This window comes from Bubalus bubalis, chromosome 2 (genome assembly GCF_019923935.1).
Source record: "Bubalus bubalis isolate 160015118507 breed Murrah chromosome 2, NDDB_SH_1, whole genome shotgun sequence".
NCBI lineage: Eukaryota > Metazoa > Chordata > Mammalia > Artiodactyla > Bovidae > Bubalus > Bubalus bubalis.
Window position 1 is genome coordinate 73,711,766 of NC_059158.1, and position 243,793 is coordinate 73,955,558.

The following is a 243,793-nucleotide window of genomic DNA, read 5'->3' on the forward strand; positions in this document are numbered from 1 at the left end:
ACACTTGACAAAGGGATGACTCACTTCCTTGGGAGGATGAAATGGGCCAGCATGAGCGTGCTCTCCTCACACTACTCAGAACCATGTGCAAGTTAAAACATATGAATTATTCTGGAACATTCCGTTTGTTATTTTTGGATCACTGCTGACTTCAAACTGCAGAAAATAAAACCACAAGTAAGAGGGGACTACTGGACAGTCAGAATCCCGTTTGTAAACCTGAAAAGCTTAGGAGCACACTCTCAATTGCTGTGACCCCACTCAGAAGTTCTCTCCCCCAGAGGCACATGGCTACTTGGGACATCTCTTTGCCATCAGGCAAACCCCAGTGGCTTTCCTAGGTAAATCATCATGTTTTCACTGATTACCACAAAATGCACAAGTCCTGGGCTAGGACAATATAGAAACAATATCAAAGCCAGGAGTTTAATCTCATTAAAGCCATTAACTTTAATTTGACCCATAGTGTAGGCTACATCCTTATTTCTTCACTCTTGTATATGTGACCCAAAAAAAGTATGAATTAATATTCAGCTCAGCTCAGTTCACTCCTCCCCTAATACTAGAAAATAAATCAAAGGAAATGCCAAATTAGCATCAGGTAGATATAGTCATCCCCTGGAGGGGAAAATGGCAACTCACTGCAGTATTCTTGCCAGGATAATCCCATGGGCAGAGGAGCCTGGAGAGCTACAGTCTATAGGGTTGCAAAGAGTCAGACATGATTGAGAGCAGCTGAGCTGAGACAGACCCATTTTTCTGTATAGTTCCATCATATTAGAGTGGAAAGAAATAATCAGAGCTCATTGAAAAGTCAACCAGCAAAGACCAAAACCTTTGTCTTCTCCTGGTACTAACTAGCAACTATTTTTGGCAAGGATCCTGGCTCTTACAAGGAAAAAAATTGATTTGTTAGAAAGTTATTCTAATTTAAAGTATGAAGTCTAGAAATAATTCTTCAATCTTAAACCAATAGTCATGTTATATGTAATTGTAGTATTAATACTTTTGAACATTTTTAATGATAGCCAGTGGGGAACCACTTAAGATTTTTAGTAAATGTGAAACCAATATTGATGCCTTAAGAATTTGAATATTGCAATAGCATAAAGTGGAGAAAGGAATGGAGGCAAGGATACCAATTATGAATGTAAGTGCAGAGATTCTGGTCAAGAGGATGTAGTAATTCATACAAACCCCCCTCAGCCACACTTCACAACCTCTACCGCTATGACCTTGAAACATTTAGCAATAACAGATAAAATAAGAAAATATTTTAAAGAGTTTGTTATACTTGAAGTCAAGATAAATATCTTACTGGATGAGAAGCAGCAGGGGAATCAAACTCATGAAGGAGAATAAAGACTGAACATTGCCCACATGATGGGCAATGGAGGGGGCTTAGATGGGACTGCCCATCTCAGGAATGGAGACTTGGGTTCTGGAACTGTGTGTGCAATATCTACTCAGAGAAGGAACTCCAAGTTGCTCATATAAAACAAGGCCTGGTTCTGGACCAGTCTCCAGGAGACAGCTACAAAATCACTAAACAAGAAAGGATGCTAAGTGCCCATTAACAGGTGAATGGATAAAGAAGATGCGGCACATACATACAGTGGAATACTACTCGGTCAATAAAAAGAATGAAATTCTGCAATTTGCAACAATATGGATGAACTTGGAGGGTGCTGTGCTACCTGAAATGTCAGAGACAGACATACATTTTATGATTTCTAAAAAATACAGGTAGAATCAAAAAAATACAACAAACTAGTGAATTAAAAAAAAGAAGCAGACTCACAAATATAGAGAGTAAGTTAGTGGTTACCAGTGGAGAGTGGGAAGGCAGGGAGGGGAAAGATAGGGGTTGGGGACTAAAAGATATAAACTATTATGTATAAAATAAGCTACAAAAAAAAAATAAAATAAGCTACAAGGATATATTGTATAATACTGGGAATATAGCCAATATTTTACAATAACTATAAATGAAGTATAATCTTTAAAAATTGTGAATCACAATACTGTACCCCTGTAATTTATATAATATTGTATATCAACTTTACCTCAATTTAAAAAATTAAAAATTAAAAACAGTTTAAAAGATACCTCAAAGATACCTCAATGTTATTACAGCTGCATGCAATGAGTAGTTATTGATTGGAGGTTTTTTTTTAACAGACCAACTGTGAGACATTTTTATGGGTATAATTGGGGGAAATTTAAATGTGTTATGGGTATTAGGTAATATTAGGAAATTTTTGTTGATTTTCTTAAGTGTGTTGATGGCTTTGTATCCATGTAAAGTAGATGTCATTTTAAAAAAGATTCACATATAAATGTCAAATTTGTCATTTACTTTAAAACAGTTTCACCAAAAAATAGTTTCACCAAAAAAGTAAGTGTAAAAAATTGTTAACAGTGTTTAAATCTAGGTAATGGCCATGTGGATTTTTATTTTACCATTCTCTTTACTGTTCTGCTTGAAATTTTTCATAATAAAAATTAAAGATAAATAAGAAAGAGTGAGTTAGGAAAAGTATAAACACAAACAAAATCCAAAATTTTTCACTCAAAATGAGTTTGCAAATGAAAATTTCAAAGCGTGTAAGGAGAATCCACCCCATGAAAAGGTCAACAAACTCAAAATAATTCACTTTTATTTTGGAAAATGTAAATTATAAAGCAATTTAAAAGAAAATTTGTTAAGATCTTAAGAAAGATTTTATTTTAAAACAGCATTATAAAATAAAAACAAGTAGCTATGACTCAGTACAAGGATATTTTTAAAAGATTTAGAAATCCAGAAAATGAATATAATTGTTGCAATTTTATTTAAAAAAAAAAAAGCCTCAACATATGGGTAAATTTTAACTAGTCATCATCAAAAAAACAAAAAGTTGGTGCATTTGAAGATAAAACCATGGTTATAATTGAAGTTAGAGGTAACAAATGCCTGAAGTATGATGATGGCAACAGAAATGTGAAAATCACAAAAAAAATTTAAGAACCGAAATTATTAGGCTATGTTGCCATTGGGTAGTATTCATTGAGATTTAATTCTGGCTAACCACTGAAATAGCCTCAGCTCTGATGATGACCATTTGAAACTTCTCTATTTGTGGAATTTTGCTAATGCCCCTGGAATGCAGAAGAGGGATGAAAGGTGAATATTGGACCCCCAGTTCTGTTCACCACTCACCTACAAAAATAAAATAAGCTTACAAAGAAAATTTTGTATCAGTTATGTCAATAAGAAAACTTAATTTAAGCATCAAGTAAATTAGAACTCTCCTGATTATCTGATAATTTTCTGCTTACGTCTGATTCAATAAATCTAAAAGCTATTTATCATATTTATACATTTATTATCATTACATATATTACTATATTATTCCCTCATAAAAAGTTTAAAGTATCCTAGTTGTGTCAATAAAATGATTAAAGAATGATGAGTGTTCAGATTGAAAGAATTCTTTTAAAAACCAGCAGAATTACAGTTTAGTTGAAAGGTGAAGATTTTAAGGATCTGATAGACAAAGTAAAGTATTTATAGTAAAACTAAAATTATAAATAAATTTGAGTAACTCTGGAAAAATAACACAACACATGGTCTTAAAAAGATACATGTTTCCAGCTCTACCACTAAAAGTACCCAAGAGGAAAGCAGCACTTTGCCTGCCACCAACTCTAAAGCTCGTTCACACACAAAGCATTCAGACTTCGGTTTCTGATATTGTTCTTTCTGCAAAGAGCCAGAGCTCCTATTTTCTGAGGCAGGAGAAAATCAGGGCAGGCTTAGAACATCCTGTTGTTGCCTATTAGTAACTAGGGTTGTTCTCAAGAACACCAGGCACTATGCTGAAAGGCCAGAGGAATCAGCCTTAAAAGGCTCCCTGACTGGTACCAGCCCTGCAGGCCATCCACTGCATGGCCTGTCTGAATTGAGGGCAGAGGGAGAGATCAGGAGGCCAAGACTCAGACAGCTCTCAGATTCTCATGGAGACTTTTCTAGTGGAGCTATCTGTCCAGCCCTTGGAAGAACTCATCAAGGAACCTCATGGCATGTGCACAAGAGAGCCAGCATTGAGATGGCTTAGCAGTCACAGAGAAGGGAGCAAAGCACAGAGGAAAGGAAGGGGTCAGACGTGAGATGTGCATGGACAGGAAGTGCCCTTACAACCTGCAGAGACTTAGCACTGAAATTACAGGCAGATGGTCTGTTCTTTTGTTCCTCCTTGCCTCTACACCAGAGTGGTAAAAATGAGGACAAGAAAGAGGTGTATGACAGAGCAAACTGTGCAACACACACACACATGTACACACACTCCTAAGCTGCTGGGCAAGGCTGGTCTGTACTGAAGGAAGACAAATGCTTTAGGAGATTAAATAGGAGACTAACATTTTTAAATAAAAGGGACTAAATTATAGTAACCAAAATGAGACTTTCCATAATTAAAAGTGACTGAGAGGGCTGAGAACCAGAGGGGACTGTTAACAAGGCAGCTCCCAGTGTAGGAGGTGGAAAGATAGAACTCAGGATCATCGTGATCAGAGCACAAAGCACTGATAGAAGTTTCTCTCTCAGTGAGTTGAAATTCTCCAGTCCACTGCTTAAACAAGACGTGTAGTTTAAACTCTAAGAAAGTATAAATAATGGAGAGATTCCCCTCTAGGCATACAAAAAAATCTTTTGGGAAACATATAAAATATAACCCTTTAATAAATAGTCCTTTATGTTTAGCAGACTTTTGCTAATTTATTTATTGTTTTATTGAAGGATAATTGCTTTACAGAATTTTGTTGTTTTCTGTCAAACCTCAACATGAATGAGCCATAGGTATACATATATCCCCTCCCTTTTGAACCTACTTCCCTCCCCATCCCACCCCTCTAGGTTGATAAAACACCCCTGTTTAAGTCTCCTGAGCCATACAGCAAATTCCCATTGGCTATCTATTTTACATATGGTAATGTAACTTGACATGTTATTCTTTCCATACATCTCACCCTCTCCTCCACTTTCCCCATGTCCATAAGTCTATTTTCTATATCTGTTTCTCCCTTGTTGCTCTCTACATAAATTCTTCAGTACCATTTTTCTAGATTTCATATATATACATTCAGTTCAGTTCAGTTTAGTCACTCAGTCGTGTCCGATTCTTTCAACCCCATGAACTGCAGCATGCCATGAATTTACCCAAACTCATGTCCATTGAGTCGGTGATGCCATCCAACCATCTCATCCTCTGTCGTCCACTTCCCCTCCCGCCCTCAATCTTTCCCAGCATCAGGGTCTTTTCAAATGTGTCAGCTCTTCGCATGAGGTGGCCAAAGTACTGGAGTTTCAGCTTCAGCATCAGTTCTTTCAGTGAACACCCAGGACTGATCTCCTTTAGGATGGACTGGTTGGATCTCCTTGCAGTCCAAGGGACTCTCAAGAGTCTTCTCCAACACCACAGTTCAAAAGCATCAATTCTTCTGCACTCAGCTTTCTTTATAGTCCAACTCTCACATCCATACATGACTACTGGAAAAACCATAGCCTTAACTAGATAGACCTTAGTTGACAAAGTAATGTCTCTGCTTTTTAATATGCTGTCTAGGTTTGTCATAACTTTCCTTCCAAGGAGTAAGCGTCTTTTAATTTCATGGCTGCAATCACCGTCTGCAGTGATTTTGGAGCCCAGAAAAATAAAGTCTGACACTGTTTCCACTGTTTCCCCTTCTATTTCCCATGAAGTGATGGGACCAGATGCCATGATCTTCGTTTTCTGAGTGCTGAGTTTTGAGCCAACTTTTTCACTCTCCTCTTTCACTTTCATCAAGAGGCTTTTTAGTTCCTCTTCACTTTCTGCCATAAAGGTGGTGTCATCTGCATATCTGAGGTTATTGATATTTCTCCCAGCAATCTTGATTCCAGCTTGTGCTTCCTCCAGCCCAGCGTTTCTCATGATGTATTCTGCATAGAAGTTAAATAAGCAGGGTGACAATATACAGCCTTGACGTACTCCTTTTCCTATTTGGAACCAGTCTGTTGTTCCATCTCTAGTTCTAACTGTTGCTTCCTGACCTGCATACAGGTTTCTCAAGAGGCAGGTCAGGTGGTCTGGTATTCCCATCTCTTTCAGAGTTTTCCACAGTTTATTGTGATCCACACAGTCAAAGACTTTGGCATAGGCAATAAAGCAGAAATAGATGTTTTTCTGGAATTCTCTTGCTTTTTGATGATCCAGCAGATGTTGGCAATTTGATCTCTGGTTCCTCTGCCTTTTCTAAAACCAGCTTGAACATCTGGAAGTTCACAGTTCACGTATTGCTGAAGCCTGGCTGGGAGAATTTTGAGCATTACTTTACTAGCATGTGAGATGAGTACAACTGTGAGGTAGTTTGAGCATTCTTTGGCATTGCCTTTCTTTGGAATTGGAATGAAAACTGACCTTTTCCAGTCCTGTGGCCACTGCTGAGTTTTCCAAATTTGCTGACATATTGAGTGCAGCACTTTCACAGCATCGTCTTTTAGGATTTGAAATAGCTCAACTGGAATTCCATCACCTCCACTAGCTTTCTTTGTAATGATGCTTCCTAAGGCCCACTTGACTTCACATTCCAGGATGTCTGGCTCTAAGTGAGTGATTACACCATCGTGATTATCAAGGTTGTGAAGATCTTTTTTGTATAGTTCTTCTGTGTATTCTGTTCTTCTGTTAGGTCCATACCATTTCTGTCCTTTATCGAGCCCATCTTTGCATGAAATGTTCCCTTGGTATCTCTAATTTTCTTGGAGAGATCTTTAGTCTTTCACATTCTATTGTTTTCCTCTATTTCTTTGCATTGATCACTGAGGAAGGCTTTCTTATCTCTCCTTGCTATTCTTTGGAACTCTGCATTCAAATAGGTATATCTTTCCTTTTCTCCTTTGCTTTTCACTTCTCTTCTTTTCACAGCTATTTGTAAGGCCTTCTCAGACAGCCATTTTGCTTTCTTGCACTTCTTTTTCTTGGGGATGGTCTTGATCCCTGTCTCCTGTACAATGTCATGAACCTCCATCCACAGTTCATCAGGCACTCTGTCTATCAGATCTTGTCCCTTAAATCTATTTCTCATTTCCACTGTAGAATCATAAGGGATTTGATTTAGGTCATACCTGAATGGTCTAGTAGTTTTCCCTACTTTCTTCAATTTAAGTCTGAATTTGGCAAGAGTTCATGATCTGAGCCACAGTCAGCTCCTGGTCTTGTTTTTGCTGACTGTATAGAGCTTCTCCATCTTTGGCTGCAAAGAATATAATCAATCTGATTTTGGTGTTGACTATCTGGTGATGTCCATGTGTAGAGTCTTGTGTTGTTGGAAGAGGATGTTTGCTATGACTAGTGCATTCTCTTGGCAGAACTCTATTAGCCTTTGCCTTGCTTCATTCTGTACTCCAAGGCCAAATTTGCATGTTACTCCAGATGTTTCTTGACTACCTAGTTTTGCATTCCAGTCCCCTATAATGAAAAGGACATCTTTTTTGGATGTTAGTTCTAAAAGGTCTTATAGGTCTTCATAGAACCAACCATTCAACTTCAGCTTCTTCAGCACTACTGGTCAGGGCATGGACTTGGATTACCGTGATATTGAATGGTTTGCCATGGAAATGAACAGAGATCATTCTGTCGTTTTTGAGATTGCATCCAAGTACTGCATTTTGGACTCTTGTTGACTATGATGGCTACTCCATTTATTCTAAGGGATTCCTGCCCACAGTAGTAGATCTAATGGTCATCTGAGTTAAATTCACCTATTCCAGTCCATCTTAGTTCACTGATTCCTAGAATGTCGACATTCACTCTTGCCGTCTACTGTTTGACCACTTCCAATTTACCTTGATTCATGGACCTAACATTTCAGGTTCCTATGCAGTATTGCTCTTTATAGCATCAGACCTTGTTTCTATCACCAGTCACAGATATGATATTTATTTTTCTCTTTCTGACTTAATTGCACCTTGTATATTAAGTTCCAGGTTCATCTGCCTCATTAGAACTGACTCAAATGTGTTCCTTTTATGGCTGAGTAATATTCCATTGTATACATGCACCACAACTTCCTTATCCATTCATCTGTCAATGGACATCTAGGTTGCTTCCATGTTCTAGCTATTGTAAATAGTGCTGCAATGAACTTTGGAATACACGTGTTTTTTTCAATTTTGGTTTCCTCAGCAATCCCAGAGGGATTGCTGGGTTAAAGCATCCGCCTGCAATGGGGAGACCTGGAATCGATCCCTGGGTTGGGAAGATTCCCTGGAGAAGGAAATGGCAACCCACTCCAGTATTCTTGCCTGGAAAATCCCATGGATGGAGGAGCCTTGTGGATTATAGTCCATGGGGTCACAAAGAGTCGGACACAACTGAGCGACTTCACTTTCACTTTCACTTTCCATACCATTTTCCATAGTGGCTGTATCAATTTACATTCCCACCAACAGTGCAAGAGCATTCTCTTTTCTCCACACCCTCTCCAGCATTTATTGTTTGTAGACTTTTTGATGATGGCCATTCTGACTGGTGTGAGGTGATATCTCATTGTAGTTTTGATTTGCCTTTCTCTAATAATGAGCAATGTTGAGCATCTTTTCATGTGTTTGTTAGCCATCTGTATGTCTTCTTTGGAGAAATGTCTGTTTAGATCTTTTTCCCATTTTTTGATTGAGTTGTTTGGTTTTCTGGTATTGAGTTGTATGAGCTGCTTGTATATTTTGGAAATTAATCCTTTGTCAGTTGTTTCATTTGCTATTATTTTCTCCCATTCTGAGGGTTGTCTTTTCACCTTGCTTATAGTTTGCTTTGCTGTGCAAAAGCTTTTAAGTTTAATCAGGTCCCACTTGTTCACTTCTGTTTTTATTTCTGTTACTGTAGGAGGTGGGTCACAGATAGGATCTTGCTTTGATTTATATCATCAAGTGTTCTGCCTATGTTTTCCTCTAAGAATTTTATAGTTTCTGGTCTTACATGTATGTCTTTAATCCATTTTGTGTTTATCTTTGTGTATGGTGTTAGGAAGTGTTCTAACTTCATTCTTTTACATGTAGCTGTCCAGTTTTCCCAGCACCATTTATTGAAGAGGCTGTCTTTGCATCATTGTATATTCTTACCTCCTTTGTCAAAAATAAGGTACCCATAGGTGCATGGGTTTATTTCTGGGCTTTCTATCTTGTTCCGTCAGTCTATGTTTCTGTTTTTGTGCCAGTACCATACTGTCTTAATGACTGTAGCTTTATAGTATAATCTGAAGTCAGGAAGTTTGATTCCTCCAGCTCCATTCTTCTTTCTCAAGACTGCTTTGGCTATTCGGGGTCTTTTGTGTTTCCATATGAATTGTGAAATTTTTTGTTCTAGCTCTGTGAAAAATGCCATTGGTAATTTGATAGGGATCACATTGAATCTGTAGATTGCATTTGGTAGTATAGTCATTTTCACAATATTGATTCTTCCTACCCAGGAACATGGAATATCTCTCCATCTGTTTATGTCATCTTTGATTTCTTTCATCAGTGTCATAATTTTCTGTGTATAATTCTTTTGTCTCCTTAGGTAAGTTTATTCCTAGATATTTAATTCTTTTTGTTGCAGTGGTCAGTGGGATTAATTCCTTAATTTGTCTTTCTATGTTTAGCAGACATTTTTAAACAGGTTTTTTTTTTTTTTCCCCCCCAAGAAGCTAATTGTGTCTATTTCTCTGTACTATTTGAGATAGGTTGTTCATTGTGGACATTTCAACTCCAATTTATTTTTAAAATATATACAGAGTATCTTCACCTACATTTAATAGGCAGAAATTAAAATGTGTGCATACATATTTAGCTTATAGAATCTACCCCTAAAACTACCAGCCATGTTTCCATATATGTGTCAATACATTTTCTGTCCTCCCACCCCCAACCTCAGAATTGTTAGAGCCAATAAATTATCTTAGGATAATGTCTTTGTTGTTAGACACATCCCGTTTTACCCAGTATTGTGTTGGTCCATTTTTCTTTTACAAGCAACACGTTGAACAGTCCAATAACCCTCCTGCACATGTGCTCCTAAACAGTAGACTAGGAATAACAGCACTCTAGCTTACTTTAACATTAGCTGTAATATTACAGTTTTCATTTGTTGCTTCCTTCCAAACCATTTTGAGACTTAATAAATAATAATTGATATAAATTAATATCATATAATTAATGCAGATTTGCTATCAAAGTTAAATGCATAATCAGAATTTCTCTACTAAAAGCAAATTCATTTTGTAAGCTCTTTTGAAATATATTTTGAAATCCACATTGAAGTCAGGGTAGATTTTTTAACTTTACAAATATTAATACATCCTTTAATTATAGGAAATTACCAAGAATTGATGCTTTCAATCTGTGGTGCTAGAGAAGACTCTTGAGAGCCCCTTGAAGAACAAGATCTAACCAGTCAATCCTAAAGGAAATCAACCCTGAATGTTCATTGACAAGACTATTGCTGAAGCCAAAGCTCCAATATTTTGGCCACCTGATGCAAAGAGCCACCTAATTGGAAAAAACCCTGATGATGGGAAAGATTGAGGGCAGGAGAAGATGAGGGTGACAGAAGATGAGACAGTTAGATAGCATCACTGACTCAATGGACATGAGTTTGAGCAAACTCTGGGAGATAGGGAAGGACAAGGAAGCTTGGCATGCTGCAGTCCATGGGATCACAGAGTCGGACACAACTGAGCACCCGAACAACAACAACCAAGGATTTTATATATTGAATACATAGTTAATAGATATACTTAAGATATTCCAATTTTTTTTAAAGTGTAGTGCCTTGAGGTGAAAGGAGATAAACAATTGAGCTGTGAGTTGGTAGGGAAACAGGAAAGAATGAAGTCTCCTGATTCATGTGCCTCCCTCTACCCTAATAGAATTGCTTGCCAAGGAATGCTGGGCTGAGTCTGGTTTGATTTTAAGTCCCTCACTTACAACATATGAGCAAAGCACACACCTACCCCAAATTTTGTCATCAGTAAAGCAGTTTACTTCATAGCCCTCCTGTAAGGATCAAATGAGTAATTTGAGGCCAGAATTATAAGAAGTGGTTTTATCATCATAATCACTGTATGTAACATATTCCCTCCTAATTTCTTAGCTACTGGACAGTCTCTCAAGACATAGAAACTTAAATCTGGAGAACGATAACCACTATTAAACTATGCATCACGTATTGTGCTAAATGCTTCAGTTCAGTTCAGTGCCCAGTTGTGTCCAACCCTTTGCAACCCCATGGACTGCAGCACGCCAAGCTTCCCTGTCCATCAGTTACTCCCAGAGCTTGCTCAAACTCATGTCCATCGAGTTGGTGATGCCATCCAACCATCTCATCCTCTGTCATCCCCTTCTCCTCCTGCCTTCAATCTTTCCCAGCATCAGGGTCTTTTCCAGTAAGTTCTTTGCATCAGGTGGCCAAAGTATTGGAGCTTCAGCTTCATCATCAGTCCTTTCAATGAATATTCAGGAGGGTTCAGTGAATGATTTCAATGATTTCAAATATTCAGTGAATGATTTCCTTTAGGGTTGACTGGTTTGAGCTCCTTGTACTCCAACGGACTCTCAAGAGTCTTCTCCAACACTACAGTTCAAAATGCTTTACATGTGCCATTTTATTGATTCCTTACAAGAACACTGCTACTATCCCCATTTTACAGTTGAGGAAACCAAGATTCAGAAAGGAAAGTGACTCATCCACAGTCACACAGTGGATAATCACACAACCCAGTGTGGCTGGGCTTGCACTGGTATCTACCTGGCTCCAGAGTTGATGCTCTAAACCACCAAGGTAGACTTTCTCCGCACTGCTGCTGCTGGGGCTGCTGCTAAGTCGCTTCAGTCGTGTCCGACTCTGTGCGACCCCATAGACGGCAGCCCATCAGGCTCCACTGTCCCTGGGATTCTCCAGGCAAGAACACTGGAGCGGGTTGCCAATTCCTTCTCCAATGCATGAAAATGAAAAGTGAAGTGAAATTGCTCAGTCATGTCCGACTCTTAGCGACCCCATGGACTGCAGCCTACCAGGCTCCTCCATCCATGGGATTTTCCAGGCAAGAGTACTGGAGTGGGGTGCCATTGCCTTCTCTGTTCTCTGCACTAACATTTATAAAATTTTACCAGCCCCACTCATTATATACAAACTCATTATTCATTATTAGGAACAAAATACCCAGGGAATTCTAAACCTAGGAAGAATACAATCTCCTCAGGGTGTAGTCAGTTCCATTGCTGTGTGGCCACCCCCAGCAATGAGCACGGTGGGCTGGAAGGAGTTACTACCCTACCAGTTAGACTCTAAGCTTCAGGAGGGCGGGACCTCGCCCTATAGGTCACTGAACAATCCCCCAACAGATGGCAGTGCTTATTTGGTAAATATTTAATGTCATTGCTGAATTCCTTGAAAACATGTGTCATTGAAGTAAACTTCTTGCCTGGCTTTTCTTCACATCACTAATAGAGGAAGTAAAACTCAAAAGATGAAACAGAACAACATTTACCAAGTTGCCTGTTGCCCCAGGTGCCTTAGAATGAAGGCATGCCTGCAGCTCCTTGGTCCCAGCAGCCTGCATTTTACATGTAAAGACACGGAGAAGAGATGAAGGGCCCATGAAAGGGAATCGCAATGAAGAGCCTCCTCCTCTGGCAGGTGAGGATCTGAGCAAGAGAGGGAGGAATCAGAGAAACCATCTCCCTTCCTGGTCCTAAGCAACCAGCATGGTAACAGACCACAGGCCATGGGGTGCATTGGGGGAAAAAGTTCATTGCAGAACCCAGATGCCAAAGTGAGGGAGAAATAGAGTGCTTCCAGCGGCCACATCTGGCTTTTTGGCAAGCTTTCCACACCATGGTACTGATTCTCTCTGCATCTGCTCCTGAATCATTTCACTAGTTACCTGTGAACCAAGTTTTACCTACTTTGACTGTGCTCTGCTTGGAACTTAGATAAATGTGCCTCCATTTTCTCTCTTTTCCAACCACTGCAAACCCTTCCAAAGAAATCAATTTTTAAAAAACTTTCATCTGCAAGAGTAAAAAAAAAAAGAAATTCTCTCTTCTGGACCACAGGCAACTAAGTACCCTGATCACGTACACCTGTAATGATTTTTGAACATGGAGAGAAAACTCTGCCTTATCCTAAAGTAAGAGCTTTCTTCCTGCAAATGAGTACAAGGTTCAAAGGGTTAATCCAGTGACTGTACAGTTAGGTAGGCCCTTAGGAAATTTAATCTATGAGGAGGCTTCCTTAAAACCCTCACCTTTAGCAGATTTTTTTTTTTTTGCACATCAGAAAAGTGAGATACATTTCATAGCTTTTCCTCCACACGTTTTTATGCTACACCTTTCAGCAAAGGCTTTTACAATGATATTAAACATTAACTCTGTATGGGTTAATCCCAAGACACAGCAGCAGCCTTAAGGTTAATAGTCCTTTTAATTAAAGGATAAGTCAGTTATTGAACACAGAAGCTAATCACAAAAGGATTACCATCGAAAATGAACATAGTCTGTGCAATTAGTCTGATAATTAAGACTTAAGTACTGGACAGAGATCAAAGTGCTTGTAATATGCAATAAAGTTCCTCGAGTTGTAAGGATATTCAAAATGTTAGCTTGTGCTTTATTGCACCTTCCATTTATCGTGTACCCGTGATAGCAGCAAACACATTTCCCCGATGGATGTCGGCATGGATAACCGCAACAGCTGTTACTACATAAGCCTGGTGTTTCTCACAATATGATTACTCTGTCAACGACGGCTGTAAAAGGTGGCATCTGCATTCATCAAACAGAGTTATCAATAAATGTAAAACCATACAACAATTAGAGATCTCAAAGGAAGAACAAATCCAGCTAGAAAAAAAAATGTCAACCACATTCTTTAATTACTAAGATTGTTAATCAATAAAATGCCTTCATAACTTTTAATTAAAAGTTTATTTGGACTGGGTGTTTGGGGAATCTGATTCTTTGTTTTCATTACTTGTAACAGTTGCACGACAAAAACCCTGGTGGCACCTGTGAGCAGCCATCCCCTGGGGGAGAGTTTATATCTGTAATTGCATATTGTCACCTACAGAGGGTGTTAAGAATCCTTGTTAAAAATAAAGGAAATAGTTAGGAGACATCTCACAGTAGCCATTATTATGGAGCAAATTACTAGGTAGAGCAATCCAGAAGCTGTCAAGAAAGGTTAGCAAAAAAGAGTGTGAGGAAATCAACCATTCAGCAATTCATCATGGACCAAAACTAGGTCTAAAAACCAAGGCAAAGAAGGTATTGGTTTGATGAAGGCAAAGCATTGCCTTTGTTTGTAGAAATGAATAAAGATTAAGAGGCTACTGATACAGGATAAAAAGATGAAATGATAAAAGGAAAATCAATTGCTTTAATCACACTGATGCTCAGGCAAGATATAATTGGGGCAGCCAGTAAAAATTCTGAAGCGTTGTGCTCAATACATTATCTTTCCTTTATCTTTAATTTGTGTTTATAAGGGTCTATAATTTATGTATCACCAGCCCCCAGAAGTTGACTGGTGAATTCCCGTACCATCATCACGGTCTCTTCACGTCAAATGCAAGCATCACTGTTACATTTTTTTAAAGGGTCTCTTACTGACTTCTAGAAAAAGAAATTTGATCTTGAATATTTTTCTCAACCGAGTTTCCACTAGGATTTCATTTGACTCTCAGTTCCAGCCTACATCAATAAATGAGGTTGATTATTACTTATTTCATTGCTGAAATAATTAGCAACCTCTCCTTTCACACTTTTGAGTAGTACTGGTAGGATATAGAATTTAGTGTTCAGAGGTTCACTCTTGGGGCTTTCCTTTCCTTAACCTTGGCTTGATTTCCTGGATATCCCTTATAAATGAGAGTGATTATGAATTATAACCAACCAACTTATCTGGTGTCCTAGTGATGGCTGCCATCTCTCCAATTCATGACTCAGAGCAGATAGAATGTACCCTCCACGTTTTCCTTCTCTTATGAAAAGTTAAAGTTCGGTCATGGGAACATTGCCTGGAAGATTGGCCATCAAAAGCTGCTACTCACTAACAGGTCCTAGCCCAACTTTGGTTCCATTCATTGAAAAATAATGATTACACTCGTGAGATTAGGATTATATCTGCAGAAGGAGAGAAAAATAAGAATACCTCTTATTTAAATAATGCTTACCAGATACCAGGCTCTGTTCCAGATAATATTCTCTGTTCCAGATAATAATAGCTCATCTAATCCTCACCAAAAACCCTAGAAAGTAAATTACTATTACATCAAGAGGTTAGGTGGCCTTCCCATGTCACATAGCATTTTAAGTAGTGAAGCTGGTACTATGAACCCTGGATGTCTGGCTTCAGAGTTTGTGCCTTTAACCTCTATCCTCTACTACTTCTAAGAAAATAGAACTTAATGGGCACCTACTTTGTGTCAAACTTGTGCTAAATGTTTTGTTTCTGTTTGCATAGCTCTGCAAGATAGGGCTTACAGAGCTCTTTAGGCTCTGTAAGAGCTAGGGCTCAAAAAGGAGAAGTGAAGCTGCCCAGAGTCACTCAGTCGGCAGCAATGCCTAAGTCAAATCTAGTCCCGTCAAACCCCAAAACCCTTGTCACTTCACAGAGTCAGAGTAAGAATGACCATTGAATTTTAATTCTGCTTATATTCAATGATGAATGATAAAGGGATAAAATGAAAGAGGCAAGAGAGGAACAGACTAATACTTTGTTCTCTCCTAGCAGGAGTAAACTGGCTCCAAAACAAAGAGCGAATCAGGCAGGCAAAGTTTGGAATTTTTCCAGAACAGTATGAGTGGTTATTAAATGGAATTCAAGTATGGTACAGCAGGTTTTCTAAGTGGGGAAGAGTGTATTCTAAGAACGAGAACTTTTGTTTCTGAGGGAATCTGAGATCTAGGAGGACAAAAGGCAGGTAAATGACATAAACGTTTACGTTGAGATGTTCCCAGAAGCCTGAAGGATTACCTTTGACTCAGACAAAAGGTTGTATTTTCATCCCCAGGGATATATACTAGGGTTGTGATGTTCATGAGGAAAATTTACCAGATTAGGAAAACAAATTAAAATAAACACCAAGGAAGAAACAGGGATTTTCAAATAAACAGTTAAGCAGTCCAGAATGGAGGTGGGTGGAGGGGACTGATGAAGTGGGAAGAACCGGGGTTTGTTCACCTCTGGGAAACCACCGTCCCCTGCATAATAGGAAGCTCTAATAAAAGTGTCTGCATTGAACAATGGACCTCTTTTCTCTCTACTCAGCCGCCACCGGTCTTAGGAACCACCGACTCCAACCTCTCCTGAAACGACAGGCTCCATAGTTGTTGTCAATGGTGTCGGGGACAGCACTTTCCCATCTTTTGCTTTTAGTATTTAGCTTTTTCCATTTTTCGGTTCTTTCATTCTTAAAAGCTGTTGGGTTTTTTCCCCTCATGTAGTCAGCAGCTCAGGATGAGCAACAATTCCCTAAGTTCATTAAAATGAAAAATTCAAATATACAGTAGAATCCTTGTTTTCTTCCCCAGTGCTCAGTATGGCCCAGCATGTTACGGACAGCAGTCAAAAACATCAATGGAAATGGTGTGCATTGATGGAAAATGCTTTGGAATACTTAGTATTTTGTTCATACATATAAACAAAGCAGGGAGATACACAGCACCAGTAATTTTAACCATGTAATCCATTGCATATAAATAGTAGTCATATCTGAGCACTAAAGACTAATTTTAAATCTTAAATGATATGTAAAACGCATTGCAGACCCCCGAGTGTTATTTAATTTCTACATTTTGAGGTGATGGAAAATGAACATGATTGAAATATGAAAGTCGTATTTTTTAAAACTTTCATTTTGCAAAGGTTAATTGACAAGCAGTTTGAGCAGAGGGAATGAGCTGCAAGTAAGTTTCCAATTACCAGAACTGGGACATAGATTTGGGAGAATGTATGAAATATATAAATCTTGAAATGCTAACAGAACTTCCATTTACTAGGTTGAGGAATGAGCAGAATAGAGTTGAAGACATTATGGATCACTCTATGTAGCTGTAACTATCTATATAAAGATAAAATAAAATAAATATCTTGATTTTAATTTCAAGGAAGAAGTCTTTAACATTTTTCCACAGGAACCATCAATGATTAATAAAAAGATACTTTTTTCTATTAATGAAAACACTTAGGTACCGTTGTATGACTGGGTGAATCTCTATATATTCATATATAGACACAGATATGCAAATGCATTGCCAAATAGATTAGCAAAATGCTAGCAGTATGGCAATCTGGGGGAGAGTCTATCTTGTTGCAATTTTTAAATTTCTCAATCCATCAGTTAAATGTAGATTCAGGGCACAGACTCATATTTCCTTGTCAAATAAATTATGTCTTACATCAAAGACCACACAGATTCCTACTTAACAAAACAGGAGAATGTCTGAATAGACCATAAATGTGAAATATGAAAGAGAGCAAAATGAGACAGCCAATAAAATAAAAGATTTGTTAGTCAGCTGAAAACTATCTACAAAATGGTCCTACTGACAATCAGAACTGGTGATTAAAGAAATATTCTTTTAAACTGATGCTAATTTTTTTCCATGAGAAATGAGCTCTTGTGATAATGCAAAAGGGTAAAATTGCTATGCATAAAAAGTTTTTAATTAGACAACAAAGATTGAGATGGTACATGTATCTATTCTGCTTAACTATCAAAATGCTACCCACATAGAAGAACAAGAAATGTGTTCAATCTTTAAGAATAAACCAGGTACTAAATTATTATATAGTTGTAAATCCATGGGTGAATAATATTTGTTTAATTAACTTGACATTCTTCCCTTTCAAAGTAATTTATAGCAATTAGTTCTTATTTACAGATATGTTTTCTTTTCTAGTTTTTTCCCAAAGATGGCATTGAAAGAGCTGTCCCCATCTAGAAGCTACTACCAAAGATGTTATTTGGTTTAATGATCTTGGTAAATTGTTAGCAGTCTTTAGATTGGAACTGACTTGAAATGTAATTGAGTACAACAAATTATAAGACAGAGAAATTACTTTCAACTTTTCTTTCAAATATCTTCACTATAATATAGAATTTCGTAGATAAGTCTGACCTCCAGTGGGTTTCAGAGGATTTAGCTTAACAGTCAGATGAGATAATACAGGTAAAATGTTTGACATAGTACTTAGCACATGGTAATAAGCATTCTTAGGAACTCTATGTAATTAAATGGACTCAGTACTCCAGAGAAATAAGAGCCCCTTTGTTTTCCAGGGCTCCATCATGTAGTATTAGTTTGCTGGGGCTGCCATAACAAAATACCACAACCTAGGTGGCTTAAAGAAAAGTAATTTACTCTCTCACAGTTCTGGAGGGTCAGATGCCAAAGACTACAGTGTTGGCAGGACTGGTTTCTTCTGAGGCCTCTGTCCTTGGCTTGAAGAAGCTACCTTCTTCCTGTGTCCTCCTGTGGGCTTTCCTCTGTCCTCTAGCATCCCTGGTGTCTCTGTGTGTGTCCAAAGTTTCTCTTCTTATGAGGATACCAGCTGGGTTGTATTAGGCTCATCCTGAAGGCCTTATTTAAATTTAATCACCACCTTAAAGGCCCTCTCTCCAAATAACAGCCACATTCTGAGGCACTGGGGCTTAGGACTTCAGCATTATGAACTTGGAGAGGAAGCAGTTCAGCCCATAACAATGAGATAAGATCATAAGGTAGCCACCTCCCAATCCTAGGGAAGGATGTAGGGAGCCAAAGTGCAGAGAAAGTGGGATTTAGGGCAAGTGTAGAAGAGGAAGTCGGAGAAGGCAATGGCACCCCACTCAAATACTCTTGCCTGGAAAATCCCATGGACAGAGGAGCCTGGTGGGCTGCAGTCCATGGGTCGCTAAGAGCCAGATACAACTGAGTGACTTCACTTTCACTTTTCACTTTCATGCATTGAAGAAGGAAATGGCAACCCACTCCAGTGTTCTTGCCTGGAGAATCCCAGGGATGGGGAGCCTGGTGGGCCGCTGTCTATGGGGTCACACAGAGTCAGACACGACTAAAGTGACTTAGCAGCAGCAGTAGCAGAAGAGGAGGTCTGATGTGGTGGAATTCCAGCACCCTCTCTTACACTTTCTTCCTCTCCTGATCCTCCTCACCCTTCCCTTCTGCACCAGCATCTTTGCTTTTTTTTTTTTTTTACACCAGCATCAGAGTATCTTCACCCCAAGTCAGGTACTGATTTGTTTAAATAAATACTATCTGAAAGTGAATAAAAGGCTTAGCACTCTGAAGAGGTACTCTGTATCCCTACAGAGGACCTAGTGGTACCGAAAGCTCTGGTGAATTGACTGGGGGGAGGTCTGAGTAGGGAAGACTCCTGCCACTGTAAAGCTGCCTGCTCAGGGTCTTTTCATTTCCTACTGGCTCCCTTTTTTTTTTTTTTTTTTTTTTGCAAGGGGATTATTCCAAATAAAGATGCAGGCACTGGAGTTAGTGGTGGGGAAGTAAAAGAGGGAAGAGGAGGGCAGAGAGTGCCCTGTATTTAAAGGGCCCTAAAGAAACCTGAACAACAGATGCCTGTCTCACTGTAAGCAAAGTGTAATTTTACCTTCGTTTGTTTCATCCTGTGTGATAACTGCAATTTATGAAACGGTTTTAATGTACTAATCAGGAAAGGGTCCTCTTTCCTTAACAGGATGTCAGTGTTAAGAAAGACCATCATAGCTTGAAATCATGTCACTAGACTATGGAATTAGCTACAGTATGAACTTCAAGGGAAGGGAGAAAACAAACATCTCTTCCCTCTTTGCCTTCCCTCTAAGTTACAGGAAGGAGGGGGTGTGAATCCAAGAGTGTCTGTAATTTAAGCCCTGGCATAATTCCTGGTGCAATTCTCTACACTGTGTTCAATAAATAGATATTGTCAACTGACAACCCCATTGTAGAGTAACATTTGTTTCTTCAGCCAAATTCACTGTATCTGCATAGTTCCATTGTTCTTTGGGGCTCTTGCCTCCTTAAAATGATGGATTGCCAAGTAATAAAAATGCTTTCACCTTTATCTCCACCTATCTCACCCCTTTACCTCTTCTTTTATTGCCGAGGCTCGTGTCACATGATCCATGCCCCCATCTCTCATTGGCTTCTAGGTCCCCAGCAACTCAGAGTCCTTCTGGTTTTAAAATACTGCGTTATAATCATTGAGATTTGTCGATTAGAGGAGATGTAGACTGCATTTTGTTTAGAAATAATAGCATTCTGACTGGCATACGTCAAGAAAGTCTCCCCTGAGCAAAGGTGCCCCAGCTGGGAAAAATTAAGAGGCAAATTCAGCAATAAAATCAGAAAGCCTGTCACGGGGGTTATCATCTTCTTTGCCTAACTCTGAGATTAATCTCCAAAAACAGAGTCCTAAGATTGAAAAGTATTCTTTAAAAATACCTAGAAAATGAGTGCTTTTGACAAATAACATTTTTATCAAAAAAGGAGGAGATATGTAGTTTCTCATCTCTCTGCATACCATCTATTATCGTGGCGCTTTCTGTGATCCACATGTCCCTCCATCTACATACAAATCAGAACCTCAAAACAGGCAGCACTTGGAGGAAAAGCACTTGAAGAAAGAGGTACTCAAATAATAACGAGTAATGTTTGTCTTCTCTGCATAATTACAAAGTAGTGTGCATGTTCTTCACGATAGAACCAGGGAGATATTATACACAAAATTCACTGAAGAACTTCACAGCTCAGGATCAAGTTTAATTAATGAAATGTGACCTGTACAAATTCCATTTTCAAAGGGTGCCCAGGAAGTTTAGGACTGTTAAATTGGAAATCTGAGTCCATGGTTTTGTGATTTTCCCTCGCATTTTATAACACTTACAACTCATGCATCACTTATGTTTAAGGTTACTTAACATCAACTGTTCTTTTGACTTTGGGGCTAAATTATAACTCAATAGAGTCACTAGCAGACATTTTGAGACATAGTATAGTTAACACCACTATCCTTCTTGAACCATAAAGATCTAAGTAGAGTCCACTTGGACCTGCCCCACTCCTCACCCCTCTCAAAATAGTCATGAGTCCCTACAAGGTGGTATAGCGGAAAAAGCCCTAGGACAAACCTAAGAAAGCACGATCCTAGAGCTTGACTGCTCTTTGGATAGTGTTACCCCCTGAGCGTGGGTGTAGGGACACCCCGCATTGGCTCAGCAGTGCCCTGGTGGGGACTTCAGAGGCCCTTAAGTGAAATCATTGATAAGGATGCATGAATTAAGTCCATCGCCTCCCTGTTTCCTCCTCTTCCTCCCCCTACATATCTGCCTCTTTAAATGTAAATTGAATGGGATTAAACTGCCATTCCTCCATGCTTACAATAAGCATACTCCTTTTTTTAGCTGCGATTTTTACAGTAAATAAATAAATGGTAATTTGGTTACCTTATTTATCAAACTATTGAAGCCTATCCTTGAGAAGTCTTAGAATGTAAAGTGTTGCAAAGTCAATAGGTTATGAATATTTCGGCAGCAATATTTAGTAATACAATATGCAAATTTTTATTTCCTACACCAATGAAAGCCTGCCCTGGTGGCTCAGATGGTAAAGAATCTGCCTGCAATGTGAGACCAATCCCCGGCTCGGGACAATCCCCTGGACAAGGAAATGGCAACCCACTCCAGTATTCTTGCCTGGAGAATCACCATGAACAGAGGAGCCTGATGGGCTACAGTTCATGGGGTCACAAAGAGTTAGACATGACTGAGTGACTAACACTTCCACTTTCACACCAATAGAAAGGGTTTACAATTTTATTTCAGTAAAAAAACAATTTTATTTCAGTAAAAATCAGGACTATAATCTCCCTGTAGAAAGCTGCAGCATGCAAATAAAACAAAATAAACGAGTTACAGAAATTTCTCCAGAAATGTGCTGCTTAATTTACTTTAACAAAATAAGATTTGAACTTTTTCCCTTTCCAAATATTTTACTAAGACATAAGAAATGTGAGCCTTTTATTTCCAACAATTTATCTAAAGATTTTCCAGCATTACTTACAAAGAAAACCCACAAGTATCCCTTCTCTATGAAGTGAGTTTCATCGTTGTAACTCACTGTCTTTATTTTTCGGTGCAACAAAAGGAAATGATGGCATCCTTCATTTCGCAAAGCCCAAATCAATTCTCAGTTTATAATAAGCCAACTCAAAAACAGACTCAAACTTTTATGCCACCATAAAATGAACAGTCAACTGTCTCTAATATCACACTGTCACTGCAATTGTGTTTAAGTGAATTAAGCTACTATTCCTATGACTTCATTTTGAAAGCTTCAGTAAACATATATTTTTCACCTTGCAGTGAATTACATTTGAAGGAACCAGTCATTTTCGAGTCCTGAGTTTAGGGGCTGAGATGGCTGAAGGAGGTGTGGCTCATTTCTCCCATTCTGCCAGCACAAATCTCGGCCCTCTGTCAAAGCACACCTGAGCTTAGTCCCAGCCATCTGGAGGGAAGCTCCTTGAGGAGAGGAATATCTTATTTCTTTCGTTATCCTGATATCTAACTTATCTTTTCAAATGTGATCAATAAATTATAGTGAGTAAATAACTCTTGGCCCAATCCCTTCTTGTCAGTAAAGTGAAGTCGCTCAGTCGTGTCCGACTCTTTGCAACCTCATGGACTGTACTACCAGGCTCCTCAGTCCATGGGATTTTCCAGGTAAGAGTACTGGAGTGGGTTGCCATTTTCTTCTCCAGGGGATTTTCCCGACCCAGGGATCGAACCTGGGTCTCTTGCATTGTAGGCAGACGCTTTTCTATCGAGCTACTAGGGAAGCCCAAGCCCATTCTTGTCAGGGATGATAAAAAAGACACTAATAGAAGAACAATGATGTGTTAGGTCACACAATTGATTTGAATTGAGATGGGACAAAAACTCAGGTCTTTTGATTTTTTATATAATTTTATTTATTTATATTTTTATTATTTTGGGCTGTACTGGGCCTTTGTTGCAGGGTGGGCTTTTCTACAGTTGCAGTGAGCAGGGACTTCTCTCTCATTGTGTTCCGCAGGCTTCTCTTGTTGCAGCTCCCAGGCTCTAGAGCCCAGACAGGCTCAACAGTTGTGGCCCACAGGCTAGTTGTGGCTCCCGTGGCATGTGGGATCTTCCCATATCACGGTTCAAACCCATGTCTCCTGCATTGTCAGGCAGATTCTTTCCCACTGAGCCACTATGGGAGCCTAGATCTTTTGGATTTTCATGCTGTGGAAATCTTAACAAGTTGAACACAGGTACCAAAGTATAGAAAATGGATTGAATGTAATTTGCAGCTTGTGATGACTGACTTTTTATGAAGATGTTACCCTAAATCTTACAAAAGTAATGAAATTATTACCCTTGAATTACCATAATGAATTACATATATTATATACTAATATATAATATATATAATGAATTATTATCCTTGTCCCAGAGATGTCTAGCATTAAAGTCCAGTGATTCAGAACATAGTAGACTGGTCAGATACCAACTATGTGGCCTTACTAAATTCCTTATTCTAACCCTCAGATCCTCCTTTGTAATGGGGACAGAATAGTAGCTATCTCTTAGGAGTTATAAGGACCAGACAGACTAACATGTAGAGCACAAAGCTCAGGGCCTGCTGCGTGGTTATCAACATGGCAATAATTTAAACTGCTTTGTAGGGGTTTGTTAAGCTATCATGCGAATGAATGAGAAAAACAGATTCCACTAAAATATATATTTAAATTATGTAAATATGTGAGTGTATCCCTTTAAACATATCATTTAATATGCACAGGCATTTATATTTTTAAATACATATATACAGTATATATATACACAGAAGAAAAAATTCTGGAAAATGTATAAAATATTAAGGTTATTGTATCTAGGCATTGGAATATTTTTTACCTGTATTTGCATACACTTTCTACAATAAGCATGAATAATAATTGTGTAAAATAAATTTAATATATTTTTAAACAGAAATATTGGTTTTAATCTGGTTTGAAATCTCATTTATAGAGAGTAAATTCTAAAATCACTTTCCAATGAAAGCAGTTGATAATGCCAAAGTTACTGGAATTTTCCCAAAAAAAATATTGCTGGGTTTTTTAATTCTTAATTAATTTTTATAATTATCTTACTAAGCATATGCCATGTACCAGATCCTGTTTCAGTGCTTTATAAATATCAACTCAAAAAAAAAAATCAACTCAATTAAGAAAGAGTAATAACACCTTATCTGAGGAGAGAAATAGACAAGTATGGAGGTTAAAAAAAAAAATACAGGAAATACAATTTTTTAAAAGGTAGTCTAACTTCTGTCTTTAAGACCAACATAATGAAAACTACAGGGAAAAACACAAAATTCCTATAAATTGCTTTACTCATATATACACAATAGCCACCAAAATGATCTAGCTTAAGTTTATTCTATTAAGAAATTAATAATTATATTCTAAACAATTTGGACATGGTTTTATAAGACACAATTTTAAAAAGAAGTCATCAAAACCTGTCTGTGAACCATGTAACAGTCCCCTAAGGTATATTATTTTCTTCTAACCACGTCTACCAATTGCTGTTCTCTAAGAGCAATTCAAGTACAAAAATACAAATGTGATAATAAGATGGAGAACTAGTTCTCATTATCTACCCATCATCCTCTTCTCTGCACACACAAGGTCCCCAAGAAGCCAGCAGGCAGGACTCGTAGCTGCAGAGGTCACAGAAGGGGCACAGCAGTGGGTAAGACTCAGAGCTGGTAGTCAATATGATATACCTCTAGAATCAGTATAATCACCCTGAATAACACAGGAACATCAAGGTAATATATGATGGGCTATCATTTTTCCTTGCTGTTCCTTATGTAACTGTGATGACCATAACTCAACAACAAATTTGTCACAGAATCGTCAAAGGGGCAGGGGGCGGGGTGGGAATCAGCTTGCATACGTCTGCTCTGGGAAAGTAGGATTTTTTTTTTCTAATACAAATCCAGATATATTCATAACCATATTTGTTTCCCATGTTGAAATGGCTACTCTTAAAAGCAGTGCTTCAAAGACACCAAACTTGCCACCTCAGACTCCTAAAGGTAGATCGATAGAAAGGAGGCTGAAGCCTCTTAGAAACAGAAAGAATCATTATCTGTCTTTCTGAGCTGGGTGCCCCCGAAAAGACACTGCCAGAGCCAGTGGCGGAAGACCAACCTGGAGAGAGTAACTGTTTCCCAAAATGCCCTAATGTTTATTGAGCACCAGAAGAGGTGCCTCTGTTCATAGCTATAAACTTTAAGCATTTTGATTAATGAAACGCTGCTGCTGCTGCTGCTGCTGCTGCTGCTAAGTCGCTTCAGTCGTGTCCGACTCTGTGCGACCCCATAGACCGCAGCCCACCAGGCCCCGCCTTCCCTGGGCTTCTCCAGGCAAGAACACTGGAGTGGATTGCCATTTCCTTCTCCAATGCATGAAAGTGAAAAGGGAAAGTGAAGTCGCTCAGTCGTGTCCTACTCTTAGCGCCCCCATGGACTGCAGCAGAGCTAGCCTTAGTTTTTCCAATGTTCCCTTTCTGAATTAACCTAAGCCAACTGTGAGCAGCTCTGTGTGTGTGTGTGTGTGTGTGTGTGTGTGTGTGTGTAGAAGCTAATGGTTGCCCTGGTGGTGATAATTTTCACAATGAGAAAGAAAAGAGCAGAGAATAATTAAACCATCTCTTTCTGGAGGTAAAACAAAGGAGCTTTTCCAATTCCATAGAGAAAAACAGTAATTCTTAGAAAGTTTTACTTAAATTTCTTTTAAAATCAGTAGCACACCAGACAATATACCATAGTTCAAAGACCCCTGAGTCTGCAGAGGGGTAGGGTTCTGAAAATAAAATAATAGCAAAATAGAAAATAGGAGCTGAGTGTTTAGAATTCATCACACCAAACCCCCAACCTTTCACCCCATTACTGAGAAGGAAACAAAGATCCAGAAAACTATCCCAAGTCTCACAGTGAGTTTCAGGCATAGCCAGGATTAGAGACCTACTCGATTTCCACTGTAGCCTGTGCTCTTCCAGGACCCAGCCTGCAGACTCTTAGCCCTGTGTTCCTTCTGCTACAAAGGGCTGTGTCACAGCAGGGAATAGGAAGCAGCTGAAGGTTTTGAGCAAAGGCATGACATGATTGTTTCTATCTGGAGAAGATTGATCTGCCAGTCCCTTGTGTAAACTAGGTTAAAAGATCAGCATTAGCACAACCTTGGAGAAGGCAATGGCACCCCACTCCAGTACTCTTGCCTGGAAAATCCCATGGATGGAGGGGCCTGGTGGGCTGCAGTCCATGGCGTCGCTAGGAGTCGGACACGACTGAGCAACTTCACTTTCACGCATTGGAGAAGGAAATGGCAACCCACTCCAATGTTCTTATCTGGAGAATCCCAGGGACGGGGGAGCCTGGTGGGCTGCCGTCTCTGGGGTCGCACAGAGTCGGACACGACTGAGGCAACTTAGCAGCAGCAGCAGCACAACCTAGCATTAGTGCAAGGAGAAAGCAATGGCACCCCACTCCAGGACTCTTGCCTGGAAAATCCCATGGACGGAGGAGCCTGGTAGGCTGCAGTCCATGAGGTCGCTAAGAGTTGGACAGGACTGAGCAACTTCACTTTCACTTTTCACTTGCATGCATTGGAGAAGGAAATGGCAACCCACTCCAGTGTTCTTGCCTGGAGAATCCCAGGGACGGGGGAGCCTGATGGGCTGCCATCTCTGGGGTTGCACAGAGTCAGACACGACTGAAGCGACTTAGAAGCAGCAGCAGCATTAGTGCAAGGCCATGAGAACTGGAACTAAGGGAGTAGAATGGAAGGGGCAAGAACAAGATATCCTCCAAGCCTGCTTGTCTACTGCTAGAGAGCAGGAGCACCTATATCCCCAGTTCCTAATACATGGTGCATGAAAGGGACACAACAGCTATCGTTAAATGAAGAGATGAATTAAAGAAGTAGAAACATTCAAAAATCATGTCAAGTTTGCAGGCTACATGGCAGAGAGAATGTTGCAGAAATTGAAAGAGAACTTGGTGGTTGAGCAGCAGGGAGAAGATAATTTGAGGATCATCCAGGGTGGACCTGGAGAGGGCTTTCTGGAACCACTGGCACAGAAGTCATTGATAAAGCCCTAGAATTGATGAGAAGGCTATTGAATTACAGAAATGGGAAAAGGGCTGGAGACATTTTGTGGGGTTAATCTGTACACCTATAGTGTACACCCAGATCTGGTTTTTAGATTTATGGTTTTCCACAGATGGCTGACTGATAGAATTATTCAGTTGGCATTTCTCAAAAACAAGAACAAAAACTTCAGACCCAAGATCAGTGTCAGTGTGAGATTTTCAAATAAGAAGACCCAAATGCATGCTTGCAATAGCAGTGAGAAAATTTCAACTTGAATTTTGAAGATTTCCAGAATTTAACAAGCAGAAAAACTTCAAAAAAAAAAATACAGTTTTCATTTTACTGTATATAAATTTTGAGCCTCATGGGGAAGAAATATTTTAGTTTTGAAATACACACCAAGTTGTGGGTGGGGAAGGGATCATAGTCTTTTCAGTAATTGAGCCAGATGGCAAACAAGCCCTGCCATTCCCCCTACCCATCCCCCACACCTCCAGAAGTTGGCAGCACGTATAAGCATCCTTTCTGAGGAACCCTTGGAGGCAGTCACCTACACATATGCTATTGTCCACAGCAACCTCCTCAGTGTAGTTTTTCTGCTCCTTCCATCCACCTGGACCATCAAATATAGGCCAGACCTTTGAAATGGGCCTTTCGTATTCTGTGGTTACTCCTTCTTAAGGTCATAGACTCCTAGAACCATGAAAATAAAAATTAATTGACTGTTAGAGCTGAGCATGACCTTGGAGGTGAACTAGTTAAATCTCCTTGAGGTAACTGGGAACCAAGTCTGACCTTCCCTCCAAAGATACAAGAGCTAGCTTTTCTGCCAAAGCTGGCCCTCAGGATCTGAAAGTGGGCTTGAGTGTGGCTTGGTAGTGTGGATCCTGCTATAGAGTGTGTAAGAGATTCACATCCTTGTGGTTGGCAGGCACAAGTATAGACAGGTTTCAGATAGAAAGTGGGACCTGGAGAAGTGAGAGAAAGTGACTGGACAACCTCTAGAGTGTGGAGAGGAGGGGATGGTGTTTACAGACCCTTGAGGGTGAGGGCTCTCTCTACAATCACCCAGTTCTGCCATGAGTTGAGGGTGTCCACTTCCCCTGGAGAGAGAGTTCTTCAACACTCCTAGGATCCTAGAGTTAACTCCCACCATTGGTGGAAATAAAGGTTTTGGAATAAAAGGGGAAAATACAAAAAGATTACAACTATTAGCTAAACATGATGGAACTATGTGCTTATTATAAAGAATAGTAATATTAATTTGCCAAAAAGAAAACTTGAATCCATCCACTTGGGTTGGACACGTGTAAAAGTATCGAGCTAGCTTTCGCTTATATTTTTCTGTTTGCTCACTAACGTCTCTATTCACCTCCATTTAAAACTTATGTATTCATTTGCTCACTGTTTACTCAGCAAATAGGTATTATTTGCCTAATATGTGTTAGACTCTGGATATACAATAGTTCAAAAAGTTGCATGGAGTTTTCACACAATAATTTTAGTCTACTGCTAATATGAATTCAGTTCATTTTATCATTTTTTTCTTTCTTTTCCTAAAACAATCTTCATAGAAGAGTAATTTCCCTTAAGCTAAAGTATCTCCTTTTTGAGAAGAGAAAATAAAAATGTCTCCATCACTGTATCACTGGCATTTCATGTATATTCATCCTCAAAGTAAGCAGGAATTCATAATCTGTCCTTTGCATCCTCAGTCACTCAGTGTGTCTGACTTTTTGTGACCCTATTGGACTGTAGCCCACTAGGCTCCTCTGTCCATGGATTTTTCCAGATAAGAATACTGGAGTGGGTTGCCATTTCCTGCTCCAAATCTATCCCTTTGGAATCATAAAAAATAATGTGAAAATCACCCTAGCTTATCTTCACTTCTGACAGGAGTTTGTTTGTAATATCTTTATTTTCCATATTCATTTTGCCTTGGATTTTGACATTATTCAGTCTTTACACTTAATGTCTTCCCGGCCACCATCCATTCCACCTTCTTTCAACACTTAACTGACCTGTGGACGGCGATGTTACCTTGACTTATTCTCGACGTGATCTTCAATATATGGTCCACAGGCAGGATTTTCTGCTAAAAGCATTTTCTCCGAACTGCTGAGAAGAAAGCTAACTCTAGTTTCCTGTGGGCCAAGTCCCCTGTGAATTCCAACAGGGAGAAAAAGGTTAATTGTTAACAGGTCTGTGCATGTGTCACTTACAACTCGCCACTGGATCCCTTCAGTCTCACACCCTTTCAGCAGTAGCATTTAGCGCAATGAGACCAGACGGAGTTGTTCGTTTTTTGGGTTTTTTGGTTTTTTTTTTTTTTTGCTTTTTTCAATAAGATACAGGATGAGTTTAAAGAAAGCTATCTTTAAGATTTATCTCTGTGTTCTGGCCTAAGAGTTCAATAATTCCTTTAATCCATGTTGTCATCTCCCTTGGCCTTTTCCTTTACTTTAGTCTTTTAACATCTCACTTTATTTTAATAGCAATTATCAGAATCCATATACTAATTCAACCTAACAAGAACACTAGTAGTCTGAACCTAGTCTAAAAAAGGCACTGAACCTGGCATTCACATTCACGTTCATAATGATACTATATTTCACAGGCAAATGATCTGTTTTCAATAACTACAATTTAGCTGTAATTTATCTTTAAAAGATCTCTGACAATAAATCAAAAGAGTTAATTGGGTTAATTTTCCTTAAGAGAGAATGAGTCTTATAGCATCCCTTAACACTGGTTGAAGCATAGACATAACCTTGCAAATATATCATAGATATTATTTTAATCTAGTGAACAGGATTAGTAGAAGTAAAAGCCAGGCTTTAAATGGAATTCATGTACTCTAAATTTCTCCTAGAATCTTTAAAGCTATATGTCTATTTAGTCATCAGTCTGTCTCTTTATCTCTATATACCTGTGGATATATTTTTAAACACACTTAGTTCTTAGTGAGAATAGTCATTGATCTTCTGTTTCAAGAGGCACTAAAAACAGGCTGCATTTCCAGGATGTTTTGGGTTAGGGCAATAGCATAGCATTTCTTAAAATTTCACAAAAGCTTCTCTTCTATATATTTCTAGAGAAACAGCAAAAGAGATGTGAACATTTCAATACTTGAATCTTCACCATCCTGAAAGTAAATCAACAGAATCGTTTGTCTTCATTTCACAGGCTCATCCAAAAACTAGGACCTCCATATATCATGTGGTTCATCCTATATTGGAAATCATAACCATTTTTAGAATCATATACTTAGTATAATTTTGCAACTTAAAGGCTTCTTTAGAAATCCGTTCATCCATTTTTTCAGAAAATTAGTCTTCCAAAAAATATTCACATACTTCAACATGTTAGTAAGTATTTGGGGAAGCAGTGTCTGGGTGGAAATAGTTGGAAATGTCTCCTCTGGAGGCTCACAATAGACATTAGCATATTACAGGCTCAGCAGACCCATAGTAAAAAAAAAAAAAAAAAAAAAAACAGAAAAAAACAGAAAAAAGAAAAAAACTCTACTGATTGGGGAGGGTAGGAACTTTTATATTTTATTCTCTAAATATACTTTTTCTTATTTCATACAAAAACATATGATGTGCTGAGAAAGAAACAAAGAAATAGATCTCAGAGAAACTGGAGAAGAAGAAGAGAGGTATAAAAAGATTTAATCAGTCCCAGTAAGGAATGGAACGTTAAGGATTAAGAGACATGCCTGAAAAGCATTTTTGTCAAGTTTTGTAATGGGAGGTAATGCATAGCTCTTCCTCAAGAATCACATTACTTGTCAGAGCAAGAGAAGGGAGAAAGGAAAGAGGGAAGGAGGAAAGGGAGAAGGGAGAGAAGGAAGGAGAGAGGGATGGAGAAAGCTTGTGCTTCCAAAACCTGTGTGTGCGCATGCTAACTCACCTCAGTCATGCCCGACTCTTTGCGACCCTATAGACTGTAGCCTGCTAGGCTCCTCTGTCCATGGGAGTCTCCAGGCAAGAATGCTAGAGTGGGTTGCCATGGCCTCCTCCAGGGGATCTTTCTGACCCAGGGATCAAACCCGTGTGTCTTATGTCTGCTGCATAGGCAGGCAGGGAGCTCTATTCAAAAAGCATCTAAGGGACTTTCCTGGCAGTCCAATGGTTAAGATTCAGCACTTCCACTAAAGGGGCATGGGTTCAGTCCCTGGTTGGGGAAGTTCTGCATGTCATGGGGTACAACCAAAAAAAAGAAAAAAGCATGATAACTAGTAGAATGCTGGTGGACGTTTAACAACCAGCTCTTGGAAAGGATGAGGCCCTGATTTGCAGCATTTACCAACTTTATGGTATAAATAGTCCCACCGTGACCAATGTCAAACACAAGGTGCATTGCCTCAAAAGCTTCTGACTCTAGCACACCTCTGCCTGTGAGCCTCAAAACGGTTTTGGAAACACTGAGCTGGCGTATCTTACCTTTCTTCCAATCTCTCTCCTGTACATAAGCATTTTCAAGATGAGCAAACCAGGCCTGGAAAGGTTTTTGATTGTCAAAATTATACAGCTACTCATCTTTAGTGGCAGAATTTGGGGGTTGGGGGCGGGAGGAGAAGGGGACAACAGAGGATGAGATGGCTGGATGGCATCACTGACTCGATGGATGTGAGTTTGAGTGAACTCCGGGAGTTGGTGATGGACAGGGACGCCTGCTGCTGCTGCTGCTAAGTCACTTCAGTCATGTCTGACTCTGTGCGACCCCAAGATGGCAGCCCACCAGGCTCCCCTGTCCTTGGGATTCTCCAGGTAAGAACACTGGAATGGGTTGCCATTTCCTTCTCCAATGCATGAAAGTGAAAAGTGAAAGTGAAGTTGCTCAGTTATGTCCAACTCTGTGCCACCCCAAGACAGCAGCCCACCAGGCTCCCCCGTCCATGGGATTTTCCAGGCAAGAGTACTGGAGTGGGGTGCCATTGCCTTCTCCGACAGGGAGGCCTGGCGTGCTGCAATTCATGGGGTCGCAAAGAGTCGGACATGACTGAGTGACTGAACTGAACTGAACTGAACTGAAACTCTAATTTCTAAATTCGATGATAATTTCACACTATCTAACATAGAAATCTGGAGCTTCCCAGGTGGCCCAGAGGTGAAGAATCTGCCTGCCAATGCAGGAGATTCAAGAGACCCTGGTTTAATCCCTGTGTTGGGAAGATCCCCTGGAGTAGAAAATGTCAACCCATTACAGTACTGTTGCCTAGAGAATCCCATGGACAGAGGAGCCTGATGGGCTACACAGTCCACGGGGTCACAAAGTGTGGTCACAGTTGGATATGGCTGAGTGACTGAGCACAACACAACATAAAATCTAGCTATGTGAAAGGAAGTATAGTATTGTAGAGCCCAGTGATCCAGAAGATCCTTCCCTCAGAAATGTGGATAATATCTTTTATCTGCTCTAGCTCCCTGTGTGCACAAGGCATACTTTGGATTATATGTGTGTGTTACCAGTACTTTCTAAGAATAATAATAAATAGGGGTTTATTCATAAATATTTTTAAATCCTTAGTCAAAAGTGGCTGTGTGACAATTTGAAGTGTTATTCTGAAGTCATTCAAGTCTCATTCATATTGTGAAATCTCTCACATCTCTATCTTGAACTGAGGTCAGAGGAAGGACATTAGTTTAGAAAGAAAGGAAAGGTAACTGTAACTGATTTCAGTGTTTTTGTTGTTTAACTTTCCCTCTTAAACCATAATTCACCTTATGTTTTTTCACTTGCCTCATACTTCCAAAAGACAAAGATTTGTTGAGATACATGCTTTTAAAACATAGAATTGTTTTGATACATATTTACATACATATATATAAACTTGATTTTGTCTGTGGAAGATGATGCTTCCTTGGGTTCAAAGATGAGAACATAAATTTGCTTGTACTGAAAGTCATTATCCTTTGTGGCAGAGATGTGCCTGTGAGCTCTTCTATAAAAGGATTTGTTCTATAAATCCGAGGTTCTTTCCTGACTGGCTTCCACTGATCTTGGTCAAGTCCTTTAATCTCTTATAACTTTGATTTCCCTATTCATGAAAAGAATGTGATAATAGTAACCTATACTTTATGAGGTAGTTGGTTTCAACTGCACAGATTTTAAGAACTTATCATTAAGTTCATGGGCTTCACTCTAACTTTTGGCCGTTTTACAATATTCTGACTCTTTTTGCCCAAAGCTTAGTGAGAAAAAAAAAAAAAAAAACAACTAGAGCTAAAATTTGTTTTATTTAAACTAGCTGCAGATTGAAATCAGCCTATGACTGAACCTCATTTAACATCTCAAGGAAAAGTATATTTAATATTTTTCTATGTTCCCTTCCCCATAATGATGCATTTCTGATTTTTCAGATTCTAATGAAATTTCAAAAACTTTCAAAGGTTTTTAACTTGAAATTTTCATTTATCTCCAAGTTTCTCCATTTGCACAGTGACTGGTCCTTTGATCTTGCATATGTATCATCCAGGAAGATAATTTCCTGAGAGTTATTTAAGCTTTGCTGGAAAATTCTGAACAAAATAGGTAACTGAAGGTACGATGAGCCCTCCTAGGATTAATATTCTGTGATCATAGTCATTGCTCCATCCAAGTGTGCTCAACTAAGTTTATCAAGCAGCCTGTGGGTGCAGATATTTTAGAAAAAAGATTTTTGGTGAAAATACTGTAAATGATGTTACATTAGGAAGAAGAAAAATTGTAATTAGTATTTAAATAGGACTTTACGGTTTACCCAGGATTTCCCTCTATTGTCTCATTAAATCTTCACAACACCTCGATAAGTGTATCATCCTGATTTTATGGATAAAGAAGTTGAGGTTTTAAGAAGTTGCCTTATTCAGATCAGTGGAAGCCTGTGAGGAAAGTTTGGGACTCAAATGCCATGAGGATGAAATGGGGTCAAATACAAAAAGCAGTTAATACATTGGAAGCACTAAATAAATTCTACCTTTAAAAAAACAGATTTATGCTGTTATATGATCCCTTTTGTTGACTAAAGAAACTAATCAGACTTAAAACACTGCTCATCCAGCAGAAGTAACAAATTATATATGAAAATTCCATAGTCACTGCCATTTCTGGCACCAAAAACATATTATCAAACAGTGTTAGAGTATCAGAAAGGATAGAGATTCCATCGATTTGAAAATATGTATAAATATGTATAAAATTCATGATATTTGAATTTAAACATTTAATCCCTAAGACTCCAGTCCAAAAATTCTATGACTCTATGATAATTTTATATTAGATGTTTGGTATAATGAGTTTACCAAAGACTCAGTTATCTCAGTTTTTCTTCCTTTTAATCTCAACATAAACTTCAGTTCAGTTCAGTCACTCAGTCGTGTCCGACTCTTTGTGACCCCATGAATTGCAGCCTGCCAGGCCTCCCTGTCCATCACCAACTCCCAGAATTCACTCAAACTCATGTCCCTCGAGTCGATGATGCCATCCAGCCATCCCATCCTCTGTCGTCCCCTTCTCCTCCTGCCCCCAATCCCTCCCAGCACCAGAGACTTTTCCAATGAGTCAACTCTTCACATGAAGTGGCCAAAGTACTGGAGTTTCAGCTTCAGCATCAGTCCTTCCAATGAACACCCAGGACTGATCTCCTTTAGAATGGACTGGCTGGATCTCCTTGCAGTCCAAGGGACTCTCAAGAGTCTTCTCCAACACCACAGTTCAAAAGCATCAATTCTTCGGTGCTCAGCTTTCTTCACAGTTCAACTCTCACATCCATACATGACCACTGGAAAAACCATAGCCTTGACTAGACGGACCTTTGTTGGCAACGCAATGTCTCTGCTTTTGAATATGCGATCTAGGTTGGTCATAACTTTCCTTCCAAGGAGTAAGCGTCTTTTAATTTCATGGCTGCAATCACCATCTGCAGTGATTTTGGAGCCCAAAAAAATAAAGTCTGATACTGTTTCCCCATCTATTTCCCATGAAGTGATGGGGCCAGATGCCATGATCTTCATTTTCTGAATGTTGAGCTTTAAGCCAACTTTTTCACTCTCCACTCTCACTTTCATCAAGAGGTTTTTCAGTTCCTCTTCGCTTTCTGCCATAAGGGTGGTGTCATCTGCATATCTGTGGTTATTGATATTTCTCCTGGCAATCTTGATTCCAGCTTATGCTTCTTCCAGCCCAGCGTTTCTCATGATGTACTCTGCGTATTAGTTAAATAAGCAGGGTGACAGTATACAGCCTTGACGTACTCCTTTTCCTATTTGGGACCAGTCTGTTATTCCATGTCCAGTTCTAACTGTTGCTTCCTGACCTGCATACAGATTTCTCAAGAGGCAGGTCAGGTGGTCTGGTATTCCCATCTCTTTCAGAATTTTCCACAGTTTATTGTGATCCACACAGTCAAAGACTTTGGCATAGGCAATAAAGCAGAAATAGATGTTTTTCTGGAACTCTCTTGCTTTTTCAATGATCCAGTGGATGTTGGCAATTTGATCTCTGGTTCCTCTGTATTTTCTAAAACCAGCTTGAACATCTGGAAGTTCACAGTTTACATATTGCTGAAGCCTGGCTTGGAGAATTTTGAGCATTACTTTACTAGCATGTGAGATGAGTGCAATTGTGCAGTAGTTTGAGCATTCTTTGGCATTGCCTTTCTTTGGAATTGGAATGAAAACTGACTTTTTCCAGTCCTGTGGCCACTGCTGAGTTTTCCAGATTTGCTGGCATATTGAGTGCAGCACTTTCATAGCATCATCTTTCAGGATTTGGAATAGCTCAACTGGAATTCCATCATCTCCACTAGCTTTGTTTTAGTGATGCTTTCTAAGGCCCACTGGACTTCACATTCCAGGATGTCTGGCTCTAGGTCAGTGATCACACCATTGTGATTATCTGGGTCATGAAGCTCTTTTTTGTACAGTTCTTCTGTGTATTCTTGCCACCTCTTCTTAATATCTTCTGCTTCTGTTAGGTCCATACCATTTCTGTCCTTTATTGAGCCCATCTTTGCATGAAATGTTCCCTTCATGTCTCTAATTTTCTTGAAGAGATCTCTAGTCTTTCCCATTCTGTTGTTTTCCTCTATTTCTTTGCATTGATCACTGAGGAAGGCTTTCTTATTGCTCCTTGCTATTCTTTGGAACTCTGCATTCAGATGCTTATATCTTCCCTTTTCTCCTTTGCTTTTCACTTCTCTTCTTTCACAGCTATTTGTAAGACCTCCCCAGACAGCCATTTTGCTTGAGGTGGAAGGACAGGGAAGCCTGGTGTGCTGCTGTCCATGGAGTTGCAAAGAGTTGGACACACAACTGAATGACGTGGCTGAGAGGAGCTACCCCTCGCCCAAGGTCAGGGGCAGCGACCAAAAGTGCCAGGCTGCGATGGCACAGGAGTGGCATAGAGGAGCTACTGCATGCCTGAGGTCAGGGGAGGCAGCCAAGAGGAGCAAACCCACGTCCAAGGAGCGGTGGCTGCACAGGTGCACGAGGGCCGAGAGGAGCTACTCCACATTCAAGGTCAGGAGGGGTGGCTGTGAGGAGATACCCCTCATCCAAGGTAAGGAGCAGCAGCGGCTTCGCTTTGCTAGAGCAGCTGTGAAGAGATACCCCATGTCCAAGGTAAGAGAAACCCAAGTAAGATGGTAGGTGTTGCAAGAGGGCATCAGAGGGCAGACACACTGAAACCATAATCACAGAAAACTAGTCAATCTAATCACATGGACCACAGCCTTGTTTAACTCAGTGAAACTAAGCCATGCCGTGTGGGGCCACCCAGGACAGGTGGGTCATGGTGGAAAGATCTGACGGAATGTGGTCCACTGGAGAAGGGAATGGCAAACCACTTCAGTATTCTTTCCCTGAGAACCCCATGAACAGTATGAAAAGGCAAAATGATAGGATACTGAAAGAGGAACTCCCTGGGTCAGTAGGTGCCCTACTGGAGATCAATGGAGAAATAACTCCAGAAAGAATGAAGGAATGGAGCCAAAGCAAAAACAATACCCAGTTGTGGATGTGACTAGTGATAGAAGCAAGGTCCAATGCTGTAAAGAGCAATATTGCATAGGAACCTGGAATGTCAGGTCCATGAATCTAGACAAATTGGAAGTGGTCAAACAGGAGATGGCAAGAGTGAACGTCCACATTCTAGGAATCAGCGAACTAAAATGGACTGGAATGGGTGAATTTAACTCAGATTGTCATTATATCTACTACTGTGGGCAGGAATCCCTTAGAAGAAATGGAGTCAACAAAAGAGTCCGAAATGCAGTACTTGGGTGCAATCTCAAAAACGACAGAATGATCTCTGTTCATTTCCAAGGCAAACCATTCAATATCACGGTAATCCAAGTCTATGCCCCAACCAGTAACACTGAAGAAGCTGAAGCTGAACAGTTCTATGAAGACCTACAAGAACTAACTAAGTTAGAACTAATTAACTAAGACCTTTTAGAACTAATACCCAAAAAAGATATCCTTTTCATTATAGGGGACTGGAATGCAAAAGTAGGAAGTCAAGAAACACCTGTAATAACACCTCCAAGGCAAATTTGGCCTTGGAGTATGGAATGAAGCAGGGCAAAGGCTAATAGAGTTTTGCCAAGAGAATGCACTGGTCATAGCAAACACCCTCTTCCAACAACACAAGAGAATACTCTACACATGGACATCACCAGATGGTCAACACAGAAATTAGATTGATTATATTCTTTGCAGCCAAAGATGGAGAAGCTCTATACAGTCAGCAAAAACAAGACTGGGAGCTGACTGTGGCTCAGATCATGAACTCCTTACTGCCAAATTCAGACTGAAATTGAACAAAGTAGGGAAAACCACTAGACCATTCGGGTATGACCTAAATCAAATCCTTATGAGTATACAGTGGAAGTGAGAAATAGATTTAAGGGACTAGATCTGATAGACAGAGTGCCTGATGAACATAAACTTAGCCTAAAATTAAAATTTCTACATGCAACTCAAGGCGCAAACAGAATGTCCACATTAAGGCCCATTGCTTAGGGCTTAACCATTCACTCCTGTCTGCAGAAATCTAAAGGCCACCCCAGGCCACCAACTTAATTATAACCAGGATGTGCTCCAGAGGTGAAAAGCCTCCTAGAACATTTTTCAATCATCGTCTCTTCAACTGAGCTGGACCAGTGACACTAACACCAGCAATTAAAAGCCTCAAGTTTAGAAATACATTCAGTTTCCCAAGTCCCCACATGGCAAAGGTTAAGTGAATTATGTGGAGATAATTCGCCAAAGTCCCAAGGGAGGAGCCTGTTGACTTCAGATTTGCTGGCTGTTTCAGTATCATTTTTTCCTTCCCAACTGATGTGCTTCTTGCAGTGGTGCTGCCAATGTAAGAGCAGAAAAATAAGAAAAGTCACAGATGGGGACAAATAAAGCCCTACAATGTTTTCTAGGGAGAAGCCATGTGATTAGCACATTGTGTTTCTGTTAACACTGAAGGCTTTTTCCTCTAGCTATTTTCAAGAATAATTGTGAGTAAATTTACACTCACCTCTATTAAAAATATTTAAGATCTTTACGGTGTTGCTTTGCTACTTAAATTGGAGCAAGTCGCTGGGCATCTTACTGTGTCAGACGGTAATGGGACCTGCAACTCTCCTTCAGGCTGAATTAGAACCACCCATTACACCTCGAGTTGTGTGGTAACACCTCCACGGTGTTTCCAATTAACTTTGTAAGTTTTTAATCAGTGACAAATGCGTCTTTGTAAATTCAATTTACCTTTTATTGCAGCACTATAAACCGTCTTGCAGCATTCCGGTACTTTGTGAACATTTTACTTGCTACTGACATAAGACAGCTGTTGGACCTACAACAAAGGCTAAGCTTTATGAGTTACCTGAATTAGGATGTAGGTGAAGTAATTAAACCCTAAAGAGAAAGAAGGAGGAAACAGATAGCCCTCCATGATCTGCACACACCAATATGCAGGAAGGAACTCCTAAAGCAACTCTGAAGCTGAAACATTCAACAGTAAAATACCAGAAATTCCCTTCTTTGATTGTGAGCTGAAACTCACAATATGTTAAAAGAGGTAGATAAGTGAAAAGGTCAGGCACATTTTATTAATAAATCCATACTGATATTTGTTTTCCTTTTTAATCGAATTCAAATGCATCCTGTTAAAGGGCCACGAGTGATTAGGTCATAAATCTGAACGACCTTGAAGATGATGAAGGAAATGCTTCTCTGTAAAGCGATCATCATGCTGCCAGTTTCATCATTTACACATTTTTACAGGTGCAAGGAAAATGTTTAATTTCAAATTGCTTGCAAAACTCAGAATAAAATATTACTTTATAGATCTTCAAATAATAAAATAAATGAGTTAATCACACACCCAAAAATTCAGCGTTGTTTCTGTCTTTGCTCCTAAAATAATAAAATGGAAAAAAAATAGGTGAAAGATTAGTGTAAGTATTTAACCTCAACTATACTTACTCCTAAGGATTCTAGCTTAGGTTTTGTTTGAATATTACTAATGACACATTCACTTACTGCCCCTTGATGAAATTATTATGTCATTGTAAGTAATATGGTCATGAAAAGTATCTTTCATTACATATTTAATCAAAAGTCTGCATTTTTATAAAGGCAGGAAATTTATGGATGACATTTACCATTTTTTTCCTTAAATACTAAAGAATTCTTTTGTCTTATTTTTAGATTTATCATTCAACCATGAGACATTTGACATTCAAGACGTACATCTTTGCCTCACTATTACCCCATTGAAAATATTGTAAATGGTGTAATTTGTCAAGGGCTTTTGGACCCTGGCATTATTCTAATTTATTCATTCATTCATTCATTCATCAATTCACTTATTCATCAAGTGCCTAATCTCTACCTAGGATAAACAGTGACTAAAGAGATGGTGCCTCTTCTGAAGATCAAGTATTATAAATGAAAGAAAATTTTCAGACCTATATATGTTTATGTGCTGTTTATTTCAGACATTGATTTAGACTTTTATGTTTTTTACATTGTTGAAATGTTTTAAAAAATCAGCCGTGACCTAAAGCTTTTCACTGAGTCCACACATTATTACCATTTCTAAACTGTAGGCTTGGCTTTCTTTGACCTTTTCTGAAGGGCATACTCTTTGAATACCATGTTGATTCTTCTGTATGTATCATAGACAGTTTTGATAGCATATGGATTCTTTCTAATACATATACAAACTAGGCAGAACACAGTTTTGATTTCATATCCTATTTTTCCCCAGTTTTTATTCATTTTCATTTTGTTGTTGTACCAACCACAGGTATTAAAGAAAAAATTCCAGGTATTAAAGAAGAAAATAATTGACAGGTTACTATATAACTATTTTAGAATGTAGGAATTTGACATGAAAAGCACCCTTTTAAATTGCTATCAACTGATCATTAGTTTCTCATCATTTCTTCTGGGTACTCAGAAAAATATGGCCAGATGTAGGAAAGGAATTTTAGCAGACAGTATCGAGTTTATGTGCTTTATTCTACAATATGATTTTCACCCAGTCACAGGAACACTCCAATGAAGTCCTGTGACTTGAAGAACAAAAGGACTCATGCCCTAGCACAGCACAATCCTTAAATAGGGGACTGCCAAAGGTGTTATTAAGCCTGGTTCCCCACCCTCATTTCTCTGCCCAACCCTAACAAAACCAACCCAATGATGTTCCCAGAAAGGTGGAGAGAGAAGCGACCTTCCAGAACTCAGACTTTCATGGTCATCTCCCAGGGTGTTATCTGAGACCCCAATGAAACACCAGAACATGCCTCAAAGTTGGGGCAAATCAAAGATGAGGATCAAAAGCTTTGGAGAAATTCCCTGGCGTAGTGAACAAACCATGAAAAGCTGCCACTTACTGAGAGCTTGAAATACACAAGCAGGCATGCCAGTTGTCACAACAAGCCCACATGGTAGATAAGGAAACAGAGATGTAGGTATTTACCTGGAGCTAACAAATTTCTGGAGCTAGAATTCATACCTGTGTTAGCTGACTTCCACAGTTACGGACAGTGTTGCAGAGAGCCCATGCTTTTAACCACTATTAATATACCACCTTGCCCAGCAGATGCCAAAATGTCACACTATCTCTGAAACCTAAATTATGATTCTTTAAAATAAAAATTTAAATCTATAATAACTCTTGAGTAACAAAGTTTACATGCTAGGAACTCATTCTTATGTGAAAACTAAATAATTTTATTATATTTCAGTGCCTTTTTTTTTTTTACTTTTTGCTGCCAAGCTATGTTTGATAGACACTATTATCACTGTTGTAAGTATATATTGGAATTAAAGATGCTGTCTAAAATAGCAACAATGGCTCTGTTTTATTGCAAAACATGCCTCTATTTTAGAAAAGTAGATTAATTTTCCCTCCACTGGCTTGTTTCCATTTAAAACATCTTACAACCAAAGCTACTTTACCATAGTTTATGTTTAGCTTTTTTGATAAAAGACTGCTAATAATGTCTCTTGCATAAGAAGGACTTTATAGTATTATATGTGACATGCCAAATTGTTTCCATCAAAACAAATCTAAAAGCAGGTTTGTACATATTCTGTATTATTTAGTGATGTAAAACTCTAGCTTTTGAAGTAATTAATTAGGGATCATTGGGAATTACCATTTTGGATCATGATCAGGGAACATTTTAAAAATCAATGTACATTGGAGGCTTCACTCTTCCCATACCCAAAAGAAAGAAAAATGATTAAGAACAAACTCCTTGGGTATTGTCAGGCATTCTCGGCACACTCACATCTGGTATCTTCCTCAGCAGCTCAATCAATAGGGAAGAGTAATGTAATAATTGCTGCAACATTTTCTGTAATTCCTCACTGTGATAGCAATAGCATTTCAATAATATTCAGAGAGACTATTTATGGTGCTTAAGGTAAAAGGTTTCTGCCATGTGCAGAATAACAAAATTCAGAGCTGTTGTTTAACCCTTAATGTGGAAAAACTCTTACTGAAATTAAAGAAGCAGTTAAGCACTTACATAAGTTTATCAAATACTCTCTGTGCCAGACAATAGTCACAGGAGATTTAACCTCAGGGCATTTGAACAGGCAGAATAGTATTTGATGACCATTAATTAATAGAGGAACAGTTGAATTAAACTTAGCATATCCACACAATAGAGGATTATGCAGCTGTTAAATTTTTGGAATAAAAGATGAGGAAGCTTGCTGTGTATTGATAGGAAAAGTTCTCTAAGACATTTTATTTAGTGGACAAAGCAAAATACAGGGTATTTTGTATATAGTAGTCTGCGTACATGTGTGCTAAGTTGCTTCCATCGTGTCCAACTCTTTGCAACCCTATGGACGGTAGCCTGCCAGACTCCTCTGTCCATGGGATTCTCCAGGCAAAAATACTGGAGTGGAGTGCTCTCCTCCTGGGGATCTCCCTGACCCAGGGATCAAACCCATGTCTCTTTTATCTCCTGCATTTGCAGGTGTGTTCTTGACCACTAGAGCCACCTGGAAAGCCCATTTGGTAGTCTACTTTTTATTAATGCATATACTAGGAAGAAAGTTAAGAACATACCTTTGTATTCTATATGCATAAGGAAACTCTGAAAGCTATGTCTAAAACTAATAACGTTTTTATCTCGGTGTATGTCTGGTGGGGTAGGGATACTGGAATGGATGGAAGACATTAATGAGTGCAAGATATTTATGTAAATACCTTTATCTTTATATAAATACCATTGTATATTTTATATATATAAATTCTTTATATACATATATGAACATGTGAATGTATTACTTATTCAGTAAATTAAATTAAAAGTTGCTTAAGTGATGTATGTATCATCAACTAGGAAACTAGTTAAGTAAATATGGCAGATTCTAGAGTAGAAAATTATGTGGCCATAAAACAGAATAAGGAACGTCTTTATGTACTGATACAGAAAGATCTCTCAGATGTGTTACTATGTTTAAAAGAATATTCATATGCAGAATAATGCTCTTCATGTGCTACCATTTTTTGTGGAAGGAGGAGGAATATAAATTTGTATTTGCTTGAGAATGATTAATTAGCTCTGAAAGGACATACGGGGAATGAACCTGAGTCTGGTTATGTTGAAGGAAACAATTGTGTGGTGTGGCCTGAGGGTAGAAGAGAGATTTTTCATTGAATAGCCTTTTATGCTTTTTTTTAAACCATTGAATGTATCATCATTTTATAAAAATTCAAACACTTAATTTTTAAAAACAATAATTATAATTACTGCTTTTTCCTAAAGAATAGATCAATAAATTGATTTCAAAAAGAGAAAGAACATCAAGCTCTAATTCATCCAACTATCTAATTTATCAAATTACTGATTCAACTATTATCAAATGACTAATATTTCTCCTAACTTTTTTCTATACTAGTTTGACTGTAGTGTATTACCTTTGATTCGAACTTGGCTTAATAAACTTAATTGGATTCATATTTTCCAGACATGTAAATATATGTCATACTTGTCTCTCATCCACCCAATCTCCCACTACAGGAAGGGAAGACTAAAAGGACTGAGACTGCATAAGTTAAATTTTACCTGATTCATTATCACTTTAAAATAATTTATGCATTTTAAGCAGCTGCTTTTCTTCTCCTATGAGTCAGTCATGTAAATTAGCAAGACCTCAAAGAAGCTAGCCCATAATAAATCAATTGTTAAAGTGAAGTCTTTCCTAGGGTTATCTTTCCCTGTGCAGACGTTAACAGATGTAAAGCACCCACATTTCCCCATTGGAAAGTAGTGGAAAGATCATGAGTTTACAATTAAACACATCTAGAGTTTAATTTTGCTCTGCCATTTTTAAGCTATGTGTTCTTGAACAAATCATTTAATGCCCTTAAGCCTCAGTTTCCTTATCTGTAGAATAGGAATGAGAATACCTATTCACTGGGCTGTCACTTAAATCAGGTAGTAGATTAAGGTGCTTAATAGAACTTTGGATGCTGAGATGACCCATTGTTCCAGTTTCCCTGAGATTTTTACCTTCTGTCCTGCAGGTCCCACATGCTGGGAAGCTCCTTAGTCCCAGGCAGACCAAGACAACTTGTTACCCTATTTAGTACAATAGGAATATTCAATACGAATTAAAATCTTGAGTGCACAAACTTGGGAGGGTAGTAGTGTCCACAGTAGATTATTTTTATGCTTCTTTAGAGACTTCAGTGAGGACACAAAAAGTCAGTTCTAAAAATTTTAGTCAATAAAATAAGACTGAGGAAAAAAAGAAAAAGAAAAAAAATTAAAATATCACTGCTTGTGAAGGCACTATGTGGTTCTATAATAATAAAAATACTGTAGTACATTTGATGGGCACTTATGTATGTATGTATCAGAGAAGGCAATGGCACCCCACTCCAGTACTCTTGCCTGGAAAATCCCATGGACGGAGGAGCCTGGTGGGCTGCAGTCCATGGGGTCGCTAAGAGTCGGACACGACTGAGCGACTTCACTTTCACTTTTCACTTTCATGCATTAGAGAAGGAAATGGCAACCCACTCCAATGTTCTTGCCTGGAGAATCCCAGGGACAGCGGGGCCTGGTGGGCCGCCGTCTATGGGGTTGCACAGAGTCAGACACGACTGAAGTGACTTAGCAGCAGTATGTATGTATAGGGTTTCCCTGGTTACTCAAAGGATAAAGAATCTGCCCTCAATGTGGGAGACCCGGGTTCAATCCTTGGGTCGGGAAGATCCCCTGGAGTAGGAAATGGCGACCCACTCCAGTATTCTTGCCTGGAGAATCCCATGGGCAGAGGAACCTGGTGGGCCACAGTCCATGGAGTCACAGAGCCAGACATGACTGAGCGACTAACACTTTCACTTGCTTTCTATATATGTATAGAAATTACATTACACAATATGTATATTGTGTAAGTGCATATGTCACACTGTTCTAAGCATTTTATATCTGTTAAATGTGCATGTTGTTAAATGTACATTTAATGTTCACAACAATCCTTTAAGGACAGTACTATTACCCTCATTTTGCAGATGAAGCCACTAAGGTAAGTAAGCCACTAAGAGATGTTGAAAAATTTGCCCGTAGTCACCCAAAGAAGAGGTGATCAAGCTGGGATTCAAAAACAGCAGCCTGGTTCTGGAACACCGTGCTCTATTTATTGTGCCTCTAATGCTAATGCTAAGTCATTTCAGTTGTGTCCGACTCCGTGCGACCCCATAGAGGGCAGCCCACCAGGCTCCCCCGTCCCTGGGATTCTCCAGGCAGGAACACTGGAGTGGGTTGCCATTTCCTTCTCCAATGCATGAAAGAGAAAAGTGAAAGTGAATTTGCTCAGTCATGTCCGACTCTTAGCGACCCCATGGACTGCAGCCTACCAGGCTCCTCTGTCCATGGATTTTCCAGGCAAAAGTACTGGAGTGGGTTGCCATTGCCTTCTCTGATTGTGCCTCTAAAGGACCCTCTTAATAGCAAGAACTTCACTGTTCATTTCTGTAGCAAATACTATAAACAGAAGTTCAACGGAGAACATTGAGGTAGGGACTCCACAAGGAATTCTCAGTTGAGCAGGAGAGAGATGCAACTGCCACCTCTGAGAACCTTAGGGAACTGAAGAAGGAGGTAGAGCAGCCTCAGATACTCACCATAGAAGCCTGCCTGTGCTTCTGAGTGTTGAAGGGTGTCAAGGGGAACTTAGACTCCTAGTTATTCCCTTTCCCCTGGCTTCCCTCAACGTCTAGGAGACCTTGGGGGTAAGCTGAAGCAGTTCACAGAAAAATCCACCTAAGTCTTTGATTCCAGCAACACTATGAAGATTAAAGGGAGACATGTGTCCACTACAAAATGAAGACCCTCTTCCAGAAAACCTACTTCTTTGTTACTTCCTGCCACTAAGTCTGGACTCTGCTGAATCTCCTGTCCTGGGTGTAGAATGGACTGGGAAGAGCACTGGCATGGAGGGATTCTTAAACAAGTTATCCACAAGCACCACCTCTTAGTCATTCTATGTCTGTAAAATTCCTTGTCTGTAAAATGAGTCTTATAATACTTTTCCTGTCTACATCATTGACACTGTTGTGAGGATCATGAAATCTTGGTATGTATGGACAAATATTTATGGAATGCCTAATATGTACAGGTTATAAATGAGAGAAAACAACACAAAGAAAGCCCTAGATGGTTAGGGAAAGGTGAATTGTGATTTGACTGGGGAGCCAGATGGCCTGAATTTTAGTTTTGGTTCTGCTGAAGACCAGTTATGTGTCTGACCTCAAGGCTATTAGGCATTGAGTTCATTATCTATAAGTGAGAAATTCAGATCAGCTCTTTCTATTCCGTTTTAGGGATAGTCAGAAGTCCCCAACTGATATGGAAAGTCTTTGTACACCACTCAAAGGAGATGAGAAAGCTCAGCACCCCTTGTCTTATCAGCCTTTCCAATGCCATGAGCATGCATTGAGCACCATCTACTGTGTGGAAAACTTTCTGCTTGGAAGGAACAAGGTGAGTCAGACCCAGCCCATGGTCTCCACCCACATAGGACCAAATGAGAATTATATACAGGGTCGCACAGAGTCAGACACGACTGAAGTGACTTAGCTGTAGCAGCAGCAGCAAGAAATCTAAGAAATCTCTGGCAAGAAGTGGGTTACCAGCTGGGGCTGAAGGTTGGTAAAATGTTAATGAGGGGGAGATGACAGAGGCAGCAGCCTGAATGGATAGAGAGCACTAGTTGTCTAGAATCCGACTGCAGACTGCAAAGAGAGGTCACAGGGCTTGGTGAGAGCAGATAATAAATATTACAGAGCTCTTTTACTAGGGTCACGCCATACCACCCAGACTGCTGAATGGGGAAGAAAATGGAGGTCATGGATGACGAGGGAGAGGAGAGAGACAAGAACCTGAAGTGGAAGCCGAGCGGCAAGGCCCAGGAAAGTCTTCTTGAGAAAAGGCAGTGCGGGGGAATGAACAAGTTTGTGAATATAGGACAAATTAGCAGCTGAAAGAGAGCCATATACAAAAGTTCACTTTGTAAAGGGGCAAGGAATTTTTTCTCTCCAGACTTTAGCTACAGGAAGAAAGGAGAACTTTGAGAAGATGAAAATAGTTGAAGGGTGGTAGAATTAGAGGAAAGTGGCCAAAAGTTACAAAATTCCAGTTATAAGATAAGTAAGTGCTAGGGATATAGTGTACAATATACAACATATACAATATAATTAATACAGTTAACATTGCTATATGGTATATAAGAAAGTTGTTAAGAGAAGATCCTAACAGTTCTCATCACAAGGGAAAAAAACCTTTCTTTTTTTTAAATCTGTATGAGACCATGGACTAAACTTATTGTATTATAATAATTATTTCATAATACATATGTCAAATCATTAGGCTATGCACCTTAACCTTATACAGTGCTGTATACAATTACATCTCAATAAAACTAAAAAATAAATATATGTAATTATAATACAACCAAAAAAAGAAAATAATGGTATTTGGGTTATACAGTCTCAATCAACAGAGTAAAACATTAATTAGTCAACAGCACTGCACCAGCCTTTTTATTAATAGTTGAATTGATTTTCACTTCAATTTGGTGACTTATCATCATGTGTCTATAACAAGGACAGTGGTACTCAACTAATGGGATAATTAATGTTTTCATTAACTGAAGGCTTATTGAAGGCTTCCAACAGGAATTCTACCTTTATTCCAATTTCTGTTTTAAATTTTGTAAAAATCTATTATTCTACTCTCCTTTCCTGGCAATTAAAGTGTAAAACATGGGCTTAAAAATTAAGATTGGGTTTAACAGTTTCAATGTTAAAGCTGATAATTCTAGAAAATATGGAAAATAAGAAAAGCGTGAGGAGGAAAAATGTTCTCATAGCCCACAACCCAAACATTACTAATATTTGGCCAGTATTTCCTTCTAGTTTTTTCGAGACATTTTTAACCATTATGGTCTGGTGCAAATAATATATATGAGGATTTTTTTTCCATTTAGTCATAGGAAACAGGAATTTTCTCATATTATTACAAACTCTGTCATTTTAATATCTGAATTCTATGATGAAACTGTCATTAATTATTTAGTCACTCTATTTGGGTTGTTTTAATTTTTCATTATTATATATCAATATGATGAAGCAGTGTGCAAGTTAAAAAGGAGTTTTCTAATTTATTTAGGATAATTTTCTTAACTTTGATTCACACACCATATAATTCATCCATTCAAAAGGGTTTTAAGTTTTAATTCTGTGATTGATGATCATGCTGTTATTAATGGTCAGTAGCTTCTCTGGGAACAATGATGTCCCAAAGTAAAAGCTCAGAATAGTGTTGTCCAATAGAAATATAATGCAAGTCACATAGATCATTTTAAACCTTCTAGTAGCCATATTTTTTAAAAGTAACAAAAAACAAGTGAAATTCATTTTATTAATACAATTTTATTGAACTTATATCTAAAATATCATTTTTTCCAGCCCTTTTTTTTTTTTTTTTTGGTGCTTCAAAAAGCTTTATTGTTTCCATTTGCTCCAAGACTTGGGAGAGGGCTTCCAGGGTGGTTAAAAAGTGCCAAGTGGCTGTAGAGAGAGGCTTCAGGCAGAAGCTCTGAAACCAGAAGTGTTCCTCAAAGGCCCCTGTAAGATAGGCTGGGCCCTTTACTGGGTGCAACTGGACAAATGTCTCCTCCAGAAACAAAATACAAAGAAACTATAAGGGACTAAAAGTAACTGCACGCATTCACAGTTGGAGCAAATTATGAGCAACAGATACAAAAAGGCCAAAACCCAACTGCTGCTTCTGAGATGCCAGGAGCAAAAGCAGGGTACTCTGCATGATCCCTGCAAACAGCATCACTAAAGGGTGAGCAGACCACCAGAGCCACCCGTCCAGCCCAACCCTCCAATCTATTCCTACCCTCATCCATTTGAGGGGCCATCTCACTCTCCCCACCAGGAGTGAGCAAGGGCGCCAGTTACGTGTTTTCACTACTTTGTACTGTAGCATGGATCCCAGTAGAGCCTTGCCTAAATTCTGCCATCTGGCTTCTTATCAATTTCTGTTGATTAAAGAGTCCAAGGACCCAGATTGGTGGCAGCTGGGCTTCAGAAGCCCCTAGTCCTGCTAGAGGGTGAGTGGAGAACTCGCCCTGCCCAACCTGGGGACCAACCAGCGTGCAGAGGGGAGTCACGTGGCTGTCATCTTATTGGTGTGTTTCATCTGCCTCCCCAGGACTGGGCTCTCCAGGAAGGCACAGAGGTGGGGTCTGGGGGGCAGAACCCAGGGCATGCAGATCCAAAAAAGGCTTGGTTCTGGTTCTTCTCCATGAGAATGGCAGCTCCCATATAGCGTCCTGAGTTTTACTCCATTCTTCTTGGGGTGGCTTCTATGCGTCCTGAAGAGGGCACGGCTGCCCCACTGGTTTTGCATTTTCAAGAGATGATGGGCACGTTCAAGCTTCTCCTTGGCTGATTCATAGAAAAAGTCGTCGACGCCCTCCAGAGCCACATCCTCTCCTTGGAAGTAGAAGCCCAGAGAGAGGTAGGTTGACCAGTGGACAGCGGCCTCCACTTCTGTGGAGTAATTCTAACGAGTCTGGGGGCTCACGGTTAATCGGTAATAAGAAGTGAAGCTCAGAAATGGTATTGGCTGGTCCTGCTGGCTGAGGATAGCTGAGCGGCTGATTCCAAAGGTTGCGACTAGGGAAAAAGTCAGAGGGTGATCAGAGGCTGGAGTAAGAGTCCACCCTGCGTCTATTCCTCCAAACACTGGGATAGATCCGCAGGACTGCCAAACACACTGCCTCAGCCTTTAATCAATATAAAAATCATTACTGAGATACTTTATCTCCTTTTATGTCCACATTCAGTTCCAAAATCTAAAATGTATTTTCAGTTCAGTTCAGTTCAGTCGCTCAGTCATGTCCGACTCTTTGCGACCCCATGAATCGCAGCAGCCAGGCCTCCCTGTCTGTCACCAACTCCCGGAGTTCACCCAAGCTCATATGCATCAAGTCGATGATGCCATCCAGCCATCTCATCCTCTGTTATCCCCTTTCTCCTCCTGCCCCCAGTCCCTCCCAGCATCAGGGTCTTTTCAAATGAGTCAGCTCTTCGCATCAGGTGACCAAAGTATTGGAGTTTCAGCTTCAGCATCAGTTCTTTAAACTTCAGCAAATCTCAATTTGAGCTATTCACATCTCAAGGGCTTGATAGCCACATGTGGTTGGTGGCTACTGTATTGGGTGTTGCTTGCAGGTCCAGGAGTTTAGCCGACTATACTGTGACTTCTTGGCCTGTAGCAGGAAGTTGCTCTAAGTATCACCTCAGGTTTATTTCCCTTTTTTATCTTCCTTTCTTAATAAAACAATGAAGCAGGAACAAAATTAGCTAACTGAAAAATCCTCCTAGATAGAGAATGGTTAACTAAGTACTTAATGCTTTCACATACTAGTTCACATTTCTACCCGATGAATAACAATGTATAACATATGAAAAAAAACTTTTCAAATATATTCTCTGTTATTCCAATTGGGCCCTGGAGCTATTTTGGTTTCTGGAATCTCCATGATTGTGCTGAATGCTAAACATCAGTGCTAACATTCTCCCAAATTGGTAAATACTTTTCTTTATTGGGTCTTTAATGATGAAATAAATAGAAAAAAAAAAAAAACAAGAAATGAATTTCACTGTTCTATGCAGGTGAAAACCATGTTTTTCAATGTAGTCTTTTTACAATAAAAAGTATTTGATCTGAGAGCCTCTATAATCCCAGGTTACAATAATCCTTTTCTGTTGTGTGACAACTTCCTGCTATGCATAATTATTTTCCAAAAGCATATCAGGTCAGGGATGAAGCAGAGAATGGGGAAGAGAGTCCATGTTGACCTTAGGCAGATTTTTTACTAGAAGGAATCAGTTGGCTAGTTATTACCACCTGGCACTGCTAATGAGTGAGTCTATTTGGGAAAACAAAGCTGCTAAGCATTCCACAGCAGACTGTGGTCCAGGCCTGGGGAGTCCTTTGGGGTCTGGTGAGCATGCGAAGATACATTTAAAGTGTTTTGGCTGTTAACAGAAATCGAACTCTTAGTTCTTCAATTTTAAAAGACAAAAGAAACATGTTGGGAATCCTCTGGTGGTCCAGTGGTGAGGACTGAGTGCTTTCACTGCCCACAGCCTGGATTCAATCCCTGGTCAGGGAACTAAGATCCTCTAAGCCACTTGGCATGGCAAAAAAAAAGAGTTGCTGAGAAAATATTATCAGTTATTGATTCATTTATGCTTCTGTAACCAAAATATTTTACTGTGTTCACCATATAATTTTAAAAGCTTAAATATATCTGATGCATTAAAAGCCACTTATTTGTAGTACTCTCAGAGGAAGTAGTCTAGTTCTTCCAAGAAAGTATTTCCACTACTAATCAAATTGCCTCTAAGAAATCTAATCAAGAGACAATATAGTGCAGTTATTCAGAGCAGGAAGGCTATTGTCAGAATCCTAGGTTCAAATCTGACCTCTATCACTTATTGACCCTGTAACCTGGAGCACATTATTTTTCTAAGCATAAGATCTCTCTCCTGAAAATAGGAATAGTAAAAACTATTTGAAGGCTCAAGTGAGGTAAAACAGATATGGTACTTAGCAGAATGCCTATCTCTGCTGTCTTTGTTGTAGGGCTTGGGAAGAGAGATGGGGTTATTATTACATACATCTCATGTATTCCAAAGTATCACTGGGCAGAGAATATCAAATAAAAAGCCCAAGGAATAGCAAATAATCAAGCATCAGTTGTTATGTGACCCAACTGCTCTGCTACATGAGAGGAAAGCGTGGCTATCCCACAAGCTGTGAGAATGAGGGTTAAAAAGGACTGGAGTGATGGAAGAAGAAGTGGCAGGAAATATTGAAGTAACTTATTTACCAAAAACATGCTTTACTAATACTCTCCACACGTTGTCGATTCTTCAGCACATACTTGAGCGGTGTGTGTGCTGCATGCTACGTCACTTCAGCCATGTCCAACTCTGTGCAGCCCTGTGGACTGTGGACTCCCAGGCTCCTCTGTCCATGGGATTTTCCAGGCAAGATATGAAAAACACTGTGCTTGGTATTACAAAGTTTAGATATACGCCCTGCCTGCAGTATATAGTCTCAAAGCCCAGCAGTGTGCCACCTTTATTATCGTCTCTACCCCCCTTCCTTGTAGTCCTTGACTTGCTGGGCAGCGTTGGCCTCTTGCTTACAAGCAGAAATGCTGTCTTGTTCACATATGTGCCTCTGCAGTCAGCACAGTGCCTGGCTCATAATGGGTACTCAATAAGTGTTTGCTAAAGTGAATTCCTGAGCGTGAAAAAGGGATTCAATCACTGTTGGATTTCCAACTATAATAGATAAGCTCCCTGAAGGCAAAGCCCTATGCTTGTAAAATTTCTTGATGCAAAGAAACTTCTTGATATTAGGTTATTAGTGATGCCAATATTAAAATATCATTATTAAAATGAGAATTCTATGTAATATTAATATAAATGCAGTTACTACGGTCTCCATTTTCAACAGGTTCCTTTAGTCATAGGTGCATAAAATACACAAGTGCATTGCACCATGTTATCTAATCAAGGGAAATAAAGCAAAGCAAATACACTCTCTGATACATAGGTTTATTCTTTACGTTTGGAAAACCTTTTATTTTTCAACAAGATACTGTAAATAAGCTTTTCATTGAATCATAAATGCTGGGACTTCATCATTTGTTTTCCATTCATATTATTTTGGTCTATAGCCTATCTTTTCAAGTGAAAAAATTTAGATAATAAAATTATCACTGATTATATAAAGAAAACTGATTATATCATGTGTGTTTTCCTGTTCTTGCTCAGAGGTTATATACTTAATGAGAGCAACCCATACCACTGTTTCAGTGTATTTGATAAAGCTGTTTTGAGAGGGCACCCTTTCTGATGTCCTGTGAAGCTGTGCATTGTGATGTCATTACTGAGCTTTGATAGATTGTGGAAGTGTGTAGCTGCTGCCTCAATAGAATGAATGGATGCAGGCTACAGATATTCCCAATCTATTAAAGCTCGTTATAATTGGTAGTCAAATCAAATGCTAATCTACAGCCTAATCCAAGAATGATGACTTTCCATTAATCTGTGATGGGTTTTTATTTCTTTATTATGAGTTAAATGTGTAAACACAGAATTAACAAAGCCATCCTGGCAGGACTTAATTCTCAGGGCTCCCTCTGCTGGTAGTGAAAGACAACAACTTTACAGAGAGTTTAAAGAGTTATTACCATTATTACCACAATTTTGCCATTTATATTAAAGCTAAATTTATTGTTGGACCCCTATGCAATGAAACCAACTGTTTTGGTTTACAGCCAGCCAGTTTTCTCACTAAAGATTAAGTGATATTTTTGTGGTTGAATTAATTAGTCTTTTCATCATAAAAAATTGAACTATTTTGTATCTAAAATAAATATTTGCCAGAGTTATAAAATGTAATTTATAATGTCACTTATACAAATGATTATCAACAGCTTACATAAACAGGATCAGAACACTTAATAGAGACATAGCGAAGATTTAATTGCTGCCCAAACTACTTCATCCTCCGCTATATAATTTCTATACAACATTTTAAATATACACCCCATGTACCAGCTGATAAAACAGTTACATTCTGGGCCATAATATCTCAAAATAATGTGAAAAATATATTTAAAATGGAAAAATATATTCAACTAGCAATTCTCTGAGATTAAAGTGCCCTTTTAACTTTGAAAAGTACTTTCACATTTATTGTCACATTTTATCCTAATATCCCTGAGATAGAGCAGGTTCTATCATCCCCATTTAATAAGCACAGTAACCAAGATCACAGAGGTTAAACAGTTGACCCCAAATTACACACTAGTTAGTGAAAAAGAGCCTTGAGCTCTTCCAATAAAGCCTTGAGGCCTCTCTCTCTTGAGGCCTGTTTAATTAAAAGCCATCAAGACAATTATTTAAATCATCTCATTTTGTATTAACCATGTAATCTTGAATCGCCTGTCCATATTTGTGGTTCATGGACTTCCCCGGTGGCTCAGAGGTAAGGAATCCTCCTGCCAAGAAGACTTGGGTTCAATCCCTGGGTTGGGAAGATCCCCTGGAGAAGGGAATGGTGTCCCACTCCTGTATTCTTGCCTAGAAAATCCCATGGACAGGGGAGTCTGAGGGGCTACAGTCCGTGGGTTGCAGGAGTCAGACACGACTGAGCACACACACATTTGTGCTTCATAGTACGCTATTCAGACCACCATATCTGAGAGCTTCAGACAGTTTTCAACTAAGTGGTCTGGTGATGAATTAGAAGAGATGAGAACCAGGGAGAGGGGATTATTTCAGCATCATCCACTGAGTTGGTGATAGGAGAGTGAGCTGTGTTCTCCTAGCCCTGAGTTCCCAGATCGTTTGGAAAGTAGTGAGAGTTCTGCCATTGTGTGAGACCATAATCCGAGGTCTAATTGGGCTAACCTCAAGATAAAACAAATATTCAAGTTCTCAGAAGTCATCCAGGCCTATAAGCAGAGGATCTTTTGAAACCAAATCACGAACTTAGCTTTTTTTTCCATGCATAAGTGAACAACCTTTTAGCAAAATTTAATGACAGAGTTGAGACCAAAAATTCTGGTCTAACTAACAATCCTTGGTGAAATAGGTTTGATGGTTTCAGTTCAGTGCATATCATGAAAGCACTCTGGCACAATTGATAGGATGTTCATGAGGAGGTAATATACAGATCCACAGATTAAATTACTTTTCACCTCAAGAGATATTTATAGGGGTGATCTATCAAGGCTACAGAGAAGAGCAGTGACATGACAGTAAGAATGCTCAAACTAAGCTTATATGCTGGAACTTAAAGATACCTGCAAGTTTATCCTTATTAACTTTTACAACTGACAACTTTTCATTAAAAACTCTTTTGGTGTAGAAATCAATTCTAAAGATTTATACTTGTTTTTTAAGCTGAATAAAAATGCAAAAAAAAAGCATCAATTTGTTGTAGAAGAGAAACTACATATAACTTAAGATATATGAAATTACTTTTTCTATGCAAAAAAAGTCAATTTATTTTATTATAGAATAGATGCTACTTATATCTTAAAATAAGGAATAAAGACCAGAAATGTGAAATTATTATGTTTTCACAGCCATAAATTCATTCAATTGAAAAAAGTTTTTTTCTGAATAGAAACTTTAGGAAACATTAGAAAGCCTACCATGAGATCAACTCTATTTCAACTACATTTCAATGCTAGATAGTGCACACAGATGAAGCTGTCGTCTTCTATCCCACAAACTTTACTCCAGTAACTCTTAAGTGGGATGAAATCTGGTCCTGACCTTTGGGCTTCACATACACATTGTATTATTTCCTTGACCTTGTAACAACTGAGAAAATACACCTAACATGTCTTCAAATGTATAGTAACACTTATACTATATTTCATGTATCTGATCACTTCATTCTTCCGAATACAATAATCAAGGAACCAAAAGAAAACTGAAAAGAAAGACTCTAAGAAATAAAAATAAGTAAAATCTAAGACATAAAAATAAGTCAGGCCAAACTTCATCCCCTTTCTTCCTAAGAAGGTTCCTTAGTTCCTCTTTTATGGTCTGTTTACTCTTATTTTTATATACATTCCAATAAGCTTGGTTACCCTGGAAGAGGTGGGCAAACTGACCCTAAGAATAGCATTTTATGTATGCCAGATACAAATCAAATTACCACTCAAGTCCAGGGAAAGGGAGAATGGTGGAACACAGACACACACACACACCCATTTCTAGTCTAGTCATAATATCAGAGAGTAAGATTGAAATGCATATTTTATAATCTCTAATGAAAAATAAGCTGAAGAATCTATATTGCCTGCTAATGCAAATAAAGAGTACAGTATTTACTCTACCGCTTGGCTCAGACTGGGCTGTCACAAACAGAGATAGACCCCTGAGAAGATTTACACTAGGGAGGATGGGACAGGCCTCTTCTTCCATGCCTGAGTTCAAACCTAGCTTCCGAGGACCAGATGAGGCCCAGCCAGGGAGGGGAGCGGCCAGAGTTGGCAGCCTTGTACTAGCATTCACATCTCCCGGTAGGGCCACTTCCACAGGGTTTCCAAGACAGGTTCTTCTGCTCAACTTGTACTTCAGCACAGAAAGATTATGTCCCCTTCCCTTCCTGGGCAGCATCTGGCAGGGGTGGGAGTGAAGAAAGATTTTCTCCTTTTGATGTTGAGGCAGTTTAACAAGAGCAAGAAATGGAGACTCAAGGTTACATACTTGGTGACCAGTTGTTCTCCCAAAATGATGAATCATGGTTAAAACAAAGAGTCACATTAGGCATATTTTGCCAATTGACCTTTCAATACTGATTTGAAGCCCCATTTTTCCCTATGTAAATACAACCTCGATTGGAGGAAGTCACAGGTCCTGGGTTTCTTTGCTTCTCTCCCAAAATGTTGAGCCCCACCACAATGGATATATTCTGCAAAGACTATATAATTTATAATTTTGAGTGGGTTTCTTTGAGACCCTTTAAGTGAACATTTTAAAGTCTCTAGTGATTATTTAGAGAATCTCAAAGCCATCATTTGAAACTCGGTTTTTAGCCTTCTTTAATATGAGGATCCCTCACTGAGGGTCCTTTAATTTTTAGTATCTGCTGACAGAAAGCTACACATAGTGATGACAGGCTCCTGCCAGGTTAATGATTAATTTGATTTTAAATTAACTTGCATTTAATTAATCACAGTATATGCATATGTTTAAAAATTAGCATTGCCTGTGTATGGGAGATACAAATCAAAACCTGTCAACCACAAATTGGCACTTGCCATGGGTGCTTGCCTACCTCTTCAAGGATTAAATCATGTGCTGCTGACCTTCAACACTCCCTGAAGGAGGTTGAGGTGGAAAGCAGAAATGAGACACTCTGTGCTCCAGGAAAACTGACAGAAGAGGTCTTTAGATAGATATTCTCAGGAGCTGATTTTATGAGCCCAATTTTTGTGTCTCCTCATATCTAAAAAAGCACTAAAATCCTTCATGGCGAAGATTGTTTCTCCTGACTAGCAGCAGCTTCATAAGACCAGTAGAAACTTTCTACAAAAGGATACGTGCTTGATTGTATGTACTCCCCCTTTGCCAAAGTCACATACACACTGCCTTTTTCCTCTGCCTCTTTGGAGCAGTCTCTCAGAGCTATCTGAGGCTGTCTCCCAGGCTGCAGTCCTCATATTACCCCCAAATAAAATTTAACTCGCAACTCTCATGTTGGGCAATTTTTTGGTCGACAAACTCATTCACACACCTTTTACAATAACTCCGAGTACTCCTAGAAACTAAGATCCATAGATTGTACACTACTTTAGAAAAATTAAACTTATGAAAATAAGAAACTGAAGGAACACCTGACCATTTTGAATGTGGGCATATTTGGGGGCGGGGGCTTTTTTTTTTAATTGGAGGCTAATTACTTTACAATATTGTGGTGGTTTTTGCCATACATCGATGTGAATCAGCCATGGGTGTACATGTGTTCCCCATCCTGACCCTCCCTCCCACCTCCCTCCTCATCCCATCCCTCAGGGTCATCCCAGTGCACCAGCCCTGAGCACCCTGTCTCATGCATCGAACCTGGCCTGGCGATCTATTTCACATATGATAATATACATGTTTCAATGCTATTCTCTCAAATCATCCCACCCTCGCCTTCTCCCACAGAGTCCAAAAGTCTGTTGTTTACATCTGTGTCTCTTTTGCTGTCTCGCATATAGGGTCATCGTTACCATGTTTCTAAATTCCATATATATGTGTTAGTATACTGTATTGGTGTTTTTCTTTCTGACTTACTTCGCTCTGTATAATAGGCTCCAGTTTCATCCACCTCATTAGAACTGATTCAAATGCATTCTTTTTAATAGCAGAGTAATATTCCATTGTGTATATGTACCACAGCTTTCTTATCCATTCATCTGCCTAGGGACATCTAGAATGTGGGCATATTTTAATTTGGCAGGAATCTTAAAACAGATCATATTGAGTACCCTTCCCTTTTTCTAGATTAAGTACCCCTTTCTTTAATATGACTTGGATAAACTGAAAAAATGAATATTTGGCATTGAGACAAAAGAGACTATTTTAATACAGAAAAGAATGGCAATAAAAACCAATCCTTGTGTGAAAAAAGAGTTTCAGTTCAGTTCAGTCACTCAGTCATGTCCGACTCTTTGTAATGCCGTGGACTGCAGCACGCCAGGCTTCCCTGTCCTTCACTATCTCCCAGAGCTTGCTCAAACTCATGTCCATCGAGTCAGTGATACCATCCAACCATCTCATCCTCTGTCGTCCCCTTCTCCTCCTGCCTTCAATCTTTCCCAGCATCAGGGTCTTTTCCAAAGAGTAGGTTCTTCATATCAGGTAGGCTAAGAGTTTAGGGTTTTGGTTTTTGTTTTTCCTTTTTCTCTTTCATTCCAGAAGGGAAAAGGAAAAGGCAGAAACATATAAGATGATTAAGTGGCAGACTCCACCAACTTTGGAATCGTGAGCCTCTCCGCATCTATTTTTCATGTGTAAAATGGAAATAGTAGCTACAATAGAGAATGTGATAAGGGTTGAATGAAGTAAATGTAGAGTGCCTGGTGCATAGTTGGAGGGCTAACAGTGGTGGCCGTTGGTATTATTAGTGAATTTTGCATGTATGCTAGTGAGGTTTAACTTTACAAAGCTAATATTTTTTTAGTACGCAGATAAAGGACAGATTACAGACTGATCTAAAAGCTGTATCTCCAAATTGCAAAGAGAGGGCACTTAGGTAGGTATCATCACTATACTTAAGTCAGCTCTAGGAGATGAGAAAATGAGAGAAGGAATTTTTATCACTGTTTGTTTTGTGCTTGGGCTCTTTGCTGAAGCCACAAGTCCTAAATGGTCTCTGTACTTCTGGTATTATGGGTACCTCTTGCAGAAGAATTAAGCTATTTTCTTGCTAAAAAAAAAAGGCTGTAGATTTAATAGAATATCTGAGACAAATGTGGATTATGACAGAGACATGCTTTCAGACATTCTTATTGAGTGAAATTTATAAGCTTCCCTCTTGAGAGGAAGCCAGGTTTCCATGTTTAAATAGGCATTGTGTATCCTACTGCTAGGTTTAGAGATTGCCTATTGTCAAAAAGGGTCTTAGATGAGCTTAAATGCTGACACTGCCTTTTTTCTTTAACAGAACATTAATTCCATGTCACCACCTCTTCCAGAAGAAAGGTTGAAAAACTTAGAAATAACAACTATGCTGTGGCTTTAGGTTGAGAAATCAAATTTCCACTTCTCATTTTTGTATAGCTCTGAATAGTATGTATTTCATTTACCTTGATGATAAATAGGTATAAAGATCGATTTCTTAGTATTTGGTGATAAGGGGGCAAGGATTCTCAACTTAGAAGTCTCTTTTTTCTTGAAACCTATTAAAATACTCAGGAGCCAGACATTTAGCTTCGGTTGAAATAAGGATTGTAACACCAAGAAAGTGTCTGGCCCTTCAGGGATTTTCTTGAAGTCTGTGGAAAATCATCCTGATAGCACCTGAAGGATCAGGAGGGGATAGTTCAATTACAGTGGGGAAGTGCTGCAGAGAAGGTCTGCACATAATTCTCACAGTGCTCATTACCTAGGGCTTTCTGCCTTAGCAACTGCCACGCACTACATCAAGCGTGTAAATGTTCTATGCAGAATGCTTTTTTGTCGCAGCCTGTGGGCCCCTGGGGCACAGACAGAGCTAAGAGAAAGTTAGCATAAGACATTCAGGAGCCAGTTCCCTAACTCTTCCAAACATTGAGGTGTTAATCATGAAATGTATGCTGAATACAAATATCTAGATGTACTACACAACAATTAGTTGGCCAACTTGTACAATTTTGTGAAGGGTATAAATACTGTTACCATCCTACTCTAGGGTTTGTTTGTTGGGTTGCTTTCCCATATAAGGTTTCAGAAATTAATTCAGTGTTACCTATCGCATTTAGCCTACATGTCCTAATCCATCAAATTTGTTATGTTTCCTGAAGTCATGTAAGGTCTGGGCATCAGAATTCTATCACCCAAAATCCTATCAAATTCTTATTTTCCTATTCAGCCTCTGTTATTCAGAAACCCATTCATCCATTGCATAAGTATTGAGCTCCAACTGTGTGCTAGACACTTAGTATAATAGTTTTATACTCCCTGCCCTTGGGTAGGTTACAATCCATGGGAGAGATCAACAATACACAAATAAATACACAGCTACAAACTGTGATACATGCTATGAAGCAAACAAGAAGGGAATGGTGATGTCAAACACCGAGGGCCTCTCTGGGATGACACTTAAGCCCCAATCCATAAGAAGTGTCCAGAGCTTTCCAGGGAGGAGGAGCAGCAGAAAGTGTTCCAGGATTCCTGGATGTTCCTGGTGCCACAGAAGGCCCATATGGCTAAGGCAGAGCGTGGGAAGGGGCAGCATGGGGGCAATCGAGTTGGAGAGGGACTGGGGCCAGATCTTTTAGGGCTTATTAACTTGAGTTTTCTGAAGTGCGATGAGAAGTCTTGGAAAGGCATTGAGCGAGGGAGTGATGTATCTAAAAGCCGTCTCCCTAATTGTTTTTGTAAGGAGGCATTTGCTATCAGCCATGGGATTGCAATGGTTCTCTTCATGCTGACTTTCTTAGAAGGTAGAACTGCAGAGGGAAGGTAACCTCCAACGCGAGGCAGCACTGTGCTGCTAAGCACGCTTCATATAACGTTTATAAGCTATGTGCGATTATTTTATTTCCCTGAGCATCGGTCTTTCTGGAGACGCTTGCCAACCTCGAAGAGTTATACTGTGGATTCAATGACAAAACCCATAAATGTGAAACATCTACCACCATGCCGCCACAGAAGAGGTACTCAGTATGTTATTGTCATTTCCATAAAGTAGAACCTTCTTATGACTCATAAAGTCATATTGGTGATTTTCTAAAATCATCAATATCTTCATTTCTAAACTAAAGACATAGAAATTACCTTGTTTAAATGGTTTTCTGTCTTTTTACTTTCTTTTTCTTTTACATCTTGGAGTAGAGGCTGATTTTGTAAGAAAATGAATAGTCTACTAAATATATGAAAATCCACGAATTCCTTAAGAACGCAAAGTATGTTCAATGCCATCTTGCTAGTAGTTTTCTTTTAATTTCTGGTTAACATGTGGGACATATTTTATATTTCCATCTCTGTTTATATACAAATGGAGAAAAAAATATTTCAAAGATGAATTCGTATTCCTATTTAAAATTCTGCTTCCTCTTTTAAGCAGTTGTTCACTAAATCTGAATTATATTTTAAGAGTCAGTATTTGTCATTTAATAACAGTGATTTTGAATTTTATGTCATGAAATCATAAATTATTAGGAGTGAGTGACAGTCGCTTAGTCATGTCCAACTCTTTGTGACCCCTGAACTACAGTCCATGGAATTCTCCAGGACAGAATACTAGAGTGGGTAGCCTTTCCCTTTTCCAGGGGATCTTCCCAACCCAGGGATTGAACACAAATCTCCCGGAGTCAAGTTCAGTTAGTATTTTAACTCACTAATTTTTATAGTTAAGATACTGGTGTGTCCTTATCAGCAAACAATTATCCTTTACAATAGAGAAACATAAACAGTATTCTAACTAACATTCTCTATATTCTTTCTTAGTGCTTTAATCCATGTTCAGTTTTTAGCTATATAAATAGAAAGGTATTTGACCTGGTTTCAGAAAAAAAAAGTAAAATTCTGGATTTGGGAATATTGGATCAGGATTAGCTTGCAGGGTATCTGGAAAGCACTCCAAAAGGATTTGTGGCCCAGTCATAAGAAAGAGGGGCTTCCCAGGTGATGCTAGTGGTAAAGAACTCACCTGCCAATGCAGGAGATGTGGGTTTGACTCCTGGGTTGGGAAGATGCCCTGGAGGAGGGCATGGCAACCCACTCCAGTATTCTTGCCTGGTGAATCCTGTGGACAGAGGAGCCTGGTGGGCTACATTCCACAGGGTTGCAAAGAGTCGGACATGGCTGAGGCGATTTAACATGCACGCACACTTAAGACAGAAAGTTGGAGGAGCCTGCAGCCACACAGGGCCCTATCCTGACTATGTCCAACCTGTAGATTTTTCCTCTGTATCTTTTCGGTCTCGATTGACCCACACGCAAAGAGAAAGACCAGTTTGGATTGGGCAGCTGTTTGAATCTAGTGCCAATTACAACATCTTCTCTAAAGGATTATGTTTATTAGGTTGATAGACTATAAATCCAATCAAAAGAGGTTCCCACAAATACAAAAAATTGGATGAAAATATTGTTGGTAAGTAGCAGGTTCTAGTTCTGTTCCCTAGCGCTATTGTCTCTATTTAATGAAAAGTTTTGCTTCTAATGTTAACTTGTGAATCCATTTGCCTCAGGTCTACAGAACTCCCTCAAAAATTGAATACAGGTGAAATATGAAATCAACAAGCACTGCAGAAAGTAACCACAGCTTGGCACAATCTTTCTTGGAAAAAGAATTGAGAAAATGAAGTAGAGATACTAGTGATGCATTTCATCTGGCTGCAGCCCTGAAAGAGAGCAGGGACTAGGTCTTTCCCTTTCTCCCACCCTGCCAGATAGCAGGAGTTTGGTCTTCCAAACTTGGAAACACAAGCCATAAGCACCCTCAAGAGGTGATGGTGAGAGGTGACAAGATTTTGAACCACAAGAAGGAGCTAAAAATATAAGAAGTAGGGATGGGATAAGGGAGGCAAGACAAGGGTTCTAGAAAGAGGGACGTGTGGGGAGGTTCCCACATTAACTCTTAAAAACTTTGACCCTAGCCCCTGGGGTAGCTCCATGATGGCAAGAGGCCCAGTTGTGCCCCCAGGGAGAGGCAAGAGCAGGATGAGGGCAAAAGTGAGACTGATCAGTCAGAGAAAGTGGTGGTGGGGGTCGGGGTGGGGGGAGGGGGGGCAGGTAGGGAAGAGTAAATGCTTCAGGCCAACCACCTAGTAAGGTATGTCCCCAGGTCCACGTGACAGCAATGAATGCAACATAAGCTAAAGTAAGGAATACTGGTGGCTTATCATATTTCCATATTGCTATTAGAGGAGATGTTCAGTGCTCAGTTTCCATGCTTCTCAGAGGTTAGAAGCAACATGGATTGAGTCTTACTGCTAAATGTGACTTCCTAGACTATACTACCCTCAAGAAGATAATAAGGGAAAGCTTATGTTTCTACCAGATTTGTGTAAGTGAACTTTGAAGATTTTTTAAGTTTTTAAAAAACAAACAAACAAACAAATTTAAGATGCAAAGTATATTGCAGTGTTACAGTAGTGAAGATTGGGAATTATCTGATGCTCTTTTTCTGTTTTGACCATATGTCTCAGCCCCTGGTATAGACCTGGCATGTGGAAAGCTCTCAAAAAAGTAGCTGCTGAGAGCAGATAATAATTCTTGAAATTAACACCTCTAGACTTCAGAAGTGTAATAATCTATGATTATAATGGACACTTAACACATTCAGAGAACAGGAAACTTTGAAAGATTAGATTGGCCATGCCCATGCCCATAGGACTATTAATCAAGATCATGAAAGAAAACAGATCACAGAAAATATTTTGTTAAGAGAAAGAGTTTTAATCAACTTTATTTTTTAAAGCAGTTTTATGTTCACAGCAAAATTGAACAGATTCATTGCTAATTTATGCTGGTGGGAATGAAAAATGGTACAGCCACTTTAGAAGATAGTTTGGCAAATTCATACAGAACTAAACAAGCTCTTACTATACAATCCAGCAACCTCACTCCTTAGTATTTACTCAAATGAACTGAAAACTTATGTCCACACAAATACCTGTACACAGATGTTTATAACAGCTTTATTCATAATTGCCAAACATGGAAGCAACCAAGATGTCTTTTTGTAGATGAATGGATAAATAAACTGTGGTACAGTCAGGAAATGGAATATTATTCAGCACTAAAAAGTAGCGAGCTATCCAGCCATGAAAAGACATGAAGATACCATAAATGGATACTGCTAAGTCAAAGAAGCCAATCTGAAAAGGCTGCATTCTGTATGATTCCAACTATATGACATTCTGGAAAAGGAAAAACTATGGAGACAGTAAAAAAGATCAGTGGTTGCCAGGTTAGGTAGGGAGGGATGAATAGGCAGAACTCAGGATTTTTAGGGCAGTGAAACTACTCTGTATGGGACTAGAATGGTGGATATATGCCATTGTACGTTTGTCCAGACTGATAGAATGTAGAACACCAAGAGTGAACCCTAAGGCAAACTATAGACTTTGGATCACAGGAATGTGTCAACATAGGTTTATCAGTTGTAGCAAATGTGCCTCTGGTGGGGGATATTGATAACAGGGGAGGCTTTGTAGGGAAGCCTCTGTACCTTCTGCTGAATTTTGCTGGGAAAGGCTGTTTCTAAGTAGCCTGTTCACAATATCTTAGCATTTGATAATTCTTTTGCTGTGTATCAAGGGCAGTTTATACCTGGTCACATTTAATCCTAAACACAGCTCTGTAAGGTAGGTACTTTTCTTATCACCGCCACTTTGTACAGGAAGAAATGAAGCTCGGAGAAATTGAGTAATTTGCCAAAGGTCACAGTGTCACAATGGACAAAGTCACACTTGTTGTTATTAGGCCAAGCTGTCTCAGTCTGCAGACGCTAACTGAGGCCAGTGCTTTATCACAGGGAAATTTTAACATGAAGTGTGACTCATAACTGTGATGGAATAGGAAAGACAGTGGACCAAATTTTTTCATAAAGCTATGTGTAAAGATTATATAGGCTGCTGCCATGTGAGAGATCCAGGGAAGATCTGTACACAATCCACTTAGCATCAATGCCCTTAGCATCAGAAAATGTGTGTGGGGGGGTATGTGTGTGTTGCGATAAGGTTTGTGATGGTTTTTCTGTCAAAGAAAAGTAAAGCAGTTATAAGTCTTCCGGTGGAAAAAATTGAAATAGATTTCTAATGACTTATGCTCTGACCAAGAAAAAAATGTTCTACTCCTTCATTACTCCTAGAGTAGAGTAAAGTAAAAGATGACTTTTTCACTTTTTAGTGATTTATAGGCTATACCCCACACTGTGCCCTCACAGGGCATGTACAAAGGGAAGACTGAAATCATTAATAATGTAAAGGACGCCCACATCTGGTTGATCCTCCCAGGTGAGGGAAGCCGAAGCCTGATTTAACAGATGGACACTGCACTGTTTCCTGATGGTAAAATCACCAGATGTTTAGAGATTCCAGAAGTACAAAGGCAGAAGGAAGTGCACTAATGATGAGGTTTCTGGCACACCTTTGAATTTTCTTGCTTTTAACACTACACTTTCTTGCACGTAGGGTATATGTGCATGTCATGCCATTATTTGAATTTTGATTAAAATAGAATTTTACTCTAGACTGTTTTATTCTAAAATTAAGGTACAAGGGAACTAGTCTTATATACCACCACTAGAGAATACCAAGCATTATTCAAAGCTTGGATAATTCAGTTGTTTTATTCCCCCCCCCCTTTTTTTTTTAAATGCAAAAGTCCTTGAAGGGGCCAGGGCCCTTGTGGTGATGGCTTGCTGGGTCCTCTGGGTCTATACCTCCCCAGCTGTGAGAGGAGCCTCTGGCCTTTACTGTAGGGGGATCGTAGCAAATTCGCTCAAATGCTTTACTAGGCTGTGTCCATTATTTCAGGGCTTCCCAGGTGGCTCAGTGGTAAAGAATCTGCCTGCCAAAGCAGGAGACGTAGGAGATGTGGTTTCATCCCTGGGTTGGGAAGATGCCCTCAAGTAGGAAATGGCAATCCACTCCAGTATTCTTGCCTGAAAATTTCCATGGATCCCAAAGGTAAGTTGAGTCCACCCTCGTTCAAGAAGCAGCAAGGATGGAAGCCATGATGCTAGGAAACTGGTGTGAAGGCCTTAGTACCAGCAAAGCTGAAGAGGGAAGTTATTCCATGGTGGGGAATAAATGCATTAGATGTGCAGAGAGTAAGACCTGTCTGTATTCGAGTCCTGGCACCCACTTTTCCTAACCATGTGACCTTATTCTGGGATCAGTTCTTAACCTCTCTGTGTCTTAGTTCTCAGTTTTCTCCTCTGTACAACGAGGATTACAATATGTACCTCATAGGATTGTATTAATGATCAAATGAAATAAGGAATGGAAATGGTCTTTGCACACTATGTGGTATAGAGTCAAGTCCTTAAATAAGAAGACATCAGAGAGAAAGAGAAACAAAGCTGTGCATCATGAATTTCCAGGCACACTGCCTCTGGTAACACATTCTTCCTCCCTTTTACCTCTGGATATTTCCATTTTGATGCCTAGGATGGACTAGCTTCAGCTTGTTCGTTCTAAACCTGTCTTGATCATTCCAGTAATCAAACTTCTGGGTCCTATGCACTGTATAGTTTATATGGATAGCAACATTCTGTTATAAAACTTGTTAAGAGACTAGATCTTAATTATGCTAACCTAATTATTCCCACAAAAAAGAAATTATGCCATGATAGAGGGGGCTAACCATCACTACAGCCGTATTACTATGTATGTATATATATACGTATCAAATCAACATATTGTACATATTAAGTTGGCACAATGTTATATGTCAAATATATTCCATTAATAAAGAAATGCACAGGGCCCTGGACTTTGCCCAGATGAAGCTCCTTATTTCAGAACGGACAGCACACTGAAGGGCCCACCCAGCACCACTGGCTGGTCCCTCTTTCCCGATGCTCAGACACTTGGCCTTCCAAGTGCATCTGAACACAAACCACAAAAATAAAAAACAAGACAAAGCATGGGGCTTTCTCGAAGAATCTTCTGCATGCTTTCAGCTGGGTGTAAAGCCACCCTATGGTTCAGTACTGTGCTGTCAACTGACCGAAGACCTGAAAGAAGAAGGCCCAGCTCCCCTTTTCAAATCCTCTCTCAAACTACCTGCTGGGTGACTTTAGTGGACAAACAGTGAATCCCAGAAATGATGCCATCTTTAGTGTGCACAAGGATATAGTTCCTAATGTGTTTTTTTTTCCCCTCCAGCAGCATATACAACTGTTTCCTACTATTAAATGGTAAGCTAATCTGAATATTAACTATCTGCCAATTTCAACACACCTCTCCCATAAACGTTTCCTTCCTGGGCAGGGAGGAAGCCCAAATGATGTGGTCCTGGCTAGTTCTTTAACTTTCTGTTTTATGATTGGGGCAGAGCATCTGATTATTTCCAGGTGTTTCAGATTTTTCTCATGGTCTCCTTGTTATTTCTCCCCTCTTTGAGCTCCTTTGGCAATGAATGTGACCGTGAGGTCCAAAGCCATAAAGGATGTGTTCACCACTTCCCTCTTATGTCTGTCTCTTTATTTAACCACAAGTTCACTGTCTTTATCCATGTTAATTCCCTGAGGTATTCACACAGCATTTGTGTTGACTGCCTTAATTTTGATCTTCTCTAATCATTCCCTGCCAGATGGTAGTTAAAGTTTAATGGCCCCTGTAAAAATAGTTCCCTTTCTTCTTTCATCAGTCATGTGCATTTACTTAGCTAACTGCTAGATGTTCGGAATGAACACAAAGTGACCACCAACAAAATGAATTCAACAAACACATCGGCTTCATACTTTTCATGGTAGCTAAAGAAGTTGCCCGCTATTACCCACTCGGCCATTATCCTTACCTTTTATTGTCTTTCCTTTCCCATTTTGTTAGTTTTCTTTCCTTTTTATGTCCATTCTCAGGTTGTTTGCAAAGTCACAAGACCATGAGGCCTGGCAGTCATCTGTATGCAACAGTTAAAGTGTGCGGACAGGTCCAGCTCCAACAGCATTAAGTGCTAGAGAGATGACATTTGGCATAGCCAGAGAGCTTTCCTTGCCACATCCATGGGAGGGGGTAAGTACCCTTCCTTGTGTTCAGATAAAAAAGCTGAGATAACTCTCAGAAGGCCACACAAGAGGCTGGGGTAGAAACTTGACATTCTTGAGAAACAAAATGAAGAAGCACATAGAACAAATCTCTAGATAAATAATATGACCTTTGTGTCTTTCATGCATCCAACTATCATTCCTGAGCCAACTGGTTCAGAAAAAGCAACTAAATAAGGATGCTATGATAAACCATTTTACAGATGAGGTAACGGAGATGAGTCACAGTCCATGGCTTTTGCCAGGCCACACACACATCTCTAGAAGTATCCTATCACTTAAATTTACATTTGACATATTAAAATATGTAGGAGCTATTTAAAAAATAAATAAAACTAACCAAACAAAAGATTAGTAGCATTTTTAGAGCAAGCATTCTGGGTGACTTTATATACACACACCACTTAAAGCCTATAAAATATAGGACTCTAGGGCGGGGGTCTAAAAACTACAGCCTGAAGGCCAAGTTCAGCACACTGCCTGTTTATGTAAATAATGTTTTATTGGAGCACAGCCGCACTCGTTCTTTTGCATATTGTTTATGGCTGCTTTCACACTGCAGTGGCCTGGTTGAGTAGTTTTAACAGAGACTATATGACCTGCAAAGCCTAAAATATTTACTATCTGGCCTTTATACAAAGAATTTTGCCAATCCCTGCCCAAGACATTATGCATGGCATGTTATTTCTTAATAATTAATTTCTTACGATTTAGGAGTGCTATTGGGTATTGTTGCTGAACATTGCTTAAAATGTTACTTTTAAATAGCATTTCAAATGCAAAAGGATTCTAAACTCATTTACAAAATGTCTATCTCAATTGTGCTGACCACCTTGAAGAGTTAGGAAATTACAGATGTTCCGCAACTTCTTGGTAATTTGGGTAGCATCCAATAACCACTATACATTCTATAGCTGGTAGTATTTTGTAGAATGTGGGTAAAAGATATCCCAACTATTAATCAAGGTGAAAATCAGTGTTAATGTTTGGCCACCTTTGTCTTTTGAGTCAAGAACCATGGTCTCTCTGGGCTTTTGCTTCTGTATCTGCAAACTGTTGCTGTGTATTAAATCATCTGTACCTCCCTTTAGCACTTCTGTGCTATTGTTCATATTCTCCCCAAAGTTTAAGTCACTTCCCCCTCCCCCAGTCCCCTCCAGAAATGTTTCTAAGGCTCTCATGGGAATCCAGTTAGTCCCTGATTTTAAACAGCCCTTGCAGGAAGATTTTAATTCTAAATTTAACCTGAATCTCAGAGTGAAGGAGCGGTGATGCTCTGAAATGAAGAGCAGTTAAGTTACTCTCATGACAAGTAGCTTAACTACTACGATAAAAATGGGAAACTTGTACCCTTGTGAACCTGAGAACGTGTATCCAGTCACAGGACAAAATCTTTCCACAAAGATTTTGAAGGGAGACTTAGGAAATGTAACCGGTAACTTAAAAGATTGTTTTTATGTTAAAACAAGTAAAACCATGTTGTTGAGTAGCATGCGAAAATCAACAAAAATTTTCAAAGTAAAATACAACGCATCAAAGCTCTTTTGCTGAATGAGGAAGGTGCTTTAGATTTCGCACTTAGAACCTTCTCTCACCTTACCCTTCACACCAAGAGCTCCATCACTGGGGAACTTCAAGGGAAAAGTTGGAGAGGCGTTGCCTTACAGAAAGTAAATGCTCATCTTCCACTGTGAAGAAAAGCACTCGTGCCTTTGAGTCAGCACGCCAGAATTTATATTCAGACTTATTACTGTGTCTCAAAACTTCTAACTAGCTCTGAGACGTTTATTTCAACAATAATGTGCATCAGTGAACATTCAGAGTGACCCAAATTTATAAATTCCCAGGAGCATGTGTATCTTGTCCTGATGCTTCAATAAATTACTGTGGGTAGAATTCAAGCATCATACATCAACCGAATTATCTCTAAGTTCCCTTCCAAGCAAGGGAGGCAGTGGTAGGAGGTGAGGAATGGAATGAGAATAAAACCAGGAGGCTCTGCCACTAATTCACAGTGTGAACTTAGCCAAGTACAATAACTTTGGGGCCATGGTTCCTCTCTTTTTTTAATTGAAGAGTATTTGATTTATAATGTTGTGTTAGCTTCTGCTGTACAACAAAGTGATTCAGATATATATTTTTCAGATTCTTTTACATTATAGGTTATTATAAGATTCTGAATATAGTACCTGTGCTATATAGCAGGTCCCTGATGTTTATGTATTTTATATACAATAGACTGTATCTGTTAATCCCAAACTCCTGATTTATCTCTCCCCACTCCCCCAACCCCTTTGGTAACCATAAATTTGTTTTCTATGTCTGTAAGTCTTTCTGTTTTGTAAATAAGATCATTTGTATCATTTTTTAGATTCTACATATAAGTGATACCATACGATATTTATTTTTCTCTGTCTGACTTTTTTAGTATGATCATCTCTAGGTCCATCCATGTTGCTGCAAATGGCGTTACTTCATTCTTTTTTATATGAGCCATGATTTCTTTATCTGGGACTGAGAGGTTGGAACTAGAGGCAACCCACATGGGCCAAATATGAAATTCTTAGTAAATTATAACTGCTATGAAAATATTGTTTGTATGATCTTCAATTCACTGTCCTATGTCTGGCAGTTACAAAAACTTGTTACATTATTTTCTATACTTCCTAAATAATGAAAATTACTATTATTATATTCTACTACTCCTAATTCCCTAATTTAGTAATGAGAGTAATAAACACCATGAACAAAGCAAGTATCAGAAAATAACTGAAAGAGGTGAAAAAAAAGATGATTACAAATCTAAAGGGGCTGCTGTAATCAAACTAAACAACAAAAAGCTTAGGAAGCAAGGAAGTTTATTTCTCTCAAGTGACAGTCACAGGTGGATGGGTGGCTTTGTTCAAAGACTGTGGCCGATGGCAGTTCTCCCTCTGTCACATGAGGCACCAAGGCCATATTTGTTGTTGCCATTCCTGCCCCCAGGAAGTCCAGAGCCAGGAATTTGTTAGAGGCAAGCTGCTCACCTCACTTCTACCCACCTTCCATTGACAAGAGTTTAGCTACACACCCACTGACTACAAGGGGGAAGTCTCATCCTGGCCACAGCTCCATTATTACAAAGGAAAAGGAGGCTAGAGAATCCTTAGGATCGTGGGAATGAAAGAAAGCTGAAGAGGCAGGCTAGTTACTCAGTGTATAAAAGGTATATATTTAGAAAATGAAAGAAAGTGAAGTCACTCAGGCGTGTCCAACTCCGTGACCCCGTGGACTGTAGCCCATCAGGCTCCTCCATCCATGGATTCTCCAGGAATACTGGAGTGGGTTGCCATTTCCTTTTCCAGGGGATCTTCCCGACCCAGGGATCGAACCCAGGTCTCCTGCATTGCAGGCAGAGGCTTTAACCTCTGAGCCACCAGGGCAGACCCCATATATTTATGTATATTACAAATATATTTATACTATATATTTATGGAAGTTTTAAATATTTTGATATTTCATATTTGATATATGAAATACCTAGATATGGATAAAAGTTCTAACAATAAAACAAATTAGTGGTACTCACCCACATTTTAACAAACCTTAGAATGTGTATAGTTGAAGATCTCCAAGTCTTTCTCCCCTTACCAGGGGGACTATACCCCTGAATTTAGTGTGAAATCTTCCCTTCTGTGTGCTTTTTTAAAAATTTTTACTGCGTTTTTAAATCAAAGAATATAAAGAATAATTCTGTGTTTCTTTAACTTTACACAGAGTGGTATGACACTATGTCTGTCATAATACAGCTTGTTTTCCCTCCAAATTGTGTTTTTTAGATGTGTCCATGTTGATAGCATAAACTTAGTTCCTTCATTTTGACTGCTATTTGGTATTTGTGTGACTGCAGCTTGTTTCTGAATTTCTATTAGTGGAAATAATAGAGTATCCTTGTGGACAAAGGCAAGAATTATGCTAGAGTTTTATAGTTAAAGTAGCCACTAGCCACTGTGTAGCCATATGGCTACTTAAATTAATTAAAATCAATTAAATTAATTAGAATTAATCATATAAAAATTTGGTTTTAATTCTGCAGTCACACTATCCACATTTCAAGGGCTAAGGCAACCCACTCCAGTGTTCTTGCCTGGAGAATCCCAGGGACGGGGGGAGCCTGGTGGGCTGCCATCGATGGGGTCGCACAGAGTCGGACACGACTGAAGCGACTTAGCAGCAGCAGCAGCAGCAGCCACACAAGGCTAGTGGCTAGCATATTAGAGGGTCCAGCCATCCTCACAGAAACTTCTACTGGACAACATTGCTCTAAAATATATATGAAGCAGTGGACTTACTGACTTGTGGGGTATGCATAGCCTCAGTTTTGGGTTTTTTTTTTTTTTACTTTTTGGCCACACCACACAACATGGGATCTTAGTTCTCCAAGCAGGGATCAAACCAGCACCCTCTACCATGGAAGTGGGGAGTCTTAAACCACTGGACCACCAGGGAAGTCCCCATAGCCTCAATTTTAATCTGGAGAAGGAAATGGCAACCCATTCCAGTATTCTTGCCTGGAGAATCCCATGGAAGGAGGAGCCTGGTAGGCTACAGGCCATGGGGTCGCAAGACATTGCCAAATTGCTTTATGCGTCAGTCAAGACTCCTAGTTATAGGCAACAGAAAGCTGTTATGGGTCATTAAAACAAGAAAAATAATTTTTAAAAGAATGTTGGACAGCTTACAGAAGCTCAGGAAGGACTTGAGGACCAACTTGAAGATAAACTACCTAATATCAAACTTAGTTGCTCAGTTGTGTCCAACTCTTTGTGACCCCATTGACTGTAGCCCACCGGCTCCTCGGACCCTTGAATTCTCCAGGCAAGAATACTGGAGTGGGTTGCCATTTCCTTCTCCAGGACATACCCCCAACCCAGGATCAAACTCGGGTCTCCTGCATTGCAGGCAGATTCTTTACCGTCTGAGACACCAGGGAAGCCCCATTAAACCATGGAACTGATCTAATAAGGACAATGCTGCTCTGCTTAAAGTCTTGGGTACCACCCCTTTTATTTCCAAATGACTCATGCTTGATACTCCTGCTATTTCTAGGACTATAGTCATTGCCACATCTGGAAACTGTTCATAGGTGCTGTCTCTGCTGCCACCTTCATGACAAGGGCTCCACTTGGTCCCAGATTTTTAATTTCATTTTCAAACTCAAAGTTTGGAGTTGATGCATCTGTTTGGCAGGCTGGATCAAACACCTGCATCCCATCTTTACAGAAGGCGAGGAAGGCAAGTATCTTGTGATTTTTCATTTCTAGGAGTTGTACAAGTTTTCAGACTTACTAGCTATTACCCAGTGGTTTCCAAAGTGGATATGGAAATTTTAATTCCTACCATCGCAAGGAACAGTTTCCATTTCTCCACAAAGTTTCCAACATGTGGTGTCATCTAGCATTTTAATGTTTGCCAAACTAATTGTTGCACAAAGATATCTCAATGTGATTTTAATTTGCATTCTTTTGATTAAGTAGTAAAACTGAGCCTCTCAATGTGTCTCATAATCATTAGAGTTTGTTCTGAAAACTGCCTATTTATATATCTTTTTGCCCATTTTTAGGTTGACTTTTGGCCTTTTTCTTATTAATATTAATAACTTTTTATATATTTCATTTTTTAAAGTTCTAGGCACTAAATACCTCTTCCCAGGTGGTGGATTGTCTTTTCAATTTAAAAAAAAATTTCTTATTCTGGAAATCTTTAAGCATATATAAAATAGAATGATATAATGAATCCCAATGTACCCATCACTGAGCTCATCAATTTTGTTTCAGCTACATCACGATGCTGTTCACTCCAACAGTAGGTTATTTAGAGGAAAATTTTCAGATACGATATTACTTGTTGCATAGAATCTCTGAAGGAAAGAATTCTTTGTACAACCAGATCCATAATACCATCATCAACCTAATAACATGTGGAAAACAAAGTCCCAATATCATCAAAATTGTCTGGTCAATGTTCAAATTTCCCTAATTGCTTTATAAATGTTTCCAGTTGTTTGGGTCAATATCCAAATAACCAATTATAATCAATATCCAATAGTTAATATTCAACAACTGTGACAGTTGGTTAATATGTCTCAAGTATACTTTAATCTGCAGATTTTCTTCCATTCCATACTTCTCTCTCTCTCTGCCCTCTCCCCTCCCCTCTCCCTCTCTCTCTTAATTTCTTGGAAATGTTTTTGTTATTGTTGAAGAAGGCAGGTTTTGGTCCTATAGAGTTCCTAAGGTTGGAATTTTGTTGTTTGAATCTATGTGGTATACAGTAATGTGTTCCTCTGTCCCTTATATTTTCTATAAACTGGTAATTATATTGAGACCCTTGAGTAGACTCACCTGTTTTATGGAAAGATGACTTCATTGACAGTGTAGTGTAATTCCATCAATAAGTACCTAACATTTAGCTCTGTTTCTTTTTGAGATGCTAACAACAATTGCCCAGGTCCATTAATTCAATATGGATTGCAAAATAGTGATATTCTAATGATACTTGTCCAGTTTCTTTTGTTAGCTGATATACTTCTATTAAAAAATAAAACACAGAACAGAAAAAACTTCCCTTTATGAACTGTTGATATCATGAGGTACAGTTCATTTAGAACAGACAAGATAAATGCTATTTTCCCTGTAACACTTTTTAATATCATGTTAGTTCCCTAGACTCCTACAAACAGGAAGAGGTTGTAGACTCTAAATACTGTTTTCTACTGAACAAACCAAAGATCCTTAGAGAACTGGCTTTCTCCTGACCGGGAACAGGAAATGTATAGAGTGAGTCTGCACGTCACAGTGAGGAAAGTGAGGAAGCTCTAGAGTTGGATAGAGTTGCATCAGTGTGCTTAGGAGCCAACTTGAAAGGTTTCCATGACAGAAGAATAATCATTAAAGGATTAAAACACAATTTATATACTAAAATTCACAAGTTACTAATGACACCAAACAAAACACTCTTTTTATATTTCTAATGGTGTTCTTTTTTGATCAGATTTTTTTTAAGCTGAATATAGTCAGATTCGTTCACATTTTTCTAATCATGACTTCCATCCAGACCCCTTTCTGGTTAACTTCACCACTAGAGATGAATGGGGCTTCTTTCTAGGTCCTGTTTGAAATATCCCAGTCAAAGGCTCTGGAACATTATTCTCACTCTTCAAGCCAATCAACATAGCCAAATAGATGAAGACTTATGACTGGTCAAGTTTTGGCAGGTGGAGTAAGGTGGGGGAAAGGCTCTTACCAGAAGGGAAAGTAGAGAACAAAAAAATAGTAACAAAGAGGAAGTGGAGGAAGGGAAAAGGAGATCTTTTCTGAACACACAGTTTACCTATAGCCCCATCCTTAATGATGTGTTTAATTCGCAGCCAAGAATCTTATTCAGAGGTTCCTAACCAAAAACACTTGACCCTGAGTGATGATAGACTAGACTTTGATTCACAAGTCAATCTGCAGGTGTCCATCTTTAAACGAGTCTTGCCAGCTATCTCTTACCTGAACCTGTTATGGCTCTTGTGTTTCAATGAGGACTATTCCTGTTGGGTATTACAAGATACAAAAAGGTTACACAGTTGCATGATTTTGTCTAACTTCACTGTGACATTTATGAGATTGCTTCTTGACAGTGACCATGGCCAGAGTCCCTCTGATAAATTAATTTTGTCTTATACCATCCTTAATTATTCTCTTCAGAGGCTCAGGCACTTCAGAATTTACTGGTATTAATTCACCCCAATAAAAAATCTTTTTTTTTAATTTAGCTTCACATTCATTGTGCTTCTTAAAGTCAATTTTATCATCAGAACTTCTGAAATTGCCAAAGTACGAAGATGAATGTCAGAATGTCAAGGGTTTTTTAATGAATTCTGACAAGACAGAAAAGGTCAAAGCAGATTTCTTCAACATGTTCAGATGTCCTGATTATAAAGATTTTTATAAGAGTATTTAGGCTATTCCTCAAAATGACTGCAGAATTCTGCTATACTTGATGGGTTAAATTTTGCCTGGAATATTCGTCTCTCTAGGGCCCCCACCTTCTGCCCTGCTAGCCTCCTCATCCTGCTCTTGGTTGTGATAGCACCTGCAAGAAGTCTTTCCAGGGCCCCAGGATATAGCCAGTTGCCCCTTCTAATATCCTCTTCATGCTCAGCCTTTACCTCTATTATAGCACTTAGTTGTAATTACACTATATTGTAGTTGCCTGTTAACTTGATTTTTCACTGTAAGACCAGCTTCCTGGGGCCAAAGACTGAACCTAGAATGAAGTACCCCCGAAGCTAGCACAACATCTACAAAAAGTACTTGCATTTGTAAGATTAAGGGACATTCTCAAAACAACTGACCTGTACTCTTTGTAAAAGAGTCAAGGCCATGAAAGACTGAGAAACTATCCCAGATTGGAAGAGATTGAGAAGCCTTGACTCTAATCCTGTTTTGGATCCTGAACCAGAAAAGGAACATTAATGAGACAACTGGCAAAATCTGAGTAAGCCCATAGGCTAGTGAATAGTATTTAATAAATGTTAATCTCCTGGTTTTAGTCATGTACTATGGTTTTGTAAGACAACATTTGGGATAGGTTAAACTTGAGAGCTTTTATAGCCCAAGGTGCCTCAAATGCCAAGTTATTACCAAGTTCTTAGCAGTTTAATTAATAAATGGTGTTCATGACCACAACATTACGTAATCCTTTCTTTGCTATTTACTCTTGAGCTTTGTTCCATTCACTTTCAGATTATTTCAGATTGTTATTAGATTTAGTGAGCACTCCCTGAGTGCCTGCTGTGTGCCAGGCACAGTGATAAGAACTTAGGGTAGATGCAAACGTGGTAAGATGTGATCCTCGTCCTCAGAGAGGAGTGTGAGTCAGAAGAAATCTAAGCAAAAAGCAAATGAAGGGTAGTGATACAGCGAGAAATGTGCAACCGTTCCCCAAATACCAAATCAGGACAAGACTTGGAGGGCATCAAGCTAAGTAAAATAAGTCAGATAAATACAGCATGATCTCATATGTGGAATTTTTTTAAAAAGAGCTTATAGATACAGAGAACAGATTAGTGGTTGCTAGAGGCAAGGGCGTGACGACTGTAGCCTACCAGGCTCCTCCATCCATGGGATTTTCCAGGCAAGAATACTGGAGTGGGTTGCTGTTCCCTTCTCCAGGGGATCTTCCCAACCCAGGGATGAAACCCGGGTCTCCCGCATTGTAGGCAGACGCTTTACTGTCTGAGCCACCAGGGAAGTCCAGTGAAGGGGTAAAAAGATACAAATTTCCAGTTATAAGATAAATAAGTCTTGGGGACACAATATATAGCATGGTGACTATTGGTAATAAGATTGTTATTCTTGTTGCTAGTGGTGTCTGACTCTTTGTGATCCCATAGAATGTAGCCACCAGGCTTTTCTGTCCATGGAATTTCCCAGGCAAGAATACTGGAGTGGTTGCCATTTCCTTCTCTAGGGAATCTTCCTGATCCAGGGATAGAACCTGTGTCTCCCACAATGGCAGGAGGATTCTTTACCACTGAACCACCAGGGAAGCTCTTATAGCTAATAATAATGTATTATTTATTTGAAAGTTACTGAGAGAGTTGATCTTAAAAGTTCTCATCACAAGAAAAAATTTCTTAACTATATGTGGTGATAGATATGAACTAGACTTATTGTGTGATCTCTTCACAACATATACAAATATCAAGTCATTATGCTGTATACCTGAAGATAATATAATTTATATGTCAATTATATCTCAATTTTAAAAAAAGAGCCAGCACAGAAAAGTGCTGCCTTTCCTGAGAGGACAGAGGCTTCCCCCAAAGAGGTGATATGTAAACTGGGTCTTGAGAATAAATCAGGATTTACCAGCAGACAAAATTGGGAAGAACATTCCAGGTACAACATGTATAGGATCTCAGAGGTGAGAAACAGCAAAGTGAGTTCAGTACAGCTGAACTAAAAAGCATCCACAGAAGAGTGGATTCCTTTTTAGTAGCTTTATTGGGATATAATTCACATCTCATAAAATTCACCCATTTAAAGGGTACACTTCGGTGGTTTTTAGTATAGTCACAAAGTTGTACAGCTATCATCACTATCTAATTTTAGGATATTTCATTAGCCCCTAAATGAAATACCATACCCATTAGCAATCACTTCCCATCCCTACCCCCCACACCCCAGCCCTAAGCAATCACTAATCTACTTTCTGCCTCCACAGATTTGCCTGTTCTGGACAGTTCATATTACAGAATCATACAGTACACGGTCTTTTGTGGTTCTTTCGTTTACCATAATGTGTTCAAGGTTCATCTGTTCTGTAGCATAGATCAGTACTTTATTCCTTTTCATTGCCAAGTAATACTCCAGCATATGGATACATCACATTTTGCTTATGGACATTTGGGTTGTTCCCACTTTTTGGTGGTTATTAAGAATGCTGGTATAAGCATTAATGTTTTTATATAGGCATACTTTTTCATTTCTCTTGAATATAGATTTAGAAGTCGAATTGCTGGGTTTTATGATAACTCGGTTTACTTTTTGAGGAATTATCAGTCTTCCAGAGTGGCTGCACCATTTTATTAGTACATTCCCACCAGCTATATATGAAGATACCAAATGGTTTACAACTTCACACTTCTTATTGTCTGTCTGTCTTATTATAGCCATGCTAGTGGGAGTGAAGTGGCATTATTAAGCTTTCTAAGGCCTGCTGTAACAAATTACCACAAACTGGGTTATTTAAAGCAAGAGAAATTTATTCTTTCGCGGTTTTGGGTACTAGAAGTCTTTAATCAAAATGTCAGCAAGGTCATGCTTTCTCTAAAGCCTCTAACAGAAAACCATATCCTTCTCTTAGTTTCTTGTGTTGCCAGTAGTCCTTAGCATTCCTAGGCTTGTAGGTACATCACTTCAATCTCTGACTCTCTTATCACACAGTGCTCCCCTGTGTCTTTCTCTTATCCAGTCATATTTGTTTAGGACCCACCCTAATCCAATACAGTCTCATCTTGAGCTGACTGCATCTGCAAATAAGACTCTATTTGCAAATAAGGTCATAGTCACAGGTTTCAAAGTTTTTCATGTGCTTTTCATGTGCTTACTGGCCACTTATATGTATATCTTCTTTGGGGAAATGTCTATTCAAATACTTTGCCAATTTTTAACTGAGCTATCTATCTTTTTATTCTTGAGTTGTAAGAATTCTTCATATATTCTGGACCTGTATCAGATATTTGATTTATATTTTCTCCCATTCTGTGAGCTATCTTTTCATTTTTTGATAGTGCTCTTTGAAACCCAAAAGGGTTTAACTTTGATGAAGTTCAGTTTAGCTATTTTTCCTTTTGTTACTTGAGCTTTGGTGTAATATCTATAAACTATTGACTGATTCAAGGTCATACAGATTTATGCCGTTTTTTTTCTTCTAGTAGTTTTATACTTTTATAATATCTTACATTTCAGTTTCTGATCTCTTTTGAGTTAAATGTATATGGCATGTGATAACGGATCCAAATTCATCTTTGCAGGGGTATAGCCAGTTGTCCCAGCACCATTTGTTGAAAATTATATTCTCCCCCCATTAAATTGTCTGGACACCATTGCAATATGAGTTAAATGTATGGACTTGTTTCTGGACTCAGTTCTCCTTCACTGATCTGTACATCTATCCTTTTGTTGGCACCACTATCTTGATTACTGTGGATCTGAGATCTGAAGTGTGAAACCTCCAACTTTATTCCTATTTTTTAAAATTGCTTTAGTTCTTTTTTTTTTTTTTAAGCTGTGCTGCAGCCATATATGATCTTAGTTCCCTAACCCCTGCAGTGGAAGGGCAGAGTCTTAACCATTGAACTGCCTGGGAAGTCCATGATTATTCTGAGTCTCTTGCATTTTTTTTTTTAATTTTGGCAGCACTGGGCCAAGATATTAGTTCCCCAACCAAGGATAAAATCCACATTTTCATATGAAATATAGAGTCAAATTGTCAATTACTACAAAAAGCTAACCAGGATTTTTATAGGGATTGTGTTGAATCTGGCAATCAATTAAGGGAGTATTGCCATCTTAAAAATAGTAAGTCACCAATCCACGTGTACAGATGTTTTTTCTATTTATTTAAATATTCTTTAATTTGTTTCAACAATATTCTGTGGTTTTCAATGTGAAAATCTGACATTTCTTTTGTTAAATTTATCTTACATGTTTTATTTTTTGTTATTCTAAATGAAACTTTTTCTTAATTTCATTTTCATATTGTTCATTGCTAGTATGTACATTTATTTTGTATATTGATCTTATATCTTGCTATTTGAATTCATTTAAATAGCTTTCTTTTTAGTGGATCCCATAGGATTTTATATATATAAAGACTATGTCACCTACAAATTGAGATACTTTTACTTCTTTCTTTCCAATCTGTGTACCTTTTATTTCTTTGTCTTGCCTAATTGAGTGAAATAGAGTGAAAAAGTTGGCTTAAAGCTCAACATTCAGAAAACTAAGATCAAGGCATCTGGTCCCATCACTTCATGGGAAATAGATGGGGAAACAGTGCAAACAGTGGCTGACTTTATTTTGGGGGCTCCAAAATCACTGTAGATGGTGATTGCAGCCATGAAATCAAAAGACACTTACTCCTTGGAAGGAAACTTATGACCAACCTAGACAGAATGTTAAAAAGCAGAGACATCACTTTGTCAACAAATGTCTGTCTAGTCAAGGCTATGGTTTTTCCAGTAGTCATGTATGGATGTGAGAGTTGGACTATAAGGAAAGCTGAGTGCTGAAGAATTGATGTTTTTGAACTGTAGTGTTGGAGAAGACTCTTGAGAGTCCCTTGGACTGCAAGGAGATCCAACCAGTCCATCCTAAAGGAGATCAGTCCTGGGTGTTCACTGGAAGAACTGATGCTGAAGCTGAAACTCCAATACTTTGAACACCTTATGCGAAGAGCTGACCCATTTGAAAAGACCCTGATGCTGGGAAAGATTGAGGGCAGGAGAAGAAAGGGACAGCAGAGGATGAGATGGTTGGATGGCATCACGGACTCAATGGACATGGGTTTGGGTGGACTCCGGGAGTTGGTGATGGACAGGCATGGCATGCTGCGGTTCATGGGGTCACAAAGAGTCGGACACAACTGAGCAACTGAACTGAACTTGCCTAATTGCCTTAGTGAAAGTGAAAGTCAGTCATGTCCAACTCTTTGTGACCCCATGGACTATAAAGTCCATGGAATCCTCCAGGCCATAATACTGGAGTGGGTAGCCTTTCCCTTCTCCAGGGGATCTTCCCAACCTAGAGATCAAACCCAGGTCTCCCGAATTGCAGGCAGATTCTTTACCTAATTGCCTTGAAATGAAGTGACGTTGCTCAGTCATGTCCAACTCTTTGCGACCCCGTGGACTGTAGCCTACCAGGCTCCTCCATCCACAGAATTTTCCAGGCAAGAATACTGGAGTGGGTTGCCATTTACTAGAGCTTAAGGCTATGGTTTTTCCAGTGGTCATGTATGGATGTGAGAGTTGGACTGTGAAGAAGGCTGAGCGCCGAAGAATTGATGCTTTTGAACTGTGGTATTGGAGAAGACTCTTGAGAGTCCCTTGGACTGCAAGGAGATCCAACCAGTCCATTCTAAAGGAGATCAGTCCTGGGTGTTCTTTGGAAGTAATGATGCTAAAGCTGAAACTCCAGTACTTTGGCCACCTCATGTGAAGAGTTGACTCATTGGAAAAGACTCTGATGCTGGGAGGCATTGGGGGCCGGAGGAGAAGGGAACGACAGAGGATGAGATGGCTGGATGGCATCACCAACTCAAGGGACATGAGTTTGAATGAACTCCAGGAGTTGGTGGTGGACAGGGAGGCCTGGAGTGCTGCAATTCATGGGGTCGCAAAGAGTCAGACACAACTGAATGACTGAACTGAACTGAAATGCTAAATGGAAGGGGTAAGAGTAGATATTTTTGTCTTGTTTCTGATCGCAGCAGGGAAGCATTCAGTCTTTTCATCACTAAGTATGATATAGTTGTAGATTTTTCATAAGTCCCCTTTATCAGATTGAAAATTTTTTCTTCTATTTCTAGTTTGTTAAGTTTTTTGTTAAGAAAAATTGTTGGATTTTGTCAATTGCTTTTTCTATGACTACTGTGATAATCATGTGAGTTTTGTCCTTTATTCTGGAATATTGTGTATCCGTGTTTAATCTTCTTTAAATGCTTGAAATTCATCAGTGAAATAGTCTGATCCTGGGCTTTTCTTTGTGGGAAGTTTGTTTTGTTTTTGTTTTTGTTTTTTTTGTTTTTTGATTACTGCTTCAGTCTTTCTACTTATTATAGATCTATCCAGGTTTTCTATTTCATCTTGACTCCATTTTAATATTTTGTGTCTTTCTAGGAATTTGTCCTTTTCACTAGGTTATACAATTTGTTGGCATATGACTGTTCGTGGCATATCTTTGTAATCCTTTGGATTTTTATAAGTTATGTTCCCTCCTATCCCTGATTTTAGTAAGCGGAGTCTTTCTCTCTCTCAGTTTAGCTAAAGAATTGTCTGTTTTGTTAATCATTTCAAGGACAAACTTTTTCAGTTCATTGATTTTTTTCTGGTTTTCTTGTCTTTATTTCATTTATGTCTTCCCTAATATTTATTATTACTTTCTTTTTTTTTTTTTTGCTTTGGGTTTAGTTTCCTATTCTTTTTCAGTTTCTTAAAGTGAAAAGTTAGGCCATCTATTAAGATCGTTCTTCTTTTTCACCATAGCCATTTATAACTCTATATTTATCACTTTAACTGCATCCCATACATTTTGATATTTTTACTTTCATTCCCATTCATCCCACCTACTTTCTAATTTTGTTTATAATTTCTTTTCTGATCCATTGGTTATTTAGGACTGTTTAATTTTCATATACTTGTGAATTTCCCAAGTTTTCTTCAGTTGTTTTTTTTTTTAAGATTTTCCCCTGTGTACAACAGGCACTTTACTTGTGATTGCAATGCAATTATACCAGGGGTGTGCAAACAAAAAGGGAGGAAGAGAAAGTCAGAGAGAGTGGGATCCTGGGATGAGCAAGACGAGAAGGCAGGAACATTGGGATGTAGCAAAGGGAGGCTAGAAAACCCCTTGAGTTCAACAAGTTTAGCACAGGATCCCCACTCTGCAAAGACTGGGCACAGGAACTCAATTTGCTAGGGTATCCATCACCCTCTATACATCCCTCCCTCCTCCAAAAAGTCCCTAGGTTAGATTCCATTTCTTTCCTCCATTACAAAGAAATCTGCGTCAATAGCTGACTCCTCCAACATTTTCATTATAATGAACACCCATTTTGAAAGCCACCTAGATTCACAAAACCTCAGCTTTACCCAGATATCTTTATGTTATTAGAGTCTAAGCAAAAATGCCAAAGTAGTGCTTCTTTTCTTGAAGTGCCTCTCATCTGAGGAGTTATTTTTCTCAATAGGCTGTTTTGAACAGTTTTACACTTAGTGTCCCACAAAGAACAGATAAGTCATGGAAGAAGTGCAAGACCATATCCCTTATCTGAAAACGTGGAGGTCAAATGTGCTTTAGAGGTCAGATATGCCTCAAAATTCAGACCTTGTGATTCTATACCAGTCATGAAACACAAGGTGAAAACCAAAATCTCCCCTCCAGTAATACATATCACTAGGGGCCATTTCCTTGGAGTGGATAATCAGGGACCACAATGTGAATTCATGGCACCTCCCACAAAGACAGCAGCAGTCAGGCAGGTGGGATGCATCTTTTGTCCTCCTTCTCCACCCTCCCACCCCCTAATCCCCCACCTCCCTGGTCTCCCACAGAGAGTAAAGCGCTGGAGCCTGAGGGCAGACTGAGACCTGTTGTTGATTTTTAATTTAATGCCATTATGGAATTAAACCATATCAACCTACTTGATGTGGTTTCAGTCCTCTTAAATTTGCTAAGACAGAAGAATGGACTCTGAGTCTCAAAAGTGATGAACTTTCAAAGGGTTTTAATCAAGATGTAAGCAGTTACTTTAAGTTATAGAAAAGTCACTCTGGAAGAAGTGCAAAGTGTGCACAAGAGGATGACATGGAGGAGGAAAGGCCCGTCAAAAGGCTATTGAAAATTGTTCAGACAAGATGTTCCTAGACTGAGGCTGTGATAAGGAAAAGAATGAATGAACCAAAATTATACTCAGGAAAGAGTGTCACTAAAGATGAGAATAATTATCTAAAAGGAGGAAGTCTAAAATGACTCTTGGGATTCTTGGGGCAGTGGAACTGCTCTACATAATACTATAATGGTGGATAATGCCATTATACATTTGTCCAAACCCATGGAATGTACACCAGGAGTGAGCCCTGATGTAAATTATGGACTCTAGATGATAATCCAATGTAGTGTGACAAATGTTCTATTTTGGTGCAAAACACTGGTAGTGAAGGAGGCTAGAGTGTGTATGGTGATGGGGGTAATATAGGGGCTCTTAATTTTGCTATGAACACGTAGCTGCTCTAAAAAATAGTTTATTTTAGAAGAGGAAAAATGGTTTAAATAAAATAATAAAATGACCCTTTTTTGAGATAGTAGTGACTCGATACATTCTCTGACCCAAATAGGACCAATCAGAGTCTTGGGCTTTGAACCTTGAGCAGTGAAATTCAAAGCATTGAGGACTGATCTGCACTTTCACCATGCCCCCCAAAAACTGTCCTACTTCGAGCCCAGAGCTGTGCCAGTTTTCATCCATTCACAGCCAGGATTAGGGTAAGGGGGTGGAGTAAGTGAGGCTGGAGTACAAAATTTGAGTGAGTGAGTGAGTGAAGTCTCTCAGTCGTGTCCGACTCTTTGCGACCCCATGGACTGTAGCCTACCAGGCTCCTCCTTCCATGGGATTCTCCAGGCAAGAGTACTGGAGTGGGTTGCCATTTCCTTCTCCAGGGGATCTTCCCAACCCAGGGATCGGACCCGGGTCTCCCGCATTCCAGGCAGACGCTTTAACCTCTGAGCTACCAGGGAAGCCCCGCTGCAAAAGTTCAATAATCAAGATAAATATTTTAATGCAATATTCTTAAAAATCCAGATTAATACAGATCTCCATGATGAACAAAATATCAAAATCTTAAAGATAGGATCAGTGTTACCGATTTTTCCTTTTGCCTCAGGCTCAAATATGTCTTGAAATGGCACATCTGAGCCTTGATTGTTCACATTTCCCTTTATTTCCATAAGCCAGTCCCTGTCTTTCCAATAACTCCTCCTTTTCATAAGTTAACCAGAAAATGTTTCCTTAGCTCATAACCCCAAACCCACCTGAGATGGAGTCTAACTTTATAAAAAAGGTATTTTGTTGTTACTCAGTAATGTCTGACCCTTTTGTGACCCCATGGACTGTAGCCTGCCAGGCTCCTCTGTCCATGGGATTTCCCAGGCAAGAATGTAGGAGTGGATTGCCATTTCTTTCTCCAGGGGATCTTCCCAACCCAAGAATCAAACAGGCATCTCCTGCATTGGCAGGTAGATTCTTTACCACTGAGCCACCAGGGATAAGTAAAGGTGACTGCCTGTTAATTCCTTGGCTGCCACTGATTCCAGCTTACTATTCTAATTGATCGACCTTCTATTGGACAGATTCTATGTCATCCTAGTGCAAACCTAAAACTCAGAAGACTATTTGAAATCAGAGGTTTTCTTTTTAGAAAAAAAAAGGCCACCGATTGAGAAAGAATCTCAAAATAATTACACTGAGTGAAAGAATTCAGACAAAATGAGTACATATTGTATGGTCCCATTTATATAAAACTCCAGAAAATACAAACTAATCAATAGTGACAGAAAGCAGATCAGTGATTGCTTGAGGGGTAGGGGTGGGATAGGCAGGGTGGGATTACTAAGGACATCAAAGAAACTGGGGGATAATGGATGTGTTCACTATCTTGATTGTGGTGTTGGATTCAGGTATATACATATGTCAAATCTATCAGAGTATACACTTTAAATATCTGCAGTTTGTTGTATGTCAATTATACCTCAACAAAGATGTTTTTAAAAAGCCACCAATTGGCCTTTAGATGTTGCAACTTTACTATAATTTCCACCTTTGGAAATTTTAAAAGTTTTACTTGAATACTACATAAAATGGTTTGACTTGATATTTCAGATGTGTAATATATTTTAGTTATTCCATTTTGTCCTTTCTCTATACAGAGGTGGATTTATTCAGATAATTAGAAATTGTTCCAAGGGAAGATTTCCCTAAGGTTGCAATGGAATAGTAATCTAGTCTATGAACGGCATAACATCTCATCTGAGAAGTGTATGAAAAGTATACCTAATGTGCTGATTTCCTGCTCAAAAACTGTTGTGTGCAGATGATTCTCCACTTTTGAACAGATTGTCTTAAGGTTTTTGTTCATTTCTAAACTGTGTAGTCCTCTCTTGGGTCATACTTTCTCAAAGGAGAGATGTTTTACAAGCTGGACTTGTCCATAGGCTCATTCCCTTAATCCTATTTGAGAATAGTGACAAATTCAACCTTGAAAATAAAAAGGAATAAAAAAATTTTTCCTTGAAAAAAGAGCTAAATGATAAAGAAAATAGCATTGAATTATAATAAGGTTTCTTCTTTAATTTGTCTTTAGAACTTGCCCTTGAGAGAAAGAACTTGTGTACAGAATTTGGAAGGATGGTCAATGGAGACCTCAGTGGAAATTCTGAAGGAAACTTTGAGACACTTCCAAGGGCTTTAGAGGCTAATAAGGAACTGTTATTTCTAAATCTATTTTCCTCATTCAATCAAGTAGAGAGAGGTGATAAAAATTATTTTCTATAGTCACAATTCATTATTCTGCTTTGCTTTAGGTCTTATGGCCAGAGGTTCCTTTCCCTGGAAGTTGAGGTAAATAATGCTTCAGATTCTGACACCTCTTTCAAGTCCATTTAATCAAATATAAAATCGAAACCACAGGAAAGAAAGAGGCTATTTCTTTTCAGTTTTCCTTGACCCTTCATTCTCCCAGCACCAGTTTCCCTTGTACAATCCCAGCATAATCTGTATGATTTCTTAAAAGATTTTGCAGCCCTTATAAATTAATGGGGTTCTTCCTAAAAATTAATAGGTTTCTTTTTTTATTGTTTTACTTTGTATTTATTTTCAAGAGCTAGCATATTCAAAAGCAGAGACATTACTTTGCCAACAAAGGTCCATCTAGTCAAGGCTTTCCAGTAGTCATGTGTGGATGTGAGAGTTGGACTGTGAAGAAAGCTGAGCACCGAAGAATTGATGCTTTTGAACTGTGGTGTGGGAGAAGACTCTTGAGAGTCCCTTGGACTGCAAGGAGATCCAACTCGTCCATTCTAAAGGAGATCGGTCCTGGCTGTTCTTTGGAAGGAATGATGCTAAAGCTGAAACTCCAGTACTTTGGCCACCTCATGTGAAGAGTTGACTCACTGGAAAAGACTCTGATGCTGGGAGGGATTGGGGGCAGGAGGAGAAGGGGACAACAGAGGATGAGATGGCTGGATGGCATCACCGACTTGATGGACGTGAGTTTGAGTGAACTCTGGGAATTGGTGATGGACAGCGAGGCCTGGCGTGCTGTAGTTCATGGGGTCGCAAAGAGCTGGACACAACTGAGCAACTGTACTGAACTGAACTGAGAGGAGTTTTTAATCTGAAAACTAATGTTTTAATCTAAAAATGTTCAAAGATCTTAAAACCCACATTTGATTATGGGACAAATGAAATAAATACACTTTGATTTGTAATCAATGTAATTGATTTATAATGTAATTGGAATTCTATAGCAGAAAACTCCATTTTCTGCTAACATTTTTATAGAACTCTTATTTTAAGAGTCAAATCAGAGACTTCAGAAAACCGTTGATAAAAGGAAAAAAAGCCTAGCTCAGAAACAGAATGGAAACCTTTATTTAAAAGCAAAGATGACTTCCCTGGTGGCACAGTGGGTAAGAATCCTCCTGTCAAGGCAGAGGATGCAGTTCGATCCCTAGTCTGGGAAGATTCCACATGCCCTGGAGCAGCTATTCTGTGCATTACAACTACTGAGCCTGTGTTCTAGAGCCTGAGCGCTGCAACTACTGAGCAATTACCGAAGCCCCTGTGGCTAGAGCCTGTGCTCCACAACAAGATAAGCCACTGCAATAAGAAGCAGAAACACTGCTACCAAGAGAAGCCCCTGCTTGCCGCAACTAGAAAAAAGTCATGCAAAGACCCAGCACAGCCAAAAACAAGATAAATTGAAAAATAAAAACTGCAAAGAATATATATATTTTATAACTAAAAAGATAAATTTTAATAAATATACAGAAAGAAAAAAACCGAATCATGACATTTACAAACAAATGCATGCAGTTGATCCAAATTTTTTGTTTTCAAGCATTACATGTGTAAAGTCCTTATGAATGGCTTCCAGCTCACTGAAGAGAGAGTACTTCTCTACATGCCCAATTACAACACTAAGGCAGATTGAGGGAGAAATATAATCAACCATTTGTTGATTATTTATTTTTTAATCATGTCCTCAAGTATCTACAGATGTAAGAAAGCATGTAGCCTCAGACTGGAGCTGTTTGCAAACAGCAGGATCACCTGGCCCAAGAAACAGCACTCACTGTGTGATGAAAACCATCCCTCCACAACCGTGTTTGGTTAGCACCTATGCCCTGCTGAAACTGGCATAGCACATTCTCCGTGGGCATGCTGCCAGTCTAACAGATGGGCATGAATGTAACTCTGCCAAAGAACCAATGTGCGCAGTGAGCTCACAACTGTGGTTAGACAAGTTTCCAAGGATGTTGCATCTACTTAAGCTGCCCAGAAAAAAAATTTATGACTTACATGTCTTCAGATGGCATTAATGAATATGTAAATAATTCTCCAAATTGGTGGTTCTCAAAACCATGGTTCCTTGTACCAGCAGCAGCATTGGCACTATTGGGAAGATGGCTAGATCTGCAAATTCTCAGGCTCCATCCCAAACTATTGAATCAGAAGCTCTAGGAGTGAGAACCAGCAATCTGATTTAAGAAACTCTCTAGGTCAGGGGTCCCCAGTCTCTGGGATCTAATGCCTGATGATTGGAGGTAGAGCTGATATAATAATAATAGAAATAAAGTGCACAATAAATGTAATGTTCTTGAATCATCCTGAAACCATTCCCAGCCCCCTATCACCATTGGTCCATGTGAAAAACTGCCTTTCACAAAATGGATCCCTGGTGCCAATAAGGTTGGGAGCTGCTGTTCTAGATGATTCTAATGCAACTCGAGAACCACTGCTCTAAACCATGTTCTCAAATGTTCAGATTACTTGAGAAATTTAAAAAAACAAACAAACAAACAAACAAAAAATACTGATGCCTATGTCTCAGGCCCAGAAATTCTGATATAACTGGTCTAGGATGCAGCCTGTGCCTCGAGAATTTTATTAATAAAAAAATCTAAAAAAAGTAAAAAAATCTCAGGTGATTCTAATGGACAGCAAGTGTGAGAAGCCCTGTTCTAACAAGCCTGGAATACCTTGTGAAGACTTTGGGAAGAAAGACTTCAGACTTCTGCAAATGCAGATAAGTCTTTTTTGAAAGAACATTTGTACAGATCTTTGCTTAAATAATTCTTTGACTTTTTGATCTCTTTATTTTAAGCTATTGGATAGGATAAAAGTTTATATAATCTGTGGCTTTTGGCAAAGTCCTGTGTGCTCTGAGTCACCATCAAGATCACCCTTTCTCAAAGCACCATAAACTTTACACCCGATTTCAATGTACTCTCTTTTTTTCTTTAACCATTTTTTAAAAAATTGAAGTATAGTTAATTTGCAATGTTGCATTACTTTCAGATGTACAACAAAATGATTCACTTATACACACACATTATATATATACATACATCTATTATTTTTCAGATTCATTTCCATTATAGTTTATTATAAGATATCAAATATAGTTCCCTATGCTATATGGTAGACCCTTCTTGTTTATTTTATATATAGTGGTGTGTGTATGTTAATCCCAAACTTCTAATTTATCTCTTCCCACCTCAGTATACTCTCTTAATCTCATGAACTCAGTATCTTCTAATATAATATCCCCAAACTCTTTTCTACTGGTGTGTCACTGCTCTGGTTCTCTTGAATACTGAAACCTAGTCTTCTTCCCAGCCAGGAAAAGATCTGTTATAGTATAAGAAAATTAAATCTTCAAGAAGTCTAAATTGAGAAAATAAAAAACAGAAAAAAAAACCCTTTAACCCTGTGCTCTGCTTAGTCGCTCAGTCATGTCCAACTCTTTGCAACCCCATGGGCTGTGCCAGGCTTCTTTGTCCATGGGAATTCTCCAGGCAAGAATACTAGAGTGGGTTGCCATTTCCTCCTCCAGGGGATCTTCCCAACCCAGGGATCAAACCCAGGTCTCCCACACTGCAGGCAGATTCTTTACCATCTAAGCCACCAGGGAAGCCTTTTAATCCTAAAGCCCCTTTAACCCTAAACTCAGCACATTTAGTGTAAGTATTCAACAAAGAAAGCAAGAGCCAGAAAACGTGAAATACCCATTAATTTGCTGTGCTTTCACTACCGGTGTCGCATCAAGGCACAAGTAGACATGGTAATATCTGCAATCCCACTAGAGTGGATGGGAAAGGTGGCTGCCAACTGGCCACTCTGAGGGCAAGATCAGGATCTTACACAGACCAAACTCACTGCTGGAGAGCTCTGAATTGATGAAAACTCAGATTCATGGATTAAATCTTAATATGATTCTTTGGAAAATGAGACTTATCAAATACTTGATTTCCCCTCAATTTTTCAATAGCTTATCTATTGTAAGATAATGATGATAGCCCTTGGTACTGTTCTGGTCTCTAAGTCCATTTAACATGGATAAGAACAATGTGAAGGGTGAAGTTAAGCAAGGGGACTTTGCTTCCTATGGGGGACTCTCAATTTGGTCACCTACTAGCAGTGTGATCTTGGGCAAGTAATTTAATTGTGTTTTACCTCAATTTCTCTACCTGTAAAATAGAAGAACGATAGTATCTGTCTCATACGGTTATTGTGAAAATTAAGTGAGCTAATGAGTGGTACGGAGAAGGCAATGGCACCCCACTCCAGTACTCTTGCCTGGAAGATCCCATGGACGGAGGAGCCTGGTAGGCTGCAGTCCATGGGGTCGCGAGGAGTTGGACATGACTGATCGACTTCACTTTCACTTTTCACTTTCATGCATTGGAGAAGGAAATGGCCACCCACTCCAGTGTTCTTGCCTGGAGAATCCCAGGGACGGGGGAGCCTGGTGGGCTGCCATCTCTGGGGTCGCACAGAGTCAGACATGACTGAAGCAACTTAGCAGCAATGAGTGGTAAGTCGTAATTAAGTGGTCGATATTCTTATCAACAATAGTTACATTTAACAGTGGTGTTGTGTGGACCTTATTAGCCCTCACCCTCATTTCCCTTATCTCAGTCTCCCATGGCCCCCACCAGTGGACCTACTGAGTGGCCATTCAGCCATCCTAACAGATGAACAGAGCAAGGCACGGCAACAAACAGCAAACTAGTAAGGCATGCTCTGCATTCAGACAATGAGCACAAAGTGCCTCACTCTAGGAAGGTGTGCTGACGGCGTGGTTTTCAATTAGAGTGACAGAACAAGCTGGGGGAGGGGGGAGGTTGGAAATATTTGGAAACATTTCTGGCTGCACACAGCTGAGGAATGCTACTGGCATTTAGCCAGTGTTGCTCAATGTCCTCAAACCAATGGAAACCGAAATGGCAATAGCATCCACATCAAGACCAAGTCAGAACAGGACCAGACCCCAGTGTGATGACTGGGGCGAAAGACAAGTCACCAGTACACGGACTTGAGAACGAGAACTAAGAGTGAGGACCAGTATCTACTACACTGAGGCCCAGAGAGGGATGTTTATAAAGGACCCTCGAGATGGGTACCTATGGAAGGAAGGAGGCTTAGTCTGTTCCGGCCACTATAATTAAATGCCCCCAGATGGGCAGCTCATAAACAAAAGGAATTTTTCTCACATTTCTGGAGACTGGAAGTCCAAGATCCAGGCAACAGCATGGTCACATCTTTTGGTGAGGACCCTCTTCTGGTTCCTAGCAGGAGGCTTCTTACTATGTTCTCACAAGATAGAAGGAGCTAGAGCACCCTATAGAATCTGTTTTATAAGAGCACTAATCTCCTTCATGAGGGCTCTACCGTCATGATCTAGTCACCTCTCAAAGGCCCTGCCTACTAATACATCACCTTTTGGGTTATGACTTCAATATACAAACTCTGGGGAGACACAAACATTCAGACCAGAGCAGGGACAGAAGCAAGACTGTGCAATGGGAGAAATCAAGCTGACTCTGTGGGAAGTGCTGGAACTAGTACAGTGCTGGAGGTAGCTGTCGTCTCAAGTTGGGCCAAGATGTCAGAGTCTTTACATTCCCCATTGGTCAGTCATTGGATGTGGGCTGCCCTGTAGAGGGTGACTCTTGGGCAAGGCCAGTCTCTCTTGTTAGGAGTTCATGAAGGGGCTAACAGCTGAAGGCTATCTGTTGACAATACTCTTAACAGCTCTGTTGTTAATAGTATTAATAAGATCCGTTAAGAGAGGATCAGAGTGGCAGGTAACAGATGAAGGAGTATGTAGAGTAACATGAAGTCCCAGTGGCCAGTACCACAACACAGCCTCCTAGATCAACTGTTGGCACAAACACCTTCATCAAACACATTAGTTCTATGTCTAGAGTTTGGTTGATGATCTATGAAGTAGGGAATTTGCACAAGCTCAAGACTATGCCCTGTTAACCTAACTTGGAATGGTCTTGAAAGAAGGAATCAGCCGATAAAGTGATGAAATTATCCCAACTCTCCAGCAAGACCCCAGGTGTCACAGCCTGTTTTGTGTGTTCAAGCCAAGAAGTAGGCATTGACGCATTCAACCTTGCAGCTCAGACCACTGTGTTGTTATGCTAAAGAGAACCAATCATGGCTTTGTTTAGGAACTGCTTCTCCTTTCGTCAATCTTGTCTGGAAGGGATGAACAACAGTCTTTTAACATGAATCCTTGCCATAAATATTCAGTTGGAAGGAAGGAGTTTTGACACTAGCTCTGGTTTATCTAGTGGTCCAGCATTGCCCTGAGTGTGTTTGCTCAGCTGGAAGTCTCTCAATCTACTTCATTCTAGTCAATCTGGTTTTCCCAAGATTTGGATCATGTTCTTATCTCCCTCCACATGCTGTCTGGGATCTTGTTTTCATCAGAACCAAAGTGATACCAGCCATTGAGTATCACCAGCATAGCTGCAGCTCAGAGAATCTTGCTACAGGATCCCAGTTCACCTTGCCTGATACCTTAATTTAGATTTTGTGATTTGGACTTCTGGTCCAGCTTCCTTGAAAACTCATCAAGTCAGTTCCCCAAACCCTTGCCCCTTAAGTAAAGTTTAAGCTTACTCTCATCTCCTCATAGACCCCACACTGTTGAGGGTCCAGAATAACCACTAGAAAATTATATGGTCTATGACATTTGGAAGCCTCTTAGAAGGATGTTTCCAAAGTACAGACTTCAGGGATCAAATTAGTATAATAAGCCAACTCTAGCCACGTAGAGATGGCAGACTTTAACCCACAATTTCCTTGGCCTCCCTTCTTCCCAGATCTTGGTCCTTCCCCCACAAGCAAGGTTATTTTACTTCATACATCAAGCAGTATTCGTCTAAACACACCAACCCCTTTGCTAGAACACGACTGAAGACATCGCTCAACATCTCAGACGCCCTTGGGGCTTCCTACTCAGGTTTGGTTTCCTGTCTGATTGGTATTCCTTCTGCAGTTAACTGACTGCACACAATCAATAGTCTACATTTCCCAGGCTCCTTGGGATAACTCCAGCTCCCCCAAAACTCTGAGCAGTGGCTTTGTCCAGATAAATAATAATATCTTAGCCATTTAAGTAAGATAAATATCTTAACCACAAATGATATGTATACTATGCATACCTGTATAATATTATAACAAATGTAATATTAAATAAAATGTCTTAACCATTTAATAATATCAATAATGTGAGTAATATCTTAACTATTTGATACCAATATTGTAAATAAATCCTAACCATTTAATATGAATACAATTTATATAAATCATAAATAATATCTTAACAATTTATACCAATATTATTCATTTGAAAGGGACTCTGCACAAATTCGTACAGACTGAAGGTAGAATAGTAGTTGCCGGGGCCTGCATGAGGTGACAGGAGGAGTTATTGTTTAATGGGTACAGAGTTAGGGGTGATGAAAAAGTTCTGCAGATGGACAGTGGTGGTAGTTGCACAACAATGTGAATGTGCTTAATGATTCTGAACCGTGTCAGTCAGTCAGTTCCATCACTCAGTCGTGTCCAACTCTTTGCGACCCCATAGACTGCAGCACGCCAGGCCTCCCCGTCCATCATCAATTCCCAGAGTTTACTGAAACTCTTGTCCATCGAGTTGGTGATGCCATCCAACCATCTCCTCATCTGTCATCCCCTTCTCCTCCTGTCTTCAATCTTTCCCAGCATCAGGGTCTTTTCTAGTGAGTCAGTTCTTCGCATCAGGTGGCCAAAGTATTGGAGTTTCAGCTTCAGCATCAGCCCTTCCAGTGAATATTTAGGACTGATTTCCTTTAGGATGGACTGGTTGGATCTCCTTGCAGTCCAAGGGCCTCTCAAGAGTCTTCTCCAACACCACAGTTCAAAAATATCAACTCTTCGGAGTTCAGCTTTCTTTATAGTCCAACTCTCACATCCATACATGACCACTGGGAAAAACAGAGCTTTGACTAGATGGACCTTTTTTGGCAAAGTAATGTCTCTGCTTTTTAATATGCTGTCTAGATTGTTCATAACTTTTCTTCCAAGGAGCAAGCGTCTTTTAATTTCATGGCTGCAGTCACCATCTACAGGGATTTTGGAGCCCCCAAAAATAAAGTCCGGCACTGTTTCCACTGTTTCCCCATTGATTTCCCATGAAGTGATGGGACCAGATGTCATGATCTTTGTTTTCTGAATGTTGAGTTTTAAACCAACTTTTTCACTCTCCTCTTCCACTTTCCTTAAGAGGCTCTTTAGTTCTTCTCCGCTTTCTGCCATTAGTGTGGTGTCATCTGCATATCTGAGGTTATTGATATTTCTCCCAGCTATCTTGATTCCAGCTTGTGCTTCATCCAGCCCAGCATTTCTCATGACGTACTCTGCATATAATTTAAATAAGCAGGGTGACAATATACAGCCTTGACGTACTCCTTTTCCTATTTGGAACCAGTCTGTTGTTCCATGTCCAGTTCTAACTGTTGCTTCCTGACCTGCATACAGATTTCTCAGGAGGCAGGTCAGGTGGTCTGGTATTAGTGGGTAGCTGTTCCCTTCTCCAGGGGATCTTCCCAACCCAGGGATCAAACCCAGGTGTCCCACATTGTAGGCAGATTCTTTGCCATCTGAGCCATCAGGGAAGCCCTCTGAACTGTATACTTAAAAATTAATACAGTAGTGAATTTTATATTATGTATTTTAACACATTTTTTCAAAAAGGACTCTGGAAACTAATATTTTTCTCCCACATCAGTCCTAGTTATTTACTTTGATTGGAAGAGAACAGATATTCACTCAAATCCCCACAATGATGGCTGTTTATTGTAAGACTCAAGATGGAGCCAGAATCTCATGACAGTCGAGGAACAAGGATCAGGGTGGATCAGAAACTGCACTGCAAAAGAGAGCTGTGACTCTTCTCCCTAGTGCTCCATCTCCACAGGGCTCAGCCCTCTCCCTCTCCCTACTTCTCCTCACACTTCTTGCTACTCCTCCCACAAAAGACTGGATTTCTCTTCTCCATCTTTTCTCCTTCTCACAGGTTCCTCTTAATTATTGTCTTGGGCTTCCTTGGTGGCTCAGATGGTGAAGAATCTGCCTGCAATGCAGGAGACCCAGATTCGATCCCTGGGTCAGAAAGATCTCCTGGAGAAGGAAATGGCAACCTACTCCAGCATTCTTGCCTGGAAAATCCCATGGACAGAGGAGCCTGGCAGGCTACAGTCCATGAGGTTGCAGTGAGTCAGACATGACAGCAACCAATACACTAAGTATTGTCTCAGCCTCTTTACAGCTTAGCTTCCTCATACCTGGCTTTGCTCTTGGCCTCTATTGTGCACTGTACCGCCCTCTCTACTTTCATACCAGCGCCTACTGTTACCCACCTCATGTTCTAGTCCCCAGATTGGATTCCCACAAGCGAGCCTATGATTGGTCCAGCTTGTAGTAGTGCTTTTTGGGCCAGGTCACCCTATAAGCTGCTCTCCAGTCAATATTTTGGCTCCCTCTGGTGCAATCAGCCATATATAGGAAAAGTGAAAGTGAAGCCGCTCAGTCGTGTCCAACTCTGGGATTCTCCGGGCAAGAATACTGGAGTGGGTTGCCATTTCCTTCTCCAGGGGATCTTCCGGATCCAGGGATCTAACCCAGGTCTCCCGCATTGCAGGCAGACACTTTAACCTCTGAGCCACCAGGGAAGCCAGGAAAGGAAGATTTATATGGTACAGAACATGGCCACTTCATCTCCTCTTTAGCAGAGACCGTAGCTATAAATGACACTGTGATAGCCACGTCCAGTACAACCTCATTTCCCATATCTTCACTCCTTATGCTGTGGATGATAATCCCTTTCCAGACAGCCATGGCAGTGGGTCAATGACACATCTGGGTCAATGACATCTTTGACATCAGTAAATTTCAGGAATATCTCTACTATCAGATAGAACTAAAGACCAGATCCCTGACTTACGTTAGCTAGAAGCCCTCCTTGCTTTAGGGATCACCACCCGAGCACGCCTCAGGTGAGAACACGTAACCAATTTGAAACACTTAGCTTGATTTTAGGACACGTTTTTACCCCCTGCTGGTTAATTACTAGGTTCCTAATTTTGGCATAACATAAATCCGAAAACTCCTTTGGACAAATATATCATTTTTAATCAGCAAATTATTTTTAGTTCTTGGTTTTGGTCATTAAGTTCTAATAATGGCCCATAGCAAATGTACTAAGTATTAATGTTTTAAATAGCACATAATAACAATTTATTGTGCAGGCAACATGCTAAGGAAAATATTTCTCCCAGTTGGAGATACAGGAGGCGCTTCCTTGAGACATCAGATGTGGCTGTCTGCGTCCTGTAGAGCAGCCTGAGCTCATCAGCTGGCTCAGCTGCAGCTCTGCAAGGCTTACAGCTTCTGGACAGCACAACAAGCTGAAAAGCTGCTTTGTGGGTGCCCCCAAGTGGGTACATTTTGATGTGCACGCTGAGGATTTTCTGGCCAGCAACTCTAGCATTAGGTCATGTCTGTGGAACGTTTTTAAAGATGGAAAAAAGCTATATTTTGTGTATGTTTTTCAGCATGCACCTCTTATAATCTAGTATTTACTGAAATAATATTTAATACTTCAGGTTATCACAGATCATTTATCTTCTAGCTAATATCTTATGGGAAAAGTTTCAAGTTATAGCCATATAAGAGTGTGGAAGTGAAGATGATGGACTTTAATGTCGACACAACTTGACTTTGAACACTCAGTCCCTTATTACTTGTATGACCTTGGGCAAGTTACTTAATCCCCCTAATCATAATCATCTCATTTTAAAAATGGGATTCAGGAGTATTTGAAAGAGCATTTATCTTATAGGTCATGTTTTGTAATATGGACAGTGTCTGACACATTAGAAGTGCTCAGTAAATATTATTTTTGTTTGTAAACAAAAATAGTTATGTATGTATGTGAAACAATATTTGCATATATTTGCAAAATAAAGTGTATTTATTGAGATATGTCAAGGAGCTCCCCAGTACCTTTTTAATAAATTCCTTTCCTGGTCAGTCAGCCATAGGCAATTTCTGTAATTTATGACTGAGAACTGAGCAATCTATATGGTTATGGCAAGATAAAATGAATGAAGTTGATCTGGTTCCTCAAAAATGTCAATGTCATGACAGACCAAGAAAGGCTAAGGAAATGTTCTAGATAATAGCAGATTAAAAGACATGGTAGCTAAATACAATAAGTGACTTTGGACTGGGTCCTGTATGAGAGGGGAAAAATTTCCATAAAGGACTGTATTGGGACAACTGATGAAACTGAAGCATAGGTTGTAGGTTGAATAAAAATATTTTATTAATGATAAATTTTCTGAATTGATTGCTGTAATTATGTAATAAAATCTTCTTGTTCTTAGGAAATATGCAGAGAAATATTAAGGGACATGATGTGTGCAACCTACTCTCAAATGATTAAAAAAAAATAAAAATACATCTGTGTACATATACAGATAGATATAGAGGCATATTTATGTATAAAGACAATACCATACATACACCATACATGTGTACAAACAAAAGGAATAAGAGAGAATATGAAAAAGTATAGGAAGTGATAAAATTGGTGTCAGGGTAAAGGGTTAACAGTACTTCTCTGTTCTCTTTTTGCAGTTTTTCTTTAATACTTAAAATTTTAAAATTTAGGTGAATTTTTTTGCATAAAATATTTTTAAAATAATGAAGTAGTTTCCTCCCAAAATATGAGCTACCTATCCAGTATTTTGACACAAACCCACAAAATTATTGCAAATTATTTGGCAAACAAAGTATGCTATATATTAAAGGGATATCTTACACCCTGAATAACCCTAGAACTGTTAACTGATTCCTTTCAAAATTGAGAAATAGAGCATAAGTGTTGTTATGAATAAGAAAAATTATGAGCTGTAAGAGCTCGAAGAGACCTTAGAGAACACCTAGAAACAGGCTTTTTTCAAATAAAGAAATCACCCAAATTTCCTTAAAAGATATATCACCCACTTTAAATCATTCTTGTACTCATTTCCTGATGGTTTAAATTACCTATGATTCATTATTCTGAAAACTGTAATAAAGGGAAAAAATTAACAATTTCTTCTGCCTTTTCTATCCTAACTAATACAAGATAATAAAAATAGTTGCTATGGGAAATTTTTTCCTTGTAGAATAATCCCAGCTAATAAGTGAAGAAGAAATGATTGAAAAAGACCATGGCCATGTTTCAGTCCTAATGAAATAATGGATCTACGAAATAATCATCAGTTCAGCTCAGTTCAGTCGCTCAGTCGTGTCCGACTCTCTGAGACCCCATGAATCGCAGCACACCAGGCCTCCCTGTCCATCACCAACTCCTGGAGTTTACCCAAACTCATGTCCATCGAGTCGGTGATGCCATCCAGCCATCTCATCCTCTGTTGTCCCCTTTTCCTCCTGCCCTCAATCTTTCCCAGCATCAAGATCTTTTCCAATGAGTCAACTCTTCGTATCAGGTGGCCAAAGTATTGGAGTTTCAGCTTCAGCATCAGTCTTTCCAATGAACACCCAGGACTGATCTCCTTTAGGATGGACTGGTTGGATCTCCTTGCAGTCCAAGGGACTCTCAAGAAAAGCATCAATTCCTCAGTGCTCACCTTTCTTCACAGTCCAACTCTCACATCCATACATGACCACTGGAAAAACCATGGTCTTGACTAGATGGAATTTTGTTGGCAAAGTAATGTCTCTGCTTTTGAATATGCTACCTAGGTTGGTCATAACTTTCCTTCCAAGGAGTAAGCGTCTTTTAATTTCATGGCTGCAGTCACCATCTGCAGTGATTTTGGAGTCCAGAAAAATAAAGTCAACCACTGTTTCCCCATCTATTTGCCATGAAGTGATGGGACCGGATGCCATGATCTTTGTTTTCTGAATGTTGAGCTTTAAGCCAACTTTCACTCTCCTCTTTCACTTTCATCAAGAGGCTCTTTAGTTTTTCTTCACTTTCTGCCATAAGGGTAGTGTCATCTCCATATCTGAGATTATTGATATTTCTCCCAGCAAATCACCACTATTCATTTCAAGAATTTTTTCAGCATTCTAAAGAGATACTCTGTAACCATTAAACAACAACTCTCCATTTCCCTTCTCCTCAGTCCTGGTAGCCTCTACTTTAGTAATATTTCCTATCTCTACAAATTTGCCTATTCTAAGTACATCATAAAGGAGGAATCATACAATATTCATCCTTTTGCATGTGCCTTATTTTTACTGTTTTCTAATTTCATCCATGTTATTGCATGTATCAAATTCTTTTGCTGAGATACAATAATTTTTTTCAGTCATAATTTTTGTTTCTATTTTTAAAAATTTAAATTTTCTAAAGCCTACTTCTGTCTCTTTTTTTTTTTGTAACTGAAGTATAGTTGATTTACAATGTTTCAGGTATACTGTAAAGTGATTCAGTTATATATAAATATATATACATATTCTTTTTCAGATTCTTTTCAATTATAGGTTATTATAAAATATTAAATATATTTCCCTGTGCTATACAATAGGTCCTTGTTGTTTATCTATTTTATATACACTAATGTGTATCTGTTAATCCCAAATTCCCAATTTACCCATCCCTATATCTTTCCCTGAAGAACTATGGATGGAGGCTTGTAGCATTGCCTAGGAGGCAATGACCAAAACCATCCCAAAGAAAAAGAAATGCAAGCAGGCAAAATGGTTGTCTAAGGAGGCTTTACAAACTGCTGAGGAAAGAAGAGAGGTGAAAGGCAAGGGAGAAAGGGAAAGATAAACCTAACTGAACGCAGAGTTCCAGAGAATAGCAGGAGAGATATGAAGGCCTTTTAAAATGAACAATGCAAAGAAATAGAGGAAAACAATAGAATGGGAAAGACTAGATATCTCTTCAAGAAAATTGGAGATATCAAGGGAACGTTTCACACAAGGATGGGCACAATAAAGGACAGAAATGGTGAGGACCTAATAGGAGCAGAAGATATTAAGAAGAGGTGGCAAAAATACACAGAAGAACTGTACAAGAAAGTCTTAATGACCTGTATAAACATAATGATGTAGTCACTCACCTAGAGCCAGACATGGTGGAATGTGAATTCAAGTGAGCCTTAGGAAGCATTGCTATGAACAAAACTAGTGGATTTGAGCTAGTTCAAATCCTAAAAGTGATGCTGTTAGAGTGCTGCACTCAGTATGTCAGCAAATTTGGAAAACTCAGCAATGGCCACAGAATTGGAAAATGTCAGTTTTCTTTCCAATCCCAAAGAAGGGCAATGCCAAAGAATGTTCAAACTACTGTAGAGTTGTACTCATTTCACATGCTAGCAAGGTTATGCTCAAAATCCTTCAAGCTAGGTTTCAGTAGTACATGAACTGAGAACTTCCAGATCTTCAAGGTAGGTTTCAAAGAGGCAGAGGAACCAAAGATCAAATTGCCAACATGCATTGGATCATGGAGAAAACAAGCAAGTTCCAGAAAAAACATCTACTTCTATTCCACTGACTACGTGAAAGTCTGACTGTGTGGATCACAACAGACTGTGGAAAATTCTTAAAGAAATGGGAATACCAGACCACTTTACCTGTCTCCTGAGAAACCTATATGCGGGTCAAGAAGCAAGAGTTAGAACCAGACATGAAACAACGGACTGGTTCAAAATTGGGAAAGGAGTACCACAAGGTTGTGTATTGACACCCTGAGTTTCACATGAGTACTTCATGTGAAATGCCAATCTGGATGAATCCCAAGCTTGCTTGGGATTGAAATCAAGATTGCTGGGGAAAATATCAACAACCTTTGATATGCAGATGATACCACTCTAAAGGCAGAAAGTGAAGAAGAGCTAAAGAGCCTCTTGATGAGTGTGAAAGAGGAGAGTGAAAAAGCTAGCTTGAAACCCAGCATTTTCAAAAAACTAAGATCATGGCATCCAGTCCCATTGCTGCTGCTGCTGCTAAGTCGCTTCAGTCGTGTCTGACTCTGTGCGACCCCATAGACTGCAGCCCACCAGGCTTCCCCGTCCCTGGGATTCTCCAGGCAAGAACACTGGAGTGGGTTGCCATTTCCTTCTCCAATGCAGGAAAGTGAAAAGTGAAAGTGAAGTCGCTCAGTTGTGTCCGACTCTTTGCGACCCCCTGGACTGCAGCCTACCAGGCTCCTCTGTCCATGGGATTTTCTAGGCAAGAGTACTGGAGTGGGGTGCCATTGCCTTCTCCTCCAGTCCCATTACTTCATGGCAAATAGAAGAGGGAAAAGAGGAAACAGTGACAGATTTTATTTTCTTGGGCTCCAGAATTACTGCAGATGGTGCCTGCACCCACAAAATTAAAAGACTCTTCCTCCTTGAAAGTAAAACTATGACAAATCTAGATAGCATATTAAAAAGCAGAGACATCGACTCGAGTGAGGAGGTTGTGGTGTCAGTCTGTTCTAGGCAATTTAAGCTCCAGCCAGGATGATTGAAGTCATTTGCAATGACCATCTGGGGAAGAAGGTCTGCATTACATGCAATACTGATGACATCATTGGGGACCTTAAGAAGCTGATCACAGCCCAAACTGGCACCACTGGAACAAGATTGTATTGAAGAAGTGGAACAAGATTTTTAAGGACCAGGTTTCTCTGGGGGACTATGAAATCCATGATGGATGAACCTTGGAGCTTTATTACCAGTAGAGCAGAATTCCTTCTCCCTGCCCTTCCCTCTCCTCCCACACTAATATGGATGCTTGTTTTTGGAAACTCATGTTAATAAAAACTTAGGGACTGCAAAAAAAAAGAGAGAGAGACATCACTTTGCTAACACAGGTCCATAGAGTCAAAGATATTTTTCTAATAGTTCAATAGACTATTTTTCTATAGTCAAAGACTATTTTTCTAATAGTCATGTACAGCTGTGAGAGTTGTTTCAAAAAGAAGGCTGAGTACCAAAGAATTGATGCTTTCATACTCTGGTGCTGGAGAAGACTCTTGAGAGTCCCTTGGACTGTATGGAGATCAAACCAGTCAATCCTAAAGGAAATCAACCCTGAATATTCATTGAAAGGACTGATGCTGAAGGTGAAGCTTCAATACTTTGGCCACCTGATGTGAAGAGCTGACTCATTGAAAAAGCCCCTGATGCTGGGAAAGATTGAAGACAAAGGGAAAACGGGGCAGCAGAGAATGAGATGGTTTAATAACATCACTGACTCAAGGGACATGAATTTGAGCAAACTCCAGGAGGTAGTGGAGGAGCTCCTCCTCCTCTGTCCGGCATGCTGCAGTCCATGGGGCTGCAAAGAGCTGGACATGACTTAGCAACACAACAGCAATACTCCCTTTCCCCATTTAAGTTTGCTTTCTATGACTCAGTTTCTGTTTTGTACATAAGTTTGCTAGTATCACTTTTTTTTTTTGGATTCCAATATACGTGATATCACATGATACTTGTTTTTCTCTGTCTGACTTGATTTCATTTAGTATGATAATCTCTAGGTCCATCCATGCTGTTGCAAATGGCAATATTTCATCCTTTATTATGACTAATATTCTGTTGTAATATTCCATTTATGATCGGATAAAGAAGGCATATTTTCTTTATCCATTCATCTGTTGATGGACACTTGCTTCCATGTCTTAGCTATTGTAAATAGTGCTGCTATGAACACTGAGGTACATACATCTTTTCAATTTATAGTTTTCTTCAGAGATATGCCCAGGAGTGGGATTCCTAGATCATACGTAACTCTATATTCCTTAGTATTTAAGGAAACATACTGTTTCTCATAGTGGCTGCACCAACTTACATTCCCACCAACAGTATAGGGGGCTTCCCTTTTCTCCACACCTTCTCCAGCATACATATCCCATTGTATGTATATACCACACTTTGCTTATCCATTCATTTGTTGATGGACATGTGTATTTTTTCCACCTTTTGGAATATGCTGAAGAATGCTGCTATAAACAGATGTACAAGTATCTGAGTCCCTGCTTTCAATTATTTTGAGTATATTCTTAGAAGTGGAATTGTGGATCATATGGTAATTCTTTATTTAGCTTTTTAGAAGAGATATCCCATTGTCTTCAATAGCAGCTACACCATTTTACATTTCAATGATCACTGCCCCAGGATTCCAGTGTGTCTGCATCCTAATCAACAATTGTTACTTTTCAATTTTTTGGATCATAGGCTTTCTTATTGGTATGAAATGGTATCTTATTGTGGTTTTGACTTGCATTTCCCTAATGACTAGTGATGTTGTATATCTTTTTATGTGCTTATTGACCATTTGTATATCTTGTTTGGCAAAACACCTATTGAATTCCTTTTTTCATATTTAGATTAGGTTGTTTGAGGGGTTTGTTGTTTAGTTGTAGGAGTTCTTTACATATTCTGAATATTAATACCTTATCAGGGATACGATTTTTAATATTTTCTTCCATGATGTGAGTTGTCCTTTCACTCTCTAGATAACGTCGTTTGATGCCTAGTTTTTAATTTTGATGAAGCCCAATTTATCTGTCTTTTTTTTTGTTGCCTGGCTTTTGGTTTCTTATCCAAGAAATCATTACAATATCCATTGTCATGGAGATTTTTTCTAAGGGTTTTATAGTTTCAGATCATACATTTATGTCTTTGATTCACTTTGAGTTAATTTTTGTATATGGTATAAGGTAAGAGTTGCAGTATTTCACATGCAAATATCCAATTTTCCCAGCACTATTCATTGAAAATAAGATATAAATTTTTAAGAAAATTAAAAACTCTATTCATATATATCAATATTCCTGTATTCTCAGATGCTCAGTCATGTTCAATTCTTTCCATGTAAAAATATAGTGAAAGTTTGCAACTCCATGGACTACAGCCTGCCAGCTTCCTCTGTCCATGGAATTACCCAGGCAAGAATACTGGTAGCTATTCCCTTCTCCAGGGGATTTTCCCCACCAGGGCTTGAACCCAGATCTCCTACATTGCAGGCAGATTCTTTTCCATCTGAGCCACCAAGAAAGCCCAGAAAGGTACACACTATACTGTTAATGATTTTTATTTTTAAGGAGGAAACCAATATTGGGGAGGAGGATAAACAGCAGTTATAATTTTGCTGGCTATATTTTTATATTGCTTTGATTATTTATAAGCCTGTAGTTATACATTATTTACATTATTTTAGAAAGACAATTTTGATGGGATTCTTTTCCTGATGGTTTTTAAGAGAAAATTGGTTGGATGTCAAAGCATGGGATGAGTAACCAAAAGGGTTACTATTCTGGCAGGTTAGAGGTCCAAATTAAATAAAAACTCCAAGGCAAGAGAAGTGTAATGTGGGAAGGAATTATCAGATCTCAAGGGAAATACTATTTGTCTAGATGATCTTGGAGCAACGATAGCAAATAGAGACAGTTAACAAAACTTGGTCCTAATACTTAACACTGCACTTAGTCTGCCCCCCCATTTGTTTTGTTTTTTACCTTCAGCTGAATTTGAGTAGCATGTATTTTGTTGATATATATAGGAGGTAACTGAACACTCAGAGGTCCCCCTGTGCTTTGTCAGGCAAAGCAGCCAAAGTTACAAGGCTGGGATGAATTGAGAGAGTAGCATGAAAACCTATAGAAGACCAGAGGATTTTAATAGCAAAGTAGCAGGGGGCCAGGAAAAAAAAGGCTTTTAATTTTACCTTAATTACTACATATTTTATTCTAGAATTCTCAGCAAAGAAAATCCTTATAGAAGCAGGCTCACAATTATATAAAATAAATAAATAAAATGCTTGTTGAATGAATGATTGACACATGAATCTAAAGGGAAAAAATGTGAAAAACTAAATAAAAGTAGAGTAATACAAGAGTTGTCTGGTGGTCAAGTGGTTAGGATTCACTGCTTTCAGTTCCACGGCCCAGGTTCAATCCTTGCTTCGAGAACTGAGATCCCACAAGCTGCATGGCATGGCATGGCATGTGTGTGCATGTGTGTGTGTGTGTGTGTGTGTGTAAATGTATATACACACACATATAGCTGAAACTGACAATATACCTTTCTATCACATAAAAGAATACAAGAAACTCCAGCCAATATATAGATAAAAAGGAGCACACACCCACATCCACACATACATGATGCTTTAAAACAGGAATAGCCTTATCATAAATAGATTAGAGTTTGAATATAATTTGAAATATATTGGATAGGGCTACTGCCTAAAAGTACACCCAAGCCCATCACCAAGAACTGAAATTCAACATTTAATAATGCTTCCCGTTGGTTTCATTAATGCAGGTGCCACAGAGAGGATAATATAATACATTTATCAGTTATCATAAATTAAAACTTTTCTAACATATTGCTTTTTTAACTGTTGAAGTTCATGCTTATGGTAACATATCAAATAATGCAGAGGTAAGCACACACATGCACATGTGAAGAAAATTTAACAGTTTCTCCTTTCCTTCTCCAACCTCATTGCTTAAAAATGGAGTGAGTGCCTATAAATAGGTCAAGCAAGTTCTAGGCTATGTAGATCTAGCAATAAACAAAACAAAGTCCCTGCTCTCATATCAGGTCAGTTCAGTCACTCAGTCGTGTCCGATTCTTTGTGACTTCATAGACTGCAGCATGCCAGGTCTCCCTGTCCATCACCAACTCCCGGAGTTTACTCAAACTCATGACCCTTCAGTCGGTGATGCCATCCAACCATCTCATCCTCTGTCATCCCCTTCTCTTCCCACCTTCAATCTTTCTCACCATCAGGGTCTTTTCAAATGAGTCAGTTCTTCACATCAGGTGGCCAAAGTATTGGAGTTTCAGCTTCAGCATCAGTCCTTCCAGTGAATATTCAGGACTGATTTCCTTTAGGATGGACTGGTTGGATCTCCTTGCAGTCCAAGGGACTCTCAAGAGTCTTCTCCAATACCACAGTTCAAAAGCATCAATTCTTTGGCGCTCAGCTTTCTTTATGATCCAACTCTCACATCCATACATGACTATTGGAAAAACCAGAGCTTTGACTAGATGGACCTTTGTTGGCAAAGTAATGTCTCTGCTTTTTAAGATGCTGTCTAGGTTTCTCATAGCTTTTCTTCCAAGGAACAAGCGTCTTTTAATTTCATGGCTGCAATCATCATCTACAGTGATTTTGGAGCCCCAATAAAGTCTGTCACTGTTTCCATTGTTATCCCATCTATTTGCCAAGAAGTGATGGAACCAGATGCCATGATCTTAGTTTTCTGAGTGTTGAGTTTTAAGCCAGCTTTTCACTCTCCTCTCTCACTTTCCTCAAGAGGCTCTTTAGTTCTTCACTTTCTGCCATAAGTGTGGTGTCATCTGCATATCTGAGATTATTGATATTTCTCCCGGCTATCTTGATTCCAGCTTGTGCTTCCTCCAGCCCAGTGTTTCTCATGATGTACCCTGCATATAAGTTAAATAAGCAGGGTGACAATATACAGCCTTGATGTACTCCTTTCCCGATTTGGAACCAGTCTGTTATTCCATGTCCAGTTCTAACTGTTGCTTCCTGACCTGCATACAGATTTCTCAGGAGGCAGGTCAGGTGGTCTGGTATTCCTATCTCTTGAAGAAGTTAGAGTCTAATGTGAGATACAAACAAACCGGCCATACATGATGCCAAGGTAGCAATAACAGCCACAGAGAAATATAAAGTTAGGTAAAGGATCCAGGAAAGCCACACTTAAGATGTAACTTGAGCAAAAACTTGAATGAAGTGGAGGTTAAGCCAAGTAAATATAAGGTGTTCCAAACTAAAGAAGCAAAACATGTAGTTCTATGGGGCAGTATGGTTGGGGTGCTGGAGGAACAGCAAAGGGGCCAAGGAGCATGAAGCTGATGATCAAGGAGTTGTTTGTTCTTTTTATCCATTTCTGGACTCTTTGTACCTACAAAGAGTAAATTGTGGTTATGCTAACAACTAGATACCTAGAATTCATCTGTTTCAATTTGTAGGAGATTTAATTTTTTTTCACTTTTTTAAATGAGTTGCATGGTTCCAAATCCAAATCCAGAAAGCAAAGTATATTCAAAGAGGGTTAGCGTCTATTCCTGTTCCTTTCAATCCATTCCTTCTCATATTGGGAACCATTTTTGAACCTTCTATTTTTAAAACATAGGAAATGTATTTGTAATTCTCTCCCCTTCTTAGATGCATTCACATTCCTTCTCCACTTGTGAGGTAAATAGTTCACTTCAGTTCAGTTCAGTCGCTCAGTCGTGTCCGACTCTTTGCGACCCCATGAATCGCAGCACACCAGGCCTCCCTGTCCATCACCAACTCCCGGAGTTAACTCAGACTCACATCCATCGAGTCGGTGATGCCATCCAGCCATCTCACCCTCTGTCGTCCCCTTCTCCTCCTGCCCCTAATCCCTCCCAGCATCAGAGTCTTTTCCAATGAGTCAGCTCTTCACATGAGGTGGCCAAAGTATTGGAGTTTCAGCTTTAGCATCATTCCTTCCAAAGAAATCCCAGGACTGATCTCCTTTCAGATGGACTGGTTGGATCTCCTTGCAGTCCAAGGGACTCTCAAGAGTCTTCTCCAACACCACAGTTCAAAAGCATCAATTCTTCTGTGCTCAGCCTTCTTCACAGTCCAACTCTCACATCCATACATGACCACAGGAAAAACCATAGCCTTGACTAGACGGACCTTTGTTGGCAACGCAATGTCTCTGCTTTTGAATATGCTCTCTAGGTTGATCATAACTTTCCTTCCAAGGAGTAAGCGTCTTTTAATTTCATGGCTACAGTCACCATCTGCAGTGATTTTGGAGCCCAAAAAAATTAAGTCTGACACTGTTTCCCCATCTATTTGCCATGAAGTGACGGGACCAGATGCCATGATCTTCGTTTTCTGAATGTTGAGCTTTAAGCCAACTTTTTCACTCTCCTCTTTCACTTTCATCAAGAGGCTTTTGAGTTCCTCTTCACTTTCTGCCATAAGGGTGGTGTCATCTGCATATCTGAGGTTATTGATATTTCTCCCGGCAATCTTGATTCCAGCCTGTGTTTCTTCCAGCCCAGCGTTTCTCATGATGTACTCAGCATATAAGTTAAATAAGCAGGGTGACAATATACAGCCTTGACGTACTCCTTTTCCTATCTGGAACCAGTCTGTTGTTCCATGTCCAGTTCTAACTGTTGCTTCCTGACCTGCATACAGATTTCTCAAGAGGCAGGTCAGGTGGTCTGCTATTTCCATCTCTTTCAGAATTTTCCACAGTTTATTGTGATCCACACAGTCAAAGGCTTTGGCATAGTCAATAAAGCAGAAATAGATGTTTTTCTGGAACTCTCTTGCTTTTTCGATGATCCAGCAGATGTTGGCAATTTGATCTCTGGTTCCTCTGCCTTTTCTAAAACCAGCTTGAACATCATCAGGAAGTTCACGGTTCACGTATTGCTGAAGCCTGGCTTGTAGAATATAGTAGCAGACTATAAAAATATGGAATACATGATGGGTTTGCATGTCACCCTTCCACAGGTGCCATGCTAGTTTTCTCTGTATCACTATAATTTTGGTATATGCACTGCTGAAGCAAGCAATAAGTTAGATTTTACATGGGTAAGAGCTCAGAAGTGGAAACTACCTGGAAGAGATAGCTTCAGTAGCTGCTGCCATGGAGAGCCTAACATAGCCACAAGACACCAAGAAAGTACAAGGTGCCAGCAGAGAATCAGCTGCCCACTGACAGACCAGTGGCTTTGAGAAAACAGTCAAGGACTAATCACGGACAGATCCTGCCTGCCTCACAAGCAAGCCCAGGGCCTATTCTGCTTGTGTTCGTGTCCCATTTCTGCCAGTATTCTATTGTATCATGTGCGCTGTGTGTGCTCAGTCATTCATGCATGCACGTATGCACATTCAGTCGCTTCAGTCGTGTCTTACTCTTTGCTACCCTAAGGACTGTAGCCCTCCATTCTCCTCTATCCAAGGGATTCTTCAGGAAAGCTCAGTTGTGTCCAACTCTTTGTGACACCCTGGACTATAGCCCACCAAGCTCCTCTGTCCATGGGATTCTCCAGGCAAGGATACTGAAACAGGTTACCATTTCCTTCTCCAGGGATCTTCCAGACCCAGGGATCGAAACTGCATCTCCTGCAATGGCAAATGGATTCTTTACTACTCAGCCACCTGGGCAGCCCCTTTGTATCACAGAACAGGTCAATAAAGGACTTTATTGTTTTGTTTTTTTAATGAATTCTTTAGGTACACAAGACTATAAATACAGAATCCTTCTTAGGTACACACACAGAATGTTTATTTGAACAAACTCATGCCACACATTAAAAAAAAAAAAAAAAAAACGATACTGGATGCTTGGGGCTGGTGCACTGGGACGACCCAGAGGGATGGTATGGGGAGGGAGGAGGGAGGAGGGTTCAGGATGGGGAACACATGTATACCTGTGGCGGATTCATTTTGATGTTTGGCAAAACTAATACAATTATGTAAAGTTTAAAAATAAAATAAAATTTACAAAAAAAAAAAAAGAAGAAGAAAATGTTTCTCGAGTTCTCTAAGTTTGAATTTTGCAATACAAGTAAGAAAAAGAAATTCTAGAGGTCATTCCAATTTGTCCCCACAGCCTAAACTTTTAGTTAGAAGAATAAGTTTTTGCAAGTTACTTCAACCATACTCAGTACCTTAGTTACTACTGAGCAAACATTTATTGAGTGACTACTATGTTTAATACTTTGTTAGCTGCTGTGGAAGACATAAATATGAATTAGGCCTAATTCCTGCCCTTAAAAATCTTACCATCTCTGCTAGTTGGTAACTTATGACTCTCAGCTAGAAATCCATGCTTCTTTGCCTTGTTTCTGTTCTACAGCTGAACCCTATAGGCATTTCCGCTATGACAACTGGCAGAACGTTAGGTTTGGCCAATAGAGGGTGCTGGAAAGACACTGGGAAGCCAGAACAAGAGCAAGGACTTTCTCCTTCAGGTGGATTGGCTTGCAGCGGAGGCCTGCCTGTGTTCACCTCAGCAATCCTTGTGGTTCGCTTGTGCGGCCGCTGCCTCCAGCAAGTTTCTTCACCACAAGTGGACTGTGGACTGCAGGGTCCTGCGACAGCCATGCCCTCTCCTCCTCAGCCAAGGGTAGCGGCTATTCTTATAGTTCCTGCTTCTAGACCCCTGAGAACCTACTCTCCCATTTTTAGTAGTTAGATACCTTTTACTGGTTAACAAAGTTTATATTAAAATTTCCCTGTTCAAATTACTAATATGATTTCTGTCTTGTGGTTGGTCCCAGCAGAAATACCTAGCAGATAAGGGAAAAAAGACAGATGTAAGTTAATGTAAATTCTGTGAGAGAATAGGCCACTATAATCACAGCCCCAAATCCAAAAAAGTTTCAGGTGTAAATCTACAGAATTATGTATCAGTATGGATTGTGTTCAACTGCACATAACAGAAACCTGACTTCAGTGGCTTAACCAAATAGATTGATTTTCTCCTGTACCATGAAGTCCATAAATAGGCAGTTAAGGGCTGCTGTAGCTACTCTAAAAGAAAGTTAACTCAGACTCCTTATTTATTTATTTTTTAATTGAAACATGGTTGATGTATAGTAAAGTTCCAGGTGTACAACATAGTGATTAACAATTGTTCAGGATTATGCTCCATTTACAGTCATATAAAATATTGGCTATATTCCCTGTGCTGTACAATATATCCTTGTAGCTTATTTATTTTGTACATAACTGTTTGTGCTTTTTCGTCCCCTACCCCTGTCTTCCCCGTACTCCTTCCCCTCTCCCCAGTGGTAACCACTAGGTTGTTTTCTATATCTCTGCTGCTGCTGCTGCTAAGTCTCTTCAGTCGTGTCTGACTCTGTGCGACCCCATAGATGGCAGCCCACCAGGCTCCCCCGTCCCTGGGATTCTCCAGGCAAGAACACTGGAGTGGGTTGCCATTTCCTTCTCCAATGCATGACAGTGAAAAGTGAAAGTGAAGTCGCTCAGTCATGTCCAACTTTTAGCAACCCCATGGACTGCAGCCTACCAGGCTTCTCCGTCCATGGGAGTTTCCAGGCAAGAGTACTGGAGCGGGTGCTACCTTGTTTTATTTTTATATTCCACATATAAGTGATATCATATAGTATTTGTCTTTCTCTGCCTGACTTATTTCACTTTGTATAATGCCCTCCAAGTCCATCCATGTTGTTTCAAATGGCAAAATTTCATTCTTTTTTATGGTTGAGTGGTATCCGGCTCCTTTTCTTTTCCAGCTTCTCCATACTTAATGTGTTGTTTCTGTACTCATGGTTGCAAGATTGCTGCTTCACCTCCAGACACTGGTTCATATTCCAGGCAGGAAAAAGAAAAGGAAAGAAAAAAAAAATGAGCCAGTTGCCTCTAACTTCTTTCTAAGCATTCTTAGAGGCACTGCCAAGGAACTTCAACTCACAAACCATTGATAATTCCTAACTGTAAGTGAACCTGGGAAGCTCAGTATTTTTTTAACTGGGAGCAGGATCCTTTAAGTAAGAGAGAAGGGGAGAATAAAGCTGAATAGGTAACTAGCAGCATCTGACATATTAATTGGAAAAGGAGTAAGTTACTTACTTCGAGATGGGTTAGAGTCAGCAGAGGAACATGATCTCATATTCATATATGTATTCTTTTAATGAAAATGACCTTTCTATATTAATTATCAAGCAGTAGATTAGATGAGTAGCAAAGTCACATTGCACAGGAGCATGCAGGATATGGAAGGATTTATTTAGAAACTATCTTTCATACTTCTTCTTACTGCCCCTTTCCTTTCTTCCTCATGCCATCATCACCCAGATATTATCAGATATTACCTAATTCTAATGTCCCATAACTTAACATGACTGACTCCACAGTCTAAGAAAAAATGTAGACAGGATTAAATACTTATGACTGACTTATTATTTGTCTTTCTCTGTGTCTCTGTCTCTCTGTTTTAAATGTGTGTGCGCACACACACAGACACACACACACCCCGTTCTCAAAGGTAGAACATTTGTTCTTTGAACACCTAAAATTCTTCATAAATATTTAAACTGTAACTCACAGAACCCACAAAGGACTTATTCTCTTCTAGGCCAACTCATCTGCTCATTGACATGCTGACACATGTCAGGCGGGAGCCTGGACACAGAGGGTATCTCTCACTCCTATAGGCAGCTAACCCATATGCACCATGGAAGTGAGACTGTTAGGGGGCCTGGCTTTTCTCCTGCCTCTTCTCAACAGTTACTGCTACTGATTTATGGCTGGAGAGGAAGGGCTTTTCTCTAAGCCATTTCCATACACAAATTCATTTAGAATAATTCTTCCCTTAAGATAATCTATTACTGAAGTATAAGGCCTGTGATGATTAATTTTATGTGTCAACTTGACTGGGCACAGGAGTATGTATATTAAACATTATTTCTAGTGTCTGTGCAGGTGTTTCTGGATGAGATTTTTTTTTAACTGGAGGATAATTGCTTTATAGTGTTGTAGTGGTCTCTGTCATACATCAATATGAATCAGTCATAATTATATATATATAATTTTATATATATATATCCCCTCCCTAGTGCGCCTCCCTCCCCGCCAAGATCAGCATTTGAATCTGTGGGCTCAGTAAAGTAGATTGCCCTCCCCAATGTGGGTGGCCATCATCCAGTCCATTGAGGAATAGAACAAAAGTCAGAGAAAGGAAGAATTCACTTTTTTCCTCCCTGTCTCACTACTGAAGTGGGCCATTCCATCTTATTTTCTCAGACTGGGATTTATATCATTGGCCTCCCTGATTCTCAGGCCTTCAGATCCAGTTCAATTATACCATCAGCTTTCCTGAGTCTCCAGCTTGAAGACATTAGTTCATGGAAATTCTCAGTCTCTATAACCACATAAGTCAATTAATTCCACATGGTCATTCTGTGTGTGTGTGTGTGTGTGTGTGTGCACACACACACAGGCACACACGCACACTAAGTCGTTTTAGTTATATCTGACTTTTTGCAATTCTATGAACTGCAGCCCTCCAGGCTCCTCTGTCCACAGGATTCTTCAGGCAAGAATACTAGAGTGAGTTGCCATGCCCTCCTACAGGGGATCTTTCACGTCTCCTGCATTGGCAGGTGGGTTCTTTACCACTAGTGCCACCTGGGAAGCCTATATATATATGTAAACAATAATGCTTAATATAATAATGCTCTGTGTTAGTCCAGGTTCTCCACAGAAACAGAACCAGTAGGATCCTGCCAAGAGAGGTCAAATTTTTCTTCCAACTAGATTTGTTTCTCTGGTGAACCCTGACTACGACAGAGCGTTATTGTTTCTTCAACTTTAGACATCAAAGGACATCTTACAATATACTTCAGGCAAGAATTGAGTGCTTCAGAAAATATACTAATAAGTTCTCCTTGAACTGCACATGTGAATTAACTCTGTTTTATGTGCTAAAGATTGGGCCTAAAAAGATTAGCTCACATGTGAGTTTGAAGCATTTGCCTGTGAAGCTGGATCAGTGTCTTAATTGCCTATGAAGTAGATCAGTCTTAACTCATTCTTCAAGTTTTAGTTCTGAGGGCTTCTCCCCAGGATTACTGCTAGATGATACTGCACCGTTGTGCCAACTAGAAAAAAAGTGATCCTCTGGGTCCATGTTGTTTCAGGGCTCTAGGCCAAGTGGGTCAGATTTCAGTCCTTAGACATCCCTAGATACTTAATCTTTCATGTTGACTTGTACCACCTCCACAGCCACTTGTTAGAACTACTAATACAGAAGTCCAGTAAGAGCCATTTTTTTCCTAAGATATTTCTGTATTCATCTGAAACACAAAGTTACCCACAACAAGTGTTAAAGTTGGGTCAGTTTTGAAAATACTCCGACTTTCCTTAGTCCCTGGCCCTACACGAAAAAACATTTACAACCCTTAATTCTCCCAATCACAGGGCTGGGAGAAAAACTGACCTCCCTCTCTTTATCAAGAGGTAACTTCGTGCCCAAGTCACAAAGCTCTTCAGTTCAGTTCAGTTCAGTCACTCAGTCGTGTCCGACTCTTTGCAAGCCCATGGACTGCAGCAAGCCAGGCCTCCCTGTCCATCACCAACTCCTGGAGTTCACTCAAACTCACGTCCATCAGGTCCATGATGCCATCCAGCCAACTCATCCTCTGTCATCCCCTTCTCCTCCTGCCCCCCATCCCTCCCAGCATCAGAGTCTTTTCCAATGAGTCAACTCTTCGCATGAGGTGGCCAAAGTACTGGAGTTTCAGCTTTAGCATCATTCCTTCCAAAGAACACCCAGGGCCAATCTCCTTTAGAATAGACTGATTGGATCTTCTTGCAGTCCAAGGGACTCTCAAGAGTCTTCTCCAACAAAGCTCTTAGATCTATTCATTTGTTTATTCCTTTGTCCCAGTATTATTTTGGGGGGCTCCAAAAATCACTGCAGATGGTGACTGCAGCCATGAAATTAAAAGACGCTTGCTCCTTGGAAGAAAAGTTATAACAAACCTAGACAGTATATTAAAAAGCAGAGACATTACTTCGCCAACAAAGGTCCATCTGGTCAAAGCTCTGGTTTTTCCAGTAGTCATGTATGGATGTGAGAGTTGGAGCATAAAGTTGAGCTCCAAAGAATTGATGCTTTTGAACTGTGGTGTTGGAGAAGACTCCTGAGAGTCCCTTGGACTGCAAGGAGATCCAACCAGTCCATCCTAAAAGAAATCAGTCCTGAATATTCATTGGAAGGACTGATACTGAAGCTGAAACTCCAATACTTCAGCCACCCGATTCGAAAAACTGACTCATTTGAAAAGACCCTGATGCTGGGAAAGAGTGAAGGCGGGAGAAGGGGACGACCGAGGATGAGATGGTTGGACAGCATCACCAAATCAATGAACATGAGTTTGCGTAAGCTCTGGGAGTTGGTGATGGACAGGGAGGCCTGGCATGCTGCAATCCATGGGCTCACAAAGAGTTGGACACGACTGAGCAACTGAACTGAACTTGTCCCAGAAGGTCAGGCCCACTTTCCCCCAAAAGATTATTCCAGACTTCTGGAACTCTTTTTCAGATTCCTTTACAGAAATGTATTTTCACTTTCTGCTAAGCAGTGAATGAACCGTTTCCCCACAGAGTCCTATTTTCACAAAGAATGACCAGGAAGGGATCTCTTTTAGGAAAGAAACCTACCAACTGATAAAAGGCCAAATCTCATTAAGAAAGTCAACTGAAGGATTAAGTCCCACTGTCCTGCGACCAGCTTAGATCAAAGGCGAAATAATCCGTTCGGTTCCCTCTCCCTGGGCTAGTTTTCAATATCTACTTTTTGTCTCTCCTTCACCCCTCTTCTACCCGCCACTCCATCTTGGGGCGGCTGTCTCTGTCCTTCCGGACTGGTTACCAATAAAGTTGTTTCAAATGACCTTGAGCGTTTTCCGGGCTGCACCCAATTCCCCGCCTTCTCCATCCGGGTGCTGCGGCGCGGATAAGAGCGGGACTGCGCTTGCGCGCCCAGCCCCATTCCTTCGACCTCTGCCGCCGCGGCCGCCGCCACCTCCCTGGAAGGTAAGCGGAGGGCGCGGAAGCCGGGTCTGGCCGTGGTGGAGCCGCGCCCCAGAGGGACCCATTCATTCTGCCGGCGCCTCGTTTGGCGCTGGGCCCCAGCTGACCGCGTGCACGGGAACCCGAGGGACTTGGGTGGAAGTACGGGCCCTCGGAGGACACTTGACCTTAAGCCTCTTTGCCTCCGCAGAGAGGAAGCGGGAGAGGAGCCCACGTCTCCTGTCACCCAAGTCCTCCAGCTGCGCTGCCCCGAAGAGTGCAAGATGTTCGCCTGCGCCAAGCTTGCCTGCACCCCAGCTCTGGTGCGTAGCCCAGACTGGGCCCGGAGCTCGAGGGCCCGACCTCTTGGCCCGACGTCCACGTTGTTGAATGGGTCACCTCCGCGTGGAACTCACGGCCCTTTCGGGACAGTTCCCTCACGCCTCTTAACCTCTGTGTCTTTTTATCCCTTTCCTGTTTCTTCCTGGGGTTTCTTATTTCGCTCCTCCCCTCCACTCTGGCTATGGAGAACCGCCGAGGCCTAGTTGTCAGGCCCAGCTAGGTGTAGGTCAAACCCTCCTTGCTCCTTGTCCTGGAACGGCCCCTCCCCCACCTCCTCCGACACCCTGTTGGATCGGGGCACGCGAGGGTTGGGGTGCAGAGAAGGGTGGAAGGGGCCTCGAGGCCTACGTTCGCTACTGCTGCGGTCTCCATTACGATCTGTAGGTCAAACTCGATGCTGCAGAGGGAGGAACTTTGCCTCACCTTGTGTGGGCGGAGGCGGCTAGTGCAGGAGCCGAAAGTTTCTCCTGCCTTTGGGGTGTTATTTCCAAAACTATTTTGGGGCACTTTGTGTGAAGATCTGGGGGGTTTATCTTAGAGAATCAGGTCTCGGTTCTGAAGGAATTTTCTGTGACCTTAGTGGACACTCAAGGGCAGGAATATGTCCTTATGGTCAGACTGTTTAAAAGATTGTTCTTCCACCAATGTGGAATTGTTTAAACTATTTAATTCAACATAAAAATTTTAATTTTATGATTAATGGACATATAGGAATAATCTTAGAAATAGCGGAAGCTCATTTTAACTAATGGGCTATTTAAAATGACAAGCGTGTATAGTACTTGTTGATCCACTTAACTTACCAAAGAATGTGGGGTATTTATTGCTGGTTTTCTGATCTGAATTGTGGCGCTACAATAATTGAAATTTTAAAAGCAATACTTACTCTTTCTAACTAATTGTTATTAAAAGTTTTGTTCAGAGTATTACAAATACATTATGAATAAGTTTTAAAATTTCATTAACAGTTTTGTTAAAATTGCTTCATGCATTGAGACATGATCAAAAAGCCAGAATAAGAATCAATAGAGAAAAGTCATGATGTTTCTGACTCATTTTTGCAACTTGCCTTTTTAGAATTCATGGTGTGGGAAGGGTCCTTGAAGTCATATCTGTTGTCTTAATAACATGGAATCTTTTTCATGAACAGATCAGAGCTGGATCCAGAGTTGCATACAGACCAATTTCTGCATCAGTGTTATCTCGACCAGAGACTAGGACTGGAGAGGTAAAATTAACTAATGCTACCAAAGAAGTCTTAGGGTCTTTATCACAGCAAAGGGGGAAAACCTCATTAATGAATGGTTTTAGGCAGTCCTTGCCACCCTTTCATCCAAAAAATTTGCAGAGGATGAGCCAATGAAAGAAACTTTATCCAAAACTTAGTCACCTGAATTTTGGCCAGGAAGTATAATTAATATATATACTTAAGTGTATAATTTTGACTTGCTGGTGTTTATGATTTTGATAACAACAGTTACTGAACAGCCTACTCTATTAAACAGCATATGCACATACACTGTTTCTTAATTTTCAAAGACCTTATCTGGTGTAGATACTGTTGTTCCTTTTCTGCAAGACTGGAATTATTCTAAGCCCTAGAGTTTTCCCTTGTGCCACACCATCTTCTATTCAAACTCAGCTACAGATATAGAGAAGTGGTTATCATTTTGACAGTACCATGATTAAAATAGCTAACTATGATTACTGATTTGACCTTTGCTTTTATTTCCTGCTCTCTAGGGCTCTACGGTATTTAATGGCACCCAGAATGGTGTGTCTCAGTTAATCCAAAGGGAGTTTCAGACCACTGCGGTCAACAGAGACATTGATACTGCAGCCAAATTTATCGGTGCGGGTGCTGCCACAGTAGGAGTGGCTGGTTCTGGTGCTGGTATTGGAACAGTCTTTGGCAGTCTCATCATTGGTTATGCCAGGTAATTTCTATTGCCAAAGAAATAGTTTGAAACATGTTTGAAATAGTTGGAAACTTAGAAAACTAGTGAAATAATAATAGCTACTTTCTATTAAGCGCCTTTCTGTGTCTTGCATTACATTTTGAGTACTTTGCATGCATTGTCACTGCTCCCAAAACCCCTTGGAGAGACTTCAGTATACCTATTAAGGACTAGAGAAACTCCTTATCTAAAGTCAAAGCAAGAGAGCTCATGCATTAAAAAAATACCAGTCTCCATTTTATTATTTAAGACCTTTTATTTAAACTATCAAATCTTAAAACATACTTTTATGGGGATAAGAAGGTCAGAATCCTTCATAATGGATGAAAACTGACTATTGACATAGGGAGATAATGCCTCCCTTTTCCCATATGATTAGGAATGAGGGGAAAGGAATGTCACAGGCAGAACCAAAAGAGATCTGGGCAGAACGCTATGCCAGTACTTTTCAGGTTACAAAGAACCCAAAACTAATAATCTGGTTCTTTAACATTTATCAGCCATGCTAAAATTTGAATAATATGTGTTGTCTCTTTTAGAAACCCTTCACTGAAGCAGCAGCTGTTCTCATATGCTATCCTGGGATTTGCCTTGTCTGAAGCTATGGGTCTCTTTTGTTTGATGGTTGCTTTCTTGATTTTGTTTGCCATGTAACAGATTACTGCTTGAAATGTTGGCATTCATGTTAATTAAGGATATAATTCTGTGTATCTTACTGTGACTCCGAAAACTATAGTGTTGGTGTCATGGAAATGTATGTTATTTCCAAAGTCATTTCATTAAAGATGAAAACTTTAATTTTTTCTGTGATTTGTATTTACCTGAATTTAAATTTAGATCATCATTGAGAAGACCATGTATTCAGGCAGAGGCTGTACCAGTCCCTGATGATGGAAAATATGCTAATATAATTTTTATGGGAATTATTTTAATGTTTTGCACATTGTAAATTATAGGGCTTCAGTTTATTCAAATAAAGGGGAAATGTTTGAGTGCTTTGAGCTTCTATGAAATATGATTAAATCAGAATAGTTAATTACTTAAGATGGTTTTATGTTTTTAAGGGCTAATATGAATTACAATACTTGGAAGCAGTATTACCTTCCAAGACTAACTTGGCTGGTCTTACACACCTGGATCTAAAAATAAATCATGTCGTGTTTTTAGGAATTGAAACTTTATTAAATGGGTGTTGGGATTAGGGAGGCAATTTTTGATTGTCAGTAAGTCTCACATTAAGCAATTGTGTGTCTATAGTGAGTCTTATCTGTCTTCTTAGAAGAAACTCAATATCAAAAAGTAGACTGAATTGGCTACAATTTAAAACCAAAAGTTGCTATAGCATTGCTTATCTTTGATACTAACAAATGCTTATAATAGGAGTCTTGGGAATGACAACTGGTTCAGTTATGGGCTTCCCTGGTGGCTCAGATGATAAAGCGTCTGCCTGCAATGCAGGAGACCCGGGTTCAGTCCCTGGGTTGGGAAGATCCCCTGGAGAAGGAAATGGCAACCCACTCCAGTACTCTTGCCTAGAAAATTCCATGGATGGAGGAGACTGGTAGGCTACAGTCCATGGGGTTGAAAAGAGTTGTACACAACTGAGCGACTTCACTTTCTTTTGCTTTCAGTAGTATTTTATTTGTAGTAATATGTGTTGCTTATTGGTCAAGTTTTGCCTATTAAAATTAAGAAAGCCTTAGACTTGAGTTTTCCTCACAGCAGATACATTATTTCCTCAGCAGATACATTGTTTGTCATCACAGTTGCAGGGTTTCTATAAAAGATTAAGATGAGAGTTGAGAAAGCTTCATTTTACTCCTTTAATCCCTTCTGCCTAATCTGATTTCAGTTGAGAAAAAGCCATCAGCTTCAAGGGTTTGTTAAAGTGCAGTGGAAAGACCATCTCCATCAGAATCATCTAGGATGTCTATAAAATTCTAGGCTCCAGACCTACTGAATTAGAGTATTTGGCCTTGAGACTCAGACATCTGCATTTTTTAAAAAGTGCCAGGTAATTTTTGTGCACACTATTTGAGAATCACTAACTATTCCATATCCTTCCCACTGCTGCTGCTACTGCTAAGTCACTTTAGTCGTGTCCCCCAACTTCACTCTGTGTGACCCCATAGATGGCAGCCCACCAGGCACCCCTGTCCCTGGGATTCTCCAGACAAGAACACTGGAGTGGGTTGCCATTTCCTTCTCCAATGCATGAAAGTGAAACATGAAGTTGCTCAGTCATGTCTGACTCTTTGCGATCCCATGGACTGCAGCCTACCAGGCTCCTCCATCCATGGGATTTTCCAGGCAAGAGTACTGGAGTGGGGTGCCATTGCCTTCTCTGATCCTTCCCACTACCTAGTGTCAAAAACTATAGAGCTAGAGCTACTGCCACTTTTTGGTTAATCATCTAATGTGTGTTATCATCATAATTTCCTGGAGCCTTCACTATTTTCATAAATAGTACCCCTCAGTATTTGAATTCAGCAATTTAAATGAGAAGTATTATATGTATTATATGACCCAGCAATTCCACACCTTGGTATATACCCCAAAAAATTACAAGCATTCAAGCAAAAGCTTTATATACGGATTTCATAGTGCACTGTTCACAGCAGCCAAAAGGTGGAAACAACCAAATTGATGTTTGGATGAACAAACGATGGTGTTTGCATAAACTGATGATAAGATGTGGTATATCCATGTAATGGAATATTCAGCCATAGAAAGGAAGGAGGTACTGATAAGTGTTACAACATGAATGAACCTTGGAAACAGACTAAATGAAAGAAGCCAGACACAGTAAGGCTGCATATTATATGATTCTATTACATGAAATACTCAGAATAGGCAGATCCATAGAGACACGGAATTCCCTGGTGGTCCAGTAGTTAGGACTCTGGACTTTGACTGCTGAGAACCAAGCTTTGACCCCTGGTTGGAGAACTAAAACCCCACAAGCCTTGCAGTGCATCAAAAAACAGAAGTCCACAGAGACAAAGCAGATTGGTGGTTACTAAAGGCTAGTGGGAGAAGATTGGGAAGTGCCTGCTTAATGGTTGTGGTGATTCTTTTTGGGGTAATCAGTGTTCTGGTGATGGTTGTACAACACTGTAAATGTACCAAGTGCCACTGAATTATACACTTTAAAATGGTTGAAAGAATATGCATTTTACAACTTAAGAAGTACTGTATAATTAACATAAAGTCCAGATTGTAAAGTCATACCAAAGTTTTGAAGCCTTAGGGAAATACTTAGATTAACCAATCCTTTGTAACAAGTTCATTTTATTTTATTAACTTTTAAAGCCATAATTAATTTAAACTATTTGGCTGTGCCAGGTCTTATATGCAGCATGCAGGATCTTTAGTTACGGCATGCGAACTCTTAGTTGAGGTATGTAGGATCTAGGCCCTGAGCAGCAATCTAACCTGGGTCCTCTGCATTGGGAGCCCGGAGTCCACCACTGGACCACCAGCAAAGTCCCCAGTTCATTTTAAATAAGATCAACTTAAATCAGACAAACCAAAACCTACTCTTAGTGCTGGTTTGGTGGTTAAAGAGGCCTGAAACATTAATTATGGAACAGGTTTCTTAAAAGACATGCCCTTAGCTGAGGAAATCCCCTGAGAATGAAAAGGAAATTATGCTATGGCTGCTTGGCTTCTAAGTTTCTGTCTTAGAAAATAAGTATAACTTAGCAGTGTAACCACAGGCAATTTTATCTTACTTAAAATAACAAGTTTCCAACACTGGAATATACCTTTAACAGCAGAAATGTTTATTGTACAACATTTTTGCAGCAAGTGCTACCAGCCTTACTAGCAAATATTAATGGTGTTTGCTTTTCACTAACTTCTTAGTTTCTGAACAGAGGCCCATAAAGATGTTTTCACATCAAAGACCAAATGAGTTTTCCATGTTGATAAGAGTTTGGCCTGTTTAAATACTCCAAGAGACCCCACCACCCAAGAGTGGTAGAAGAATGTTGTTCCTAATGGTATTTCAGATTTCCATGTGTACCTGTTTAGTGACACGTTGTTACCTTTCCTCATTGCAAAAATGTGGTATTTTTGATGCCTTTGGGATTAACCTCAAATGCAGATTTGAATATAAAGTGTAACTAAAGAGAATCTTGTCATCTAGCCACAAACACTAGACACTCAGGGAAATACCTGAAACAAAGTAGAATGGTGAGTTGCAGAAAATGGCAGAAAGTACTACGATGTTCACAAGGGGTAGGAAGAGTTTTCTAGTGATGGAATTACATGAAGAAGAGTTATTTTTCTACAAATTAATACAAAACCTTGAACTGGTGGAATGAAGAAAGCCCAGATTAGGAGGATATCTTAGCCAGTGAATAGCATGAGGTAAAGTTCATCAGAAACAACTGCCAGGGTAGGGAAATAGTATAAGATAAGGCTACAAAGGTAAACTGAGGCCAAATTATGTAATCTGGCAGATGGAATTCATTTGACCACAGCCAGCTATTGAAGGTCTAGATCTGCTTAAAGTTTAATACAAGAACAGTGTGTAGGATGGACTGGAGCCAGTTATGGTCAAGATTGAAGCATACTCTTAAAGACTTATGAGCTCGAAAAGGGGAGATGTATATGATATGCAGTGTACGTGAATAAAAGAAGTGCAGAGCAGGAGTAAGGACAGTGACCACAGACTCAAAAAGACCTGGGAATACCTTAAGTTTACACATCAGGCTGATTGATCCTTGGCCCAAGAGCGCACAACAATCAAACAATTAAATCTTATAGAAGGAAGATAATCTGATTTCCAGATTAGATCACTCGCTCAGTCGTGTCCGACTCTTTGCGACCCCATGAATCGCAGCACGGCAGGCCTCCCTGTCCATAACCAATTCCCGGAGTTCACTCAGACTCACATCCATCGAGTCAGTGATGCCATCCAGCCATCTCATCCTCTGTCGTCCCCTTCTCCTCCTGCCCCCAATCCCTCCCAGCATCAGAGTCTTTTCCAGTGAGTCAACTCTTCGCATGAGGTGGCCAAAGTACTGGAGTTTCAGCTTTAGCATCATTCCTTCCAAAGAAATCCCAGGGCTGATCTCCTTCAGAATGGACTTGTTGGATCTCTTTGCAGTCCAAGGGACTCTCAAGAGTCTTCTCCAACACCACAGTTCAAAAGCATCCATTCTTCAGCGCTTAGCCTTCTTCACAGTCCAACTCTCACATCCATACATGACCACAGTAAAAACCATAGCCTTGACTAGACGGACCTTTGTTGGCAAAGTAATATCTCTGCTTTTGAATATGCTATGTAGGTTGGTCATAACTTTCCTTCCAAGGAGTAAGCGTCTTTTAATTTCATGGCTGCACTCACCATCTGCAGTGATTTTGGAGCCCAAAAAAGTAACGTCTGACACTGTTTCCACTGTTTCCCCATGTATTTGTCATGAAGTGATGGGACCGGATGCCATGATCTTCGTTTTCTGAATGTTGAGCTTTAAGCCAACTTTTTCACTCTCCACTTTCACCTTCATCAAGAGGCTTTTGAGTTCCTCTTCACTTTCTGCCATAAGGGTGGTGTCATCTGCATATCTGAGGTTATTGATATTTCTCCCAGCAATCTTGATTCCAGCTTGTGTTTCTTCCAGTCCAGCATTTCTCATGATGTACTCTGCATATAAGTTAAATAAGCAGGGTGACAATATACAGCCTAGACGTACTCCCTTTCCTATTTGGAACCAGTCTGTTGTTCCATGTCCAGGTCCAACTGTTACTTCCTGACCTGCATACAGATTTCTCAAGAGGCAGGTCAGGTGGTCTGGTATTCCCATCTCTTTCAGAATCTTCCACAGTTAATTGTGATCCACACAGTCAAAGGCTTTGGCATAGTCGATAAAGCAGAAATAGATGTTTTTCTGGAACTCGCTTGCTTTTTCCATGATCCAGCGCATGTTGGCAATTTGATCTCTGGTTCCTCTGCCTTTCCTAAAACCAGCTTGAACATCAGGAAGTTCACAGTTCACATATTGCTGAAGCCTGGCTTGGAGAGTTTTGAGCATTACTTTACTAGTGTGTGAGATGAGTGCAATTGTGCAGTAGTTTGAGCATTCTTGGGTATTGCCTTTCTTTGGGATTGGAATGAAAACTGACCTTTTCCAGTCCTGTGGCCACTGCTGAGTTTTCCAAACTTGCTGGCATATTGAGTGCAGCACTTTCACAGCATCATCTTTCAGGATTTCAAATAGCTCAACTGGAATTCCATTACCTCCACTAGCTTTGTTCATAGTGATGCTTTCTAAGGCCCACCTGACTTCACATTCCAGGAAATCTGGCTCTAGGTCAGTGATCACACCATCATGATTATCTGGGTTGTGAAGATCTTTTTTGTACAGTTCTTCTGTGTATTCTTGCCACCTCTTCTTAATGTCTTCTGCTTCTGCTAGGTCCATACCATTTCTGTCCTTTATCGAGCCCATATTTGCATGAAATGTTCCCTTGGTATCTCTAATTTTCTTGAAGAGATCTCTAGTCTTTCCCATTCTGTTGCTTTCCTTGAAATGCAAATAACCCACTAGAATAGTTACATCAAAAAATTACATAGTTGACATGACAGGGAGACAATGGAATCCTTATGCACAGTAAGTAGAAATGTAAAATAGTATGGCTGCTGTAAAAATAGTATGATGTTCCTCAAAAAAAAAAAAAAAAAAATGAGAGTAGTCAAAATCATGGAGACAAAAAGAATCATGGTTGCTAGGGGCTGAGGTGGGGGAAGTTGCGGGGGTGGCTATACATTAATGGGTATAGAGTTTTAATTTTACCAGATGGAAAGAGTTATGGAGATGGATGGTGGTGATGCTTGCACAATACTATGAATGTATTTAATGACTGAAATGTATACTTAAAATGGTTAAGATGGTAAATTTTATGTGTATTGTATCAAAAACTTTTGAAAGGGAGGGATTAAGGGCCTAGAGATTTCAATAAGGTTGAAGATCCTTTCAATGTTTAGACAAATTCTTCAAATTTCAGTGTTCAAGATCTCAGAAGTAAGGTAGATCCAAGGAATGATGACATTTTGTGGGTAAGTTGCTGAACAGCTAAAGTTGGGTAGAAATTAATGTTATTGAAGTTAAGCTTAAGGAAGAATTGTAGAAAAATGGGAAATAACATTTAAGAATCAAACTATCTCATGCTTCTAGTAAGTTTAAAATTCTGTTTGATTATTTTAGCTAATATGGTTTTGTTTGCTTGATAAGTAAAGAAAAGTTTGTTTTATTGCAGTACTATCCTCTGCAAAACCTAGAGAAACTCCCCAGGTCAGTAGGTGCCCAATATGCTACTGGAGATCAGTGGAGAAATAACTCCAGAAAGAATGAAGGGATGGAGCCAAAGCAAAAAGAATACCCAGCTGTGAATGTGACTGGGATAGAAGCAAGGTCCGATGCTGTCAAGAGCAATATTGCATAGGAACCTGGAATGTCAGGTCCATGAATCAAGGCAAATTGGAAGTGGTCAAACAGGAGATGGCAAGAGTGAATGTGGACATTCTAGGAATCAGCGAACTGAAATGGACTGGAATGGGTGAATTTAACTCAGATGACCATTATATCTACTACTGTGGGCAGGAATCCCTCAGAAGAAATGGAGTAGCCATCATGGTCAACAAAAGAGTCCGAAATGCAGTACTTGGATGCAATCTCAAAAATGACAGAATGATCTCTGTTCGTTTCCAAGGCAAACCATTCAATATCACAGTAATCCAAGTCTATGCCCCAACCAGTAATGCTGAAGAAGCTGAAGTTGAACGGTTCTATGAAGACCTACAAGACCTATTAGAACTAACACCCAAAAAAGATGTCTTTTTCATTATAGGGGACTGGAATGCAAAAGTAGGAAGTCAAGAAACATCTGGAGTAACAGGCAAATTTGGCCTTGGAATACAGAATGAAGCAGGGCAAAGACTAATAGAGTTTTGCCAAGAAAATGCACTGGTCATAACAAACACCCTCTTTCAACAACACAAGAGAAGACTCTATACATGCACATCACCAGATGGTCAACACCAAAATCAGATTGATTATATTCTTTGCAGCCAAAGATGGAGACGCTCTATATAGTCAGCAAAAACAAGACCAGGAGCTGACTGTGGCTCAGACCATGAACTCCTTATTGCCAAATTCAGACTTAAATTGAAGAAAGTAGGAAAAACCACTAGACCATTCAGGTATGACCTAAATCAAATCCCTTATGATTATACAGTGGAAGTGAGAAATAGATTTAAGGGCCTAGATCTGATAGATAGAGTGCCTGATGAGCCATGGAATGAGGTTCGTGACATTGTACAGGAGACAGGGATCAAGACCATCCCCATGGAAAAGAAATGCAAAAAAGCAAAATGGCTGTCTGAGGAGACCTTACAAATAGCTGTGAAAAGAAGAGAAGTGAAAAGCAAAGGAGAAAAGGAAAGATATAAACATCTGAATACAGAGTTCCAAAGAATAGCAAGAAGAGATAAGAAAGCCTTCTTCAGCGATCAATGCAAAGAAATAGAGGAAAACAACAGAATGGGAAAGACTAGAGGTCTCTTCAAGAAAATCAGAGATATCAAAGGAACATTTCATGCAAAGATGGGCTCGATAAAGGACAGAAATGGTATGGACCTAACAGAAGCAGAAGATATTAAGAAGAGATGGCAAGAATACACAGAAGAACTGTACAAAAAAGATCTTCATGACCCAGATAATCACGATGGTGTGATCACTGACCTAGAGCCAGACATCCTGGAATGTGAAGTCAAGTGGGCCTTAGAAAGCATCACTATGAACAAAGCTAGTGGAGGTGATAGAATTCCAGTTGAGCTATTTGAAATCCTGAAATATGATGCTCTGAAAGTGCTGCACTCAATATGCCAGCAAATTTGGAAAACCCAGCAGTGGCCACAGGACTGGAAAAGGTCAGTTTTCATTCCAATCCCAAAGAAAGGCAATACCCAAGAATGCTCAAACTACTGCACAATTGCACTCATCTCACACGCTAGTAAAGTAATGCTTAAAACTCTCCAAGCCAGGCTTCAGCAATATGTGAACTGTGAACTTCCTGATGTTCAAGCTGGTTTTAGGAAAGGCAGAGGAACCAGAGATCAAATTGCCAACATGCACTGGATCATGGAAAAAGCAAGAGAGTTCCAGAAAAATATCTATTTCTGCTTTATCGACTATGCCAAAGCCTTTGACTGTGTGGATCACAATAAACTGTGGAAAATTCTGAAAGAGATGGGAATACCAGACCACCTGACCTGCCTCTTGAGAAATTTGTATGCAGGCCAGGAAGCAACAGTTAGAACTGGACATGGAACAACAGACTGGTTCCAAATAGGAAAAGGAGTATGTCAAGGCTGTATATTGTTACCCTGCTTATTTAACTTATATGCAGAGTACATCATGAGAAATGCTGGACTGGAAGAAACACAAGCTGGAATCAAGATTGCTGGGAGAAATATCAATAACCTCAGATATGCAGATGACACCACCCTTATGGCAGAAAGTGAAGAGGAACTCAAAAGCCTCTTGATGAAGGTGAAAGTGGAGAGTGAAAAAGTTGGCTTAAAGCTCAACATTCAGAAAACGAAGATCATGGCATCCGGTCCCATCACTTCATGACAAATACATGGGGAAACAGTGGAAACAGTGTCAGACTTTATTTTTCTGGGCTCCAAAATCACTGCAGATGGTGAGTGCAGCCATGAAATTAAAAGACGCTTACTCCTTGGAAGGAAAGTTATGTCCAACCTACATAGCATATTCAAAAAAAGAGATATTACTTTGCCAACAAAGGTCTGTCTAGTCAAGGCTATGGTTTTTCCTGTGGTCATGTATGGATGTGAGAGTTGGACTGTGAAGAAGGCTGAGCGCAGAAGAATTGATGCTTTTGAACTGTGGTGTTGGAGAAGACTCTTGAGAGTCCCTTGGACTGCAAGGAGATCCAACCAGTCCATTCTGAAGGACATCAGCCCTGGGATTTCTTTGGAAGGAATGATGCTAAAGATGAAACTCCAGTACTTTGGCCACCTCATGCGAAGAGTTGACTCATTGGAAAAGACTCTGATGCTGGGAGGGATTGGGGGCAAGAGGAAAAGGGGACAACAGAGAATGAGATGGCTGGATAGCATCAGTGACTCGATGGACATGAGTCTGAGTGAACTGCGGGAGTTGGTGATGGACAGGGAGGCCTGGCGTGCTGCGATTCATGGGGTCGCAAAGAGTCGGACATGACTGAGCGACTGATCTGATCTGATCTGACACATGAAATAATGAATGAGTTGCTGAATTTCTGTACAGGCTGATAATATATAAATTTCATAATTTCATGGTATTGATAATACTATGAACTTCAGAGACAGTCTCTCACTAGTTGCCCAATTATTAGGGGCAAAAAAAATTTTTTTTTCAGATCTAATACCATTTTCCTCTGCCTCAACAAATAGCAATATTATGCCTTAGCTTGCTTTGATAGTTAACAAGTAGTAGTGAAAATCTGTTATAGTATAGGGTTTATTCATTGGAAGGACTGATGCTGAAACTGAAACTCCAATACTTTGGCTACCTGATGTGAAGAATTGACTCATTGGAAAAGGCCCTGATGCTTTGAAAGATTGAAGGCGGGAGGAGAAGGGGACGACAGAGAATGAGATGGTTGGATGGCATCACCGATGTGATGGACATGAGTTTGAGGAGGCTCCAAGAGTTGGTGATGGACAGGGAAGTCTGGCGTGCTGTAGTCCATGGGATCACAGAGTCAGACGTGACTGAGCAACTGAACTGAATAGGATTTATAAGAAACCATAGCATCTTAATAGTTTTTTTTTAAGTATTTAGAATGAGTTTGTTTATACTTCTCTCTCTCCTCCACTTGTCCCCATCCTGCACTTCCCTCACACACAGAAGCTCACTTGTGCATAGTCCTACAGGTTTTCTGGTGATATGTATATCATAATTTACTTGAACATTGCTACTCAAAGTGATGTCCATGGATCAGCACCATTAGTATCTGGGAGCTTGTTAGAACTATAGGTTCTGGAGCCTCACAGCAGATCTTTTGAGTCAGAATCTGAATTTTAACAAGGAACCCAGATTATATATTAATACATTAAACTCAAAGCTTACAGTGCTTCTCAAAGAAGCACTACCAGAATACTACAATTGCCAGCATGCCACAACTCAGACTCCTTTATCTTTCAAAAAGCTGTCAACTCACTCGTTGGGAGACTTATTTTCTCCTCCCTATTGCAGTGTACCCGGAGAAGGCAATGGCACCCCACTCCAGTACTCTTGCCTGGAAAATCCCATGGACGGAGGGCCTGGTGGGCTGTAGTCCATGGGGTCGGGAAGAGTCGGACACGGCTGAGCAACTTCACTTTCACTTTTCACTTTCGTGCATTGGAGAAGGAAATGGCAACCCACTCCAGTGTTCTTGCCTGGAGAATCCCAGGGTCGGGGGAGCCTCGTGGGCTGCCGTCTATGGGGTCGCACAGAGTCAGACACGACTGAAGTGACTTAGCAGCAGCATTGCAATGTACCACTTGTAGTGATACATTATGCAGTGATACACTGCAGTGATTCTTAAAGTGTGGTCTGAGAATTCTGAGAGCCCCAAGAGCTCTTCAGGTAGTTCATGAGGTCCTCTCTTCCATATACTTAACTCCGTGAGGCTAGATTTTCATCATATGCTTCAACTGCAAATCAAGTGCAGAAGAAGATACAATAATGCAACTATCTTCTCTTAAGCATGACATAATAATTTGCAAAAATGAAAACAATTTTATTCCTTTTGTTTTGGAAAATATAATTATTTTTCCCCAAAATGTTACTTAGGTTAACATATGGTTATGAGGTACAGGGTCCCAAAGTCAGGAAGTTGAGAACCACTGGTCTAATTTGTCAGAGAGAAAACAGGCTTCAATACACATCTCAAAAATCTATAGAAATGTCAATTTTGTAAATTGAGAGTAACCTGTCTCCCTAGGTCATATCCTTTTAGCTATCAATCTCTTTATAACCTCGAAAAATTGGCATTGGTTCTTGGCAAGAATCTATACTTCTTTCTCCCAAATGATGTAAGTAATCTGTCTCTTAGATATTTTGTAATTTAGAGCTTCTTTCTCAACAATAATGAAGGGGAGAACTGACCTAAGATCAACAGGGACTCGTAAATCCAAGAGCTCCTGATTGTTCTGCCTATTAGCATTAGCTATCATCCTGCAGCAGATCTTGGTAGAGACTCCTAAAAGGACTCATGGTTGTTGTCAGTGGCTGCTTTTGAACAAAAAGCATTTAGTCAGCAATTCCCATCCATGGAAATTCCAGGATCTGCTCCTCTTATAAAAAAGTCACAGGAAAAAAAAGTCACAGGATTTGCGCCCTCAAATAGCTGCATAGGTTGGCTGAGTCTCTCAGATGCTGGACAGCTCAGTATTATTCCCTCAAGACTTGTATCTAAAGGACAGTTTAAAGCATTTATCTACTTCTCTAGAGAGGTCTAAACTATCTGTAGTTCTCAAGTCCTGTAAAGTTGTATAAAAGGAGTAAGCTTATCATACTGCATGTTATCACACTCCTGCTTTATTTTCTCCACAGCACTTACCACTGAGTTATCTTACTATTTATATATGTACTGTGTTGCCCCTCCTCCCACCATGAGGATCTGCTTAGAGGACTTTGCCTTGTTTATTGTTGTGGTCTTAGGGCCAGGAACAGTGCCTAACATATTGAGCATGTTTTATGTTCTGTAAATATTGACACTTGATGAAAAATAGACAAAGCATTTGGTTGACAGTTAACCTGAGAGACTGTGTCCAAGGTAAGAAGGTAACTGGAAAGAGCTAGGTATTAGCTAGGGCCCAGGAGAGTCCATATGACTAGACCTACCTTGGTTTCTGATAAATAAGGAACTCATGGTTTTGGTCTTACTTGGGCCTCAGGTTGATAAGTAGTCTAGATATGGGGAGCCAGGAAGGGTAGACACAAAGGACAGATAAAAGTCTTCATTCTGGGAGTAGTTCTATCTACTTTTACTGGTAATTTAATAGTGTGTGGAAAGCAGACCATAATGATGACAAACCCTCTTTGTAGAGAGTGGGATGAGAGAGATAAGAGAAGTCATTGAGATGAAGGACGAAATGAGGCCTTAAATTCCATTCTCTTTCTTTGGGCTGGTGTCACTGAAGCTGGCATAAGCTAATTAGTGTAATTTGAAGATAAATACAGCTCCACAATGCCACACACAATGATAAATTCTTTTGAGAACCAAAGATTGGGGGTGGGAGGTGTGTAGTGGTCTTCCTTGCACTTGAAATGTTCAGAATGGAAACTTCCATGGTGAGAACAAGTGCTAAGAGATAACTATACCATAGGGCATGGCTGGCAGTGTACAAGAAAACTCTGGCAGTGTACAAGAGAGAGAATCTGCTACGAGATAGAAGCTACCCCCAAAATCAACTGAAGTGTCTTAGGCTATGCAGTCCTCATCTTTCAGATATCAGGTGGGTGCGTAAGATTCTGCTTCACACCACACAGACACACATAAACACACCCTTCCTGATTCCACAGGCAAATCTAAACCACTGTACTGAGTTGCACCTTGAGGATACCTGTGAAAATGGAGACTCTTTCACCTAGTCCAAGGCAAACATAAGGGATGCCCTGGACTATGCTATGTTTTGTTTAGTTACAAACAGAAACTACATCTTATAAATCTTCCCATTTTGCTCTTTATAGATAGATATTTATCTATCTGTATATATAGTAGGGTTTTAGTAGCATTCTTATGAGCAATAACATTTTTGGATTAATAATCACATAAATACTTATAAATAAGATGGAAACATAACATTCTGTGGCATTGGGAAAGTTTTGAGAGCATTTAGAGGCCACCGTTTTTTCTTGTGTTTATTTAGTAACGGACACTTTTCAACAGAAAGGCGTTTTCTTCAAATAGTCTCTCCTTGTATCGAATGAATACCAGTTTTATTCAGAAGTCATGCTAGTTTCTTAAAGGTGATTCACCAGGTCCTCACTAATTTTCCTAGGAGTAAGTTAGATAGATACATATGAGGAACAATAAGACAGGCAAAGAAGCAGTCCAGAAGTTTCCTGCCCTTGTAAAAAAAAACTTGCAAAGAACTTTAGAGCTCTCGGGGATATTGAGAAACGAGAAAGTGAGAAAAATTTTATGAGACTAGGCATAAATAGTGAGCTTACAAGTTCACAGGATCAGAACTGAAAATACTGACTGCATTTTGTACACACCTAATGTTTTCTCCATTGCAGAAAAGCTATAGTGAAGGAACTGTTGTGGAACTAGATGTAGATAAAGTGAGCTACTTTGCTATGCTAAACTGCTACATGTATATGTAACAGATTTGCATTCATTACACCCGTTTTTCCCTCTGACCTCCTTCATTTTTAAAAAAGTTATTAATTTTTTGGCTGCATGGTATGTGGGATCTTAGTTCCCCAACCAGGAACTGAACCCAAATTCCCTGCATTAGAAGCATGGAGTCTTAACCACTAGACAGCCAGGGAAGTCCTCCTCTGACCTCCTTTATGTTTTTTCAGTTTTGATATATTTTCTCTTTAGAAAATTAGCAAAATGTATCCTCACAACAGATCAGGGTACCATCTGTATTACTAATGATTCTTCTCTTGTCTAAAAGGACTTCCAAAGACTTTTTTAAAAAATATGTTTTAACCCATTTAGATAATTATCAACTTGGCAAAGTCCTGGAGGAGGAGGGATGAAGAGGAGAAATTTAAAACCAAACCTACTGCCAACTGAAAATGAATCAAAACTAGAGAAAAGGATTTCAAATTTTTGACATAAGTGAATGGAAAATGTTTTTTAAATTCATCTAATTTGAAATGCTGTAACATTTATAACTCACTTATAAATGAGTGACATGTGACAGTATACAGGGTATACTGATTGACATGAGTGACATGTGGCAGTATTCAGTAAGCAGGGTGACAGTATACAGCCTTGTACTCCTTTCCCAATTTTGAACCAGTCCATTGTTCTATGTCCATTCTGACTGTGCCTCTTGACCTGCATACAGGTTTCTCAGGAGGCACACAAGGTGGTCTGGTATTCTCTTTAAGAATTTTCTATAGTTTGCTGTGATCCACTCAGTCGATTTAGGATTTGAAATAGCTCAGCTGGAATTCCATCACCTCCACTAGCTTTGTTCCTAGTGATGTGTCCTAAGGCCCACTTGACTTCACACTCCAGGATGTCTGGGTCTAGGTGACTGATCAAACACACCATTGTGGTTATCCAGGTCATTAAGATCTTGTTTTAGTTCTTCTGTGTATTCCTGACACCTCTTCCTAATCTCTTCTGCTTCTGTTAGGTCCATTACTGTTTATGTCCTTTATTGTGCCCATCTTTGCATGAAATGTTCCCTTGGTATTTCTGATTTTCTTGAAGAGATTTCTAGTCTTTCCCATTTTATTGTTTTCCTCTATTTCTTTGAATTGTCCACTTCAGTTCAGTTCAGTCGCTCAGTCGTGTCCGACTTCGCGACCCCATGAATCGCAGCACGCCAGGCCTCCCTGTCCATCACCAACTCCCGGAGTTCACTCAGACTCACGTCCATCGAGTCAGTGATGCCATCCAGCCATCTCATCCTATGTCATCCCCTTCTCCTCCTGCCCCCAATCCCTCCCAGCATCAGAGTCTTTTCCAATGAGTCAACTCTTCGCATGAGGTGGCCAAAGTACTGGAGTTTCAGCTTTAGCATCATTCCTTCCAAAGAAATCCCAGGGCTGATGTCCTTCAGAATGGACTGGTTGAGGGACTCTCAAGAGTCTTCTCCAACACCACAGTTCAAAAGCATCAATTCTTTGGCACTCAGCCTTCTTCACAGTCCAACTCTCACATCCATACATGACCACAGGAAAAACCATAGCCTTGACTAGACGGACCTTTGTTGGCAAAGTAATGTCTCTGCTTTTGAATATGCTATCTAGGTTGGTCATAACTTTCCTTCCAAGGAGTAAGCGTCTTTTAATTTCATGGCTGCACTCACCATCTGCAGTGATTTTGGAGCCCAAAAAAGTAAAGTCTGACACTGTTTCCACTGTTTCCCCATCTATTTCCCATGAAGTGATGGGACTGGATGCCATGATCTTCGTTTTCTGAATGTTGAGCTTTAAGCCAACTTTTTCACTCTCCTCTTTCACTTTCATCAAGAGGCTTTTGAGTTCCTCTTCACTTTCTGCCATAAGGGTGGTGTCATCTGCATATCTGAGGTTACTGACATTTCTCCTGGCAATCTTGATTCCAGCTTGTGTTTCTTCCAGTCCAGCGTTTCTCATGATGTACTCAGCATATAAGTTAAATAAGCGGGCTGACAATATATACAGCCTTGACGTACTCCTTTTCCTATTTGGAACCAGTCTGTTGTTCCATTTCCAGTTCTAACTGTTGCTTCCTGACCTGCATACAAATTTCTCAAGAGGCAGATCAGGTGGTCTGGTATTCCCATCTCTTTCAGAATTTTCCAGAATTTATTGTGATCCACACAGTCAAAGGCTTTGGCATAGTCAATAAAGCAGAAAGAGATGTTTTTCTGGAACTCTCTTGCTTTTACCATGATCCAGTGGATGTTGGCAATTTGATCTCTGGTTCCTCTGCCTTTTCTAAAACCAGCTTGAACATCAGGAAGTTCATGGTTCACATATTGCTGAAGCCTGGCTTGGAGAATTTTGAGCATTACTTTACTAGCATGTGAGATGAGTGCAATTGTGCAGTAGTTTGAGCATTCTTTGGCATTTCCTTTCTTTGGGATTGGAATGAAAATTGACCTTTTCCAGTCCTGTGGCCTCACTTAGGAAGGCTTTATTATCTCCTTTTGCTAATCTTTGGAACTCTGCATTCAGATGGGTATATCTTTTTTTCCTTTGCCTTTCACTTCTTTGTTTTCTCAACTATTTGCAAGGCCTCCTCAGACAACCAGTTTGCCTTTTTGCATTCTTTTTCTTGGGGATGGTTTTGATCACTGCCTCCTGTACAATGTTACAAACCTCCATCCATATTTCTTCAGGTACTCTATCAGATCTAATCCCTGAGCTCCTGAGGTTTTAACAATCAATGTTACACTACACTAACAGTACTACAGGGTTACTAACATACAGGGATGGTACTTTCATTTTAATTTGAGACATAAACTGTGTCAATACTTTGGCTTCTTTCAGGTCTCTTGAGTAACGATATTAGTTTTAAAAGAGGGGTTTGTTGACTCACATACAGGCATACAGGCCGGAAACCTGCTAAATGCCAGATACCGTTACTGAACTGCAGTTCTTTAACTGTCAAATACATGCCCCACAATCTTCCAACAGTTTCTGTTTCACTTGAGTTTGGAGATGTTCGAGAGTACCGTTTATACTCATGAAAGTGAAAGTGTTGGTTGCTCAATTGTGCCTGACTCTTTGGGACCCCATGGACTAAAGCTTGCCAGGCTCCTCTGTCCATGGAATTCTCCAAGCAAGAATATTAAAGTGGGTTGCCATTCTCTTCTCCAGGGGATCTTCCCAACCCAGGGATTGAACCCATGTCTCTTATGTCTCCTGCATTAGCAGGTGAAGTTTTTATTGTCGAGCAAATATGTTTATATGTAAACTGAAATCACAAAATTGCTACAGACTAGAAATCATCACTTAATAAGCAGAAAAATAGGCACTGGAAAAAATGTGCTTTTAAAAAACTAATGCAGATTTTCGCAGGGGTCCCTATACTTTTCAACGGTGCCAGTGTGTATTTATTGAACAACCAATATCCCTACAGTTAACATTTGAAACATTTAAGTTGTAAAAAGAGTCACAGATATCTAGTTTGTAGGAGTGTATTTGTGTCAACTGCGGCGCAATAAATATGATCTCTTTTGTCCTTCATGTTAATCAAATAACACCCCCTCCCCCCCACACACACACAGTTTTTAAACAGGTACCTTCAAAGTTTGACAGATATTTTCTTGGTATTGCATCGACCTGTGAAGCAGTAGGATAGTAATGTGGAAAGAGCGCTATTTCTATGCCATATTAGTGTCCTTTGGTTTTCTCTGAAGTGTTAACACGGAGTTGTTCATGTTCTAAAGATTTGAAATTATCTCTACTAAAATTGATGTATTTTTGCCTATAACTACTTAGTAAAGGAAAATTGATAAAATAGGATACACCATAATATGGAAGGTTTTCTCTTATAAAAAAAGTCCCTGTTACTATTTTAAGTTAGGGAGATATAATGTAAAGCACTGTATTTCCTTTTGGTAAGTTACTTTGAACATAATTATATGCTAACATCACGTACAGGGCGCTAAGAGCCGGAGGAATCAGTTTCAGCTACAGCTTAGTAAAATTCGAAAAAATGCCATTCATAGTAAAGGCTTTCTCGTTTATTTTCAGAACTGACATCTTTCCCATTTCAGACATGTTGGGGGCTCGAGAGTTAATTTCCAGCACACTCCGCTTCTAAACCGAAGCTCTCCGTCTCAGGGTTCAGTTGTAGCCGGAAGGTGGGTTTTGGTGAGCGCCTCCCTACGCTTTACTCTCCTTTCTACCTAGGACCGGGAAGTGACAGCAACGGAAATACCAGGTTTCCGGAGCTGGGCTCAGAGGACTCCTGCTTTCTCTCCCGCCGCTCGCAGCCTTCCCAGAGTTCACCTTTCCTTCCTGCACACCATCAACCTCACGCGACCTCAACATCCACCTGCTCCAGCGCCCCACACTCACGCCCGCCTCCCAGCCGTCTGCCAATCACAGTCTTCAGTTGCTCGCGGGTTACAGAGATACAGCTCTTTTGACTCTCTGGTCCCGCCCCCTCCATAACTGCTTCCCGCCCTTCGAGTTCTTTATCCAATAATCAGCGCCCGAGTATCCCTTGGTTCCCGCCCCCCTTTCCCTGCCCTCCTGAAGTTCCACCCCCTTCCTTAAGCCTGACGGAACCACCTGACCCGGAGGCGCTCCGTCTGAAGGAAGGCTAGAAGGGGAGTGTGCGTGTAGGGGAGGGGCGCGAGAAGAAAGGAGGGATGCCGGGAGTGGGGCGGAGAGAAGGGTTGTCAGTCCGATCTCGCGAGAGAGGACGGAAGCCTGTGGGAGCCCGTGGCCTTTAAAGTGCGGTTCAGCCCTTTCCTCTAGGGGTAGTTTGTAAACACCGCGGAGCTTGGGTCTTCCCAACGACCGAAAAGAGCATGAACTAGTGAGCTGGAAAGGTGAGTAGTGATGAGGAGAGGGCCGCAGGACTGGAGACTGTAGGGATACGGAGAAAGAAGGCACTAACATGGCGACGTCGCTCACCATAGTCCCCACCCCCCGCTTCCCATCACCTCGGGCTCTCCTGCCTCTGTGCCTAGCCCTCGGGGCGGCTGTGGCTGCGCTGCCGCCTCTGCGGTCCGCGCGGCGTCGGCTTCAGGAGCCGGACTGGCCAGGCCGGACCGTTAGGTAACTGGCATTTGTTGTTCCGGCCCCTCCCTGCTCGCGCGCTTTCCTAACGTGGAGGAAAAAGGAATAACGGCGTCTCTTAGACCCCTCCCCCGATGTACCTTCCCCTTCTCTGGTCTGTTCGGAGGTACCGGGGGCACATGTCGGAGTCGCAGAGGGCGCAGGGAAACCCCCCTTCAGTTCTGGACTGGAACAGGAAGAGGGCCGGCTCTGGTCTCTGCACTCAGTGGTTGGGCACTGTATATGATGGTGGCGTGGGGAGGAACTGGAGGCGCGGTAGAAAATAGGGTCAGGGTCTCTGGCTGCGGTGGAAGCTGACGGAACAAATGGAATGGAGAACCTGGGACTTGGAAGTCTTGGCCTTTTCTGTCCTCTCTGCCCCTTCACACTCCCGCCACCCCCCACTTTTTCCCGATGGGGCGGGGCTGAGGTGCGGTGCAGATTGATTCTCGTATTTTCCCCCATTTTTTTTTTTTTTTAACATTACTGGGTAGACTAGAGAATCGTAGGGGTAAAACTTTTTTTTTTTTTAAATTGATGCTCTGGGGACCAGTACCGAGAGTGTGTGTATATGTGTGTGTATGTGTGTGTGTGTGTGGGGGGGGGGGGTTCTGTGTTCACTGGTTCAACTGACGCTAGAAGGAGGGAGAGAGCTAAAGAGATGGGGACTATTTTTGTGCCTTTATATCGTATAAAATTATCTTTGCCTTTGCTTAATGAAGAGTTTTAAAACTGGCCAGGCCAAGAGCAAAACTACTATGAATATGATGGAGTAAAAGGGATTACTCCTGATGGACTTTAGGCTATTGACTAATACCTATTATTATGTGAAAGTAACAATTTCTAGGGAATTTTAAAATTTGGAGACAGTAACAGTAGATACACTTAATGTATAGATTTGAAATCAGAACAAAAACTGTTGCACTGAGCACATTTTTTGTCCTATCTGAAGAAATTTATAACCACTGTCAGTCTCTCTAGGCATTATCTTAAAGCCTGTATTTTTGGTCTTTTGTACCAAAACTATGAAGGTGAGAAACTTCTTAGAAAGTCATCCCTATATGGTTAGGTGCCCTAAAAGACAAATATAATAGCAATTATATTTTGTTATTTAATTGATTACACTGACTTGAAGAATCAACTAAAAACACTGTTCTCAAAACTGCAGGAACATCATTGTAAAGTATGTTAAAAAAAATAGAGATGCCTTTCTTCAGATCAAACAATTAAGGCCATCGATAATTGGATCCTAATCTCTGTAAAATAATCTGTAAGGGTAGTCCAGATTTACAGTGCTGTGTATGCTGCTTCCCCAAGACATGTTTAATCTTACTCTGAGAGGATGCTGCCGCCGTTAGGTTTTTAACTAAAATATAATATTGTAATTTAGAACATAAGTGCTTGTTTTTTAACTGTCATTAAGGACGGAGCTTTCAGGTGCTTTTGTGCTTAAGTTTTTAAGGTACATGGTACCTTCTGCAGATTTGATTGTATTTTCTAGAAGTTCTTTTTTTAAAACATCTTATTAGAATGTTTATTTCATATTTGGGGCACTATATTATCTATTAGATAATGTAATCCAGAAATTCCTACATTTACTTTACTTGGAATATTTGTTTTGTGTTTTAAAACTAAGATTAACAGCAAAAATGATTGTGTCAGCTCTTTCATAAATTGGAGTATTTGTATTTAGGATTTAGAAGCTATATGAATTTCGTTTTTAAAAATGATGTACTCTGCCTCAAATTTCTACTACCTATAATTAGTATTAACTTTCAATTAATCATCTACATTTTTTCTACTTAAATTTTTGTATTTTGGAAAAGTTGGGGTTTAATGACTTGTATATTCTCTGTTGGTAAATTGTTGTTAGATCATATTAAATCAAGTAAACAGTCCTACTGTACGTGCTGTTTCCACTCATTTTTGTTTTCAAGCTCTTCCTTCCATTATGAAATAAAGACTATAAGCTGGTACTTCTTTCTCTTTAATAGTCTTACTGTAATGTCCTCCAACAAGATAAAGTAGTTGAAGTCTCCCTATTTAAAACCAGATTTCCACCAGTCTCTCATTGAAAACCCAGTGAGTAGCAATAATTTGTTTTTTAAAATTAATACATAAAATGTTATTCTAGGCTCTAATTAAAATGTACTGTAAATAAAACAAATTAGCAGTTATAGTCAGAAGTTTAACTTACTATATTTCTGTTTATCTTATTCTCATACCTATTCCTTAAGACTAAGAACATACATAAAATTCCTCATGTTCTCTTAATGGAACTTAACGAGGAGGTAGTAATAGTATTCACCATTCATATCTAGGGGCCAATCCCACAAAACATCTTATTTCTGTTTCTTAAGGTTAAAAAGTTAGTGTAAGGTATAGTTTCAAAGAAATTTAAGGAAGTTTGTGGATTTTTAAGGCCAACAATAATTGGAATTATTTTACATATATATTGTAATTGTAAATACATATTATTACTTTCACTTAATTCTTTTTAACAAGCTTGAAACTGATACATCATTTACATTTTTATTTTTAGTGATGCTTTTTTTTCTCTTGGAATTTTGTTAATTGTAGTAATTAAAAACATTTTTTGCAACAAGAAGGGATGTAAATAAATGCTTTGGGGGCTAGGCCTATTCACCCATGTCTGCAGTCTGTCTTAACAAAGATAGTGATTCTCAGTCATTTTTTCTGTCACAATATCCAAGGAATAGAAAGCACTCCCAACAGCTGTTGTTGTTTAGTTGCTAAGTTGTGTCCAACTCTTTGCAACCCCATGGACTGCCAGGCTCCTCTGTCCTTGGGGTTTCCCAGGCAGGAATACTAGAGTGGGTTACCATTTCCTTTTCCAGGGGATCTTCCCAATACAGGGATCAAACTTGTCTCTCCTACTTGGCAGGCTGATTCTGTACCACTGAGCCACCTGAAAGCCCAGTCCCAACAGTAATAGTAGCTTATTATCGGAGAGATTCTCAAGATTGGTAGAGAAAGACAAGGAGAAGGCAATGGCACCCCACTCGAGTACTCTTGCCTGGAAAATCCCATGGACAGAGGAGCCTGGTAGGCTGCAAGTCCATGGGGTCGCTAAGAGTCGGACATGACTGAGCGACTTCACTTTCACTTTTCACTTTCCTGCATTGGAGAAGGAAATGGCAACCCACTCCAGTGTTCTTGCCTGGAGAATCCCAGGGATGGAGGAGCCTAGTGGGCTACAGTCTATGGGGTCGCACAGAGTCAGACTCTACTGAAGCGACTTAGCCCCAGCAGCAGCAGTAGCAGCAGCAGAGACATGTGGAAATGATTGTAATTGGCAAAAGCCAGTTGGTAAATCACCAGGTGTATTTTGGTATTTTATGGCTACCTTAATAATGACCTTAAGTTTATAAATATGTTCCCTAAACATTCTTAAGTTTGCCTCATGGAACCTGAATCTTTGACATTCCAGTTTTATAACTTAGTTTTTTTCTAATTCTATTGTTTGGGTAAGTGAGTTTCCTTTTATTTATTGGATACTTGCTAGGATAGTGTTACCAGAAATCACTGAACTGATAAAATTGTAATACTGTGATTTCTGTGCAATCCAGTTATCATTTTCTTCTACTTCACCAATCCCACTATAAACATTTCAGTGAGACCTTTCATTTCTTCCTGATGATTCAATTTAAAGACCATACTTCTGATATTTGTGCTTTTGATTTCTTTACTAATTATTTACTATAAGTACAACATCATTTCTCAATCACAATGTTGAGAGTCACTGGTATCTTTTATCTTTTGTAAGATAGATTTTAATGATTGTGAAATATGGATGTTGGAATGAGGGTTACTTCTGAGGTAGTATCTCTTTCATTTACTTGAATTTTGACATACTTTGTATGGTGTTGGAAGATGTAAGCTTACTAGTGTTGTTATGGGAATTGTACATAATCTATATCTTATTTGTGTCCTCTTCATAATGAAAAATTATTATTGATATACTCCTGAATGGTGATTATGAATTATTTTAATTCTTGCTGAGCTGTGAATTTCTATTTAATCTTTTTATTCTTTCAGAGATAAGTTTTTAGTGAGGAAAAGCAGTGATCAAGAGGCACATTTTGCTCATCTGCCTTGAGCAAAAACAATGCTGGAGATGTTATTTCACATAACTCATATGATTACCAAGTCCAAAATAATGTTATTGGTAAAAACTTGGATTAGCACTGTTCACATTCATAACCATTAATCTGTAAGTTCTTTGTGTTTATATATTTATAATCTTGTTCTATTGTAATTTTAAAATTTAAAATAAGAACTTGCTTACCTTGTATCACCTACGAAGTAGAGGTCTGGGAATAATCAAGACTCACTTGAGAAATGAAGTTTGACTTAAAAATTGGACTACTGTTATTTTTATTAAAGAATATTTTGAGACATTGGGCTAATTTCACTATTCACATACAGCTATCCCTCAATATCTGTGGAAGTTTGGTTCCAGGATCCCCTGTGGATACCAAAATTTATTGATACTCAAGTCCCATATATAAAATGGCATTGTATTTGCATATAACCTAAGTTCATCCTCCCATGTTCTTTAAATCATCTCTACATTACTTATGATACCTAATACAGTGTAAATGCTGTGTACATGGTTGCCAGCAGGAGACAAACACAAGATTTGCTTTTTAGAACTTTCTGAAATTTCTTCCCCCCCATTTTTTTTTTTTTTTTTGCCACACTGCTTGGGATATTGGAATTTCCCTGACCAGAGATTGAACCTGTGCCCCCTGCATTGCAAGCACAGAGCCTTAACCGTTGGACCACCAAAGAAGTCCTGTTCCCCCAAATGTTTTTGATTCAAGGTTTGAATCCATAGGGCCATCTGCACTCATAATGTACTTTCATGAATACAGTATTGAGAAAAGTCTATGATGCTCTTCATGTATCCCATCAACTTTGAGGAATTTCATCAAAACTTTGGTATACTCTTGGGAGTGGTGATATGTATGAAGAACATCTGTCATGTGTGCTGTGCGTACGTATGCGAAATTTGCCAGGCAAGAATACTGGAGTGGGTTGCCATATCCTACTCCAAGGAATCTTTCTGACTCAGGAATCGAACCTGTGTCTATTGGGTCTCCTGCTTTGGCAGACAGATTCTTTACCACTGTGCCACCTGGCAAGTCCCATGTCTGCTGGGAGTGGGCAACAATTAAAAACTACTGCTTTCATCCTTAAAGCTGAGCTTATATTTTTCTCACTTCCTTACACTGATGAACTAAACATGTACCAGATAACTTGAGGGGATACCATCAAATTCATGGGTTAAAGATTAATAAAAAAAAAAGTCTGTCTAAAAATTTAACTAGTTCTCACCTTCAGACTTTAAAAACAAAGGAGGTAGTAAGATTAGGATTATTAGGAAAATGTACATTTAAAGTCAAAATAAAACAGTAAAATTTATAATAAACTGAATAGATACTGTATGAGTGCTGTGCACTGTACTTAATGTATTTTACATATACAGTAATTTCACTTTTTTTGGACAATCCTGAAACTAGTATATTTTTCTTACTGGAGAGTTTAGTAGTGAAATCATACCATTTAAATTTTTCCTAGCTTAGAAATTCAAAGAATCTTAAACCTTGAAAGGAGAATGAAGTCCTTCTAGCTTACAGCTTCAGGTTTTCAGCTTCTTAGGTTTAAGTTTATTATGACTATACTGCTGTTCCCAGTGTGAGCTCTAGGATCATTTCTTGGCATTTTTTTTTTTTTTTTTTTTTTGGTGCTTACCAAGATATGAGAAGGAAATTAGATCACAGAGAAAACTCTAATAAATCTTTGCAGTTCCTTGGTCTGCAAGCCTGTCCTCCTGAGTCCCTACAATTTTTGCTTTATTAATTTTCTATTCCTCATCAAAAATAACCACATACTTTGCATTATAGAACAACTGAAATTTATCTCACAACTTTTGTCAGAAGTCCAGCTGGGCCCTCTTTTTAGGGCCTTACAAAGTCTAAATCAGTATGCTCACAGAGCTACATTTTTGGGGGAGGGGGGAGTCTCTGAGGAAGAATCCACTTTCCAGTTCATTTGGATTGTTGACTGCATACAGTTACAGGACTGCCGTTCCTCTTGCCTCGTTGACTTGTCAGTTGGAGCTGGTCTTCACTTGTAGAAGCTAAAATGCTTTCAGTATTGCTGCCTCAAGTAATGGCAAGTAAAGTCTATCTCTTGCTTATCTCTGACTTCTGCTACTGTCAGAATCTGACAGAGAAAGTTCTCTGCTCTCACTGGGTCATGTGATCAGATTGGCCCATTTGGATAACCCAGGATAACCTTCCTGTTTCAGAATCTGTGACCATTTTTATATCTGCAAAGTCCATTTTGCTCTGTAACATAACCTATTCATAGATTCCAGGGGGGTTGGGGTGGGGACATCTTTGGGCAGCCATTCTGCCTAGTATACTCATATTCCTGAAAATAAATTTGATGAACTGTGTACTCTTGCACATTTCTAAGTTGATTCTTAAAATTTTTCTTTGTAAGTTTAGTTTTAGTTGGCTTAAAACTCATCATTCAGAAAATGAAGATCTTGGCATCCAGTCCCATCACTTCATGGCAAATAGATGGGGAAAAAATGGAAATGGTGTCAGATTTCATTTAATTGGGCTCCAAAATCACTGTGGACAGTGACTGCAGCCATGAAATTGAAAGATGCTTGCTCCTTGGAAGAAAAGTTTTAAAGCAGAGACAAAAAAGCAGAGACATCACTTTGCTGACAAAGGTCTGTATAGTCAAAGCTATGGTTTTTCCAGTAATCGTGTGTGAATGTGAGAGTTGGACCATAAAGAAGGCTGAGCGCCAAAGAATTTATACTTTCAAACTGTGGTGTTGGAGAAGACTTGAGAGTCCCTCGGACAGTAAGGAGATCAAACCAGTTGATATTCTTTGGAAGGACTGATGGTGAAGCTTCAGTACTTTGGCCACCTAATGTGAAGAGACAGCCCATTGGAAAAGACCCTGATGCTGGAAATGATTGAGGGCGAGAGAAGAAGCGGGCAAGAGAGGATAAGATGTTTGGATGGCATCACTGACTCAATGGACATGAGTTTGTGCAAACTCTGGGAGATAGTGAAGGACAGGGAAGCCTGGCATGCTGCAGTCTATGGGGTTACAAAGAGTCAGACACAGCTTAGTGGCTAAACAACGAGTTGAAAATAAATTTTTCAAGATATTGACACCATTCTAAGTACAGTTGATTTTTGATGAACACAGGTTTGAACTGCATGGGTTGACTTACGTGGATTTTTTTCAGTAGTATATACAATATTACTGCGTCACCTGCCAGTAGTTCACTCTGTGGGAGCAGAACTGCGAAAGTGGAGGATCCACATATACAGAGGACGTCTCTTCAGTTACAGTCGGGTTTTGGACTGTATGGAAGATTGGTGCCCTGAGTTGTTCGAGCGTCAACTGTGATCCTTAGTGATTCGATCTGTCATTGGTTTAAAAACACAAACGACTTAATTCACCTTTAACAATTGAGCATTTTTATTGTTCCTTTTTCTCACTGAACTTATAATTAAGAATAATTTTATTTGAATCCAGGGTATTTTAATGCTTTAAACTATTTTGATCACATCACCTTATCCTACTTCTTTGCAACAAATATAAATTGAACTTTACAGAGTTTCCTATTGATTTCCTCTTTTCTTTGTTCTCATGAAGCTCACTCTCAGGACAATGCATTTTTCCACAGTATTTTGAGAATAGAAGAGGCAATCATTAAATGAAAGGGTTTTTGTTCCTGTCATCACATTGTTCAGTACATCTGAATTCAAAACATTCCTCAACACAAGGCACAACACCATTCTTAAAAAGCCATGCTTTGCTTTAACAGCACTATTTTAAGGGTGCCTTGATTAATGGAGGCTTTAAGACACCCTTATTTTAAATCATCCCCTTGTTTTGTTCCATGGAGATTTTTACAATCCAGGGCAATGCATTGTAATAATATTTGATATGGCTAAGAGGTATGGGTTTCTTTTCAAGTATGGAATTAAGAGCACTTAGGAAAAGCAGGCAGGCAGATTATTATTAGGAACGCAAACAGGGAAGTTGAAGATACAAGAATTGATGTTCTTAAAACATGTCTTCACTTATGAGTCCCTTGAAAAGTCTTAGTGTATCTGCAGTAATACAAACACCTGTCTGAATGTTGCTGCCTTGAAAGTCTATTCCCCCAGCCACCTAGCCCTTCTGCTCCCACAAGGCTGGAAGCTAGCTTCTCTCCCAGAATCACCCTTAAGTAGAATTAATTCCTTTCTCACACTAATGTCTACCTTTTTGGGCCCTGTTCCTTGGCACAATTTCTCTTTCCTGAATACTTGTCATTAGTAGTGTTTGTCCCCTTTAGCAGACAGAGATCCTACCCCTTACCTACAAGTCGATTTTATCCAAGTATAAGACACGCATACACAGTAGCTGGGGTAGGGTAGTAGTGGTAAAGGAGAGAGTCCTTACATTTGTGCCCTTCAAGTTACAAACCTTTATTTTTAATGTTTTTCAAAGTCTAGATAATTAGCTTAACCTTGCATGCATTAAACATGAGCCCTGTTTGGCAGGTTCAGCTGGCTGGCTTAATGTTGCTTTTGCTTGAAGTAAAGATCATAAGGCTATCTTGCTGCTTTCTAGATATAAGTTCCTGGTCTTTTGTAAGCAGCTGATGAACTAAATGCAAATATTCAATAGGAAAATCTGAAGCCATGCTTAAGCATTTCCATGAAAGAAATAATTTGCAGAAATTTATCTCGCTCTGGAAGATGTGAAACTTTGAGCTATCCCACAGAGCCATTTGTCCTTTGAATTGCTGCTCCTTTCATAGTCCCTATTTTATATTTGTCTAGCAGAATACCCTCTTCTGGTCCCTTTTCCTTTAAGGAACAGTCTGTATATAAAACAATTTTGTTGCCAGCTTTGAAATAAGAGTCATTTTCGCTTTTGGTATTTGCATCAGAAGTTTTAAACATATTAAGGCCTTTTCAGCCAACCTTACTCAAGGTAAAGTACAAGTTCTCTTTTCAACAGTTTGTGCAATAAGGAAATGGAGCTCCAAATTCACACTTGACTCTCACGTATGGGAGCTCAGCACTCAAATGTAGAGAAAAGTTGATTTTCCCTTTAACTTTGTTCAGGAACAAAGTTCCTGCCTTTTCCTAATGCAGTTAATAACTGAGCTTTCTGGCAAGTTCTTACCCAGTTTCACCTTAGGCACTCCATTACTTACCTAATGGTCCCGTGTAATCATTTTTATGGAAAGTTTATGGAAAACCTAGTGAGATTATCCTTCCAAACCTTAGCTATTTAGGTTGTTTCTTTACTCTGGTCTTCAGATACAGATTGGTCTTGCATATTTAGAGAAGTCCTTATTAACATTGGTCTTGCTTCTTGGCTGCTGGCAGAACTATCTACTTTTGAAAGCTCCCATCAGTGGACTGATAAGGCATCTCTACAAGGTATCCAACCATCTTCCATTTTAGAACAACCAGAGTATGATGATAGAAAAAACTAATTATCCACCAATATTCATTCTCGTCTTTTTTCCTTATTGTAGATGCTCCATTTCCCCCCACCACCACCTTGAGCATATGATGAAATAAAGAATGTATTTCCCAGCTTCCCTGCTAGCTCTAGCCATGTGACTTAAGTTCTGACCAGAATAGAGGTTTCCTGTAAAATTTCTGAAAAGTGTCCTTGAAAGGAGGCTATCACTCATCTCCCCATTTTCCTTCTTGTCATCTGATATGACGGTTAGACCTTGAGCAGTTATTTTAAGCCATGATGGAGATGCCACATGTTGAGGATGGCAAAACTGCAAAATAGAAGGAACCTGGGTTCCTAATGGTCATGGTTCTGACTGCCTGTTTTCATGTGAGAAATAAACTTTTGACTCACTTAAGCCATTGTTATTTTGAGTTTTCTCACTCACAGCTAAACCTAATCCTAGCTGATACAGGTGTAAAAAAGTCAAGTTGTTTCCAAATAAGAACCACATAAACTGTTGTGTAAAGCACACGGATACAGGAGGAACTATTAATATGTTCACTCTAAGAATTTTGCTGCTCAGATTCAGCACTGCCATTTTACAGATCAGCTATGACTACCTCTCCTTTCTGTTACATTAAAAAGTTTTATTTTTCTCTTTTCACCAAGACTCCATTGCCATGCTTCCATCCTTGAAACTATTACACCTCTAATAGGTGGCAGTGTGCCAGGAGTTGTGGGAGGCCACAGGATAAGTATCTTCCTGGAAGATTTTTGAGGGAACCTTAATTTTTATATTAAATAATGGAATGGAAGGCAAAATTCACATGCACTTTAAAATGTAAAATAACCATTTATAAATTTTTGTAGTGAAGTTATTTAGCTCTTGCAGAGTAATGAGTTTTCTCTTTTCTGTCTCTCCTTTGCCCTAAGGATATTTAGATGGAAGCTTGAGAAGCACTGCTTACTTGATAAGAGCTGACAGATACCTGGCAGCAGAGTAGATAAAGCTCATGGCCTACCAGCTAGAAAGGTAAGAGATTTTAAGTTTTTACTGCAAAAGTGGCCTTTTATTTTGTGATTGTCTCTCAAATATTATTAAAGAGATATTTCCAGACAGCAATCCTCAGAATGTTAGTGTCCTACTGTATTGACTATTGTTTAATTAAAAAAAAATTCTGAGGTTTGGCAGATTTGGAGATGTCCTTTTGGAGCTACAATGCATATCAGCATATAAAAGCACACCAAAGACTTTACATAAAAGTACATAATTTTAATTCAAAGGGTCCTAACTTGTCTGACTAGGGAGTCCTTTATAGCAAAGGGTCCCAGTATGAAAGTCGCAACTCTTGTAGGACTTTATAAGGATAGTAACAGGAGTTAATCCTTGAGATATTTTCTATATTTTAAAAACAATTTGGACAGAAAGTCCTACTCTCTTGGATGTGCTCAATAACTGGATTACTAAAAGAGACATTTGAAATTACAGGGTATGGGGAAAGTGGAGGGAGGAAGATCAGTGGTGAGTGGCATTAACTAAGAAACAGATGCAAAACTAATACAATTATGTAAAATTTAAAAATAAAATAAAATGAAAAAAAAAAAGAAACAGATGAATGGGAAGTAAGAGCACTCTAGGATGAGAGAGTGAGCTGATTAAAGTTTGCATTACTACAGCCAGAAAATCAAGGTATCATAAGAATGCGGTGGGTGTCAGAGGCCAGTCCATGCAAGGGTCTCCAGACACCGTTAAGGGTTAGAGACCTAACCATAAGAGCATAACTTCTCCTTTCCTCTCATTTTGACTGGCATTGTTTGAGTATAAATCATCATTCTCTTTCCTGAATCTCAACGTTTGTAACTGATTTTCTTATGCATGGTGTTACTCTCACTAATCATCCTCCACACTTCTATTAGTGATGTTGCAAAAATGCCCCTTTGATGATCTAAATCACCTATTTAAAATCTTTACATTTTTATTATTTAATTCTTTAAATTCTTTTAATTCATTTTTTAATTGCTTTATAGAATTTTGTTATTTTCCATCAAACCTCAACATGAATCTTCCCATTTTTAATAGCAAGATTAAGCAAACTTCTTTGAAGAGCCAAATAGTAAGATTTTAGTCTTTATGGGGGTCACATATAGTCTCTATTGCTTCTTTCTCTCCTCTGCCCCTCCCACCCCACACACACCCCTCAACTATTTAGAAAGTTGAAAAACTTTTAAAATTTTGGCACAGGGCCATAGTTTATAACCTCAGGGTAGGGGTCAGATAAGGAAATAAGGTTGGACTCCAGACTCTTTGCTCGGGTACTAAAGGCCCTTTGAAATTTGCTTCCTGCTCTGGCCCCAGCTCTCTTCTTCTTCAATCACATAGCCCATAGTTTAGCCATTAGAGGTTCTTGGAGATCCATCCTTCTGTGTATTTTGCTATTTCCTCTGCCCAAAACATCATCTCTTTTTTCTTTGAGAAGACTTAAGTCCAGGCATTAGTTCCTTTAGTACCCTTCACAGATCTTTTGTCTCTCCAGGGTTGGTTATGTACTTGTCTTAATGACGGGGTAGAATATCAGATAAATTTAACTTTAGAGAAAACAAGAGCTCATACTCAGTATAGAAAAGATTCTCACTTGACCCAGTCACAGAAAGCATCAGGCTTCATAGAAACCTCTTTCACTCATCTTGGCTACATGGTTTTTTGTCCCTGTTTTCTGTGCCTGCTCCATTCTGGCTTTCATTAATTTCTTATCAGTATGAACATGACTGAAGGTGTCTGTGAATCCTGAGTATGATTTTAAATGTCTAATGTATAGCTCTGGTTGACTTTTTTTTTTAACACATTTCTTGAAGAGGTAATCTGATTGGCTTAACTTACTCAGATGTGTTTCCTGGTTTACCTGAATGAAACAGGTATGTCGGGTAATGGAAATATAGGATTGCCCTTTGCTGGCCGTCTGGCTCTAAGAGGGGATTATGGGTGGGGAAGAAAGGTAACCAGCTCTAGTATACTCCCTGTTCCCCTGTGTTCCCATAGCACCTGTGTATATCTTTATTATTGTATGTATATCACTAAATTAGTATTACCTTTTTCACTTGTTTGCCTTCCTTACTAAACTAATTTTGAGGTCAGGAAACATACCTTATTCTTAATGCAGTATCAGGTACAAATAGTCAAATATCTTCAAATAAATTTCATAAAATATATTTGTATTAGAAATGTTTTGGGAATTCTGCACATCATAGGTCACATTAAATATTATCTGTATTTCAGAAATCTGCTTTGAAGCTTGAGTACATGCTTTAAATGTAGAGGTTACAACATTTGTAGTTCTATAACTAGAAGATGAATAAAATTCATATTTTAGAATGTAGTGATTTCTGAAATTAACCACCAGAAACGGATTCACTTCCCCCACTTCTGTTTTCAATGATTCATTTGCTCATACTAGTTTCTATGAAGTGATTTCCTTTTTACTTGTTTTTGATAGGAGATCTAAGAAAAGCAGATATTTTTATCAGTTGTATCATTTGAATGATATAATTCAAAATGGCATGGGAATATTGATATTACAGGGTAAAGGATTGTCTATCTTAATATGTTTAATATTGTCTATCTTAAAATGTTTAACCCACATTTCATGTTTTAAACAAGGGAGTTGCCTATAGGACAGCTAATTGTCTAAATTTTAGTCACCTCTCAAGTCTTTATTCAGATACAGAAATTATTATTCTGTTTGCTCTTAACTTTCAATATAGAACATAGTTTTTCTGTTTTTTGACACAATATTAAAGTTATAATCCAGAAACAATCAGAGAATTGTTAAGAGAATCTGTATATTTTAGTATATTCTCTTAACTACTGCTAAAAGTTACATGATGCTAATTATATAATGGTTATATGTGAATTATGATAGTGCATGTTATTTCTATACACTTTAAGCTCCTTCTGTAAGTTTTTCTGTTTTTATTTTTAGTTTTTTTTAGTTCAGAACCTTTTAAGATAAGTTGCTAGCATGATGTCCCATTCCTGCAAATACTTTATTTTCTACAATAAGACATTCTCCTCTTAAATCATAATACAACCATGAAAATTAAGTTAATTTCAAAATATTGCTACCATCTAATCTGTACATTATATTTAAGTATTGCCAGTTATTCCAATAATGTCTGTCCTTTATAGCAAACAGATTCAGTCTAGAATCTCATGTTGCAGTTAGTTGTCATGACTCATTGGTCTTTTTCGATCTGAAACAGTTCCTTGATCTTTCTTTGACTTGGACACTTTGAAAATTATGGGCCAGTTGTTTTGAGGGGATTTACCTCAATTTGGGGTTGTGTAGTATTTCTTCATGATTAGATTGAGATTATGTGTCTTTGGCATGACTATCATGAAAGTGATGCTGTGACCTCCTCATTGCAGCCCTTTGGTTGCAATGATATGGATACTGATTTTTCTTATTTTTAGTATTGTTAACTTGTATCACTTGAGTAAAGTGATGTTTGCCAGGCATTTGTACTGTATATTACTCTTTTGCCTTTAGTAATTAAAATGTATTTTATGGGGAGATAGTTTGAGAGGATGTAAGTATCCTGTCTAATCAAACTTTCAGTTTATTCTTCTATATTGGTATATATCTTTTATATCAGATTAATGAAATCCTATTTTATTTATAATATCTATTACTGTCATTTATTTTGATTCTGAAATTGTCTGAGATCTAGCCACTTTCTGACTAAATCCATAGTATTCCTTCTTTCTTGCACAAGATACTTAAGGCCCATCGTGTATTTTTCCTGCTTCAGCCCTGGAATCAACCAATTCTTCAAGGATCCCAGGTTCCTTTTGGTTGAAAATGGCATTTTGACATCAAGGTCTGGGTGCTAAGTGGGCTTCTTGCTTATGTGATATCAGTGTTCCTAGGCCCTCTCAGTGACACAGCTAGGGAAGTATGTGAATATATGTGCATATTTATACACATATTATCATCTGTGTTTCTGTATGTTTACATTGAAAATCATGAGTTCATACCAGTATCTCTAAATCTCATCATCAGGATTTATTCTGTGTAATTATTTTCATCCTCTGTATAGTGTTGCCTATTTTCATCCACTGTATCCTTGAGAAATTCACTTATTCATTCATTACCTGCGTTACATGTAATGAATTGCCTGTTGCCACCAGGCCTTTTCCTCTCAGCAGGTAGGTATCCTCTTGCTCGGCCCTGATATCCTGTCCTGGGCTGATGCCATCCCTGTTCTTTACCTCACATGGATGCCTCCTCACCCTTTTGGGGCACTGACATCCCACATCAGACTGCTTCCCCCTGCCTGCATAGACAGATCTTTCCTCACCTAATTCAGTCTCCTGTCCAGCCCAACCTCCTCCCCCCACGAGCACCTTTCTCTTCTTGTCCAGGTTCCCACACTCTGTACTTAGACAGGCTGCTCCCTCAATGGCCTGACTAATCTGTCTCCCGTGAAGATACCCTTATATATGTTTTTCCTTGGAAGGTTGTCTTTTATATTCATTTTAAATTACAAGAAATGGTTTGCTGGTTAATTTCAACCATTTCCTTCCTTTCATCTTTCCTTAAAGTGTTCTTCATTACAATTTTTTAATTGGCGTCTTATATTATGTGTGGTTTTATTTGATAATGGGTCTATTAAGTAACTCTACAAGTCCCCAGAGAGTCTTTCTGTACTATTTTTTTAAAGTGGTTTACATAAAATTGCTGTATAGTTGGTAAGCAAAGAATTGCAACGCAAGACAGTTCATATGCACAGTATAGCAAAGCTTGCCAGCTGGCAGGCACAGTATAGCAGGAGAAATTTCTCGTACCATTTTTTACCTTGAGTAAGTCATTTCACTGTTTAGGGCATCATTTGTAGTTTGCATAGTTAGGACTAGATCAGGAATACAATGAGGTAAATAATCAGAAATCCATGTTATAAGAAAGAGCCTCTGACCTGTATTCAAGAGAGAATTTTGGACTAACATTTTATTTTTTTGAATGGGCAAAAGACATAGATAAAGTTGATGTTTAAGGATACAAATTTGAAAGGAGTAAGCTATGGTGATCTAATTACAGTATAATGGATATAGACAACAATATTGTACTATAATTAGGTAATGTAAAATAAATATACATTGTCAGTTGTATTACAGCATACAAATGTATCAAGGTAGCATATTTTACACCTTGAATTTACACAATGTTGTATGTCAGATATTTTCCATTTTTTAAAAAAGATTGGGCAAAGGAAGCATTTTAGAGATTACAAAGAACCAATATATATATGAAAAGGTTCAACCTCATTTGTGTGTCAGGATATGCAACTTAAAAATTTTTTTCCCACTAATTTAACAGAAATGTTAAATATTCACTGTTGGTGTGGGCATTGAAAAATTAGGTCTTTCTGTATACTTACAGGTAAAGTAGAAGTCAGTGTTATGTATCTGAAGAGTTTTAAATTAAGTCTTAAAAATGTGCCTTCACCTTTGATATAGTAGTTTCAGTTCTAGAAGTTCATCTAATGGAAATAATTATAGATATTACACAAAGATTTGTCCTCAGAAATAGTCACTGATGATAAAAATCAGTAAGAGAACAGTTATAATAGAGCTCAGATGGTGAAGAATTCACCTGCACTGCAGGAGACCTACTTTCAATCCCTGGGTCGGGAATATCCCCCAGAGAAGGGAATGGCAACCCATACCAGTATGTGCTTGCCTGGAGAAACCCACAGACAGAGGAGCCTGATGGGTGACAGTCCATAGGGTCACAGAGTCAACACAACTGAGCCACTAACACACACATATAATGGAGTAATAGAGAATTAGTTATAAATATGTTGTATCTGTATGACATTGTAGATCTATATGAAATACTGTATAGCCATTAAAATGACATTTAATATTTAATGATTTTATCAGGGGTCCCTAACCCCCCAACTGCAGACCAGTACCTGTTCTCAGCCTGTTAAGAACTGGACTGCACAGTGGGAGATGAGCGTTGGGGCAAGTGAGTGAAGCTTTGTGCCATTCACCAATCCCCATCTCTCTCCTCATGGGTTCAGATTACCACCTGAACCATCCACCCCCACCCCAATCCTCCACCTCCATCTGTGGAACAGTTGTCTTCCACAAACTGGTCCCTGGTGCCAATAAAGGTTGGGGACTGCTGATACTATTTAATAATGTGGCAGAATTTCAGTTCAGTTCAGTTGCTCAGATTTGTCCGACTCTTTGTAACCCCATGAACTGCAGCACACCAGGGTTCCCTGTCCATCACCAACTCGCTGAGCTTGCTCAAACTCATGTCCATCGAGTCGGTGATGCCATCCAGCCAACTCATCCTCTGTCGTCCCCTTCTCCTCCTGCCTTAAGTCTTTCCAGCATCAGGGTCTTTTCCAGTGAGTTAGTTCTTTGCATCAGATGGCCAAATTATTGGAGCTTCAGCATCAGTCCTTCTGATGAATATTCAGGACTGATTTCCTTTAGGATTGAAAGTTTGATCTCCTTGCAGTTCAAGGAACTCTCAGGAGTCTTCTCCAACACCACAGTTCAAAGCATCAAGTCTTTGCATTCAGCTTTATTTATAGTCCATCCATATCTGACATCCATCTATACGACTACTAGAAAAATCATAGCTGTGACTAGACAGACCTTTGTTGACAAAGTAATGTCTCTACTTTTTAACATGCTGTCTAGGTTTGTCATAGCTTTTCTTTCAAGGAGCAAGCATGTTTTAATTTCACGGCTGCAGTCACCATCTGCAGTGATTTAGAAGCCCGAGAAAACAAAGTGTCACTGTTTCCATTGTTTCCCCATCTATTTACCATAAAGTGATGGGACTGGATGCCATGATCTTAGATTTTTGAATGTTGAGTTTTAAGCTAGCTTTTTCACTGCAGATGGTGACTGCAGCCATGAAATTAAAAGACGCTTGCTCATTGGAAGAAAAGCTGGAGAAAAGGGAACCCTCTTACACTGTTGGTGGGAATGCAAACTAGTACAGCCACTATGGAGAACAGTGTGGAGATTCCTTAAAAAACTGGAAATAGACCTGCCTTTATGATCCAGCAATCCCACTGCTGGGCATACACACTGAGGAAACCAGAAGGGAAAGAGACACGAGTACCCCAATGTTCATCGCAGCACTGTTTATAATAGCCAGGACATGGAAGCAACCTAGATGTCCATCAGCAGATGAATGGATAAGAAAGCTGTGGTACATATACACAATGGAGTATTACTCAGCCATTAAAAAGAATACATTTGAATCAGTTCTAATGAGGTGGATGAAACTGGAGCCTATTATACAGAGTGAAGTAAGCCAGAAAGAAAAACACCAATACAGTATACTAACGCATATATATGGAATTTAGAAAGATGGTAACAATAACCCTGTGTACGAGACAGCAAAAGAGACACTGATGTATAGAACAGTCTTATGGACTCTGTGGGAGAGGGAGAGGGTGGGAAGTTTTGGGAGAATGGCATTGAAACATATAAAATATCATGTATGAAATGAGTTGCCAGTCCAGGTTCGATGCACGATACTGGATGCTTGGGGCTGGTGCACTGGGACGACCCAGAGGGATGGTGTGGGGAGGGAGGAGGGAGGAGGGTTCAGGATGGGGAACACATGTATACCTGTGGCGGATTCATTTTGATATTTGGCAAAACTAATACAGTTATGTAAAGTTTAAAAATAAAATAAAATTTAAAAAAAAAAAAAAGCTGTGACAAACCTAGACAGCTCAGCATTTCACATGATGTACTCTCCATATAAATTAAATAAGCGGGGTGATAATATAAAGCCTTGACATACTCCTTTCCACTTTGGAACCAGTCCATTGTTCCATGTCCCATTCTAACTGTTGCTGCTTGACCTGCATACAGATTTCTCAGGAGGTAGGTAAGGTGATCTGGTATTCCCATCTCTTTAAGAATTTTCCACAGTTTGTTGTCATCCACATAGTCAAAGGCTTTAGTGTGTACAATGAAGTGGAAATAGGTGTTTTTCTGCAATTCTCCTGCTTTTTCTATGATCCAGTGGATGTTGGCAGTTTGATCTCTGGTTCCTCTACCTTTTCTAAATACACCTTAAACATCTGGAAGTTCTCAGTTCACACACTGTTGAAGCCTAGTTGGAGAATTTTGAGCATTATTCTGCTAGTGTGTGAGATGAGTGCAATTGTGCTATAGTATTCTTTGGCGTTGCCTTTCTTTGGGTTTGGAATGAAAACTGACCTTTTCCAGCCCTGTGGCCACTGCTGAGTTTTCCAAATTTGCTGACATATTGCTGACATTTTAACAGCGTCATCTCTCAGGATTTGAAATAGTTCAGCTGGAATTCTGTCACCTCCACTAGCTTTATTCGTAGTAATGCTTCCTAAGGCCCACTTGACTTCGCATTCCAGGATGTCTGGCTCTAGGTGAGTGATCACAGCATCGCGGTTATCTGGGTCATTAAGATCTTTTTTGTATAGTTCTTCTGTGTATTCTTGCCACTTCTTCTTAATATCTTCTGTTTCTGTTAGGTCCTGTATTAGGTACAATTATTTAGATAATTGTATTTTAAAGGAAATTGTAATACTCTTTTTTTTTAATTAAAAAATATTTGTGTATTTTAAACATTATTCTTTCTTTTTCTGTATTTTTCTGAGAGCAAATTTAAAGTTCTTTACAAAGTCTTAATTCAGCAAGTGTAATTTAGTTCATAATATCCAAAAATAGCAATGACCTCTTTGTGAACCTCAAATAAACCTTGAGCTTTAAATATTTTTTTTAGAATTATATTATGTAAGATTGATCATTTATGTGGTATACTTAGTAGTGGATACTGCTATGGCTCAGTTATAACAAACAAAATTTAAACTATACCTTCAACCATGTTTGGAGTTCTAAAATAAAATGCCTTATAGCAATGAAATAGAAAAAATATGAAGAACATACACATGTTTATATGTGGAATTGTCCTAGAAACTGGAAAGAGAAGTCTGAGCTGGATATTTGATTAGCTAGTATAAACTCTGTCACTATCATGGAAGTCTTGAGAGCAAATAGTCTTGAGAGTATCTTAGTTCAATACTACATCCCTAGCACATAGCATAGAGTGAAGCACAAATTAGACCCTCAAATATTTGTTCAAAGATGGAAAGGAGAAGCCTTGGCAGTAAATCACGAGGAGAGGGAAGATGAAGAGTATTAGAATAAGAGTTAAAAGAGAGATTAGAGAAACTAAAGAAACTGACTTCTTAAATCTTGTGTAGAACCCTCTGTGTACTCTTCATGCCAGTGATTTTCCTACCAGTATAGGTTGTAGAGTCTTCTCCTGTGTTATTGGAAGAGGGTGTTTGCTATGACCACTGTGTTCTCTTGGCAAAACTCTGTAAGCCTTTGCTCTGCTTCATTCTGTACTCCAAGGCCAAATTTGCCTGTTACTCCAGGTGTTTCTTGACTTCCTACTTTTGCATTCCAGTCCCCTATAATGAAAAGGACATCTTTTTGGGGTGTTAGTTCTAGAAGGTCTTATAGGTCTTCATAGAAATGTTCAGCTTCTTCAGCATTACTGGTTGGGGCATAGACTTGGATTACCATGATATTCAATGGTTTGCCTTGGAAATGAACAGAGATCATTCTGTTGCTTTTGAGATTGCATCCAAGTACTGCATTTTGGACTCTTTTGTTGACTTTGATGGCTACTCCATTTCTTCTAAGGGATTCTTGCCCATAGTAGTAGATATAATGGTCATCTGAGTTAAATTTACCCATTCCAGTCCATTTTAGTTTGCTGATTGCTAAAATGTTGATGTTCACTCTTGCCATCTCCTGTTTGACCACTTCCAATTTGCCTTGATTCATAGACCTAACATTCCAGGTTCCTATGCAGTAGTGTTCTTTACAGAATTAGACCTTGCTTCAATCACCAGTCACATCCACAGCTGGGTATTCTTTTTGCTTTGGCTCCATCCCTTCATTCTTTCTGGAGTTATTTCTCCACTGATCTCCAGTAGCATACTGGGCACCTACTGACCTGGGGAGTTCATCTTTCAGTGTCCTATCTTTTCGCCTTTTCATACTGTTCATGGGGTTCTCAAGGCAAGACTAGTGAAGTGGTTTGCCATTCCCTTCTCCAGTGGACCACATTTTTTCAGAAGACTCAACATATGGACATCACCAGATGGTCAACAGTGAAATCAGATTGATTATATTCTTTGCAGCCAAAGATGGAGAAGCTCTATACAGTCAACAAAAACAAGACCGGGAGCTGACTGTGGCTCAGATCATGAACGCCTAATTGCCAGATTCAGGGTTAAATTGAAGAAAGTAGGGAAAACCATTAGACCATTCAGGTATGACCTAAATAAAATCTCTTTTGACTATACAGTGGAAGTGAGAAATAGATTTAAGGCACTAGATCTGATAGAGTGCCTGATGAACTGTGGATGGAGGTTCATGACATTGTACAGGAGACAGGGAGCAAGGCCATCCCCAAGAAAAAGAAATGCAAAACAGCAAAATGGTTGTCTGAGGAGGCCTTACAAATAGCAGTGAAAAGAAGAGAAGCAAAAAGAGAAAAGGAGATACACCCATTTGAATGCAGAGTTCCAAAGAATAGCAAGGAGAGATGAGAAAGCCTTCTTCAGTGATCAATGCAAAGAAAGAGAGGAAAACAATAGAATGGGCAAGACTAGAGATCTCTTCAAGAAAATTAGAGATACCAAGGGAACATTTCATGCAAAGATGGGCTCAATAAAGGACAGAAATGGTATAGACCTAACAGAAGCAGAAGATATTAAGAAGAGGTGGCAAGCATGCACAGAACTGTACAAAAAAGATCTTCACGACCCAGATAATCAATATGGTGTGATCACCCACCTAGAGCAAGACATCGTGGAATGTGAAGTCAAGTGGGCCTTAGGAAGCATCACTACAAACAAAGCTAGTGGAGGTGATGGAATTCCAGATGAGCTATTCAAATCCTAACAGATGATGCTGTGAAAGTGCTGCATTCAATATGCCAGCAAATTGGGAAAACTCAGCAGTGGCCACAGGACTGGAAAAGGTCAGTTTTCATTCCAATCCCAAAGAAAGGCAATGCCAAAGAATGCTCAAACTACCTCACAGTTGCGCTCATCTCACATGCTAGTAAACTAATGCTCAAAATTCTCCAAACCAGGCTTCAACAGTACGTGAACTGTGAACTTCCTGATGTTCAAGCTGGTTTTAGAAAATGTAGAGGAACCAGAGATCAAATTGCCAACATCTGCTGGATCATTGAAAAAGCAAGAGAATTCCAGAAAGACATCTATTTCTGCTTTATTGACTATGCCAAAGCCTTTGACTGTGTGGATCACAATAAACTGTGGAAAGTTCTGAAGGAGATGGGAATACCAGACCACCTGATCTGCCTCTTGAGAAACCTGTATGTAGGTCAGGAAGCAACAGTTAGAACTGGACATGGAACAACAGACTGGTTCCAAAAGGAAAAGGAGTACGTCAAGGCTGTATATTGTCACCCTGCTTATTTAACTTATATGCAGGGTACTACATGAGAAACACTGGGCTGGATGAAGCACAAGCTGAAATCAGGATAGCTGGGAGAAATATCATTAACCTCAGATATGCAGATGGCACGACCCTTATGGCAGAAAATGAAGAAGAACTAAAGGGCCTCTTGATGAAAGTGAAAGAGGAGAGTGAAAAGGTTGGCTTAAAACTCAACATTTCAGAAAACAAAGATCATGGCATCCCATCCCATCATTTCCTAGCAATTAAATGGGGAAACAGTGGCAGACTTTATTTTTGTGGGCTCCCAAATCACTGCAGATGGTGACTGCAGTCATGAAATTAAAAGACGCTTGCTCCTTGGAGAAAAGCTATGACCAACCTAGACAGCATATGAAAAAGCAGAGACATGATTTTGCCAACAAAGGTCCATCTAGTCAAGGCTATGGTTTTTCCAGTAGTCATGTATGGATGTGAGAGTTGGACTATAAAAAAAGCTGAGCACTGAAGAATTGATGCTTTTGAATTGTGGTGTTGGAGAAGACTCCTGAGAGTCTGCAAGGAGATCAAACCAGTCCATCCTAAAGGAGATCAGTCATGAATATTCATTGGAAAGACTGAGGATTTGAAGCTGAAGCTCCAATACTTTGGCCACCTGATGGGAAGAGCTGACTCATTGGAAAAGACCCTGATGCTGAGAACGATTGAGGGCAGGAGGAGAAGGGGACAACAGGATGAGATGGTTGGATGGCATCACCAACTCAATGGAGATGAGTTTGAGTAAACTCCAGCAGTTGGTGATGGACAGGGATGCCTGGTGTGCAGTAGCCCATGGGATCGCTAAGAGTCAGACACGACTGAGTGACTGAACTGAACTGATGGGTTTGTAGATACTTGTCAGAGAGCGGTGTTCTGTAGTAACAGTTCTCTATCTGCAGTCGTCGTCTTCTCTGACAGTTTAGAGTTGAACAAAGCCTCCTTCCCATGCTTTCCTAGGAGCATATTTTCACCCTTGATGTGAAAGGGAGATAAACCTGGATTTAGAGGTTTGAGATTAGCATTTAAGCCTGCTGGAGGAATTATGATCATTTATGTCTCAAGGTGCTTCGACTGTTGTCTTTACAGCTACCTCAGCTAGATATTAGGAAATAGTATAAGGAATGGGAATTGTTATTGGTTGGCTAGAAAATAATCTGCTGTGTAGATAAGGAACTTCTTTTGTAGAATGGGACAGTAGTAGTCATGGGGGTAGAAAAGAATACCAAGGGTTAATTCCTTCAGAAAGCTTTTCTATAAGTATTGGATTGCTTCCCTGAACTACTTCTATATTTTTAATATTTTAACTCTTATTCTTAACCAGATTGTAGTGAAATTTCTGTTTTCTTTCTTCTGCTTGACTAAAAGTTTCTCAGAGTGGAGGGTCTGTTTGTTTTTTTCACCTTTGTGTCTTTGCGTGTGTTTGATGTTTAAATGTTTCCTGAACTCAACTGAGTTTAAATATTGCTTTAATTTTTCAAAGTAATATGAACTGCATCTTCTTACTAGTTTTAGGAGTTTATTGAGATAGGTAACATAATCTAAATTGATCTGGTTCATATCGTATAGCAGTTTATTCATTCCTTAGTATTTAATGGGGGCTTCCCAGGAGGCACTAGTGGTTAAAGAATCTACCTGCCAGTGCAGGGGACACAAGAGGCACAGGTTCAGTCCCTGGTTGGGGAAGATTCCCTGGAGTAGGAAGTGGCAACCCACTACAGTATTCTTCCCTGGAGAATCCCAGAGACAGAGAAGCCTGGCAGGCAACAGTCCATGGGGCTGTAATGAGTCAAGATGACTGAGGAACTAAAACGTTCTCTCTCTCAGGAGAATTTTCTTCTTCCTATCTCTTATATCATCTCTGATTCCGGGACTCAGAACTGTAGCTATTTGCACATTTCTCCACAGGAATTACCCAATTCTGTTGAGCAGGACATTCTTCACTACTTTTATAAGCAAAATTATGTAAAAACAAATTTTTTTCTCTTATGTACCATTGGCTTTTATGGATAAGCATATAGTTAACTCTGTTCGCCACTAGATGGGGTTTCAGTGAATGTAATTGAGTATTAGCTGGGTTTAAAAATGAGACACTTAGGGGAGGGAAGTAGGAGGGGAGTTCAGGATGGGGAACATGTGTACACCCATGGCGGATTCATGTTGATGTATGGCACAAAACCAATACAATATTGTAAAGTAATTAGCCTCCAATTAAAATAAATAAATTTATATTTTTTTAAAAAATGAGACACTCACCTAAGTAGTTTAAGTGTTGTACTCATACTTAAGCTAAGCTAATATCAGATAAGTAAGCTATGAAATAGGGAAGAGGGAGTTCCTTCAACTACATTGTGGCACAAATAGACTTTGATGAATTAGGCTGAGAACCAGACCACACTGACTGCATTTGAAAAAATTTAAAGCTTTCTGAATAGGTATTTTGAAATACGAGGTCTCGTCTTTTTGCCAGACTTCAAAAGTCAGGATTTTCACTCTTTTAATTATTGCCCTTCAACCACAACCTTAAAGGCTAAGCTAAATGTTTCTCTTTTACCTTATGGTAGAGTTGGATATATTTTGCATTTATATGGGTGTTTTATTTTAGGAGCAGAGCTCTATTATAAAGATTCTTAATAGTGAGTGGGTTTTTGGATGACAGTAGTTACAGAGAGTGTAATTATCTGAGTTTTTTAATAAGTGTTTCAAAACTAAATACTTAATAGTGTGAAACCACTTTGTTTTTCAGTATCCTTGCCATGAAAAAGAGGACGTGATAAGTTGTTCAGCTTATGAAATTCAAGTTACATGTGAATTCTGCCAGGTGTGTATGCAGTAATTTGGTATTTGGGGCTATTTTTCAAATTTTATTTTTCATATTGTAGATTATAAGTATTTTCATAGGTAATTTCTAGATCATGTTTTTTTAATATATAAATAAGGAATACTTATTTATATAGTATGTAGTTTAGCTGATAGTCCTATTGTATTTTTAAATTATTAAATAGAGCATCAAAGTACACTTAACTATAACAGAGATAAATATATATATTTTAGGGTTTTGATTTCTCCTTAAATGAGTTCCAAATAATACTAGTCCCATGAGGTGAAAAAGGGTTCAGATAGAAAATGGATGTGGCATATATGCTGCATTCTAGGTGCTGTTCTGGTCATTTCCCTTGAACATATTGTCTTTGAGAAGTCCTGCCTCCCAAAAGAAATATTCTAGCACTTCCCAAATCGGACTATAATAGCGATTGTCATCTCTGTTTGTGAAGGGGTTTTTCTGAAAGGTTTTTGAAGGTTACATATTTCTGAAAGGCTAACAAACTAGTGTTGAAAAGGAATAATTTTACAGAATTGTTAGTTCATTCAAATATAGGTGTTACATGTAATTTGTAGGAAGAAAGCAAAAACAAAAGCCTGCAAGTTAATGGAAGGACTAATTGGGAACTTTCAAGCCTAAATCAAAAAGTGGGAAAATAATATTGACTTGAAAATGTCTTTTTTTGTAGTTTTTGGTTTAAATCAGGATCCAGGAAAGTCCCCATGTTGTATTCTGTTTAATATGGTTTATTCAACCTCTTTTAACCTAAAGCAATTCCCCTCTACTTTCTCTTTTCTTTTGTTCCCCATGACATTTATTTTTGAGGAGACCAGGTCTTTTGTGCTGTAGAATTTCGCTAATTGTATCTTAGCAGTGGTGTTTGACCTTTTTGTCTATCTCCTTTATTTCCTGTAGTAGAATCTAGAAAAGCTTGATTCGATTTCAGGTTTGGATACAGCCGCACCCCCCGCCCGCCACCAGGAATACTTAATGTGCTTTCTGTTGTCTCATCAGGGGACTCAAAATATTTGTCCCACTTTTGGTGATGTTAGCTTAACACTGACCCATGAGTTCAGATGCTGTCAACCTGACGCAGCCATTATGAAGCTCCCACACCTTTGCTCCTGATAGTTTTATTAGATATTGATGAGAGTTGCTTGTCCATTATTTCATTGGTATTTAAAGTAGTGATCTTCTAATTATTTCATTCTTTCCACACTTATGCTACTGAACAGGAAAGGTTTAACCTAATAGATCAGAGTTATTAACAGTTTTTTCTATAATGTAAAATCTGCATGTTGCATGTCTTTATTCATAGTAAGAAAATGGAAGATGGGGTTAAAATGTCGGTAAAACTGTTTTATTTCACATTCAGATAGAAAAGGTAAAAAGCTTAATGAAAATCAAGTAATACTACATTTTAAGTTCTTTATTTAAACATCTGTACTGTAAAACGTTTCACTATCTCTGAATGTTTTATTATAGGCAGTACAAGGACCTGTGGAATATGAGTGATGACAAACCATTTCTATGTACTGCCCCTGGATGTGGCCAGGTAATACATAACTTATTTGGTATGTTCACATTTATTAAACACTTATGACAGTGAATGTTGTCATTAAGGGGATTCCTTTATGATATTTTGTACAATTTTGGAGTTAGAATGAAAACCCAGAAAAATTTGGAGAAAAAAATTCCTTTTCCTCAGCAGCATATCTGGATTTTAAAGAAGACAATCTAATATGGAAAAAAAAAGTTAAGTCTTGTAAGGGAAAGATGGAAAACCTGGAGAAAACACAAAGTTTAAAAGTATTTTCATTTGACTGTTATTGGTTGAAAATCATTGTAAACTGCCCAGTTGGAAATCAGATACATTATCTTATATGAAAATTGTTTTATTTGCTGAACTCTTGTGAAATTAACTAATTTTTACCTCTGAGCGAATCACTAATGTACAGCATATCACTAATATACTAATGTTATTAAGTCTAAAATCTTTAGGCTTGTGTGGAAGCATTTTCAGAAAATAATATTTTAGTGTTTCAGAAGATATTTCCGTGGTTTTTAATAGGCCATTAAATAATCTAATATTGTTATAATAATCTTAAAATAACTATAGACACTGAGGAATGAAAAAATAAATTTAATGTGTAGTAAAATTATAGAGTACTTAAATATATAAACTATAAATCATAAATATTAAAATGTTTCTCTGGTTCTCATTGTTTTCTTTAGTTGATACTTTAAGTTGAGATATAATTTATATACAGTAAACTGCATATTACTTGTAAGTGTACAGTTTGATACATTTTAACATATGTATGTACCCATAAAACCATCACAATTCAGATAGTGAACGTATTCGTCATCTCCCGAAGTTTCCTGTGCTTGTATTGCCTCCCTCTCACCCCTCCCAACCCTGTCAGCGTCTGTTCTGCTTTCTGTCACTATAAGTTAGTTTTTATTTTCTAGAATTTTATGTAAGTGAAATCATACAGTGTGTACTTTTGACTGGATTCTTTCATTCCACATAATTTGCAGTTTCTCCCTTTGTGATCCATAGTTAATTCCTTTTCATTGAGGAATAATATTTCTGTAATTCACAAGCAGTTATTTATTAACTTGTTTATGGACTTTTGGCTTATTTCCAATTTTTAGTTGTTAGAAATAAAGATATTGTGAATGTTTAAGTACCAGCCTTTGTATGAACACGTTCTTTCTTTTCTCTTGGGTGACTACCTAGAAGGGTAATGGTGGGATCATATGTTACATATAATAGGAAACTGTCAACCTGCTTCTAAAAGGCAGGAACCACTCACTACTTCCACTAGCGGTCTGTGAGCAGTCCTGTTGTATAATACCCTTGCCAATATTTGCTGTGGTTCTTTTAATTTTAGTCATTTTCATTGGGTGTATACTGATGTATTGTGTGTTAATTTGCATTTCATTGATGAAAAGATGAGCACTTTTTCATTTGCGTATTGACCATTTTTATACCTTATTTTTTGTGAAATATTTTCAAATCTGCTTGTTTTTTAAAATTGGGTTGTCTTTTAATTATTGAGTTGTATGAGTTCTTTAAATATTCTGGATACCAGTCCATCTTTGGTTTTTTCTTTATGTCTCTGGTTTCCAACTTGATTTTCATAATATGAAAATAATCTGTCCATCAAAAGATGGACAGATGTTTCTAATTTTAATGAAGTCTGATGTGTTAATTTTTTCTCTTTGGTTGTTGCTTTCTGTGACTTATCTAAGAAACTGTTGCTTACCTTTAAGGCACAAAAATACCCTGCTTCATGTTCCTCGGAAAGTTTGGCTTTTCATTTAGGACTCTTGCTTTTTGAATTAATATTTGTGCATAAGTATGAGGTAGGAGTTGAAGCTCACTTTTTTTTTTCCCTTATGGCTTTTCAAAGATTCTAGTGTCACTTGTTGAAAGATTTTTTTTCTTTCTCCGTTAAATTGCTTCATCCCTTTTCTTGAAAACCAAATGATTTGTAAAGCATGGATCTGTTTCTGAGCTTCTATTCTGTTTTTTCATCAATCTGTCAATTTTTATGCCAGTACCATATGTCTTGATTACTCTAGCTACATAGTGAGCCTTCCAGTCACTTAGGGTAGGTTCTCCGATTTAGTTCTCCTTTTTCAGGATTGTTTCAGATAGTCTTTTAATTGTAGTCCCTCTGGTGAGGGTGTAGTGGTATCTAAAGATTTTAGTTTACATGATGTCCAGTGATGTTGAGCAGGATAAAAGTGGGGCTTCCCTAGTGGCTCAGACAGTAAAGAATTCGCCTGCAATGCAGGAGACCCAGATTCAATCCCTGGGTTAGGAAGATCCCCTGAAGAAGGAAATAGCTACCCTCTCCAGTATTCTTGCCTGGAGAATTCTATGGACAGAGGAGCCTGGTCTTGGGGTCGCAAAGAATCAGACACAACTGAGCGACTAACGCTTTCACTTTCACAGGATAAAGGTAGAAGTTACCAGAGTTGGTGATATTTTAAATGGGTTGGTCAGTGAATGCCTCTGTAATAAGGTGACACTTGAATAAAGATGTGGAAGCAAACCCTACACATATCTTGGGGAAGAACTTTTCAGAGTGAAAGAACAGCAAGTTTAAGGCCACGAGGGAAGAAATGGATTTGGTGTGTTTAAGAACAGAAAGATGACTGCTGTAACTGGAACATATAGTGATTAACTAGGATAAGGGTAGGAGATGAGGTCAGAAAGGTAGGGGAATAAAAAGAGCCCATAACCTGTAAAGCTTTTTTGTTGACTGTGGTATAAGGTGTTTGGGTTTTATTCACAGAGGAATGAAAAGCCATTGCTGAGCTAATAGTGGAAGCTGGGAAAGTAGACTGGCAGCAGTCAGCTGAGAGATAATGGTGGCTTTGACTAGGTGTTAATAATGTACATATAGAGAAATAGAGTGATTTGACATATATTTAGGAGATAAATTTTGTATACATTTTTCTATAAATTCAGGAAAGCAATTTCCAAAATCCTTTTCCACTAAAATTTTGGATATGATTTACTTATAATGGTAAATTACATTTACTCCTTGGATTTGGGACTAAGTTAAATAGAAAGGTGGACTTAAAGAGTCCGCCACTTAAAAAGTCCACCACTCTTTTTTTTAATGGACTTAAAGTCCATTTTGCTGAAATGGACTGTACAGAGAGAGTGTAATTCTCAAGCCAGCCTTTGGACCATGACCAATTTTGCTGTGTTGTTCTGGGAATCATTCTTGAAAAGTCAGTCTCAGACAAGTCCCTGATTTTTTGTCTTATTCTTTTCTGCTTAAAACAGTTGGAATTATCATCTTGTGATTGACTCTTTAGTAATATATATGCCACTTTTAATAAAAAGCATTGTATTTAAATTTACTTAAGAAATAAGGTTAAATGAAGCTTAGCTCTCATTTGGCATTTAACCAAATGAAGATTAAATGCCAACAAAAGATCAGAGAGGATGAGAACCCAAGATCGAATTAGTAACATCTAAGTTTCCTGGTTTTTGGTTCCTCAACCCCAAAACTGGGAGATAGAACCAGTGAGAGAATGAATTCAGTAAAATTAGGGGAATTAAGGTAAATGAAAATGAGATAGTTTTCAGGTACAGAAAATATTTTAAAATTGCTGAGGAAAATTACACAGTCTGTTCAAGCACATCCATACTGTTTATAGACACTATTAATGCTTCCTTAGCTGATGAGATGAGGCAAATGGAACATTACACAACACATCCCAGGGGTAAAGCCAGAGCTTATTCACCTCAATACCAGATCCAGGAAGTCTGGGAACTTTTTGACATTCATTATTTGAGTTCTCATAGCAGACTGCCTTGTACATGCCCAATCTGTGGCACAAATAGTCAAGAGACTGAGAGGTAGACTACCCCTCAGGCCACGAAGAATAGGAAGGAGAGCCTTTGTAGAGTCTTCTGCAGATAGCAAGGGTGTTCCAGTGCTTTATCAGGCCTAAAAATCACCCAACTGTTCTTCCTCAGTACATATATCAGCAGCATTTCCATCTAATGATGTTGTCTATAAATCAATCTATTATTATTTTGACATTTTCTACCATCAGAATGTTTATATTTTTGGCAAAGCAGCAGCCATTTTACTTCAGTCATATTAAAAATACTCCTTCTGCACTCTCCTTCATTGTGGGTAAAAGTGCAAGATGGCAAATGCATTTACGGTTTGATCCAGCAATCCCACTTCTGGGATTCTGTCCCACAAATGTTATGTCAAAACTATGAAAAGACATATGCCAAGGTTATTAAATATATGTTCAATATATTTTGTTACCTGGGAATCGTTGGACAGCAGTTTTCCATGGGAATAGAAGCTGAAAACTACAAAGCTCCTTGAAGCTTTAGTTTGGAAGTGACAGGGCATCAGTTCTGTAGCATTCTGTTGACCATGCAAGTCACCAGACCAGCTCAGACTCAAGGGGTGGAGAAATAGGTACCATCCTCTGGATGGGAGAACCAACGTTAACCACATGGCAAAGTAAGGAGGGTATATATCATACCAAAAGGAATTTGTGGCCATGTTTTACAATGTGCCACTGCAATATTTCTAGGTAAAGTAATTCTTGGGATTGGTCTCAAAAAAAAAAAAAAATGCATTGGGTGAATTGTGAGTAGCGATGAAATGAGATGGATCATAGGATGATAATTGCTAAAGCTGAGTGAAGTGTACCAAGGGTGTTTATTACACTATTTTTTTTTAATTTACTTGAATTGAACAGAAGAAAAAGCAACCTATGGCTGAATATAAGAACATGTGTGTATCAGAGATTGCTTAAAATACTTAATATTTTTAGAAAATATGAAAAAATATTGTTAGAATAGTTTTTTAGACTCCATATTATGAAAGGAGGTAACACTCATTTTTCTTCTCCTTTCCTCCTCCCTTGATGTCTGGTAATAATTATTTTTCCATTGGTAGAGTTAGGAATACATTTTGATAACCCATAATCCCCATATTTCTTCAGCTTTACTTCTGTATTTAAGTAGTATAGAGAGGAAGGATGAGAACTAAGCTTTAAGGCACTCCAGTGTTTAGCAGTCAGAAAGAGGGTAAGGACACAGAGGAGGCAGAGAAGCAGCAGACAATGAAGAAAACTGTGTTCTAGAAGTCAAGTAGAAAAAGTTTCAAAATGTGGAGAAACAGTGTAGTCATATAGTTGATAGGATAATTCAGTATTTACTATTGAATTTAGGAATATGGGGACTGTTAAGACACCCTGATAAGAGTAGTTTCAGTGAAAGAGCAGTGACGACAATGAGATTGGAGTCAGCCTGAAGAGTAAATGTGGAGAATCAGAAGTGGAGACTTTATAAGATACCTTTTGTAATAGCTTAAAGGGAACAGTGAAATACTGCTGGAGGAGGATTAAAGATGGAGCTTTTTTGTTTTGAATTTTAAGTTGCAACTATCACAGCATACTTTACACTGCAGAGAGAGGAACTGTTGCAGAAATAAGAGGGTCCTTAAGAGAGGATGGGATCCAGTATTCAAGTGGAAGGACTGGCCTTACATAGGACCATGGACAATTTATCCATAGTACCTGAGAATGAAAAGTCGGGAAGAGGTGTAGAAGGTTTGAATAGAGAAAAGGAACCATATCAAAACTTAGACTTACAAACATGTTTCTTCGATATGGTCACCATCAGATCAGATCAGATCAGTCGCTCAGTCGTGTCCGACTCTTTGCGACCCCATGAATCGCAGCATGCCAGGCCTCCCTGTCCATCACCAACTTCCGGAGTTCACTGAGACTCACGTCCATTGAGTCAGTGATGCCATCCAGCCATCTCATCCTCTGTCGTCCCCTTCTCCTCCTGCCCCCAATCCCTCCCAGCATCAGAGTCTTTACCAATGAGTCAACTCTTCGCATGAGGTGGCCGAAGTACTGGAGTTTCAGCTTTAGCATCATTCCTTCGAAAGAAATCCCAGGGCTGATCTCCTTCAGAATGGACTACATTTCTGTATATTCCATTGCACAAAAGATGTCATCTTTCGAGGCTATGGCATATTGTTATTAAGAGATTTGTATTACTTAGGATGCAGGCTGAGACCAAGAATCAACCTTAACAACAGACTGATCGGCTTGTTTTTTAATGTAATAACCAGGAAGTAGGAGTCCCAGGTTGGCTGATTATGTAATCCTCATCATGCTACTTCCATTTTTAGGTCCAAAATGGCTTTTCAGCTCCTGACATGAAGTCCACATTCCAGCAGTAAGGGAGGGAGAAGAGGAAGCAGAGAAGAGCATGTATACACGCATCATTTTAGGAACATTAACTGGAAGTAATGCAAATGATTTTCACTCATTCTTTTGATCCCAAAAGAATATGGCCACCTAACTGCAGAGAAAGCTAGAAAATGTGGTCTTTGTTCTGGGCAGCCAAGTGCTCACCTAAAATTTAGAAATTCTTAATTTGAAGGAAAAAGAGTAGTAGATATTAAGGGACAGCTGGCAGTCCTTGACATAATTTTCAGAGATGATTTTGAATTTGGGAACATAACAAAAAGTCATTTGGAGCCCAGAGTCTGGTTAAGTTGGGCAATACTAAAACTACCAGTTGTGAGTTTAGTTAATAGTAATATATTAGTGTTGGTTTCTTAGTTTTGATAAATGTGCCACAATAATATGAGAACATTAGGGGAAACAAACTGAGTAAGGAGTGTATAGGAACTCTGTGTACAATTTTTGCAACTTTTCTGTAAATTTAAAAGTTTTCCAAAATAAAAAGTTTATTCAAAACAGTAATGAAAAAGGTCTACCTGAGAAACTCAGAAGTTGCTTGTGAACCATAGAATAGAGCTTTCAAATATTTATCAAGTGTGTAGCATACCATGTCTAAATTTGTGCTCCACCTTGTTTCAAAAAAGATTGGAGGAATTAAAGTTCCATATAATCGTTGTTGTAGTAATAAAAGCAATTATAATGATACTAACATTTTTCAACTTAGTCACTGTGCTACTAAGCTTATGTGGGTTATGTTATTTAATCCTGCACCAGCCCTATGAAATTGGTGCTACTGGCCTCATTTTACACATGCACAATCAAATATACATTATTGAATGCCTCTCAGTCACAGAACCTGTGAACACTGGAGATAAGTATGCACCCAAGCCTACTTTTGTGTTATGTTTATAGCAAAATATTGCAAAGCCTTCAAGGTATATTTCAATAGGGGTCTTTGAATATGTATCTTTTTCAGTGAACATTAAAAGTTTTTCTTTTTTCTTAATTACAAAAGTATCACTGAGAATGCTGACAAAGTAAAATCTAGAGAGGATGTCTGTTAACATTTTGTACATTTCCTAAGTCCTTCCCCCCTTTTATTTTTCAAACAAAATTGGGATCATACCGCATGTATTAATTTGTATTCTATTTGTATGCAGATGACATTATATAGTATTATCCTATACATTATACAGTTTAGCACTGTACTATATTACATAGTATATTATACATTATATAGTATGATATATTGTGTGTTAATTGAAAACATGAGTTTGAGTTCCTATATAGTGTTCTGTTGCCAGAATATGTCCCAAAATCTATTTGCCTATTCCTCTTTTATGGCCTAAAAATTAATTATTATGGCCTAAAAAAATCACAACATTGTGATGAATATTCTCTATAGCCCCTTATGTACATCTCCCTAATTCCTCAAAATACATTTTTAGAAACCAAATTATCAGATCAAAATGTATACGCATTTTTAAGGCTCCTCATACATTGTTTCATATTGTTTTTAAAAGCAAAAACAATTTTTTAGTTTCACTAAAAACTTTAAGTATTGTTCTCATCATGAACACTTCATTCCTAGGTATTAATAACTTTTTTGGCATATATTTGTTCTCTGAGATACTTAAAATAGTCTAATCTATATTATAGTAATACTTTATAACTGTTACTGGCCAAATGATAACTGGGCCAAGGTCAGCATCATCCATTTGTTAAATCTTGCTTGGACTAGGAACGGTTATGGTCTCTCTCTAGTTTCAAATAGTAATTTCCTAGGAAATCAAAAATTCTATTAAGCATTGATTTTAGAAGCACCAATCTGATGGTGGTAGTACAAATTATTTTTTGTCACTAATTAACAACGTTCTTTCAAATTTGAATTTTAGCTTTAAAACACTTAATGAACTTAAATTTTCAAATAGATTTTTAAAATTTTAAGTATTTTTTTGATAATGTTATTTCAGAGAGACCTATAGAAATCAGTGCAAAATTTTTAACTGTTGGCTCTTTCTAGTAAATTATTTTATGTCCCAGTCAATGTTAGGTATTTCATAGATAGACTTTTGATAATTTCATTTATTTTAACATGATGTTCCATTGAATTTGGTAAAAGAGACGAAGTTAAGATAATTTAGTGAAAGAGTCTTTTAACATTGAAATTTTTACATTTTATTGATAATAGCTTTGCTTTTGGTGATGCTGTCATTGAAAATTTTTTCTTTGGTGAAATGTTAATACATTATAACTATTTTTTTAAAGGAGATAAAGATTTCATTTTATTTAATCTGAAGTTTCAATGAAAGTATGGGAGAGTGTGTGTATCTGTGTGTGTTTGATCAGTAACTCCCTGCTGTTAAATTAGAGTACTTAAATTCATGAAAGAAGTAGTAAAATGGGCTATTGGCCTAATGACCTTATAATTTAATACCTATTTAATGTTTTAAATTAGGAATAATCATCTATATCATGGATATAAATGCATGTATTAAATGCAGAATGACTGATTTCTTAAGTTAATTCTGATAAGAGTGTTCACACTTTGGAAACACAAATTTCTCCAATACCTGAGCTTAAATTAATTTTTTATGGAAGCAACTATTTCACCCCCTCTTATATTTGTCAGGTTACCCTTACTTTTTAACCCTGTAAGAGACATTGTTGGTCTATTCTAACTTTCTTGACTGCCTTTCCCATTGTTTATTTAGCTGTATGTTCAAAGTCTTTCTTATTTGACAAAACACTGCACATGTATAACATTTTCATTGGAGTAGTGCTCTCAATTGCCTGGAAGAAAGAAATTGTATGAATGCAATATATTATTACTAGCAGTCCCACTCCAGTGTTCTTGCCTGGAGAATCCCAGGGACGGGGGAGCCTGGTGGGCTGCCGTCTATGGGGTTGCACAGAGTCAGACACGACTGAAGTGACTTAGCAGCAGCAGCAGTAGCAGCAGCCGCAGTATCATTATTTTTCTACAAAACTTATTTTTAGAATAAACCTTTTAATTTGTCTGGAAAAGCAGTTCAAATAGATTCTTGCAAAATTATTTTAGCTTGTAGTAGCTGTTTTGTATTTGTTGAAAAAATAATGCATTTTACATATATATATATCTTTTCCTGGTGACTGTCTTTTGACACTGTTTTAAGTTTCTCATTAGAGGTAAATAAGTCTTCTCAGATGATAGGCAAGGTTATAGATATAGATAATATCTATATCATGATATAGATCCATACTTGATACTCACTTGTATCAAGTATCAATTTCAATGTATTTTACCCATGTATAGAAATATTATATGATTAATAATTCCTTTATAAATAGCATTTAGATAAACTTGATCTCTGTGTTCTCTTTGAAACTTTGTGAATTCATATTCCTGGCATTTCTCCTTTTACTATTCATATGATCTTAAATGTATTTTATGGTCCTTTTACCTGCTACTTTTCACTTAGAATCAATCTTGTTGGTATTTTCACATATTTTGTACAAAACATAATGTTATTTATTGTATATGTAGTTGCTGTTTGATTTGAATATTTGTGTTCAAACCAGTAACTAAGCAGAGGATACCGTTGGGATAAAATTCCTAGGAGATAACTTTGTAAGCTTGTCTGTTAATTATGCTGACTTTGCTGTTTTAAAATCTAAGACCTCTACTAAAATGCATTTATTTGCAAATGTTTAATGATTGCCTTCAGTGGAGAAGCCACATTGTTAGGTTCTTTGGAACATAAAGTGAATCTTGCTTTAAGATACTTGTAAGACATTCAAAACTGTAATGCAATGTAAAAAGCAATGAAGTAGTGCTGATAAGTGCTATCGCTATGTTCATTCTCCAAAAGCTTCGTTATTGGAAACTCTACGAAAGGATGACTATTTCTTATTTTTCCAAATTTGGAAAGGATTCTTATACATAATGACAAAGCAGTAGGAAAATAGCACTTGCATAGGGCAGAGCTAGATTATGATTGCTCAATGATTGTTTCAGTAAATGAGTAAGTCAAGGGATAGAGTTACTCTTTGTATATGTATACTCATCTTCAATGGGAATACAAACAGGTTCCAAAGAGGGGAGATATTAATAATTTTCCACTGGTGTATAGTAACTTAAAGACTTAGTAGAAAGCATACTTACATGAGAAAAGAATATAAGCAAATTAAATTAACGCTTAATTCACCTTTAGGAACAGTCTGTGGTTTGGTGGTTTTTGTTTCTTTTAGATGGGGCTTGAAGATTCAGTTCTTTACTTGTAAGGAGTTCATTCTTTTAGTTAGTATTTATTGACTACTTACTATATGTTAAATTTAGGGAAACTGAAATAGTAGGAGCTCAGTCTACTTGAAAGGAAATATGAAAACATCAATATAATAAAGGAAATGGCACCCCACTCCAGTACTCGTGCCTGGAATATCCCATGGGCGGAGGAGCCTGGTAGGCTGCAGTCCATGGGGTCGTGAAGAGTTGGACACAACTGAGCGACTTCACTTTCACTTTTCACTTTCATGCATTGGAGAAGGAAATGGCAACCCACTCCAGTGTTCTTGCCTGGAGAATCCCAGGGACGGGGGAGTCTGGTGGGCTGCCGTCTCTGGGGTTGCACAGAGTTAGACATGACTGAAGCGGCTTAGTAGTAGTAGTAGTAGGTGCTATAAACATGTACCGTGCAGAGCAAAATCAGATATAAATGACAGGGATTAACTTTTTACAGTGGGCTTGTGGGCTGGGCTAAGGATGATACAGGTCATACTTTTAATATTTAGAAAAGAAAGCATAATAGATAGAAATATTTCTTTCTTTTACATTGTTTTAAGGTTAACCCTAAAGCTGCTATCATTAGTTGCATGAAAGGATGTATGTACTGAGTTCAATAGGGAATGGTAAGACCACAGGGTAAGGAATCCATTTCTGGTAGTTCCGAGAAACCATGTTCATTATTTTAACATCCGATTTTTAAGGATATAGCCTAGAGAGTGAGTATAGATCTCTTAATTTGACATCTTATAATTATTTCTTTGAAATTAAAAAGTGCTCTATATTTAGTTGTAAATGTTGCTAAAGATAAGGAGCATCTTCATAAAGGTTGATATCCAGACACAGGAGATATTTAAACAATGTATTTATTATATATATTGTAATCATAAATGTCACCTTTAGCATGTAGGACCTATCAAAGTTAAGTGTAGCTTTAGAAATAATTTTTCTTCATTTTTTTATATAAGAGTATGATAAAAAATGTAAAACTTTATTCTAAGTTAAAATTTTTATTTTGAAATGAATTGCTTTATTGTATTGACTGCTATTTCTTTGCTGGATTATAATCAAGGCGTTCTTTTTTTATGTGGTAACATAAAGCACCTGATTTACTTCTTAATTTGTCCAGGAATAATATTTTTATAAGAAAGTTCTCATTTTAAAAGTGGTAAGTAACCTGAAATCTAAGTAAAATAACAATACTTTCTTCAAAAGTCATTATACCATTGAGTATATATTTCTACTATGATATGGCAAAAATTAACAGTCGTCTATTTTTAGTGTCCAGATGAAATTTATGTAAAGTTTCTTTGCCTCAGGTTTTGTTTTTAAATGCTCTCAAATGAGTTAAGTGACCTAGTATTATCATTATTGCTCATTCTGGATAATGAGTTTCTCTATGATTGAGACCTAGTATGTTTATACTAACAGTAGATTCTTTATAGTTAACAAACTGCTATGTCTTTGTTAATGGTGGTTTTACATGTTGTTGTGGAAATGAAAATTTCCTTATCATTTAACTTATTTGATCAAATTGAAAATCTTAACTATATTTTAAAACTTTTTGCCACAGCGTTTTACCAACGAGGATCATTTGGCTGTCCATAAACATAAACATGAGATGACACTGAAATTTGGTCCAGCACGTAATGACAGTGTCATTGTGGCTGGTTAGTATATGCTTTTATTAATAGTTTATATACATATTTCACCTGGAATGTGCACAATTTTTGTGTATTCTCTGTAAATAATATAGTCTGGTGATATTCCAATGACTTCATTTACAATAAATGTTGGCAACATGTATTTTACCCATTACATTTTCATGTTTCCTTCTGACCATTCATTTCACATTTTTGTATAGTTTTCAAATGTAGACTTCAATATCATTTTTTGTGTAAGTTAATTAGGATCTGGGAGCATTCATACCATTTCCAGAACTTACATTTAACTGATAATTCAATTAACGTGATGTTTAGTCATTGTTTCTTTTAGCTGTTTACATCTGCTTTACAGTGCTATGTGAAGCTAGAAAATGATCAGGCTCCTCCTGTTGGAGAAAGCAGTTAGCAGACTTGTTCATTAGGATTTTGTTTCTGTTTCTGTTTGGACTAAACATCTGTGTTAGTAAAATAATCTCAATAAATGGGGCTTAAATTCAATCAATGATTTTTATTTTCCTATGTTGCTCCTGTGAACATACTGTATCACCTGAATGGATGATTATCTTTCAGTATGTGAAAAGGGAAGCCCAGTACATGCATTGGTTTATTGTCCTTCCATGCTATGTCAGCTGCTGCTTCTATGGGTATTTATAGATGCATACATCTCTGTATATGTATACACACAGAAGTATTGTGATAAAATAATTTTATATAAAATTTAATATATAAATTTCAGCCCTTTTGTCATAACCACAGTCATATAGTCCAAATATTCAAATTAATGTTTTAATTTTTTTCTCTTGTAAAGCTTAGGTTATACTATTTGTAAGTCTAGAATTATACCCAAATACTGAATATTATTAATACTTTTAAATTATTACCCAGCTTGAAATCAAATTATCTTTCATAAGCATTGCATATGATAATGAAGAAAAAAGATAATTCTTGTCATTCAGTATCAAGATTTTTGTCTTGAAAAAACTGGAGGTAACAGATAATTCACCAAAAAACAATTTGTTTAGGAAAAATGTAGGGGAACATTCAGCATATCTTTATTTCTATAAGTAAAAGGAAGCAGGTAAGAGTGTGGTGTGCATTTCTTTAAAATCCCATGTATCAGATATTGAGAGAGAAAACCAAAAATGCCAACAAAATAACTACAGCCTGGAAGTTTCACTCCCCTGAGCATGAAGGTCTTTCCTTCTCTGGAACTTCTTGCTTTAGAGCCATATCTCTCTCTGTAACATTTAACTCAAAAATATTTTGAGATTGGTTTCTAGAACTTACTTTCCTATCTGTTTACATTTAATGCGCTAGAAAAGTAGAACACATTTAAACGTAGCACTTGACTTTTTTTCTTTAACTAAATACATTTGAGATCAGTAGTATAGCGTAACTGTGTAAATATAGTGCATGATGCGTGTGATATATATTTGATGATCAATAGCCAAAAACCATATATGCATGTTTAAACAATTGTGCCTGTGTTGACTTTTTTCTTTCCAAGCCTGATCGTTATAGTAATTGCTGATAAAAAATGATTTTTGCATATGTATTTTATTTTTAAGACTCCTCTCCCTTTAATACAAAATAGGAACCTTCTCTTAGGCATAGATAAATCCTTTGGGCATGAACAGAAGAGTCAAATTTAGGTTCAGTTTACTATTGCAGTCATGATGGATGGACCTAGGTTGACACAAGAATGCTGGGCCCTTAATTACCATTTTGTATGTCTTTGGGGGAGTACAGGTTATGTACATTGCAGACTGTTAAGTAAAATGATGACAAAAAGTCCTTTAGTAATTTTTATAATACTACTACTGTCTGAGGTAGGCCTATGTTATATCTAATGTGTATGACAAATAGATCATTTTAGTGTAAAATATTTATATGTAGTAATACTCTGTGTATACGTTGGGTTGAGGGTGATGATAAAACAGTAAGTAATGCCCACTCTAGGGACCCAGTAGTTAACAAATATATATTTTAATTTCACAGAAGGTTTTATGAGTATTATATCTTAAGCCAGGAGTCATCCTTATACTTTTATTTAGTTTAGGCTAGATCCTTGATGTAACTTATAAAGTTGATGCCCTAAAGTATATAAAATGTGAATAGAATTGAATGTGCTATTAATCCTAATCAATGTGAGCAAATAGCCTTGAAAATAATAAAACTAAACAGGCAAAATTCGTAACGGCTGTTTTTCATTCAGTGTAGACCTTAACTAGCTATTGTTTTGTAATTAATATGTGCTCAAGTGTACACCCAGTTTGTGTTTTAGTGCAGCATTGTTTCATCTTAAGCTTGCTTTCATAATAGATTATGAACACTAGTGGAAGGGCCAAGTTAAAGCAAATATACATGTTCTGGTCCTAGTTTTCCCCAAATTGCATGTATTTTAAGCATTAGTAAGTTTTAATACTATAAATTTTTTTTAATTTGTGTTAGATAATGATAATAGTTTACCTCTGAATAGAGGATGCTTATGTCACTCTACTCAGAACATGTGGAATAAGGAACAAGAAGGAATTCTTTTCATACTTTTATTGTTCATAAAGTTGGAGGAAATACCTTAAACTGCAACAAGAACTTAACCCAATTTTGTTTGCTTTAAAGGAAGAGGTCTTTCCAAAGAGAATTAACAGCTGACTGAACCAGTCCTGCTAATTCATTAATTTACTAGCTAAAATACTTTAGAGTCCTGTATGATACTTAATTCTGTGTAATTACTTATTGACATTTATTTCAGATCAGACCCCAACACCAACAAGATTCTTGAAAAACTGTGAAGAAGTGGGTTTGTTTAATGAGTTGGCAAGTCCATTTGAGAATGAGTTCAAGAAAGCCTCAGAAGATGACATTAAAAAAGTATGTTATTAACCATGAAATTAAAAGAGGGCTTCTGACAGAACAGTTTTCACTTGTTGCTTTCTTATTTTAGATAAACTGATCGGCTGTTTTTAAACTCCTAACACTTTCTCTAATTTGCGTTTTAGATGCCTCTAGATTTATCTCCTCTTGCAACACCCATCATAAGAAGCAAAATTGAGGAGCCTTCTGTTGTAGAAACAACTCACCAGGATAGTCCTTTACCTCACCCAGAGTCTACTACCAGTGATGAGAAGGTTAGAAGTTTGTATTTACAGAAGAAACTCAAACTAAGTGGAAAAAAAAATCAGCATTCTCAGTAAAGTCTAATATTTGGTCTACGTAAAATTTTAATGTAATATGCATTAATCAGCATCAGGTTGTACTTGTCTTATATGTGAAAGCCTGTGAATACTCAGAAATTTTAGGGAAAGAAGATAATTTGTTTATAGATAATTTTTTATGACAAATTATTGGAGAGACTAGTAGTCATTTAAGATAAACCTGTTATTTTTTTAGAGGATACATACATTGATAAATTTAATTTCTCTGGGTTTTGCTATTTTTTTTTTGCTACTTTTATACAGTGATAGCTTAATTAAGAATCTTTGCAACTAAAAATTGTTTGAATAAAGGTTATTTAGACTTTTAAAGGGTTAAAGGAATAGCTACTTACTTCAGCAGTGATGTTTGGTGATACCAACTAATATGACGACGATGACACTGTCTTACTTGGTATAGTCTTTTTGTAGTAATTTAGTGCCTCATTCCTGGATCTGAATACTTTGGTACCTGGGGCCAACTGGGGTATATTATGTGCTGAGTTACCATTATTACAGATATTTCTCAATTAATGTTCATTCATTAGCACATCTACTAAACACATTTATTTGGAGGCATGGGGCACAGTGAAAGGCAATGACAGTGTTCTTTTGTAGGTTATGTTACTCTAAAATCATAGCCTAACGGACTTTTGCCATGACAGAGGAGCTAGAAGTAAGGCAGAAAAGGTAACTATTTATTGATACCTAAGAATAAATGCTTTGACCATTAGGTGTTTTGTATTTTTTTATTTACTTAAAAGTGCATTCTCATTATTAAAAAAACTTTAAGAATCCAGAAAAATATAAGAAAGAAAAAACACCTTTTACCCCATAACTGAGCAATAAGAATTACTAATATTTTGAAACATTTTTCCTAGATACATACATACCTTTATACATAAAAATATACATATATATATTAGGCTTCCATAGTGGCTCAGACAGTAAAGAATGTGCCTGCAGTGCAGAAAACCAGAATTCAGTCCCTGGGTTGGGAAGATCATCTGGAGAAAGGAATGACTACCCACTCCAGGATTCTTGCCTGAAGAATTCCATGGACAGAGAGGAGCCTGGCAGGCTACAGTTCATGAGATTGCAAAGAGCTGCCTAACACTTTCACACATATACAAGTGAATAGTTACATAGAAGTATAAAGGGATAAAAAGATAAATACCAAGAAGAATCATAGTTTACTTTTTCATATCATGTTGTAGACATTCAGCATTAATGAAGATTTTCCCATGCCATTAGAAAATTTTCCAAAGGCATAATTTTTAATGTTTGCACTTTATTTTATCATTATCATAATGTATTTACTGATCTTGAATGTAAATATTGTTTCCACATTATCACAGTTATAAGAAATACTGTTACATCTTTGATATAAATATCTTTTACCTAGAAAATATTCCAGTCCCTTCACACTCAACAAATTTTTCCTGCTGGTTGCTGCTTTATCCCTCTTAGGGATATTTCTTCTTCCTGCATTCTTCAGTCATTGGCTCACACTGGGCAGGGCATAGTTATTCCAAGTTGTAAGAAGTAAATTCTGAGCCCCCTTCTCTTTCTCAATTTTTTCCTTCTTAAATGCTCTCATCCAGACATGTAACTTTAAAAACCATCAACCTGGTTTTCAAATTTATATCAATCAACCCAGATATTTCCCGGATTTCCATATTCATATGCAGCTCTGTCTTGACATTTCCTTTTATGTGTCATCTTAAACGTAGTATGTCTAAATTAGAACCTTCCCCCCCCCCCCCCCCCCCCCCCCAGTCTTCTCTGTCTCAGTAAATTTTCTCTCCATCCACCTAGTTGCTCTGGCCAAAAATAAAGAACACTTAATTCCCTCTTTTCCTTCTCAATGAAACCAGTAGCATATCTTACCAAACCTACTTCCTGAATATATCCTTAATTTATCTCTTTTATCTTCACTGTCACAACTATAGTCCAAATCATCTTTTACTTGAATTATTAACAGTTACCTTCTAATAACTGTTAATAATTATTTGTTAATATATTGTTCAGTTAATATAACTTTTAACAAGTACCAGAACTTTCTGCTTCCATCTCCATCCTATTTTCCATTGGCTGTATATTTTTCTTAATTGGTGGCTTTGTTTTTCTTTTTAAATTATTTTTAATTGAAATGTAACAAATATGCAGAAAGTATCCAAACACAAGCATATACAGAATACTTACATTTATGTACATGTATATCTGAATATATATATATGTGAGTGAAAGTCACTCACCAGAATACTGGAGTGGGTAGCTGTTCCCCTCTCTAGGGGATCTTCCGAACCCAGGTCTCCTGCATTGCGGGTGGATTCTTTACCAGCTGAGCCACCGGGGAAGCTAGGATGTATATTTTTAATATATTATGGTACTTCCCTGCTTAAAATCCTTCAGTGGTTTGCCTTTGCATTTAAGGTAACTCTTCTTCCATAAGCCATCATTGATTTAGACTTGTGTTCTTATCCAACCTCACCTCATGCCTTTTCTATGATAGTGTCCGTCAGATAGTCTAAGCTTTTTCCTCCCTCAAAGACATTGCTCTTGGTATTGCTTCCTTCTCCCTAGAATGCACTCCTCATCTTTTCAGTACCAGTTCAAATGCCATTTTTCAAAGAAGCTCACTTTACCTCACTATGCTATCTAAAGTAGCCAACTCCAACTTTCCCTCAGTTAATCTCTCATGATTTATTGATATTATATTTATACTGTTAGCCTATAACACATTATTGTCCAAAATTTTCTTGTTTGTTTTACTTGTGTACTGTCTCTTTTCCTACTAGTCCTTCAGGGCATGTTGTAATTTCTCAAACTTGTCAAGTAAACAAAGTTCCAGTAGTACTAGTGTATCTTTCTTCCTGTGTAGCTTAATAAAATTGTGAGAATAAATGGCAGTATAAAGGCAAATTCAAAGAACATGGTGGACCAATTTTTATACTAGTTATGGAGTTCTGGATAACCTGTTTTCTAATCTGTAAACTGGGGAAAAGACCATCTATAAGGTTCCATGTTTTTCTTTACTTTGGAAAGATCTTACTCCAGTAGTTTAGTTTTACATTCAAGGTATTAATATTACTTCATCTTTTGATATTGAGAAATTATTGGTAATGTAGAGATAGTTACCTGAAACTGGCAAACATTTGTATTACTTAAAAAAAATTTTTAACATTTCTATTATTGAATTGATATCAACTATAAAAGAGTCTCCTGGACCTATTTCTTCTTTATACAATATAATGATGGAGTAGGACAAGGAAGTCCCATCTGGATTTTAAGTTCTGTACTTCCATGAGAATGGAATTGTAGTTTTATTTTTTACTAGAATTCTCATGGAGTTATATAGCCAACTTGCCCAGCCTAAGTTATTTCTAGATTGATGGTAAAACAAGTTGTACTGAAAAAACCACTCAGATGTTTTTTAAATTAAAATATTAACATTGCATTTGAAACAACTACTTCTACAATTTTCTCTTTAGTTCAGTTCAGTTCAGTCGCTCAGTCGTGTCCGACTCTTTGCGACCCTATGAATTGCAGCACGCCAGGCCTCCCTGTCCATCACCAACTCCCGGAGTTCACTCAAACTCAAGTCCATCGAGTCGGTGATGCCATCCAGCCATCTCATCCTCTGTCGTCCCCTTCTCCTCCTGCCCCCAATCCCTCCCAGCATCAGAGTCTTTTCCAATGAGTCAACTCTTCGCATGAGGTGGCCAAAGTACTGTATTTTCTCTTAATTAACTTTCAATAAATATTAATATATTTTGGGGTGATACTAAGTACTAAGTTTGTGGGGCTTTTTTAAGAGATAGATGTGTTATATTCTATTCATAAAGGTACATGAATTGACTTGGATTTTTAAATTTCATTGTTTCTCCATCTCATTACTAAATAGGAAGTACCATTGGCACAAACTGCACAGCCCACATCAGCTATTGTTCGTCCAGCATCTTTACAAGTTCCCAATGTGCTGCTTACAAGTTCTGACTCAAGTGTCATTATTCAGCAGGCAGTACCTTCACCAACCTCAAGTACTGTAATCACCCAGGCACCGTCCTCCAACAGGCCAATTGTGTAAGTGATTTGGGCCAGTCATTGAATTTTATGAATTGTTAAGTTTTTCTTGTCATGATTTTCCTAAGACATTTAATTATTCTAATTGTGGCCTTAGTTTTGTGTGTGTGTTAATCATTTTTGCATGCTTTTATATTTGAAAAATATACTTGGTTAATTTTTTTTTTAATATAAATGTTTTCTAACACATTAGAAAACATATACAGTGCCTAGTTTTAAAGACAAATTAAACAGATTGTGATTTTAAGATGGTCTCTTATTTTCATGCTCTTTTACACAAAACACATAAGATTATCTTTATCACTAGATAACATTTCTTTCAGGGCTTCCCTGGTGGCTCAGATGGTAAAGAATCTGCCTGCAATGCAGGAGACCCGGCTTTGATACCTGGGTCAGGAAGATCCACTGGAGAAGGGAATGGCTACCCACTCCAGTATTCTTGCCTGGAGGAATCCCATGGACAGTGGAGCCTGGCAGGCTATTGTCCATGGTGTTGCAAAGAGTAAGACACAACTGAGCGACTAACACAAAACATTTCTTTCAGTTTTTACAGGGAGTTCTCAAGAGCTTTCTGATAAGAATTTTTCTCAGTTAATATATTGCAGATTGTTCTCTAAGTAAATTTGTAGCTTTTCCCATTTTTTTTTCTTTTTTTCTACACTGCTTACATACATTGTACATTTAAGATGCAATTAAAACTAATTAAATTTTACAGTGTGCTTTGCAGTGGTTCAGAAATTTTTTTTTAATTACTTGAGCAGTGTATATGTACCATGTATGATTTTTTTGTGGGTATTTTGCTCATTTTGTGAGAAATGGTATCAAGTTTGCATCTGTCACATGGGCATTTTCCTTGGGCTGACCTCTTGTTCATTTTTTTCTTCTAGTTTTATTGAGATGTACAGTGAACGCTTAGGGCTTCTCAAGTGGCGCTAGTGGTAGAGAACCCACCTGCCAGTGCAGGAGACATAAGAGATGCTGGTTCGATCCTTGGGCCAGGAAGATCCTCTGGAGAAGGAAATGGCAACCCACTCCAGGATTCTTGCCTGGAAAATTCCATGGACAGAGGAGCCTGGCAAGCAGCTATAGTCCATGGGGTTGCAAAGAGTCAGACACGACTGAGCACACCACACACATACACATTACATCCCTAGTATTTATATATCTTCTAACTATAAGTTTGTATCTTCTGACCACCTTTGTTACCATACAGAGATGATATTACATAATTAATGATTATATTCCTCACACTGTGAATTTCATTCCTGTGACTCATTTATTTTGCAACTGGAAGTTTGTACCTCTTAATTTCTCTCATCCCTCCATTCCCTTCTGTCTGGCAACCACCTGTCTGTTCTCTGTTTCTCTTCTGTTATGTTTATTAATTTTTTAGATGTCTCTGGAAAATTTATTTTTAAATTATAATAGGAGTAAAAATACTTTTATTTTTTTAGACATCATTGATTTGGATTTCTTTTTTCTGATTGCCCTTCTTTTGTTTTCCTTAGTCCTGTACCAGGCCCATTTCCTCTTCTGTTACATCTTCCTAATGGGCAAACCATGCCTGTTGCTATTCCTGCATCAATCACAAGTTCTAATGTGCATGTTCCAGCTGCAGTCCCAGTAAGTTTTTAGACTATTTAATATTTTCTTTATAGAAAACTGATCTTTATAATCAGAAAATACACTTGGGACTGCTTGATTGGTTTATGAAACTGAGTTCAACAAAATACTTAGTGTTGAGTAATATTTACTCATTGATATTTACTGTGATAGTGTAAATCTTTCAAGGCAAACATAACTGGATAAGTAACATTTTTCAGTCCTCGAAATCTTAATTGTTTTCCTTTTATTTTTAGTATTAAGAACTAATAATTTAGTAATTAAAAACTAATTCCTAAGGTTCAAAAGGGAGGGGACATATGTATACCTATGACTGATTTATGTTGCTGTTTGGCAGAAACCAGCAAAATTCTGTAAAGCAATTATCCTTCAATTACAAAATAAATTAAAAAAATAAACTTAAGGTTGAAATTTAAAAAAAAACTTAATTCCTTATTCAACCCATTTCAATTTGCTAGATTTATAGAATTCAAATATTAACATAGATTTCTGTTCTGTAAGAAGATATTTATACTGGAACATTTATCAGGTAACTTCATGTTATTTTGATTATTAGAGAAATCGTTTACAAAAGCATTCTGAACTTTTATGATCATGTTGGGTTTATGGAATTCCTTTGCTTTCCCAAGCATGTGAAAATCTAAATGGTCTACTAGAATGGACAATAGATAGTTTCCACTTTTCCTAATGAGAAGATCAAAAAGAAGTTTTTTGAAGGGCATGTTAATTATATAAATGTTGAAAGACATAGTAGTTAAATATCTTCTTATACTATTCAGTAACTTAGTATTTAAAGGCACATTCTTTGGAATAATATGTTATAAATAATGCTTTTTTTTCTATTCTCACATTTCATAAAATAGCAGAATCTTCAAGTGTGTCTTCAACATTCAAGTTTTTGTCATTAGAACCACTTTTTAAGGAACCTCACAAAGGTTTCCGAAACACATTATTTTCATCCTCATCTAAATAATTTCAGTGTAACACTTTTTGAATCTACTATTATAATCCTGAAAATCTTACAAGTCCTAATACTCAAAAATACAGTCTCTTTTTATCACCTTGTAGATAGATATTTCTGGTCAGTACAATATAATCATTTATTGTATAGTTCTTAAAAATTATTTTTAAAATCCTCCTTATACTTTTGGTGAGATTATATCCTCATGAATATTAACTAAAATTAGTATTAAATATTTATTTTTATTAACTAAAGTGACCTTTCTAAGTATCCAAAATTAGCATTGATTGTAATATTTCAGATATTTCCACAAAATCAAGGTAATGTGTTGTCTTCAAATGGAATTTTGTAGTTCAAAATGCATTATTTGTGAGTTTTATAAGGACTCAAATATAAGGTGACTACTCGCTCTTTTCTCCGGATATTTTTGATGGGGAAACATTCTTGTGTCTGGGTTTATATGGTATCCTGTTAAATGTAACTGCAGTGAGAGAAACTGAAATGAAAAAGAGATATACTTTAGTATACAATAACTAATCATTCACTGTTGATATTATGTTTTTTTTAAAAGGCAAAAGACAATAGAAAATCTGTTAAGTAGTAGTATTAGTGAAATTACTAGAGGTAATCAGGTTCTCCTTTGTCATTATGCTTTATTTAATGTATTAAAGAACTTTCATGTATATATTTTATAAATTTTATATGTATATATTTTAGAAAAGCAAAGTTCATTGTTGAAATTACTTTTTATGCCTAGTTATACAAGTTTTAACATTCTTTCTCATTCAAAATGGAGGTGTGACAGATCTGTGAGAAATTTTGCATCACTGTGAATATTATTAGTTTCTATAAGAAGGAATTATTAACAAAGTAAACTATGAGAATTGAAGATTAAAAATGAATGTCTCAGGAAAATTGACAAGTTTTGAAGGATAAGTCAGGAGTAAGATCATTAAGGGTTCAGATACAGTTTTCTGAAGTTTTCTGATTCTGCAGTCTCAAATAATTTTATCAATTATTATATTTATATTACAATATAAATATTAATATATTGGGTTGGCCAAAAAGTTCATTCAGTCCCTCCCCATGAGATGGCTCTAGTAGCACTCAGTTGTCTTTAACTTCATTTGAAACAATTTTGTTAGATTGTATTGTGACAGCTGTCGTATCAGTGTACTTTTTTTTTTTAAAAATTGAAATCAGTGAATTATTTATAGCCATTTTAATATTGAGGATGAAAGAAAAAGCAACATGTTCAACACATTTATGCTTTATTATTTCAAGAAAGGTAAAAATGCAATTGAAATGCAAAAAAAAAAAAAAAAAAGGATTTGTGTAGTAAATGAAGAAGGTGCTGTGTCTGATAGAACGTGACAAAAGTGGTTTGTGAAGTTCGTGCTGGAGATTTGCTGGATGATGCCCCATGGTTGGGTAGTCCTGTTGAAGTTGATAGTGATCAAATCGAGGCATTAATTAAGAACACTCAATCTTATGAGTTTGATAGCTGACATACTCAAAATATCCAAATCAAGCACTGAAAATCATTTGTACCAGCTTGATTAATCATCACTTTGATATTTGTGTTCCATGTAAGTGAAGTGAAAAAAACCTTCATGTAGAAATGATATTTCTACACATGATTAGAAAGGTAATGAAAACATTCCATTTTTAAAACAAATTATGATGGGAACCTAGAACAGTTCTTTGCTCAAAAAGATAAAAGGTTTTGGGAAGACAGAATCATTAACTTACCTGAAAAATGGCAGAAGGTAGTGGAACAAAACAGTGAATATGTTGTTCAATACAGTTCTTGATGAAAATGAAAAATGTGTCTTATTTTTACTTTACATTGATTGTAATATTTCAGATATTTCCACAAAATTTTTTGTGGAACTTTTTTTTTGTGGAAGGAACTTTTTGGCCAACACAATATATACTTTCTGTTAATGTGTAATATATTGTCATATACATATTAATATATACTTATTATGTAAATTATTATAGCAGCCATTTTGCAAATAAAGTACAAATCTCATTTTGAATATATTCTCTAGTAATTATTTTTCAATATCTTCTGATAGCTTGTTCGACCAGTCACCATGGTGCCTAGCGTTCCAGGAATTCCAGGTCCTTCCTCTCCTCAACCAGTGCAGTCAGAAGCAAAAATGGTAAGCAAGATTTTATTTGTTCTGTACATATCTTGACCCTGTTTTGAATTAGCTTTTTCAATTAAAGCTCACTTCAGATGCACAATTTAGATCAAATTTTATAAATTCGTGGGCTGTACTACATTATAGGGGAACCAGAAAGTTTGGAAAAGGAAAGTTTGAATTAGCATAGTGACAGGGTACTGGTACTTGAAAGCAAATGAATCGATTGGAAGTAAAGTTCTAGTTTTTATCATTGGTTTGTCTGATGTTTGATGTGGCTTTTTACGCAAACTCCTCCTGCTGGAGGCTAGGGATATTGCAGCTGAAACTAGAAGTAATCATCTGCAGGCAGCACTGACATAATGAATGATTTTAAACAGTCATACAAATGAGTAGAACAGTATTAAGAAAAAATTCTGAAATAGTATACAGGTTAGTAAACATTATATATAAAGGAAAACCATATTTTTGACTTGTGTTTCAAGCACTAAGAAATCAATGTTAAGGGGTGAACTATAGAGTAGGAATCAGAAGACATATTTTCATTTTACTCAAAATTCTTCTGTTCACTACCCCCTAACAAGCCACTTTAATTTTTCTGAGACTCATTTTCCTCATCTGTAAAATAAAGGGATTAAACTTTGATTTCTGGGGTCTTTCTTAGCCTCAAATCTTTCTTACTTGCTAACTTCTTAGTAGATGACCTGAAGCTGCTGCTATGGGGTGGGAGGATCAGTGGGGTAATTTTCTTTTAAATCAAAATAATTCTCCCTTCTACAATTTAACACACTTTAGAGCTAATTTTTAACTAAAATCAGTCGATAGTTGTTAGACACCTATTATTTGTTTCAGTTATATGCTAGGCACTACACTGACATTATAAATTTGTACACATAAAAACCATTATGTATTATTGCAAGGCTTTAAATTTTTTACTGCTATTCTCCATTAATGCAAATAATCATTCTGAATTTGGCATGTGATAACTTTTTTTTTAACAGTAAAACTTATATACTGTCTGAATAAATAATAGTTGGTTGAAGAGTATTAAAATTAGCTGGTTATTGATGATAGTGAAAGAACTTGAAAATCCAAGAGGACAATTTTTCATGTAACACCATGTTTAGGTCAAAGCCATGGAACTAAGATGAATCTTTTTCATTTGTTAGCAGACCTTCACTAGGAATTTGTTTTACACTTCCTACTTAACGTAACTAGTATAATGAGAAAATGAATTAGTGAGAACTATGTAGAATAGAATAGAAGTTAAAGAGATGCTATTGTTGTTCTCTGCATCTCAGAATACTTTACATATTCAGTGGACTTTTCCCTCCACAGTTTGTAAAGAACAGATCAGATTTAAAGAAATATTTTTGGCTCTAAGATAGAAACTAGCTTCCCTGAATAACTGAGTAAATTTGAGAAATTTAATTAGTAAGAATAAAAATACTTTGTATGCTTGTACACTGAAAAATACCAAAGCTGTATTTCACATATTTATGTATGAAACACAGTTATAGGTTGAAGGCCCCCCAAATTGCATGGGGAGTCACAAATTGCCTCACTTAAATTTAACAGTCCAATTAAATTTCTTAGTAAAATATTGCTAACATATAAAATAGCCATATTTAGGTGATTACCTATTTTAATTGGGATAGTAAATAAGATTGTCCTATTTTTTAATTAAATAAAAAGATTCAGAAATTAGCCTCCCCCCTCCTTTTTTTAAAGCTTTTTGTTATGGAAGATTTCAAGTATTATATACAAAGTAAGATTCTGTAATGAATCCCCATGTACTCATCATCCAGCTTCAGTTATTAGCAATGTAACTGTTGTTCTTCCTCAGACCACTGCTTACTGTCACTGAATTATTTTTTAATAAGTCTTTCTTAAATGTAAAATTTACATAGATTGAAATGGACCAATTTAAACTGTACAATTTAAGTGCATTCATGTAACTCACCTCTATTATGGTATAGAACATTAACATCTACCCACGTTTCTTTATGTTCCTTCCCTCAGTCCATCTCCCCCAGCTGTTAATATTTATCACCAGCAATGTAAATAATATCAATATATACCTTGCATTCAGTTAAGTATATGTCTGTGAAACTTATCCATGTTGTTGCGTGTTCTGTAGTTTCTTTTTATTGCTGAGTAGTTTGCTGTGAGTATACCACAATTTCTTTATCCATTCTCCTGTTGGTAGAACTTTGAATGGTTTGGTTTGATTGTTTCTAAACTTGAATTAAAATGTCAGTGTCATTGATTTTCTTAATTTATTAAGCATCAGGGGGCTAAAAAGATTTACTAAATAAATAATTGTATAATTCTAATGGGAGAAAGTTGAGACTAGGGTCATATCCTAGTGTACAGAGGTTTTTTAATGATCAGATAAATGATCATGGGATTGGATTCTTTTCTCTGTCAGTGATAGAACTCTTAATTCCATTCTCTCCAAATGAATGGTCCCCAGCTCACATCCCCTAGATTCATGTTACATGTTAAATAATTTTTCTGACTTTTTACCAGTCTGAAGCCCCCCAGCAAACATTATAATTTCTTCTTTAACTGCTTCAATTGGATTTTGCTTTGTTGTTTTCAACTCTGAAAATATTTAAATATCCTCCCTGTTTGATTCTGCATCTCTGCTAAGGATTTATTTGACCTTTGTGGTCACAGTCTGTTAATGTTAAATAGTACAGCAATAGTAACTCTGCTAAAATGTGGTTAAAAAATAATGTTTGAGAAATGGCAACATTGGAACACAGAACAATAAGTAGTACACTATAGCTGAAGAGAAACTTACTTGTATCCTAAGATAGCCAAGGATGCTTTTGTGGTGGCCTGGTTTTCATGTGCCCAGTGCTTACTGGAAGATTTATATGCATTGTGTTTGTTACAAATATTTTAAAAAAGATCTTTCTTTTTTTTATGAAGAAATTCTTTCAGGACAAGTTGTGCTTGTTTTGTTTTTTAAGAACTTTAAGTTTTTGGAAAAGTAAAAACTTAGTTTAAGTAAAAATGTATGGGGGGGGTCCACAAATAAAAGATTACCCAGTATTTTTTAATACTCTAGGAAAATTCCTGGGATCTACTGTTTTCTACAAAATTTCATTGGCTCTCACCAAATGTACATATAGTTTAGGGGTTTTGTTTGTCTTTACGCACATTAAACCATAGATATTTGCTACCTGTGTTACTCTTCTAAAGAAACAAATTTCCTATGTAATATTTGTAATCAAAAAGTAACTCATCTGAATAAGAAAATATTAACCATCCAGGAGTTTCATTTAAGAAGATTTAGTTAAGTATTTAAGTTGTATTCCCCAGAATCATTTCTTTAAGACTTGTGTGACAAACTGAGAGAGATCTTTGCACACAGTGGGTAGCTGGCAGGTTTTCTGCAGGGGGTTTCTACTGAGAGCTGACAGAGGGCATCTTGGCAAATGTTCAGAAACCTACATTAACTTAGTTGGGCCCTGCATGGAGCCTCATGTTCAGCAGAATTCTTCTGACCTCCCTCTGCATGCCAAGCTAATGAGCAAACACCAAATGAGCCCACTCCAACGAAACAGACTCTCTCCCAACCTACTTCATTTTCATATGTTCTCTGGGGGTGGGGAGCAAGATTTCACAAGGACTGATGATGCTGCAAAGACCACAATAATGATAATTAACTTGCTGAATTTAGAAGATTATGCTGTTAATTAGTTGCAAAATAAAGATAAGTAATAGAGCAGCAGATGGTAGGATAACACCCAGGAGAAGGAGGGTTATTACTCTGATGAGCTTTTGTGGTGCTTATGAAATATGGATCTGACTTTTTCATAAATTGTTTCTAGAGAACATTGTGTTTTTTCTTTGAACTACGATCGAGTAGTTTATTCCTACCAGGTACTGACAGATGTGATAAAAATTTGCTTTCATGGGTACAACATATAACATAGAATTTGAATAAAATTATTTTTAGCAGATTACCTCTTAAAATGGATATCAGATTGGTCAGCACAAGACTATATTCACTTTTTTTTTCCTACATTCACTCTAATTGACACAGTCTTTAAGACAAAAAGTTTTCAACATAGTAGCTGAATTTTACAACACTAAAATTTAACTCTAACATTAAATTACTAGTATGCTTAGAAACATAGTAATAAAGATTTTCGTTTTCTTTCCTTTAGTTTAAAATTAAAATTTGCCTAGCTTTTATTGTACATGTTACAGAATATAGACTTGTTAAATCTTATATATATAATTTCTCTGAGTACTTAATCTTCATTTACTTATATTAGATTTCTCTATTGATAGAATTTTGATCCAGTAATGGACAGACCAGTGTTTGATACTCTTAATGGTTACTAAAATATACTTAGAATACTTAATGTTAGGACTTCCCTGGTGGTCCAGTGGCAAAGACTCTGTGCCCCCAAGGCAGAGGGCTGGGGTTTGATCCCTGGTGAGGGAACTAGATTCCACATGCTGCAACTAAGACCCAGCACAGATAAATAAATAAATACTAAAAAAAAAAAAAAAAAAAAAAAAAGAATACTTAATGTGAGACAAAAGCTCTAGTTTTTCCAAACCTTTTCAACCTTTTGTTTAAAATATGTTTGTTCAGTGAACCAGGAGTCAACAGACAGAATTTCTAGTCCTAGATCTGCTTCTAACTTGCTCTGTGATCCTGGGAAGTAACTTCACTCTTGGGGCCTTAATTTCTTTACCTGTAAGATGGTAATTGGACTAATTGAGTAGCTCCAAAATTCTGTTGTAAGATAAATATCTATCATATTTATAGATGTTTTCATTAATTTGGGGGGACCAAATTACCCTTCTTTAAAATGTCTCAACATATATGTGGGTGGATTGTAGATATCCTTACATTAGTTGTAAAATGTATATGAATCACCATTTAGACAACTTTCTTCTCCTAACCCACTGTAATATTTTAGCATACATTTGTTTTTAAACATGTTTGTTTAAAAAAAATTTATAGTTTAAAAAAAATCTGTAGTTCAAAGCAGTGTTAATTAACCCTTGAAAATCTTTTTCTTGCATTTTGTATCCAGTGGCACACTTCCAAGTTAGACCCATTGTAATCAATGTAACAGCATGGAGCAAACATTAGCGCTTCCTCACTGGATGTGTACTGTATACCCTAGGGCAGTCAAGAGAGGATAATGAATGAATACTGATGCTGCTTTTAAGTGCTCTATAAGGTAGTAACTTGCCCTACTAAAGATTATTCAAGAGAGTGATGTTTATGTACTTCAGACTCCCCTATGTGCAGTTACTGTATTTCATTAATTCTAAGAGCTAAGCTCTTTACTATAAAACTTTAAATGCTCTTCAATTCTATGTTTCCTACCTAAGGACTTAAAAATGTTTTACCAACACATAATTTACCAAGCTTACATCTCAACCAGTACTTATATTTATATACATTTTATATCCAGAAATGAAAGCCCTAACCTAACGCTATTATAGATTGGCTTATAAAAGATGTAATTATGCACATTGACCACCTTCCCAGATCCTCCTCCTTCTGTTTATATGACCCACACTTTCAAATTCCTCTCTTTTTGCTTTCACTTCTTTGACCATTTAGTTTAAGTATTCCTTCCTGACTACAGCCAAGTACTGCTTTGGTCACCTACCTAATTAGTTTTAATCCATCCACTTCCACATTATCCCATCAGTTATGAGTGTCCCAATTTCCTGAATCTTAGCTGCTAATGTGGTTATTTCTGCTTGTTTATAAGAGAAGGCAGAGAAGGCAACGGCACCCCACTCCAGTATTCTTGCCTGGAAAATCCCATGGACGGAGGAGCCTGGTAGGCTGCAGTTCTTGGGGTCGCTAAGAGTCGGACACGACTGAGCGACTTCACTTTCTCTTTTCACTTTCATGCATTGGAGAAGTGAGCAACCCACTCCAGTGTTCTTGCCTGGAGAATCCCAGGGACGGGGAAGCCTGGTGGGCTGCCGTCTATGGGGTCACACAGAGTCGGACATGACTGAAGTGACTTAGCATAGCATAGCATAAGAGAAGGAAGAAAAAATGGAACTGGGAATCTTAATCTGGAGTCTGAAAGATGCAGTGTACCATGTGGTCTTGAGAATATATTTTCCAAAATAAAATACATCTAGAGGAGTTCACGGTGGTCCAGTAGCTAAGACTCTGCGCTCCCGATGCAGGGGACCCAAGTTTGATCCCTGGTCAGATCCCACATGCCACAACTAAGAGTTTGCATGCTGCAACTAAGACCTGGCACAGTCAAATAAATAAATTAAATATATATTTTTTAATTCAATATAATATTAAAATTTTAATTTAAAATTTTAAATATTTAGCTTCAGACTGAGCTAAACCTGTCCTTAAAATGATCCCTGAGTACTTTTTTTCCTAAGTATATTTTGAAAATACAGAAGTTAAGGAACTCGTGTGATTCTTTGGTGTCCATACCCTAACACCTGAACTATGAAAATAGAGGGCTCAATAGATATTTTTGAAAAAGGTAAGGAAGCTTTTTAATTTAAAATTTAATTTAAATTAAAAAATTAATTTAAAATTTAAAAAATTAAGAAATCCTTATATAACTCAGGTAAGTTTTACTAGGTTGGTCATAACTTTCCTTCCAAGGAGTAAGCGTCTTTTAATTTCATGGCTGCAGTCACCATCTGCAGTGATTTTGGAGCCCCCAAAAATAAAGTCTGACACTGTTTCCCCATGTATTTGCCATGAAGTGATGGGACCAGATGCCATGATCTCAGTTTTCTGAATGTTGAGCTTTAAGCCAACTTTTTCACTCTCCTCTTTCACTTTCATCAAGAGGCTTTTTAGTTCCTCTTCACTTTCTGCCATAAGGGTGGTGTCATCTGCATGCATATCTGCATATTCAAAAGCAGAGACATTACTTTGCCAACAAAGGTCTGTCTGGTCAAGGCTATGGTTTTTCCAGTGGTCATGTATGGATGTGAGAGTTGGACTGAAGAAAGCTGAGCACAGAAGAATTGATGCTTTTGAACTGTGGTGTTGGAGAAGACTCTTGAGAGTCCCTTGGACTGCAAGGAGATCCAACCAGTCCATCTGAAAGGAGATCAGTCCTGGGTGTTCTTTTGGAAGGAATGATGCTAAAGATGAAACTCCAGTACTTTGGCCACCTCATGTGAAGAGTTGACTCATTGGAAAAGACTCTGATGCTGGGAGGGATTGGGGGCAGGAAGAGAAGGGGACGACAGAGGATGAGATGGCTGGATGGCATCACCGACTCGATGGACGTGAGTTTCGGTAAACTCCGGGAGTTGGTAATGGACAGGGAGGCCTGGTGTGCTGTGAATCATGGGGTCGCAGAGTCGGACACGACTAAGTGACTGAACTGAACTGAACTGAAGTTTTACATATTTAATCTTTACCTCAGCCCTACAAGGAAGTTGTCATTGTTCCCAGTTTTACAGATAGTTTGAGACAGAGTTAATTTCTAAACAGTAAAGTATCTTCTCAGCTGTATACATTTTGTATGCTAATATATATACACACAGTATATCTTATGTATGCTAACCAGTGAAGAAACTAGGACTTTATAAACTGCTGTTTGCAGTTCATAAGGAAGTACTCAGTCAGAAAAGATGGGGAAAACATACCTAATCTGGGGTGATATGGCTTTAGCGGTTACAGTATCAGACTTGGCATTCCGAATCCTTTGTGGTTGTCTTTCACACCACTTGGCTTGCTGGATCTTAGGTCCCTGACGAGGAATTGAACTTGGGCCTATGACAGAGACAGAGCAAAGTCCTAACCACTGGACCACCAGGGGATTCCCTTGTAGTTGTCTTTTGAATCATCAAGCCACCCAGTCTTTGATTATCTTTCTTGATTTTTGCATTTTCTTTTTTTTCCCCTTCTTTTTTTGGTGGCGGGAGATAGGATAATATACATAACATGATGCCATGGAAAAACTGCACTTTGAAAAGAAGAAGATCCAGATTTAAATCTAGGATCTTAACTAGCTTAATGGCTGTGTGACCTTGGGCAAATGATCTCTAGTGTCCTAATGTGCCATATTCAGACTGAAATTGAAGAAAGTGGAGAAAACCACTAGACCATTCAGGTATGACCTAAATCAAATCCATTATGACTATACAGTAGAAGTGAGAAATAGATTTAAGAGACTAGATCTGCTAGACAGGGTGCCTGATGAACTATGGATGGAGGTTCGTGACATTATACAGGAGGCAGGAATCAGGACCATTCCCCAAGAAAAAGAAATGGAAAAAAACAAAATGGCTGTCTGAGGAGGCCTTACAAATAGCTGTGAAAAGAGAAGCAAAAGAGAAAAGGAGATACACACATTTGAATGCAGAGTTCCAAAAAATAGCAAGGAGACATAAAAAAGCCTTCCTCAGCGATCAATGCAAAGAAATAGAGGGAAACAATAGAATGGGAAAGACTAGAGGTCTCTTCAAGAAAATTAGAGATACCAAGGGAACATTTCATGCAAAGATGGGCTCAATAAAGGACATAAATGGTATGGACCTAACAGAAGCAGAAGATATTAAGAAGAGGTGGCAAGAATACACAGAAGAACTGTACAAAAAAGATCTTCATGACCCAAATAATCACGATGGTGTGATCACTTACCTAGAGCCAGACATCGTGGAGTGTGAAGTCAAGTGGGCCTTAGGAAGCATCACTACGAACAAAGCTGGTGGAGGTGATGGGATTCCAGTTGAGCTATTTCAGATCCTGAAAGATGATGCTGTGAAAGTGCTGCACTCAATATTTCAGCAAATATGGAAAATTCAGCAGTGGCCACAGGACTGGAAAAGGTCAGTTTTCATTTCAATCCCAAAGAAAGGCAATGTCAAAGAATGCTCAAACTACTGCACAATTGCACTCATCTCACACGCTAGTAAAGTAATGCTTAAAATTCTCCAAGCCAGGCTTTAGCAATACGTGAACCGTGAACTTCTAGATGTTTAAGCTGGTTTTAGAAAAGGCAGAGGAACCAGAGATCAAATTGCCAACATCTGCTGGATCATCAAAAAAGCAAGAGAGTTCCAGAAAAACATCTATTTCTGCTTTATTGACTATGCCAAAGCCTCTATGTGGTTCACAATAAACTGGAAAATTCTACAAGAGATGGGCATACCAGACCACCTGACCTGCCTCTTGAGAAACCTGTATGCAGGTCAGGAAGCAACAGTTAGAACTGGACATGGAACAACAGACTGGTTCCAAATAGGAAAAGGAGTACGTCAAGGCTGTATATTGTCACCCTGCGTATTTAACTTATATGCAGAGTACATCATGAGAAACGCTGGGCTGGAAGAAACACAAGCTGGAATCAAGATTGCCGGGAGAAATATCAATAACCTCAGATATGCAGATGACACCACTCTTATGGCAGACAGTAAAGAGGAACTAAAAAGCCTCTTGATGAAAGTGAAAGAGGAGAGTGAAAAAGTTGGCTTAAAGCTCAACATTCAGAAAACTAAGATCATGGCATCTGGTCCCATCACTTCATGGCAAATAGATGGGGAAACAGTGGCTGACTTAATTTTTCTGGGCTCCAAAATCACTGCAGATGGTGACTGCAGCCATGAAATTAAAAGACACTTATGTCTTGGAAGGAAACTTATGACCAACCTAGATGGCATATTAAAAAGCAGAGACATTACTTTGACAACGTAGGTCCATCTAGTCAAGGCTATGGGTTTTTCCAGTGGTCATGTATGGATGTGAGAGTTGGACTATAAAGAAAGCTGAGTGCAGAAGAATTGATGCTTTTGAACTGTAGTGTTGGAGAAAACTCTTGAGAGTCCCTTGGACTGCAAGGAGAGCCATCCAGTCCATTCTAAAGGAAATCAGCCCTGGGATTTCTTTGGAAGGAATGATGCTAAAGCTGAAACTCCAGTACTTTGGACACCTCATGCAAAGAGTTGAATCATTGGGAAAGACCCTGATGCTGGGAAAGATTGAGGGCAGGAGGAGAAGGGGACGACAGAGGATGAGATGGTTGGATGGCATCACCGACTCGATGGACATGGGTTTGGGTGGAATCTGGGAGTTGGTGATGAACAGGGAGGCCTGGCGTGCTGTGGTTCATGGGGTCGCAAAGAGTTGGACACGACTGAGCGGCTGAACTGAGCTGGACTGCATCTGTAAAATCAACATACTGTTTATTAGAAACTGATTTAAAAACTACTGATAACACAGCAGCAGGGATGGATCTCAGGTGCATTATGCTAAAGGGAAGAATCCAGATTCAAAAGGCTTATTATATATACTATATATTCCATTTATATGATATTTGGAAAAGCAAAACTTTGAATATCAAAAAACAGACTTGGGGTTTTCAGGGACTGTGGTGGGAGGTAGTCATATGTGGATGTGAGAGTTGGACCATAAACAAAGCTGAGCACTGAAGAATTGATGCTTTTGAGCTGTGGTGTTGGAGAAGACCCTTGAGAGTCCCTTGGACTGCAGGGAGATCAAACTAGTCAATCCTAAAGGAAATCAGTCCTGAATATTCACTGGAAGGACTGAAGCTAAAGCTCTAATACTTCGGCCACCTGATGCGAAGAACTGACTCATTGGAAAAGATCCTGATGCTGGGAAAGATTGAAGGTAGGAGAAGGGGGATGACAGAGGACAAGATGGTTGGATGGCATCACCAACTCGTTGGACATGAGTTTGAGCAAGCTCTGGGAGTTGGTGATGGACAGGGAAGCCTGGGGTGCTACAGTCCATGGGATCTTAAAGAGTTGGACACGACTGAGTGACTGAACTGTGGTGGGAGGAGAGTGTGACAGGAAAGAAACATGAGGAAGTTCTGGTGGGTGATAGGACTGTTCTGTATCCTCATTGTAGGAGGTGGTGCACAACTGTATGTGCTTGTTAAAATTCATAGAAATATATGCTGAAAAGACTTCGTTTTACTGTATGTAACTTATACCTCAACAAAACATTTTTTACACTACTGACCTTGTTTTTAAAATCATACCCAGAATCTACAATGATTAGCAGTAGAAAATGTCTACTAACACTTGCTTAAGCAGAAATATTGGTGGTCTTTTAATATATACCTCATTTCTAAGGTATCTGGATCAGTTATAGATATTAAGATATGCACAGATGAAAATAAATTACAGATTTTCTAAATTATTCTTAGTTGAAGTAAATGAAAACAATTGTATTAGAATCATGTAGGGGACTTTGTCTAAAGCTCTTCTCTAGTATCTACCCCTTTATGCTATTTCCAAAGAAAGAAGAGAGGAAAAGTTGCCAAGACAGACTCAGGAAAGCTTCCCAAAGGTCTTTTATCTGTCTTACTGATATTTAGGAATGCAGTGGAATATAATAAAACTAAGTTTAAAGCCTATGTATTCATTAACATGTCTCATTTGGTTAACTAAAAGTGTGTTGGGAGTTAGATTTGGGTAGAAGGCAGGGAGCATTTTTTTTTTAATTGGTATTTGCATTTCAGAGATTAAAAGCTGCTTTGACCCAGCAACATCCTCCAGTTACCAACGGCGATACTGTCAAAGGTCACAGTAGTGGTTTGGTTAGGACTCAATCAGAGGAATCTCGACCACAGTCATTACAACAGCCAGCCACATCCACCACAGAAACACCGGTATGTGTGTTGTTTTTATCATTCATCTCTCAGTTTTCCTAAAAAAAAAAAAAAAAAAACCAACACCACACAGTGTGACTTCAATGACTATATACTTTGAAAAGATTTTCTGGTCAAATTTTTATTCCAAAAGTGTATTTAAAAAGCCTTAAGAAAAGGTAACTCAACATAAAAGTTGAACATATAAAAAATAAATAAGCAGTTGTTACTGCTGAGGGCACTCTGTAAATGTTTCTCAGAGTATCTGTATGTTGGTTTAAAATGGCATAGTATCCATCAATAGTATTTAAAGAAAACTTTACTATTGGTTGTATTCAACAAGTAATTTATATATGAACCATATTACTGATATAAGACAGTTCTTGAATTAACACTTGTGAAATGTCACCAAAGTAGCAGATAGGTTTAATGGCAGCTGTTTATACTAGAGGCCCGTTTCACTCTAATTTGTGTCTGGCCATTAGATGATTGCTATTTCTATATGTCTGCAGTAAAGCATTACTGTATTTCTGTTAAATGTTTCAGAGCTCTATTTAGACGTTTTTCTTCTCTACTTAAAGAATATTAGCATTTAAAAGTAAAACTTTCCAATTAAAGAAACACAGCTGAACAACAAGTTTAATATTACCTCCTAAGCACAGGTGTTTAGATAACAGTATTTTTACCTTTGTGAAACTTAAGATAAAGTGAAATAGTTGTGGTTGTCATCCACCAAGCAACTTTACCTAGGGGCCAAAAGAGAGGAAAAGTGAGTGTGTTCTTATGTCTTAACTCAGGGTTAGCCAACTGGCTCATGAGCCTAATGCAGCTCATGGCTGTTTATCTATGGCTGGCAAGTTCAGTATGGCTTTTACATACTTAAAAGTTTATTTAAAAGAAAGTAAATGAATGTAATTTATTTTCTTGTACTAACTATGGTTTACCTGGATCTCGTTTTTATTTATATTTTTATACTTTATTGTATTGGAATGAAGCTCCAGGACAGCAGGACTTTTATCTGGTCTATCACTGCTATATCACTAAAATAGTTCCTGCATATTTTTCAGTGAAGTAGAATGAATGAATCAATAGAAAAAGGGAGAGAAGGAAGAATATATGCTTCTAAGTAGCCTCAAATCCTTGTTAGAGGTAGAGATACATATAATTCAGGTTAATTACCTGCAGAACGTAAAGATTTCTGCCTACGGTATAGACGAAGAGAATGTAGAAATTTTTGTTTACATCATTAAAGTAGAGGCAAGAGATTTGTTTTCAGGCTGCTACTTTGGATCATGTGTCTATGGCCACAAAGTGCTTTCTTTTGCACTGTTTCCAAGGGTTTATATCGTATCTCCTGTATTCAGGTGTTCTGTGGCACTATTTTGGGATTTGTGAGAGACATGAAGATATTCTATAATCCTAAACACTGGACAGTATCACTAATGACTGAAGATTTCTGTCTGGCTGATATTGCCGGGCAGGCGGACCAATTAAAATGAAAATCTAGACTCTGGGATTCTACCTACCAGGAAAATGAGCGTTAATAATTATATAAACCTGACCCTTAGAAAAAGACTGACCCCAAATTTCAGAAACTAAAGAAAAGCTGAATACACTAAAATGTGTATGTACTTTCAATTCCTTAATTTTAGACAAACCAATTTTTAAAAAACATTTACAGTTTAATGCTATTTTTTATTGTAAAAATAGCATAGAAACCATGGTTTCCCATAGTGAATTTAAATAAAAAGTTATTTTTTATTAGTACCTTAATAATTATCAAAGCGAATAATAACATAATGTTTGCTTAAAAGTGCACTTGGAAAAATAAAAGATCTGTACATCATCATGTGTATTACATTTTTCAATTTCTTTGTATTCTCTCTGTAAACATGAAAATATTATTTATACAAACGTTAAAGACTAAAATACAATCCTAAAGGAAATCAACTCTGAATATTCATTGTATGAATATTGATGCTGTAGCTCCAATACTTTGGCCACCTTATACAAATAGCCGACTCATTGGAAAAGACCTTGATATTGGGAAAAATTGAAGGCGGGAGGAGAAGCAGGTGATAGAAGATGAGATGGTTGGATGTCATCACCGCCTCAATGCACATGAGTTTGAGCAAACTCCAGGAGATAGTGAAAGACAGAGAGGCCTGGCGTGTTGCAGTCCATGGGGTCGCAAAGAGTCAGACACAACTTAGCGACTGAACAACAGCAAAGAATACATTCACTGTGACAGTTAGTGAGAATCTCGGTTTAGCAATGCTTATTTACTTCAAGGAATTTGTTAAACAACAGGGTGATTTGCACATTGCTTCAGAATATTGATGTATACAATGAGACTTAGAAAATAAAATTAGTACATGTCACCTTTGCAAGGGGCTTCCCTGATAGTTCGGTTGATAAAGAATCCAGCTGCAATGCAGGAGAGCCCAATTCGATTGCTCGGTCGGGAAGATCCGCTGGATAAGGGAAAGGCTACCCATTCCAGTATTTTGGCCTGGAGAATCCCATGGAATGTATAGTTCATGGGGTCACAAAGAGTTGGCACAACTGAGTGACTTTCACTTTCACCTTTGCAATCCTTTACTGCCTATTATATTAATTTTAATCACTAGGTACAAATATAAAAAACTTTCATTTGTGTCTATTATAGGCTTCTCCAGCTCACACTACTCCACAGACCCAAAATACAACTGGTCGTCGAAGAAGAGCAGCTAATGAAGATCCCGATGAAAAAAGGAGGAAGTTTCTGGAAAGAAATAGAGCAGCAGCTTCAAGATGCCGACAAAAGAGAAAAGTCTGGGTTCAGTCTTTAGAGAAGAAAGCAGAAGACTTGAGTTCATTAAATGGTCAACTGCAGGTATGGTGCATATATTTAAATTGTTTTATTTATTTTTAATAATTATGAACACACATTTTCCTTATTTTTTCCTAGTTAGCTATTCAGACATTTTAGGACACAATATTGGGTGTGTATGGAATCTGTAGTAAAGTGTAGTTTAATAAGCTAAATACAAAGATGAAGTAATATAATTTTCAATACTGATACAGTGAAGAAATTTTTAAATGTAAGTGTTTACTTGCATAGTACAAAAGTACCTAAACTATCTGGTTTAAACTTTATAAAGTTAATGATATAGAGTTCAACAGAATCTTAAACTGTAAAATATTACTGGTACTTCACTTTTCTTATTTTTTGGTTCATGTCACAACTGTAGAGTTGGTTCAGTTTGCAGTTTTTGTTTTTAAGTTCTTTTGTTCTTTGAATTATAAATTTTGTTTTGTTTTGTTTGTTTTATTTAAAGTGAATATAGTGCTCGTGAAAGGTGCCAGATTGACAGCTTTGGGACTGAAGGACTAATTATCCACAGAACAGGTACAATATGGCCAGTGGCAGTAGAAAGCATTTCATACTGCCCTGCCAGTGTGCCTCAGATTTATTTCTTAGGAACCCTATGTGGTATAAAGGTTTTAAGGCTCCTTCCTATTCAGTCTTTGGTAAGATTTTCAGTGATGGTATTTGGCAGCACTAAGTCTATTTCCTTCCTTCTGTTTTTTCTTCCTTTTTTGTTGTTGTTTTTAATGTTACAAATATTCTCGAGTAAAATCTTCTAAACTACCAATTGATAAGCATCAATGAGAAAAATCGATGAATTTATGAATTAAATTGATGAATTTAAATTCATTATGAATTTAATGAATTAATCGTAGTTGTTATTATTGGTCAATCCTCTGAGCTGTCCATTCCTACTTAAAAATTAATCATGACCGATGATGAGACTTGCTCTCATCTTACATCTTTAAAGATGTCACCAGTATCAGTGTGTTGTTTAAATGCTTAGGAAAAAGCTTTCTAGCTTTTTAGCTCCAGGCATAGCATTTCACCTAATGTAAATTTTAATAACTTAACACTTTTTCATATGTGAGACAGTTATCTTTTAAAACTCTGTGTTGGGCTTTGAATATTGACATGTTAGCTTTAGAACAAATAAATTATCTTGCAAAACTTACTTTTAACCATTTAAAATTAAATATGATTTTAATTTTACCATATCACAGAGACTTCAATATGTACTTATATACTACTGCTGCTGCTGTTGCTAAGTCGCTTCAGTTGTGTCCGACTCTGTGTGACCCCGTAGATGGCAGCCCATCAGGCTCCCCCATCCCTGGGATTCTCCAGGCAGGAACACTGGAGTGGGTTGCCATCTCCTTCTCCAAGGCATGAAAGTGAAAAGTGAAAGTGAAGTCGCTCAGTCGTGTCCGACTCTTAGCGACCCCATGAACTGCAGCCCACCAGGCTCCTCCATCCATGGGGTTTGCCAGGCAAGAGTACTGGAGTGGGGTACCATTGCCTTCTCTGACTTATATACTAGGATATGTTAAATAATATATTACCTGATAAATAAATTCTTCTTCAGGAACTATTTTCATATCATAATTTTTCAAAACAAACTTTTCAATTTTTTCTTTAAAGTGAAACATTATAGATACAGATTTATTTATGTACTATAAAAATGGTTATTTATCAGATTTCTGAATATTAACTATCATTTAAATGTTTGAGTATTCATACTAATACATTAACAAAGTGATTTAGGTGGATCTATTAAACTAACAAAATCATTCTTCTGAATGACTTGGCTTCTTAACAGTTACATGGTATTAAAAATAACATTCTTTGTTAGCCTTAGTTGTCTTACCCATGGAATAGAGATAATAATACTTGCTGGTCCTCCTGCTCTGGATTGTTATTTACATCAAATTAGAATTTTTGTAGGCATTTTAAAATATATTAATTTTAATAGGATAAATTTATCAATATTTTCTTTTGTAATTTGGCTAATTATGCCTTTTTAAGAAGTGAAAATGTTTCAAAACTATAAAGTGGTATATAAATATATGGTTATATTCTCAAGGTACTGGACTTTAGGTTGGGCCAGTTTTCTGTTCTGACCCAAGTTACAACAATATTAGCAACTTTTAATGAGATTGTTGTTCAGTGGCTAAGTCATGTCCAACTGTTTTTGACCCTGTGGACTGCAACTTGCCAGGCTTCCCTGTCCTTCACTATCTCCCAGAGTTTGCTCAAACTCATGTTAATCATATTGCTATTTCCTTAATTATACTGCAGCCCTGGTCACCACTATGAACACTAACAGTGCTTTATTATTTCAGAAAACTTTGGAGAATTCAGTATTCACAATAAATGTAATATTTACTTCATTAATTTCATGTTTTTTCCACCATCCAAACTATATAAAATACCATTATTGTAAAATGTATTCATTTTTATATTTCCTAATTTGAGTAGAAATTTCTTGATTGGAGGAATAAAGGCAAGATTTATCACCTAGGTAAAAGTTAGCTAACACTTCAGTTTTGAAGCAGGCATGAAACTTTTAAATAGAAGTCACAATCAAGAAATCATGAAGTTAAACTATAGTTGAACATAACTACTTAATATCTCAAATTAAAACAGAACCAGTTGTTTTTTTTAAATTGAGGTATAGTTGATATATAGTATATAATTACATGTTGCCATGTACATGTCATGATTCACAATTGTTGAAGGTTATACTCTACTTACAACTTACTTTATTCCTTTTGCTGTACAATGTGTCCTGGCAGCTTGTTTATTTTATACATAGCAGGTTTTTTAAATGTTTGTTTATATATTTGTCTGTGCTGGATCTTAGATGTGGCATGTGAACTCATAGTTGAAGCATGTGGGATTTAGTTCTCTGACCAGGAATCAAACCCTGGGTGCTCTACATTGGGAGTGCAGAGACACAGCCACTGGACCACCAGGGAAGTCCCTACATATAGCAGTTTTTAATCTCTTATCTCTGTCTTGCCCACTGGTAAGCATGGTTTTTTCTCAGTATCTGTTTTGTTTTTGGTTATTCACTATATTCACTAGTTTTATGTTTCAGAACCAAGATACAGGTGATATCATACAGTATTTGTCTTTCTCTGATTTATTTCACTAAGCATAAAAATCAGTATTTTTAATCATTAATAATTGAGGGATGAATAGCATCATGGTTAGAAAGAAAGTGTTCTTAGTTTTAAAGATATATACCAAAACATGAAACTAGGTGAGATGATGTGTTATCGGGTATTTAAAAAAAAAACTTTTGCAAAAAAGAAAGAGAATAAGGTCCTTTTGAATATATTAACCTGGAAAATGTCTTTAATATTATGGGCAAAAAGTAAGTTGCATGGAAACAGCCCAGATGTCCATCAGTAGATAAATTGTGGCATATACATCCAATAAAATATTTTTCAGCCACAAAAAGGAGTGAAATTACATGCTACAATGTGAATAAATCGCAAAACATTATGCTTAAGTGAAAGAAGCCACAAAGTCACATACTATATGACTCCATTTATATGAAATATATAGAACAAATTAATCCATAGAGACAAAATGCAAACGGGTAGTTTCCAGAGACGGGGGGGTGGGGGGGGGGGGGAATAGGAAGAAACTGGTTAATGGACAAGGGGTTTTACTCTTGAATGGTCAGATAGAGGGTGGTCATAGCACAACATTGCAGATGTGTACTAATGCTACTGAATTTTTCAGTTTAAAATGGTTAATTCTATATTATGGAAATTTCACCTCAACAAATTACTCAAAAGTCACATACTAAAAATGTATAGCATAATTCTTTTTCATTAATGAAAGCTTTATAGTTAAAATGTGTAAATGTGTAGATATGGAAATCAGTATAGAAATGAATCTTTAAACAGGTAAAATTTTAAGAATGACATGTATTAGTTTGTAACAGTGATAAAGGGGGTTTGGGAAGAAAGGGTACTTCAACTATGACTTTTTCTATTGTTTCAAGTGGATATATGATTTTTTGTTGTTTTTTTACTTACATGTCATGTAAAATAAGTTTTAAAAAAGTAAGTGACACATTCTAGTTTTCAGAATATGAAGAGTTAATATGCTTATAATAGATTCTGGAGAAAAAATTTCATTCAGTCTGCCAACAGCAAAACTGTTAACTGTGAAGAACAGAATGACTTGTAAAGAAAATTGAATGTCAAAGAAATAATTAAACTCTACTTTATGTGAAAACATTCATCAGTTCTACATTTCCTTAATAATTCTTCATGTGACATACAGGTTTAGCTGATCAGTGTAGTGGGCAGTAATGACCCATGGTTACTTATATATAATAAAAGGTTTAATGAGTGTTGAGGTGTGACTGTTCGTATTTTTACCAAATATATATTAGGTTTTAAGAAAATACTAATTATTCAACTTTACTGCCCCATTCACTGAATTTAATTATATTTTAGCTTTCTAGAATCATTAAAAACAATTTCATCAAATTGTATTAGAGACATTTATGGTACTCTAGACCAAGAATTGGATGCTGTTGGTTATAAACTATTATATTTTCTTTTTTTTTTTAATTTTATTTTATTTTTAAATTTTACATAATTGTATTAGTTTTGCCAAATATCAAAATGAATCCGCCACAGGTATACATGTGTTCCAAAGGTAATATATGATTTTGTCTTTTACTTGAAATGGTTTTAACGCCATTATGTCTTTGTCTTACATATACTCATCTTGTGGGTTAGTTTTCAGTTTAGAACTGCAGCATTTCCTTTATGACAAAAGGCAGACTCATAGGAGCTCTTAACAATCTGTGATAAAACCTGTAGAATTTGTTGTGGATTTTGCTTTTAAAACTTAGGCACTGCAAATGTGTGTGGACTGGAAGCTCGGTAAATTAATAGAAGCATTCTTTGATAACAAGATATGTGAGGAGTTTTCACTAATAAGTTAATGATACAGAAAAGGTTTTGTTTACTGGTCCATTGACTTAGGGGGAATGGGATCAATTTTTTAAATCCTGGTACCTAAACAGTATTTTAGTATTTATCACTTGAAATAGAAAGGAATGGCAACAATTGGGAGATGGTATCCAATACCTGAAAATTTTAAAAATGTTAATTCCTGAAAAACTCTAGAACTCCACTCCCAGTGGAAATCCACTGATTTCCATACCTACACATTTACACATTTCCCAGACTGAGTTTTTCACTATAATCTAGAGGGGAAAAGGGTAATAGTGATGCCACTTCTATCTCATTGATCTCATCCACTCCCAATGGAAATCTACTGATTTCCATACCTACACATTTACACATTTCCCAGACTGAGTTTTTCACTATAATCTAGAGGGGGAAAGGGTAATAGTGATGCCACTTCTATCTCATGTATTTTATTCTGAGTACTTCTTTTTACTGTTGTTGCTCAATCGCTAGGTTGTGTCCGACTTTGCGACCCCATGAACTGCAGCAGGCCTGGCTTCCCTGTCCTTCACTATCTCCCGGAGTTTGCTCAGACTCATGTCCATTGAGTCAGTGATGCCATCCAATCATCTCCTCCTTTGTTGCTCCCTTCTTCTCTTGACCTCAATCTTTCCCAGTATCTGGGTCTTTGCCAATGAGTCAACTCTTTGCATCAGATGGCCAAAGTATTTGAGCTTCAGCATCAGTCCTTCCAATGAATATTCAGGACTGATTCCCTTTAGCATTGACTAGTTTGATCTCCTTGGCGGTCCAAGGGACTCTCAAGAGTCTTCTCCAGCACCACAGTTTGAAAGCATTGATTCTTCAGCACTCAGCTCTCACATCCATACATGACTATTGGCAAAACCATAGCTTTGACTATATGGACCTTGCAAAGCAAGGTGATGTCTCTGCTTTTTAATATGCTGTCTAGGTTTGTCATAGCTGTTCTTCCAAGGAGCAAGCATCTTTTAATCTCATGGCTGCCGTTTTTACTAGTCTTTACTAAAATCTTCCCAAGCCTTTACCTCCTCATCTGTCAAACTCATAGAATAAGTACTATTTTAAAGACCAAATAAGAGAGGTAATAGAGAAGTTAAGATACTTAAGCTACTCTTCACAAAAATCAATGATAATAGCAATGAGAAACTCCCCAAAGAAGAAACTATCCAATATTATTTCTTTAATTTGGGGGATAGTAGCTGAACTAGAAAGTCAAAGATCGTGAATTTATGGAACCTGATCATCAATCTATCTGTGGCCAAATATCAATGAAATGTTTTGATTGGTTAATCAATTAGCTATCCTGTCATTATTTCATCAGTCTGATCTGCTTCAAACTGTAAATATATATATATATATATATATATATAAAATTTGTTCATCAGTATGTAATTAACTTTTGAGTAGATACAAATAGATTAGAGCAATGGTATAGACAATGCCAAATAATTACATTTTCTCTTAGACCATAATTAGCATCTGCTTTATCTTACCAAATATATTTTACTTTGACCCCCCACACACACAAAAAAAATCAGTAATTGGTCACATTTGAATGGGACTTTAATGTTTTCAAAATGTTTTCATGTCTCATATTTCATTTAATCTTCAGAATGACCCAGAAAGACAGTTAATATATTCTGCAAATAAACTAATAACATACTAACCAGAAAGGTTTTGGAGGCTGAATCCAATTATAATCATTCTAAAATAATCCACAGATATAGAGGTATAAATATTTCTTTTTTCATTTAATATTAAATCTGTTTATCAGTTCAGTTGCTCAGTCATGTCCGACTCTTTGCAACCCCATGAATCGCAGCACGCCAGGCCTCCCTGTCCATCACCAACTTCCAGAGTTCATTCAGACTAACGTCCATCGAGTCAGTGATGCCATCCAGCCATCTCATCCTCTGTCGTCCCCTTCTCCTCCTGCCCCCAATCCCTCCCAGCATCAGAGTTTTCCAGTGAGTCAACTCTTCGCATGAGGTGGCCAAAGTACTGGAGTTTCAGCTTTAGCATCATTCCCTCCAAAGAAATCCCAGGGCTGATCTCCTTCAGAATGGACTGGTTGGATCTCCTTGCAGTCCAAGTGACTCTCAAGTGTCTTCTCCAACACCACAGTTCAAAAGCATCAATTCTTCGGCGCTCAGCTTTCTTTACAGTCCCAACTCTCACATCCATACATGACCGCTGGAAAAACCATAGCCTTGACTAGACAGACCTTTGTTGGCAAAGTAATGTCTCTGCTTTTGAATATGCTACCTAGGTTGGTCATAACTTTTCTTCCAAGGAGTAAGCATCTTTTAATTTCATGGCTGCAGTCACCATCTGCAGTGATTTTGGAGCCCAGAAAAATAAAGTCTGATGCTGTTTCCACTGTTTCCCCATCTATTTCCCATGAAGTGGTGGGACTGGATGCCATGATGTTCGTTTTCTGAATGTTGAGCTTTAAGCCAACTTTTTCACTCTCCACTTTCACCTTCATCAAGAGGCTTTTTAGTTCCTCTTCACTTTCTGCCATAAGGGTGGTGTCATCTGCATATCTGAGGTTATTGATATTTCTCCCGGCAATCTTGATTCCAGCCTGTGTTTCTTCCAGCCCAGCGTTTCTCATGATGTACTCTGCGTATAAGTTAAATAAGCAGGGTGACAATATACAGCCTTGACGTACTCCTTTTCCTATTTGGAACCAGTCTGTTGTTCCATGTCCAGTTCTAACTGTTGCTTCCTGGCCTGCATATAGGTTTCTCAAGAGGCAGGTCAGGTGGTCTGGTATTCCCATCTCTTTCAGAATTTTCCACAGTTTCTTGTGATCCACATAGTCAAAGGCTTTGGCATAGTCAATAAAACAGAAATAGATATTTTTCTGGAACTCTCGTGCTTTTTCCATGATCCAGCGGATGTTGGCAATTTGATCTGGTTCCTCTGCCTTTTCTAAAACCAGCTTGAACATCTGGAAGTTCACGTATTGCTGAAGCCTGGCTTGGAGAATTTTGAGCATTAGTTTACTAGCATGTGAGATGAGTGCAACTGTGAGGTAGTTTGAGCATTCTTTGGCATTGCCTTTCCTTGGGATTGGAATGAAAACTGACCTTTTCCAGTCCTGTGGCCACTGCTGAGTTTTCCAAATTACATTTATTTCTTTCAGATTCACTATGGCTTAAGCAAACTGGTTCTGTTATGGCTTTAAATCATGGTTTATGGAACTGCCTTGTCTAAATACTGTCTGCCTTTTTAAGTTCTTTCCTTTATACATATAATTATGTGACTATAATTCTTGAATGTTTTGTTTAATTTGAATTTTCTGCATTTGTCATAAATGATTTTAAAAATACTGGCCAGGCTTTGGCAAACTCTTCTAATTTTGCCTAATGTAAAGGTTATATACCAGGATAAGCCTCCTTTTATCAACTCCTACCTGGGACCTGATGTAGACCATAAGCATATGCTTACACTTAGGGCTCTCCAGCTCAACTAAATCCATTTCTTTAAGGTTTGGCCTCTTTTATCCAACTGTGTTTCCTTTGCAGTATTTCTTACAGTCCAATTCTTTGCTGGCAACCATGTCCCATTTGCTGCTTTCAGTCTAGTGCTGATAACCAGTTTTTAAAGAAATTGAGTATTAGGATGCAATAAAATACAAACTGTTGATTTAATTTAACCTTTTGATCAAAAATCACTTGAGCTTCAGGATTACCATTAGGAAAATCTCATCATTATAAAATATTTTAGATCAGGATGATGTAAAAGATTGGACTAAATTTGTATTGAGCACACCTTGAGTTTGTTGGGGTTTTTTTCCTTACAATTTCTGTCATTTAAAGGTATAGGGAGAAAATTACATTTTTTGCATTTTGGATAAAGAACAGCATACTTGTGTACTGTATCACTTCAGTTCAGTTGCTCAGTCGTATCTGACTCTTTGCAACCCTATGAATCGCAGCACTCCAGGTCTCCCTGTCCATCACCGACTCCCAGAGTTTACCCAAACTCATGTCCATCAAGTCAGTCGTGCTATCCAGCCATCTCATCCTCTGTCGTCCCCTTCTCCTGCCCCCAATCCCTCCCAGCATCAGGGTCTTTTTCAGTGAGTCAGCTTTTCGCATGAGGTGGTCAAAGTATTGGAGTTTCAGCTTCAGCATCAGTCTTTCCAATGAACACCCAGGACTGATCTCCTTTTTAATATATGCAAATTATAATATTTAAACATTTTTAAATTTCCTCCTCTCTTCCAGTTTTTGCCCCTGATTCAAATTAAAGTCAGTTAACATAAATATAAGTTGTTAAAGTATTAATCGCTCGGTCATGTCCAACTCTTTGCAACCCCAGGGACTATATAGACCACCATGCTCCTCTGTCCATGGAATTCTCCAGGCAAGAATACTGGAGTGGGTAGTCATTCTCTTCTCCAGGGCATCTTCCCAACCCAGGTCTTCTACATTGCAGGCGGATTCTTTAGCATCTGAGCTCCCAGGGAAGCCCTTATAACAGGAATCAAATACCTTCTCTCTCAAGTCCGTAATGTTCATTACCCATTTTTAGCTAGTGGCATCTTTACATTTGTTGACTTGTTCGTGGACCAGGCAGTCTGATTAGGTGAACAACCATAATACCACCAACTGTTAGATGGAATATCAGTTTCTGTATTCAAACTTACCAGTTTCAAACCTGTCATTTAAAGAGAAATTTTTGAATATATTTATTTTTGAGTGCATAGGAATATTGTTTTAATGGTTAACACCCAGAATTTTATTTCAACTATTTTGTATCAGATTATCAACTTGTGACTGCTCAGGAATTTTATCTAATACATCATTTCCTTTCATAATATGGTTTATGATGAATGTCCATATGGAGTATTTAGTTGAGAAGGCGTTTGTGATTTTTAAAATTCTGTAATTGAGATGATGCTATTAAGTATGTCTAAGTTCCTTTTCTAAGAAAATGAACAGTGTGACTATGTGGTGAGGTTGTTGACAAAAATAATGAAATTAGAACCATTGACCAGTTTTATATTATTTAAGCTATTTCATTTCACCCTCTTTGGTGGTGGTTTTTTTTTTTACCCACTGGAAATAGATTTTAGAGAAGACCATGGTAATTCAGCGTACTCAGTTTATGCTAGGCCATGGGCTGTGATCTGGGGATATAGAAAGCAAGGTGATCCCTGCTCTTGAGAAACCCCAATCTAACAGAGGTGGCAAATAAGTAAACCAAAAACAATCCAGTGTGATAAGTGCTATCACACTATCAAACACATATGTACATATGTACATATATGTCAATATGGCTGTGGAAGCACAGAAATGAACACCATGTGTATTTATATTGTACTGAGTTGACTTTTAAAGATAGTGAAATAATTAACAAGGCAAAAAGGAAAGGTTTTCTAGATGGATATAACAGTATATATTTAGTTAGGCATACAAAATTTCTGTTTATAGGTCAAAATGATTAAATATTGATTAATAGGTTCAAACTAATGAGAAGGGTGATCACAGGTACTCGATTATAAAAGATTGTGTATTCTTGACTAAAAATACATATCCCACCCTATTTCATATTAGAGAAATTAATGAGAGAAACTTGTAAATGGGAGTCTCAAAATCAAGCTGACAGCAGAAAGAGTGAGAAACATTTTGGATTATATATGTTGGATTATTCATAATATGGTTTCTCATAAGTACTGTCATTAATAGAAATAATTAGCAGTATTGACACTAATGACTTCAGTATTCCATAGAAATTAATTTTCTAAATAACAGCTGGTTTTTTAAAGCAAAACTTTAAACCTTTTTCATTTGTACTATAATCACTATACACCCATTCTTGTCTCAAATACAATGTTTTAAACATAATTTAACCTTTTTTTTTTTTATGGTTCAGAGTTCTTGTAAAGCATCAGTTTTTGTTTTGTGCTTTAACACAGCATTTACAGTTCGTTGTTATTGGGGTGTGAGGAACTGTTTGACTCGACAAACTTGCCTTTGGATTACTGAACTTTGATTCTTTTGATCTTGTATGTTCCTATCATCAGTCACTTAAGGAGACCTAATGAGTCTAATCTAAATTATTTTACATTCAGCTTTCTGGGTAAGAGATTTAGGGATGGAAAAAGAAGTGCTTGAGCTTTTATGTATACCTTTTTGCTATATTTCTTCATTTAATTTTGGGTTCATGGATGAAATGTGAATAGTTAATGTAAGTCCAAATAAGTAGAGGTATTTGTAAGTTAAGATTTTTTAATGTTATTAATCTATTACACTCATATTATTTGTAACTCTTGAGTATTGGTAATTATCACTAATTTATGTGTTAAGGTTTGGGGGTGATCCAAAGGAATTAATTGGGCTTTCTCAACTTGGAACTTCAACATAGAATCTACCAGATTAATGCATCCAAAACAAAGACTGAACTGCTTATTCTGTAATAAGAAGGACAAATCATCATTGATTTATCAGATTTAAATTTAGATGTGTACAAATGGCCTAGGTCAAAGGCAGCTAAGCCGTTTAGACATCATGTCTACTTTCATTGGTTCCGTGTCCAAAAACACAGTGCCTTGTGATACACTTTAGATAGCTGTGATTCTCCAGTTATTGTGTTTTCCCCTGTGGAGATTTTCCTAGTTTCTAGAAAGCTGTTTAATTAGTTTCCAGGATAAATTTGTTTTATTTCCAAATGAATAGAGTCAGTGAAATTTTATCCTGACTCCCTTGATACTTCTAATTGTTCATATAAAAGAGCATGTAACATATGTAAAATAAAAATACCTTTGATAGGTAACCTGTGTAGTATATAAGCAGTTCCAAGGCAAATGATAATGTAAAAAACTTTGAAATACATAAAAATTTAAATCACAAGTGGATAGTGTAAGTTGCAGGTTTTATGTAAATATTAAAATATAAAAGCTAATGTGTAATGATTAAATAAATTTAAGCAGCATATTTTTGTTTATTCCTTGGTATTTTAAAGATATCTGATTTTCATATCTTAATCTTCACTTGTTTTAAACAGTGAAAATTGTTTAGTCTGATGCTGGTAAGGTACATAAGTTGTTTCTCCTCCAGAGTGAAGTCACCCTGCTGAGAAATGAAGTGGCACAGCTGAAACAGCTTCTTCTGGCTCATAAAGATTGCCCTGTAACCGCCATGCAGAAGAAATCTGGCTATCATAGTGAGTAATGTTCCATTACCTATAGCCTTAGGCTATCTATATCAGTGAAATACTGCCAGAGTGAACCAAGCTACCATTAAAAAAATGGAGATTGCAGTTCTGATATTTAATATTAAATATCAGAAGTTCTGCAGAGTTATTATGGAATGGAGGATATACTTCTCATAATCTAGAGTTTTTTAATTTTCCTATATCTAGCTTTTCCCTAGAGATTACTATAGATTAGCAAAATGAGTTGGTTAATAATTTTATAGTGAAAGTACTTATGATATTTTGTTTATATTCTCAGAGTAATAGTTTTCTTGGATTGACAGACTGAACACTTCTTTTCCAGCCTCCATTTAGTAATTTTTTTAAAATTAACTATCTTAACAGTCAGTAACAGATCCTATTGTTAACAGTAGCAGATCCTAGTGTTCTTCCTTAGATAATCAGCATTGTGCAGTTTCATCGTTCCGAATGTTTATATTGAGCTTTCTAGTTACAAAAATACTAAACTAGAACAGTATTGAAATTATCTGCTTGTAAGTTTCCTCTTAAATATTTCCCTTTAAAATGAGGTGGGTTTTTTTTTTTCTGTTTTCAGCATTTTAGAGGTTAATTGTGCTTTTCTTATTGTAAAGTCCTATTTTGATAAGATGCACAATGTTGGAACCAGCTGGTAGTCTTGAATAAATGGCCAATTTTGTCCATCGTACACAAATTTGTAACAAATAACATAGCTGGGAATGCATTAGGAACATTCATAATATATAACCCATAGCTTTCATTTTTATGATTTAGTGATATTTCAGGATATTTGTAAATCTGAAGATTGTTTCAACCATCTGTATCCACTTCATTTTAATTTGCCAGTGTCAGTAATTCAAAGCAAAGAAACATTTTGTATTGGATGCAAACAGTTCCTCAGGTGCTCACGATAAAACTTAATGGCCACCATCTTTACTTGTAGTCATTGTAAGCAGTTTCATCAGAATGGGCAATATTTTTTAATTTAAAAGATTCAGTAGATTTAGCATCTCTCTATGCCATGTATATTTAGAACATTGATTTTTGTTAGTTTTGAGCAAATAAATCTCAGTCCTTTGACATCTTGTCATTTTGACAGGATTGTGAAACACATTGTGGAGTAAATTGGAACCATATAGAATTATGTTTGGGGTTGTACTAACAATGACTGCTGCGGGGATGAGGCCATTATGGCTCCCATCTGACTTAACAACATGATTTCCTTTATAAGCTACTGAGTTCAGCATTATGCATACATGATTTTCTTAACAAGAGAGCTCTCCTGAATTTTGATTTTCAAAAAGAAATATACAAATAATTCTGTAAAAGTAGAAGGAAAATTAACTCTTAAGTTGCATTCAATTTATAATTATCTTCAATTTTTTAATCTAAATTTATTGGATAACCCCAACAGTTCCCTGTTATCCAGGCAATATATACTCAGCAAATGCAAACCAGTTCTTTATTTGAAGCCATAAAGATTTTTTTAAGTGTACAGATGCATAGGTTTGCATGCTGTATCCTCAAACTGACTGGAAGTCTAGATTAATAAGTTTTTAGTGAAGATACACAAGGTTATGGAAAATGAAAAAAAATAAGACATTTTGAAGTTTTGGAACAGTTCCCATCTTTTTTCCTGTCTGGTTATCTGAATGTCAAACTGATTGACATCAGTATAGTTCTTGCATAAAATTAGTTCTCTTCAGCTCTACAAATTGGATTTTGTAGAAATTTCAAAATTTTTATTTTCAAATTTGAAGTCTGGAAAAAAATGTGACTTCTCTGTTTAATAGTCAAGTAAAGATTGTTTAAGTTAATGTTTACATCTCAGAAAAAAATGTGGACAAATTTACAAATAAATAACTGTTCATCATATTATAACACACAGCAATTGCTAATGATAATGAGCTGCAATACTAGTTAGCTCTTTCAAAACAATGTGACAGAAAACTAAGGTTTAGAAGAAATTAAGTAATATCACAAAATCTTGCAGGTAAAAGTGACAATATAAAGTCACACAGTCACAGGGTCTCTTTTTTAACAACAGAAAGTCCCATATCCTAGGAAACCTTTCAGTCATGAGAAGACACAACATTGATTTTAAGGGTCAAAACAAGAGTGGAAATATGAAAACATTTTTAATGTTTGGATTCCATGAAGAATAAAACATAAGAGTAATCTTACTGCCATTAATTCATCTTCTGTAAACCTCTGGACATAATTAACATAACAAACATAGTTGTTTCTGTAATCATAAGTGGGAAGCAAAGTTTATTAGACCCTAAATGTGAGTTTGTATTTTCATTAATGAAAATATGTATAAACATTAGTGGAACTTTAGAGAGTGAATTGTCAAATAACTGGTTTCTTTTGGTTTAAGTAGTGCTAAAAACGGCGCTTAGAGTATAATAAGATCTCTTGTATCTTTCTATTGTTTGTGATTTACACTAGTAATTTTTCTCCCCTTACCATCTCGAACTGGACATAGGTACAGCTGTATGACATTACAAAGGTATTTTATACATAATTTATAAGTGAGTACCTGATTCTTTGTACAACCTAGAGATTTGTTTTACCTAATTCTGAAAGCTTGGAGAAAGATACACCTGTCTCATCACTTTTTCATTTTGACTCCATCTCCCCCACTGTATATTTATATTTCCTCATACCACTTGTCACAGCTCACTCTATTTCTGAAAGCCGTTATATCCCGAGAACTTACATCGAGAGGAAGGTCATTTTGTTATCATGTTGAATAGTGGTGAAATAAAGGGCTTTTTACTGTTCTCTCCAGTTAAACTGTTATTTGCCAGTGTTTTCTTTGAATGCATTATTATTGTATTGGCTATTTAACTGAATTGTAAATATTTTATAACATTCATTGTTGCTTAATCAGAAAAGTACCTTTATGCTTTACATAATTTTAAAAAGGATTACTGATAGTGTTTTTTTTTTTAAACTATATCTTGACATCAAATTTTTATCCAGTGGTGCAGTTTTGTATTTAAAGCAGATTTATAGAGAGGTGAAATTCTTTCAAAAATGCATGGATTTGAGGCAAAAGTATCAAAATACTGTAAGGGTTACTATATTTCAGAAAACCCTCAAAAGGAAGAATTATATTTGAACTAAAGTTGTGCTTGCCAGATTCCTCCCCCTGTATCTTCTACATTACAAATCACTGGGTAAGTCCTGCTTCATGGTGTCCACAGTCTTAATAACTGACTTTCAGAATGAGCACCTGGCCATCAGTAAGCAGGCCAGTATGTACTCTCAGATTTCATAGAAAGCCAACTAGTTGTCATATCTGAACACTAAATAAAAATTATTTTAATACTAAATGCAAAGTGCAAAAGAACACATCCTGTATAACACTGTTTTTAAAGTGTTCGAAAATAAAGCTGAACGATACTGTTTAGAGATTTATACCTATCTGGTAAAACTTCAAAGAAAAAACAAAGGAATTATAAAAGGAATACATATAGAATGGTGATTACCTTTGGTGAAGAGAGGACCCTCCAGGAAGCACAAGTGTTAATTGCAGTCTTTAAGTTGGGAAGCTGAGTTCACAGGTGTTGATGCAATCAGTTGTCTCATAACTTGCATACACTGTAACTATTTGTGGGTGTTATACAAATGGAATTATTGGTTTCTCTTCTATTAAAATAAGAAAGATGTAGATTTGTTCAAGCCAAAAAACTGGTAATTTATTTTCATAAATATTTAGAATGCCCTGTCTCCAGTTTTATATGGATTTTTATTTGAATCTCAATGCATGCAACTATAACAGCTGGTGGCATTTAGATTCTAAATATTGCTTATTCTCATGTGTATAGATCATTAGAATCAGGTCTTATAATCATCCATTGCTGCAGTAGATAGAAAGTCAGAATAAATATAGTTCTGTAGAGGGAATTATTTGAAGACATAATTTGTATGTTAGAATTCATTTTGATTATGTATATTTTCTAACCTTTTAATAACAAAACCAGTCTATTGGCCTACATCTCAAATGTGTTGCTGGGTGTTTCATTTTATCCATAAGAGACTTATCTCTCAAATTCCTACTTAAGTTTCTTTCTTAACACTATTTAACAAATAATTCTTCAGCTCTGCTTTACTGGGCATTGAGGGGTTTCCATGTGCATGCCTGTGCCTTCATTTGGCTTCTTGCAGGCAAAATTGCCTACTTCATGACTTAGAGCCACCTTGTTACTCAGTTACTGTGATACCAACTTCTCTAAACTGATTCTGTAAAATGTCATCTAACCTTTTGTTCTGTACATTGACTCAGCCTGATAAATTTTTACAACTATTCTAAGAAACTGAGTAGTTTTCTTTTTTCCACTTAGCTGCTGATAAAGACGATAGTTCAGAAGATTTGTCAGTGCCGAGTAGTCCACATACCGAAGCTATACAACATAGTTCTGTCAGCACATCCAATGGAGTCAGTTCAACTTCCAAGGCAGAAGCTGTAGCCACTTCAGTCCTCACCCAGATGGCGGACCAGAGTACAGAGCCTGTGCTTTCGCAGATTGTCATGGCTCCTTCCTCCCAGTCACAGCCCTCAGGAAGTTGATTAAAAACCTGCAGTGCGGCAGCTTTAGATACTCATTAGTGACTTCAAAGGGAAATCAAGGAAAGACCAGTTTCCATTTATGCGAAATCTGTGGTTGTAAATTTTTTTTTTTTTACTTGAAATTAAATTTGACTCTTAAAGTTGGTGTAGCAGCAGTTGGTGATCAGACTGAACAAGTTTTTAGTCTCTGGAAAAAGACTGATTTTGCTTTTTTTATAAATATTGTTAGATTTATTAATTTTTCTGTGCTCAATGTGTAAATTGTATTATAATTCATTGTGGTTAATTTCACTTTTAATTTGGGGGTGTTTTAATAAATGGGGGTGTTACTGAATCTCTCTTCCTACTTCCATTTCTTTTGACCACCTCTTAACCCTCAACTATGATGGTAGTTTTGTTATATCATTTATACCAAAGTTCTGCATAGTCCCTATTGACTTTGTAATGTTAACAAGGTCATAAAGCACTAGCAAGTGAAAGAAATTTGCTTTTAATCTTTTTGCCTTTTATTTTGCACATTATGCAAAAGGAAGAACATTAGCGAACACTTTTTGAGTGAGTGAAATGTGGGAAAAGACATACAGTGCTTTTAGGCACACTCTTAATGAAGATCAGTAATAGTGCATTTTCTTTAAGATTTTAAGTAAGCATGAATGTCGGAATCCTTTATCATTTCAAAGATGACTGTTTTTCAAGTCTTAAATTCAGTATTTTAAATCCTATGTTTTGAGGCTGACAAAATATGAAATTATATAAAGTACAATACAGGGTTATCGGATACCTAATAATTTTTTGATATTAGATTTTTGGTTTTGTTTATTTTTTACAGATTTCAGGTTTTAAACTGAGAAGTTTATGCATAATCAAGTAAGGTATGGTTGCCAGAAAAGCCTAAAAATTACTACTTAGAAAATTTAAGACTGTTTACCCCCATCGTCTTGTACTTGCAAGTAACTTGTACTTATTCTTGTGGAAGCACTGTCATCTTTTAGTAGCAAATTTTGATAACGTTTCTCGTGGGAAAAAATCAGTATCTATCTTTAGAACAATGTAACTATAATGTGGGACACAAGAGTGAGTGAGAGAGTGTGTGTATGTGTGTGTCTTTCAATAGTTTATGCCAGCAATCTTTGCTTGAATGTTTAACGATGCCTTCAGTGTGATGCTGGCCAATAGATGATTGCAATTTAAGATGTCATTACTGTGCAGGCTTGGATAACTAACATTCCATGATGTAGTTTGTTTCTGATGAGATGATTGTAGGTACACTTTTCTCATTATCCAATCATCTGTGGGATACTGAGTTTTCTAATGTGCCATTATCTATTTTTATTCTGCATTTATGTTCAAAATACAGTACAATATTTTAAAATAGACAAAATTGTTAAAAATAAAGTAGTAGATGTGTGTAAGAAAACTTTGTAAAATAGTTATGAGTCCTCCCCAGTAGCAACTTCTGGCATTCAAGCAGGATTCCATTATGTAAATATCTGTAACACATTTATAATAAGTTGTGTAGTTTGTTCTGCATCCATACTACACTATTTGCTAAAGTCTCAGTGCCATCTCCTAATGAGACTGACATTTTAAAAACCTGTATGGAATATCCTTGACAATTCAAGGAAATACCCCACCTTGCCTAAGTTCCGAACTGGGAAACATTCAGATTGTACAAATGACATTTCAGGACTTTTAAGTATGAAGATAATAGGAATTTTATTGTTTGGCTTATAAAAAATGAGAGCATTTTTGGTTGATAATTCTACTTCTAAAGTTTTTTTTTTTTTAACTGATTTATAATTTTCAGGTACTCAATTTCTAATCATGACTTTGCCGTAGTTATGCTAAGGAGTTGATCTCAAAGGCACAAAATATGAATTCTGCAAGAAGGCTGTTTTTTATTGTAGTTTGGATGGGTTAGGAAAAGCCTCCGTTTTTCATTCTCCTAGGTCAGTCAGTGCATTTTTCTTAAATTTTATTATTTATGCAAGTTAAACTTCTTTGGTAACAGGAATTATTGCAACTGTAAAATAAAACTACATAGATGTAAGAAGTCATGTAAACGGTTAATGAGCTTATTACCAAGGTTAGCAAAACTCATTGTAAATCAGTCTGTACTCAGCAAATAAAAATCATTATTAGTTGTATAAACACAAATTCCATTTTGACTTTCAGGATGTCACACTACTTCTGTACCTAGCATTTTGAGTCCTTATATTTGCAATGTTACACAAACTGTACTATTTTCTTTTATGTGCAGTTTGCATGAGTAAACCATCAAAGAATAAATTCTATCTTTAAATTATGTTCATAATTTGCTTGTTCTTAACCTGTCTTTCCTAAAATAAGATTACTTGATAATGATGTTTTTCTCCTTCAGAATGTTTATTACCTGTGAAGAACCTAATATTCTGTTTCCTGTGATAAAATTAATTTCTTCTCAAAGACTTTCAGCTGCAAGGTCACTCAGGCCTCTTTCTTCTTCTCTGCCTTCACTTTAAGCCCTATCCATGCAAAATGAACCTTTAATTTGTGTCTCCAGCCCAGAATATTCCCTTACCCACACACACAACTACTACACACAGATGCACCAGCCTTTGGTTTATCTTGGTAACTGCCTGCCAAAACAACTCTTATATTTCACTCTGAACTGTATAATCTTCCCTTACCCTGCCTTCAAACACACTGCTCCCATAATGTTTCATAAAGCAATTGATTACCACACCATCCTTCCAGTTGCTGAAGTCAGAACAACCTTGTTCTCATCGTTGATTCCTCACTTCTCACTACTCACATCCAACACATCAGGAAATGCTGTTACTTTACCTTCAGAATAATACAGAATTCAGCCACTCATCATTTCCAGTGCTATCACCCTGATCTGTGCCCTCGTCATTCCTCACCCAGGGTACTGTATACCTTACACCCACCTCCTTTCTTTCACCCTGTCTTCTACAGCCCAGCCTCAATACAGGAGCCCCACTAAAGCTTTCCAAACATGCAGCAGGTTAGGGCACTCCTCTGCTCCGAGTTCTAGAGCAGCTCCTCATTACATTCAGAGCTGGAGCCCTTACAGGGGCCTACAAGGCCTGTACCCCCAACTCCATCCCATTAGATCTCTGACCTCATCTCCTGCTACACTGTGAGCACTGCCGGGTGTCCGTTTTTCTTCTAGGCACTGGGTATACACTAACAGCCAAAACACAAAAACCCCTGCTTTGGGGAAGCTTACATTTTAAGTGGGGAGAGGGGTTTTAGGGAAACACAACACAGTATCAGTACATCATCTTACTATGCTATAATAGAAGCCATAAGCGCTAAGTGAAGCAAGACATACCAGTTGTGCTGGAGAGCACTGGAGTGATGTTTCAGTCTTCTCTCTCAGAGCCAATCTGAAAAGATACAAAGAAACACGTTATTTAATTTTAAGGTGTACATCCCATAAATGTGCTTAATCTGAATTACATGATATCAAAGACTTGATAAAGACAAACTGATGTGTTTCTGTAACAAAGTTTGACTAATGATACACTAAGAAACTACACATTTGCTTTATTTCAGAGGATAGGAAAGATAAGTAAATTCCACAGACAAGAGTTTAAGTGTAGTTTTGCTCATTATCCATCTCTGAAATTATAGTTTGATGTTTGACAATAATAATTTATTTATTAGAATGTAATTATGAGAGAATCCATTTACTGCTGGGACTTCATCTTATAAAAATATATACATGTACACACACAGACATGTATGCACTAAATACCTAAAGAACACAGTTATAAAACCAAGTAGAAGAAAATTTTAATCTGATGTTTCTAGATTACCTTGACCACAAGAGAATACTTAACTTCTGAAGCAATTAAAATTATACCATTTTATGTCTGATATAATTATGAAAAATCACCTCTTTAAACTTTCAATAAATACAAATACATTTTTTCTGTGATTCTCATACATTTTTAAGTGAAGGTCTTTCTAGCCATCTAAAATTAGACTAACAGTTGGGTTTTCACTGAAGCAAAGTATTAAGATCCTTTCTGTGTGGGAGAAAAAAACTCACAAAAAGTAGAATAAGGATTTTTCTGGAGAAATAAATAGTTTTACCATTTAAGTAAATGGTGAGTTGCCAATTATACATTGCCATAGAAGAAGTAAAATTAATGGAAATGTTTCCAGAACTAAACATTCATTAGTTCTGAAATAACCAAGGCCATGTGACATTGGAATCTACAATAAAAGAAAATATGAATAGTTTTATTCTGTTGTAGCAGTCCAATGCACCAAATATTGTAAAATTTTCAAAAATGTCATAGCACTCAGACTAGAAGAGTTCTGATATTCAACAATGGGCCAGTAAGTTGTATCTTTTTTCCTCAAATGGACATCAAAAGTTTTCCAATGACTATGAGAAGAGGATGGCATTAGCACACCATTGTCATGGTCATGGTGCTTCTCTTGCTTTATTTTGCATTAGATTTTACATTTAAGAAATAATTCATTGAGCTAGAACCATGGTTTTATCATGCATTACCTCAATTATTTGGGAAAGTACTTACAATTATGAATTTGATTTTTAACTATCAAATCAAATAAAGGTAGTTTTACTTTATTCACTTAATTTTACAGTAGGTTTTGCTTTCTATGAAAGTAGACAAAAGAGACTGTTCCCTCAAAAGAGCTCTTTTTAAAATTATTTTTGCTTTAATGATTTTTTAAAAGCATGTAAGTTAAGAAATGCTGTTTTCCATAACCTGACACAGAAAGTATTTAAATGAAGTTTACTTAACAGAATTTAAGATGATAGAGTTGTCTGAGTTTCTCATAACTGGAAGGAAAGAAATGCATTATGTGATGCTTGAGAAAATGCAAAAATATGTCACTACCATTAACCTCAAAAAGAAACCCTTTTGCACAGTTCAGTATTAATTGATAATTTTATTTTTTTCTCACCAATACTTTTTTTAAATCTCCCATGTAATTAAACAGTAGCTAAATTTCTCTATTTTTAGGAGATGTGCTTGTTAAAATTCTGTTAATAGGGTCTAATACTATCATTGAAAATAAAATGAGTTAGGTAATATAGCTATTAGCATAATTAATTTGAGCATTTAAAACTTATTCAACAGATAATTAATGACTTTCCCCAGTTGCTAAATTTTTAGCATTACATCTTAATCTGTTCAGCTTAGCTAATGGATTCTGAGGTAGCTTCCAACATTGAAGTAATCTGCTAAATTATCAAGAAGGCAATGGCAACCCACTCCAGTACTCTTGCCTGGAAAATCCCATGGACGGAGGAGCCTGGTAGGCTGCAGTCCATGGGGTCGCTAAGAGTCGGACACAAATGAGCGACTTCACTTTCACTTTTCACTTTTCCTGCATTGGAGAAGGAAATGGCAACCCACTCCAGTGTTCTTGCCTGGAGAATCCCAGGGACGGGGGAGCCTGGTGGGCTGCCGTCTATGGGGTTGCACAGAGTCGGACACGACTGAAGCGACTTAGCAGTAGCAGCAGCTAAATTATCAACAATCATATCAATAGTCTAAATTAACATATTGCAAACAAAGATCTTCAGATATTTTTCGTGACTGAAGATCAAAACTGGAAATTCTTTTTTATGGACTAGAGATTATTTATGACAAGGTAATATTAGATGACAATTTTGAAAATATCTACTTCTATTGTCATTTTAATTGTGTTCTACTTATCTGTAGAAGTTATGTAAGTGGCTCAAAAGTAGTAGGCGCTTGAACATATTAATGATCTATAATTTAAGAACTTGCATAAAATAGTTGTATGTTTGCTATAACTAATAGTGCATGCTGCTGCTGCTGCTAAGTTGCTTCAGTCGTGTCCGACTCTGTGCGACCCCAGAGACGGCAGCCCACCAGGCTCCCCCATCCCTGGTATTCTCCAGGCAAGAACACTGGAGTGGGCTGCCATTTCCTTCTCCAATGCATGAAAGTGAAAAGTGAAAGTGAAGTCGCTCAGTCGTGTCCAACTCTTAGCGACCCCATATACTGCAGCCCACCAGGCTCCCCCGTCCCTGGGATTCTCCAGGCAAGAACGCTAGCGTGGGTTGCCGTTTCCTTCTCCAGTGCATGAAAGTGAAAAGTGAAAGTGAAGTCGCTCAGTTTTCTGACCCTCAGTGACCCCCATGGACTGCAGCCTACCAGGATCCTCCGTCCATGGGATTTTCCAAGCAAGAGTACTGGAGTGGGGTGCCATTGCCTTCTCCGAATAGTGCATAGGTATATATAATTTTAAATCATTTATCATTTAACAATGCTTTAATCTTTTGCTTAAAGTTTTCCCCCAATTTTTTCTGAATTTCTAACATAAAAATATTAATTTAGGTATCTCATTTCTCTTGCTGGTGAAAACACTTAGGAATATTGGCCCACTAAACGAAGTACCTAATAAGCACAGACTTTGCACTGAGGTGTTGGACTGTAGGGACCACAGTAATAATAAAGACCAGGATCTTACCGTCAAGGAGAATCCATTTGGAAAGACAAAATACTTGTTACATCTATGACAGGAAATAATCAAAATCTACAACTTCTGAAACAGGATTTATAAGTTCACAAAAGGAGGCAAACCATATTATATTTGAACTTCATTTAAATTATGAATGAGATGGGTAGAAAGGAAACAAAAGTAACAACAAAAGACCACATAAATGAGTTATGTTTATAGGACAATGGAAAGATAGGAAGAAGAGGGTTAGCAATGAGCAAAACTGCATAGCTGGAATAGGGCTAGTTTATAGAGGGTCCTAAAGTATGCAGATCAGGAAGCAACAGTCAGAACTGGACATGGAACAACAGACTGGTTCCAAATAGAAAAAGGAGTACATCGAGGCTGTATATTGTCACCCTGCTTATTTAACTTACATGCAGAATACGTCATGAGAAATGCTGGGCTGGAAGAAGCACAAGCTGGAATCAAGATTTCTGGGAGAAATATCAATAACCTCAGATATGCAGATGACACCACCCTTATGGCAGAAAGTGAAGAGGAACTAAAAAGCCTCTTGATGAAAGTGAAAGAGGAAAGTGAAAAAGTTGGCTTAAAGCTCAACATTCAGAAGACTAAGATCATGGTATCTGGTCCCATCACTTCATGGGAAATAGATGGGGAAACAGTGGAAACAGTGTCAGACTTTTATTTTGGGGGGCTCCAAAATCACTGCAGATGGTGATTGCAGCCATGAAATTAAAAGACGCTTACTCCTTGGAAGGAAAGTTATGACCAACCTAGATAGCATATTCAAAAGCAGAGACATTACTTTGCCAACAAAGGTCCATCTAGTCAAGGCTATGGTTTTTCCAGTGGTCACGTATGGATGTGAAAGTTGGACTCTGAAGAAGGCTGAGCGCCGAAGCATTGACGCTTTTGAACTGTGATGTTGGAGAAGACTCTTGGGAGTCCCTTGGACTGCAAGGAGATCCAACCAGTCCATCGTAAAGGAGATCAGTCCTGGGTGCTCATTGGAAGGACTGATGCTAAAGCTGAAACTCCAATACTTTGGCCACCTGATGCAAAGAACTGACTCACTGGAAAAGACTCTGATGCTGGGAGGGATTGGGGGCCGGAGGAGAAAGGGATGACAGAGGATGAGATGGATGGATGGCATCACCGACTCGATGGACATGAGTTTGAGTAAACTCCGGGAGTTGGTGATGGACAGGGAGGCCTGGCGTGCTGCGATTCACGGGGTTGCAAAGAGTCAGACATGACTGAGCGACTGAACTGAACTGAAGGGATTTAGACTAGAAAACAGGCAACTATTGACTTGGCTTAAAAAATGCACAACAATAGAAAGGCTGGCCCATGTGGCAATCAGCCTACAAATTGCACTAATCCAAGTTGTAACCAGCACTAAGGGGAAAAGAGCCAATTCAGAGCAAAAGGAATAGGAATATCACTCAGCCATTAAAAAGAATGCCTGCAATGCAGGAGATCTGGATTCAATCCCTGGGTCAGGAAAATCCCCTGGAGAACAGAATGGCAACCCACTCCAATATTCTTGCCTGGAGAATTCCATGGACAGATGAGCCTGGTGGGCTACATATACATAGTCCGTGGTCGCAAAGAGTTGGACACGACTGAATGACTAACACTTTAATTTTCTAATGCCATTTGCAGCAACATGGATGGACCTAGAGATTATCATACTAAATGAAGCAAGATGGATGTGAAACACTGTGTGATAGCCCTTATACACAGAATCTAAAAAGAAATTATACAAATGAACTTATTTACAAACAGACTTACTGACTTAGAGAACTTACAAACTTAAGGTTACCTGGGTGAAAGGGTTGGGATGGGGATAGTTAGGGAGTTTGGGATGGACATGTACACACTGCTATATTTTAAATGGATAACCAGCAAGGACCTATTGATTAGCACAGGAAACTACACAATGTTATGTGGCAGACTGGATGGGAGGGGAGTTTGGGACGGAATGGACACATGTATATGTATGACTAAGTCCCTCTGCTCTGCATCTGAAACTATCATGTTATTAATCAGCTATACTCCAATATGGGCTTCCCCAGTGGCTCAGCAGTAAAGAATCCGTCTGCAATGCAGGAGGCACAGGTTCAGTCCCTGGGTCGAGAAGGTCCTTGGAGGAGGGCATGGCAGCCCACTGCAGCATTCTTGCCTGGAGAATATCATGGACAAAGGAGCCTAGTGGGCTACAGTCCATAGCGTCACTGACTGCAGCGACTGAGCACACACACATGCACACATACTCCAATATACAATAAAATAGTTGTTTTTTTAAAAGACACATACTAATCAGACAAAAATTAAATACAGAGGAAAAAATGTAAGAGCAACAACATACAAGGAAATTCCCATAGGATTATCAGCTGATTTTTCAGCAGAAACTGCAGGCAAGAAGAGAGTGGCATGATAGATTTAGAGTGATGAAAGGGAAAACCTACAACCAAGAATACTACCTTGGTAGGCTCGCATTATGGAGAAGGCAATGGCACCCCACTCCAATACTCTTGCCTGGAAAATCCCATGGACGGAGGAGCCTGGTAGGCTGCAGTCCATGGGGTCGCTAAGAGTCGGACACGACTGAGCGACTTCACTTTCACTTTTCACTTTCCTGCATTGGAGAAGGAAATGGCAACCCACTCCAGTGTTCTTGCCTGGAGAATCCCAGGGACGGGGGAGCCTGGTGGGCTGCCGTCTATGGGGTTGCACAGAGTCGGACATGACTGAAGCAACTTAGCAGCAGCAGCAACAGGCTCTCATTCAGATTCGACAGAGAAATCAAAAGCTAAGAGAATTCAGCACTACCAAACCAGCTTCACAACAAACTCTAAAGGAATTTCTCTAGGAGAGTGGGAGGGAGGGAAGGCCACAACTAGAAATAAAATTACAAGTGGGAAGGTCATCAGTAAAGAAAAACATACAGTAAGAGTAGGAAATTATCCATACACAAAAATGATAAAACCAAAGACTAGGAGAAGAGAGTACAAACACCAGAAATGGGAATTGCATTTTAAATTAAGAGACCGGCAACTTAACCTTCAGGCAGACTGAATATCAAATAGCTCATGCAATTCAATATTTTAAATAAAAGAGTCAAAAAATGGGTGGAACACCTAAATGACATTTCTCCAAAGAAGACATATAGATAGCCAAGAGACACATGAAAAGATGCTCAACATCACTAATTATTAGAGAAATGCATATCAAAACAAAATGAGTTATCACTTCATACTGGTCATAATGGCCATCAAAAAATCTACAAACAATAAATGCTGGAGAGGATGTGGAAAAAAGAGAACCCTCTTGCACTGTTCCTGGGAATGTAAATTGATACAGCTACTATGGAGAACACTTTGGCGATTCCTTAAAAAAAAAAAACTAAAAATAGAACTACCATATCACCCAGCAATCCCCCTACTGGGCATATACCCTGAAAAAAACCATCCTCTGAAAAGACACACGCCACCCTAGTGTTCACTGCAGCACTATTACAAGAGCTAGAACACGGAAGCCACCTAAATGTCCATCAGCAGGTGAATGGATAAAGAAGTTGTGGTACATATATATACTGGAGTATTACTCATTTATAAAAAAGAACAAAATTGGGTCATTTGTAGAGACATGAATGGACCTAGAGCCTGTCATACAAAGTAAGTCAGAAAGAGAAAAATAAATATCCTATATTAACACATATATGTGGAATCTAGTAGAATGGTACAGAGATGCAGGCATAGAAACAGATGGGTGGACGTGGTGGGGCAGGGGCAGGCTGGAAGGGCGGGATGAATTGGGAGATTGGGGTCAGCATGTGTACACTGTATGTAAAATAGATGGCTAGTGGGAACCTGCTGTGTAGTGCAGGGGGTGCAGCTTGATGCTCTATGGTGACCTAGATGAGTGGGATGACGTGGGCTGGGAGGGAGGTCCAAGAGGGAGGGGATATATGTATACATACAGTCGATTCACTGTGTTGGACAGCAGAAACCAACACAACTACACCCCATTAAAAAAATAACACCTTATGGGAACTGCAAACCAAAAAACTACATTAGATAACACACAAAAAAGAAAAAGCAACCTAAACACAACACTAAAAGAGAGTCATCAAATCACAAAAGAACGAAAGAGGGGAGGGAGAAAAAAACACCTGCAAAAAGCAAATCCAGAACAAAATGGTAATAGGGACAAAAACCGCTATAAGAGACAAGGAAGGGCACTATACAATGAACAAGGGATCAGTACCAGAAGATGTAACAATTTTAAATACACATGCACTCAACATAGGAGCACCTTAATACATAAGGCAAACACTGATGGGTGTGAGTCTCAGTGAACTCCGGGAGTTGGTGATGGACAGGGAGGCCTGGCGTGCTGCGATTCATGGGGTTGCAAAGAGTCAGACATGACTGAGCGACTGATCTGATCTGATCTGAACAGCCATAAAAGGAGAAATCGAAAGTAACACAGTAATAGTGGGGACTTTAACACCTCACTTACACCAATGGACAGGTTACTATATGGTCTTGGCACAAAACAGAGATCAACAGAACAGGAAAGTCCAGAGATGAAACCATGCACCTATGGTCAACTAATCTATGTCAAAGGAGGTAAGACTATACAACAGAAAAGATAGTCTCTTCGGTAAGTGGTGCTGGGAAAACTGGACAACTACATGTAAAAGAATGAAATTAGAATTCAACACCATGTACAAATGACTGTGTCAAAATGGATTAAAGACCTAAATATAAGGCTGGATAATATAAAACTCTTAGAGGAAAATACGGACAGCCCACTCTGACATTTATTCTAGCAATATCTTTTTTAATCCACCTCCTAAAGGAAATAAAAAGAAACAATTGGGACCTAATTAAATGTAAAAGCTTTTGCACAGCAAAGGAAACCATAAACAAAATGAAAAGACAACCTACAGACTGGGAGAAAATATTTGCAAAGTGACCGATAAGAGGTCAACCTCCAAAATATACAAACAGCTCATGCAGCTCAATAACAACAACAAAAAGGGCGAAACAGCTAAATAGACATTTCTCCAAAAAAGACATACAGACAGCCAACAGGCACATTTACGATGCTCAGGATCACCAATACAATAAGGTATCACCTCACACTGGTCAGAATGTGTGCATGCTAAGTCACTTCAGTCATGTCTGACTCTGCGACCCTATGGGCTGTAGCCTGTGAGGTTCCTCTGTCCATGGGATTCTCCAGGCAAGAATACTGGAGTGAGTTGCCATTTCCTCCTCCGGGGATGTTCCTGACCCAGGGATTGAACCTGTGTCTCTTACGTTTCCTGCATTGGCAGGCAAGTTCTTCACCACTAGCACCACCAGAGGAGAAGGCAATGGCACCCCACTCCAGTACTCTTGCCTGGAAAATCCCATGGGCGGAGGAGCCTGGTAGGCTGCCGTCCATGGGGTCACTAGGAGTCGGACACGACTGAGCGACTTCACTTTCACTCTTCATTTTCATGCATTGGAGAAGGAAATGGCAACCCACTCCAGTGTTCTTGCCTGGAGAATCCCAGGGACAGGGGAGCCTGGTGGGCTGCCGTCTATGGGGTTGCACAGAGTCGGACACGACTGAAGCGACTTAGCAGCAGCGGCAGCGCCACCAGAATGGCCACCATCAAAACCTCTACAAACAATAAATGATGAAGAGGATGTGGAGAAAGGGGAACCCTCCTACACTGTTGGTGGGAATGTAAATTGGTACAACCATTATGGAGAACAATAATGGACAGTCTTCCTTAAAAAAATAAATATGATCTAGCAATCCTACTCCTAAGCATATGGAGAAAACCTTAACTCAAAAAGATAACACACACCCCAATATTTATTGCAACACTACTTACAATAGCTAAGACATGGATGAAATCTAAATGTCCATCAACAGAGAAATAGATAAAGTAGATGTGATACATATACAAAATGGATTTTAGCCATAAAAAAGAATAACGCCATTTACAGCAACATGGATGGACCTAGAGGTTATCATACTAAGTGAAGTAAGACAGGAAATCAAACATCACATGGTATTGCTTATATATATGGAATCTTAAAAATGGTACAAATGAGCTGATTTACAAAACAGAAATAGAGTCACAGATGCAAAAAATAAATGCGGTTACCAGAGGGGAAAGGGAGGAGGGGGCTATATTAGGAGATCAGGACTGAAAAATACACACTGCTATATACAAAATAGATAACTAATCAGGACCTATTGTATAGCACAGGAAACTACTCAATATTCTGTAATAACCTATATGGGAAAGAATCTAAAAAGAATGGCTATATGCATATGCATAACTGATTCACTTTGCTGTATACCTGAAACTAACAACATTGTAAATCAACCATACACCAATAATTCTTTTTTTAAAAAAAGAACATAAAATGGAGAAAGAACAATCTCTCCAATAAACAGTGTTGACAAACTGGACAGCCATATGCAAAAGAATGAAGCTGGACCACCGTCTTCTACCATACACAGAGACTAACTCAAAGTTGATTCAAGACTTGAACATAAGCCCTGAAACCATAAAACTCGAAAACAGGAGGTAAACACCATGAAGTTGGTATTGGAAACAATTTTTTGGATTTGATACCAAAAGGCAACAAAAGCAAAGATAAATAAGTAGGACTACATCAGACTAAAAAGGTTCTCTACAGCAAAAGAAATCAACAAAATGAAAAGGAAACATACCAAATGGGGGAAAATGTTTGAAAGTCATATATCTGATATGGGATTAATATCCATACTATACAAAGAACTCACACAACTCAACAGAAAAAATAAATAATAAAGCCTATTCAAGTGAAAAATTACATACAGAAGAAAATGGTAAGTTTCACCACAGATTTCTTATCCAAATAAGCAAGTCTCCTTTGTGTCTCCTTAAAATGGCTGGAGAAGATTGATGAATCTAGATTTCTATATTCAGTGAAAATACTTTTCAAAGATGAAAGACAAATAAGGATTTGTTAGACAAGCAAATACTGAAAGAATTTATTATCTTCAGAATTGAACTGCAAGAAATGTCAAAAGTCTTTCAAGCAGTGTTAACAGACAGAAACTTAGATTGACAAAAAGGAAATTTTCTTGAAATGGTTAAAATGGAAGTAAATATAAAAGAGTTTTTATGTCTAATCACATTTTTTCTAATGTCTAATCAGATTTACAATGTTGTATTAGTTCCAGGTATACGGCAAAGTGAATCATTAACTGTCTAAAGCAAAACTAATAGCAATGTATTGTTATAGCATATGCAAAAGTTATATATATCTCCACAGTAGCCAAAAGGTGGAGGAGAGATTGAAATAATACTGTTGTAAGATTCTTATACTGTATGTGAAGTATATGATACCATTTAAAGATACAGTATGATTAAGATAAATGTTGTAAATCCTAGGTCTACTACTAAGAGAAATGTATAAATAATATCCTCTTTAAATTATATAAACCACAAATTAATATGAAAAAACAATAATACAAAAATTTCTCATCAGATTAGAAAAATAAATCAGATGTGACCAGGTATTGGGGGAGCATGTGAGAACATTAGACCAAGGTGGAAGCATGTGTTGGTACCATGACTTCAAAGAGCAACTTGATAACACTTATAAAGCTGATGACAGTTTCTCTTCTCTTGTCTAATTTTCTATAAATGTTTCATAATTAAAATTTAAAAATAAAATATTACATTCAACAAATAATTTTACTAAAATTACACTAAATTTTTCAGAGTAGCACATTGCCAGTTTTTCATGCATAACATCATGCATCCATGTGTGTTTAGTCGCATCCAACCCTTTGGGACCCCACGGACTGCAGCCTGCCAGGCTCCTCTGTTCATGGAATTTTTCAGGCAAGAATACTGCAGTTAGTTGCCATTTCCTTCTCCAGAGGATCCTCCTGACCCAGAGACTGAACCTGCATCTCCTACACTGGCAGGCAGACTCTTTACCAGTGAGCCACTTCAGAGGTTAAGTTCAGTTTCTCAGTTGTGTCCAACTCTTTGCGACCTCATGGACTGCAGCACCCCAGGCCTCCCTGTCCATCACCAAATCCCAGAACTTACTCAAGCTCATGTCCATTGAGTCGGTGATGCCATCGAACCATCTCATTCTCTGTCGTCCCCTTCTCTTCCCACCTTCAATCTTTCCCAGCATCAGGGTCTTTTCCCGTGAGTCAGTTCTTCACATCAGGTGGCCAAAGTATTGGAGTTTCAGCTTCAGCATTAGTCCTTCCAATGAATATTCAGGACTGATTTCCTTTAGGATTGACAGGTTTTATCTCCTTGCAGTCCAAGGGACTCTCAAGAGTCTTCTCCAACACCACAGTTCAAAAGCATCAGTTCTTTGGCGCTCAGCTTTCTTTATGGTCCAACTCTCACACCTGCACATGACCACTGGAAAAACCATAGCTTTGACTAGACGGACCTTTGTTGGCAAAGTAATGTCTCTGCTTTTTAATATGCTCTCTAGGTTGGTCATAGCTTTTCTTCCAAGGAGCAAGCGTCTTTTAATTTCATGGCTGCAGTCACCATCTACAAGTGATTCTGGAGCCCAAGAAAATAAAGTATCTCACTGTTTCCACTGTTTCCCCATCTCTTTGCCATGAAGTGATGCCATGATCTTAGTTTTCTGAATGTTTTACCTGTGAGGTAAAACTTGCTTTTTAAAACACCATGATCAAATCCCAATTCCTACATGTTGCTTCTTTTGAGGGTATTCAAAATCTTAAATATAGGCAAATATTTACAACAAGAGCAGTAAATTTGAAACAAGTAGCCAGTGATTTTTTACCCTAAAATGCCACTGCTGATCAGCTTTTGATATATTCAATATGCTTCTGAGATTTTATGTCCTACATTTGTGTGAAATACTCTTTTGGACAGAGAAAAGATGTTGATATAGTACTAGATCATATTCCTTCAAGACAAAGCAAAATGGACCCAATTTAAGCAATGCATCTTCAATATATACCAGAACCTCTTTCTGAAACTAAAAGAACAAATGTTGTATCTTCCCAAATGGAAAGTCTATTGGGAAAATTACATTTAGAAGGAAAGTCAATAGTTAGGAGTTTTTTATAAGGCTTTTTTTTCCCCCCTGATCTTAAGATCAGACGTGGGGGTGAAGGAGAGGGAGGGATGAATTGAGAGAGCAGCATTGAAAATACACATTACCAAATGCAAAATTAGATAGCCAATGGAAATTTACTGTATGATGCAGACAGCTCAAATTCAGTGCCCAGTGATGACCTAGAGGGGTGGGAGACTGAAGAGAGAGGGGACATGCATATGTCTGTGGCCGATTCATGTTGCTGTATGGCAGAAACCAACACAATATTGTAAAGCAATTGTCCTCCAATCAAAATTAAGTGAAAAAAAAACTATACTTCAATAAATTTTTTAAAAATGTATCTAAATGTAAACTGGTATATTTATGTTCTACTTAATGACTAGCAAGCAGAAGCCACTAAGAAATTCACTGCAAAAATACTGTATGGAACCTAATAAATATTGTGAAAATATTAAAATCATGATTTACATGCTAATTACAACTATGTAAAGATATGCATAGGATAAGATGAAGTAAACATTTTAAAAGAAAAATGTTTCTGTTTTCCCAGTGATTTAACTTTTTTTTTTTTTGGAATTTTGCATTTTCTTTTTGGATGTTTGCTGTTTTGGGAGAACTTAAGGATGGAGATAATGCGGAATGTAACCCTACCTCCTCCAAACACATAAAAATGCTATATATAATATTTGAAATATTTCAATGTACAGCTGAGCTATAAAGCAAGAGGAGTGCCATAAATAAAGAGGACACCCACAGCAGAGAGTTGGATTTGAAGTTAGGTGTCCTTGGCAGTGAGAGACTGCCCTGGGCTCCCATTATAAAGCCAGAGCCAGGAAAACATGACACCAATAAAACTAATCCCCGGCAGAAGAACTGATTATATGTCTTTCCAGCAATGTCTCAACACTATAGGGAAGAGCACAGTTTTCAGTGGAAGATGGTGATCTCTACAGCAATCTACTCCTTTGCTTTGGCTACCTTTTTTTTTCTCCCAAACAAGCAAGGGTTCTATTTTGGGAAACGTCTGTGAGAGAAAAAGTGAAGGAGCCTGATAAAGCTGACCCCTCGTAAAATAGAGAAGGAGGGAAGGTAGAGAGGAGGCTCAAGAAGGGTCATCAGGGCCATGGGATTGGGGATATCCTTGAGCCAAAGTTCACTATCAGAGGGGCCCCAATATCCCAGCCACATCCAGGCTTTGGTTAGCAGCAGCTGGTGGGAAGAGGGCGATGTGGCCATAGAGCAAACGTGGCCATGGATTTCAGAGTCGGCAGCTGGGGCCCTTCGTCAGTGATGCTCCCTGTACTTGAAGGTCTGTCTCCCGCTCCCTCACTGGGCTATTGCAAAGATCCAAAGAAAAAATGACATGCAAGGACACCGAGAAGAGGCTAAGGTGATTGCTAAAATCGGAATCCTGCCTTCCTGCTTGAGTCTTGATTGCATTTCCCCCCTTCTCTGGCTATCAAATAGTGAGCATACTCTTCTTCCCATACTGAACATACTCTCATCTTCCAAAGGAAGAAAACCAAGTCCCATCGAGTTACTACATCCAGTTCAAAGTCCAAGGCTGATGCAGCACACACCTCTCTCTGAGATCTGGATTTGGCTCTGTGTGACCTCACAACACATGAACCAGTGGACATGCTATCTTCCCTCAGACCCCCCAGTACTCTTACTGCTACTGCTGCTAAATCGCTTCGGTTGTGTCCGACTCTGTGCGACCCCAGAGACGGCAGCCCATCAGGCTCCTTCGTCCCTGGGATTCTCCAGGCAAGAACACTGGAGTGGGTTGCCATTTCCTTCTCCAATGCAGGAAAGTGAAAAGTGAGAGGGAAGTTGTGTCCGACTCTTCGCGACCCCATGGACTGCAGCCTACCAGGCTCCTCTGTCCATGGGATTTTCCAGGCAAGAGTACTGGAGTGGGTTTAGTACTCTTACTAAACCACTGCAAATTCAGGAGAGGACAACTACTACAGATACTTCCCTCCAGAAAAAGGACCACTGGAGAACACACAGCAATCACTGGTCCGCAGCAACTACAGAGTCTGATGGGACAGGCATTGTGAGGATTTTTTTTTGCTGGCAGTTGGGGAATTTCCTGGATGAGGCCTGATGCCACTTGTTGGTGGAATTTCCCTTTTTTCTGTGGCCCCGGATCACCTTTCTGGAGGTTCTTCCATGTTCTGTATCCTCTTTGGCCACATCATGGCGGGTGTTATTGATTTCACAACCTACTTCCTGCCTCTGCAAGTTTTGGGGCCAGAGAGTGTTTCAATCTGTTAAAAGCTTTTTAGTCTAGGCTCAGAGATTCTTCTGCAATATAACTTTCTCAAAATCTCAACTGGCTTATGATCTCTTTGTTTCAAGTTAGTGTCATGAGCCAGTAGGTACACCCAACTTTCATTCCAATTCTTAGCTTTCCAAAAACATCACTTTACTACATTACTGTCTCACTCCCAGGCCTCTCTCTCTCTCTAATCACTGGCAGTTTGATGCCATCAGACTTCAGTGAGAAGACTCAATCCTTTGTTGCTGGGTTTATTACTGATTGGCCTTTGATATTCAAACTTTTTATTCAGGTCTCTTATTCTTTGGAGTTTAGGAGTAGGTAGTACTCTTGCCTGGAAAATCCCATGGACGGAGGAGCCTGGTAGGCTGCAGTCCATGGGGTCGCTAGGAGTCAGACACGACTGAGCGACTTCACTTTCACTTTTCACTTTCTTCTTTCCTGCATTGGAGAAGGAAATGGCAACCCACTCCAGTGTTCTTGCCCAGAGAATCCCAGGGACGGGGGAGCCTGGTGGGCTGCCGTCTCTGGGGTCGCGCAAAGTCGGACATGACTGAAGCGACTCAGCAGCAGCAGCAGCAGCTTCTCAAATCTGCCACTCTGTCCCCTCAGACCTGGACAAGAGGGACTACTGCCCTCGGCTCCATACTTCAGCGAGTCTCTGTGTCACTCAAGATCTGACAGTCAGCCCTGGCACAGCACCAACAGCTGCTCAGAACTTACACCATTCAGGCCCCACGAATACACTTCTCTACATCTCTTTCGTGTATCATCAAAACAAAGTAACTACATCAGAGTGACATGCACCTTTGTGGGCTGTCACTGCTGATGTCAGAGATGAACACTAGTTTGTAGCGGATGAAGATTCAAGTTATGGAAGTGAAAGAAAAAAGACTAATTTGTCAAATCTCTTCTCTGAACATGAATGCAATAAATTCATGCACAAAGTACTACTTCCCAGTAATGTCAAATGCTCATTTTCTTTTCCTGTTCCAATCTGTAGTATTGTCAAAAGATGTACATAGTGCCAGAGAAACATTGTGCAATATTAATAATTCATGTTACTCTTAAATTTGTAAATATCAGATCTAGATGCATGCATAAAGTGATGCCAGTTTCCTTTATATTGGCAACTGGATAGACACTGAACACTAAAATTGCAATAAAAATTATAAACTAGCAATAAGATGAACATTTCAGAATATTAAAGTTATTTACACTTATTAACTTGATTTATAAGCTTAATATCCATATATTACAATTTTATTTTACCTTTTCATAGATTGAAAATTTTGCTATTTATGGGAGAAAATATTTTTGAAAACAAAATAATTTTAATTTTTGATTTTGACTTTCCATCTATATAATTTTCCATTTTGATAAAATTCTACTTAAATTTTTATACTTTGAATAATTACTTTGCTTTTAACCCTTTATATCACTACTGTCAAAAGAACAGGAATATAAAATCTTACTATATAATTAGTGATTTCATAAAAGAATTATATCAAATGTCATAAATTTTATTTCTTAATTTTCTTGCTCATGTAATATTATTGACCCAACAAAGACCACCTAAAATATGTGCAATAACTATCTGTGACATTTTGTTGACTCTCAGTCATAAAAAATAGATTTAAACTAGTTTTTATTTTTTCATTATGGAACTATATTTGTTAAGGCAGGAAGGTGGAACATATTTTATTTAATATTTTATCTCCATTTATAACTTTCACATATCTAGACAACTGAATATAAATTTTTGTGCTCTGGCCTCAGACCTCAAAAATGTTATGGGCAAGCCTACCTACAAGGCCTCAAATTCCAAGATTCTCTTTATTCCCTTTCATTTGTGTGTGCAAACTGGGCAATTCTTACCATCTTAAACATTGCTTATCACCATGCCAAAATTGGGGGGAGGGGACTCTTGAAAGTCTCAAATCAACAATTCCATGGATCACAAATGTCATTTCTATTCACAACCAATGATTAGTCACACAGCTTAACCCACCACAAGGGGACTCAAAAGATTTGGTCACGACAGATGATGTGTTATTTTCCTATTTTACAGATGAGGCAATGAAAGTCTAAGAACCCCAGGTCACGTGGTTACCCAAGCAACAGAGTCAGAATTTAAACACAGGCAGTTTAGGTTATGAACCTTTTTTTTTTTTAACCACTATGCTACACAAATCCCCTGGGAATCTGAAGAAGTCTTGGGTGCTGCTCTGAACATGTACAAAATGTGAAGTCACGGTTCAAGTTGATCTCACACTATTCTCAAGGATACAAGAAAGCCACACTAATATCTAAGAGTAATTTTCTTACAGTGTTCTGACCCTAGAACTGCACACCCAGCCAAATTATCTTTTATATGTATCAGTATCAACATTACTGAGGAGATAAACATCCAAGAGCCTCTTGATGAGGGTGAAAAAGGAGAGCGAAAAAGCTGGCTTGGAACTCAACTTAATAAAACTAAGTTCATGGAATCCAGTCCCATCAGTTCATGCAAATAAAAGGGGAAAAACTGAAGGCAGTGACAGATTTTATCTTCTTGGGCTCCAAAATCACTGCAGATGGTGACCACAGCCATGAAACTAAAGCTATGACAAACTACATAGTGTGTTAAAAAGCAGAGACATCACTTTGCCCACAAAGATCCATATAGTCAAAGCTATGATTTTTCCAGTAGTCATGTACAGATGTGAGAGCTGGACCATAAAGAAGGCTGAGCACCAAAGAATTGATGCTTTTGAACTGTGGTGCTGAAGAAGACTCTTGAGAGTTCTTTGGACTGCAAGGAGCTCAAACTAGTCAATCCTAAAGGAAATCAACCCTGAATATTCATTGGAAGGACGGATACTGAAGCTTAAGCTCCAATACTTCGGCCATCTAATGTGAAGAGCTGACTCTTTGAAAAAGACTCTGATGCTGGGAAAGAATGAAGGCAAAAGAAGAAGAGGGTGGCAGAGGATGAGATAGTTAGATACCATCACCAACTCAATGGACATGAATTTGAGCAAATTCCAAGAGATAGTGGAGAACAGAGGAGCCTGGTGTGCTGAAGTCCATGGCGTCGCCAAGAGTCAGAAATGACTTAGTAACTGAACAGCAACTATACATCCAAAGGCGCTGGAGGTTCATTTTCTCACCTCTCTCAGTAGCTTAACAAGAAGCCCATTTAGCTTCTTCTGGGTTTAAATGAGCCCAGTAGAAGAACAGGTTAAAACCAAAGGCTGAGCTCTGGAGGCTCTTTATTAGCCTCCTGAACCAGGAAACCCCACTGTTATATCCACTAAGTGTTCCTCCATCTTCCCTATAATTATATAAAGTGCTTTGGGGGGCCTCGTTTCCTGGCAGCCATTCCACATGCATGCAGTCCACGTAGGTCACACCAAGATCAGCCTTCTGTGGAGTAATGGGAGCTCAGGGCACTGATGCCTTGTGCTACTTCTCTGTTTTTTTCCCCCAAATTATCTTAAGTCAATATTACATGACATTACCGACATGTGCAGCATTCACGACAAGACACATTTTCAAAATCCAGGAATCCAGAATGTATGCAACATACTCCCAGCTCATTTTTTCCCTAAAAAAAAAAACCCAGGGGAGGAAAAAGAATAAGAATAACTTATAAAATAAGAAGATCTGTTATATCAAAGAGTTATGAAAATAAAACCAATAAAATCTTAAGTCCAAATAATTATTGTGAATTTAAGTAGAACTGTTTAAGAAAGTCTTTAAATGTTATAGGCATAAAAAAATTAATCATCTGGAACAAAAGCTTAACATGGTTTCAACAAATCTTGAAAGATATAGTGGGGTTATGCCCCCAACAGAATGAAATTGTACTAGAATTCTTGATCTGTTTTGAAGATAGCAGTTCTCAATATCCATTTTCCCCATCCTAAACAGCACTGGAATCTTTAGTGCCATTTGGCCATCCAGCTACAGATTAATGTGCTGGGCAGGGTCCATTCAGGAAAGCTGAAACCATACTAACTAAATAAGAAGAATTTAATATAAGAAATTAGTTTAACAGCTGTTAGGGGACTTCCCCGTCAGTCCAGTGGTTAGGGATCCACCTGCCAATGCAGGCGACACGGTCCCTGGTCTGGGAGGATCCCACATGGCACTGAGCAACTAAGTCTGCGTGCTATAACTAACGAGCCCATGCATCGCAACTACTGAAGCCTGTGTGCCTTAGAGCCCACGCTCCCCAGCAAGAGAAACCACCGCAGTGAGAAGCCCACACACCGCGACGAGTAGCCCCACTCACTGCAACTAAATAAAGCTTAATCACAGCAACAAAGACCCCATGCAGCCAAAAAAAATAAAACAGATGTTGGAAGACTGAAGAATGTGGTGGTAAAACAGAGGTAAATAACTTCAGGAAAAAGCTACAACTCCTAGGGCTTTGGGAACAAAGAGAAGAAATTAAAGTTGTAGAACCTAAAGGTTCAGAGAAAGGGTCTCCCAGAGCTGTGATTCAGACTTCTGAGGTCTGGTTCTAGGAGAGCCAAAGAAGTTGGAGACTGAAACCAATTGGTGCCACTGGGATGTACAACCATTCCTGGCATGACATGAAAATGACAGCCAGCAAATAAAGAAGAAGTACTCCCCTCTCCCCTTCTGTCTTCCAGCTTCTCCTACCTCCACTGCATTCTCTTCGTGGAATTTATCACAAAGTCAGCTGACACAGAAGAAACATAGTTTGCAGAGTCCCAGTTCCAGCATCAAAACCCAGAATTTAGAAGGGTGGAAATGAATCTGAGAGACAAGCGTTCAACAGCCGCCCCTCTGCTTTTTCCCAGCGTCCCTTGCTATGGGGAGGCCGTTTCTAGTTCACTGAACGAATGGGAATCACCTACGCAATTGCTGGGTCATGCCCTGCCCTTGTTCTCTTTCCTTGGGCTATGATGTCCATGTGGAGGCGAGCCATGATGGCCACACAGGTGAGTCAACACCTGATGGTGAAGTAATAAAATTTAAAGGAAATTGTGGAGCCACCGTACATGAATGCAGAAAATGTTAATTCAGCAGAAATTGTGACATTTAGTGAAAAGGTAACAAAACAATACTACATAACATAATAAACAGAAAGTTAGGTGAAAGAGCAACCAGCCCCCAACTATACTCTCTGTACAAGAGATGCATATAAAGCAAAAAGAGAGAAGGTTGAAAATGAAGAGATGGGAAAAAAGATATGGTAGGAAAATGCAAACTAATAAAATTGGGGGTGGAGGAACACTCAAAGTCTAATGTATTACATGAGACAAAAAACATTTAAAATAGTAAAAATGTATCAAAAATATGAATAAGCCTTCTATTCTGAACAGCACATCACCAAAACACGTTGTAACAAAGTGAACCATGGATAAACTGGATTCCAAGAATTTTGATTTCTTGATGAGAGACTGCAAAGGAACTGGACTTAGATTATCACACAACCCAAATTCAATTCAGCTTTTGATGTTCCAAACATATTCTTATATTAGGTAAAACAGCCCAGAATT

General features: G+C 38.2%; 2 protein-coding genes, 4 long non-coding RNA genes, 1 other non-coding gene and 1 pseudogene across 11 annotated transcripts; 4 read left to right on the forward strand and 4 right to left on the reverse strand.

Moving 5' to 3' along the window:
* Nucleotides 1-27,635: 27,635 nt before the first annotated feature.
* LOC123328473 lies at nt 27,636-38,868 on the reverse strand. Its single transcript, XR_006543312.2, has 3 exons — nt 38,760-38,868; nt 29,264-29,402; nt 27,636-27,935 (listed from the first exon to the last, which is right to left on the reverse strand). It is a non-coding gene; the product is annotated as an uncharacterized LOC123328473 (long non-coding RNA).
* A 10,556-nt stretch (nt 38,869-49,424) lies between these two features.
* LOC123330921 lies at nt 49,425-73,566 on the forward strand. 2 transcript variants are annotated; one of them, XR_006547187.2, is made up of 3 exons: nt 49,425-49,794; nt 68,110-68,263; nt 73,384-73,566. It is a non-coding gene; the product is annotated as an uncharacterized LOC123330921 (long non-coding RNA). The 2 variants fall into 2 exon arrangements; XR_006547188.1 differs by lacking the exon at nt 49,425-49,794 and adding an exon at nt 66,161-66,211.
* Nucleotides 73,567-102,704: 29,138 nt separating this feature from the next.
* Nucleotides 102,705-102,925, forward strand: LOC102411690 (annotated as a pseudogene).
* Nucleotides 102,926-109,686: 6,761 nt separating this feature from the next.
* Nucleotides 109,687-109,791, reverse strand: LOC112583050. The gene has a single exon (XR_003107413.1). It is a non-coding gene; the product is annotated as a U6 spliceosomal RNA (small nuclear RNA).
* Nucleotides 109,792-112,451: 2,660 nt separating this feature from the next.
* On the reverse strand, nt 112,452-138,762 carry LOC123330926. Its single transcript, XR_006547202.1, has 2 exons — nt 138,646-138,762; nt 112,452-112,550 (listed from the first exon to the last, which is right to left on the reverse strand). It is a non-coding gene; the product is annotated as an uncharacterized LOC123330926 (long non-coding RNA).
* Nucleotides 116,632-119,864, forward strand: ATP5MC3 (ATP synthase membrane subunit c locus 3). The gene is made up of 5 exons (XM_006073590.4): nt 116,632-116,790; nt 116,978-117,089; nt 118,259-118,336; nt 118,852-119,045; nt 119,606-119,864. The coding sequence occupies exons 2-5, from the start codon at nt 117,051-117,053 to the stop codon at nt 119,718-119,720; spliced, it is 426 nt and encodes a 141-aa protein (XP_006073652.1). The 5' UTR covers nt 116,632-116,790; nt 116,978-117,050; the 3' UTR covers nt 119,721-119,864.
* ATF2 (activating transcription factor 2) lies at nt 138,133-222,678 on the forward strand. 2 transcript variants are annotated; one of them, XM_025274550.3, is made up of 14 exons: nt 138,133-138,315; nt 149,009-149,108; nt 163,378-163,452; nt 164,941-165,010; nt 177,054-177,150; nt 179,897-180,015; nt 180,144-180,272; nt 184,354-184,421; nt 185,930-186,044; nt 189,087-189,173; nt 200,642-200,791; nt 203,439-203,645; nt 215,680-215,785; nt 220,147-222,678. In XM_025274550.3, exons 3-14 carry the CDS (start codon nt 163,421-163,423, stop codon nt 220,371-220,373), a joined length of 1,407 nt encoding a protein of 468 aa, XP_025130335.1. In that variant the 5' UTR covers nt 138,133-138,315; nt 149,009-149,108; nt 163,378-163,420; the 3' UTR covers nt 220,374-222,678. The 2 variants fall into 2 exon arrangements, with proteins under 2 accessions (XP_025130335.1, XP_025130330.1); XM_025274545.3 differs by having other exon boundaries at nt 138,136-138,315; nt 184,243-184,421.
* On the reverse strand, nt 221,674-243,065 carry LOC123330924. Of its 3 annotated transcripts, none has more exons than XR_006640398.1 (5): nt 242,931-243,065; nt 241,781-241,866; nt 223,711-223,765; nt 223,099-223,199; nt 221,674-221,863 (listed from the first exon to the last, which is right to left on the reverse strand). It is a non-coding gene; the product is annotated as an uncharacterized LOC123330924 (long non-coding RNA). The 3 variants fall into 3 exon arrangements; XR_006547200.2 differs by having other exon boundaries at nt 223,094-223,199; XR_006640397.1 differs by lacking the exon at nt 223,099-223,199.
* Between the last annotated feature and the right edge of the window lie 728 nt (nt 243,066-243,793).

Excerpts from the sequence above, each read along its gene's own strand:
- ATP5MC3 (XM_006073590.4), top strand. The coding sequence starts at position 117,051 with ATGTTCGCCTGCGCCAAGCTTGCCTGCACCCCAGCTCTG. Across the intron at positions 117,090-118,258 it reads TTGCCTGCACCCCAGCTCTG|ATCAGAGCTGGATCCAGAGT; the intron begins GTGCGTAGCCCA and ends TTTCATGAACAG. Across the intron at positions 118,337-118,851 it reads CAGAGACTAGGACTGGAGAG|GGCTCTACGGTATTTAATGG; the intron begins GTAAAATTAACT and ends CCTGCTCTCTAG.
- ATF2 (XM_025274545.3), top strand. The coding sequence starts at position 163,421 with ATGAAATTCAAGTTACATGTGAATTCTGCCAG. Across the intron at positions 165,011-177,053 it reads CTGCCCCTGGATGTGGCCAG|CGTTTTACCAACGAGGATCA; the intron begins GTAATACATAAC and ends TTTTTGCCACAG. Across the intron at positions 180,016-180,143 it reads CAGAAGATGACATTAAAAAA|ATGCCTCTAGATTTATCTCC; the intron begins GTATGTTATTAA and ends TTTGCGTTTTAG.